This window comes from Giraffa tippelskirchi, chromosome 10, assembly GCF_054371585.1.
Source record: "Giraffa tippelskirchi isolate mGirTip1 chromosome 10, T2T-mGirTip1v1.2.pri, whole genome shotgun sequence".
Lineage (NCBI taxonomy): Eukaryota > Metazoa > Chordata > Mammalia > Artiodactyla > Giraffidae > Giraffa > Giraffa tippelskirchi.
In genome coordinates this window covers 18381037-18660972 of record NC_137284.1, presented here as the reverse complement: position 1 = coordinate 18660972, position 279936 = coordinate 18381037, and the positions used below count along the sequence as shown (strand labels likewise).

Here is a 279936-nt window from a genome sequence, read left to right as displayed (position 1 = left end):
CCTCGCTATACAGGATGTCAGGAGCCTGAGTTTCTTATATGGAAGCTCATGGTTCCTAGAGAGGGTGCTGGGTGAACACGGATGATGCTGCATGGTCTTTTAATGTCTCAGCCTTGGAAGGCACGCACTGCCCCTTCTGTCCTCCTCCATGGGTGGAAGTAGCTATAAACCTGCTCAGTTTCAAGGGGACAGACTTAACGCTGCCATCAGAGGGAGAAACACTAAGAATGTGTGATTGTGTTTCAAAATGACCACACTGTTGTTACCTCTAAGGAGCAGAGGGTGGAGGAAGAAAAATTGATTTTCATTTTGTACCTTTCTATATTATCTGATTTAATTTGCTTACATTAATTTTTGGGATTAAAAGAAAGATAAAATAAGAAGAAAGTAATTGGAAGAAAAGGAAGGCCTGTGGTAGAAATTTTCAAGTGAAGGGAAGGATGGAAAAAGAGGAAGAAAGGCAGGCAAGCCTGGGAAAGGAGCCCTGGGGAGAAGACAGATATGGGATTGGTGGACATGCAGGGTGGCAATTTGGCTTTGGCACCCATGGGGCAGCCTTCTGCCACCTGTCCCACATTATCTGCCCTTGGAAATACTGCTCATCCTTTAAGGAGCAATTCAAATATCATCTCTTGGGTAACCTTAGACTCCTCCCAGCTAGAGTGGCCTTCCGTCATTTGTGTGAAGTGGTCTGTCCATCATTTGTGCAAATACCCCTGCATAGATCGTGTACCAGCCCTCCTCTCTTGGTTTTTTTGAGGCTATGTCTATGCTCCTCCAAACACTGTCCTTAAAAGCAGGCATATTTTGTTCATTTTCTCCATTCCCATGTTGCTTAACATTGTGTCTTTGGGCAGTGGATAGTCCATAAATATTTCTTAAATTACAAATGTCTCTCAATGTAAGTTGGTACAATCAATATGGAGAACAGTATGGAAGTTCCTTAAAAAACTAAAAATAGAACTACCATATGGTTCAGCAATCCCACTCATGGGCATATATCCAGAGAAAACAATAATCCTAAAGTATACATGCACCCCAGTGTTCATTGCAGCACTATTTACAATAACCAAGAAATGGAAGCCACCTAAATGTCCTTCGACAGAGGAAAGGATAAAGATGTGGTACACATATACAATGGAATATTATTTAGCATAAAAGAAGGAAATAATGCCATTTGCAGCAACATGGATGGACCTAGAAATTATCATACTAAGTGAAGTAAGTCAAAGACAAATATCATATGATATAACTCGCATATGGAATCTAATTTAAAATATGATACAAATGAATTTATTCACAAAACAGAAACAGACTTACAAATATTGAAAACAAACTTCTGGTTATCAAAAGGAAAACATGCTTGTGGCGGGAGGGATAAATCAGGAGCTTGGGATGAATATTTACACAGTACTATATATAAGAGAGATACCCAATGGGGACCTACTGTATAGCACAGGGAACTCTAATCTATATTCTGTGATAACCTATATGAGAAAAGAATCTAAAAAAGAATGAATCACTTTGCTGTACACCCCAAACTAACACAACATTATATATCAACTATACTCCAGTTAAAAAAATGTCTCTTTCTCTTAGATCTAGGTATACACATAGCTGATTCACTTAGTTGTACAACAGAAACTAATGCAACATTGTAAAGCAGTAATACTCCAAAAATAAAATGTCTCTTATTTAGCTAACGTGTGTACATCATAGACTATGTGCTATTAATAGGTAATGCCCTCAAAGGTAAACTCATTTGCTCTCTCGTAACAACAGGAACCGTCATCACGTCTGCTCTACAGAAGACAGCATGGATGCATAGGGAGGTTAAAAAACAAAGTCACAAACCTGATAAATGGTAGAGCTTGGAATCAACCCAAACCACGTGGCTCTAGACCCTGTCCTCTTTGCACCATTCTCTCTTTCATCCACCCATAATATAGCACATTTCTAGCTTTCTCCATTCGAGAGTCAAGAAGAGTGCCTCATGGTACTTTGTGAAATGTTCCAGTCACTGGACAGAATTGGAATTCTACGTACAAACTGCTCTCTGGATGGCCGTGCAGTAAAAGAAGTAGAACGGCACTCAGCTGGTTCATTAGAGCCTTAGTCATTGAACCTTCTCTGTCTTTTCATTGACTTCAGCCTAGACTAGACAAGGCCTCCCAGGAAGCATGCTAAAGCTCCCAAAACTGTGATCGATGGCCCGGAAGGGTGTACAGAGGGAACGTTATAGAAATGTCTGAGGGGAAACGGAGGCTCAGAAAAGTGCTGGGATGTGGGCAGGAAATAACGTGAAAGAAATAATCATGGGTGGAGTGTAAAAACCCTGTGGTTGAAAACTCCAAAATGATGAAGTCATACATTTATTTTTGCCCATCTTTCCTCCCAATGATTGCAGAGCTACCATTATATGAAGATAGAGCCAACACAGTCAATTTCAAAACTTGTTATCGTGGTCTGTGTTGAAATAGAAAAGGGAACTTGGGCCAGTTACTCGTGGTCAAAGTGGTCCCAAGCTGGAAGGAAAGAGGGCAGTTGGTTGCATTGAACCCCACTCACCTTCATCTGGAAGAGAGTACTATTTAGAGGCGGGACTGGTAGGAAGGTTACATCAAACATGGAAGCACTTTGTATGAAGTTTTCATTCCAATTTGCTGTGAGGATCCATGATATAGACAATAAAAATGTAAGAGTGCTGAATATTAGCCCTCCTGGTTGCTTATTGCTTTTTATCATCTAAACAACTTGCGCTAATTTCTAACATTCAACATTTATGGACTTCCAGGAACTCATAAATGTCACATCAGGCTGCCTCCTGGTGAATTTTTAATCGAGGGGGAGAATTTCAGCCACAAATAGACCAAGATTCAAGAGGCCCAATATTGATCGGGCAAAGTGGCACTTACGAACCTGAGGTTGAAGTAGTTTGGATAAAAGGAAGCTGGGCTTTCGATGGCCCTAGAACCATCTTCTTCCATCCAGTTCAGGTGAGTATCAGATGTCCCCTTAGAGTTACCGCATAGCAGCAAATAATATGAGATCTACTAAATGCTCATCCCAATAGCTGTCAGTATGAGAAGGAAAAGGTGCAGTTCTGGCCCAGGTCAGATAGCATCTCAGTTAGAAATCCAACGATGAAACACTCCAATCCCAAAGCCAATTGTCTTGTTCTCCTCCATTTAGGATAGAAGGTGTCCTTGGGTGGAATGGGCCAAGCCAAGAGGCTCTGCATGTTCGGCTCGGCACAGGGCCTGGTCTCCAAGTCTGAGGCCTTGAATCGTCCCTGCAGAGACTCAGAACAGCACTTGTTATGTCAGAGATCACTCAGCCCTGTGAATGATGTCTCTCACTAATGCCAAGCCATGAATCATTGGTCTGTGGTACTGTAAAATTAACATGCGCCACTATAAATAACTCTTCTGTAATGGGCTGTCATTGATGGCTTTTTGGAAAGGCTTGACTCAGGAGTAAGGGTTTTAATGACTGTAATTGAAATTAGATGAAAAGCATCGGTATTGGGCTCTTTTCTGACCCGTGCGAGGACAAAATTCCATCATATGTCAAAACAATTATGCTGTGTCAAACCTGAGGGACAGGGCACCCTGGCCACTCTCCTCCAGCACCTCTGACAAAGTCCCCTGAGGTGTCTCCTGGTGAGTGACAGGGCCCATGCCAGGCCTTCAAAGAGGACCTGAACAGAGCCAGGCAGAGCTGGCAGAACATTCCCCCCAACTCCCGGCGGACAGCCATTACCAGCAGGGAGAGTCATTATTATTAATAACAATGACTTTCCTTTGTAAAGTAGAATATGGTTTACAAAGCTCTTTCATGTCCATTATCTCATTTGATCCTCACCAAGGCGCTGAGAGGTAGGTCAGACATTCCTGCTATTATCCGCCTCAGATGTCTGAAGAGATGGAGGTTCAGAGAGCTGATGACTTGCCCAAGGTCGCCCAGCCAGTAAGTGATGCAGCAGGAACTGGGACCTAGGATGGGTCAGGAGGGTTCATGTCGAGTCTCTTCCTCTTCCTGTCTGACCAGCACACCTCTTGCTCCTGTGAAGTACTCGACCCTAAGTAATCCGGACAGACCCCTGTATCCTCATCATTAACAGAAAAATAAAGACAGCCGAGGACAAATGCAAATGTAGGATGTTTTTCAGCGACTGACTCGAATTCTAAACAGCTTTTCCTACTACCATCTGAGTGATGAGCAGAGGTTCTAAGCAAGTGGGTGGAGAGGTTTTGAAACAGACTGGATTGGAGCTCCAGTGCTCTCTTTTCATTTTGCTTCTGGTGTGATTGAGAGCTTCAAGAGTTTCCCGGAGGGTGATGTTTCCTGGAGGTCTTGTGAAAGAGCAGGCTTTCACAAGGAAAAGCCCCAACGTTGGAGATTAAGGTCCAGAGAGATCTGGGTCTCTGGGTCTCCAAAGCCCCGCCACCTCTCTGTTCCCTGGAATCAGATGCAGCTCAGCTTAGATGTCCCAGTCCCCTGCACGTGTCCTGAGAAGGAGGGGTTCTGACCCAGGACGGCTGTTGCTGGCCTTGCTCTTGGGAGGCAGAAAAATCTCAGAAGCAGTAGAAACCATATGCTTCAGCCATTATCTTCCAAACCTCCTGCCCCAGACAATTAGTAAGAGGAGCTGAGCCCACGTGGGCCTCCAGCCCTACCATCTCCCCACCGAGCCTCCCGCGCTGGGCCAGAGGAGGTTTGCAAATGAACATGCAGCCAGCATACCTTTGTCCCTGTAGCATGTCACCGTTCCCCACCTGGAGACGGCTCCGTAATCCTCCTGTGCAAAAATAACAAGTCCCACATAGGGTTGCGTACATGGTCTAATTACACGTAACAAAACAGCTTCTCTCAGGAGAGAAGGAGTGTTTGCTAGTAAATTAAGAGATGCAAAAACCACTGTGAGCCGTGCTGATTAATCCAGTTCTCTAGCAATGGGGAAGGATCCTTGAGAAATGGGTTTGTAGTTTGATGATAATTAGATGCCCACCATGGGAGCTTTTCATCGTCACTGGCTTTTGTGTGGAGGGGAGGGAGAACTACTGGGAAGGAGACTCAGAGCTGACTCATTCGGGGTTGTGTTGACGGAATGGAAATGGCTCCAAAAAACACTAATACTTATTAAATGGGTAAAGTTCCAGGGAGCCCACCCGCATGGGCTCTCAGTACCTCTTGCTGCCATTTTAGATGGGACAGCATCTGTACAGATCGAAACCTTTATCCTGCTTTGCTCTGAAGAGCTGCGGATTTATCTGACTTTCTCTACCCCTTTCGGCACCGAGCTTGGAGAGCCACTCTGGGCTGCGGTCTAAGGGGACCTTATTGATTACAGAGAAGACAGAACAAACACATTAGAAAAACAGAGAAAAACATGCTTACGAATAATTACAACTGTAAAGACAGACTGTGTGGGTTTGAGTATGGACTGGGGAGAGGGACACACGCAGGGTCACACACATGCCCTGAGGCTTAATACAAAGTGCCCGAGCTATCTAAAAGAGCTCTGTTTGAATTTGGGGGTTTGTCACTTCCCAGAAGCCACCTGACCTCTCTGGGCCTTAGTTTTCTAATCTGCAATATGGGATTAGTAATTATTTCTGCCCTTCCTACTTTGAGTTATTGTGGAGATTATATAGGAAAGCCGATGTGAAGATGCCTTGCAAACTGTAAAGCAGTACACAAATGTCATTTTCCCTCATATTAACACAATGTCTAGCACATAGCAAGTGCCTAATAAATATGCTAGTTGATGGATGGGAAGACAGATGCTAAAGAGTGAGAATGGAGTTATTTGAAACATTTGAAAAACTCAAGGGAGATTTGCTATAAATCATGGGTTTTTAATAGAATTTTTAAATGGGAAAGGGTGTGGAGACCTGCTAGGAAGAACAAGGGAATATTCCTGACTGTACAAATGAGAAAATCCTAGTGGGGAATAGCATATTCCCTTGGCTAGAATCTGAGTAGAGTAGGAGTTGAAGGGCATTAGGTAAAGAATGAGGAAAAGCAGGAGAATTAATGGCAGGCTAGGAGGTCAGAGGTTAGGTGCTGTGGTGGAGCTTGTGTCTCAGCAAATAGCTGATTGTATGAGCATCTATGTGAAGATGGCTGTCCATGTAAAGATGGGTAACCATGAAAGACTGGGCATCCTTGCAAAGATGAGCATCCACATAAGGCCTACAGCATCCTTGCAGAGATGAACACCCATGCAAGGCCTACAACATCCTTGCAAGAGAAGCTCAGGTTTGCAATTGGTGATCAAAAAGCACAGAGACTGCACACATGTACAGAGTCCAGAATTCTAGTGCTCCCACCACCATTTGTGACAGTAGTAATTGGGGATACAGGAAAGAAAGTAGAATGGGAATACATAGACCTGATCATGCGCTAAAACTCTGCCATATACTGATGGAGTGGCTACTGGAAAGGGCCACCCTAATCCAATATCCAGGATCTCAAGAATTGGAACAGTTCAAGGACCCTATTCCAGAAGCAGTAAAAATCTCCAGGGAACCAAAGACAACCTGAGAATTTTCCAGGGGAGCCGCCTCCCACACTCCGTCATCCCCTTTTAGCCAGGGCTCTTCTGCAGAGTTGTTATCCCTAAAGATGAGAAAAAAATACGTCTCCACTACAATAGAAAGAACTTCTGTGAGAAAGAGCTGTGTTTTGAATGTTTTAATACACAGAAATTGACACCCATCTACTTGGGTATTCAAAAGCCCTCTCTCTGGAATAGAATAACAATGCTTTCTTCTCTATATTTTCCTTGCATGCTGCCACGAACTGCTGTTGTGAAGCAAATCCTTCTGTTGCAATCTTTTATTTTTACCTCCCCCCCACTTTGTAAATCACTTTCTTGCTCTAAAAGATTAAAGTGTGGTAAAAGCTGCAAAGTGACTAAGAAAAGGACCCCTCTGAGTCAAGAGATATGCTCTCTCCCACATGTCTTTGAGTCACAGCTGCTAATGTTTCTTGACATAATCCAGCTTATCTTTTGAATTTTTTTCTCTCCTAGTATCAGGGTTTAGAGGAAAAATTCCAAACTGTTTGAGGATAGGAGATTTTGCCCTGTTGCGTGAACCTCCCTTTCCATCATGGGGAACATCCTGTCAAGGACCACGTGACTATGACGTGACATGTTCATTCTTGGGACAACCTGGATGTCCCTTTGCTCCCCACTGCCAAGTCATTCTGGGGGGTGGTGACAGTGTGCCTTCAGGAACCCCAAGCAGCCGCTCCTAGGTGGTGACCACCCACTCCTTCCCTGTTCACATCCTGGTACAGAGGGGACTGTGTTGATTCAAATCCATCCGGAGCCTCCCATTGCTAGTTGAGGTCTTTCAACAAGTCACTTCGCCTCCCTGAACTTTGATTTCTCGTCTATAAAATGGAATGACAATACGAAACCATTGGAAAATACTGATCATTGGCATATAGAGTTTACTTTCTTGACACTTAACGGGCCTTTTATAGGTACAAGCTCACTTTCCACCTCTTTAGTTTAAAGCATTTCTCCATCTCTTTTTCTCTCTCTCATTTTTTCTCTCTGCACAAACACATGTGGACAGATACATGAGAAACTGGCAACAGTGGTGGCTGCTATCTAAAAGTGAAAGTGAAAGTCGCTCAGTCGTGTCTGAGTCTTTGCAACCCCATGGACTATACAGTCCATGGAATTCTCTAGGCCAGAATACTAGAGTGGGTAGACTTTCCCTCATCCAGGGGATCTTCCCAACCCAGGGGTCAAACTCAGGTCTCCCACATTGTAGGCAGATTCTTTACCAGCTGAGCCATAAGAGAAGCCCAAGAATACTGGAATGGGTAGCCTATCCCTTTGCCATCAGATATTCCTGACCCAAGAATTGAACCAGGGTCTCCTGCATTGCAGGCAGATTCTTTACCAACTGAGCTATCAGGGAAGGCCAGCTGCTATCTAAGAGGATGCTTTTTTACCTTTCGCTATTCAACTTTTTGTAGTATTTGAATTTTTGTCATTAGTGTGTATTTCTTTGAAAATGTATTTGTCATTTGCATGTATTTGTTAAAAATAAGCAAAACATGTATATTTAGAAACTCTGCATTTCTAACTCTTAGTCCTTCCCCCCCCTCCTAGGATCTTCTCTTTCTTTCCAGGCTTGGAAGTATCACACCAAAAAGGTACAAAAAGAAAACCCCCCCCATTTCTGTCTTGACGTGACTAATATTGATTGTAGGACTTATTTAGTGTGGAAGACCTCCAAATTTAAGAAGTTCTGGGAAGTAGGTGGACTTTTTAATAAAGGGTTGGAAAATTAGATAGCCATTGGGAAAAGTTAAATATGTGTTCATATCCCACACCATCTTCCAAAATATACTCTAAATATATAAGAGATTTAAATGTAAAAAAAAAAAATGAAACCACATGATTACTTCCTTATATAAAAGAAGGTACTTTTTTTCTTTTAAAAATATGGATGAATTTCTTTATAATCTGGGTATGGAGAAAGCTTTGCTAATCGTAATTCAAAATCCAGATTTAAAAGAAGAAAAATATGGTCAAAATATTAAAACAAAACAAAATTATTTTGTGGCAAAAAGATCAGAAAGTCAAAAGATAAGCAACAAACTTGGAAAAAGTATATTTCATATACATCATAGATAAAGAGTTAATAGCTTCCTCATATATAAAGAACGTTCAAAAATCAAGAAATGAAAGTCCAAAACCTTAAGAAACATGAACAGGAGAAACAGACACTTCAGAGAATAATAGACACATATAGTCTTCAAATATGTATAAAACTGCTGAAACTTACTCTTAATGGGAGAAATGAAAAATAAAACTATATTCTGCTGCCTTTTTTTTTTTTTTTTTTTTACCTATCAGAGTGGCAGAATTGAAAAAGTTGACGATACACACTTTGGGCAAGGAAATAGCTCCTCTCATAAATTGCTGATATGAGTAAGATGATGAGTCTCCACGGAGAAGATTCCAGCCTATTGAACAAAAGTAGGCATTTACCTTTTGAGCCAGCAATTATTCTTGTTGGGATTTATCCTGCAATACACTTCCACAAATATAAACCCTTGTGATAAGGTTATTTACTGTGATGCTATTTATTGTAAGAAAACATTGGAATCAACTTAAATGCTTGCTATGGTAGATATATTGAATAGCACATCCACACAGGACAGTATACACAATGTAAAAAATAATGAAGAAGCTCTCTAGGAGCTGATATGCAATGATTTTCAGAATATGTTATTAAGAGCAAAATGTAAGGTCTGAAAGAGTACATATAGTATGTTACTTTTTATATAAACAAAAAGACAAGAAAAAAAAACTTATTTCCTTGCTTTTGCAAAAAGAAATGCAAGAAGCATGAACCACAAACTAAGGAAAGTGATTACTACAAGGCATTGGTCAGGGGGGAGAAATCGTTATGGATAACAGTGAGATTTCCATGAATATACCTTTTTCATATAGTTTTGACTTATAGATTGTATAAGTGTTTCATATAATTTAAAATAAAATTAAGTCAGTAACTTACAAAGCAAATCTTAAAACTGGAAGCCAATCACATATCAAATTGATAATACAACCATGCAGAAAATAAATAACTAATTCACAAAGTCTTGAGCCCAGCATTCCAAATGTATATCCTGATGTGCTCAGTTGCTTAGTCATGTCCAACTCTTTGTGACCCCATGGACTGTAGCCCGCCAGGCTCCTCTGTCCATGGGATTCTCCAGGCAAGTATACTGCAGTGGGTTGCCGTTTCCTCTGCCAGGGAATCTTCCCAATCTAGGGATTGAACCCACATCTCCTGTGTCTCCTGTATTTCAGGCAGAGTCTTTACCTACTGAGCCAGCAGGAAAGCCCTGATAGGTTATTTTTTTAAAAAAGAACTGTAAAGACACCTTGAACTTACATCGTATGTTTGATGTTGGTAGTGGGTAGTATTGGTACAGTAATTCTAAAACTGTTGAATGTAATGCAGGACTGAGCTGGTGAGTTAAATATATTGATGATGATAGGAGCCAGGGAGAAGGATATGTGTGTGGGTCTTAGTCGCTTCAGTTGTGTCCCATTCTTTGTGACCCTATGGACTGTAGCCTGCCAGGCTCCTCTGTCCATGGAATTCTCCAGGCAAGAATACTGCAGTGGATGGCCATTTCCTTCTCCAGGGGATCGTCCTGATCCAGGGATCAAACCCAGGTCTCCTGCAATGCAGGCATATTGTTTACCATTTGAGCTATGAGGAAGAGTTGTGGGACATTGGATTTAAATAAGGGGAATCAATAAGAACTCATGTTTGTTCACTGGAAGGATCTTAAAATCCAGTAGCAATTAGCATACCTAGTGCCTAGATCTTATACTTAAATTAGCTTGGAATCAGGATCAAAGTTTCAAAGGGAAAAAAAAGAAAGAACCAAGTCCCTTGGAGAAATGGCTAAATATAGATCTGGAACCTCGGACACCTTGTAACAGAAATCAAAGGATAGCTCAGAAACTGATGGTAACTTATCAACAAGATACATGAGCTGGCTTGAAGGGGTGCTCACTAGCACATTTTGAGACATTTTAAGCATCAAAAAGAATAATGATGGTAGTAGATAGTAACACAATGGAAAAAAAGGAGTTCAAAGAGATGTTAAACAATTAGAATAAAATTGAAAAAAATTTAAAAGTGAAATTCATGTAAAGTCTATATACTCTATTTCAATCATTCATTGAAGAAATAGTGTTAATATTATGCAAACTTTTTCAAAAAAAGAGTAGCAAACACTTCTAACTTACTTTATAAAGTCAACAGAACCCTGTCACCAAACCAGAAAAACATATCACTCTCACTCAAAAAAAAAAAAAAGAAATTAACATGACTATAAAAATATAAAGTCTATAGTCTTGCTAATCACATTGCACCAATGTCAGTTTCCTGGATTTGATAATGTACTATGTAGGATTTTATGTTTGAGTGAAAGTTCAGCTTGGGTACCCTGAGCCTGTTTGTAATATGTTTTGGTGTGCAATTTCTTGTGGGTATTTAATTATTTCAAGATAAAATGTTAACCAATAAGAGTGTATATGCATGTGTGATGACGTACTGTTCTTTACAGAAGAATGCTAACCTGTATATGGAGAAAAAATAATAGAAAACTCACTGCTGGTAAGTATTAGTACAATCATTTATTTGGAAAAAGGGCATCACTTTGGTAAATTCACTGAATAAGTTCCATTAGAAAATTTCATCTAAAATTACATTAGATATTCACATGGACTTACCCCATGGATTATTTATTATCTACAAAGGAGATTTTATGGTGGAGAATTCTGGCATCATTCTCAAGGTTGAAACAAAATGACATTATGAGCTTCCTGACATGCTGGGATTAGAAGGATATATCACCTATGTAGTACTTCTTCCAAAAATGTCCAATCTGAACTTGATAGTGAAGAAACAAACACTCAAATTTAGATTATGAGATATTCCACATTAGCCTGTACTCCAAAACTATCTGTCTTAAAAGACCAAAACAAGAAAAAAAAAAAGTAGATGATTTTTAATTGGGTCTTGAATCAGAACATTACTAAGACAATTGGGCAAAATTTTATATGGGCAATAAATTAGATAATAAAGGGCTTCCCAGGTGATGCTGTGGTAAAGAATCCACCTGTCAATGCAGGAAATGTGGGTTCAATCCCTGGGTGGGAAAGATCCCCTGGATAAGGGAATGACAACCCACTCCAGTATTCTTGCCTGGGAAATCCCATGGACAAAGGAGCCTGGTGGGCTACAGTCCATGGGGTCACAAAGAGTCAGACTGAGCAACTGAGCACATACCCACACATATTAGATAATATTGTATCAGTATCTTGGGAGGTAAGTGTCTTGGGCGTGAAAAAAGCATTGTGCTTATGTAGGATAATACCTAGTTCTTAGGCAATGCATGCTGAAGTATTTCAGACGTTGAATTTCAAGATACCTATAACTAATTTTCAAACAGTTTAGCAAAAACATCGAGAGCAATCTTGTGCAAATAGAGCAAAATGTAAGCAATTGGAAAAGCAAGTTCAAGGAAAGGTATATGCGTTTTCATTCGTATTATACTTTCAACCTTCAGTAGGCTTGAAAATTAAAAAATGGGAAAAATACAGCTAGCTGATTTTGTTTTATCCATAAATCCTCTTTTTTTTCCTGGACATGAATTGGAATCCTTCCCGTTTCACCTCATCCCTTCCCCCAAATCTCAGTGTGATGTAGTGAGAGTGGCTTGGGGTCTACTGGCCCACTGGGGCCAAGGCTTCCAATGAGTCTGTGAAACCAGCTGGCCACTCCCTGCCACCCCTGGGCTCTGGCCCCACCCAAGCAAGAACCTTACGAATGCTGACTGGCTTCTCACGGAATCTGATAGCATGTCTGGGGAGTCATGGGGCCTCAGTAGTCTAGGGTGTGCTGAGTCCTGCAGCATGAGAGAGCTGATGCAAGTGAAAGTGCTGGTCACTCAGTCATGTCTGGCTCTTTGCGACCCCATGGACTGCAGCACACCAGGCTCCCCTGTCCTTCACCATTTTCTGGAGTTTGCTCAAACTCATGGCCACTGATTCTGTGATGCCATCCAACCCTCTCATCCTCTGTCACCCCCTTCTCCTCCTGCTTTCAATCTTTACCAGCATCAGGGTCTTTTCCAATGAGTCGATTCTTCCCATAGGTGGCCAAAGCATTGGAGCTTCAGCTTTAGCATCAGTCCTTCCAATGAATATTCAGTGTTGATTTCCTTTAGGATTGACTGGTTTGATCTCCTTGCTGTCCAAGGGACTCTAAAGAGTGTGAGTAAATCATTATTCCCTGACAAACTGGGACAATTGGTCCCCTTATGACTCTGCCACCTCTACCCCCAAATCGTCATTATGAAGCATCACCTGTGAAGAGCGAATCAGATAACATACTTGCTCTGAGAATTCTGAAGTGGATGCAGAGGAAGAGAGGAAAAAAGCCAACTTCACTTCTCCTATTTCCATATAGATCAGATACAGACAAGGGTCCCAGTGGCCAGAGGGGTTGCTCTTTCTTAGCTCTGCCCCCTTCCTTCCTCCTGGAAGGTCCTCCCTGTCTATCAACATATTCAAATACTGCGCCTTCTCCAGTCTCAGCTGAAATCACATTTTCTCTTTAAAACCTTTCCCAACCATTCTAGCTGAAAGCGATCTTCCCCTCCTGAGAGATATAATAGCATTTATTGTCTGTGCGCTCATGTGGTACACATCGACTCTTATTTTAGAATTAGAAACAGCCTCGGAGAAATCAGAAGGAATTTAGAGATGTATTCATTCACGTGTAATTCACTCTTTCTTTCATTTGCTCATCAGTAGGTACCAACCACTGTACTCAGCGCTGGGGATTTCAAGATGAATCCAGATCTCGTCCTTAAAGGGCCCACTATCTGCTAGGTGAGACGGCCAGATACACAGGTAAATGTACCACAGATGAAGCTTGCTGTGATGGAGTCTAGGCTCTGGGAAGCAAATGCCTTTGGAGCATCTACCCAGTGGCAGACGGTGTGTCCTACGCTGAAGGGTTATAAAGCCCCATTAGAGGTTACAGTTAGTTTCGGGTCAGAGGCAGATCTGAAAGGACAATGTTTTAATGAGCTTTTTGGATGAGCTAGTGGTAAAGAATCCTCCTGCCAATGCAGGAGATGTAAGAGACATGGGTTCGATCCCTGGGTGGAGAAATCCCCCCCTGGTGAAGGAAATGGCAAGCCACTCCAGTATTCTTGCCTGGGGAATCCCATGGACAGAGGAGCCTGGTGGGCTACAGTCCATGGGGTCACAAAGGGTCAGATGCGACAGAGCGAGGCACACAGCACCACCCCCCCCACACACACACAGTGTTTTAATACCATAAGGTAAGTGGTATAAAAATGTAAATGTGGGGTCTCTGAGGACACAGAGGAAGGGCACTGAGACAAGCTAGGGGTTGGATCAGGGAGGAGGACCTGGCGCTTGAGTTGACTCATTGGAGGTTTGGGAAAAAGACGATGAGGCAATGGGGACAGAGAGGAACTGGCAGATCAGAGACATTTAGCAGAGTCTATCAATAGAGCTTTGCGACTGATGGTCGTTACAGAGAAAACCATCTCAGACCTTCCTGGATCTTCTGGAAAATCTCATATAAGCTACTACACACAGTGGGTGTTTAACATATATCTGTTGCTTGACTTCTCTGGGACACTAGGCAGGATCTGAAAGATGTCTGACTTGATTATCCAGGGGGATCTTGCAACCAGGGTTTCCCAGAGTATATTTCTATGACAAGGTCAAAGCTAAAAGGCTAGAGAAACAATACCCTCCCAAATGAGAGATGTTACTTAAGTCTTGAGTGTGTGTGTGTGTGTGTGTGTGTGTAAGAATTACAAACTGAAGCCATTTTAGGAGATGCTGTTGGAGACTCTTTTGGGGGTTTACTTATGGCATGAGGAAAAGCAGGAGGCTCCAACAGAAAACCTGGAGAAGGAAATGACAACCCATTTCAGTAGTCTTGCCTGGGAAATCCCATGGACAGAGGAGCCTGATGGGCTACAGTCCATGGGGTCACAAAGAGTCAGACATGACTCAGTGACTGAACAACAACAATCAACAGGAAAAAGCCTCCTTGTTATGCCTTTGTCCTATTTCTCTAAGTCCCATCCTCATTCTTTTAATAATGATTAGCAAGTGAAATCAAATGAAAATGTGTACACTTCCTATTGCCTCACCCTCTTTATCCCAACACACACATGCCCACACTCACACACATGCATGGACACACACACAAACACACAAGCCCAGATACACACAAACACAGATTTATTATGCATTTGTTTTGTCATCTGTGCAAAACTCATCTGCACTTTTCACAGTCAGATGACAAATGCTCGTAGTTGGGGGTGGTGTGGACCTCCATACATAGGCTTTATTAACTATGCCTCCCTGTTGACCTCCAGAGTCACAGCCTCAATTGCGCGGGTTAGAAGAGGTGGTGTTAGAACTTGCTGGACTCAAATGAACAGATCTGATCCATATCAGATTCCTCGCCCCGCTCCTTGGCTTGCTGGGAGGAGCAGGAAGATGGAGCACAGGGAAGAGTCTCCCTTCTGCATCAGCATCTGTGCCAGAGACTTCCCGAAGCCCTTCTCAATCTGTTCTCTCCTGTGAACATGTCCTGCGTGCACACCTGCCTGCTGGGTGCCGCTGCCACGTCAGCAACCTGGGGGCTAGGCTTCTTTCCCAAGGGGTCCTGGCAAAGCTGGCCTGGTTGCGGTGGGGATAGAAGACCAGCTCTGGGTGCTCCAGCAGGACTTGGGTCAGGGGAGGACACCTGCTTTTTTCTGATCCCCTTACTTTCTGCTCTGAGAAAAACACAAGTCTTCGGTTGCTACTGTGATGTCTGTATCCTGGGATACTGTTGCTGGGACTCAGGTGTGCCTGGATGATGTCTGGGACTTTGATGAAGAGCGTGGAGCTAACCTAGGGTAAGAGGAGGCCGGGTGCTCCTTCTGTGCAACCCCTAACCCTTTCAATGACTTTCCATCCACCCTTTTTAAGAATAATTTTATTTATTTATTTTGGGCAGTGCTGGGTCTTCATTGCTGTGCGAGCTTTTTTCTAGTTGTGGAGAGTTGGGGGCTACTCTCCAGTTGCAGTGCATAGGCTTCTCACTGCAGCGGCTTCTCTAGTTGTAGAGCACGGCCTCTAGGGTATACAGGCTTCACTAGTTGTGACCTGTGGGTTCGGTAGTTTTGGCTCCTGGACTCCAGAGCACAGGCTCAATAATTGTGACATATGGACTTCATGTGGGATCTTCCCAGACCAGGGATTGAACCTGTGTCTTCTGCATTGGCAGGTGGACTCTTCACAAGTGAGCCACCAGGGCAGCCCTCCATCCACCCTTGATCGTAAGCACCACCCACAACACGAATGGAGTACTAACAGCTATGAAGCACTTCTAGTGTTGGGGCCAGGGCTCTGTGCCCTGCGTGAACATTTCATTTAATTCCACCAGCACTCCAGACACTGTACCCTTGCTTTAGGATGGAGGAGATCAGGGCTCCATAGAAGAACTGTGGATGGAGGTTCGTGACATTGTACAGGAGACAGGGATCAAGACCATCCTCAAGAAAAAGAAATGCAAAGAGGCAAAATGGTTCTCTGAGGTGGCCTTACAAATAGCTGAGAAAAGAAGAGAAGCTAAAGGCAAAGGAGAAAAGGAAAAATATACCCATTTGAATGCAGAGTTCCAAAGAAGAGCAAGGAGAGATAAGAAAGCCTTCCTCAGTGATCAATGCAAAGAAATAGAGGAAAACAATAGAACGGGAAAGACTAGAGATCTCCTCAAGAAAATTAGAGATATCAAGGGAACATTTCATGCAAAGATAGGCACAATAAAGGACAGACATGGTATGGATCTAACAGAAGCAGAAGATATTAAGAAGAGGTGGCAAGAATCACAGAACTATACAAGAAAGATCTCCATGACCCAGATAACCACGATGGTGTGATCACTTACCTAGAGCCAGATATCCTGGAATGTGAAGTCAAGTGGGCCTTAGGAAACATCACTACAAACAAAGCTAGTGGAGGTGATGGAATTCAAGTTGAGCTATTTCAAATCCTCAAAGATGATGCTGTGAAAGTGCTGCACTCAATACGCCAGCAAGTTTGGAAAACTAGCAGTGGCCACAGGACTGGAAAAGGTCAGTTTTCATTCCAATCCCAAAGAAAAGCAATGTCAAAGAATGCTCAAACTACTGCACAATTGCACTCATCTTACATATTAGTGAAGTAATGCTCAAAATTCTCCAAGCCAGACTTCTTCAACAGTACGTGAACCATGAACTTCACATGTTCAAGCTAGATTTGAAAAGGCAGAGGAACCAGAGATCAAACTGCCAACATCTGCTAGATCATCGAAAAAGCAAGAGAGTTACAGGAAAACATCTACTTCGGCTTTATTGACTATGCCAAAGCCTTTCACTATGTGGATCACAACAAACTGTGGAGAATTCTTAAAGAGATAGGGATACCAGACCACCTGACCTGCCTCCTGAGAAATCTGTATGCAGGTCAAGAAGCAACAGTTAGAACTGGACATGGAACAACAGGCTGGTTCCAAGTCAGAAAAGGGATACGTCAAAGCTGTATATTGTCACCCTGCTTATTTAACTTATATGCAGAGTACATCATGAGAAATGCTGGACTGGATGAAGCACAAGCTGGAATCAAGATTGCCAGAAGAAATATCAATCACCTCAGATATGCAGTTGACATCACACTTATGGCAGAAAGCAAAGAAGAACGAAAGAGCCTCTTGATGAAAGTGAAAGAGGAGAGTAAAAAAGTTGGTTTAAAACTCAACATTCAGAAAACTAAGATCATGGCATCTGGTCCCATCACTTCATGTCAAATAGATGTGGAAACAGTGGAAACAGTGACAGACTTTATTTTTGGGGGGCTCCCAGCTCACTGCAGATGGTGACTGAAGCCATGAAATTAAAAGACACTTGCTCCTTGGAAGAAAAGTTATGACCAACCTAGATGGAATATTAAAAAGCAGAGACATTACTTTGCCAACAAAGGTCCATCTAGTCAAAGCTGTGATTTTTCCAATTGTCGTGTATAGATGTGAGAGTTGGACTATAAAGAAAGCTGAGCACCAAAGAATTGATGCTTTTGAACTGTGGTGTTGGAGAAGACTCTTGAGAGTCCCTTGGACAGAAAGGAGGTCCAACCAGTCCATCCTAAAGGAAATCAGTCCTGAACATCTATTAGAAGGACTGATGCTGAAGCTGAAACTCCAATACTTCGGCCACCTGATGTGAAGAACTGACTCATTTGAAAAGACCCTGAAGCTGGGAAAGATTGAAGGCGGGAGGAGAAGGGGCTGACACAGGATGAGATGTTGGATGGCATTACCGATGCAATTGGACATGAGTTTGAGTAAATTCCAGGAGTTGGTGATGGACAGGGAGGCCTGGGGTGCTGCAGTCCATGGGGTTTCAAAGACTCAGACACGACCGAGCAACTGAACTGATCAGGGCTCAGGGAGGTAAAGGGCCTCTAGTAAACAGCAGGGTCAGGGTTTGACTGGCTCCAAAGCCTGTGCTCTCCTGCGTCCTCCAACAAGAGGGACCCTGGGTTAGTGTCACACACTATCTTATGGACCCTCTTAGATTGTCAGCTAGTGGGGAGTAGAGACCATACCTTATGATTTTTAGGACATAGTGTCATTACCTGTGAAATAGGATGATCTTTTCATTCTTCTCAAGTAAGCCAAGGAAAATTAAGTCCATGTGAGCCTTGGGAATTTGGGGGATAAAGAGGAACTGGGGGTACCAGGCACCAAGATGAGGCCCCGAGTTCCTACAGTCCCCACAGAGGCACACCTCTGTCTTGGGAACACCCTCTTAGAGCTCAATTAGTTCTTCTGCAGCTCTTGCTGAGCTCGTGCCAGATAAACAGTCTCTCAAATTTCTTACGTGTTATGAGGCATTGCAGATAACTCTGTATAATCAAATATGCCATTCCACATCTCATTTGTAATTTCACAATTTAGCTCTCTGTGCCATTTAAGCACATATAGAGCCTCTCGAGAAATCCTTATTTTCTTCCTAAATCTTTTATATGTGAACTTAGTGTTGATTTCAGTCTTTGCTGTGTCTGATAAGATTCTCCCAAAGTGTTCTCACTGTGGAAGTCTTTCTAAAATTTAAGGAACCATGGAAAAAAGCCCTGGCTTGATATAAGTCAAGCAGGCCAAGGAAGCAGTAGGCAGGGGGCTCCGAAGAGCAGTCAGATGTTCTTTTCTCTTTTGTCTCTTCTTTTTGTGTTTGGTTTGACTGCATCTCTAGAGAATACAGCTGCTTTACAGTTATGCAGTGCTCCACAATTCACAAGGCACCTCTCCTGTATTATGTGTGAGCTGAGCTTCACAACTACCTGGTAAGCAGGATGGGACAAGGCTATTATTCCCATTTTATAGATGAGGAAACTGAGGCTTGGTGAGGTTAAGTGACTTGTCCAAATCCATGAAGCTAAGTTTAATTATTAAATAATTAATGGCAAGGCTAGGAATTAAATGCAAATCTTTTGATGAGAAGTGCGGCACCTTCCTGCTGATCCAGTCTGCCTTCCTAGAGGGGATCTTTAGCTATTGAAGAGCTGAGGTTTCAGAGATGAGACTATGGCATTTGGACCCTACTGCTCATATAGTTATTGACTCCATCTGCTGTTTCCCATTCTCATGGCTACTCTGCAAGCCCTGAGCACTGCCCTTTCTCATTTGGGTCATTTACACAGAGTCCTAGGTTGGTTTCCTTACTTCGTATCTTGACCCACTTAAGTCCAATGTCCACAGTCCCACACAAATGACTTTCCTAAATGAAAATGTTATCAAATGCTTGTCTGCTTGAAACACATTGATCACTTTTATGGTCTTTCAGAAAAACATGCAAACTCCCCAATGTGGCCTTCAAAGATGTGCATGGAGGGATGTGGCTTGTCACCCCAGAATCTGAGTGCCATCCTCTCCTCCCCACCAAACTCTCCTGTCCTGGAACTTTGTCATATTCATCTCATGACTCATGTCACCTTTCCTGTGCCTCATTGTCTCCTCTTTATAATGTTTTATAATTTTGGAGCCATTTGTAACCAGCCCCCTGCCTTCAAAAAAAAAAAAAAAAAAACTGGTAAAGAATCCACCTGCAAAGCAGGAGACATGGGTTCCATCCTTGGGTCAGGAAGATTCACTGCAGAAGGAACTGGCAACCCACTCCAGTCTTCTTGCCTGGAAAATCCCGTAGACAGAGAAGCCTGATGGGCTGCAGTTCATGGGTTCTGTACAAAGAGTCGGATGTGACTTAACGATGAAACGACATAGTTGATTTACAATGTCGTGTTAGTTTCTGTGTAGCAAAAGGAGTCATTCATACGTTTACATATATCCCCTCCCTTCTCATTTCCTTCCCATTCAGATTACCCCAGAGCATTAGAGTTCCCTGTGCTATACGGTAGATTCTCATTAGTTATCCATTGGATGGGAGGAATTAGGAGATTGAGATTGACACATATAATCTTTATTTCTGTAGTCTGGTTTAGAGATTATAAAATACTGATATTACTTCCAATAATTGGGCTTCCCTGGTGGCTAATATGGTAAAGAATCCGCCTGTAATGCAGGAGACCCAGGTTTAATCCCTGGGTCAGGAAGATCCCCTGGAGAAGAGAATGACAACCTGCTCCAGTATCCTTGCATGGAAAACTCCATGTAGCCTGGTGGGCTACAGTCCATAGGGTCGAAAAGAGTCAGACACGGCTGAATGACTAACACTTACTTCCAATAATTAGCATAGACACTAAGGTGGACAGGGAGCTATTGTACAAATGCGGACACTAAGGGCTGGAGAGTTAAGTGACTTGTCCACCTTCATGTAACAGCCAAGTGACCCAGCACTTGAAATTCAGGTTGGTATATTCTAGTTCACACACAATTATGCAACCTGTTTGCACAGTTTATCAGCTCCTGTAAAGCATTTGGGGAGGAGGGGTAAGTAGTAAAAAGATGAAATGTCAAAATCTGAGTTGCATTTCATAGACTAGTCAAGAAGGACTCTTGCATAAGAAGCATTTCTAGGCAGGAGGAGAGGCAAAGAGAAAGGGAGAGAACCCTGCCCCTGGAAAAACAGCCTGTGGGCTCATTAACCTCTTTCAAACAATCTCTCATCTCTCCCATCTCCCTGGTGACCAGAAATAAGTCAGAGGGGAACGAGTGTGGTAAACTTTCAACTGCAGGGACAGGATCTCTGGGGAGAAAAGACATCACAAGTGGATAGAGTTTGCTGTTCTCTGCTGAGTCATGGGGGTAGGTCTTCTTTCTTGGAATAACTGGGAATCATTCTCCTAGGGGAAATATTACTGTCCCCAACGGTGTTGCCTTAATGACATGAAGGCTGAGGGCAATCTAGCTCTGGATGTGGGTAAAACTCCCAACTTACCAGGATCCCTTCCTAACTCAGGCATCCATGGGCCACTTCCTCATGGCCTTCATTTAGCAACAGGTGGTGATACTTCCCAGGTGGCACTAGTGTTAAGAACTTGCCTGCCAATGCAAGAGATAAAAGAGACATGGGTTCGACCCCTGGGTTGGGAAGATCCCCTGGAGCAGGGCACGGCAACGCGCTCCAGTATTCTTGCCTGGAGAATCCTATGGAGAGAGGAACCTGGCAATCTTCATTCAGTCCGTGGGGTTGCACAGAGTCAGACACAGCTTAGTGACTGAACAACATCAGTCTCTGGGATGCTGCAGACACAGTCATTTGTTGATATCAAAGAAAGAAGGAAGCACAAGCTTCTCTGGCCCCCTCTGCTCAGGAGGCCACTTATGAGCAGAACGTTCCACTGATGTGCTGCACGGTGAAGAGTCACCTGCCCGTAGCCTGTGTAAAGTCAATGGTGCCTCTTGGAAACAACAGGTCTGTCTCACGTACAGCTCGGTTTTGCATGTGAGAAGGAAGCACAAGCTTCTCTGGCCCCCTCTGCTCAGGAGGCCACTTATGAGCAGAACGTTCCACTGATGTGCTGCACGGTGAAGAGTCACCTGCCCGTAGCCTGTGTAAAGTCAATGGTGCCTCTTGGAAACAACAGGTCTGTCTCACGTACACCTCGGTTTTGCATGTGAGGTGGGGGTTGGTTCATCTGGCAGAGTTCTCTGCCTTTGAACCTGCCTCTAAGTCTTAGACCCATGCGCTTTGAGGTGCAGGATCAGTAGTTCTAAAAGCCCCAGAGTCTTCCATCCAAGATCCTGATTGTGCTCTAGATATGCTCAGACACAGATACCTTCAAATCTCAACGCTTAACCAATCAAAGCATGTTTGCCAACAATGCCAAGGTGAAGGGCTGGTCCCAGGACCAGCAGCACTGGCATTTCCTTGGAAGCTCTTTAGAGTTGACATCTCAGAACTGCCCCAGGTCTACTGAATCAGAATCTCGATTCTAACAAGATCCTCCAGGGGTGTGTGCACACATTAACATTCAGGAAGCACTGCCCTAGATGACCAAAGTCCCCTGATGGGTCTTTTCTTTTCTTTCTTTTTGCTATTTTTTATTTTTAAAATTACATTTATCTATTTAACCCGGCACTGGGTCTTCGTTGCTGTGTGTGGGCTTTCTCCAGTTGCAGCGAGTGTGAGGTTACTTTCCAGTTGCAGTGCACGGACTTTTCATTGCACTGATGTCTCTTGTCGCAGAGCACAGGTTCTAGGCACTTAGGCTCAGTAGCTGTGGCCTGAGGGCTCTGGAGCACTGGCTCAGAAGTTGTGGTGCATGGACTTAGTTGCTCTGCAGCATGTGGGATCTTCCTGGACCAGGGATGGAACCCATGTCCCCTGCACAGGCAGATTCTTTACTCCTGAGCCATGAGGGACGTACATCCTTGATGGATCTTGAACAAAATATTCCTTATATAAGAGGGAGAAGAAGAGGGACTTCCCTGGAGGTCCAGGGGTTAAGAATCTGCCTTCCAACGCAGGGGGTGTGGGTTCAATCCCTGGTCAGGGAACTAAGATCCCATATGTCTGGGGGCAACTAAGCCTGTGGGTTGCAACTGCTGAGCCCATGTGATCTAGAGTCCTGGCAGCCAAAATAATAATGCTAATAATTATAAAATAAAGAGGGAGAGGAAGAAAATAGACTCAATGAGATAGAAGTAGAGGAAAACAGAGACAGTTTGCCCTGCTGTGAAGACATTGAATTACATACTGAACTGTGCAAAGCCTGTTTCTAAAGTCCCAGCACTTGGGTGCCCAGTGCCCGGGCACCAGAAGCCAGCTTTGGCTCAAGGTCATTGTGTTGCTGACTTAGGAAGCCCCTCCCCTGCCTGCTTCCCAGGGGACCAACGCTAGGGCAGGCTGATTTCTATTTCTTCAGCTTGCCTCTTTCCTGTTGCTGCCAGGCATGGAGGCGGGAGAAGAGGGTTTAATCAACCTCAGTGAGTCTTGTTAGCAAGTTGGAAAATACAATACAGTTTTTTTTCGTGCGGCACCCCAAAGTGCGAACATCAAGGGGGTGATTACTGGCCCTTTATTATTCTCGTTTTGGTAAAGCTGCTTTTCACCCCCACACCTATGTTCAAGGTTAATTTGTGTTATTGTCTCCCTGCGGGTCTGCCCAGTGCCCCAGGGGAGCTGCGTTTAGTAACACCAAGCAGGAGAGACAGAGAGCGCGAGAGCGCGGCGTTGACTCCACACATGACTTGGAAACCAGCTTGGCCTGATGGCAGGAGAATGGGTGTTTTTCTGGTGTTAACTGCAGAGGGGGAGAAGTAGTGGGCGCTCGGGAGCCCTGGCACATGGTGCTGCTTCCCGCCCTGGGAGATGCTGCTGAAAAGAGCACTAAGGCAGAGGAGGCAGTATCTTCTGCAGGAGGGGGAAGCGAGCGAGCGTGCAGAGGGTTTGGGCTGAGTGAGGTTGAGGAGAAAGAGGCAGAACCATTTCGGAGGCAATCGACAAAGGGAGGTGGGAGTGGGTCCTCTCTGGGGCAGAGCCATTTCAGACACCCACAGCTTGAGCCCCTACTAGGCTGCCAAAGCCAGAAACAGTCCAGCACATAAAGGGGAAGCCAGCATCATATAAGCAGTCCAGGCAGTGTGTTCTGATTCAAAAACCACCATCCCCTCCCTTCTTTTAAAAGACTCCTAGTTTCCCACCCGGTATCCATCCTCCCTTCTTCCTTGCCAACAGAACCCTGATTTTATCCTGGGAAGCAAGATACCAAAGAAAAGGGTGATGTTTCCCAGCCTCCCTTGTAAGGAGGCAAGGCCCCCAGAAGTGAGCAGAGATCGTTAAGTGGAGCTTCCAGGCAAGCCCCTAGACCATGTGGATTCACCAAGGGGGCACTTGTCTTTTGAAGTTTCTGCATCTTTCTGCCTAAAATGTGTCCTGCTGTGTGTGTGTTTGTGTGTGTGTGTGTTTGTGTGTGTGTGTGTGTCTGCTCAGTCATGTCTGACTCTTTGTGACCCCATAGACTGTAGCCCTCCAGGCTCCTCTGTCCATGGGATTCTCCAGGCAAGAATACTGGAGTGGGTTGCCATTCCCTTCTGCAGGGGATCTTCCCGACCTAGGGATCGAACCTGCCTCTCCTGCGTTGGTAGGTAGATTCTTTACCACTGAGCCACCTGGTTCTGCTCAGCTTTAAGGGATAATGTGATGTCAGAGTCACATACTAGAGACAGTGAGGCAGACATTTATAGGGTTTCTGATTCCTGGATGACTGTTGTCCCTATTTCTGGACTCTGCCCCAGAAGCCACTTGTTTGCATTTTGACCTCAATTCTACATTGTTGCCACATCATCCATGCTTCCCGCATTAGGTCAGGGAAGTAAATCTAGCTACTGAAACAAACTTCCAAATCTCAGTCACTTGATCCAATAAAAGCTTGCCGTTCACATCAAGCCCGATGAGAAGATAACGGGTTGGCAGCTGGACATCCTGGATCCCAGGGCCTGTGCTCCTTCCCTGCTGGTCTGCACTGAGCTCTGTACCCTCCGCATCCTCTGTACGCAGCAGATGGGGTGAGGGAGCAAGAATAGCAGAGGGGTCATTTCCAAGGGCCACACCAAGGTGAGGTACAGCCCACTGTACCGAGATCTCATTGGCCGAAATTCTGTCATTTGGCCACAAGGGGGCCAAGAAATATCAGCAGGTTACATGTTCAGGAGGAAAGCAGATGGTTTTTGTTGAATAGTCCTAGTGTGCCAAAAACAGTTTCAGGAGGGCAGGAGGAAAAGAGGGAGGGAGAGAGGGGGAGAGAGAGAGAAAGAGAAAGGAAGAAAGAAAAGAAGGAAAGAAAGAAAGTAAGAAAAAGAAAGAGAGGAAGGAAGAAAAGAAAAAAAAGAAGGGAGGGCAGGAGGCAGGAAGAAAGAGAAAGGAAAAAAAGGAGACTCTCAGATGCTCAGTTGTTCTCTACAGATTATTCATGCATGTTTCCTGTGATGCAAAATATGCCAACGTGTAGAAAGAACGGAATGATGTCACTGGTGTCCCAAGTGCCTGTCTGTGTTAGCCAGGCTTCCCTTCCTTCAGGAGGCTTTTGTTCAGCTCAGACAGTTCAGAGCCCTATGGTTACACCCCAGGGGCTGGAAGGCTCTAGGGAGGCTGAGGAGATCAGACTGGGAGAGGATGCTTTGCTTGTGAGGTTACTGGTGCAGGAGGTGGGTAGATCTCACTTTGATTGAGATCCTTTATTGTCACTGTCCCTGTGGCTGGCCTTGAGCAAGCGGCTTCTGTTTTCAGAGCAGTGACTTCCCTGTCTCCTCATCTGTAAAGCAGAAATAACAATACCTGCCTTCTGGGTTTCTCCATCTCTTTCTTAAGAATGAGAGGTAATGTGGCAAAGCATCCAGTCAAGTAAAGGCTCCGAAACTAGCAGCTGCTCTTCTCACCTATTTCAGCTTCTCTTAATTGGTCCTTGTTATCTGTAGAGCCAAATTTCATAGTATGAGCTGTGAGTCTTTTCTCTCCGGCTCAAACCTACCTTCCTGGCACCATCTCTGGCCATGGCCTCCACTGACTCCAGATTTCTGTTTCACACTTGAACTTCTACTGTTCTCTAGACTTTCCTGACCCTTGTATGACTTGATGCCCTTTTACACATTGTTCTCTTTGCTTGTAATGTGGAGTCTTTCAGCCTCAGCACTGCCGGCATTGGGGCTGGATACTTATTTGCTGGGGACTATTCTGTACACTGTAGGCTTCCCTGGTGGCTCAGGTGGTAAAGAATCCAACTGCAATGCCAGAGACCCGGGTTCAATCCCTGGGTTGAGAAGATCCCATGGAGAAGAGAATGGCTACCCACTCCAGTATTCTTGCCTGGAGAATTCCATGGACAGAGGAGCCTGGTGGGTTACAGTCCATGGGATTACAAAGAGTCAGATACAACTGAGCAATTAACACACACACACACACATTCTCTACACTGTATGTAGGATGCTTACCAACATCCCCGGCCTTGACCCAGTGGAGGCCAGGAACATCACTGACTCAGCCACAACAGCCAAAACCTCTCCAGACATTATCAGTCATCCCAGGGAGAGAAATCAACCCCAGGTGAGAACCTTGGTTCTGATGTCCTTCACTCCCCTCTCTCTGGTAAAACTCCTATGCATCCTACTTACCTACCTACAAAGTCACTCTCCTTGGAAAGCCTTCCCTGTCTTCTCTGGGAAGAAATTAATGGAAAATTAATTGCTTCGTCCTCTGATCTCTCATATTCCTTTCTGTATTCTTGGAAAACATTTACTTCTTTCCTTATTACTTGTCTACTAGATTTGGTGCTTGTTGAGGGGACTCGTCTTATTCACCTTTTGTTCCCCAGCAGAATAGATTTTTTTTTTTTTTAAGTTAATGAATTAATCAATGACTCTTAAGTGAAAAAATGACCTTTCAATGGATCCATGTTTAGGGTTAATTTGAACAGTGGAACCATTGTCTGACTGAGGTTAGAGCTGAAAATGAAGAGGTTCCTGAGTACCCACGTGGGTTCACAGGGACCTATGACTGATGAGGTGTGGTTTTTCCCACATTTCCTTTTGGGGCATGTTGGAAAGATGTTCAGGATATTAGACAGGAGGGGTGGGTGGGAGGACTATGGGGCTCTGGAAAGACACAGAAATCGAGTAAATCTGCGGAAACTTCATCTACTTTGGGTATTGAAAATAAAAGGGTGTGAACCGGTGAAGCCACAAGGCAAATGTCAATAAAATCCAGATGAGTCACTGGGTTTCCTAGGTGGTGCTAGTGGTAAAGAACTTGCCTGCCAATGCAGGAGACATAAGAGAGGTGGGTTCCACCCCTGGATCTGGAAGATCTCCTGGAGCAGGAAATGGCAACCCACTGCAGTGTGCTTGCTTGGGAAATCTCATGGAGAGAGGAGCCTGGTGAGCTACAGTCCACAGGGTTTCAAAGAATTGGACACAACTGAAGTGACTTAGCACGCATGCACAAGAGTTTGAAGGGGGGTGGCCCTGTGGGGCTGGACCAGCTGAAGAAGAAAGAGCTGCTTATCAGAGGCCCAGCTACATCTTAAACCTGGCTTCCCTGCTGGCTCAGACAGTAAAGAACCTGCCTGCAATGTAGGAGGCCTGGGTTTGATCCCTGGGCTGGGACGATTCCTTGGAGAAAGGAATGGCAACCCACTGCAGTATTCTTGCCTGGAGAATTCCATGGACAGAGGAACCTGGAGGACTACAGTCCATAGGGGTCACAAAGAGTTGGACACAACTGAGTAACTGACTCTTTACATCACAGACCACATAAATGACAACATATGCCCTGCACAGGCTCCAGTCCGACCAAACCGGCCTCCTTGCTGTTTCTCAACACGCAGTGTGTTCCCACCCCAGGGCCTTTGCACCTGCTGCTCCCACTACCTGGGGTGTTTTTCTCTTCATGCCTAACTGACTCCCTCATTTCCTTTTGATTTCTGCTCAGATGTCAGACCATTGGACTATTTCAGTTCAGTCGCTCAGTAATGTCCGACTCTTTGCGACCCCATGAAATGCAGCACGCCAGGCCTCCCTGTCCATCACCAACTCCCGGAGTCTACCCAAACCCATGTCCATCAAGTCGGTGATGCCATCCAACCATCTCATCCTCCGTCGTCCCCTTCTCCTCCAGCCCCCAATCCTTCCCAACATTAGAGTCTTTTCCAGTGAGTCAACTCTTTGCATGAGGTAGCCAAAGTATTGGAGTTTCAGCTTCAACATCAGTCCTTCCAATGAACACCTAGGACTGATCTCCTTTAGGATGGACTGATTGGATCTCCTTGCAGTCCAAGGGACTCTCAAGAGTCTTCTCCAACACCACGGTTCAAAAGCATCAATTCTGCAGGGCTCAGCTTTCTTCACCGTCCAACTCTCACATCCATACATGACCACTGGAAAAACCATAGCCTTGACTAGACGGACCTTTGTTGGCAAAGTAATGTCTCTGCTTTTAAATATGCTATCTAGGTTGGCCATAACCTTCCTTCCAAGGAGTACGCGTCTTTTAATTTCATGGCTGCAATCACCATCAGCAGTGATTTTGGAGCCCCAAAATATAAAGTCTGACACTGTTTCCACTGTTTCCCCGTCTATTTCCCATGAAGTGATGGGACCAGATGCCATGATCTTAGTTTTCTGAACATTGAGCTTTAAGCCAACTTTTTCACTCTCCTCTTTCACTTTTATCAAGAGGCTCTTTAGTTCTTCTTCACTTTCTGCCATAAGGGTGGTGTCATCTGCATATCTGAGGCTATTGATATTTCTCCCGGAAATCTTGATTCCGGTTTGTGTTTCTTGCGGCCCAGCATTTCTCATGATGTACTCTGCATATAAGTTAAATAAGCAGGGTGACAATATACAGCCTTGACGTACTCCTTTTCCTATTGGGACTATTAGGTCTATAATAAATGATATCCTTTCTGGGTACTCTCTATCCCTCACCCAGCATTATTTTTATTTATGGTGCTAAATATTTATCAGCTCCTCATTTATCCACCTCCTCACTGAATGTAAGTTACATGAGGACAGGGATTTTTGTTTGTTTTACTTTCTGCTGTAGCATCAGTGCCTACAACAGAGCCTGGCATACAGTAAGTACTCAACAAATGCTTGAGGAATGAGTAAGTGGATGCAGTCTGTTTGGAGCTGGCCTTGAAAGGTGGACAGAGAAGTAGTAGAGGTGAGCATGGAGCCGGCAACTGAGAGTGGACAGAAGAGACTGCAAACTCAAAGACCCCTGAGGCCCCACAGGTGGGTGATGGGGCCAGGACCTCATCCTCAGGGCTGGCAGGCATCCAGAAGGGCAGACGGATTTCTATTTGGCCTTCTTCTTCTGCTAAGGCAGACGTGTTAGAGAAGATAATTGCAAAATATCAAGTGCCATGGAAACACTTATTAATACCGGGGGCTGGTGCTCCATCGGAGCCCGAGGCTTGCTCTGGCTTCGATGAACAGCCAGCAGTTCTGAAGCGTGTCCAAAGCACTTGGTTTCTTGGACCCAAAATCACAATCTTCAGTACACAATGATTTAGTGCCTTCTGTCAGAGTGTCTCAAAGCCTGTCAGCAACAGCCACCCTGCCCACGTCCTTGCGAGGAGGTGGCGCAGAGCAGTAGGCACTGCATCCTGTTTGTTTTTGACTAATACGATTTTGGAAGCCTGTCCCTCCTTCTTCGGCTCTCAGGGATCCAGTTTTCCTTTCACTTCAGCCTCCTGGCTCTGTGCTCTGACGTCGCAGCCCATTCCCCACCAGGTCGTTTCGAAGGTTCACGGCCCCACAGGATGGGGAAGGAGGTACTGGAGGCTGCTGGTGGTGACAGCAGCCCTCGTCTTGCCAGCTGGAGGGGTCAGCACCGTCTCCTCCCTGCCAGCACCCAGGTGGGGGTGGAGGGAGGAGATGGGGCCAGGGAGACACACTAGGGGCCAGTTTGCTCCTGTGTGGGGCTTTGTGGGGTCCATACATGCCGACACCCCTTCCCAGCCAGGATGCATTTCTCCGTTGGGGCAGCGGGAGCGCTGGTGGGTGGGGGACACAGGAGTGAGGGATGCTGTGTGGGATGCAAAACTGGGAGCCACTCAGGGTGGCGATGAGTCATAGCGGCCTCTCCTGTTTTCCCTGAGGAAGGAGGGAGAGAAGGATGGAAGGAAGGAAGGAAGGAGGGCTGGAGGAAGATAGGAAAGAGGGAAGGAAGAAGGGAGAGAAGGAGGGAGAGAAGGAGGGCTGGAGGAAGATAGGAAAGAGGGAGGGAGGAGGGAGAGGAGGAGGGAGAGAAGGAGGGCTGGAGGAAGATAGGAAAGAGGGAGGGAGGAGGAAGGAAGGGAGGAAGGAGGGAAGGAAGGGGAGGAAGGAGCGAAGGAAGGGAGGAGGGAAGGAGGGGAGGAAGGAAGGCACATTCACAGAGGCTTCTGCACTCAGAAATCAGAAATCCCTCCAAGTATTTGAGTCTTTCACTCTGGATGCTGGTGATCTCTTAAGGTGACTCCACTGTTTTTCAGTTTTAAGGGTTCAAGACTGAGCAAATCTGTTGCCCTCCATGAAAAGATTTCAGAGTTCCAGAATGGGCAAATCCCTCCTCCTCCAAATGTGATCTAAGCATCCCTGGACCATTTCCCCAGTTCTTACAGGGCTGGGCAGCTGTGTGACCACGGGGCTCAGCACAGGCGCCTTGAAACTGCTCCCTGGTTTGGTTCGGTCCTGGAATAGGTTGCTTCTTTCAGGGCACTGGTCTCTGCCTCTCTCCCAGTCGGTCTGCTCTGCACTCAGCCGGGATCAGAGGAGGTGGGAGGTGGGCCCAGCGGATAAGGAATCAGGTGCAGGGCTCCTCCTGCGGGACTGACAGGCGAGGAGCCTGTAGCCAGGGCCCACTGGGCAAGCTCACCACTGCTTACTGGCAGGCTCCCTTGAAACTCCGGTCATCTTGCCTTGCTTCTCATATTAGAGGCCAAAGGTCGGCAGAGTGAGGAGAGAACCAGGCTCTGAGATGCAGTGAGAGCAAGCATCCTGGAGAACGGCTGAAGAGGGAATGGGTGGGTGGTTTCTCTGGTTTGGCCAGGGCGCCCCCCATTCTGCGCCTGCAATCCCTTCCTTTATCTCCAGGCGGGCCCCTTTCTGCCCGAAAACAATCCCTCCGCCCCGCCCCCGCCCGCTGCTTCTCTACCTGCTCGGAAACCCATCTCCTGCGCTTCCTTTTGATGACTTCTCCTTAGTTGCCACGAAGAAGTGCTCGTATCAGCAAACAGATGGCGGCTGAGGCATGTAGCATAAAATATATTTATCAAGGCAAACAGCTGTAGCCCATTTCATTCCGCAGATTTCTATTAAAAGTTCTCCAGAGCTACAAGGCGCTGGGAGGCGGCAATCGGAAGGCGGACCTGGCGCGCTTTGTGCGGCTCTGCGGGGCGGAGGGGACCCGGCGGGGCCTGGCGCCCCTATTCTTCTGCTCCAGCTTCAATTAAGGCACCACGGTCGCCAAGGCAGCCTGGCCTCTCCTGCCTCTCCGAGTGGGGGTGGGCGCTTCCGAGGCATTCCCACCTTCAAGGACTCTGGTGACTTGGCGACAGTGCCAGCCCCTGGGCAGGGTGGCAGCTCTGGGCGCCTTTCTGTCGTGGGAGGGGCGCTTGTGCTGGGCGCTGGCTGTTGGGTTCCACGTCTGCAGCCATCCTCACGGTTTTTCTCACCGTGCTTCGTGGGGTGGGAGTGGGAGTTGTTTGTTTTTCTGATGGCCAGGACACAGCTGTGCCCCCTCTCCCCCACCGCGGTTTGGAAGGGCACCGGTCTGGGATTTGGAAGAACCAGAATGTCTTCCAGGCTGCCATTAATTATTTGCTTTGAACGTGGGCAATCCATTTCATTTGTTTGGGCGGTTTGTTTCCTCTTGAAGGGGTGGGATGGGATTCAAGGAGCAAACTCAAGTACCTTCAGGGACAAGGCAGGTCACCCAGGTGTGAAATGGCCAGGTGGAGATAGTGCCAAGGTGCCTAGTGTCTGCCTTTCTGAAAGACATTCCCCAACACAAGAGTGCTTCAGGGTGATTATGGGGTGCATTTTGCACAGGGCCTCTGGTTTGAGATCCCCCTAGACTCAGCGTTTGTCAGCAGGCCAAGTCCTAATATTCTGTAATGACTGTTACAGAATAATAGGTAGGATAAAGCTGAATGCCACAGAGGGCAAATAGCCGATAGTGTGATCTAAAAGAAAATTGCTACCTTTTGCATTTTTATTTGAATGGACTTCTGTTTATTAGAGTAGTTTTAGATTCACAACAAAACTGAGGGGAAGGTACAGGGAGCTGCCATATACCCGCTGCCTGGATGCATGCACTGCTTCCTTCACAGTCAGCATCCCCACCAGATGGTACCTTTGTAACAATCGATGCCCCTCCACAGACACATCATTATCACCCAGAGGTCAGAGTTTACACTAGGTTCACTCTCGGTGTTGGGTGTTCTCTGGGTTTGAACAAATGGATGATGACAAGTATACACCATTATAGTATTATAAAGAAGAGTTTTGCTGCCCTAAAAATCCCCAGGGCTCTGCTTGTTCATCTCTTCTGTTCATCCTTTTTGCATTTTTAAAAGGGAATGTGGAGTAAGTAACTGGAGACCCTGCTTCTTCTCTCTATCACTGTGGGGACCACTCATCTTCTTGAGGAATCATGTGGCTTAGTGGGTTAGAAACAGGGACCACAGAAGCTGATTGTCTGGATTCAAAGCCTGACTGTGTGTCTCAATAGTTGTGTGACCTCTGACAGGTTGTTTAGTTATACTTCCATTATACCTTGAGTGTGCTCAGTCGCTCAGTCATGTCTGACTCTTTGTGACCTCATGGAGACTACCTACCACACTCCTCTGCCCATGGAATTTTCTAAGCGAGAATACTGGAATGGGTTGCCATTTCCTCCTCCAGGGAATCTTCCCAACCCAGGTATCAAACCTGCCTCTCTTGCATCTCCTGCATTGTCAGGCAGATTCTTTACCACTAGTACCACGTGGGAAGCCCTAAACCTTCAGGAGGTTATTTAAAGATACCTCACATCTCAGTTTTCTCAACTAAAAAATGACAATCAGAGCAGTACCTATTAGACTTCCTTGGTGGTCCAGCGTGGTCCAGTGGTTAAGGATCCACCTACCAGTGCAGGAGACGCCGGTTCAATCCTTGATCTGGGAAGATCCCATGTGCTGCAGAGCAACTAAGCCTGTGCACCACACCTCCTGAGCCCACATGCTGCAACTACTAAAGCCTGTGCTCTGGATCCTGTGCTCCGAAACAAGAGAAGCCACCACAAAGAGAAAGCTGTGCACCCCAACGGAGAGTAGCCCCCACCCGCTACAACTAGAGAAAGCCCGTGTGCAGCAATGAAGACTCAGCACAGCCAAAAATAAATAAATAGAGTATGACTGATTAAAATTGCACATACTATTAAAAAAAAAGCACCTGTACGTGGAGCTATGTGAGAATAAAATTTATCCCTCTGAGTAATTCACCTGCAATTATGCCTGACGTAGAGTAAGCGCTCAATAAATGCTAATTGTAATTTATTGAGATGACCTTCCAGCGTTGTTGTTTTCGCACTAAATGCAAAAAGCATGCAGGGATTGGTTTGTGGATCCAATATTTACCAACAGCTGGTGACTGTGATGAGGCTCAGCTCCTCCAGCAAACAGATCATTTTACTGCTTTTGCCTCCAGTCAAGATATCAAACTGAATTCCTCCCATGTATGATACACTTTTACATGCATCATCTAATTAGACATCTTGAAGGGGATGAGGCAAATCGCGCCTTCCTTATTTTACAAAGGCAGAAGCACAAGTTCAAAGAGGTTACATAATTTGTGCTAAGCCACCCAGTTAGTGAGTGTTAGAGTCAGGATCTGAGTACAGAATACAGAATTCCCTGGACAGTGGTCTCTTCACTTTACAGGACTGCTTTTCTATATGCTTATTAGCTGTGTGTGATTATGGTTAATTAACATTATATATTATATTCTGGTTGTAGCTAGGAGAGTTCTGTTGATTCGCAGGAGTTTCTCACACTTGCCCTAAACATGATTTCAGGTGCTTGTTCACCATCTTGATTTCTGTATCCCAACCGAAGCCTATAAATCAGGATTCTCAGAGAAGAGACCCAATGATCTGTCTACCCAACTAGCAACCCTGTTGATTCTCAGAGTCAAGATAGTTTGAGAAACAAGTCTTGGGCCAGAGGATTCGGCCAAGACATCCCAGCAGTCAGCTTTGCTGGGATATTTGGACTAGCTGATTGGGAGTAAGTAACAAGGTCGTGGGCAGTAGACAGAAGGGTGTGTCTAGCTCGAAGGACCAGAAGGAGAAACAAAGAAGTCTGAAAAAAAAAAAACAAAACAGTCTGGGGCTTATTGATTCAGTTTGCCAAATAGGTATTGAGTTCTTATTTGTGAGTAAGGTGCCTTAGTAGGCCTTGCATGTTGGGTCAAGAATGTCCTTTAGGAAAACGAACGGGCTGGTTATCAGAGCTGCAGAGCATCTAGTGAGTTTTTAAAAATTTATTTTTGGCTACAGTGGGTCGTTGATGCTGTGGGTGGGCTTTCTTTAGTTGCGGCGACTGGGGGCTACTCTGTAGTTGCAGTGCTCAAGCCTCTCATTGCTGTGGCCTCTCTTGTTGCAGAGCACAGGCTCTAGGGTACACAGGCTTCAGAAGCTGTGGTGCATGGGCTTAGTTGCCTTGAAGCATGTGGAATCTTCCCGGACAAGGGCGGGAACCTGTGTCCCCTGCATTGGCAGGTGGATTCTTAACCACTGGACCACCACGGAAGCCCACATTTTTCAGTTGGGGTGCATTTTTCAAGGGGTGCACTCTCTTGCCTCGCCTGTTTTCGAGAGAAGGGACTGGCCCAGGTGAGGATGTCCTCTCTCAGTGCCTCCTAGATTATGTCCAATCAAACATTGCAATTAGCTTTAAGCTATTTTTGTGGTCAATGAGTCTTCGGAAATATGCACAGAATACAGGGCAATGTGCCAAGAACTTGGTGTGCAGAGCGAAGTCTGTGCCCAGCCTCAAGGAACCTTCAGTTCACCAGGTGAGCAAACAATTGGAATATGTTATTGCAACCTGTAATTCAGGCAGGACAATTATGATTCCATAATTATAGCACTACAGGTAATGGCTAGTCCTCTTCAGTTAATGGTGTATTGACATTTGGGTGGCACTGAAGTCTGCATGCTCATCATTAGTCAATCACTACTGCTTTCCTCCCTCTTCTCTTTTCCTCACACTGTTTTTATTTGGTAACTATTCCCTCCTTCTCTGGCTCCATTTATGAAAATTCTACCAATGTTTCAAGGTTCAAGTTCAATCCCACCAAAACAAAATTATTTCTATTTTTTTTTTTTTTTGGTACGGCGTGACCCGCCCATCCTCTGAAACACCCAGTGGTTCCTCTCTCATGGTTTTATGTCCTGCCCTCTGGCTTGTTTTCTGTGCTCTAGACTTCTAGGCTTCCCAGGTGACTCAGTGGTAAGCAATCTACCTGCAATTCAGGAGACATAGATTCAATCCCTGAGTTGAGAAGATCCCCTGGAGTAGGAAATGACAATCCACTCCAATATTCTTGGCTGGGAAATCCCATGGACAGAGGAGCCCAGTGGGCTATAGCCCATTGGGTTGCAAAGAGTCAGATATGTCTTAACAACTAAACAACAACAAACAAAAACAAACTTTCAGAAGCCTGGAGCTGGTCTTACTGAAATTTTCCTGTAGATATTAGCATGCAACCCTATTCACAGCAGGTGATGGATAATCTAATAGTTTATTAGTTCTCTTTGCAGAGAACTTCAATATAAGTTCAAGACTCTGAGTTTGACTCTTGAAGGTAGTCTGTGTTAGCTGGACATTTTAGGTTGTACCCAACTAAAAATTAAATAATTTTAAGTCACAGAGGGATTGTATGGCTCATGTAACTGAAAAATTTGTGGGGGTGGTTTTGTTAGCTTCAGGCACAGATAGGTCAGAGTTGATAAATATTATTAGGAGTCTACTCATCTCCCTCTCTTTGCTCTGCTTCTTTCCACGACAGCTTGATACTCGGGTGGACTCTTCCATTGCTGGGGCAGAGGAGTCCTAGAATCTCTGGGCTTATGCTCCACCCACTCAGTAATATCAGAGGGAAGAGAGTCGGAGTGGAAGTCCAAGGCCTGTGTCTCACTGTGATTCTGATCGGCCACTCCTGAATCCAAATGTAAGTGGTCCTTAGTTACACTGGAGCCCCAGAATGGGGCATACAATGTGTATTTGTTATGTAGAAAAAGGGGCTAAACCGCAGATATTCAATCCAGGGTTATTTAGCTTTCCACAGGAACACATTCAACAATCAAATTTTTTTTTTTTAAGATTTTTTTTTTCATGTGGACCATTTTTAAAGTCTTTATTGAATTTGTTACAACATTGTTTCTGTCTTATGTTTTTTGGTTTTTTCGGCCTCAAGGCATGTGCTATCTTAGCTTCCTGATCAGGTATCGAACTCATACTCCCTGCCTTGGAAGAGGAAGTCTTAACCACTGGATTGCCAGGGAAGTCCCACAAATTATTTCCTTAAAAGCTTATTTCATTTCTGATGCTAAGCAGGCTTTGTAAAACAAATGTGTGCATTAATCACAAGATGAACCAGTCCCAAAGCATATGAAAAGCTCATGCAACTTCTTTCACTATCACACATACACCTTAAACCTCAAGCCATGCAGATTTATCCTAAGGAAGTAATCAGAGGTGCATAGCAAGTCAAGGCTGTTAATTGCAGCAATATTTATATAAGGAGAGCAACACAATTGGAAATACCATAAATATCCAAAACAGAGAAAAGGATCAGTACATTATAGTATATCCATTAAAAGCGATGTTCCTAAAACATATGATACAGAAAGAGGCTCAGGAAGTTATATTATGGTATTAAACAAAAATGCCAACGTACAAAAGTATGTATATATTACGATCCCAAATTTGCGTGAATATACACAATTGCAGTACAGGCTGGAAGGAAAGGCATTCACGGAATTCATCGTTGACTGATCAAACTGCCGATGAAATTTCCCCTCTGTTATACTTTCTGTTGCCCACTTTGGGCCCAAGAACAGTACTATTTCATGACTGAAAAAAACATGTTTTTCATGCCTCGGTGTCAGTACAATTGAAAACACATCCCATTGAATTTGCGGTGATTGCAAAGTAGGGCAGCCTGTTCACCCTGGGACAGAGCCCAGAATCCAAGCAGAGAAGAGCTCTGCAGCTTGCCCTGCCCCAGGCTAGGCAAGAGGGCATCACTTGCCTTTCTCCTGGGCCAGGTTCCTTGTTATTTCCATATGGGTGGTGTTTTTTTATTTGCTGCTTGTTCAGCCTTAAAGGCAGATACTTGCCCTCCCTCGCCTTATTAATTACAGGATGGATGGAGAAAGGGAGGAAGAAAAGACAGTGAGACAGAAAGAGAGGAGAGATAACTAACATCTTTCCCCTATGGGACTGCAATAAAGGAGCATATGTATCAACTAAAAAAATTCCTTGGCAACAAAAGCTTTTTAATTGAACACAGTCTCTTCAGCCAACTTATGTAAATTCTATCCCAATTTTGGGCGTCTATTTTGAGCACAGAGAGAAGCGGTATGAATCTTGCCCTAAAATTGTGCTCGACAGAAGGGGTGATGCCATATGGATGCCACGTTATGGGAGCCTGTCACCTGCTAACCGAGATGAGAAATTACAGGTTATAATCGCCTTGCCTTCCCGCTGCCTGAGCAGCCCTGGTGGGTGGGGAGCGCTTGGGGCATCAAGGTTTGGTGTGACAACCTAACAGTTGCCTAAGGCTTTGAAGCCACAAGTGTCTGGGAAGTTGCAAGGTGAAGGGGGAGGGAAGTGGTGGTCTCTGCATGGGAAAAAGTGCTTACTTCTACCCCAAAAGGAGCTTAATTTTCTCCTTCTGTGCTTGTGGGACTCTGGCTTATCCTGTAGAACTATTACCACTGAGAGTCAATGGGCGGCTCTTTGGCAGTGGGACCAACCTTGAGCAGTTGTCTCCCCTGGAAGCTGGGAAGTGGGAGGAACACCATGTCCCCATCAGAGGAGAAGATGGGGAAAGAGATTCAGGAGGTCTGTGGACCACTCTGAGCAGCCTCCTCTGCAGGGAGCTCAGAGCACAGGTAGCTCCTCCCTCTGTGTCTTGGGAGAAGAGTGAGTTTTGTCATGGAGTCTTGGGATCTGAGGCTTCCCGGGTGGCTCAGTGGTAAAGAATACACCTGCCAGTGCAGGAGACACAGACCTGGGTTCAATCCCTGGGTCAGGAAGATCCCCTGGAGGAAATGGCAACCCACTCTAGTATTCTTGCTTGAGAAATCCCATGGACAGAGAAGCCTGGTAGGCTGCGGTTCATGGGGCCTCAAAAGAGTCAGACACGATTGGGCAACTAAACAACAACAACCCGGGATGTGCCAGAGGCTGACTGCAGGTCAGATAACAGAAGATGGGAGGAAGGGAATATAGGTTGCGTGACTCAAGTCAAAAGGTGGCTTCCAATGAGTCTACAGATTCTCTCTGGAAAGGCATTTATCACAGATAATAGCAAGGAGATCCAACCAGTCCATCCTAAAGGAAATCAGTCCTGAATATTCATTGGAAGGACTGATGCTGAAGCTGAAACTCCAATACTTTGGCCACCTGATGCGAAGAACTGACTCATTGGAAAAGACCCTGATGCTGGGAAAGATTGAAGGCAGGAGAAGGGGATGACAGAGGATGAGATGGTTGGATGGCATCTCCAACTCAATGGACGTGAGTTTGAGTAAATTTTGAGTGTTGGTGATGGACAGGGAGGCCTGGCGTGCTGCAGTCCATGGGGTCTCAAGGAGTCAGACACGACTGAGTGACTGAACTGAACTGAACTGAGTAGTTAAATACAACGCAGGAAAAAACCGAAGTGGGCACATTTTACATTTTCTATGCATAACATTTTCCCCCAAAGTCACTCCAATTTTTAGGTTAAAATCAGAGGCCAATTCAATGTCAGGTGTTAATTTTTTCCCTCTCCTTGCTTTTACAGTAGATCCAAAAGCTTTACTGGCGAGTTGAGTACACCAATGTTACCACCATTGCTGTGCTGACCGTGGGTGGTTTGAGAAGTAGGATTTGTGAAGACGGTGGTGTGACCACCCATTCTAAAAACAGGAGCTTTCAGAGCACAGGCCTCTGTGAACCCAGTGCCCTGGCACAGAGTAGGTAGTAAAGGTGTTATTAAATACATGTATACTCAAATTCCATTGGTATTGCTCAGTTTTGTTGGGGAAATAGAGCATACAAGAAGCCAAGGGGTTGTTCTCAGGAAGAGTTGGGTCTAATAAGTCACAGCAGTGGGCTGGAAGTGAAAGGTCATATTACCAAAATTTAACTGAAGATGCAAAGGTCATTTATTTCACCAAGATTCCTTAGTTTTCTCTTTATAAAATGGGTTTGCTATATCAAGAGACATATTTTAAGTGATTGGTTAACTCAGTTATTCCAGACTCCAGGGTGCTAACTGATCTTGTTTTCCCTTTGCTTGGCTGAAGAGTATTTGAGTTTTATGAGGAATGATATTTTCTATCTATTGAATAAATAACTCCCCTGGCTCATGGCTGATACTCTCCCTCCCTCCCTTCCCCTTCTCCCTCCCCTCCTTCCTTCCCTTCTCTCTTTCTTCCTCCTTTCCCCTCTTCCTTTTACTGTAAGTACTCATTGAACACTTATTGTGTTCTAGGCGCCATGATGTTTATTTCAGATAAAAAAAATGAGCGAGGCATGCCTGCCTTCAAGGAACTTTTAGTCTAATGAAGAAAGCAAGCAACCAAACTAATAGTTATGCTAGATTGGTATTTCATATAGACATCTGTGGGGTAATATGGGGATACAGAAATGAAATATCTGAGTCAGATTATGAATGCCAAGCAATAGTAAAACGGATTATCAGAGTGTGTGTATGTGTGTATGTATGAGAGAGGAAAAAAAGAATGGAGGAAAAGTAGTAATTCATACAATATGTTCTTTTTGTGAAGTATCACTTGCTGGAGAAGCCATCTGTGATACTACCTGCTTTCATAGTTGTTTTGAAGAAAAACTGAAAAAATGTATGTAAAGTATTTATCAAAATGCCTGGCTCATAAAATTTCTCAAAAATAATAGTTATGGTAGTGGTCATAGTAGTAATAGCATTATTTCTTATACACAGTTTGATTCAATAAACATTTAAGAACAACTGGCATGGGCTAGGTACCGTGTTAATCCCTAAAGAAACATGTTGTCTAGTAAAGAATATGGACACACAGGTAATTTATCAGACTATAGAATAATATGTACAAAAAGAGAAAGATGAAAAAAGTAGAGAAGTAATATAGAAAAGGGAATGCTTAAAATGACTGGGATAGTCTGAAAAGGGTTTCAAATGATGCATAGGAGTTTACCATATGGACAAGAAATAGGAGGGATGGGCATGGCAGGAAAAGGAATTAATCAACCTAGTATATCCTAGGAATTTCCAGAGAATAGTTGAGAATAGTTTCTAAGAATAGGAAGACTGTCAGCAATGAAATACCATTTTAAACAAATTACTCAGCAGTAAGGAGTCACTGAATGCATAGTTCTGTTATCAAGCTTATCCATCTGTATTTGTATGTTTTCTACATTTGTGTCCCCTAGAGGATTGTAAGCTCCTTGAATGAAGAGATGTTTCTTACTATTCTTTTTACCTCTGTGGTCTAGCATATACCATGTACTCAATGTTTTTAAATGATGGATCAATGAAATTAATTTCTAAGAGGAATCCCAGACTTTTCCTTACATATCTGCTTGACCTATCAGGAGCTGGATGTCCCTCCCAGGGTTATTCACTGAGGTTGTTGAGTGGCTGTTCTCTACACCTGAAGAGAAGGAAGCCGGGCTGAGATGCTTTGGCTGTGCTGGAGAGACTGTCTGTTTAACACCAGGTCATCACTTAATGAGGTTTTTGGGGTATCAAAATGAGTTGATTGAAGGTGGAGGTGGGATCATTTTCTCAGTGTTATTTTGTTCTTGTTTCTTATAGATGAAGGACAATTTTACTGAAAGGGTTGAATGGAAGATTAATTCTAACTGGAACAGCTCTGCTAGAAAATGGATCTGAAGTCCTGGATGAAAAGCAGTTTTTCAATAGGAGAATGTGGGATTGAAACCAAATGGGACAGACTTTCAGTCTTAGGGGTCACCTTGCAGAGCCCAAGGGGATGCAGAGAGTGAGTCTCCTGCTCTGCTTCTCAGGCAGAGGTCAGCCTGGGCAACCTTTCAAACATCCTGCCTTGGAAAGTGGGAATTTCAGAGGCTGCTCTTCCCACTTCATAGGGAAGATTTTTATGCTCTGCAGAAGGTGCCCAAGAATGCCTGTGGATTCTGCCCATACAGTCTAAGCATCTGGAGGGCAGAGAGGAATTAGGTCTTCATCACCCACTGTTATATCTCCAGTCCAGGCTCAGTACCTGGTACAGGTAGCTGCTTCCTAAGTATCCATTGGATTGAATGGATAAAAACAATGAACCCTTGTGGTGAACTTACACTGTACCAGACACTGTTTTCAGGGCTTTGAATGTATTAATTCATTTCATCTTCACAACAAACTTATGAGGTGGGTGCTGTAAAAGTCAACGAGGTGATGGTAGATGAAGCATCAGAGCATCACCTGAGCATAGGTGCCTACGATCTGGGGCTTTCTCTTGGGGTGAATAAAGGGCAGCCTGCGGTGGAGGTGACATCTCTATGGTTGCTCCCTGACTGTAACCACTTGGTAAGTAGGGGGGGTTTTATAACAGCTCTAGATGATCTGGGCCAGGCAGAGAAAAGTTTATGACAGCGATTTACACAGCTGCAGCAGAAGCCAGATGAGTCTCAGGCTCCCAGTGGCATGATCACATCGATAGTAAACACCCTCCTTTCCTTGAAAGCAAAGCCTTCTCTGACCTGAGCCATGGGGCTGCGTGCGTGCAGGAGCCTCTGGGGAGTGTAAGTCACCCTAGACAGTTACTGCAAACACAGCTGCGATCCCCAGTGGAGAGTGGTCTCTTAGTAGCAATTGCTGGGCCAGCAGCCAATCAGTCTCTTGCACTGTAGCTGATGGGAGGGTGTCATTTCTCTTAAGTGTCTCTTCCTCCAGGATCAGCTCTTCACTGGACCTGGAGGGACGGGGCAGAGAACGACTGCCCTCTGGGCAGGGGTTTGGGAGAAAATGTAGGCTCTGGGTCTTGCACCTACTTCCTTCTCCCCAGGAGACCCAGGGTGCTCAGGGAGGCTTGAACCATCATTGTTTGGCACAAATATTTTCTCCCAGTGGCTGATCTCACTACCCTGACCTTACGCTGGAGGAGAGCAGAAATGCATGGACAGCTTTTGATTACCCAACCCCAAGGAGGGAAGCAGAGGTGTGTGTTATCCATCTTGCAACTCAAGATGAATGTTGACTTTGGGTTGCATTTGCTGTTTTATTTCACATGTATAGCACAGAAATTTAAAGATGAATAGGAACTTAGAGATAATTTATTATTCCCAAATCCTTATTTTGTAATGGAGAAAGGAAGGGTGAGGGAGGAGCTGTTATGATGACGTTTTATTAAGTAGTAGCCGACTCCTGGCCCTTTGCTCATTCTGTTAAACTCTCATGTTTTCCAGATATACAGATTTGAGTTTTAAAAAGATTTCTGCAGTTTAGTCACAACCTAACCACAAACCAGGTTATGACTGAGCATGAAGCCAAAATAACACACAAGCAGCAGATTAACTGCATTCTCCAAATCTCCTTCCTGTACGTTTCAATCTGAGTTACCTGAGACCTGCCCCCGCATCCTGGCCTCATCAAAGACAGGAAGCCCAGTCTTAGAACCGCTCTAGGAGCCTCAGGTTGGAGTGGAAAAGAGAAGGGAGCTGGGAAACACGCAGTGGATCTTCACATCTCCACGGCTCTCCCCATTGCTGGCTTAGGGAGCCCAGATGCACTGATTTACAAGTGAGAACATGTCCTATCTGGGCCCTCATCTATCCAACAGGGGACAGTCCACTGGCCTACTTGCAGGAGGTACATCTGCATCTCTGCTAATTGAGCTCTCATCCTTTTAAAAATATATTTTTCTAATGTTGCCTGGAGGCATGCAGATAATGGGTGCATTTTTAATCAACCCAATAAGTAAATAATGGTGTTTTCTTCCTGGGAAATCCAGAGGGATTAGAGTTCTATTGTGGCTTCGAAAGCAATGATGTCAGGAGTGAAACCAGGTCGGTGGTGGAGTCTCAGGTCTCCCAAACTTGCGTGCATCAGCTGGGAGTGAGCTGTGTGGGGGACACCCTTCCCCAGACACCTGTGGACTCACAGAGTGTGTGGGGGAGACGCTTTCCCAGACACCTGTGGGATCACATGCTGGCAGCTAACCCCCTCTAGTGTTGATGGAAATGGATTATTTGCAGCTGTGAGGAGACCCTGCAGGCTTGGGTGGTAAGAGTCTCGGTGGGTTCCCCACCCCCATACTTCATCCCCTGCATCTCCAGTCACAAGGGTAAGACCCTCTGTGGGAGAGGGTGAGGGTGGGATAATTTGAGAGAATAGCATTGAAACATGTATATTATCATATGAGAAACAGATTGCCAGTCCAGGTTCAATGCATGAGACAGTGTGCTCAGGGCTGGTGCACTGGGATGACCCTGAGGGGTGGGATGGGGAGGGAGGGGGGAGGGGGGTTCAAGATGGGGAACACATGTACACTCACGGCTGATTCATATCAATGTATGGCCAAAACCACTACAATATTGTAACGTAATTAGCCTCCAATTAAAGCAAATAAATTAATTCTTTAAAAAAAGAGTAAGACGCGAAGTTTGGGGTGTCTTCCTTTTGTGTTCTGTGAGGACTCAACTACGCTCTTGCTAACCTGCTCCTAATGCTCGCCTGCACCTAGGTCTCCTGTCCCCTTTCCTGTTGTGTTCATTCCTATCACCGCATTTTATCCACATCATTCTTTCTGTCCAGAACGCCTTCCCCACTTCGGCTCTGGCTCCTGACTTCCAGATTGAATTTCACCTCCTCTTTGCCCACTACTATAAGTATTTCCCTTGAAATCCTACAGCATTCAACTCACTGACATTTTACATCTGGGATCCACCACCTTTTGCTTTGATTTAGCTTTTTTTAAAAAAATCTTTTTATTTTATATTAGAGCCGATTACCAGTGTGGTGTTAATGTAGGTGGACAGCAGAGGCACTCAGTCTTACATATACATGCGTCTATTCTTAGGGCTGCTTGAACTCTCTGAGGACGGGATGTCAACTTGTGTCCTGCGCGTACCAAATGCTTGTTTATCCTGCAGACCTGACATCCTGCCGTAACCTTTGCTTAAATCCTTGGGACAGAAGCATTTCAGATAGAAAGTGGGTTTTCTTACCACACCTGCCCCCCAGCTTGGTGTCCCGTCACCCCAAACCCAAACCTTCTCTGTAACTTTCCAGAAAATTCTGAGTTACCAGGAGCGCTACCAAACTCAGGGTAAACACTGGCTTGACCTAAAGAATTCCGTCCTGGTCCCAAACCTGTTTTCAGTTGTGAGGAACACGCATGCTCAGTCGCTCAGTCGTATCTGACTCTTTGCAACCCCGAGGACTGTAGCCTGCCAGTCTTCTCTGTCCATGGTATTTTCCAGGCAAGAATACTGGAGTGGGTTGTTGTTTGCTTCTGCAAATCATCAGCAGCAGGCGGCTCCAGTGACAGTAAAAGGGTGGTGACTGTCCTTTTTAAAAATTTATTTATTTTTTAAATCATATTGGAGTATAGTTATTTATGTGTTAGTTTCAGGTGTATAGCAAAGTGATTCAGTTACACACATAATAATAAATGTATTCATTCTTTTTTAGATTCTTTTCTTATATAGGTTATCACAGAATGTTGAGTAGAGTTCTCTGTGCTGTACAGTAGATTTTTGTTGATTATCTTTTTTTTGAAAGAAATGGAAAATTTTATATGAGCCAAATTTGAGGAGTATAACCTGGGAAGAACGTTTCAGGAAGCTCTGAGAACTGTTTTGCCCATTAGAAGTCAAGGCACAGTCACATTAGTAGTTTTTTGAAACAGAAGGCTGTACATCAAATGAAGTTGTTTTTTTTTTTGTTATCTTACATACAGTAGTGCGTGTGTTAACCCCAAGCTCCTATTTTCCCCCCATCCCCCAGCGTTTCCCCTTTGGTAACCATTAGTTTGGTTTTGATATCTGTAAGTCTGTTTCTGTTTTGTAAATAAACTCATTAGTATCATTTTTAAAAAGTTAGATTCCACATATGAGAGATAGAGGAATGGATAAAGAAGATGTGGTATACACACACACACGTACATATATATGTGATATGTGGTATGTATACACACACACACACACACACACACACACACACATATATATATATATACAATGGAATATATAGTCAAATATATATATATAGCCAAATAAATGTTTTTTCCAGTAGTCATGTATGGATGTGAGAACTGGACCATAAAGAAGGCTGAGCACTGAAGAACTGATTCTTTAGAATTGCGGTACTGGAGAAGACTCTTGAGAGTCCCCTGGACAGCAAGGAGATCAAACCAGTTAATCCTAAAGGAAATCAACCCTGAATATTCATTGGAAGGACTGATACTGAAGCTGAAGCTACAATACTTTGGACATCTGATGCAAAGAACTGACTCATTGGAAAAGATCCTGATGCTGGGAAAGATTGAAGGCGGGAGGAGAAGGGGACGACAGAGGATGAGATGATTGGACAGCATCACTGACTCGATGGCCATGAGTTTGAGCAAGCTCTGGGAGACAGTGAAGGACAGGGGAGCCTGGCATGGTGCAGTCCATGGGGTCGCAAAGAATTGGACACGACTTAAGTGTCTAAACAACCACAACAAAGCAATGGGATATTATTCACCCATAAAAAGAATGAAATAACGCCATTTGCAGCAGCATGGATGGACCTAGAGATGATCATACTGAGTGAAGCAAGTCAGAGAGAGAAAGGGTGGTGACCATCTTCTGTCCCATAGCTGTGCATCGTTTTATGCTGTGTCCATCCACATTCCTCTGAGAAATGAAACAAGGAACAGTGATGACAGTGTAGCTATCATTAGAGAGACACGCTCCAGGCTGGCACCTTAGTAGATGGTTTGGCTCCATTACACAGGTGTGCAGCCATGAGCTGACTGCATCTCAGGAGACATCCCTGAGACTACAGAAGGTAAGAAACTTGGCTTTGGAATTAGCTCAGCCATCATAGTACTTGTTAGACTCTGAGCTTTTGCCCATCCTGTTTTGCTAATGGACAGAGGTTAATTCAAAGTCATAAGAGCAATTCTTTGAAGTGGAGGGTTGTCTGAGGTGGAGATTATAGACTTGAGTTTCTAATGGGCCCTAATGGAGCCCTTGTTCTTGGTAAGAAGTAGAGTAACCCTTCCAGAATGCTCCATTCAAATCTCTAGAAAGTTGCCAGCCAGAGTGCTAGAAACAGATCTAAATGTGTTTCTTGGTACATTTTGCCTAATAAATGCCCTCCCTCCCCTGCTCCCTCCTTTCGCCCAAGGTCTCTCTTCCACTGAACCCCCTCTGATTCCTTCTTGCCAGATTTAACAGTGTCCCTCTGGACCCTCTCTCAAAGAAGTCAGTTAAGGGGATGGTGCGGAGTCCCACTGCTGGCAGAACCTCAGCTGAATCCCCAAGAAAGCTCAGCGGCTGATGGGAAGTGATTTATAGTACCACACACTGTTTCTTTCACTGTTGGTTCTGGTCTCCTGCGTCACAAATCGCTTTGCATATTAGCGTTACATTGATGAAATTCAAAACAGGTGCATCTGCCTATAGAACAGCTGCCGAGACCCACTGAAAGCTCCAAGCTGAGACCCCGGGTGCATGAACCCTCCTTCTGATAAGCTTCAAAGCAGATAAAATCATCATTAAAAGAAAATTGACTTGTAAGTACATGTGGGTGTCTAGTCATTGCGTCTAACCACAAAGAAAGGCGAGGCAGCGGCGGCCGAGGGACTCTTCTTTAAAAATATATTCAACAGAACAACAGAAAAGAAATTGCCATCTCAGGCGAGTGGCACGACACAGCTTTAAGAGGCCAAGAAATCAGATTGTTTGTATTCTCCTGCAATCGGGGGTTGCAGCCTGGAGCTGGTGCCTTGGAGGCAGTGTGGCTGGGAAGGCCGGGGGTAAGGTCCTCCTGTAGAAAATGGGGTGAGCAGTTGTACTGGGGGCAAAAAAAGAACATAAAGAAGCCCTGGGACATCAGACTCAGAGCCACTTAACCAACATCAGACCCCATTGTGTCACTGCTCATGACGTTGGATCCAGAAGAGTCATTTTGGAGATTTCTTCCATTTAAAACAGAAAGAACGGAATAATTTCACAAAGCCAGGCTGGAACTCAGAAGCAGAGCAAAATTCCAAGTGGTCCTGGGTGTGACTTCCTCATGCAATTCAGACCCCTAGTTAGTATCACGATACCCTGAACTGTCTATGCTATAACCCTGAACTATCACTTGTTGGTACCTATAATATGCCAGGTGTGGAGGGCATAGCTCAATCCCCACTGAAGTCACATTTGATAGTAGACATGCCATCTTGGGAATGAACAAAGTAAGGGTCTGGACAGTTATCATCGGTTCAAACCAGACAGTTTTCTAAGAGCCAAAATCAGGATTTGAACACAGGCTGCCAACTCTCCTATCAAAGGGCTTAACTCTCTTTATTATTATTATTTTTTAGAATAACATGGAATGTATTTCAGAGCCTCAAGAAAGCAAGAAAACATAGATAAATTTTCCTGTGTAATCCCCTACTTTTTCTTTCCTGTATATAAACAGCAAAAAGATACTACAAAAACGATGGGGAAAAAGTAGACATTCTCCTATAAGCAGATTTTTCCAATTTTAACAGGTTTGTAGAGGTATGGCTGACAAATAATAAAGGGGAACCATGGAAAGCAACGTGTAAAACATGGGAGGGTCTGACTGTCCTTCAGTGAGCTCACCACCACGAAGTGGGTTCAGATCCAGTTGCTCAGCTATTGTCACACCTTCTTGGCTGCCTGCGCTGTCCTTGATAAAACGGACTAGGATGGGCAGACCTGTAGAACTAAAGCCCCAGGATCTGGGGACAGACTCTGCACTTAATTCTCTCTCCTGTAATTCCTGACTGCCCTCCTGTCTTCCTTGGTGGGCTGCAGACTCTTCGAAGTGGGAGGTGCTGCAGGGTCCCCTGGCCCAGGCCCTTTATTTCACAGATGAGGAAGCAAAGGCCTAGAGAGATAAAGAGAATGACAACCCAGCCCTGCTGACTTGATGTATCTTTTAGGATCGCCTCCTCAAATGTCAATGGGCAATTGCCAAATGGCAATGGCACCCCACTCCAGTACTCTTGCCTGGAAAATCCCATGGACGGAGGAGCCTGGTAGGCTACAGTCCATGGGGTCGCTCAGAGTCGGACGACTGAGCGACTTCACTTTCACTTTTCCCTTTCATGCACTGGAGAAGGAAACGGCAACCCACTCCAGTATTCTTGCCTGGAGAATCCCAGGGACGGCGGAGCCTGGTGGGCTGCCGTCTATAGGGTCGCACAGAGTCGGACACGACTGGATCGACTTAGCAGCAGCAGCCTCAAACGTCTACCCTGCAAAACTTTGCCCTCTGGTCTTTCTCTGGTGGGTGTGGATAGCTGGGGGAAGGTGTCACTTCAAGAGAAAAGGTCCCCCAGCCAGGCCTTGGGAGTGTGATGGAGCACAGGCATCCTGGCAGAGGATGTGGCCGGGGCTTCGGCAAGGGTCCTGAAGGCAGGGAGAGCCTTAGGGAAACAGATCTCAGGAAATGAGGAAGTCAGGGGCTCCCCACAAAGCCAGGCACTGAGAGAAAGGGGGAGAACCTGGTTATTCTACTGGTCAAAACCTGTTTTTGAGCCCATTAGATGCACCAGACCATGGGCACTCTGCCACCAGGCCTGTCAGACACAAGGACATGCACTGCAGAGCATCTCAGAGATGTTATTCATACATGAATCTACATATCAGAAAGAAACAGACAGCACGCTAGTGGAGAGTACTTGGTAAAAGGGGAGGGGGTCTCCCAGGAGCTCCCTGGGGACTGGGGTCCCCAGGGCCGCATCATGGGTGGGTGGGGCTTAGGAAGATCTCCATGGGAACAGCATCCTCAGGGTCAGCAAGTGAGGTGGAGGGGGCCAGACCTGGCATTCTCTCTGACACCACATTCCTGAATGTTAGAGACATTCAGTGTGATCCCGACCCCCTTAGACGGGGACTGTCCCCCATCACTGTACCAAGGCTTGCACTGCATGCCATGGTGTTGCTGAATTTTCCACTCCCCCCTATCTCTGAGTACCATCCCGATGAACACAGCTGAGCAAGGCTTTGGGATTTGGAAGGCTCTTTAGTTTCTGTTACAATAGGATGCAGAAGCTTATATCAGTATTATTATTGCAACTGTCCAAGAAGTTAGGGTCAGGTAGCCTGACCAGTGTGGCTTCTCAGGTGCTACTGGAAAAGAACCTGCTTGCCAATGCAGGAGACGTAAGAAACGTGGGTTCGATCCCTGGGTCAGGAAGATCCCCTGGAGGAGGGAATGACAACCCACTCCAGTATTCATGCCTGGAGAATCCCATGGACCGAGGTGGGCTATGGTCCATAGGGTCGCAAAGAGTCAGACACGACTGAAGTAATTTAGCACACCCACCCACACAACCACACACACACACACAGCCTGACACACACACACACACACACACACACACAGCCTGACCAGTGAAAGATGAAGCTGGCCTTAAACTCATGTCTTCTGGGTCCTTGCATGAGATCATACCCACGCTTTGTTCTTGTTCTCTGTGCTAATCACACCCTCCGTGATCTCAGTGTCATGAGATCGGGTGAAACCTGAGTCAGCCTCTCAGGTGACAGACTATCCTGAGCTCCATACTGGGCTGGGGATGGGGACCAAGCTCAAGCCTCCTTTCTCCGCTGCCCCCGCACAAGCGCCTGCCAAAAAGCCCATTGGACAGACGGTGTCACCGGGGAGCACAGAGGGTTTTAATCAAGGAGCTGAAGTAGATTTGCTTTTCCAATAATCCCCATATTAATTAGTGTCATTTGAAAAATGGCCCGTTGCCTCTTTGCTTCTGCGGGAGCCTCAGTGGGCGACCTGGGAGGCTGGGATTCAGGCTCACTCTTGCAGGCTGAACCTGGCCTGCTCTAGGAAAAAAGTGTAATTTTGTTTCAAGACCTTGGGGAGGTCTCAAGGTCTCTCTGATGGAGAGGAAAACAAAAGGAGAAGATGGTGTACAAGGTTCCTCCTCCCTGGTGCCTCGGCCCCGTGGCAGTAATTACACAGATTAGAAGTTGGATTTTAAAAAAATCAGCTTTCTCGGGCACCTCACTTCCATAAGCCCCTCTGGGCTCCCTTTCTCCCTACTGACAAACAAACGCAGGCTGGGGCCTGGTCCAGCTCTCCCGGTTCACCCCTCACTGTGGCATCCCCTCCAGACTCAATTCAGCCTCCAAGCCACCCTTGACATCTCGTCCTGACCCTTCCCCGGGGCTGAATGCAGCCTTTGGGGGACTTCCCAACAAAGGAGCAAGATAGCAATTTGGGGTCTGCGGGAGCAGGTCTCACAAGAGTCCTCACTGGAAATTAGGATCTGTTATTGTTCTCATTTTAGAAAGGGGGAAACTGAATCCCAGGGAAGTTAATGTGAGACAGGCTGGGCCTGGAACGTTTTGCTGCAGTGCTTGCATCTGGACACACCTCTCCTCCAGCAACAAAATACAAAGAAACTGTATGGGACTAAAAATAACTGTGCATGTGCAGCTGGGGCAAATTCTGGACCCAAAGAGACCAAGAAATCCCTACTGCCACTTCCTAAAGAGCCAAGAACAAAAGCAAGATACTGTGTGTCCCCTGCATACACCACCACTAAAGGGGTGGGCAGAACGCGTACCCTCCGGCCTGATCCCTGGACATACCCCAACCCTCAACCCATATAAGGAACCAGCTCTCCTTCCCCACTCCTCGGGTGATCTAGGGAACCTGTTACATGTTTTCACTCTTCCCTGCAGCTGGTGCAGGAGCACGGATAAAGCCTTGGCTGAATTTCTTGTCTGGCCTCTAGTCAACTTCTATTGGTTGGGGACGGTCAAACACCCCGGTCGGTATCAAAGGAATCTTCCCAAAGACACACACGTGCTCCTAGTGGGACTGGCATCAGGCCCAGGGCTGGCTCTGAAGTCCCGGTTCACATCCTCTCAGCTGTGTTGACCCCTTGGTGTGACTTGCCCTCCTTTTAGGGTGCACTTATCTTAGCCCTTGTCCCGTTTCTGCTCCTTTTCTGGCCCTATAGGGAATCGCCCCTGGGGCCCTATACCCTCACCATCCCGCCCTTCCCCTTTGACCTCCTACCTTGGCAGGAAGCAAGCTTTTAAAACTTGACCCTTCTGGTCTCTGCTATTACCCCCTTGGGCCCTGCTAGAAGTTGACTGAGCAGAGCAGTGGCTGTCAAGCAGAGGTCCCCACCCTGTTCCTCCTTGAAAGCAGCGGCTGGGGGCGGAGATGGGCAGGGGCAGGGGGCTGGTTGGGCAAAAGCTAATCCGCAGCACCATATACCACTACTTTCTACTAGATACTTCACAAGAGATCATGTTTATTTCACTACTAAAAGCAAAAGTAAAACAAGAATTGCGGTAGAGCACCTATGAATTAACCTAACTTGTATTATTAATGAGCCCCTACCCCCCTCCCCAAGAATATTTCCCTTTTAGCAGAGACCTTCTCTTTAATGAGTTAGGTCCAAAGGAAGTTTCATTTGTGAATTTCAGGTACTGTGGTGACTCCATAGGGTGTGATGTTCATGGTTGTAAGGCATTTGGGGGGAATTCTACAAATTTTCCTGTCCATCCTGGATGAAGAGCAGGCACGTGGGGGGGATGATGGGGAGTGAACATCTTTCTTCCCCATCACAAGCCTTTGTTCCCTGTCCTCATGCTTTCTCGGGGGAGGGGGTGGGGCAGGTGTCTGGGTACACATCTACTTCTCTTTCTTTTTCATCTACCCCAAGGAACTGCCTATAGGCCACCTGAGTCTGCCTCTCCACCTTGTCAAACAAGACAGCAGTGCCCATGTAATTATGACATCCTGGGGGTAATTTTAACCATAGTCATTATTCTAAAACAACCAATGCAATCCCTCATTTGCCTGCACAAAGAGATGGTTCTCACTAGCCTGAACTCACTGTCAAACATGCCAGGAGAAATAAAAAGGTGCTAATGCTATAGAGCCCAGAAATAGAAAATAAGATTAGAGGCGATGCTTGAGATTGCAGGCTGTGGGGGGTGGGAAAAACAGCACAGGCTTTAGTTACCAGCGGAACCATCAGAGGAAAAGCCTCCGAGGTCATTAACACTGGAACCTACATTAAGCCGAATGGATAAAATTAAAGGGTTTTTGGTGAGGATTTAATTTTTCCTGGAGGTTTGCTGTCTCTGAAGGGCATCCGGGGCTGGCAGTGAGGCCACGCAGTGGCAGGCCCTGGGGTAGGGCATCATGATATCGAAATCTTTCTTTGTGATGGTCTCCGTGAGCCCGTTGAAGATGGGGGAAGAGGGCTGCTCAGCGCCCAGCTGCGGCAGTGACCCTAAGTCATGTCCAATGAGACAGAACAGAGACTCCGGGTGCTACTCCGCAAACCAATCAGAGCTCAGCTCAAGCTTGGGGGCAGGGACGGGGGCAGAGAGAAGAGGACCATATCTAGCCCAGAGGCTTCGGAGGCCCAGAGAATTCTGAGTTCAGACCAGATACCCAGAGCAGAGCCCAGGGGCTACAGGTGGAAACACGCAAACAGACCTGGCTTTCAGCAAGATGTGAAAGCTGGCAATGGTAGCCTTTGGTGATTTGGGCTTCCCAGGTGGCTCAGATGGTAAAGAATCTGCCTGTAATGCAGGAGACCGAGATTCAATCCTTGGTTCGGGAAGATCGCTTGGAGAAGGGCATGGCAACCCACTCCACTATTCTTGCCTGGAATTCCATAGACAGAGGAGCCTGGCAGGCTACAGTTCATGGGATGGCAAAGAGTCGGACACGAATAAGCGACTAATGGACACACATCATTGCCTTTAAGGGGTCTTCCCTCACCCCTCCTGCCCCTCCCTCACCTTATCCTAGCGCTGTCTTTTTTATCAGCTGGTTGTCACAAGAAATCTAATCTATAAATTCCCCTGATGTTGCTAAATGATTAGAATTTAAAAGTGTTAAACAGTTCTCCCAGGAATGATTATAGTTTTAGAACAACATTTTCCCTCTGTTTTATATCATGATAAAATACACATAACATAAAATTTACCATCTTAACCAGTTTTAAGTGTTGAATTCAGGGGCATTAAGCATATTCAGAGTGCTATACTATCATCACCATCATCTGTCCACAGAACTGTTTTCGTCTTGAAATCCTGTACTCATTAAACAAAAACCTGATTCCTCCCTCCTCCCAGCCCCTGGCAACCACCCTTCTACTTTCTCTCTCTATGAATCGGACGACTCTAGGTACCTCATCTAAGTGGAATCATACATCATGTGTCTTTTTGTGTTTGACTTATTTCATTTAGCATGAAATCCTCAAGGTTCATCCATGTTGTAGCATGTGTCAGAATTTCTCTCCTTTTAAAATCTGCATAACATTCTATGGTGTGCATATACCACATTTGAAACTAAAAGGACTCACAAGGAACGTATTTTAAATGGTGGGATGTAGGCATTGTGCTTGGTCTGGAGCAGCTGACCTTTTCTCTAAACTCTGAACCAGAGTATGGGGTCAGCAATGGGGCATCGGAGTCCCATTTTGAATTGCATTAGATTCTTGAAGAAATGCAAGAAGTCAAGTTAGTCTGTGTCACAAGCTTCCTTTGGAGTCTCCATGTTCCTAGACTTTGGGGGGCTTTGAGAGAGCCAAACCAGTCAAAACAAGGAGTCTTCTCCAGCTCCAGTAGCTGGATGATAAGGAGGTTCCAGAGAGGATGACCTCTGATTCTGATCGCTTGGAAAACAGAGATCTACTGTGGTGCTGAAGAAGACTCTTGAGAGTCCCTTGGACTTCAAGGAGATCAAACCAGTCAATCTTAAAGGAAGTCAATCCTGGATATCCATTGGAAGGACTGATGCTGAAGTTGAAGCTCCAATACCTTGGTCACCCAGTGGGAAGAGCCATCCCATTGGAAAAGATCCTGATGCTGGGAAAGATTGAAGGCAGGAGGAGAAGGGGGTGACAGAGGATGAGATGGTCAGATGGCATCACTGACTCAATGGATATGAGTTTGAGCAAACTCCGGGAGATAGTGAAGGACCGGGAAGCCTAGGGTACCGCAGTCCATGGGGTCGCAAAGAGTTAGACACAACTGAGTTACTGAACAGCAAGAGGATCTGGGATGTGCGCAGGGTCACCACATAGATGCGAGAAGTCATCCCTCCAGTTGATCAAGCCTAGCGGCGCCAAAGACCACCTAGTCCTCCCCAGGAACTCCTGGTGACACCTGTTCTAGAATTTTAGTAAATGTAAATGAAATAACATCCTTCAAATGAAGAGCCAGTGGTCTGGTTTTATTGATTCAAGCTTTTCAAATTCAACCCCACAGAAATGGCGTCCAAAGTCACCATGCTACTCAGGGGTGATCCTCCATGGGCAGCAGCATCAGTCTCACCTGTAAGTATGAAAAATGCAGACTCCCAGGTCTCACCTTACACTTGCCTCTGGGTTTCAGTACGTCCTCCCAGTGCCCTAGAAGCGTCAGCCTGAAGCCCTGGATTAAACCTAAAGGAGATGCAGACCAGCGCGTGGCTCCCTTGGGCTTTACTTAGCTTCTTCCCTGGGGAGGGAGTAACAGCACCTGTGCTGCTTTTCTTCTCAGTGCTTAGATCAAGCGACACAATAAATGAAAAGCGCTCAGTGGAGGACAGAGTGCGTGGCAACCAGAAGGCATCGCTCACTCACTGGCAGCTGGCCGGTCCCCACCCCTTTAGCCAGGGAGTCCTCCCCATCTCTCCAGCCAAATTAATCTATTTCTCTGCTCTCGCTCCTATACCCTCTTTGAAACAACATCAATCTGGGTTCCTTTCATCCAAACTGCAAAGAGTATTTGAATTCACATTATTGCCTTTAGTGAGATTCCCTTATTTGCCTCCATTTTTTTTTTTTTGACACACATTCGCCGCGGTGCCTGGGACCCGGTGCAGAGAAGATTAGCGTGGTGTTCAGCCACTGGCCATGCCTCTGAGGAGTAGAGCTTTCTGTTTATCTCTTAGAAGCAGACGCTTGGATTTTCTCCCAGGGGGAATTTATCAGGGTGCCATGAATTCATTCATTCATTCACTTCCACATTCCTCCCCACCCCATCCACACACCTGCTCCCACACACCCACATCCTCCCACCCACCCACCCCCACACACACAGCTCCAAACCAGCCACATCAGTATTGTTTGCTGTATATTTTCACATCGAGCCATTTTGGGATTGCCTGCAGTTTGGTTTTCTTCCCTCTAAAGCGCCTTCTTAGACTGGGTTTCTTCCTCTTGCCAGTGGCAGCTTGGGCTGGCCTGAGTCCTTGCTCTCATATCTGTCCAATGCTTGTGGATTTCTTCCAGTTCCCGCAGCTCTTTCATCTGGTCTGGTATTCTCAGAGCAACATCAGTGTTTTCACTTTCTTTTATGTAGGTGCCCATGCTAGGGTGACTTGCAGTGTTGGGAGAAAGAGTCATTGCCCATTTATTCAAAGAGTTCATTTTTCTGTCTTTATAAGCATGAGTGCACATGGGCAGGCAATTATTTACACACGACTCTCACCGTGGGAACATTGTAAACTTGTGGTTAAGAGATTGATTGATGAGTGATTGATTCATATTTTTGTCACCATGAATGTCTGCATGTTTAGTGAGCAGGTGTGAGCATTCAGACACTTGTATTCATTCATATACAATCAGTAATCCAATGAATGTTAAGCACTGACCCTACAGAAGGCTCGAGGTAAGTGCTTGTGCGATAAACAACTGTTGTGTATGTGAAGATATAGGCTTCGATTTCAAGGACTTTCTGCTTTGCAAAAGAAATGAGGTGCTATTATGCAACTTTACCATAAAGTTCAAAGTGATGGGGTCATGAAAAAAAAAACAGATGAATGAGATCAGATGAATATAACTTTGCTTTCAGCAGGAGACCAGGGCTGACTTCTAGGACGAGATGCTATTGGAGTCAGAGATCTGTGTCTGTGGAAAGGGGAACTGGGATTCCCAGGTGGCTCAGCAGTAAAGAATCTACCTACCAATGGAGGAGGTGCAGGTTCCAATCCTGGGTTGGGGAGATCCCCTGGAGAAGGAAATGGCAACCCACGTCAGTATTCTTGTCTGAGAGATCCCATGGATCTCTCCCAGGGGAGCCTGGGAGGCCACGGTCCATGGGGTTACATAGGGTTGGACATGACTTAGCGACTAAGCAACAACAAAGGGAGACTGTGTCTCAGGCTAAGCGAGCCCAGGGATGAAGGCACAGAGATGGAAGTGGCAGTGTGTAGAGAACAGCAGCTGGTTCAGTCTGGCTGGAAAGCTCAAGGTGGGTGAAGGAATCAGTGGGTGATGTGGTCAATTTATATTAGATTGAAAGAGGACTATGACTGCTGATTAGGAAGTTGTCTTTGTGTGTGGACTGAATGAGTCAGGAGACATGGAAGTTTTTAGACAGGGAAGTAAGATGATCAGAGCAGTGCTTTAGGAAGATCACTCTGGCAAGGCTTTTTAAGTTGCATTAGAGATGTGAGAGACCAGAGGCTATTACAGTAACCCTGAAGGCAAGTGGTGGTGAGGGTGTGTGACAGAGGCAGATAAAGGAAATAAAATGGAGCTGACATTGACAGCTCCGAAATGAATCAGCTGCAGATGAAGAGGAAGCGGGGTGATGAGGTTTGGGGGCTTGAGATGATGGAGAATCTCATTTCTCTTTTAGAAAACATTGTATAATGTGATAGTTTCAGGTGGATAGTAAAGGGACTCAGTCATAAATATACATTTATCCATTCTCCCCCAAACTCCCCTACCATCCAGGCTGCCACATGACATTGAGCAGAGTTCCTTGTGTTATACAATAGGTCCTTGGTGGTTATCCATTTTAAATACAGCAATGTCATTTCTTTTTTGATGAAATATAGGAGAAATGGTGAGCTTAGATAGGGATGTACTGAGTTTAAAGTTCTGGAGCGAACATTCAGATGGAGAAGGTCACAAGCCATTGGATATTTAGAAGTGGTTCTGGGGACTGATTTCAGGACAGAATTTAATTCGATAGTCATACGCACAGAGGTTATAATTGAAGGTTATCAATGAAAGCAACTGCTATGAGAGAATATGAAGAGAAAGGATTAAAGGGCTGGTGGAGGTAAATCTCTATTTTTCAGGAAGAAAGAGGAGAGGAAGAACAAGGTGTATTCCTAGCTAGCATGAGTACATACAGTGTTGAAGTTAAAATACAGGCTCATTGAGATCACTGGTACATTCAATTTCACATAGTTGAAGGTCAACTTGAGAGGTAGTGTCTTGGTAACCAAGGGGAGAGGAATGGTCAATGTGAAATATAGGTGAAGAGCAATGCTTTAGGATGGGTACACAGCTGTCTTTGTAGGTGAAGGTGGTATGTTCACTGGTATACAAGTATGTGTGTGCCTAGGGATGTACCTCCCAGAGTTTGGAGGGGAAATAATGACATAAGTAGGGACAAGCAATTAAGTGAAATTATTAATGAGAGAGCATGCAGGAAGTGGAGTCATCACGTACAAGAACAGATATACATCCAACTGAATATTTTCTTGGTTGTTATGTTGATCTCTCAAGCCCTTAACTTGGTTCTGAACCTTGATTAGATTCTGTCTGGCATCCTCAGCTAATTTTGCTTCCTTCTAGGCTCCTAGGCTTTTATTAGGTGTGGAATTGTCAGGTCACTTGCTTTGCTCCAGTTTCCATCTCACATCAATGAGAGCCTTTTAGTAATTAGACTCTTGATTATGAAACTCACTTTAAATAGAAAGCTGGTCGGAACACTGTGCTTGCTCTAGACTATACACTGAATGCTGGGGCTGTTGTTCAAGTACCAGTCTGAATTCTTCTCCTCAAAAAGGGGTGGCTGTGTCCCATTTATTTTTCTGGGTTAGGAATCTCCTTATCTAAATTCAGTCAAATACACGACTCGCCTTGAAGGTAGGGAGGGTCTGCTTTTGGAACAAGAAACCAAAGGATCACTATTAGCAATAAATAGAATAATAGTCTTACATTCTCAGTAATGTCCCACTGTTTTTCTTCCCTTGTATTCAATCTGATTTCTCTTCTCATTCATCCTCTCATTTTCTTAAAGTTTAGTTAGCATTATACTAAACTTTATAACATTATAGAGGCAAATCCCAGTGATCAACAGTTAGGAGATGTAGTTCCAGTCAGTGCTTAAATGTCACCCTTCCAAAGATGACGCGAGGGGGAGAGAGGGTGAGACAGTTTGGCCTATATATTGGTTGTATGCATTTTATCCCCATAATTACTATTTTTCATTTAACAACTTTTTATAGAGCACACCCTCCTCTGTGTCTGCAAAGTTCCCTTCCTTCCTTTCTGCCATCCTTCCTTAATTATAAAACAGCTCGTTAAAGATTCTGGTCCTGAAATCTCATCCCAGTCCATAGAAAAACTAAATTCAAAGAACCCGGATTTTTTTTCCTTTCAGGGACTTTTTCATGGATTCTTACCTGATTTCCCTTGTGGCATGCCAGGGTCATGTGATGTGTGTGTGTGTGTGTGTGTGAGTGCGCACGCGCACGCACGCCTGTGTGCAGGAAATGAAAACAGCTCTTTCTCTAGAAGGTAGGGAACCGGTATAGTATTTCACAGCTGACTGACTGGCAATGGAATTCTTCTATTGGAAGAGACTTCTCTGGATTGAACTGATTAGTAGATGCAAATCCTGCACTGCATGCTGATAAAACGAAACCACACACCTCTGTGTCTCTCTAGATGGTAGACACGGGTGCACATGTGCACACATACACACACCTCATACAAATCCACACATGTCCATTTAACTGATACATTCCCTTCTACACAATTGGAAATCCTTCTTTTGCAGTTTCAGAAAAATAGTGAGGCATGAGTTTCTAAGGGACAAACAGTAACAGGGGAGTTGGAAGTTGAGGGTTCTCTTCCCAGTGGAGGAGAGGCTCCTTCATTCAGGGGAGAGAGCATGGTCATTCCTTCAGTTTCCTGTGTACACCCTGGTGTTTGCTATGCAATGCAGTGCCCGTGATCCTCTAGGTAGAAATGGGGCTTTCTTCCAGGAACATCCCCCAACCCCTTCTCCAACACAGTTCTTCTAACAGTTCAAACCCCCAGTAGGGTCCTATAACAATTTGACTGTGTGGCTATTTCCATCACCCCCTGCCTTCCTTGGATAGGTGGATCACCAGGAGTCAGGCCTCGGCAGTGGCTTCCACAGACCCTCTGTGCTCGGGGTGAGGGCTGATGCAACACTTTTCTTACCTGATGGCTGAGGCCTTACCCTGGGCCTTGGCCCCCTGCCCGGGTGGCTCAGTGGTGAAGAACCTGACTGCCAATGTAAGAGATGCAAGAGATGCAGATTCGATCCCTGGATGGGGAAGATCCCCTGGATGAGGGCATGGCAACCTACTCCAGTATTCTTGTCTGGGAAATCCCATGGACAGAGGAGCCTGGCAGGCTACAGTCCATGGGGTCACAAACAGTCAGACACAGCTGAACACACACACACACAGCTCCCTTCCACAGGTCAGTGAAGGGGCAATGAGCCACCCGTGCAGCTTCAGCTTCCCATTCTGTCTTTGTCCAGATCCATCAGTGAAAAAAAACGACACATCCAATCATGGTCTTATGGGGAGGGGTCATGAGTAGAGGAATTAAATATACGTGGATTTCACCTTTTATCAGGGTCACATGCTTCTCACAGACATTCTGCTCAGGGTCCACCATCATTCCTGACCCTTCCAACTTCAACCATCCTCCTTCCCTCCTTTTAAAATAGAGGAGAGATTTAGAGTCCAGAATGATGGGGCCTTAAAGGGCAACTTTGCTGCCAGCAGAATCCAGCATGAATGTGACCCTGCTTGCCATCCTCATTCTATATGTTCTGTTTTCCCTGTTGACTGCTCACCCACTGGCTCCCAACTGGTCGGTGGTAAAACATGGTTTGTATACAGGCAGACATGATGAGGCAAACCTCTCCTTCTGTGTAGCTGATGCCAAGGCTGGGATTTCCAAATCTTCTTTTTTTTTTTATGACAGAGAGTCTCATCCTTGTGCACTACCCACTATTCATAACAGTCCTCAGAAACACTCAGCACACCACCTGTTGCTCCTTGAAGGGCCAACAACTCGGTGAGTCGTTATGGTTGTGTGTCCAACATGAGCTAATGCACTTGCTCATTAACAGAAGTAGAGTCTTGACTGCGAGAGATCGTTTCCATTTTTCATTGTAATCGTCAGACCATAGCCATTCACATATCTTAGAAGTGATGAAAAGAGACTAGGTTTCCTTCAGCCAGCAGGTGGCTGAAGGGATGCAGATGCATTCTACATGAGAATGGTGAATGGATTGGAGTGTCTAGAGCCAACACGTTAATTGTTAAGAGATGGGCTGATGAAGAAAAATGGGCTCACTCTCTATGGCCCTGTGGGTAGACCACTTAGGGGTGGTGAGTAGTCAGGGAGGAAGATGCTTTTAAAGACATAGTGTTAGGTTCAGTGTGAGGAAGAATTTCTAATAGTTGGAACTGCCCAAAGATGGAATGTTGAGGAGAGTGTCCTTTCAAGGGAAGCGTCTGAATACTAGGTTGATAGAGACACATACACGGAGAAGGCAATGGCAACCCACTCCAGTACTTTTGCCTGGAGAATCCCATGGACGGAGGAGCCTGGTGGACTGCAGGCAATGGGGTCGCCGAGAGTCGGACATGGCTGAGTGACTTCACTTTCACTTTTCACTTACATGCATTGCAGAAGGAAATGGCAACCCACTCCAGTGTTCTTGCCTGGAGAATCCCAGGGACAGGGGAGCCTGGTGGGCTGCCGTCGATGGGGTCGCACAGAGTCGGACACGACTGAAACGACTTAGCAGCAGCAGCAGAAACACATACGACTGATAGCGGCACATGAGCATAAGCTGAGTAGATAGACTGCGGGGCCTCACCCTGTACTTCTGATTTGAGAATCTAACATGGCCAACAACCACTGCATCCAAAATCTAACATAGCTAACAACCACTACATCCAGAGAAAATGCACATGCCTGCCATGTCACATTAGGGTCATCACACTCATTCCACAGTGAGGCCCAGAGATGGAATTCTCATTCCTTGACATTTCATGTCAATGGGGAACATATTTACATAGTCAAGATTCTGATCTTTTCTAAGAAGAACTCACAGAAAGTGTTTGTCAAATAGCTGAACCAAAAATTCAGGGAATGGAGGTAAGATTTAATCCAGTAGGCAACAAAGCATCTCCTTCTCTCAGTTCCTCCTTCCAAGGTGGGAGACCTGAGAGCTCAGCTTCAATCCAGAGCCATTAGTCTGTGTTCCCTTCTGTTCTCAAAGAGTGACTCAAAGAAGCCCAAATAAATATTTTCAGAAAACAGAGCAAATTTGTATTACTTAACCCAAGGAATGCAAACAAGTGTAATTAAAGTGAATACCCATAAATAAAGTAAATACATTAGTTAGGAAATGAATTAATTAGTGTTTAATTACTATCAATTACTAAAATCACTACAGAATTACTGGTAGAATGGATTGAATCTCTTGCTCCTATTAATAATTTCCATGGCTAATTGTATGCAATTGTATTTTCTTTTCTCTGAGTGCATCTTAGCAGAGCTAATGGGGGGGAGGAACAGCATACTGAACAATGACAGGAACATTTTTTTTTCTTGGTTCAGTAAAAAACAAAAGTGGTTTGAAAAATATCTGCCTGGTTGTCAAAACCCAACACGGGCAAGGAAGGAGCTGGGGACGGAGGCTGTTACTGTGACATAGGGTGACCCCACTGTTTCCTGGAGGGGGTGCAGCTGGTATCTGTGGTGGGGCCTAAGGTGGAGGTGTGTGCATGAGTGTGTGGGTGTGTGTATGTGTGCATGAGTGTGCATGAGTATGCCTGTGCATATGTGTACATGTGTGTACTGTATAAGTGTGTGTGTGTGAATGTGCATGTGTGTATGCATGTGTATAACTGTGTGCTTATGTGTGCATGCGTGAGTTGTATGTGTGTGCCTTGTGTTATAAGTGTCTGCATGTGTGTACTGCATGAGTGTGCACATGAATATGTATGAGTTTATGTGCATACACATGTGTGCATGTGTGCATGCATGAGTTACATGTGTGTGCTGAGTGTACGTGTGTGTGTGTATAAGTGTGTGCATGTGTGTACTGCATAAGTGCTACATGTCTGTATGAGTGTGTATGCATGTGTGTGTGACTGTGCATACATATGCACACACAAGTTATGTGTGCATGCATACATGCATGTCTGTATGAATGTGTACATGCATGACTATGTGTTCATACATGTGCACACACAAGTCATGTGTGTGTTAAGTGTGTGCATGTATGTACTGCATAAGTATGTTGCCTGTGTGTATGGGTGTGTGCATGAATGTCCATGAGTGTGTGCACATGCCTGTAAGTGTGTGAGTATGTACTTGGGGAGAAAGGTGGGTATGGGAGGCTCAATTTTCTGAGCTCACTTCCATCCTGCTTTCAAGAACCCATGACCCAACTGGAAGAGCGGTATCTCCATACACTGGCCTTCCCAGGTGAGGGAACAGGTCTGACCATCACCTGGAGGACAGAAGACACCGCCAGCTGCCTTCCGGGTGGATGGCTAATCTCTGAGGTCCTGCTCCCTAACGAGCGTAGCACTGGGTAGTGAGAGGGAGGAACAGATGTGCAGAATCCACAGATGGAGAGTGAAGGGAATACTTCCAAAGGGGTTGGTGCTGGCCACCCGGGTCATTCCCATCTTCCTGTTTGCACAACACCTTTTTCCCCTCCCTGTCCTCTCTTCCTCTGTCTCTTGGGATCACAGACCCTCAAGCCAGACTGCTTGGGCTTGATTTCAGGCTTCTCCACCTGTGTGACCTTGGTCAAGGTGTATAACCTCACTAAGCCTAGTTTCCTCATCTGTATAAGGGGGAGGATAATAGTACCTTCTCAGAGGGTTACCACGGAGAAGGCAATGGCACCCGACTCCAGTACTCTTGCCTGGAAAATCCCATGGATGGAGGAGCCTGGCGGGCTGCAGTCCATTGGGTCACTAAGAGTCGGACACGATTGAAGTGACTTAGCAGCAGCAGCAGCAGCAGAGGTTTACCATGGGAGCTCAGATCAGGACCTACCTGCTGCAGAGTGATCTCTGTCTACAGTAGCTTCTGTTATTACTGCTGCCACATAGTGCTTAGTGGGGCAGAGAGCCCGATGGGAAGCATATGATGTAGAGGTGAAGGAGCTGGGGTTGGAGGAACGATTTGGGAGGGAAAGGAAGGCGGGGAGGAGGAGATGGCTCTGGAGTGGTTGCTCTGCCTGTGTGGAAGCAGCAGGGACCCTCGCAGGACCTGCAGTGGGCATGGAGCCAGCTCTGCCCTGACCCTCCATCTTCCCCACCTCCCTGAGATGCTGTAGGTGGGCTTAAATGTCCGGGCTTTAGCTGGGTGGCTCCATGCATAGGCTCCTTCCCACAAGCTCCTCTGCATCCACTTTCTCAGAGGCTGCACTTGACTCCCTGCAGGGCTGTGGTGGTTCCTTCTCAGAAGAGCCACACTCTCTCGACGTTCCCCCTGTGGACTCTGCATTGGCTCGGAGTGAGGTTAGCACCCTGGTGAACGCATGTACCAAAGAGGAAAGGCCACCTCCTCCAGTCTGTTCAATACTCACTGAAGGGCTGGTAAATGAAGGCTGAGGAAGACACGGGCTGCCTGGGAGGAGCTCAAGTCTCCAAGTGCCAAAAGCCAGGGTGACCAACACTGGGAATGTTAATAATAAAAGTGTCTTGTTCCTGGAGCACTGTTATCTTCCCTCCTGGAGTGTATACAGTGATTCCAAGTCTCAACACTGGAGCTGACCCCAGGCAAAATTACCAAAATGGCAAATACAGCCAATCTCTTGAAGGTCTTCTTTTTCTGGCTTATTTTACTCCGTGTTGTTAGCTCACTCATTCATTCAGTCTTTATGAGGTGCTGCAGATATAACTGGACACATCTCTGCTTTAAAGCAGGGGTCCACCACCCCTAGGCCATAAACCTATACTGGTCCGTGATGTATTAGGAACTGGGCTGGACAACAGGAGTATAGGGTTAGCATATGTTTGAGACAACTTCATATCTCTGTGTTCTGGATTAAAGTCAAGGCAGAATATCCTGAGATTGCCATAAAAGCACCGAAAAGCCTGCTTCCATTTCCAATATCCTATCGTTGTGAAGCAGGGTTTTCTGTAGTGACAGCGATCAAAATGAGATTCAGGAGTAGACTGGACATAAGCAACACACTTCGGGTGTCACTCAGGCCCATCACCCCCAGATAGGACCGTCTAATTGCAGGAAAATAAGCTCAGGGCTCCCACTGTTTCTGCATTATGGTGAGCTGTATAATTGTCTCATTATATATCACTATGTAATAGTAATAGAAGTGTACAATAAATGTAATGAATCATCCTGAAACAATCTCCCCCACCCCTGTCTGTGAAAAAATTGTCTTCCACGAAACCGGTCCCTGGTGCCAATAAGGTTGGGTGTGCAGCTCTAAAGGGTAAAGTAGGCATGGGGTGAAAGGTCAGGGAGGCTTTCAAAAAAACCCTAAGCAGAGACTTGAGAACAGATGGGTCAGAGAAGGCATTGTTATTCCTATTTACCAAATAAAGAAACTGACCATTAGAGACAAGCCAGTTGCCAAAGGTAACACAGAGCAGAGGAGACTTGTCAGCATTGAGATTGGAGTTGGGGTCTGTGCCACTCTAAGGATGCCCAGGGTTCCACCACCTGATGCTCTCTTTTGTTCCTCTCTCCCTCCCCCTGAGGCTAAACACCCCACCTTGGTGTCCCCTTCCCCAGGTTCTGCTCTGGCCCCCAGCACCTGTAGCCAAGTGGAGACGGTCCGATGACCTGGCTCCTGTCTCTGACTATTTAGTGTGTAACCCTGGATACGTAACTGAACCTTTCTGAATGTGAAATATAATACCTGCCTCAGAACTGTAGTGAGGATTAAAAAAAAAAAAGGAAGGAAGAAAGAAAGATATTGTTTGTAGAAGACTTAGCATAGTGCTTGGTACATAGTAATTATTCAGTAGATGAGAGATACTATCGCTATTGTGGATGCTAAGCCTCATTTTTAGTCTCAGCTGATTGTTACTAAGCCAAGCTAATGTGCTGTCTGATGAGGCTTCTGCCTAAGTTGCATTTGCATTTGAGATGGAGATAGTTGCAGAGCAGAATGTGTACCGCCCCTAAGTGGGGGCAGCCACCCTCCTCCTTCCCTGGGAGGAAATACACACTGACCACAAGGACCAGCCACACCCTTGCAGTGGGATGAGGAAAGGAAGGTGGAGATGCTTCCAGGCTTTCCAAAAAGAAAACTCAGAAAGGAGACACCAGTGCATAGGGCGGAGGTGAACTGATTTATCGCCTGTGCAAGAGCTCGCAAGACAACTCAGGGTAACAGCACCTGGGAAACCTGGGCTCCTGTCTCCACCCCTGGACCCCTCTGTGCCAACTCAGAAAGCAAATAAGCCCCAGAAAGAAACATGTCCTTTGAAATGTCAGACTCCAAGAGTTGCCCTAAAGCATGCCCATGCCCAGAAGCTCATTCAAACGCTCACCCTGCTCAAGCCCTACTCACTGGTGATGGGGGAAGAGGGCCAAGTTTCCTCTGCAGGCGAATGAGAGGCCAGCAGTGATCATTAGTTTTCATTTGCTGAAATCAGCAACTTAATCCTAACTTAACAAGAACCTGTATCTCCCCCTTTCCGGGCAAAGGCGCTCCCTGGGAATGATTGAATTTCACCTGGTGCAATAAAACAACGGGCTTCTGCTGAATCAGGCTGAGATGCCTAGGCTTGCAAATCATGCCCCTGCTCTTCAGGTTGGAGATGTTATCTCCACCTGAGCCCTCCCTTCCGGTCCCCTGCTAGTTCCACAACCTCTGCTACTCAGAGATGACCCTCCGAAATACATCCTCCCCCAAACTCAAAATCCAGCATGACTCATGACTCTGGATCTTCATTCGTAAAACCTGGGGCAGCAGGAGTTAAGTTTACACCTTACTCCCCAGATTGCCAGATGGGGTCAGTCTCAATATTCCTGAGTGGCCCATGGCTACACCCTCACTGATGGAGCTGAGAAGACAGAAGGCGGAAATCAGTGCAGAGAGAAACTCCAGCCTTGGTGTTCCCAAAGAACTGGTCCCTGGACCAGGAGAGCAAGGATTGTGCAATCGATTAGAGAGGTGTGTTCAATAAAGGCTGTTAGCAGGGATAAAGCTCAGCGTTAATCAGCAGAGAGAGATTTCCTTTGGGAGTTATTGAAGTCCAGTGCTCAGAGAATGCCAGGTTTGGGAAAGAAGTGAGATTAACAGAAGTTAAGACACGCAAATCAGTGCTTCTCTGTTTATCCCCAATTTGACCTAATAGATACTATTACCTGGTGGCTCAGATGGTAAAGACTCTGCCTGCAATGCGAGAAACCCGTTTGATCCTGGAGAATTCCATGGACAGAGGAACCTGGGGGGGCTACAGTGCATGGGGTCGCAGAGAGTCGGACATGATTGAGTGAATAACACTTTCACTTTTACATACTACATGCTAAAGCCAGTCTCTCTCCTTAAAAAAGATGGTGTTGCCCTGCTAAGCTCCAGCCCAGGAAGTAGCTGGGAGTTGGAACACGGAGACCAGGGCTGGGATCCTTCCTTGTCTCTGAAGTGAACTTTGGTAAGTTGATGTGAGCCTCTGTTTCCTTCCCAGCAAACAGGGGATGGGGTGACTAGTCCACTAGATTACCTCTAAGGCTCCTCCCAGCCTCTTGTTTATCTCACTTCTTGAAGCAGAAAGCCTGGTATCCAGAAGCCAGGGAGTGGGAAATATTTCCTCTTCTTGGATGCAGGAGCTGATCCAAATGGAGCATCCTTCTGTCCCTTTCTATATGCTGGCCTAGGAAAGCTGCCAGAATTTTTGGTGGAACATCAGGAAGTGGCTCTCAAAGCCACCGGGCAGAGACAGTGGCAGTCGGAGAGACGACTCCTTTCTCTGAGCTGCTGCAGCACTCCCTGAACACCCTGTCCTACCCTGGACTTAGTGTCTATATTCAGCGTGGTGGCTGAAGGTGGAGCTCTGTTGTCAGAGAACCAGCTTCAAATCAGGACTCCGGTGATCTGTGTGACTTTGGGCCGCTCAGCATCTACCACCTGGACTGACTCTGAGTTAGAACATGACATCTGTGAAGCACAAAGAACCCTGACTGGGTTGCTCCATAAAGATGGAGAGAGCGAGATATGCCAGAGCCTGCATGGGACAGAAAGCTCCCTGCAAGCAGGGTCTGGTCCTGTCCCTCTCGGCATCCCCCACACCGGGATCCCATGTAGCTGCTCCATCTGTGCTGAACAACAAAGAACAAGGGAACATATAGACAGACAAACACAGCTGACATGGGAACCACAAGTTTCCGACACTTGTCTCAAGACAGAGATGTTTTGTAGGAGAAGCAATTGTGTAAAATGTCTTTTTTCATCCCAAGAAAAGCTGCTGCAGAAGCTCCATCACATGTCTCCAGTGGGGCTGTGTCTCCAATGCTGTGCTCCCTGCTGAGCCTGGATGGCCAGAGTCCAGCAAGGTGAGCAGGAGGCTGGAGCCCTGGCAACCAGACCTCAGCCAGCCTCGTCCCAGAATCAGAGCATGACTTCCTGGAAGGTGTGGCATTGATCCTGTATCCTCTTGGTTATCCAAGCTCTAAAGGGAGAGGATCTGGGCTCAGCAGAACCCCTGTACCATGGGGGATGACCAGGCCTTTGGTGGCCTCTTCCATCTCTGAGGGACCTTGGGAGAATCCTGAAGGTGCTTGGGATCTTACTTGTTGTTCAGTTGCTCAGGTGTGTCCAACTCTTTTCGACCCCATGGACTATAGCCTGCCAGTCTCCTCTGTCCATGGGATTTCCCAGGCAAGAATACTGGAGTGAGTTGCCTTCTTCTTCTCCAGGGAATCTTCCCAATCCAGGGATTGAACCTGCAACTCCTGCATTGGTAGGCAGATTCTTTACCACTGAGCCATCAGGGAAGTCCTTGTTACTTACTTCAGCTGTAAAATAAAAATCATCATAACAAGGACCTTTCCTGCCAGGAAGCAGGTCCAATCAATGCTTTCTAGCTGGGAGAGGTGCTTTAGCCTGGCGATTGATCCATATGACTGTCAACCCCCACCCCAGAAAGCATACTAATCTAGCTGATAAATCCTAAATTCTTGCAGTGTCCCTCACTGCAAGATGTTGAGGGTCAGGGGGTGCTTGCTGGAACATTCCAACACTCCACCATTCTCTGACAACGAGCCTTTTCCTGTGCTTTTCCCTGAAATACCTGTAGAAGTTTCAAAGTTCCCTGTCGCAAAGCCAGAAGTCATTTGTCAGAAGAAAGGAATGGAGTGAAGATCTTTTCTCTGGGGCAAATGCAGTGACAGGAGAAGCCTGTCCCTTTCAGAAAGTAATCCTTTTGTGTTAGAGATGTTCCAGGCGGTTAGACATGTCCTCTCCCACTCATGCCTCCCCAGCCCTGGTTCGTCTCTTCTTCTTCTCGTCTCGTCTGGCCACTAGGCATGCAGGATCTTAGTTCCCCACACAGGGATTGAACTTGTGCCTCCTGCATTGGAAGCACACAGTCTTAACCACTGGACCACCAGGGAGGTCCCTGATTCATCTCTTCTTAAAGCCAAGAATGGGGCTTCCCAGGTGGTGCTAGTGGTAAAGAATCCGCCTGCCAATGCAGGAGACATAAGAGGTGTGGGTTCGATCCCTGGGTCAGGAAGATCCCCTGGAGGAGGGCATGACAACCCACTCCAGTATTCTTGCCTGGAGAATCCCATGGACAGAGGAGCCTGGCAGGCTGCAGTCCATGGGGTCGCAAAGAGTTGGACACAGCTGAAGTGACTTAGCCTGCAAAGCCAAGGATGGGGTGCTCACCAGGGTCTCCCACCTAAACTGCCCCCCTCACTTCCCACTCACTCACCTGCTGCAGCTTCACCCCACCCCCCTGCACCATCTCCAACTGTGACTGGCAGGGTTTGCGGGACCTCCTGGCCCCCAGGCGATGCAGGTGTGTGGAGTGTCAGCTCCAAAAGTAATTACTGGGACAGACGGCAGCGGAGCACTTCCATCAGCATGGACTGAGAAGTCAGTCCCGTGACCCACCCGGGGGGCCTGTCAGAAATAGAAATAATCTTAATGAGAAGGCACATTCCTCGGTCCTTCCCGTGCTGACCAAGCAGACCAGAGGGGAGCTTTTAATAAGAGGATGGGACTCTCCCGCAGCAGCAAAGCCACCCTGGGGGGCGGGGGTGGAGGGGACTTAGAAATGACATCATGGTTTATGGGAACAGTTCCTTCTCAGCCCCTGGCTCTCTTCTCAGTGATGGCAGGATAAAGATAGGTCCTCCCATCCCTGGAAGTCAAGCAGGGAGCCATTTATCAGCGACAGGACCAGCTGGGACAAAAAGGGAAAATCATAAAAATGTCATAAATGTGCATCGTCAGGGCTCCCCGGTTCCCTTTGTCTTGCTCCACCTTCCCTTTCCTGAAGCTGAAACTCCAATACTTTGGCCACCTGATGCAAAGAACTGACTCATTGAGAAAGACCCTGATGCTGGGAAAGACTGAAGGCAGGAGGAGAAGGGGACGACAGAGGATGAGACGGCTGCATGGCATCACCGACTCAATGGACATGAGTTTGAGCAAGCTCTGGGAGTTGGTGATGGACAGGGAAGCCTGGCACGCTGCAATCCTTGGGGTCGCAAAGAGTCACACAGCACATTACTGAGCGACTGAACAACAACCTTCCCCCCCACTGAGCTCAGATTCTCTGGCCACGTGGCAGCCTCTCTCCTTGCTCTACACAGCCAAACCCACCCACTGACAGGGGATTTCTCTTGGGCCTGCCTGGCAACAGTTGCTTTTCAGATATTTGTTGAAGGAACGAAAACCTCTTCTTAAAGCCCCCAATCATACCTGGATGTAAACGACTGATAACCACTTAGAGCTTTACCTCTTCTGGGACGGCTGTAGTTTAAAAGCAGATCAAAGCAACAGGAGAGGAAGTTCAATTCCATTCAGTGGTAGAATTTCAGACAGCATTCCATCCTTCCTTTGAGGAAAGGCCTTCCTCCAGCTCGGAAACAAAACCAAATCACACAAGCCTGGGGGCTGTCAGGGCCACTGGAAATGGGTGGGAACTGCCCTTTGTTTTTGCAAAAAGCAGCTGTCAGTTTCAGTGCCTCCTAGGCCTTCTCCTGGAGGGGAGGGTAAGAAGTCAACACACTCTTCTTTGCTTCCGTAAATCATTTCATTTAAATGCAGATTGGGTGCCTTCCTGCCTCCAAGTGGTCACTGAGAAGACGGAGCAAAGTTGGTAATTTCCTTAAGAAGAAAGGAAGCCATTTCTCTTCACTGGAGCACCACCCACCCTACTCCTCCCCCACCACTCAGCTTTTCTCAGCCCCATTGACCCGTTTCTCTGCACCCCTAGGCTCCTCTAATTATGCAAATCCCCCAGCAACTGGTATCTTTGGAGTCTGAAGGGAAAGAATTCAGCCCCAAGCCCTGCACTATCTTCTTTCTCCTATCTCCTCCACCCTGGCCAAGTCTTTTTATATTGAACCCCAGGTAAAATGAAAGGCCATGTTGCTGGGAAATTAACTGGAGGGGGCCAAGATCATTAAAAAGAAGACCTTTCTCAACTTTTGATTTTCAAGAGACATTTGAAAAATTTCTCAGTTCTGAACAGCTGGCCAAAGCAAAGAAAAAGTATCCCAGAACAAAGCTGAGTTTGCTCTGTTGCCTGGAAATCCGGAGCCTTGGGTTCTGTTTCTGACTCCTCCATTATTTTGTGCTTGAGATAACAGGCTGTTTTCCACTGGCTATTATTAATAACATTTAGGAGCTGGTTGGCTAGTTTGGCCCCATGTCTGTCAGCCAGTGGCTAGTGAAGGTTTTGATGCAGGTGGGGGCCCTGGCTGAGACATCCCCTGACAAACTTTGTTGTTCTTGTTGACTGGCTAAGATGTGTGAGAATTTGCAACCCCTCGGACTGTAGCCCGCCAGGGTCTGCTATCTATGGAATTTCCCAGGCAAGAAAACTGGAGTGGGTTGCCATTTCCTTCTCCAGGAGATCTTCCTGACTCAGGGATCCAAACCACGTCTCCTGCATTAAAGGTGGATTCTTTATGGCTGAGCCACCCGGGAAGCCCAACTAACCAGCTACTCTGACTCCAACTCCACTGATGGCTACAGTAGAAGAACTGGACAGGTATCCGAGAGCAAAGTCAGACTTGATTACCCTTTCTCTCTCTGTCGGCTGCCAAACGCTACCTGTGGGAGGAAGGATAACTCATTTCTGGGGAAATTTAACAGCTTGTCATGAGGTTCCTCCCAAAACAAAGTCCTTCACCTCTACATCTCTTTCCTAAGTTGCAAGGCCTCCGACTCTCTCAGAAGGAAAGAGGTCATGAATGTGAGATGGGACACAAATAAAACCCTTTCCGCTCATCTTCCTCTGTCCCTGTGGCTTCAGGCCCTTCCTTGGGAATATGACAGTGAAACCGGAAATAGCTTTAAGAAGGCTTTAGACAGATTCATGGAAAATAGAGCTAGAAATGAATACAATAGGGAAAGAAAGAAAGGTTTTAGCACAGGCTCAAGTGGTAAAGAATCTGCCTGCAATGTGGGAGATGAAGATTCAATCCCTGGGTCAGGAAGATCCCCTGGAGAAGGAAATGGCTACCCCACTCCAGTGTTCTTGCCCGGAGAATCCCATGGACAGAGGAGCCTAGTGGGCTAAAGTCCATGAGGTCTCAAAAGGGTTGGACGTGACTGAGTGACTGAGTACAGGAGACGGGTCAGTGGAAGTTCAGTTCAGTTCAGTCTCTCAGTCATGTGCAACTCTTTGCAACCCCATGGACTACCACTGGAAAGAACACTGCAAAATGGGAGTCAGGATCCTTGGATTACAGTCTCGGTTTAAATGGGGGGCAGATTTGATGATCTTATTAAGCCATTTTGCCTCTCTGGGTCTTAGTTTCTGCAGCTCCAAAATGAATGGAGATTTTGTACATTTCCAACACTGACGTTCCCAGAGAAAATGAAGTGTGTGTGTGTGTGTGTGTGTGTGTGTGTGTGTGTATGTGTGTATACAAAACACTGAATTGATTCTGTCAGGGAGAACAAAGAATTTTTCTCTACTCTCTTAGTTCTGTGGCTGGGGTTTATGGATTGAACTGACAAAAGACAGATTAACATAAGAAAAGCATACACATTTTATTTAATTTATTTTCATGCACATGAGAGTCTTCCTAGGAAACATGAAGATCCAAAATAGAGGTTAGGACTAAGAGTTTATATAACTTTGTAACAAAGAAAGATAAATTTGTGGGGAAGTGACAAGACAAAGGAAAAGGGGGTTAAGCTTCTAGGGGTGGTAAGTTGTGAGAAAGTGACTAGGAAATATAAGGAGGAAACTAAGGGAAGGTCTCGGTGGCTCAGTGGTAAAGAATCCACCTGCTGTGCAGGAGACTGCCTGCAATGCAGGAGATGGGAGTTTGATTGGGTAGGGAAGATCCCCTGGAGAAGGGAATGGCAACCTACACCAGTATTCTTGCCTTGGGAAATCCAATGGGCAGAGGAGCCTGGTAAACTACAGTTCATGGGGTTGCAAAAGAGTTGAATACGATTTAGCTACTAAACCACTACCACCACCAAGGGAAGATCAGAGTTATTTTGGTAGACCTGTTTGTATGGGTTCATTTTGGTGCTCATTCCCGGTCTCTGGTGATAAGAATGTTCTTTTCTTCCTAGTCCAGGGACAGCATATTTCTCATGGGAAATTTTATGACCTCCTTTTAGATAGTTTCAAAAAGGAAATGATAGGTTCAATATGGAGTCGCTAGTGTTAAGTCCCATATCAGCAAACAAAGACTTAATCCCTAATGCAATTGCAATTACAAACTCCCTAGCAGTATAGTCGTTAACAAGTCAGTCTGGAATTTTCTCATCAGCACCAATGAGGAAATCTGAAACTTAGCCCCTTCTGTTCCCCATAGGTAGGCTACCTAAGCCTGAAACCAGCCACTCTCTTCCTCTTTCTGTCTATAAAAGACTTGCCATTTTGTACAGCTCCTAGGAGCGCCTCTCTGCCTGTTAACCGGGATGCAACCCTATTTGTGAATCATTCAATAAAACCAATTAGATCTTAAAATTTTTAAATTACTGTTTTGTTATTTAACAGTAGAAAAGGGGAGGGAAGAAGGCCATTCCAGTACCTGCTGTTTCTCAAGTACCTTCAACTCAATGTAATCCACATGTAAGGGACATCACTGTTAGCTCAGGGGCTAAGACTTCTTGATCCCAGTGCAGGGAGCCTGAGTTCAATCCCTGGTCAGAGAACAAGATCCCACATGCCTCAGTGAAGATCAAAGATCTCAGGAGCTGCAACTGAAACCAGGCACAGCCAAATAAAAAACAAAAACGGCATGTTAAAGTGGCATATTTTGGGGTGGCATACTTCAAACTTTTTCCCTGACCACTTCCCTCTCTCTCAAAGGAATACAAAAGTCTGTATAGCCCAGGTAATGGATGAGGTCTTGTGCCCTGCGTGCCTGGCCTTTCTGCAAATCTTCTCTCTTTCCTTTCTTCTTTTCTCTTTAGCTGGAAACCCAACCATCAGACTTGTGAAACAGAGAAAGGGAAATGAAGATGCTCTGAAATGCTTATTTAGTCAGTGCCAACATATCAAAAGAGCATTTGACACAAATGGGGTATCTAGTTACCATAGATCTTATGAAGCTCATTCAAAGAATGTAGTGAAAAAAGAATCAAATAATGAATCATTCAGGGAGATGCAAAGGATCTCTCCCATTCTCATTCTTTTGTTCTCTTTGCTATCTCAGGAGAGAAAAAAATAGATGAGAAATTAGAGCAGGAAGGAAGGGAATATTACAGAAAGGAAAAGGGAGACTTGTGAGGATGAAGAAAAGACTCAAGATTACGAGAAGAGCACAAAGGCCACGCACATCTAACTGAAGGAAAAGGCGGTGAAAGGAGGACCCGTGAAGGGGGGATGTATCTTTAAACTGGCAGTGGGGAAGGAAGACTGCAGAGAAAGAGGGGGTATTATTATTTTTTTTTTAATTTAACTTTTTAATTGGAGGAGAATTGCTTTACAATGTTGTGCTGGTTTCTGCCATACAACGACATGAATCAGCCATAAGTATAAGTATGTCCCTTCCCTCTTGAACCTCCCCCACCCCACTCCTTATCTCACCCTACCCCTCTAGGTTGTCACAGAGCACTGGGTTGAACTCCCTGTGTTAAACAGCAACTTCCCACTGGTTATCTATTTCACACATGGTAATGTACATTTCAATGCTACTCTCTCAATTTGTGCCCTACCTCCTCCCCTAGCTGAGTCCACCAGTTTCTTCTCTGTGTCTGCGTAAGAGGGGTTATTGAGGTGGACAGAAGGGCAGGAGAAGGTCAGGCTTTCCTGCTCTGCTGTTCTGCTGAAGGTCAAAGGAGCTAGGTCTTAGACCAGATGGCCATCCACGAGCCCAACAGGGCCGCTCTTCCCCACACCCTCAGCCGCAGAGCCAGCTTTGCTTTTACACCATGACTCAACCTCTGCGGGGTGCTTGACTCATCATGCCTGCACTTTCTGCACATCCCTTTCCCAAAGTGCTTTCCAACGAACATGCCTCCCTTTGTGTGCTGTCTGTGCCCGAGATCAGTGTTCTCATCTCCAGCACACCGTGATGTGATGCAAAGTCTGGGGTGAAGGTCAGGCTGATTTGCTCTTGACTCAGAACGCTTCAGCTGTGTGAATTTAGGCAAGGCAGTTCCCTCCTTGATAAAGTAGTGATGATAATAAAGCTGTCTACCCTGCAGGCTTGTTGGAAGGATTAAATGAGATGGTGGATGTGAAAGAGTTTAGTGCAGAGGGGTCTTCAATAAACCTGAAAAGACTTCTGTCCCCTAGCCATGAGAGATGCTTTGTGGAGATAACTGTTTAAATATCTTAGCATCCAGAAACCCCATTCTTGTCACCAGAGTCCCAGTGGCTTAGGATTTGGATCCATAATCTCTAAACACCTCTGATTATGTATATGGGATATGAGAAGATTAAAGACAATTTCACCAAAGTAGTGGGGGGCTGCTTAAAGCCTGGAGCCCTCAGGTGTATTTGCTGGTTATAAAACAGAGTTGCTCTCAGGAGCATGGAAATGGCTATCCCAAGGTTGCAGAAGGCTGTATCCTTCTAGGAGGGGAGCCCAGGCATCAGGTGCCTTATAGAATACAGCACTGCTCCCCTTCGAAAGGCTCCTTGTTACCTGTTTGCACTTCCTTCTTCAGAAGTGACAGGTTTGAGCAAGAGAGAGACAGAGGCACATGCAGATATTGTTGTTTAGTCACTCGGTCATGTCCAACTCTTTTGTGACTCCATAGACTGTAGCCCGCCAGGCTCCTCTGTCCATGGGATTTCCCAGGCAAGAATACTGAAGTGGGTTGCCATTTCCTTCTCCAGCAGACATTCGATGTCTTATTTTCTCCTTTTATCCTTTGCCAGATTCCCTGATAGTTCAGTTGGTAAAAATCCGCCTGCAGTGCAGGAGACCCCGGTTGGATTTCTCTGTGGGGAAGATCCCCTGGAGAAGGGATAGTCTACCCACTCCAGTATTCTTGGGCTTCCCTTGTGGCTCAGCTGGTAAAGAATCCGCCTGCAATGCAGGAGACCTGGGTTCGATCTCTGGGTTGGGAAGATCCCCTGGAGAAGGGAAAGGCTACCCAGTATTCTGGCCTGGAGAATTCCATGGACTATACAGGTCACAAAGAGTTGGACATGACTGAGGGACTTTCACTTTCACTTTCATCCTTTGCCCATTTCAGTTCAGTTGCTCAGTCGTGTCCGACTGCTTGCAACCCCATGAACCACAGCACACCAGGCCTCCCTGTCCATCACCAACTCCTGGAGTTTACTCAAACTCATGTCCATTGAGTCGGTGATGCCATCCAACAATCTCACCCTCTGTCGTCCCCTTCTCCACCTGCCTTCAATCTTTCCCAACATCAGGGTCTTTTCAAATGAGTCAGCTCTTCCCATCAGGTGGCCAAAATATTGGAGTTTCAGCTTCAACATCAGTCTTTCCAAGGAACACCCAGGACTGATTTCCTTTAGGATGGACTGGTTGAATCTCCTTGCCGTCCAAGGAACTCTCAAGAGTCTTCTCCAGCACCACAGTTCAAAAGCATCAATTCTTCTGTGTTCCGCTTTCTTGATAGTCCAACTCTCACATCCATACATGACTACAGGAAAAACCATAGCTTTGACTAGATGGACCTTTGTTGACAAAATAATGTCTCTGCTTTTTAATATGCTGTCTAGGTTGGTCATAACTTTCCTTCCAAGGAGTAAGCATTTTTTAATTTCATGGCTGCAATCATCATCTGCAGTGATTTTGGAGCCCCCCAAAATAAAGTCAGCCACTACTTCCCCATCTATTTCCCATGAAGTGATGCGAAAAGGGATATTGGAGCAGAAGCCTTAGCCCTGTGTGTCTTCTGCTGGATTCTCCTGAGCTTCTCTGGACTCAGAAGAAGCCAGGACAGGAGCCAAGGATAGACAGATGTCAAGTCTTTCTCCTGGGGCCTTTTCCTTCCTCCCCAGAGGAGTCTTTCTAAGTTCTGGAGAGAGCAAAAGTTAGCAGTGCCTCTTTATAGTCTGCCTTAGAGTATTTGCCTTAGTATTTTTTTCTTTCATTAACATGGATTAGTTGTTTATCATCAGCTACATTGTAAACATATCGAAACTCATTTTCCATATTCTGTCTGCTTCATTACTACTTAATGATTACTCCTCATTGTAGGAGGGTTTGTTTGATCTCTCCCCTCTGTTCAAAATCTGGTGTTAACTCATTCCTTTCCATATGTAAAACCTCTTTAAATAACTTTATATGGCTACCATTCCACAATTTCCTCCCATCCTCTTGCTTTATATGCATATTTCTATGCTATAATGATTAGCACTATTAATATGTAGTATGCATATATGTGTGTATATATAACATATTATATATGTATATGTATATATATATATATGTATATCTATAATGTGTATTCTTTACCATGTATTTGAGATCTCATTGCATTTTTTTAAAGTATTTATTTATGTATTTGGCTGTGTTGAGTCTTAGTTGCAGCACAAGGGATCTTTCGTTGCAGCACCTGGACTCTAGTTGTGGCTGGTGGGCTCAATAGATCCGAGGCATGGGGTTCTTAGTTACCCCACCAGGGATGGGACCTGCGTCCCCTGCATTGCAAGGTAGATTCTTAACCACTGGAGCACCAGGGACGTTCCCCACTGTGTGTTATATGTGTATGTTTCATGTTCTAATACCTCATTGTATTTTGCGTATGTGTTTCTTGTGTCTGCCCTATCCATCAAGCTATACCCAAAACACTTCCTAGCAGATTGGGAGGGGCCTGGGGAATTACCCCATGATTTTCTTAGAGGTAGAATCCTTAAACAACAGTGTTGTCTTAATCAATAGAGCCTGAAGAGGAAACAGCAGTCATTTGGTGGACATGTTGTAGGAAGAAACTATTACTAGAGTGTAAGTGGCTTGGAGGGGCTGCCAGGAGGGCTAGAGGAAGCCTCCTTGCTAGTGAACCTCTTTCTTTTTTCATAGGGGAGTGTGAGCCCAAATGTATGAACCCTTGCCCATCACTCATGTTTGCTTTTCTCAGACAGGTTTTGACAATAAATTCCTTGAGATGAAGACCGAGAACATGAGTGGCTGTGGAGGAATGACTTGGGGCCTCTGAAGGTCAGTGCATATGAGGATGGCCTGCAGACTGTACATGTGAAAGTGCAGTCTGTAAAATTTCTAGAATTTTTTTTTGGGTGGGGAGGTGTGTGTAAAAAGAAGTTTTATATTTGAAAAGAATTGGGGATTATTCAGCAAGTTAAAGAGCAAAGCTTTTGTAACTATGCTGATCTGACATGGATTCTGGGTCTGGCTTTTTCTAGTTATGACTTAGCTTTTTTTAAATTGGATTGTAATTGCTTTGCAATGTTGTGTTAGTTTCTCCTGTACAATGAAGTGAATCAGTTATTTGTATACACATATCCTCTCCCTCTTGAACCTCCTTCTATTCCCTATCCCAACCTTCTAGGTCATCAGACAGCATCAAGCTGAGCTCCCGGTGCTATACAGCAGCTTCCCACCAGCTGTAACTTAGATTCATCAAGTGATTTCACCTTTCTGATTCTGGGCAAAATGAGGTTAAAGAATGCCTGTTGTGGAGAATGTTCCATGGTAGCTATCAGTGTTACTATTTCCCCATGTACACCAGGCCCAGTGCACTTGACTTTGCATTGACAAAAGTACACATAACTGCATTAAAATCTTGGCCTTGAGAATTCCCTGGTGGTTATGATTCTTGGCTTTCACTGCCTTGGCCCAGGTTCAACCCCTCAATGGGGAAACTGAGATCCTGCAAGCTGTGTTGTTTAGTTACTAAATCATGTCTGAGTCTTTTGCAACCTCATGGACTGTAGCCCACCAAGATCCTCTGTCCATGGGATTCCCCAGACAAGAATACTGGAGTGGGTTGCAATGTCCTCCTCCAAGGGATCTTCCTGACCCCAGGATCAAAACTGCATCTCCTGTACTGGCAGATGGATTCTTTACCAGTGAGCCACTAGGGAAGTCCTGCAAGCCGTGTGGTGCTGCCAAAAAAACCCAACCCAAACCAAACCAAACAAACAAAAACTTGGCCTAACCTAAGTTCTTAATCTTGCTCTCATAGTATTGTTTTAACCCTCATTTTCTCTTATCTCTACTAGCTTTTTTGAGCTCCTTCATCCCACTGTCCTCCTTGGGCCTTCAGTAGGGCTGGTCTTGGTCTAGTCTTAAGAGTGAAGATTTGAACCTTTAGGCCTCTCCTGGGGTCAGCAAGAAGGCACCCCACACCCCACATCCTTCTCTGACCTCGTTTATACCTACTCATCCATGTCTTGTGGAATGTCTCTACTATCTCTATTTCTTTTAAACGTCATACTTACAATGAATCAAAATAAGGAAACGGGGCCAGTCTGTAAGGACCACATGGAGAATAAGAGCCTGGCAGAGCGTTGTGGGTCTCCAGGCTGTCGGACTGGCCATTCTATTTAAATCCCATCTCCTAGCACTGTGGTGAGTAAATTGGATTGCTGAGCGAGAAAAAAAAAAAAAGTGACATATTTCCCCTGTCGTAGAAGGACCTAAAAGGCTCTTTTCTGGTTTTCAGATTCTGGTCACACGGCCAAAACCTTTTCTTATCTGCTTTTGTATATATATACATATATATTTTTAACATTTCATGATTAGGTTTGATCTTCTTAAAGGCTTTGATTAAATAGTCCTTGCACTTTCCGATGCGCAAGTTCATCATTTTCTATGGGAAGATGTCTCGTAGAGACTTTAGAATGCAAATGTTATTTTCGCCCTCCAGCCATAATGGGCTTTTCAGCCTCGACATTATTATTATTACTATTTTATTTTTGACAGAGAGACAGTGGGGGAACGCCCCTCCCCGCCCGGTCGGGCCCTCCAGGCTCCCCTCTGCAACCCTCAGGCGAGAGGCCAGGGTGGGGCAGGGGGTCCCACTCCACCTCCGTTTCTTGGTTTGACCCACGGGCTCGTTAATGGAAGAACCGCGGCCGCAAGTTCACGGGAAGGAGTGTGACCTCCCTGTTGGAGGCCATCAGCTGCCCCACCCGGAAGATCTAGGGGCTCTAACTGCATCTCTCAGGGGCCATCAGCATTTCCATGATGTGCCTTTGTCCTTGTGCTGTCTGGGCTGGAGGACTTCAGGGAGGATCAAGTCTTGAGAGCAGAACCAGAGTCTCAAAAACTAAACCACCGAAGTCTTCCTCCAGTTGAGGTCATGTTCTCTAGAGGGACCCACACATCCCAAATGGTTTATCTGTAGCATTGCCAAAAGGGCCACAACACCTTCCATCTAGAATGTCCTGAGATGCGAAATGTGGGGATTTCAGCTGCATTTGTAGTCGCTGCCTGGCTCTCCCCATGGGCAGCATTCCCCTCCTTTCATATGTGTAGCGATTTATTTCCTGACCTCGAAGTGTTAGATCCTCAAGAAGAAAGGCTCCATCTCCCACTTGCCACAGTGTGTCTATTGCACTCAGAACGTTCAAGTCACACAGTAGGGACTTAATCTGTGTTTATCAATCAGAGCCTAGTGTATTAAGGAAAATGAGTCTCTCAGTGCTTGGAGTCCCAAGGTTCCTCAGTGGGGCTGGGCTTGATCTAGTCTTTAGAGTGAAGACCCCTCTCCTGGGGTCAGCAAGAGAGCACCCCACACCCCACGTCATCTCTGACCAAGGTTCTCTGAGGTTCAGCCCAGGCTAGTCGCTTTTGGAGCGGATGTTCAATGCATGCAAAGTAGGCATCAGGGCTTTTCACCTGCACCAGGGAGCCATGAGGCTGTGTGAGCATGTGTCTAGGAAGCACTTAGCACCTTTCACACACACACACACACACACACACATGCACACGTACACAGCAGCAAGCTATTCTTATCCCCACCTCTTGGGCTTGCTAGAATGGAAGTTTTACCAGCTCTTTCTGGCACTTCTTCCTGGAAATAGTCTCAGGATCTGCTTCCTACCCATTATCCAGCTTGCAGCTTCCGATTCCCCTACCCAAAGTCAGAAAGCAGGAGTCAGAAATAACGGGAATGAGGGGTCAGAAGGGAAGGTTAGCTGGGCTTCACTGACCCTCAGATAATTAAGAGACCCAAGCAGGAGGGATTATTTATTGTTCTGGACTCCATCAAAGGCCAGGCTACTTTTTTTTTCTTTCTGTCAGCCTCCACTGTGGTTGAATAAAAGGGCATATTGTTCCTTTCTTTGCAGCTACAGCCCCCAAAGAGAGGCTGACTCAGTTGTAATGGGAGAAAACTAATGACTGGGCAAGTCTATTCCTCTGATTTCTCTGATGGCCATGAGCCCTTTGGGCCTTTGAACCTTATCTCTCATCCTTGTTCCCAGGTTCACACTGCGGTGAGGCTCCCCAGACCTGTATGACACTTGATTTCCTGAGCTATGAGCCTACATGATCAATGATGGGGCACCTGCAAGACACGTGCCTGACTGATGAGGTTCCTTGTTTTCCTAGGTTTTTCCTGATGTGGAGTTCAGATTTTACTCGGGATTCCGAGAAGGTGACAAATATAGATTTACCAACTTTTATGCTTATAAAGTACATATCATCTAGCATGACAGACTCTGAGGGAGTCCAATTCCCAGTCTGTGTTTTGTGAGTGTGTATGTACGTGTGTGAGGGCTTCCCTGGGGGCTCAGCTGTGAAGAATCCACCTGCCAATATAGGAGACTCGGGTTCAATCCTTGGCTTGGGAAGATCCCCTGCAGGAGGAAATGGGAACCCACTCCAGTATTCCTGCCTGGAAAATTCCATGGACAGAGGAGCCTGGTGGGCTACATTCCATGGACTCACAAAGAGTCGGACATGACTTACCAGTTAAATAATGACAACAAGCATATGTGCGTATGTGAAAGAGAGACACATTAGACTGACTGCTGCTTTGAAGCCATGCAGTGCCATGGCCTTTTATCCTGGCCTGTGTCTCAAAACACATTTCAGCTGTTGAGAGAAGCACAACTTGAAAAGGTGTACTCTTGAAATGCTGACTGTATACCAGACAGGCAGTCAGCCCCATACAATTAACAAAGGAAATGGCCCCTCCCTGCTTTCCCTACTGTTCTTATTTTTCCCCAAACTATTTCTTTCCTTCCAGAGAAAAAGGAAATGTGCAGAGAAGCAATTAATTATAATTATATATGTGCTGGAATATGAGAGAACTAGTCACAAAGAACTTTCAAGTCCCAAAATTGTCTAATAAAAACTACTCAACACGTCATAATTCGGGGAGGAAGTTAAATTTTTGTAGAGTTTGGTGATAAGAAAAATTTGCTAAAAGCTAGTGCTTCTTAATCACTAGACTGTCACTTTGCAAAGTAATTGTGGAATTAGGAACAATTATGCTCTAAAGAAGGAAAAAGAAACAATCTGCCTTATGATATTTTAAAATAGAATTATGAATCTGGTTTGTCCCATAAATCAAAAAGAAGCAAAGCATGAATTTGCAGGGGACATAATATCCTGGGGTCTTAGAAACTTAGTTTAAGTTTCCAGTGATGGGACCTGCTTACTGAGCTATGGGTAGTTGTGGGCAGCTCTGTCATCTGAGAGAATAAGGGAAACCTGGTATGTGGGAATACAGAGGACATGGGTCTTTGGCATAGGGTGACCCTTCTTCCAGGCAGTGGTGTGGTACCACTAATAACCATGAATGTGTATTGTATAGTGAGTCACTCTGTTGGAACATTCTTCTGGCAAAACTTCCATATCCCTGCCAGTTAAATGTCACTATAATCATCCCCAGCCTATCAAAGATAATGAGTGAGAGTATTATTGATTTTTGAGAGGAACAGAACCAATAGGATTTATGTGTGTGTGTGTGTGTGTGTGTGTGTGTGTGTTAGTTGCTCAGTCATGTCTGACTCTTTGTGACCCCATGGACTGTAGCCCTCCAGGCTCCTCTGTCCATGGAATGCTCCAGGCAGGTATACTGGAGTGGGTTGCCATTTGCTTCTGCAGAGGATCTTCCTAACCCAGGGATTGAACCCATGTCTCCTGGATTTGTAGGCGTATTCTTTACCACTGAGCCACCAGGGAAGCCCATATATATATAACTAATTTCAACACATAATCATAAGGAGAATTATGTGATTTGTGACAGCACACCAAGAGTAGAAACACACCTGTTTTTATAAGTAAAGCAGTGAACAAGCTTCTCTATGTCCTAGGTATAGTCAGCATATTAAAAAACAGAGATATCATTTTGCCAACAAAGGTCAGTATAGTCAAAGCTATGGTTTTTCCAGTAGTCATGTATGGATGTAAGAGTTGGACCATAAAGAAGACTGTGCGCCAAAGAATTGATGCTTTCAAGCTGCGGTGCTGGAGAAATTCCTTGGACTGCAAAGAGATCAAACCAGTCCATCCTAAAGGAAATCAATCCTGAATATTCATTGGAAGGACTGATGCTGAAGCTGAAGCTCTAATACTTTGGTCACTTCATGCAAAGAGCTGACTTACTAAGACCTTGATGCTGGGAAAAATTGAAGGCAAAAGGAGAAGGTAGTGACAGAAGATGAGATGGTTAGGTAGCATCACTACTCAATGGACATGAATTTGAGCAAACTCTAGGAGGTAGTGGAGGACAGAGGAGACTGGTATGCTGCAGTCCATGGGGTCACAAAGAGTTGGACATGACTTAGTGACTGAACAATAACAAATAGTAATGTTTTATACAACAGAACCAATAAGATAAATATATAAAATACTGAATATCACATATGTAACTATAAGAATAAATTTATTATAGGAATTGGCTCACCTAGTTATGGAGGCAGAGAAGTCCCACAACCTGCTTTTTGCAAACTGGAGAATGAGGAAATCTGGTCATATGATTAGAACCAAGGGAACCCTGGTGTCAGGTCCCCAAATCCAAAGGCCTGAGAATATGGAGCTCTGTGTTCAAGGGCAGAAGAAGATGGTCATCCCAACCCAGGAAGAGGGAGAGGAAATTCACCTTCCACTGAGTTTTTGTTTTATCAGGCCCTCAGTGGATTAGATGATGCCCACACTGGGGAGGGCAGGTCTTTACCTGGTAAACTGATTTAAATGTTAATCTCTTCTTGAAACACCTTCCCAGGTGCACCCAGAACTCTCACCAGCTGTCTGGGCATCCTCATCCCAGGCAAGTTGACATGTGAGATGAGCTGTCACAATGAGCTATAGTCAGAAGAGTGCTGGAAGTCACTCTGAGGGTCTCTGCATACAGAGAGAAAAAGTCCAATTTTTTTCTTATCCTGTGAAAATGACTTAACAGATATGATGGGGACTCTGCCTAAAAAAAAAATTTTGTCCCCAATAATTCCAACCACTATGGAGTGAAAAATCAGGGCAATTTAGAAAAGTGATTCTACCTCATTCACACTAGGATATTGTTTCCAGAAATCTTCTGAAAGCATGGTCCTGACTCTTGGTAGTGAAAGTGGAGAGGCTTAGAATGATAATCTGGCTGGCAGACAACTACGGGTTAAAAAGTGGACAGTTAGCCCATTGACTGAAGACCTGGCAGGAAATAAAGAGACAAAAACTACAGGCATTAAGAGAATAATAGCTGAATAGTAATAATAATACATTATGTCAACAGCAGTGACAAAAGAAACACATTGTATTTATGGAGCTAAGTAAAAGGCAGATCCAGGTCCCACGTTTTGACTCCGAACAACCTTCTCAGTTGGATTTTGCTTCTTCCTAAGGGTTATTTTGGAAAGAGCTATTATTATCCGTGATTTATCACGCTGCACTAGGAGGAACTCATCCTTTCCACAGAGACGATTATTGAATTCTCACTGGAGGTTCTTAAAGGAACCGAGACTTGTTCCAGGGATTCAAGTGGGAAAGATGCTTCAGTGGAGTGCAGGGGCTCTGCCATCATTGGATCTAGTGTCACAGGCACCATATACCCTTCCTTCTGCTGTGATGGCTCAGATTCCCACTCATTAAATGTACTCTTCAATCCCTACATTATGATAAAAGGGCAAAAGAGGAATTCATACCTGTGGAGGGTCTCTTCAACAGGTACCCAGAATCCCAAGGAGTCATAGGTTGCAGTAAGCTTGAAAGCTTCATTTAAATGGAAAGTTAGTCAAAGCCATGACCCAGAAAGACAAGAGTCTGGAAAATTCTGGAGGCAGAGTCTGCACTGGAGTAGGAAGGCACTTGAATGAACCCAGTGGTGCAGCTGTGTTTGGATGGAGGTCATCAGAGGTTTAGAAAAAGACAGAAGTCATTGTTAGCATTAGGAAAGAGCTCTTAGAATCTGGAGGATCAAAAATGCAGTATTAGGTCGAAGTAATAACTGTGAAAATAAACAATGATAAATATCATATTAAATCTAAAGCACCACGTTAGTAGATAATAGCAAGAATGAGAGCTAATAGCCAGCCTTTAATATAAGCCAATTTATTATTTGAAACATTTATTAAGATTTAACAATAGCCAAATAATTTTTCGTTAAACAGCTGTTAGACTGAAGCCCTGTATACGTTAAGCAACTGATATTTATCATTCGGATTTTATCGCATTATATCCAAAGGGGTATACGTACATTCAAAACAAACCTGGATATTCAAAATAACCTGAAGAGAATTCCCTGGTGGTCCAGTGGTTAAGACTCTGTGCTTCCACTGCAGGACGTGCAGGTTCAATTCCTGGTCAGGGAACTGAGATCTCACATACTGGGCAGTACAGCCAAAAGAGAGTTGAAATCAATACATGACTTAAAAAATAAAATAAATTGTAGTTCATTTTTGCCAAGTGTAGATGTGTAAAGATTATTGAGTCTGACAGCTGGGTAGCCAGACAGTCGGGTGGACTTGTCTAATTAGGCACAATTGCTGATAAATCAATTCTTTCCTTTTCTAGGACAATTAGAATTTGTGTGTGTATGTGTGTGTTTTAAATTCTAATTGGATTTTGCACATTGTTCTGCAACCAAGTTAATTCTTTGAAGCCTTTTTAGATCATGCACATTTTCCATAAAATACAAAAGGGTTATTACTGTTATATCAGTCATGCAAATAATCCAAGATCCATCTACTCACATAATTCAGTCATAAACTGCATATAATTGCTCTACAGTGCCTTCAGTCTGGTTTACTATACTGGACCCCAAGGGCTTTTAATTATTTGCCCAATATTTTCTTACTAATACTATTTATCTCCCAAAGAATGCCCTGTTTTTCATCTTTACCTGTTCCAGTCCTTCCTGATCTTCAAATGCAGCTCAAAGGTCACTTCCCTGATCTTTCTTATTGGGATGAGGTCTCTTAAATACTTGAATTTCTTTCACTCTGCCTAGCACAGTTCTTTGCACAGGGACAGTAAATGATAGATTTTTGGACTAAATGAGAATTTGAATACCACCAGTTCCCTGAGGACAGGTACTCTGGGTTCCCTGGGAGAAGTAACTGGAGACCACACAGCCCTGAAGGAAGCACAGATATGTGTGTGGCCAAATTAACGCAGGAGTGGGTGGTTCACTCACTCAGAGATGGGAGGATGTTGTATTCATCTTTCTTCCCCAAATATGCGATTTGATTGGCCGTTGTTGCCTGGGGGAAATATTTTTATTTTCTGATTTGCAAATTTTAATCTCCAACAACTAAGGAGGCAAATACCTACCTCTCACAGCATGGGATGGCAAAGGTCTCCATCAGATAGCAGAGCACAGGCTCTGTGCACAGGTGTTCACCAGAGAAGGCGGTGGGGGGGCGCCCTTCCAGGGGTGGATACAGGCCAGGAGACCTAGGGAGCCTGTTCCTCCCCAAGCAATTAAACTCACAACATCACAGGCTGTACGTTGGCCAGTTAGTCTGCAAGATAGCAGAGGCCCCGGACTTCAATTGCCCTGGAGGCCTGTTTGTGGACTGTGTGGGGAGCAATTTTAAACTTGGTTTCAAGTTTGCAGAACCTCGGATTCTAAGTCAGTGGATACTGGCAGCCATATGGGTCACGGAAAAGAAATGCACATTGGCTTTCAGCTCTATGTCCTAGTCAGTTTCACCCAGCAATCACCTTTTAGGAGATTAGAATCGTTTGTCATTATCTGGTCACATCCGGTGTCGCTGTTCCTGCCGGCAAGGTCTTCTGTTGTGAGAATTTACATACCTGTCCATTAGCAACTCACCCATGTTCTCACAGTTCACACAGTGCTGAGAATCACATAAGCTGAGTTCAGTCTTGTAAATTTAATGTGTGCAACTTGACCATTTAAGACTATGAAAAGACGTCACTCAATATGGTGAAACATACAAAGGCTGGTCAAATCACCCTGATTTTTTCTCAAATGTTTCAGCCCTTTAGTCATTGCCTCCTTAGTTTAGAACATACTGCTTCTTGCTGAAATTAATGAGATAACCTTTGCCTGGTCTCCCTACCTCTTACCTTTCCCCACTCCAATGCAGGCTTCACATTTTGCCAGAATATTCTTCTGGGAGTACAGATCCATCCCAGCTCCATCACTTCCAATGACTCTTTGCTGTGGTTTTTGTGCTACCTCCTCCCAATCTCTCTAATTGTGTCCCTTGCATAACACTTTATGAGCAAATTCAGTGAGTTCAATTCAGTCACTCAGTCATGTCCGACTTTGCAACCCCATGAACCGCAGCACGCCAGGCCTCCCTGTCCATCACCAACTCCCAGAGTCCACCCAAACCCATGTCCATTGAGTAGGTGATGCCATCCAACCATCTAATCCTCTGCCGTTCCCTTCTCCTCTTGTCCTCAATCTTTCCCAGCATCAGGGTCTTTTCAAATGAGTCAGCTGTTCACATCATTCATTGAAGCCAGTCCATTACTCCACACTTTTGACCTCACTTGTTTCCTAGTTTGGCCTAGTCTTATCACCTAGGGTTCTCTTATCTGTGTGTCCTTCATACAACATTTGATCTAGCCCCTAAGGACCATCATGAACCAAACCTCCCCTGGAAGCCTTTCCAGTTTCATGTCACTAACTAGGACACCTTCTCTCTCTCTTCAGCTTTTATACCATGTTGAAGTCACTTAGTCTGTCTTAGAGTCACTTATGTATTAATTGTAGGTGTCTAATTTTCTAATCCATGATTCCCATCTATATCTTCCAGGAACGCTAGACCCATGACTCTTGACAGAAGTGAAAAATTCTATGGCTGAGTAATTTTAGAAAGTGCTACTGACTATTTTTTTCCTCCAAGAGCTTTGTATAGAGAATCAGCTTTATAAAGGTTCTGAGAAGTCAAGAAACCCACTTAACCTAAAGCCTATGAAATTGATTTGTCCATGGAACAGGTTTTTCATATAACATCTACTAACTAGTATTCCAAGAAAACAATTCATTTTGGGAAATTCACTCTGGCTTATTACAAACTTTCTTCTTTTAAAAGGAGTAAAGTTCTTTTTAGTCTTATAGTCTGCATTTCGTCTTTCTTAAAATTAGCTCTTTCTTTTTTATTTTTGGTTGCACTGGGTCTTCGTTGCTGTGGGAGGGCTTTCTCTAGTTGCAAAGCACAGGCTCTATAGCGTGTGGACTTCAGTAGTTGTGGCCCTTGGGCTCAGCAGTTGTGGCACCCAGGCTTCGTTGCTCCATGGCATGTGAAATCTTTCCAGACCAGGGATCGAACCTGTGTCCCCTGCATTAGCAGCCAGATTCCCACCCACTCTGCCACCAGGGAACTCCTATTATAAGCTTTTATATAGTAGAGAATCTCTCTGATCTTTGATTCCCTTATAGTATCAAGCAAAATGCCTATATGTAGCAGGTGCTCAATAAATATAAGTTGAAATAAATTTTATTGATACTGGAAACTATTGGGGCTCCTGAGGAATATTTTGCAATTCCTGTTTTATAATTCATTGATGTGCCAGCTTGAGCAAGTCATTTTCCATTTCTGTTCTTAATTCCGTGGTGTATTTCCCCACTTATAAAATAGTTTTAATATTATAATAGTTATAATGATGTACTGTTAAAAGTCATGAGAAGATTGGTGCAAAGGAATAACATGAGCTGCTAAGTAAAGCTTCACGTGGTACATCACATTTCACTGAGATGACCCAGTTATCTTTTTTTTTTTTCTGGTTTAGTGGAAAGGGAGTAACTACTGTCTACAAAGCAATTAGGATGGACCAGACAACACACTGGACATTTTAGAGGTATTATTCAGTTCTGTTTTCATAGAAACCTCAAGGGATAGGCATTGTCATTCTTATTTCATAAATGAGGAAATTGAGGCTCAGCATCGCAGGTTTAGTAGGAAGAAAAACCCTTGGATGTCCAAAGCCCATTTTCTTTTTATTTTAATTTATTTTTGTCTGCATTGGGTCTTCATAGGCGCATGAAGGCTTTCTCTAGTTTCAGCGAGCAGGGGCTACTCTCTAGTTGCAACGTGTGGGTCTCTCATTTCAGTGGCTTCTCGTTCGTTGCAGAGCGTGAGTTCTAGGGTTCAGAGGCTTCAGTGATTGCGGCACTTGGGCTTTAGTAGTTGTGGCTCATGGGCTCTGGAGTGCAGACTCAGTGGTCGTGGTGCACAGGCTTAGTTGCTCCACAGGATGTAGGATCCTCCTGGACCAGGGATCAAACTGCCGTCCCTTGCATTGCAAGGTGGACTCTTAACCACTGGACCACCAGGGAAGTCCGGCCCGCTTTCTTAACCACCCTGCTGGACTCCATCCCTGCGCTGAGCTGGCCACCTGATGCACAGCTCTGCTCTGTCCTCACTCTCTCCTGTCACTTTAACCCTCATTCTGAACCTATTTCCCACTTCAGTGCTGAAGTATGGTCTGTTGGTGTGGACACTCTTCAGCTCTAAACTGTTCAGGGACCAAGTTCCTCTTCTCCATCTAGTTACTGACTGGTTGTGAGGTAGTGAGTGGAGGAAAACATAGCCTGGGCTTTTGTCATTTAAACTCTGGTGAATTCTAGAGCCTGGAATAATCAGAAATCTTTACATTTATACACAAGGTGGGTCTAGGTTTTACAACATCTGAAGTGTATACAATTTGGAGGACTCTTTAAAAAGAATGCAAAATTCCAGTCATAAAATCAGTTTTAGGAACTAGGAATAGGATCTTACAAATGAGGAGCGCTGAAGTTTAAGATTTATTAGCTTCTCTATCTATTTATCTCTCTCTGATTTGCCAGATTATATAATCTCTCTGCTTGGAATAGAGCTAAACCATTTTAGACGTGGATGGCGGACATGTGAGAAGATAAGGAAGAAGACATTGTGGCTGTATTAAGAACTGGTGGTCTTGTCTCAGCCTCCCGTATTTGTGACAGTGAAACTTGGCATCACAATCAGAAATCCAGAAACTTCACCTCCTATGTCATCTTTACAGAGCAATTTTGTTTCACGGGAGAGGCGCTGGAGGTGGCTTTCCATGCCCCACCTGTAGGGAGACACCTATGGAAGATGATCCACAGCCTGGAAGAAACCTGTGGCTTCTTCAGGGGCATCTCTGAGATACCATACTGTCACTTCCCAGGTTGTTTCCCCATTGCCACCAATGCCCACGTACCAAGAAAGATACCCATCCTGAGACACAACTCTCCTTTCAAGAACTGAAGCTCTAGTGGTGACTCCCACTAGAGAGCTCTCAAAAGCAGACATCTTCCCATACTGGTTTTGCCCAGCCCTCTTTTAAATCTCTATGACCTTTCCAAAAGTCATGGAAATGTTACAGAAGATGGATCAGATATAACCAGAGGGTAAAAACAACCATTTCTGCTTCAGCGAACTTTGTGGCAATTTTGAGTTACTTCTCTCCTTTCACCTCTATTACCCCAGTTTTCATAAAGCATGAGGTCTGCAGGCTTGACATGGATTCTACAGACCTTTATTCATATTTGTAGGATTGCTTAATATTAAAAGAGGAGAAATAAAGAGATTGACATGGAGATTGTAGGCTCATAAAACATTCAAGGGAACTTGGAGATTGTCTGGTTCACCCTTCATTGTACTTTATTTTTAAAAATTTTATTTGATTGCTTTTATGCTAAAAAGATGTAAGTTCAATCTGGCCATATTCCAAAACGTCAGAAAAAGGAGAAAATAAAAAGAAAATCATCCATCATCCTAGTGTCGTCTTATAGCCTATGTTATCAATTGCCACATGCATATTTTGCCAACTTACAACCGTAGTGTACAGATAAGGTTGTTTCATTTTATTTTTATTTCTAAACTTAACAAGACAGATGAGGTCACGGAGGCTCTATCTCTGACAACTCTATCATATTCACCATTTACAGTATTTTTTTTTATATACTAACTAACAATTGCTGTTGTTCAGTCACCCAGTCATGTCCGACTCTTTGCGATCCCATGGACTGCAGCATGCCAGAATAGTATCTCAATTTCTATTATTCAACCAAGAATAAGTATCTCAATTTCTGTTATTCATGACAACTCTATCATACTCACCCTTTACAGTACTTATTGTTGATACTAACCAAGAACAAGCATCTCAATTTCTGTTATTTCTCTCCAGAGGTTTCCTCTACTGTAGTTGTTTGAATACAGTAGTTGTTGAAACAGTATGGCCTTGGACAAATGACTTAGACTAGCTTGATTCTGTTTCCCCATCTGTAAAATGGGGAGAGCATAGGGCTGGAGTAAGAGCAATTGATAGAACTCAGGTCAACACATCCAGTGGATTTATCCCATTTCCCAGGCTCTCTGACTTCCAGTTGGGTTTGGTCTCTGTTGGACAGAACACAGTCAACTTTGCTCTTATTGGGGCGCCCTGGGGAGACAGAGGGAGGCAGGGAGAGTGAGCATCAATCCCTCGGGCTCGCTTCCTCTCAGGCAGTCTGTGTTAACTGCTGTGTTTCTTGATCAGAGACGACTGAGGAACTCTTTCTCACTGTTTCTTCCCCTCTCATTCCTTCGGGCCTAGGAAAGATAGAAACTTAGCTGCTAGTGAGCCCCAGGTTACTGTACTATCCCTTGTGGTTCCCCAACACCCACATGTTATAAACAGTCCCTTGGTAAATAAACCCTCCTGGAATTTTCCTATTTTGAGTACACCATCTGTTTCCTGTTGGGACCCTGACAGATACAACATGTTAGTATGACTTCATCCCCCTTTCAGTAAAAAATGAAATTGCAGAACTTTAAAAGACATAAAGTGTTGATGGTCTAATTTAACTCTTGCAGGATTTGGTGATAAAGTTCCTCCGAGGACACAAAGCTGCTGAGGATGGTGTCTCCATACACAACAGCCACCACAGCATTTCCTGTGATCCAGGTCTGAGTTGAAGGCAAGTGTTATACCGTGTATTATACTGATTTTATCCTCATAGAAAGTCTACAGCGTAGATACTAGTATTATTTACATTTTGTGGATGAGTCGGCTGAGACAGCAAACTTGCTCCATCAGCAAGTTGTGAAACTAACTTCCAGCTCCAAGACTGCTTTCAACCATTCACCAGTGGTTTTCAAGGTGGGCTCCAGGCCGGCAATGCCAGCTCCATCTGGGAACTTGTGAGACAGGCACATTCTCAGGCCCTGCCGAAAGCCTACTGAAGCAGAAACCCCGGGCTTCGGGTCAGTCCTCTGTGTTTCAGGAACCCCTCCAGGTGATCTGAAGTTTGCTAACGTCTGAGAACCACTTCAGTACACAGACTCACCTGCCAGGGATTCATGGCTCCTCCCTCTCTCCTAGGTTATTTTAACGTCATTTGGAGAGCCTAGAATAACACTCAGGATGCCACATATTGATAAAGACACTACAAATAACCACATCTGTGCCACTCTTTAGAAGTGACAAAATGCTGTGACACCCGTTGTCTTAGGAGGCAGGGTAGCCTATGGCTAAGTGAATGGGCTCTGAGCTATTCTAGCTGGGGGACCCTCTCTGTTCTCTCACCCGAGAGTTTCTAATCTCTGTACACCTCAGCTTCCTCATCTGGAAAATGAAGATAATAACGGTGTGTGCCTTCTGAGAGCATTAAATAAGAAACTCACATAAAACGCAGTGCTTGATGTATAGTAAGCACTCCATAAATGTCAGTTATTACTCTTTCCATAAACATCCGAAGAAGTGGGGATTATTATCCTCATTTTATTTAAAATTTTTCTTTTTTAAAACATTTGTTTTATTGAAGTATAGTTGGTTTATAGTGTTGTGTTAATTTCTGCTGTACAGCAAAGTGATTCATTTATGCATATAAGTCCATTCCTTTTCATATTAGTTTCTATTATGGTTCATCGAGGGTACTGAATGTAGTTTCCTGTGTGGTACAGTAGGGCCTTGTGATTTATCCATCCTATATATATTTTGCAATTACTAATCCCAAACTATCCTTGTTTTCTAAGTGAGGAAATACCAACTAGTTCAGGAACATCTACTTGTGAAAACCAGGGCTGGGATTCAGTCAGATCATTTGATTTAAGATCCCCATTCTAGGGACTTCCCTGGCAGTACAGTGGTTAAGACTTCACCTCACAATGCAGAGGCTGTGGGTGTGATCCCTAGTCAGGGAGCCAAGATCCCATATATCTTGCTGCCAAAAAACCAAAACATAAAACTGAAATGATACTGTAACAAATTCAATAAAAACTTAAAAACTGGTCCACATCAAATGAATAAGTAGATAAAATGAAATTCCCATTCTATTTCTACCCTCTTTTCAAAGCTGCCTTGGGAAATCCAGTTTACTGGTGAATAATGACTGAAGTGACTTAGCACGCATGCAATGAATCTGAAAGGTACTACTGACTTACTGATATGCCCAAGAATACTTGCGGTCTACATTTCATTCTTCAACCTGCATGAACAGTGTTCGCCTGTGAGCTAGTGAGTCTGAGCTCAGATGGTGAGAACCCCACTCCCCACTCTCCAGACTAGGCTGCCTCCTGCCCTCTGAGGCTGGTAGACACTGACTGTCCTGTTGGAACTTGCTCCTTTTTCCAACCTGTCCTGTGCTCTATGATGACTTTTTTTTTTTTTTTTTTTAACAGCACATCTTTCCTGGTGGCTTTCCAGGTGGCTCAGATGGTAAAGAATCCACCTGCAGTGCAGGAGACAGGTTCAATCACTAAGTCGGGAAGATCCCCTGGAGAAGGAAATGGCAATCCACTCCAGTTATTCTTGTCTGGAGAATCCCACAGACAGAGAATCCTGGGGGCTATAGTCCATGGGATCACAAAAGAGTCGGACACGACTGAGCAACTAGCACTTTCAGTTTTTCACTTTACTTCCCTTCTAATAGAGAAAGTGCAGAGTTAGAATAAAGAGTAACAGAGGAAAGGGTTTGCTCACTTACAGCAATCCCGCATCTCCCTGGATATTTAGCCCCCAAGAGACTTTCAGAACCATCGAGAAGGCATCAACCAGGAATGTAAAAGTTAATAACTTCCTTCTTTGAAAGCAAAACCTCTCCAAACCTATCACATGCATTTTTCCTTGTGGAGGATTAACAGCCTGACAAGGTTGAACTTTGAAAGAAAAGCTATTTGTGACTTATGGGGAGCTGGGGAAAAAAGGTCTTGACTTTTTAAAAACAAAACAAAACAAGCAAACCAAAACACGTTAATTTTTCTCAGGCCTGTAACTCACAAAGGGCACCTCCATTTTGGCTGAAACTTTCCGAAATGACTCTCTTCTGAGTCAAAGTGAGGAGGGAGTACGCTGCATCCCTGGAGAACTGATCTGCTAAGATTTATAAAAGTTGAAAATAAAGGTTCACAGGGGAATTGTTTTCAGAGCCCAAAATGATGGAGCCGTTTCTAGCGGTGCATTCATTTCCAATGCCCCTAGGCAGGGATAGTAGTATTTCTCTAGTTCTGATCACTCTCAAAATTCCTAAAGATTTGGATAAAGGTTTTGAATTACATTTATTTAGACAGGGGTTTTAAGTAAGTTAATAAAATAAATGAGGTTCTGGGAAGTGAGATTAAGGGATCTGAAATTAAAGTCTGTGTCCCAGCATTTATTAGGTGTGTCTCTCTGGGCCAGTCACTTTCTGACATCTTTGTGACCTCTGTAAATGGGCAAAATTCTAATGCACTGTAGTTAGGCTCAAATGATGCCATCCAAAACACACATCTGACAAAAAGTTAGCTGTTTCCATCATTATTTATAAAAAACTGGCATTTAAAATTGGTTTAGAATCAGATATGAAATGCCAGGTTTATAGCATTTATGTTTGTGAAAACAGGTCCCTTCGAATCTAGTATATATTCAACACCAATTTTGAAACCTGGTTTTTGTTATTATTTGTATTTTTGTTTTTGTTTAGTTGCTAAGTTGTGTCCAGCTCTTTGCCAGACTCCTCTGTCATGGGATTTTCCAGGCCAGAATACGGGTGTGGGTTGACATTTCCTTCTCAAGCCATATTCCCAACCAAGGAATCAAACCTATGTGTCCTGCATTGCAGGCGGATTCTTTAAGGCTATGCCATCGGGAAGGCCCTATTATTTGTATATAAAAGAAATCAAGCTGAACTTCTTTATTATTTGTTTTTAATTCAGATCATAAAGAATGCTTCATTCTTTTCACCCTTCCTCTAGTCTAAAATAATTCAAGTTTTCTGTTTATAGTGTCTTTATAAGATGGCGGGGGGAGTGGGGGTGGGTCAGAGCAGTCCTAAGGTATTGGAATTGAATTGAATGTATTTTCATCATTATCAGCATTTCTGATACTGTTTAGTAAAGTGAAGTTAATATTCATGATGCCATGAACTTTACAACATAAGGGCAGATAGAAAAACGAAAGGCGAACAGGCAGATGACGTGTTAACAGCCTTTAGGAGCACAAAATAGTGTTTGGATGGGAAGTGAAAGACAAAGTTTGTGACCAGAGTAGTCAGTTCGGATAGATTTTGTTTGAAGAAGACTTTGCAGAATAGATAGAATTTAAAGTGAGTTCTAGAGGAAGTAGATGACATCAGAAGAGCTATCGTTACCCATCTTACAGAAATATTGCAAATGAGAAAAGACCTAGTGCAGGGATCGTCAATAAAGAATACCCATCGTAATACTTCTGCTACCTGATGTGAAGAGCCTACTCATTGGAAAAGACCCTGATGCTGGGGAAGATTGAGGGCAGGAGGAGAAGGGGGTGACTGAGGATGAGATGATTGGATGGCATCATCAACTCAATGGACATGAGTTTGAGCAAACACCAGGAGACAGTGAAGGATAGGGAAGCCTGGCGTGCTGTAGTCCATGGGGTTGCAAAGAGTCAGACATGACTGAGCAACTGAACAACAACAAAATCACTCATTACAACCTATAAGGTGAAAATGTACGGTCAGAGGCTATTCTACTCTGACCCTTACAGAGTAAATAACACCCGAGAACCCTGAGTCCACACTGAGAGAGGAGTGTACCAAAGGAGCAATGAAATTTGGGTGGGAAATGGGAGAAGTCTGAGGGAGGCTTTAAAATGAGTAAGTTAATATTCCTGTCAGCAGTCAAACACTGTAGCTAGGACATTTCCATTTATCTGAAGTGCTAAGGCAGTTTCGTAAACCCACAGCACCTCATAATTAGGAACCATTTTCTAAATTTTGTATTTAAAAAAAAATTGCACTTTTGTTATTTTTCAAATCCTTGAAATATCTCCAAGTAACAAACAACTGGTTAATTCAGTATTTTTCAAATCACAGACTGCATCTCATTAGTGGGTCACAAAGTCAATATTTATGTTCTTTTTTCTTTTAATAATGTTTTGCAAAAAAAAAAAACCACCTTGATATGGCTCTAAGGCTTTTTGGTTGTTCCAATTTTCCATTTCCGATTACTTTGTTGGAGGATAGTTGCTTTACAATGTTGCGTTAGTTTCTGCTGTACGACAGTGTGAATCAGTCATGTGTATACACATATCCCCTCCCACCTGAGCCTCCCTCCCACCCACTCCCATCCCACCCCTCTAGGTCATCACAGAGCACCAAGCTGAGCTCCTATGGGCTTTTACTAGACTATTGTTCTTATATTGCATATTTGTGGCTAGTTCTATATTTTATTTGATATTTGATAGTTTATCATATCAACATCATATTTAATATTAGTTACTTTCACTTTATCATATTAGTTATGCGTTTTTCTATGGTTTATGTACATGTACATGCCCACATATGTATATTTGTACTGTGTAATGGAATGCAATGTAAAATGTATTTCTTCCTGAGTGTGCTTGCTGAGTTGCTTCAGTCATGTTCGACACTTTGAGACCCCATGGACTGTAGCCTGCCAGACTCCTCTGTCCATGGGATTCTCCAGGCAAGAACACTAGAGTGGGTTGCCATTTCCTATTCCAAGGGATCGTCCTGACCCATGGATTAAACCCAAGTCTCTTGCATCTCCTTCATTGGCAGACAGGTGTTTTTTTTACCACTAGCGCCAACTGGAAAGCATATATTTCTTCCTGTGGGTCAGGGTATAAAGAAAATTTGACTTCTCTTTATTTAACAAGAATATTTAAAACTTACTTTGCAAACATAAATAATAAAAGATAAAAAGAGGAAAGAAGTTAATTGATTAAAAGTCTGAATAAGCAGAATTCCAATTTTAGAAAATAGATTGTCTTGTTTAAACAGTGCCATTACAAACTTGTTTACACTAATATTATATTATAATACTCTGTCCAGGGACTTCCTCTGGTGGTCCAGTGGTTAAACATCCACCTTACAATGCAAGGGATGGGGGTTCAATCTCTGTTCAGTGAACTAAGATCCCACATACTGTAGGGCAACTAAGCCCTAGAGTCACGGCTAGGGAGAAGACTGCATGCCACAGCTACTTCCCACACTCCACAAGTAGACTGGACCGAGTTTGAGCAAGTTCCTGGAGGTGGTGATGGACAGGGAAGCCTGGCATGCTGCAGTCCATGAGGTTGCAAAGAGTTGGACACAACTGAGTGACTGAGTTGACAGACTTGAATCTGTGTCTAGTTAATTGGTGACTGAAACAAACAAACAAAGAAATTAAGACTCTTTAGAAGAGTATTACTAGATTCAAAGTTTCTGCAATGCATCTTATACAGTGTTTAAAGGACAATTCAAATTTACTAGACACAGACAAAGATGGTGGCACAGGAAACCTCAGTCTCCATCTCCCAACAAATATCAATGAGCAAATACAATTCTCAGGAGAGCCCTGGAATCCGCTTAAGAAACTTAGCAACAGAGTGGAACAAAAAACCTGAGAATAACCACAATAGAAGGGAAGAAAGGTGTAAAGGCTTAGTTTGCTGTATTATCCCTCCCTCATTACTCTGTGCCTAGAGGGATCCCCTAGCAAGAAAGGTCTCCTCTTGCCAAGAAAAGAGATCTTCTCTTGTGGCTCAGCTGGTAAAGAATCCACCTGCAATGCAGGAGACCTGGATTCGATCCCTCGGTTGGGAAGATCCCCTGGAGAAGGAGAGGCTACCCATTCCAGTATTTTGGCCTAGAGAATTCCATGGAGTGCATAGTCCGTCGGGTTGCAAAGAGTCAGACACAACTGAGCGACTTTCACTTTCACTTTGCCAAGAAAAGAAGAGTTTCCATAGCCTTTCAGGTCACTGAACAAAGACCTGCGGAGTGGCGCTCAGGAGAACTGAGGAACCTGTATTTTAATGAGTATTTCAGGTGATTCTGATACATGGCCGAGGTTGTGCACCCCCAGAGCAGGATTTAATTTCTTCCAATGGTAGTAAAGCAATCATTACCCTGGGGTGTTTCCGAAGTTTCTTAAAGTGAGTTTAAGAATGTCCAAATTAATAGGCTTCAATTCTAAGAGTGAAGCCATTTACAGATAAATGAAGTGAAACAGAAGAGAAGACTTGGGTCAAGGACCACAGACTGGAGTTGTCTACAGGGGACTTCTGCAAACCTCTCTGTCTAAGTCATGTCCAACTCTTTGTGACCCCATAGACTATAGCCTTCCAGGCTCCTCTGTCCATGGGATTTTCCAGGCAAAAAAACCGGAGTGGGTTGTCATGCCCTTCTCCAGGGGATCTTTCTGACCTAAAGATTGAACGTGCATCTCTTATGTCTTCTGCACTGGCAGGTGAGCTCTTTTATCACTAGTGCCACCTGAGAAGCATGCAAACCTGCCTACAACCTCCTTTTTACTTCAACCAACTCCCAGAACTTGCTCAAACTCATGTCCATTGAGTTGGTGATGCCATCAAACCATCTCATCCTCTGTCATCCCCTTCTCCTCCTGCCTTCAATGCTTCCCAGCATCAGGGTCTTTTCTAATGAGTCAGTTCTTCCCATCAGGTGGCCAAAGTATTGGAGGTTCAGCTTCAGCATCAGTCCTTCCAATGAATGTTCAGCACCGATTTCCTTTAGAATTGACTGATTTGATCTCCCTGCAGTCCAACACCACAGTTCAAAATGAGTTACGTTTTTTCATAAGTTTTGTGGGAGGGAAAGATGGATGATGGAGGAGAAATGAGAACGAGCATAAACCAGCAGTTTGCACAGACAATACTATGCAAATAAATATGAGAAGCCTCAGAGAAAAATGTCAGAAAACCCCAACCAGGCTATAAATGACTCCACCTTTGATCTCCAAAATCTAGCTTTCTGTTAAAATTTGGTTACTTCTTGAAGCCTAACCTCTTTCTTTCTTTTTCTTTCTTTCTTTAAAGTTTTTTGTTAGTGTCCACCTATGTGATAAAGTTCCCAAAACTTAAAAAAAAATAACAATACTAATCACACATCTGGTTAATATTGGTGTTGATATAATGTAATACAACAGATAATGTTAATAACATTCCTATTTACTATTAATAGTGCAGTTTCTTCAATATTCCGTGAACTTTTATCCCATACCTGCTATGGGTTATATATTGTTCTAGGATATGGTGGTGAAAGAGACAGGAAAGTTCTCTGTCTCTGTGGAACTTTTTTCAAAAAGTTTTTTATTGGAGCATAGTTGTTTCACATTTTTGCATTAGTTCCTGCTGTACAGCAAAGTGAATCAGCTACATATTTATATATATCCCCTCTTTCTTGGATTTCCTTCTCATTTTGGTCGCCACAGAGCACTGAATAGAGTTCCCTGTGCTGTACCATAGATTCTCATGAGTTACCCATTTTATACATAGTATCAGTAGTGTATATATGTTAATCCCCATCTCCCAATTCAATCCATCCCCCCCTCCCCTTTGGCATCCATACATTTGTTCTCTATGTCTGTGTCTCTATTTCTGCTTTGTAAATAAGATCATCCATACTGGGTTGTTGTTTTTTTTTTCAGAGTCCATGTATGCATTAATATATAATATTTGTTTTCCTTTTTCTGACTTCCTTCACTCAGTATGACGGTCTGACCCCCGTGGAGCTTACTGTCTCAGAGGGGAGACAAAAGACAGTCAAGATAATGGCAGATAATAGTAGTTGCTATGAAGATGATAAAACTGCGTGAAGCAACCTAGTGTTGCAAAGTGGACAGAGAAACCTTCCATCTGTCTAATGCAGCAATAGTACAAATGAGGACCCCATGGAAGGGCCTGTGTAAAAGCAGCTATCACTTTAGCTAGTCTTCTTCCTTCTCTTTTTCATGTATGCAGTAAATCTTTGCACAGTGCACAGTGGAGACCAAGGCAGCATGGTCATGCCTTCAGGGCCACTCTCTGTCGCAGACACAGTAGACATCAGACACATAGTCACTCTGTGCTAAATACTATGAATGAGATGTGAATGGTGTGCTGTGAGATAATACACAGGATTCCAATAGAGACTGAAGGATTTGGGAGACTTGAAATGAGGTTAAGAGCTGAACAAATAAGTAAACAGATTTTTAGATAATGGGAGATGACTGTCAGAGAAAGAGATGTCCAGTAAGTAAGGGGCAGAGGAAAACAGAATGAATCCTGTGATCCTGGATCCATGGCAGAGATATTAGTATTATCTCATGTCTACATGTATACACCTACATGGATGCACACACACATATACAGATGGATACAGATATGTGTGCATACATGGGTTAATATCATACATGTATTTTTCTAGCTTAGATAGCTGAGCTGGTCTAGAAGCAGTGATAATGCAACAGCAAGGAGCACACTCAGTACTGAGAGTTGCTTTCTATGTGCCATTCTTCAATGTAAAAAACTAGGGCTTCTTGAAGACCTGCCTGCTATAGGGCTAGGCAGAGAAAATGCAAGATAAACTTGGAGTATAGGGTAGTGGCAGAAGGCACTTCAGTTCAGTTCAGTCACTCAGTCGTGTCTGACTCTTTGCGACCCCATGGACTGCAGCACGCCAGGCTTCCCTGTTCATCACCAACTCCTAGAACTTGCTCAAACTCGTATCCCTCAGGTCAGTAATGCCATCCAACCATCTCATCCTCTGTCGTCCCCTTCTCCTCCTGCCTTCAATCTTTCCCATCATCAAGGTCTTTTCCAATGAGTCAGTCCTTCGCATCAGGTGGCCAAAGTATTGGACTTTCAGCTTCAGCATCAGACCTTCCAATGTATATTCAGCACTGATTTCCTTTAGGATGAACTGGTTGGATCTCCTTGCAGTCCAAGGGACTCTCAAGAGTCTTCTCCAACACCACAGTTCAAAAGCATCAATTCTTTAGCACTCAGCTTTGTTTATAGTCCAACTCTCAGATTCATACATGGCTACTGGGAAAACCATAGCTTTGACTAGATGGACCTTTGTCGGTTAAGTAATGTCTCTGCCTTCTTGGCAGAAGGCAAGAAAGTGCTAAATATTTTATAAAGAAAAAAAGGGAAGAGGAAGGGGGAAGAGAAAGAGAAAGTGAAAGAGAGAGGAGGGAGGGAAAGGGGGAGGGAAGGAGGAAGCGGGGAGAGAAGGAAGGAAGCATGGAAGAAAGAAGCATATCAAAAAGAGGGAATGCATGTATATATACTGCTGATGTACTTTGCTGTAACAGCAGAAACTAACATAACATTGTAAAGCAACTATACTCCAATAAAATTTATTTAAAATGTAAACAAATAAATAAGTAAATCAAATTAGTAGGTCAAAACTAGTATTCAAATTAAGAATATAGAGTTAATTTTCTTTTTTTTTTTAAAGAAGCGTATTGAAAGAACACAAAACCAACTTGAAAGAACTCCCAATGACCAAGTCTGGAACACTCTGAAGAAGAAAATAAATAACACAGCATTGAATTATAATCCAGAGTCTAAAACAAATACACCTAAACCATACTATTACAGGGCTTCCCAGGTGGTCATAATGATAAAGAATCCTCCTGCTAAATGCAGGAGATGCAGGTTTGATCCTTGAGTCAGGAAGATCCCCTGGAGGAGGAAATGGCAACCCACTCCAGTGTTCTTGCCTAGAGAATTCCATGGACAAAGTAGCCTGGCACATTACAGTCCATGGAGTCACAAAGAGTCAGACACGACTGAGTGACTATCACTCATTCAGAGGACTCAGCTGGGGCTTCCTTGGTGGCTCAGTGGTAAAGAATCTGCCTGCAGTGCAGGAGACACATGAGATGCTGGTTCAATCCCTGAGTTGGGAAGATCCCCTGAAGAAGCACACGGCAACCCACTCCAGTATTCTTGCCTAGAGAATCCCATGGACAGAGGAGCCTGGCGGGCTACAGTCCATGTGGTTGCAAAGAGTCAGACATGACTGAGAGACTGAATACACACGTGCACGCACGCGCGCATGCACACACACACAGGACTCAGCTACTCAACCAGCCTCGCGTTCTATCTACCAGGGAAGATGCCAGGCCCTGGAACACAGAATGGGGGAGGGGTACTCTCCTCAGATCTCGCAGGGGAGCTCTGAGTCAGCTTCGCACAGGCCTGTGACAAGTCCCCAAGGGAAGCTCAGACTGTTACCTAGCTATGTAGGGAAAGACGTGGAGTGCTAATGTGTTTAAGTGGTGTGTGATAATTTGTAGCCAAAGATGAGGAGTTCCAGACTGACAACCACTCTGGCCAGCCCTGCTGCTTCTTTCCCATCTAATGTCTTCCTGCATATACACACACCACAGGACTGCTCATAGCTGCAAATAAATAGCCTAAGGTCATCTAGCCTTTTCACTTGCCTGTCCATTTCTCTCACTCCAAGAAAGCAAATGAGCTTTCCGGTGGCTAAATGGTAAAAACTCTGCTAGCAATGCAGGAGACGCCGGAGACACGGATTCGATCCCTGGGTTGGGAAGATTCCCCTGGAGAAGGGAATGGCAACCCACCTCAGAATTTTTGCCTGGAAAATCCCATGGACAGAGGAGTCTGATGGGCTGCAGTCTATGGGGTTGCAAAGAGCTGGACATGACTGAGTGACTGAGCACACATCAAGTAAACAAATGGCTCCTACAGAGCAGGAAAAGCATCAGATTCCCTCTGATCTAGAGGAAGTGGTGCCTCTGAGGACACTCCACACACCCACATACTTGGCTTGAGCAAGATGACCATTGCGTGGGTTTTTCTGAGATCGATCTTTGTCTCTAAAATGGTACCGATGAACCTATCTGCAGGACAGCAACGGAGATGCAGACATAGAGAACAGACTTGTGGACACAGTAGGGGAAGGAGAGGTTGGGATGAATTGAGAGAGTAGCCTGGAAGCATACACATTACCATATGTAAAATAGATCTGCCGAGCTGCTGCTCAGTGGTATCCAATACTTTGTGACCCTTCGGACCGTAACCTCTCAGGCTCCTCTGTCAATGGGACTCTCCAGGCAAGAATACTGGAGTGGGTTGCCATTCCCTTCTCCAGGGATGTAAACTAGATAGCCAGTGGGAATTTGCTGTATGATGCAGGGAGCTCAATCTGGTGCTCAGTGACAACCTAGAGAGTTGGGATGGGGTGGGAGGTGGGATGAAGGCTCAAGAGGGAGGGGGCATATGGATACCTATGGCTGATCCATGTTGCTGTATGGCAGAAACCAACACAACATTGTAAAGCAATTCTCCTCTAATTAAAAACAAAGGGAAATAATGCAGGGAGAATTTGAGTACATATATACTTTACCGTAGGTGCCTGCGTGCTCAGTCGTGTCTGACTCTTTGCCACTCCTGTAGCCCTCCAGGCTCCTCTGTCCATGGCATTCTCCAGGCAAGAATACGGGATATTTAATATTAATAGTAAATTGGAGAAAATGGCACCCTAAAAAGACAGAGCTTTGTCTAGGTCACAGAGGGAAGTCCATAAATGAGGAAGGAATGAGTTTCCTGACTGTCTAATCCACACTTTCTCCATGTTCCTACGCTCCTTACTTTGCATTAGTAGGTGAGTCTTATCCATCTCTCCTGGAGTCTCTATGACTTGCTTATCCCCATGGCTTTTTAAAGATGTATGTTCTGTGGGAAGAGATTATATGTTTCACATCCCCAGCCCAATGGCAGTGCTCCCTAAATGTGAAATGTTATTAGAGGCAACGAGCATAATAATGATGGCCGTGATGATGATGGTGAAAATGGATCCCAGGAAACTGTTACAAAACCCAACTGTTATTAGCATCACATTTGCCACAGCACATGAGTGATTTCAAGTGCTCTAGCCTGGGAAAGATCTCCCTTCTCCCCTCTGCTTTGAGGAGCCAGAGAGAAATCTAACAAAGATGCTGGAAGGACCACCTCCAGCTGGACCTCATCACAGCACAAAGCCATCGAGCTCTAAAAGGCACTCCCCTCTGAAGATTATCTGTCATCATGCCCCTGGCCAGAACAGCATTTGGGGAGGACTCAAGACAGTAGGCACCCCACTCCAGTACTCTTGCTTGGAAAATCCCATGGACAGAGGAGCCTGGTAGGCTATAGTCCATGGGGTCACTAAGAGTCGGACATGACTGAGCGACTTCACTTTCACTTTCCCCTTTCATGCACTGGAGAAGGAAATGGCAACCCACTCCAGTATTCTTGCCTGGAGAATCCCAGGGACAGTGGAGCCTGGTGGGCTGCCGTTATGGGGTCGCACAGAGTCGGACACGACTGAAACGACTTAGCAGCTTAGCAAGACAGTAGGGCAGAAGTGGAGGAAGGAGCAAAGGAAGTGACCAAACTCAGGAAGAACTGGAGAGGCCAGGCTCCAGACTGGGGTCTCACAGCGGCTGTGGAATTTTCTGCCTTTAAATACTTGTTTCTTTATTTGGCTGCTTTGGGTCTTCGTTGCAGCACATGAGATCTTTGTTGCATCAAGTGGGATCTTTCATTGCAGTGCACGGACTCTCTAGTTGTGGCGCGTGGGCTTCAGTAGTGGCTGCGCTTGGGCTTAGTTGCCCCGAAGCATGTGGGATCTTAGTTGCCCACCCAGGGACTGAACCCTCGTCCCCTGCATCGCAAGGTGGATTCTTAACCACTGGATCACCAGGGAAGTCCCTAGAGTTTTCAACAGTAAGTTCATCCTCTCTGCCTGTGTGTTTTAGTCCAGACGCTCTAAGATGTACTATGATAACTGGCAACTCCCCAAATCACGCTGCTCCTGTGTGTCTCTCATGTACCCTCAGGGATCTCTGCTCCATTTCATCTTCACACCTAGACCTGGGACGCTGGAGCTGCTGACACCTGAACATCTCTAGCTGTAGGAGCTGAGAGGACAGTTGCCCGCTGGTTCATAAACGCTTTCATCTGGAACATAAACACACCACTTTGGCACGTATTGGCCAGAGCAAGTTACCTGGCTGCACCTGTGTTCCTGTGGTGACAAAGTACTGCCTCTCAGTGTGGCTGGAAGAACAGGGATTGTTTACGGGCAGTAATAATGCCAGCGCACCACCTTCCTCTGTGGGTCTGAGACAGGCAAGCTGAGGGAGACCATGCTTCAAGCTTCAAAGCCTGTGACAGATTTGGTTGCTGACTCACAACCCACCTCCACACCCTCCTGCTTTGCCTCCATTTGACAAACCTGGAAAATGAAATGCTTGACTTCTTAGCTCCTCAGCACCCAGGGGTGGCTAAGCACAGGTCCTGGGGAAACCAGATGTAGGCGGAAACCTATGGAGAAAGCATCTCTCTCCTAAAAAAGACAAAGCCTCGGGGAGAGGATTTTCCTTGTTCTCCTATGGAACAATGTGGATGTCAGTGCTAGAAGGCAGCAGCTGTCTGGGAGGCTATCAGGTTACGAGATGAGAAAAAGTCCCAAAGAATTGCAGAGATGCTGATCTTGGTAACTATAAACTGCTAAACCAATGTCAACAGCATCTCCTCGCTGAATTTCTCATGATCCAACACACGCACGCACACACACACACACACACAACCCCATTTGCTCTATTACTTGTTGCAAAAAACTTTCATGTTACAGAGTCAGTAGGAACTTTTGAGATCACAAGGACTTCATTTAAGAGATAAGAAAACAGACAAGAGACCCAAGAAGTTAGATGCATAATTGAGACTCAGAGCCAAATGAGCAGAAGCATTGGCCAAGGGATTAGAAATGTTTTGATTCTTCGATGGCACTTGCTTCTTGCTTGTTCTTTGGGTCCAAACCAACTCTGCCATAACACAACAGACTTCTCTCCTCACGTCTCATCTCATTTTTGCATTTCTCCTCCTGTCTCTAGTCTCCCCAGTCCATTATAACCCTTTCCTCAACCCCAGAAATTTTCCCACATGGTTAAAAGTCCATCTATAGAAGAAACACCATTTTCCCAGGCAGAAGCAAGCCTTAGGTGGCTATATTCCCATCGGGGGAATGGAACTGGTCAGAGACAAGACGAGTCATAATGCTTTGAAAAGTTTTCCATTTTCAGTTTGAATTGAGAGAGTAGCATGGAAACATATACATTACAATATGCAAAGTTAGATAGCCAGTGGAAATTTACTTTATGATTCAGGGAGCTCAAATCCAGTGCCCTATGATAACCTAGAGGGGTGGAATAGGTGGGAGGTAGGAGGGAGGTTCAAGAGGGTGGGGACACATGTATACCTATGGCAGATTCATGCTGATGTATGGCAGAAACCAACACAATGTTGTAAAGCAATTATCCTTCAATCAAAAATAAATACATTTTAAAAATGAAAACCAAAACCAAATAAGACTGTTCTCCAATGTAAAAAAAAAAGTTTTCCATTTTCAAATGACTACTCAAACGTCAGCGTGAAAGTGTTAGTTGTTCAGTCATGTCCAACTCTTTGCGACCCCATGGACTGTAGCCCTCCAGGCTCCTCTGTCCAGGGGATTCTCCAGCTGATAATATTGGAGTGGGTAGCCACTGTCTTCTCCAGGGGATCCTCCTGACCCAGGGATCAAACCCAGGTCTCCTGCGTTGCAGGCGGATTCTTTACCGTCTGAGTCACCAGGGAGGCCCCACTCAAATGTCAGGGTCAGGAAGAAAAAGCAACTGAGGTCAGGATGCTGGAGTGTAGTTCAGGCCAGGACATCATCCGCAGTAGAGCAGAGTGTCATAATTGATTTCTAACGGCAAGAGAACATTGAACTTGGCCGAGCGCAGAGGAACAGAACAAGGAGAAGAGAGGCTGAGCTTCAGCTTCCACTTAAAAACTTCTTGAGGTCTAAATTAATTTGGCCCTATCTCACTTACAAGGAAAGTATCTATTTCACTTGCAGCCAAAGTGAGCGTTTGTTTAACCTCTTGGGGGATAGGCTAGAGCTTCACGTAGACCTTTGCGAGAAGAGGCACGGTTATCCAATTTCCCTCTAATTGCTCTAACAAGGATGAATTAGGACTTTCATCAGCAGGCCTGAGTGATCAGTTTGGAGTCAGCCATGGGCGGTGAAGCCAGTTATTAAACAAAACTACTGTGTTACCTCCTAATAATACACAGTGAAGGCAAATTAATCGGAAGACAAATATGCCATCCTGGTGACACTGGAGAATATGTTCTCTCAACTTTATGCCTTCAAGTGATGCTATTATTATACCGTCCAAGTTCTTTTCCAAGGCATAATAGGGAACTAAGTGTTCACTTGGGCTTTCTTATGCAGCGAAAAAGAAACTATCAGACAAGGGAACACGGTATACAGTTTAAATATCCACTTGGGCCAGGCTTCCCTTTGATATACGTTAATTATTCCCCTAACATCACATCAGGAGAAAACTTACAGAAAGTCTGAGCAACACACGATCCCCAGATAATCGTTCCTGGCTGAGGACGGTGGCTACCACTGACACTGTTGTCTTTGCTCAAGAAGTCACTGTTTTTCTCCAAGGTAGCATGCGAAAACCACTTCTATTTCCACCCAGCTTCTCTCTTGTCACCAGTCCCCTTTCTTAAGTGTAAGTCACGGCTGACTTACTGACTCTGGGAAGAGAGGGCTATTGAACACTCAATTTGAGTTAAAGAAATTGATCATCTATCGTGAGAGTGGAGGAGGGGAGAGAGAACCATTCTGGGGTCTCATCCAGACCTCAGAAGCTCACTCTGATAGAATCTCGTTAATTTACATAAGGGCTGCGATCGACTTGCCTAATTACTGTGTAGTGAGCAGTGTGGATTTGAGTGTGTGGGAGCAAACACAATTTAAAAAGCTGTGATCAAGGATCGAACAAATGGACTTTATTGTACAATTAAAAGCCTCCTTCAACCCTGGCTGGAATGAAATCCAATAACAGAATAAGTGCTTTCATAATAACACTCTCCGAGTGAGGTCTGGTGACAGGCACTGAGTCTTGGGGCCCAGCATTTCCACAACCTAAACCTTGGCTGACAACACAACACTTGCTGACCTTCTGTAAAAGACTGGCTTCTTCTGGCTCCCTCTCTTTCACCCTTTGAGGAAAAGCAGTGTGTGCAGGCTTCTTTCTGTTCTACTTACTTCTCAGTATTCATGAATAAATGGAAGGAGAACACGTTGAACTTGGCTAAGGTGAGTACATATAAGAGGCTCTACTCTAGAGAATCTATTTTCCTTTCCTTCTTTTAAAATTTTGTGTCATCCCATGGAAATCGGGATTATAGTTGTTTGTCTGTTTCAGACACACCTTCTGGTCATTCACCACCTGAACCCACAAGCAGGTGTTTGGACACTGCAGCAAGTCTTGCCACAGAGGCAGTCAGAAGAAGGTTAGCACTTCACGTGGGAAAAAGCAGTGGGAACAGATGGAAATCTGAAGGAGCAAAGATCTTGTTTTCATCTGCAGAACTCTAGTAATAAAGGCTGTGGCAATACTCCCACTAGTGCCAAAGTCTTGAAATGGATGATTTCCCCCCAAATTTTCCAAACATCACTTAGCATCGGCTACCTGCTTTCTTCTCCTACCCTGTTTGGCCTTTTGTGGATACACACCAGGCTAGGAGGTTTCCCGGAGAAGGCAATGGCCTTCTCCATTACTCCAGTACTCTTGCCTGGAAAATGCCATGGATGGAGGAGCCTGGTAGGCTGCAGTCCATGGGGTCGAGAAGAGTCAGACATGACTGAGCGACTTCACTTTCACTTTTCACTTTCATGCATTGGAGAAGGAAATGGCAACCCACTCCAGTGTTCTTGCCTGGAGAATCCCAGGGACGACGGAGCCTGGTGGGCTGCTGTCTATGGGGTTGCACAGAGTCGGACATGACTGAAGTGACTTAGCAGCAGGAGGTTTCCAGGAGCTCGTCTGTGTTGCACACAAAGAGTTACTTTCTTGACACTACTCACTTGGTTGTTGTTGTTCAGTTGCTCAGTCATGTCCAACTCTTGTGACCCCATGGACTGCAGCATGTGAGCCTTCCCTGTCCTTCACTATCTCTCAGAGTTTGCTCAAACTCATGTCCATTGAGTCAATGATAACATCCAACCATCTATCTCATCCTCTGTTGCCCCCTTCTCCTCCTGCCTTCAGTCTTTCCCAGCATCAGGGTCTTTTCTAATGAATAGGCTCCTTGCATCAGGCAGTCAAAGTACTGGACTTCAGCTTCAATATCAGTACTTCCAGTGAATATTCCAGGTTGATTTCCTTTAGGATTGACTGGTTTGATCTCTACTCACTTGCTTATGTGTTAAACTTGCTTATGTGTTAAACTTCAAACAACTTCCAGAATTGTGCTGGGCCACATATGGGCAGTGGAAACAGTGACAGACTTTATTTTTTTGGGCTCCAAAATCACTGCAGATGGTGATCACAGCCATGAAATTAAAAGACTCTTGCTCCTTGGAAGAAAAGTTATGACCAACCTAGACAGCATATTAAAAAGCAGAGACATTACTTTGCCAACAAAGGTCCATCTAGTCAAAGATATGGTTTTTCCAGTAGTCATGTATGGATGTGAGAGGTGGACTATAAAGAAAGCTAATTATTAAAGAATTGATGCTTTTGAGCTGTGGTGTTGGAGAAGACTCTTGAGAGTCCCTTGGACTGCAAGGAGATCCAACCAGTCCAACCTAAAGAAACTCAGTGCTGAATAATCATTGGAAGGACTGATGCTGAAGCTGAAAGTCCAATACTTCGGCCACCTGATGTGAAGAACCTACTCATTGGAAAGGACCCCGATGCTGGGAAAGATTGAAGGCAGGGGGAGAAGGGGCCAAAAGAGGATGAGACGGTTGGATGGTATCACTGACTCGATGGACATGAGTTTGAGTAAACTCCGGGAGTTGGCGTTGGACAGGAAAGCCTGGTGTGCTGCAGTCCATGGGGTCTCAAAGAGTCAGACACAACTGACTGATTGAATTGGCTGAACTGACTGACATATGGGCAGCGGGTAGCCTTGAGAGTCATTCCTAGGCAGATTGATAAGAAGTCTGGAGTCCCTGAGGAAGAGAAAGGGGTCTGGGGTTCTCAAGGAGGAGGAAAGGACAAACACTTTTTTTTTCACCCCTACATTCCTTAGTCTTAGCCACATAAAACGTTTATTTCTTTAAACCCAGAATTGATGATTACACAACAAACAACTCAGTTTAAACTCTGTACTAGAGAAGGAAATGGCACCCCACTCCAGTACTCTTGCTTGGAAAACCCTAAGGACGGAGCAGCCTGGTAGGCTACAGTCCATGGGGTTGCAAAGAGTTGGACACAACTGAGCAACTTCACTTCAGAGATTATATAACAACAATGTATCCTGTTTGAAGACAGTTTCTCCTTCCTGAAAACCTTCTGACTAATCCTGATATCTTAAAATGTATATTATGGGAGTGGGTCTGGTAGGATCTTTCTATTGTTAAGTTCTAATCCTGTTATCCTAAAATATAAATTGTGGGAGTGGGTCTGGTAAAATTTTCACAAACTTAAGACATTCTTTTGATTTATGGTAATAGTTAATTAAAAAGGCCCATCCCCCTCTGATGTCTATGTCAGAAGCTTTCTCTGACCCTTTTTATACTTTAATAAAACTTTGCTACACAAAAGCTCTTTAGTGATCAAGCCTGGTCCCTGGTCCCGAAGCTAAATCTTCTTCTTCGGAGATCACGAATCCAACATTGTTCACCGTTAGCTATCAGCCTGATTAAACTTCCTGGAAATGGGTATGGCATCTGCTGGGTTTACTAGACACTCAGCCAAGCATCATGAGAACCTGGCAGACTGTGCGCTGGAGTCAATGGGACAGAATTATATATTCATGTGACTTTGCAGTGTTGAGTATCCACTTGCTTCCTCCTGACTTTGAGTTTGGTCCTGTGATATGCTTTGACCAATGGTATGGGAACAGATGGAACATAATCAGAGACTTGCTTGCTGGCATAACCTCACCTCTTGTTCCCCAGCAATTTACCAGAAGGAAAGCTTCACCCACTTAGCGGCTGCCTCTTCAACCTGGATCCCAGACAGAGATGAAGGAGGAGACTTGCATTGAGACCCTGAAAGAAGTTGCCCCAGCTGATTGTCAGATTCGTAAGTGAGGAAAATCAATGTTTGTTGTCGAAAGTTACTGAAACTCGTCATATTTATTGTATTCATTGGAATAACAAACTAATAGCCAACAAAACCAGATGGATACAGGAAGATACCACAATAAATCAGATATATAAACTACCCTCAAGGAGCTTGCCAATGAGCTGAGAAAACAACAACAAAATCATTTCATAGCAAAAAAGTAAACTAAAATAAAATGAGAGAGGCAATGTTCCTGGGAGGTTCCTTCCACTGGAGGTGTGGGGACGCATGGGAGAGAAGAGGGTAAGAGAAAGCTTCATGATGGGTGTGGAATTTGAGCTGGATCTTGAATGCATGGAAGGCAAGGGATGGTGTTCCAGGAAGAGGCAATAGCATGAGTTCAGGTAAAGGCACAAGAGTGAGAAATTCCTGAGAAAAATGGGATGACGAGCTCCTTTTTTGGCAAACCTAAAGGGAAGTAGTCAGTCTAAAGCTTTCTGTATGTACAAATGCAGGCCCCCTCTGCCATTCAGATTCTAAATAATCTCCTGAGCTTGAGTTGGCAGTCTTACTGAAATGGAGAAGTGGAACGGACGATGGAACACTTTAGAAACCTAAGTCGTGTATCTTTAAAGAGCAGTGCATTTTCCTGTCTGTATTGTTCAGTGTATGGAATATGAAATTCATCTCTGAAAGCCCCAGAGATGACTCGATCGACTGTCCTCTAAATAGAATTAAAATTGACTCAAGACATATCTGTGAATCTATTGAATTACATAGTCCACAATCGAGCTGCCGCTGGTCCTGTAGGAGGAAATTAAACAGACGAGGAGAGAAGTAAAATGGACAGGCTGCCCCTGGATGGGGAGGTTTCTCTAGAGGGGATGGGGTGGCCAGCGGAGCAGAGTGTGAAGCTTGTCTCATATTCGGAGACCTGTGCTGACTTGCTGAACTGGTGGGGTCAAGTAATTTTCTGTCACTGATATAAAAAACCACAGTAGTTGTCAGTCCGAATTCATCCCCCCGAGATACGGTTGAATTTACCAGGGAAATCCCCAACATGCTTCCCTTGTGTCCTTGACATGTTCCATCTTTTTTGTCCTGTTGGGACTGGAGACATCATCTCTGTCATCACTCATGTATTTTTTTCTTTCATTCATCGTCCTTTTTTTAACCTTGTATCCACTCTCAATTGATAGCCATTTTTGAAGCTCCTGTTCAGTGCTGGGCACCCTTGAAGGCTCTGGCGATACTGATCATGGCAAATGTCCTGTTGGAGAAGAGCTCAACCTTCTGAGTCAGAGTCAGATGCAGGCCTGACTTGCTCACCACATGTTTTATCACAGGGTAGTGATAGAATGGGCTTCCCTCATAGCTCAGTCGGTAAATCATCTGCCTGCAATGCAGGAGACCCGGGTTCGATTCCTGGGTCAGGAAGATCCCCTGGAGAAGGAAATGGCAACCCACTCCAGTATTCTTGCCTGGAGAATCCCATGGACAGAGGAGCCTGGTGGGCTACAGTCCATGGAGTCATAAGAGTCGGACACAACTTCACAAATAAACCGCCACCACCAGTGATAGAATTGGGCTTCTGCAGTGGCTTAGTAGTAAAGAATCTGCCTGCAATGCAAGAGACTCAGGAGACATGGGTTCAATCTCTGCGTCAGGAAGATTCCTTGGAGAAGAAAATGGCTACCCACTCCAGTATTCTTGCCTGAGAAATCCCATGGATAGAGAAGCCTGGTGTGCTACAGTCCACGGATCACAAAGAGTTGGACACAAGTGAAGTGACTGAGCCCGAGAGTGATAAACTTAACCTCCTTGCGATGAGTCCAGCCAGTCCTTACCATTGATGGTTGGCACAGTGGAGCATGACATGCCTTCCCCAAATATCCTTTGCTATGAGCATAGTGACTCTGCCCTGAGATAGGATGAAACCTTTGCCTTGTATATCTTGAGTGCTTTTGCAGAAAACACTTGACTTTTTTATTTAATTGCAATAGTCGCTTTACAATTTTGTGTTGCTTTCTGCCATACAACAACATGAATCATCCATAAGTATACATATGTCCTCTCCCTCTTGAGCCTCCCTCCCACCTCATACCCCATCCCACCCCTCTAGGTTGTCACAGAGCACCCTGTTGAGCTCCTTGTGTTATACAGCAACTTCCCACGGGTTATGGCTATCTATTTTACATATGGTAATGTATATGTTTCAAAGGTACTTGCTCAATTCTTCCCAGCTTCTTCTTCCCCAAGTGTGTCCACAAGTCTGTTCTCTATGTCTCCATCTGTATTCCTGCCCTCAACGTTCTTACTATAGTTATTATTATTACTATCAGATGTTATAGTATATTCACAATAATCAAAGATGGAGATCAGGGTTACAGGATGGGACAGGGTGACTTTTGCCTGTGGAATAGAACTACATATTCTCTATGTTTCCCGTTTGTCAAGAGGAATGCTTTGCCTGGTGGCTCAGTTGAAGAGCTCCCAACTCCACACCATGGTACCCACACATTTTTCTTCTTAATTTGCTCATTGACTTCAACAAATATTACAGAATGCCTATCATGGGTCAGGCACTGTTTCAGGCACTGGGCATCAAATAGAGAACAGGCCTATAATCCCACGCTGCCCTCATGAGGCTTCCAGCTGCAAGTGACAGATACTACATGATTGTGCAATAAATCATTAATTACAACCATAATTAGTGCTATGATGCTCTGATCACAGAGTCTCTTCACTTTTGGCTCCAAGGGCAACCTGACCTGGGTAATTGGGTTAAGTTTCCTGCAAAAAGAATTTTGTTGTCATGACACTTTTGGGGAAGAGTCTTTAATAGTCCTCGGTCTTTTTTAGCTTTTTTAGATTAGATAGTGTTCAGTAGAGAGGTGAGTGTTTTGAGGTGACCAAGTAGCCCGATTTGCCCAGATCTGAGAGTTTTTCAGGGTGTGGGATTTTCAGTGCAGAAACCAGGACAGTTCTGGGAAAACTGTGACAGTTGGTTACCCTCATGTGTGTATGTGTGCATAAGCGTGTGTGCAAATATATGCATGTTCATGCATAAATCTGGAAGTCTTAGTTTCCTTCTCTGTAGAATAAGAAGCAGGCCAGTTAGGCTTGCTTTCAGCTCTAAACATCTACGCTTCCTAGGGCGTGCATGCTCAGTCACTTAGTCATGTCTGGCTCTTTGTGACCCCATGGACTGTAGCCCACCAGGCTTCTCTGTCCATGGGGTTTCCCAGGCAAGAAGAGTGGAATGGGTTGCCATTTCCTCTTCCAGGTGACCTACCTGTCCCAGGGATAGAAACCACGTCTCCTGTGTCTCCTGCATTGGAAGGCGGATTCTTTACCCCTGAGCCATCAGGGAATCCCAATGCTTTCTTATGAGCACCCAAACCTGGGGTTTTGGCATCTCAATATCTATTAAACTGGTTAGGAGAGCATCTCCAAAAATTTGGGGTTTTGAATGTGATCTGCCTCCACATGGGTGGGGGTGGTATCCAGTGTGTGTACCATAACATAACCCTGCCCCACAATTCTCTATGAATTGTGATTTCTATGCATATTCAATGTGTGTAGAGCTTTGGGCCTGATGCTAAACAGTTTAGCTCTCTTCATACCGAATGATCGACTGTACTCAATTGCAAACGGGCTGCCATTAGCCTTGTTGTTAGAGCTGGGAAATCTGTGTAATTGCTTAGTAATTTTTTTAGAACTTTGGGATGGCGTGGCTGCGTGTGTGGCTTTGCAGAGCCCGTCTATCTCTAGGCGTCTAATGGGTTCCAGTGGGAGTCTGTGCCGCATCCTGCCAGCCGGGCAACTTGTAAACTCATCAGTGCTTCGGGCATGAGTGGCATTTTAAAGACCCTTTACCATGAGTGGAATTAGCGTGCTCTGTCCCTCTGGAGCCTGTTAGCTTTTCGATTCTGACCCCCATGGTGAAAAATAAATGCAAGTAATTTAGTTGGAAAAAATGTCTTTAGGGCATTTGTGCTCCTCTTGGTTCTGCTCCATAGGACAGATACTTAAAAAAAATTTCCAAGTTCCCAAATGGCCATGGCCAAAATGAATTCTCCTATCCAAGGGGATGGGAATTGATGGCGGTGCTGACCTATGAGAATACTGACAGTGGTCACCCTCTGTCAGAACAGTTACAGTGGCCCTTCTGTGTCTGTTACCCAGCATCCACAGATTTGGGCCTCTGCTGGTGCCCTATCTGTGACCACGAGTCTGCAGCTGTTTCCAGCTGATGGGTGATGGATACAACTTGTCAAGATTCAACAGTGCAGAAGAATGCTTAGTTTTAAGAACAGATTATTTCCAAGAGTGCTCAGGCCTGGAGTAGGGACAGGGTTAATCAAAACTTGAGCTTCTGGTAGGATCCAGGATGCAGGCCAAGCCGCCCTTCTCTAAATTCCTAAAGTGACTGCACTCCTTATTTAGCACAGTTTCATAGATCGCCTTGTGTCAACTCTTTTAAGTTCTTGTTAGGCACTTATAATATTTAATTGTTGGAATACATGCCACACCTCAGAGCCAGAGTGATTCTAAAACTGTTTACCACCTGCCTCCATCCTAGTTTTCTTGACACCTAGGATGGTTCCCGTCTATCACAGGCTGGGCCCCAAAGTATGGTCCTTCCATTCCCAACTTTTCATTGTCTTGTTAGTACTTTCTTGAATGAGGAAATTGTCGGGGAGGGACGAAATATCAGATGGCAGATGTTCAGCAGTTTTGGAATCTCTCACCCTGGGACAAATCCTTTGCTGAATGTATTTTCCTTACAACTTTCTCCAACATTAAGGAAAATAAAATGTTACTCATCAAGCTGTGATTGTACAGAATCCTTGTTATCCTAGAATTCATTAGCATAGTCACCAAGATGGTACTTATGCATGATATCTTTGAGGATTTTGCACAGATTATACCAAAATGGCCTTCTCTGGCTTTGTATTTTATTTTTATGCATTTTATAAATAATTTTATTACTTTCTCCCTCCAAACCCCTTTGCCCCATCTGGCCTTTAATGGAGGAAAACAAGCCTAAGATTACAATGCATCTAGATTTATACCCAAATACAATCTAGTTGCATTTGGAGCTCTAGAGAGTCAGTCAAGGCTATTATTGGCTGCCAGGATTTTTAGAAAATACATAAATCTCCCTTTGTGCCATAAATACATTTCTGCATTCAGAGCTCAGAGAGAGAGACCTCATTATTCCACATACTGAGAGAGAGAGAGAAGCAGTTCTCATTTCGAGTGACAGGTGACATGTTCTTCAGAAACATGTAAAAAGATGGCAAGCTAATTTAATTCCTTTCTCATTTTTAAAGGTGGTTGAAATAATTGTAGCTGTACAAATGATGCTGGGGAGTCTGAAATACAGGAGTTTTGAGCTAGGTATGTCCAAACCCCAGCTGGATTTTGGGAGGGTACTTTGGTGACACAGGTCTTTGAGGACATGCTCCTGTTTGAAAATGGCCTGCCAGTATTCTTGGATGAAAATGTTCTTAGAGATACATGAGAGCTGGGTCTAGAAAACTAAAATTATCCAGGACAGGGGCTCTGGGGGTTCCCCTAGTGGCTCAGATGGTAAAGAATCAGCCTGAAATATGGGAGGACCAGGTTCGACCCCTGGGTCAGGAAGACCTCCTGGAGAAGGGAATGCCAACCCACTCCAGTATTCTTGCCTGGAGAATTCTATGGACAGAGAAGTCTGGCGGGCTACAGTCCATGGGGTTGCCAAGAATCAAACACGACAGAGCAAGTAACACACACACACATATAGGGGGTCCAGCTATTAGCTACATAAGAACCAGTTGGGGAGCTTTAACAACTACTGAGAAGCTTGGGCTCCATGTAATGGATTGTGTTTCAATTGGTTTAAGGCGGCCCTGCACTGATATTTGCTACCAAACTTAAGAGCTGGTGATCTGGTGCAACGGTTCTCAAATTTATTGTGCATCAGATCCATCTTAGTAAAATACAAGACTGCTGGGCTCTGTCCCCAGGAATTTCAAAGCTATATGTGGTAGGGTCTGAGAATTGTGTCCCTGACAAATTTCCCAGTGATGTTGTTGCTACCAGTGTGGGGTCATACCTTGAGAACCTCTGATGTAGGGGATTGGGATTTTAAGGCAGACGTTCTAGTGCACACTTGGGTTGAATTAAAAATGATCTTGATCACTGCCTACTTTTCACTTTGAGTTATGTCAACCTGTTCTATTAGTAATGACACTAATCAAATAATTAGTCATTTTTCTAAAGATGGACTTTCTGGAACATGCTTTCCCACTCTAAATATCAAAACAGAAACTCAACCTTCCAAATGTCTCTATCTGATTATGAATTGGAAAAAATGCAGATGACAACTTCTGTGCTTTGAGAATATGTATAAAGTTCTTATAAAAGATAAGAACACAGAGATGTCAAAAACAGCCTTTATGCCTTACCTCAATTGAAAGAGGTACCCGTGGCAGAGAAAATAATTGTCTAAGACCTGGGGTCAATTCCTTTTGATGCTTCCCCCAACCTCAGCATCAAATTGTCCACAGAATGGAAGATACCTAACTAAAACACAGAATCTTCTAAGTCAGTGTCTTCATTTTCCTACAGGGTGTTTGCACTACTCTCTACCTTTCCTTATTCAGGGATCTGTGTATTGAAGTCACGACAGTCAAGGGAACTGTTTCATATCTTAGGGCCTCTTAATATCCTTCTAAAGTTCCTCTAGCACTCTTAATGTTGCCTAGCAGCAAGGTCCTCCAATAATAGACACCCTTTAGCTCAGAATCATAGCTCCGATCAATGCTGTAATGTTTTTAGTAACTGGAGTCCAGGGACCATGACTCAAGGATATTTGGGAATAAACTCAGCCTCCCTCTACCTGCACCTACTGAAAGGAATTAAACCGGGGAAGAGATAAGCCTGCATTTGCAAACCATTATGGGGTATCTGGGAGCTGAATCCAATTTAAAATACCTTGATTATCTTTGAGTTTCTTGACCTACTTTGCATTGGGTTCACAATGGGAGGCACATTCTTTGGTATCAAAGCTGTGTTTCTTGTGATAATCTCTGAGGTTCTTCCACATGTATTCATAGGCCAGGAAAATGGCCTTGAAATAACTGGGTAGCCTCATTTGTGGCTGAATGACTCACGGGTGAAATCAGATTTACTGTTAGACACCAACCAATATCAGGGCATGGTCAGCAGTAAGTGAAGAAACCCGAGTCATTGATTCTGTACTCCAGGAAAATCTTTGAGGTGGGAGGAGAGGGACAGAAGGCTGTACACTGCTTCTAGCCACTACTGACCTTAGACCCAGGTAGAAGAGGCCACTTTCAGGCTCCACACTTCAGAGTGTACATGCTAAGTCACTTGAGTCATGTCCAACTCTTTGTGACCCCATGGACTGCAGCCTGCCAGGCTCCTCTGTTCATGCAATTCTCTGGGCAACAATACTGGGGTGGGTTGCTGTGCCCTCCTCCAGGGGATCTTCCCAACCTAGGGATCAAACCCACGTCTCTTACATCTAACCTGCATTGGTGGGGGAGTTCTTTACCCCTAGTGCCACCAGGGAAGTCCAAACTTCTTAAACATCACTGTGCATTCATTTCATCTGGGCATATCCTGAAAACGAAACCTGAATCACCCTCATGAAGATCCCCTGGAGAAGGAAATGGCAACCCACACCAGTACTCTTGCATGGAAAATTCCAGGGATGGAGGAGAATGGTAGGCTACAGTCCATGGGATTGCAAAGAGTCGGACATGGCTGAGCAACTTCACTGGCGTTATGCAGATGATGCTAACTCATGGACCACTTTTTGAGGAGGTTGTGTTGCACCTGTCCTCGTGGAGAAAGAAGTTCATGAGGCCAAAGGATTCTGCATACTCTGAGCATTTATCTCTTTTTTTAGATCATTTTCTGGCTACCCAGGATCCCCAGATTCCCCACTCCTATGGCTCTTAGCTCACTTGCTGCATCTGAAAGTCCCTCTTTTCTGGTCTGTTCTTCTTAGGATGTGCTGCACCTCTGATATCCACACCCCTAGGCCTTTGGAGGACCAGGGGAGGCTGTGAGTCATGGGTAGGAATGATGCTTGGGTATGCAGGCTCTGTCTATGAAGCTATTTGTGTTGTGGGTCAGAGCCAAAGTGGGAAGGTGTGGTACAGGCTAGGTACCAATTTTCTCTTTGCTGCCAGGATGCAAAGCAGAACTCTGAGGAGTCCCACAATTTTAAATTCAAAGCTGATCTTTCAGGTCATTACAGATTAGGTTTAGTTAGAAGAATAGAACAGATTTTTACTACTTTATTACTTGTTTCAAAGCTTTGAAATATTTAGACATATATGTGGTTCTCCTCTTACATAGAGGCAATACAAAAAAATGATATAATTTGTATTGTTCATATATATGTGAGTGTGTGTGTTTAATGGACACAAAACTGCATGGGTGCATGCTAAGTTGTCTCAGTCATGTCTAACTGTGCAACCCTATATAGACTGCTGTACACCAGGCTCCTCTGTCCATGGAATTCTCCAGACAAGAATGCTGGAGTGAATTGCCATGCCCTCCTCCAGGGGATCTTTTGTACCCAGGGATCAAACCCATGTCTCTTACATGGCCTGCATTGGCAGGTGGGCTCTTAACCACTAGCACACCCTGGGAAGCCCAGACATATAACAAGTATTTTCCAATTCAGGGAAATAAAGAAAATCTAACTAGTATTTTCTGAGTTGTACATACAGCTCACACTTATCGGTAGGAAGTAAGCTGTCATTTTTTCCCCCTCTTCAAAGTCATCCTTCTTAATTGGTCCTTAAGCATCTTCTCCAAGTCACTGCTGAAGCATGCAGACCCTCTTTGTTCTCCCGACTCTCATCCTCTAGTAGCTTTAATTATTAGGCAATTTGGTTCATGTGTAGGCAAAACACAAACCAGACCTAAAATAACTGCAAAGACAAGAGCAAATCTAGGTACTTCTGCCCTTTCTGAGAAAAACACAACACACAGAGAGAAATCAGTGAAGGATTAGGAGAAGCAGGATAGGGTTACGGGACCCCATGAAATGGCAATCCACTCCAGTGTCCTTGCCCAGAGAATCCCATGGGTAGAGGAGCCTGGCAGGCTACAGTCCATAGGGTTGCAAAGAGTCGGACACAACTGAATGACTGATCATGCGCTCACATAATGGTTATCATGTTTGCGATGCTAAGCAAACGTGCATAACAAGCAAAGGGGAGCTGAGAAACTATAATGAACAGGAAAGACTTCAGCAAAGAACAGCTAGAAAATATCAATGGACCACGTTGAGATGTATCAGCACTTACAGTGACAACATCAGGTAACAGGGTGGGCAAGCGTGAGGAACTGGTACCGTGGACCAAATGGTAGCAGAAGGCTTATTTTGGGGGGAAAGTAAGTCCACACTGTAGGAAGCCAGTTGGAAGAGGTTGAGGACCTTGTTCAGGTCAGCATCCCTTCATCTCACCCTCAGATGGCAAACTCATTGAGGACAAGGGCTGTCTCCTTCTACTTTTAAATCCCAAAGACTATGTTAAGGCTCCATAAATGCTTGCTGAATTGAATTGAATTGAGAGTGGAATTTGTCTCTACTTTTTTTCCCTCTGGGCTTACTGACAGAGCTAATGCTTCTTCTAAATTCCTCTGAGATCATCCTTTCTAAAGGCAGTTCCCAGGAGAGAATCAATGACTCCAGTCCCTGTGGGGAATTGATGATTTCCTAAGGATTCCTAGGATGTCGCTCTCCATGCTTCATTGGCATTCTGCTGTGTATTATGCAAGATGTTGCTAAGAGAGAGGTCTTGTCAAAGGCAAATAAAAGCTAAATGGAAGATAAGCAGATTAAAACAAATCTCTCCTACAATGGCTATACAATAGATTATAATTGCCCCTAGAATGAAATACCTACTGCCACTCCCCTCCATCTAAATATAGCTGGCTTCTGCTTTTCTTAGTGTGTGTCCCCATAGCTACAGCCTCAGTGAGTTACAGAACATCATCTTCAGAAAAATTGCAGTTTCTTTAAAGATGTAAAAGAAAGTAAAAGATGAACCAAAAAATTAGGCTGATGCTTATCACAGACAACCCACTCCAGTAGTCTTGCCTGGAGAATCCCATGGACGGAGGAGCCTGGTGGGCTGCAGTCCATGGGGTTGCTAAGAGTCGGACACGACTGAGTGACTTCACTTTCACTTTTCACTTTCACGCATTGGAGAAGGAAATGGCAACCCACTCCAGTGTTCTTGCCTGGAGAATCCCAGGGACGGGGGAGCCTGGTGGGCTGCCGTCTATGGGGTCGCACAGAGTTGGACACGACTGAAGCGACTTAGCAGCAGCAGCAGTACATCTTTAAAAGACCTTGATGTTGTGGGAGAAAGAGCTCCATATAAACACAAATTCCTACTATCATTTCTTGAGTTGGATCAGGAATTCATCTGATTCAAAGTTTATGGGGAGTTGAACATCCAGCCAATTTCTGTCACTAATTGGTTGATGTCGCCATGTTATGAAGTTTCACATTTCATAGCACTTATGGCAGGATAAATTCCCTGAATCTGATCAGAATCATTTAGTGAGTGTACACACAAAAATGTAAACTGCTTACAGTGTTTAAAAAAAACCCCACATTTATTCAAACCTTTGAAGTGACTATTTCTAATAAAAGATGATTCCCTTGGGAAAGCGTGAAGTTTGAAAGTTTAGTTTTGTTTGAATTATTTGTATGCAGAGATCCCTATGGGCGAAACTGAAAATAGCTATTTTCCTGCTTGTTATTAGAGGAGAAGAAAGTATATTTTCCATAAATCAAAAATAACTGATTATACTTGAGAGCTTTTTTTTTTTTTCAGTTTTGGTCCAGCTCTGTAGCTTTTAAACAAACCTTTGCCATTAATTAGCTAATCTATGTAACACCTATCTCTTGAAGCTTCTAGACAGCACAGACTGCACATCTTCTCTGTTATAAAATTCTTAAGGCATTTAGTTCAATAGAAGATCCCCAGTGGTCCTTCCATAAATTTTTACTGATGGCAATGAAAGCAGCTATGATGACATCAATTAAATAGGCATTATTAAGAATGAGAGGCCTGAAATCAGGCTGAGCCTGTGATCTTGGAAGGAGAACTGGGCCTCAGATTCTGCATTTCTATCTAAAATAAAGGCAAAAGATTCAAGAGAAAAGGGTGCAAGATTTGCTTAGCTGAGATTGTCAATCGATGAAGCTCGATTTCATTAGATAATTGTTCTGCTGTACTCTGCATAGAATCAAGTTCATTGAAGGGTGAGGCTGTACGAGGGAGTGTTTTGAATTTACAAACCCGATACATTTTTATTGAATGAATCCATTAGTGAGCCAATGCTCCACATAGTCCAAATCTTCTGTTTCTTCTCCATTCTTCTGCCACCTTCAGAATAATCCATCAATAATCCAATCATGGAAAAGCACCAATGTTGAGGGTATTCTCTGTATGTTTGTCTCCCAACCGAACCAAGCAGGTGATTTCCAGGATTTCTAGTGACAGGATTTCTGGCAACCTGCAGGGATGTATGAGCATAAAAGTTACATCCTCCTATGTAGCTTATTTTTGGAGATCCGGATGGAGTCTAATTGGCAGAGAGAAGGTCATGAGACTACAGTTGCAAAGAAACTTTTCAGCAAAGGGTAACAAGGTGAAGGGCATTCTGGGTGAAAATGGCTGTTTAAGGAATGCTAAGAAACCTGGTCAGATATGAGATAGATGGGAAGATAATTACCCCATAACTTAGAAAATGATGATGACCTTTCTCAAGGTCAGTGTTACCTGATTCTGCTTCTCTGACTTCTGAGCCATTGTTTTACACCAAAAGGTCTAACTGCAGCCACCCAGCCCTGTGAATGGGAAGAGGTGAAACCAGCAAGTAACTAGCAGGTTATTCTCCTGTCTCTGGGGAAGGAGGGCCAGTGTGTCCTTGGGTTTAGTTTTTAACTACACCAATGATGGAGACTGCTTTGGGGTCTCCACACCATTGAGATCGTATGTATATATCTGGCTGGATTCTGTGCCATTTGCATCCTCCTGCCTCTGAGTCTCACTAATCAACCCCCCTCCTCCTGGCATTGAAATCCTTGGCATGTCTCAGATAATCATCATTTAGCAAGCTGCCACACATAGATGCCTCCTCTTACGCTCCCCTTGGAAGCCAACTCCTCCTTTGACGCACACAAAGAGCAGGACACTGTCTGAGGATTGGAGAATGATCCTGGGCCGTGTCATAGTCTGTGTCTCAGTTTGCTCCAAATGGGTAGAAGTTTATTGATTTTTTTTCCCTTATAAGACACTTTGTGATCACTGAGTAAAACAAAAAACAAACCACCACCACCACTACCAAACCTCCAAAGAGCGGGGTGGCTGCAACTGCTATTATAACAGCACTTGAATAAAAAGGTACTTGAAGCCCAATCACTATTTACTCTTTGAAGTTTCTATGCTTAGAAGGAGCGTGTTCTTTCAATGTTAATAATTAAAGTAAATTCCAAGTGCATAACACAGGCTTTTCAAATAAGCATATGCAGAGATGGTTTTTAAAAACTTTTCTTGATGACTTAGTTTTTTCCCCTTCCCTTTTTAGTATTCTGTGAAGCACTCTAATCTTTGTACTACAAAATAGTTCTCTTTTAAGATTCAGAACTTGCCAACAGTTGGATAAAATGTAATAAAGTCTCTTGTAACAGCACCCTGCTGACACAGACACTGATGGAGAGAAGCTGGAGAGAATGAAAGGCTGAAGGTTTATATTCTTTCCTGGAAGTCAAATTCAGTACTGGGGACCAATGGCAGCTTGTTCCTGCCTCTGAAGGAAAGAGGAAGCTCTAAGACTCATTGTTTAGTTCGGGGATGGGGGGTGGTGGCGTGTGGGGAGAACAAGGAGGAGCAAATTCAAAGTCTCACCGAACCAAACTGCAGACATGTGGACAGAACATCTGATCTTCTTGTCATTGCTGTTATTGTTTGTTGATAAAATGTGCACTGAAGCAGAAAAAAAGGAAGATGAAAGAACGCGGTAAAGCTCACACTCCAGGTCTTCTCCTCAAAAGGAGAAGCAGAGAAAAATAGAAGAATACCATTAGGGCCAAGCTGCTTCCAGAAAGAAGTCCTAGCCCCCCTACACAAGAGCTGCTGGTGGGTGTCTGGACCAACTTCTTCATAGGTAGGGACCACCCTCCTCAACCGCACGGCACACTTCCTGGAGAGGCTGGAGGGACGTTTTCAGAGTTCTGTGGCATTTCTTTCTTCCAGATGTAACAGGGAAGAACCGAATCTGATGCCATGTCGGTGCGGTTTCTTTCACTCTAACCTCTTCTCTCCCTTGCTTCTGTTACTGTGATCACTGAAAGAATGCTCTTGACAGCTGTGTGTGCTAAGTTACTTCAGTTGTGAACAACTCTGTGACCCCATGGACTGTAGCCTGTCAGGCTCCTCTGTCCATGGGATTCTCCGGGCAAGAACCCTGGAGGGGGTTGCCATGCCCTCCACCAGGGGATCTTCCTGACCCAGAGAATGAACCCACACCTCTTATTTCTCCTGGATTGGCAAGTGGCTTCTTTACCATTAACGCCACCTAGGAAGCCCTTCTACAGCTATAAGCAAACATTATGGTCTGCCTTCGGGAACCCCACCCCCCTGCCTGAATGTTAAACTAAAGTGCCTTTGTTCAGTTTATGGGGAGACGTTCTGACCTTGCCCAGCTGTGAATGACTGCAGAAAAGGAAAAAATTAACACATCCCCTCCCAGATGTTGGCCAAGCCAGGAGATGTTCTGCAAGACTTATGACCTTTTTACTTTACTTCCTCACCTCCTCCCCCATCTCTGTTCTATAAAAGAAACTGACATCCAGACCCTGATAAGATGGTACTCTGGGACTCTAGTCGGCCATCTTCTCAGACACCTGACTTTCCAAATAAAGCAGCTATTCCTTGCCTCTGCACCTTGTCTCCTTGGCCTGTTGTGCGGCCAGCAGACTGGCCTTGGATTTGCTAAAAAAGGCAGAATAAGGGAACGTTCTAAGATGCTACCCTGAGCACCTGTCATGAGCCCTTGAGAGCTTGAGGAACCTGAGGATGGTATTTAATGTTTGCCTTAAGAAGACTAAAGCTGAGGCCGGTGATGATCTCCTGGTGCCAGCACAAAGGGGCTCATGGAAGTGATGACTCTTCTAATGCAAAGGGAGATCTGTCCCAGAGGCCACAAGGGAATTCTGCAGGGGCAGTTGGTCTGGGGATGTTTGACGGGGATTTTGTCTGAGCTTTCCTGGTGGCTCAGAGGTTAAAGCGTCTGCCTCCAATGTGGGAGACCTGGGTTCAATTCCTAGGTCGGGAAGATCTCCTGGAGAAGGAAATGGCAACCCACTCCAGTATTCTTGCCTGGAGAATCCCATGGATGGAGGAGCCTGGTGGGCTACAGTCCATGGGGTCGCAAAGAGTCGGACACGACTGAGCGACTTCACTTCGCTTTGTCTGTAAGGAGCAAAACCCCCATAGTCAGAGCTGGACGGCTGGGTTTCTAGAAGGAAAGTCTTAGGTGGTCTTTGGAGGAGATTTTGCTCATATCATGGGAGATGCAGTGAGAAGTCCTTGCAGGAGGCTTCTAAAAACAAAAAAAAGCCAAACAAAATACAGCAAAAAGGCTAGCAATTATACATTTGCTATTCAGAGGGTGACCGTCTCCAGATTATGACTGTGCCTTCTATGAGAAATGGTTGAGTTCCCTTCTAACTGCCTCTGGTTTGGGGTGGGGGAGGGGGGCGGGAATGTAGGAAGAGAGCAGGGGAAGCCATGCACACCCGCTGCCTGCCCTGTGGCTGCAGGCCTCCAGGACTCAGGCTTAGGCTCAAGAAGAATCCTGCACGTGAATGAAGTTTGGCATTCCGACAGTTATAGTGTACTGGATGTTTTTGGAATCGATTACTGAACTGAGACTACTTTTGTGATTAAAAGGAGCTTGGACAGCTTTAAGACTTTCCTGAAAGTCTATCCCAGGGATAGAGAAGACTAATCCAGAGTGATTTTGTAGGGACTCAGGAAGAAAGAATAAATTTACTCCTTTGATTGCACTTTATCCAGTCCAGCTCATTCAATAAAAGAGTTATACATGTGAGACTGGTTTCCAAGTAATACAGAAGCTATTGTTATGAAAATAGAAATTCAGCCAGAAAAGTGTGTGTATATAGGTATGTGAGGAAGAAAGAGAGAGAATGAGAGGGAGAGGTAAAGAGGGAATAAACTGGTTCTCAAGTCAGAAAGGTCTTTCTGGTTCTTTTCTTAAATTGAGTATAGTTCCTGGTGCTATACAGTAGATCCTTGTTGTTTATCTATGTTATATACAGTAGTTTCTATCTGTTAATCTCAACCTTCCCCTCATCCCCCCGCCATCGGCCTCTTTTACTTTGCTACGTACTTAAAGATTCAAAGACTGAGTTGGTTTCTTCATCTGTAAAATGGGAATCACAATGATACTGCTTTCATGGGGGTCTTGCAAGGATGGAGACAATGCTTATAAAGCATTTAGTATGCTGTCTATTACACAGCAAGCACTCAGTACACATGAGCTATTTTAATGACTATCTACTTTTCATCCATTTCTGCCCACACTTTTGAATCTGCTTATACATCCTTTCCCATCACCACCTCCAACAGCATCCAAGCACAAGGAAACAGTATGGACTTCATTTATGTCTTTATTCTCTAAAACTCTCAGAACATTTAGTATTCAACACATATGTATTGAATGAGTAATATGAAGGTGAAACAAACAGATTCTGCTCTAATGTGCTCATTAGTAAGTTAAAAATAACTATGAAATCAGAGTGGTGACTTCCATATGAAGTAGAGAGAAAGTGAGGGTTCAGAACATGATATTCCCTCCAGGTCTGGTTAAATCATGAAGTGGAGAGTTCACTGGAGTGATTTACAGCTTGAATGTCCCAGGAATCCCCATTCATTCATCCATCCTTTCATTCATTCTTTCTTTCTTTTATTTACTCAAGAACTATTCAAGTGCCTCATCTATTTTCAGTCTTTTAGTCACTGATTGTAATCAGTCAGATCAGACACAGACTGTCTCTGGGGATTTTGAGGGCTCCTTGCTCAGGGAGATGAGTTAGGAGCCATAGGCTGGGAGAACACAGCTCAGCCATATGGACCTTAAGTTCACGGTGAAGTCCATGCTTCTGGGGCATGACTGGGACAGCCAGGTGGAGGAGGGATGCGGTCAAGGCTCAAGCCACCCACTGGTTGACTGGTTGGGTGCTGAACAGCCCATACTGATCTGCAGACTGTCAAACAGCCCTAGGTCAAGGTTAGGCAAGCAGAAGGGCCCAAATCTCTAACCGGTATTGAAGGGAAGGGAGGGCAGGGCTCAAACCAAAGCAAATCTTATGACCCTCTTTTTAGGAAGAGCCGCTTTTTCTTTCCTTTGTTTCCTCTAATAGACATTTTTTGTTTGGTCCTTGCTGAACGTGCTGAGGGATTACCAGTGAGGTGGCAGGGCTGTTGATATGTGAGCCATCTGTCTGTCAAGCTGTCAGTCGTTGTGAAGGGACCACAGAATTGGCCCAGGTTGGATTGAAGACTCTGGGTACACGGTGGCCTCTCTGGAGTTGGTGGGTGGTGCAGAGGACACGCCCACAGCCATCAGTGGACCAGGTAACCTTGATAACTAATTTTCCTTCTCGATTTGTCAAACGGCTGATCATCTCCCATGCTCAACTCTATTCCTCAGCCTCAGAAACATTTGTAGCCCCAAACATTTCTATTTCCCTGCTCCTGCTCGTCTGTCCTTTGGTTAAACAGTCATTTTTCCTTGAAGAAGATCATAGCTTTGAGGTCAAGGTTTCAGGTTTTTGAATGACTCCAGACTATTGACCATTAGGAGTAATGCCAACATTTTTTTTTTGGTGCCAAACCAGTTTGATAGATAATCATTTTTTTCTGCCATTTATATGTGTTTTAGAGAAATGTGTATTTATTGACTGTTCTCTGAGAATACTGTGTCAGGCAAAATTTTTGTTTAAAAGGTACATTATGTCTCATAGATCGGCACCTGCATTAGGAAACAGAAAGAAATGAGTACTTTCAAAACAGAGATGCAGAGTGGCTATTGGAATGTCTGCACCACTAGATTCAAAAATTCTCTGGCAACTTTACAGCTGGAAAAAGGCTCTGGAGTGGTGGAGGATCCACTGGCCTGGGAAGTCAGAGACCTGGGTCTTCTTCTTGTGTCTTGCCTTGTCTGAGTGATTTCAGTTCAGAGCACATGAAAATGACAAGTGACATCAGGGTGCAAGGATGATAATGAATTGAATTCTAAATGTTCTTATTGCAATAAACGTGTTGGACTACCATAAGCAATGCTCAGCATCTTTCTTCTCTAAACTATAAAAGTATACAACTGACAGTTTGAACAATTCAGCTGATCCATTATAGTATAATCCCACTTTGTTCGCTGTTTTCTTTTGTTTATTTGTTCATAAATTCATTTATGGGCTTCTCCGTTCACTCTTTCAATTATTCATTCATTTGAGCAACAAAGACATCATTTATTTTTTGATCAAATAATGGAGGCACACATGAAAGGGATGCTGTGAGATCAGAACGATAGGCCAACTTCCTGCCCTTCTCTGAAAGCTTCCTTAAGAGTGCAGCCCTTATGGCTAATGGACACCCATGCTACAGCCTTTAAGCAAGTCGCATATGCATAGCATTTGGTCCAAGTACGTTTCAATTTTAGGTAGTAAAGTGTACCAAGGTGTGAGATAGTACAAAATATGTATGGTTTCTGCCTCTGGTTTCTGGCATGGGGCTCCAGGAGCATAGGCGTGTGTGTTCTCAGTCATGTCTGACTCTTTACAACCCCATGGACTGTAGCCACCAGGCTCCTCTGTCCATGGGATTCTCCAGGCAAGAATACTGAAGTGGGTTGCCATTTCCTTTTCCAGGGGATCCTCCCAACTCAGGAATCGAACATTAGCAGGTGAATTCTTTACCACTGAGCCACATGGAAGCTCCAAAAGTCCTGTAATTTCCTGGGTGATGAGAGTACTAGGAACACCTTTGATCCTGGTTCCTGATACAGTAAAGTTTGTAATTTCCTGGGTGAGAGGAGCCTCCTTTGCTCTAATGAGGTGACTCTGATGGCATCCTGGATGAAGAGCTGGTCACTCCAGAAGGGCTAAACGTGGAGTTAATGATCTTTCATGCCTCTATGCTGAAACCTCCATAAAGATCCCTAAAGTACAGGGTTCAACAAGCTTTGGAGTTGGTGACTATGGAGGTGCTGGAGAGTGGTATGTCTGAAGAGTGTTTGGGAGAGCCATGTCCCCTCCACATACATTGCCCTATACATCTCTTCTTTCTGAGTGTACAACTGTATCCTTTATCTATTTTTTATACTTGACTTATGCTTTATAAGCATCAGTAAGGGTCCCTCCGTGTGCCACTCTAGCAAATTAAATGAACACAAAGGAAGTATTGTTGGAAATGATGCTCTACAGCTGGTTGGTTGGAAGCAGAGGTAACAACCTTGACTTGTGATGGTCATCTGAAGTGTGTGTGTGTGTGCTGGTCTGGGGGAAGCTGGGGCAGTCTTATGCAACTGAGCCCTTAACCTGTGGGATCTGACATAATCTCTTGGTAGGTAGTGTCAGAATTGGGTTGAATGATAGGACACCCAGCTGATGTCACAGAACATTTCTTCTAGGAAAATCCTTCGTATGTTTGAGGACCAGAAATGAAGCATCAAAAGTGAAGTGTCTCCATGAAGGGAAATAGAGACACACACAGAAACTGGGTTCTTCCCCTACATAGGAAGGAAAAGCTAGTTTTTCTTTTTTTATTATACAAGATAGAGACTAATTAACAACAGCAACAACAAACTCAACTCTGAACAGTTTGCTGGTAACATAGTGGCCAAGATGGGTATTTAACAGGTGATACTGGAGATTAAGCCAGTTATAAAGCTTGAATAGGGGTATTTGCTTCAACTGAGGTTTGAAAAAAGGAAAACAACTCTTAATGATTCTATCAAAGGTAATAGGCTTGAATGGAGGATCAGGTGATGAATTGTGAGAAGATGGGAAAAGTGCAATTACCTTTCTTACAACAAGGTGAAACTTGATAAATGAGGGAAAGGTCAGTAGGACCCAGATGGAAATGCTCACTTAGGTCTTGGGTATTTACCAGGGGCTCAAACTACAAAGGAACAATGCCATCTCAAAGCTGGTGCACAGGAGGGAATGGTGCTGTCTTCCAATTTCCAGGCAGAGAATGACTCAATTCTTAGTCCAGAACTAAAAACCTTGGAGTCAGAAGAAAGATACAGATATTTATTTACCAGAAAGGAAGGGACACATCACGACAAAAAATGCCCTAAAAAAGAAGCATGGTGTGTGTGTGTGTATGCTCAGTCATGTCCCACTTTTTTCAGCTTCATGGACTGTAGCCTGCCTGACTCTGTCCATGGAATTTCCCAGGCAAGAATACTGGAGTGGGTTGCTATTTCCTTCTCCAGGTGATCTTCTCAACCCAGGGGTCAAACCCGTGTCTCCTGAGTCTCCTGCATTGGCAGGCAGATTTTTTTTTTTTTTTTTTACCACTGTGCCACCTGGAAGCTCAAAAAAGAAGCATCTCTGCCCCAACTCTGGGTCTCGGTGTCCTCATCAGTTCAAGAAAAAGAAATTGGAGTAAAAACACAGCCATTGACAGGTTCAAATACCTACAATGCTCAGCAGGTAAGTAACATACATCACAATAGGGAATGATGAGGACCAGGTTGAATCGGGATACAGATAATGTTTCTGGAGCCAGCTCTACTTTTAGCCCTGGACCATTAATTTACAACCCTTGGACTAAATTAATTTTCCATCATTAGAAATCAAATTCCTCTAAATTTAGCTAGGTGTGGTTTGTGGCCAATGGCTGAAAATAATCTACTGATCACAGCATCAGATTTTATGGACTCCAAAAAGCTTCCCTGGAGTAATTTTCCCCAGCAAAGTCATTCTACATCCTTTACACTTTCCATTCCCTTGCTAAATGACTCAGAGGAAGATTCCAAGTAAAGAGTTAGTCACCAAACACTCACTCTGAGTGGGCATCTGGTTGCCAAAACTCATCCAGAAGCCTGACTTGAGCTCTCCCCAGCTTCAGCCTGTGGCTCCCTGCTTTGCCACGGTAGCCTCCTGACAGCTATTGCTTGAAAGAAAGCAAAGGAGTTCCTTCCTCCCTCCTTCCCACGCGCCCCCCCCCGGCCTCCATCCTCCAGTGGCAATGGCTTTGTTTCTGCTACCAGCGGCATCCCCTTTCTAGAGTAATGCATGTCTTTCTAGCTCAGCCCTGTACGTCTCTGGCGCTCAGGTGCCACGTGACTTCTTGCATCCCTGCCTCTCATTGTTGTGATAGTGCTCAGTTTCTCAGTCATGTCTGACTCTTTGCAACCCCACGGACTGTAGCCAACAAGGCTCCTCTATCCATGGGATTCTCCAGGTGAGAATACCTGAGTGGGTTGCCATTTCTTCCTCCAGGGGATCTTCCTGACCCAGGGATTGAACTCTTGCGTCTCCTACATTGGCAGGCAGATTCTTCACCACTTCGCCGCCTAGGAAGACCTGTCTAGGTGCAATGAATCCCGCTCAGCATGGACTCACCTTTGCTGTCCTGGTCATGGTTCTGCTGCTCATCCGAGGCCTTCAGCAAGACCTGCAGCTCTCTAAAATCCTCTTGGTTTCTCTCCTTGCGAGGGGATGCTCACATACTCTGTGATCAGGGTCCTGGGCTCCATGGCCCCAGCTCTAAGGAGTCATCTTTCTCACTGCTAGTTCTTACCCAGAGCCTGGAAAGCAAAGGCAGAGAGAAGCTGGTTCTTACCTGCAGTGCTTTCTATGTTTGGATTCTCTAGATTTCTCAGAACAGCCAGTTGGAGGTCAATAAACTAGTTTCTTCCTCCTAAGAACCCCAGAGGCCTGGGCCGCTTCTCAGTAAATAAATATTTGCCTCAGATTCTATTGGCAAGCAGAAATGTCTCATTATTCACCTTTGGACAGAAGGGAGTCTGCTCTCTACTCTTCCTAGCTGGATCTTAGCTCTTTCTTTCCTGGCTTGGATATCAGCCAAAATATCTCACCTTTCCCCTTTCTTTCCATTTGAAAAGCTCAGAGAGGGAGGAGGAAAAAGTTGGTGTGTTAACCTTCTCCTTACCCCCACTTCTTTTTCTTAAGTTTGGAGGTGAGGAGGCTGAATGATTGAAAAAACCCACTGGGCTTCTTCATCTTCTCAGCAGTTAGAACAGACGAGGAGGGCACAGCCTGGAGCACTGCTCTTGGTCCTCACCAGGCTGGGATACAGAGAGTGGAAATCTGGGTACCATCCGTGGAGCCAGACGTGATATTATATACGAGGTCTCATTTGCATCTTTAGATGTAACACCGGGGACTTTTTTGGTAATCTTTCTATTTGGAGGATTTCTGGCCCTTAATGTTAAATGGCTCTTTGGGGGGAATGTACCATATTTTATAGTTCAGATTGGGTTTTCTGTGGAGGTGTGGTTGATGGGAGCATAGGACCTGCTTAGTTTTATGTTGGTCCTGCATTCTCTGCTCCTTGAAAATCTGTTACTTCATTCTCAAAATGTTACTGCGTGCTTTATAAGGGCTCATTTATGCATGAATAAGCACTTCTGCTTATTCAGAGTCCTCGGATTGGCCTCTGGGAAGATGTTTGGGTTAAGACTCTGTAGGCAATTTTCAGCCTACCTGTAAAATTGGCAAAATACATTGTGATGTCATAATTCTGATATTTGGCTGGACGTTCTTCAGTAGAATAGTTCCAAATATACCATGCCTGCCTGTGTTCACACATGTGAATGCACACACACACACACACACACACACACACATATAATCAGTGCAGAAGCAATGTCATTTTATATTGAAGAACTTGCCTACATATAACATTGAATACAGGGCTCTCAGAACATGGCAGGAGCTTACAGGCTACATAACTGCTGACTAGAGGAGGAGTAGGGGCTTCCCAGGTGGCTTGTGGTAAAGAATCTGCCTGCCAATACAGGAGAAACAGGAGATGTGGGTTCGATCCCTGGGTTGGGAGGATCTCCTGGAGAAGGAAATGGCAACCCACTCAGGTATTCTTGCCTGAAGAATCCCATGGACAGAGGAGCCTGATGGGCTAGAGTCCATGGGGTTGCAAAGACCTGGACACAACTGAGCATGAGTGCACGCGCATACACACACACACACACACACACACACACGTAGTAGTTGTGGCTTGACTTCCTGGCATGGGGCTCTCTTTGGAACTGGGCATCATTCTGCCCTTCCTCAGGATAAGCCAAGCTGCCTCAGAGGCTCTGCAGTCTTTCTGCTCAACCCATTCGACAGATAAGAAGATAGAACCTCAGAAGACCAGAAGGCTAGCTTCCCAAGTAAAGCCAAGAGAGCTGTATTTTATCCTCACAATTGATGAATCTCAGTTTGATGAAATTTTAAATTCCACCAAGCTGATGTATTAAATGAACTTATGGCTTATTAGAAATGAAAGCTCCCTAGAAATCGTGTTGGCCAGCCACTTCCTTCTATAAATGAAAAACTGAATCCCAGAGCAGTTTGTATGCTTCCCTCCTGTCATCACCTTTCTCTAATAGATTCAGTCTTTGTGCTGCCTCCCCCTCTCCAAGGTTATGGTTGCTTCCTTTACACTGAGGAAAAAACCACCTTAAAACTCAAAGTTGGCAGGATTTTAGAGACCTATGTTTTCTCCACCCAGAGGTTTATATTCAAAAGGATCAGTAAGCAAAGGAGAAATTTTTTTATTAACAATTTTGAAACTAGGACATATTGTATTTAATGTTAGAAAACACATTTTGGTCCATATGCAACCTGGATTGTTGAATAAAATAAAAACTACCACTGTCCCCTGTCATTACTGTTGTCTGAACTATTTATTTCTACCCTGAATGATAATGTTTGTTTGTTTTTTTTTAACAAAATATTCTTAACCTTTATATGTAATTTTGTATTTCACTGAGGGAACTATGTTAAAATAAAGCTTTAGTTGTTCTTATACATCACAATTGTTTTGTAAAAGACCAGTGAAAGTGAGTGTTAGCAATCGTGTCTTTGCAACCCCATGGACTGTAGTTCGCTAGACTTCTCTGTCCATGGGGATTCTCCAGGCAAGAATACTGAAGCGGGTTGCTATTCTCTTCTCCAGGGCATCTTCCTGGCTCAGAGATCAAACCTGAGTCTCCCACGTTGCAGGCAGATTCTTTACCATCTGAGCCACCAGAGGAGCCTTTTAGAATGCTGCATTTGATAATATTATTATAACAATTGTTACGATAATGAGTATCACTTATAGGATATTTGTTGTAGCTTGGAGTTGATACATTAAATGTTTAAACTCATTGAACATATCCTAACATTGAGATTCTGTGAGTTAAACATTTTAATCACCTATAGTTAAAGATGAGGAAACTAAGCCATACAGCTAGTAAGAGATGTGCATTGTGTGGGGACCACGTGCCCAGCTCTACGTTGCTGGACACGAAGTTCCAAGGGTGAGCACGGTGGCACCTCTACCTTCATAATCCAGCCATGGAGCAAATTGTGTCCTCTTGTTGAACTGAGCCCACCCCAGGGTCCTGGAGGCTTCAGGGAATGTTAAGAGGAGAGGGATCCAGAGCACGCCTGCTCTCCCTGCACATGCTGTTTAGTAGGGCTCACTAGTCAAATTCCAGGAGAGGCTGGAGGGAGCCGCAGCTGTGCATGCAGGAGAAGGGAAGAGGGCAGAGCTGTGGTGGCAGCGGGTAAGACCCCGTTCCACTCTTGCTCTTGTCCCCCCTCCCCCTCTGCTTTGTACCCTAAATCGTGTCCTTAATTTATAGAGGTGTCTAAACATTATTTGCCTTCAACCAGGCTAACCCTGACTTGATGAAGAGATACAGTGAATAAAGGTTGGAGATGTCTCTGTGTCTTAAGACTTACCTTTTTCCATTCATTGCATGAAGGGGTAAAGTGTGTGTGTGTGTTTGTATGTAAATGTATGTAGGTGTATGTATGTGAGTGTGTATGTGTTTATGTGAGGATGTGCATGTGTATGTATGTGGGAATATGTGCATATTTATATGTGTGTTTATGTGAGTGGATGTATGTGTGTATGCACACATGTATGTATGTGTATATGGTTTATGCATGTGCATGTTTATATAAGTATACATGGGTTTGTGAGTGTATGTATGCATGTGTATGTGAGTATATGTGTGCATGTGTATGTATGAGTGTGTAAGTTTGTGTGTGTGTGTATGTATGTGTGTGTGTGTATGTACAGTATATGTATGTAGGTGTATATATATGCATATGTATATATGTATGGGGTGTATGTATGGGTATGGTGGATGTGTGTGTGCATGTATATATGTATATGTAGGTATATGTACGCACATGTGTGTCTGGGTATATGTGTGTACAGTGTGTGTATGCATGTGTATATAGGTATATGTATATACGTGTGTTTGTGTTTGTGGGTATATGTGTGCATGTGTGTATATACAGTGTGTGTATGTATGTGTATGTGTGTATGTATGGGAGTATGCATGTGTAGATAGGTATATGTATATGTGTATGTGTGTATGATGTGTGTATGTGTATATGTGTACAATATGTGTGTGTGTGTCTGTGTATGTGTGTGTGTGTCTGTGTGTGTGTAGCTTTAAACTGGGCTCCATCAAATGGTCACTAGTCCTGGCCTTTCATTCTGTGGGATTCCAACTGCCATCCTCTTGGCCTCTCTTTGCCGGGAATGCCTCAGCGCTCTGGGATCTGAGGCACCTTGATTTTCCTTTCTGTTACTCTTGGTTTGGGGTTTTGTGCTGTTTCAATTTGCGGCCTTTTCAGAACTTCCCAGAAGTACAGAGCCTCCATTTATTATAACTTTGCATTTTGTTATTTACACTAAGAAGCCTTTGGGTGTGAGCAGCTGAATATTAACATTTGTTATGCCTACAGTCTAGCTCACCAGCATTTTTAAGAGCTGCACAAGGTTTTCTTTGCACCCATATCAACAGGTGAGGGCCAAAGGGAGTGCCCTAGAAACACAGACACTATTTTTTCTTTCTTTCCCTTCTTCCTGGTCAAAGGCAAGCCAGAGTCACTCTTGAGGGACATATTTACCAGTCTAGTGTATTTCTTCAGATCTTTAGCTACTCAAAGGCTCAGGGCTACTCAGGGCTTCCCCTGTGGGCTCAGCTGGTAAAGAATTGGCCTGCAAATGTGGAGACCTGGGTTTGATTCCTGGGGTGGGAAGATCCCCTGGAGAAGGGACAGGCTATCCACTCCAATATTCTGGCCTGGAGAATTCCATGGACTGTATAGTCCATGGGGTTGCAAAGAGTTGGACGTGATTGAGCGACTTCCACTTTAGCCACTCAAAAAGAGTAAATCCCCTTTTTCAGTGCAATATTTCTTCTGTCCCTTTAAAGTGGACAACTTTGGCAAAATCTGATATTATAAATGGATCAGCAAACTTGATAATGAGAGTAGCAATTTCTTCTGAGTAGAGGCTCAGCAAGTATTAAGAATGCATGCTGAGGATTAGAGACGCTTAGAAACTATGTCTCTATTATCTGAGACACTGTGAGGTGAGATTAGTAGGGGAATAATTTAATCACTAAGTATTTATGAAGAAGCTACTCAAGGGTTGGTCCTGTGACTACACAATGATGCATACAGCATGTTTTAATTTCATAGCACTTGAGAACAACTTGGGTAGTGCAAAGTGTATACTCCACAGAGCCCCACACCATCCAAGGCAGTGCCTGCTTGGTGTTTGGTGAAAATGAGAAGGGTTGGATAGGAAAAGAAGTTTCAACTGTATCTTGAAGGATGGCTTTTGCTGTGCGCAGAAGAAGAAAAATATTTCTCTTATTCTCCAGATAAGAGAGTGTCTTTGTGTCTCTGTGTCTTTGATTTCTCTCTTAATCCCTTGTAGCTAATCAGTTGATAGGTTTGTTGATTTAATTTCTACAATGTTATTCAATCCATTCTCAAGTGACTGGTTTTATGTTTGTTTCTTTCCTGAGCAAAGACCCCGGTACATACAAAGTAAAGGGGAAAAACTTAGATGGAAGACCATAAGAGTACTATCTTGAAGAATAACTTGTTAGAGTTTAGGACATACACAGCAGCTAGAGAGTGAGGAGGCAAGGAATCCTTGAAAGGAAAGCTCCAGTGAAGGAGAATCCCATGTTTTGTAAGTAAATAAACTGCCCAAATCTGTGACTAACCCTTGAAATATGCATGCACAGGGTAGACTCCATGCATTCCAACTAAGACACAAAGAATGGACAGAGGTTTCAGCGTCTTAGCACCAAAAATTAGATTGAGCTTTGACTCTGAGATTCCAGGTGTTCAAGCTAGATTTAGAAAAGCCAGAGGAACCAGAGATCAAATTGCCAACATTCGTCAGATCATCAGAAAAGCAAGAGAGCTCCAGAAAAACATCTACTTCTGCTTTATTGACTATTGCAAATCCTTTGACTGTGTGGATCACAACAAACTGTGGGAAATTCTTCAAGAGATGGGAATAGCAGATCACCTGACCTGCCTCCCAAGGAATTTATATGCAGGTCAAGAAGCAACACTTAGAACTGGACAAGGAGCAACAGATTAGTTCCAAATTGGGAAAGGAGTATGTCAAGGCTGTATATTGTCACCCTGCTTATTTAACTTCTATGCAGAATAGATCATGCCAATTGCCAGGCTGGATGAAGCACAAGCTAGAATCAAAATTGCTGGGAGAAATATCAGTCACCTCAGATATGTAGATGACACCACCCTCATGGCAGAAAGCGAAGAGGAACTAAAGAGCCTCTTGATGAAAGTGAAGGAAGAGAGTGAAAAAGTTGGCTTAAAACTCAACATTCAGAAAACTAAGATTATGGCATCTGGTCCCATCACTTCATGCCAAATAGATGGGGGAACAATGGAAACAGTGAGAGAATTTATTTTGGGGGGCTCTGAAATCTCTGCAGATGGTGACTGCAGCCGTAAAATTAAAAGACACTTGCTCTTTGGAAGAAAAGCTATGACCAACCTAGATGGAATATTAAAAAGCAGAGACATTACTTTGCCTACAAAGGTCCATCTAATCAAAGCTATGGCTTTTCCAGGAGTCACATATGGATGTGACAGTTGGACCATAAAGAAAGCTGAGTGCTGAAGAACTGATGCTTTTGAACTGTGGTGTTGGAGGAGACTCTTGAGAGTCCCTTGGACCACAAGGAGATCCAACCAGTCCATTCCAAAGGAAATCAGTGCTGGATATTCATTGGAAGAACTGATGCTGAACCTGAAACTCCAGTACTTTTGTCACCTAATGTGAAGAACTGACTCCCTGGAAAAGACCCTGATGCTGGGAAAGGTTGAAGGCAGGAGGAGAAGGGGCTAAAAGAGGATGAGATGGTTGGATGGCATTACTAACTCGAAGGACATGAGTTTGAGCAAGCTCTGGGAGGCAGTGATGGACAGGAAGGCCTGGTGTGCTGCAGTCCATGGGGTCGCAAAGAGTTAGACACCGAGCGACTGAGCTGACTGACTTGAATCTGTGTCTAGTTAATTGGTTACTGAAACAAACAAAGAAATTAAGACTCTTTATCTAATATTACTAGATCCAAAGTTTCTGCAATGCATCTTATACAGTGTTTCAAAGACAGTTCAAATTTACTAGACACAGACAAAGATTGTGGCACAGGAAGCCTCAGTCTCCATCTCCCTACAAATATCACTAAGCAAGCAGCTCTCAGGAGAGCTCTGGAATCCACTTAAGAAACTGAGCAACAGAGTGGAACAAAAAACCTGAGAATAACCACATCAGAAGGGAAGAAAGGTTTAAAGGTTTAATTTGCCTCTATCATCCCTCCCCCATTTCTCTGCCTAGAGGGAGCCACTAGCAAGAAAGGGCTCCCCTTTTCAAGGAAAGAGATCTTCCCTTGTGGCTCAGCTGGTTAAGAATCTGCCTGCAATGGGGAGACATTGGTTCGATCCCTGGGTTGGGAAGATCCCCTGGAGAAGGGGAAAGCTACCCATTCCAGTATTCTGGCCTAGAGAATTCCATGGATTGTATAGTCCATGGGGGTTGCAAAGAGTCAGACATGACTGAGCGAACTTCACTTTCACTTTGCCAAGAAAAGAAGAGTTTCCATAGCCTTTCAGGTCTCCGAACAAAGATCCCACTTTGGTTTCACCCCACCCAGAATGGCAAAGCTGAGAGGTGTAGAGACAGCTGGGAACAGGAAGAAAAGCATGGACCAGCAGTAGCAACCACACAGCGGAAGCATCTGTAGTTCACAGTAACCTGCTCTACAGAAAAACTCAGCAGATTTCACCATTGAAATAGCCAATGGCCAGCACAGTTGCTATGAACTGACTGCAAATTTCACCAGCCTTTACTCCACAGGTATTCACATTTGCTAACAGCATTCATCTGAGCCCCAACCTGCTCACCAACCCCATTCCCCATTCAGGAACTGTACTAGCAGCCAGCTCAGGCACTCTGATTATAGTTAATAATACTGTGTTACATATTTGAAAGATGCTAAGAGAGTAAATCTTAAAAGTTCTCTCCACAAAAAGGAAGTGGTAATTATATGACTGGATGGAAAGTGTTAGCTAATTCCAGGGTGGTAATCATTTGCAATATATTTGTGCATCAGTTTAGCATTTTGTACCCCTTAAGCTTACACAATGTTACACGTCAATTATATCTCGATACATCCAGAACCAAATAAAAATAAAAACAAATTTATTAGGCATAGAAGTGAAACTCAAAAAATGTAGCAACCTATATTCAAGAGAAACAGCAATCTATGGAGACTGATTCAGATGTTGAATTTAGCAGATAAAGAGTTCAAAGAAGCTTTTATGTTTATATTCAAGAGTGTTAAAGTAATGACTGAGCAAGTAAGAAATTAAAAGAGAAACTGAAACTATAACAAAGAATAATAAAACTATAACAAAGCATAAAAATATTTTAATTCTGGCCAGAATTAAAATATACAGTAAAATAAAAATTTACAAAATAAATTTCACTCAATGATCTTAACAGTATATGGGCAGCGATAAAAAATAAAAAAAAAGCAAAATTAAGAGTTAGTACACTTAGAATCACGTAAGCAAAAATTATCAAATTTGAAGAACAAAGAGGGATGAGGTCCAATGGTTAACATTCTGTGCTTCTACTGTAGGAGACTTGGGTTCAGTCCCTGGTCAGGGAAATAAGATCCTACATGCTGAGCAGCCAAAAAATGAAAAAAAAAAAAGGCAGCTACTGAAAAACAAAGAAAAATATTTTAAAAAAAGCCTCAAAGACAATAGCAAAATTCTAACATACATGTAATGAAGTCTCAGAAGGAGAAGAGACAGTGAATGTGGCAGGAAAATTACTTGAATAAACAAAGACTGAAAAAATTCCAAGTTTGGTTAAAAATTTAAATAACAGATTCAAGAAATTCTGAAAACTCTGAAGGTAAAGACTAAGAAATCACAGTGACAGACTGCAAAGACTTGAAAACCAAAGGTTGAGAGAAAATATTGAAAGCAACAGATACAAATGACACAATATTTACCATAATGATAAGGTGTCTACAAACTTATAAGAACAACGGAGGCCAGAAGACAGAGGAATGACATCCTTGAAGTGCTGAAGGCAAAACCTGCTAACCCAGAATTCTATACATTGTAAAACATATCCTTTTAAAATGAAGACAAAATACAGATTGTTTTCAAATAAATAAAAACTAAAAGAGTTTATCCCCAGCAGATCTGCATGACAAAAAATACTAACTGAAGTTATTCAGGCTAAAAAAAAAAGTCACATGAAATGGAAATTTGGATTTTCAGGAGGAATTGAAGGGTACAAGAAATGCTAAATACACGGGTAAACATAAAGTGCAATTTTTGTTATAAATTTGAAAAAGAAATATCACTATGTAAGCAAAAATTATAACATTATATTGTGAGATTTATAACGAATGTAGATGACAATAAAATGAATACATGACAATAAAAGCAAAAAGTATTAACAGGTTGTAAATACATCCATATTTAAATGTATTGTAAATGGTTGTAAATACATTCATACAACAGATTGTAAATACATACATATTACAATATTCTTATATTTTATGTGATGTGGTCCAATATTAACTCTAAGCATATTGTGAAAAATTAAAGATATATATTGTAATCCTTAGAAACTACTAAAAAATGAAAAGTGGTATAGCTTAAAGAGCCAGTAGACAAACTAAAATTGACTTTAAAGCAAAAGTTATAAAGAAGTCTAGGAGGATCAGGGCTGGGGCAATGGGATGACCCAGAGGGATGGGATGGGGAGGGAGGTGAGTGGGGGGTCCAGGAAGGGGAACACATGTAAACCCATGGCTGATTCATGTCAATGTATGGCAAAAACTACTACAATATTGTAAAGTAATTAGCCCCCAATTAAAATAAATAAATTTATTTAAAAAAAAAAAAGAAGTCTAGGAGGAGAAAATGAGAAACAAGAAATTGAGGTATGAAGAGGAAGAAATATAATCATATGGCAGACTTACACTCAATTTATTAATATGTACTTAAAATGTACGTGGAATGTAAACACCCCAATTAAAAGGTAAAGATTAACAAAAGGGATGGGAAACAAAGTACAATTATAGGTTATTTACCAAGATGTACTTTAAATGTAAAGATACAGATGAGCCGAAATAAAGTGGATGGATGATGACGTAACATACAAAGAATAAGCATAAGAAGGACTGAAATAGCAATAGTAATACCAAGTATCATAGATCTCAAAATGGAGAATTTTCAGAGCTAGAATAATACAATTCATGAGGATAAAAGCGTCATCCACACAAACCACAGTATGTAACCATTATAAAGGTTTATGAACTTAAACATATACCTTTAAAATGTATGAATATAATACTGACATAATTTAGAGGGGATTTAGAAAAATTCACAAAACAGATGATAATTTAACATTCTTCTCTCAGTTATCTATATAACTATTTGAGCCAAAAAAAATTATTTGACCAAAAAACTGTTTGACCAAAAAAGGATCTAGTAATGCTGAACAATGCAATCAACTACCGTGATCTAATTCATATTCATAGACTACTACACCCAACAACTAGAGATAATATTCTTTTTAAATGCACAAGATGTTTTCCCCAAGATAGACCATATACTGGCCCATAAATCAAAACTCAATAATTTAAAAAGATTGAAATCATACAGAGAATGTGCTCTGCCTGAATGGAAATAAATTATAAATCCGTAAAAATAATATATCTAGAAAACGTTAATATTTGTTAATTAAACAATTAATTCCTAAATAATCCATAGGTCAAAGAACAAATCACAGAGAATCCTAGAAAATGCAACTAAATGACAATAAGAATGCAATATATTGGAATTTATTTCTAAAGTAGTTCCCAGAAGGAAATTTATAATGTTAAAATGATTATACTAGAAAATAAGAAAGGTGGGACATCCCTGGTGGTCCAGTGGTTAAGATTGTATGTTCCCAGTGCAGTGGGGCTCTGGTTTGATCCTTGGTTAGGGCATTAGATCCCACATGCCACATGACATGGTCCGAAGATAAATAAATAAATAAACATCAAACAATAACAGAAACAAACAAACAAAAAAGCCATATAAAAACAAGAGGGGAAGAAATGCAAGTACATGCTTCAGTTCAGTTCAGTTCAATTGCTCTGTCATGTGTGACTCTTTGCGACCCCATGGACTGCAGCACACCAGGCCTTCCTGTCCATCACCGCCTCCCAGAGCTTGCTCAAACTCATATCCATTGAATCGGTGATGCCATCCAACCACCTCACCCTCTTTTGGCCCCTTCTGCTCCTGCCTTCAATCTTTCCCAGCACCGGGGTCTTTTCAAATGAGTCAGTTTGTCACATCATGTGGCCAAAATATTGGAGTTTCAGCTTCAGCATCAGTCCTTCCAATGAGTATTCAGCACTGATTTCCTTTAGGATGGGCTGGTTTGATCTCCTTGCGGTCCAAGGGACTCTCAAGAGTCTCCTCCAACACCACAGTTCAAAAGCATCAATTCTTTGGCGCTCAGCTTTCTTTATAGTCCAACTCTCAAATCCATACATGACTACTGGAAAAACCATAGCTTTGACTAGTTGGACCTTTGTAGGCAAAGTAATGTCTCTGCTTTTTAATATTCCATCTAGGTTGGTCTTAGCTTTTCTTCCAAGGAGCAAGCGTCTTTTAATTTTATGGCTGCAGTCACAATCTGCAGTGATCTTGGAGCCCCCCAAAATAAATTCTGTTACTGTTTCCATTGTTTTCCCATCTACTTGGCATGAAGTGATGGGACTGGATGCCATGAGCTTTGTTTTCTGAACGTTGAGTTTTAAGCCAACTTTTTCACTCTCCTCTTTCACTTTCATCAAGAGGTTTTTTCATTCCTCTTTGCTTTCTGCCATAAGGGTGGTGTCATCTGTATATCTGAGGTGATTGATATTTCTCCAGGCTATCTGGATTCCAGCTTATGCTTCATCCAGCATGGCAATTGGCATGATCTACTCCGCATATAAGTTAAATAAGCAGGATGACAATATACAGCCTTGACATACTCCTAACCAGTCCATTGTTCCATGTCCAGTTTTCACTGTTGCTTCTTGACTTGCATACAGATTTCTCAAGAGGTAGGTCAGGTGGTCTGGTATTCCCATCTCTTGAAGAATCTTCCACAGTAATCTACAGTCAAAGGCTTTGGCATAGTCAATAAAGCAGAAGTAGATGTTTTTCTGGAACTCTCTTGCTTTTTGTGATCTAGCGGATATTGGCAATTTGATCTATAGTTTCTGTGTCTTTTATAAATCCAGCTCGAACATCTGGGAGTTCTCATAGTTCAAGTATCGTTGGAGCCTTGCTTGGAGAATTTTGAGCATTGCTTTGCTAGTGTGTGAGATGAATGCAATTGTGTGGTAGTTTGAACATTCTTTGGCATTGCCTTTCTTTTGGATTGGAATGAAAATTGACCTTTTCTAGTCCTATAGCCACTGCTAAGTTTTCCAAATTCGCTGGCATATTGAGTGCAGCACTTTAACAACATCATCTTTGAGGATTTGAAATAGCTCTGACTTAATAAATGTTAATAGTGGATATCTAAATAAACATTAAAAAAAGAAAGATATAGTATCAGTACTCTTAAGTCTGTATCTTAGGAAGCTAGAAAAAGAAGAGCAAAGTAAACCCAAAATTAATAGAAGGAAATAAAGAATAGAAAAGAGCAGAAATCAATGAAATAGAAACTCACAGATAGAGAAAATTAACAAAGCAAAAAGAAACAACAAAATTGATAAACTCCTAGCTAGACACATCAAAAGGAAAGAAAAAAAACAAGTTGACATTAGGAACATGAGTAATGATCACCATAGATCATTTATATTCATATACACATATGTACTATGGACTTTCCAGGTGGCAAGGAGTGATAAAGAATCTGCCTGCCAATGCAGGAGACACAAGAGACACGAGTTCCATCCCTGGATGGGGAAGATCCCCTGGAGGAGGGCACAATAATACTATATATAAATATGTCATATAATAATGAAAAATAAAGGAATACTATGAACAACTAAATGTCATTAAATTCAATAACTTAGTTGAAAGAAACCAATATTTTGAAAAATAATATGCAAGATGATATAATACAATGATACAAGGTGAAACAGAAAATTTTAACAGCCTTATAAGCTGTTAAAGTGATTAAACTTATTATCCCACAAAGAATATTCCAGACCCATATTGTTTCACTGATGATTTCTCTTAACAAAATAATACTATCTTCACAAAGTCTTTCAGGAGGTAACTTCTATTGAACACTTATTTACCAGACACTGATAAGTATTTATTCTAATTTATTCTCTTATATCCTGAAAGAATATCTTATATTTTGATTCCATGTGCTTTCTACCTTCTCATGCCCTCTGCTCAAGTCAGGGAAGCTGCCCTTAAGGAATTTTATGGAGTTTAAATTTAGAGTTTGGTCACACAGATCAGTTGTGGTGTCATGTGTTCAGTGGATGCTCTCACTCAAAAATGTATCTGTATTATTTAAGGTAGAAAGATAAGAGAGCTCTTTACCAATTTAATAAATATAAGATTCAACAAATGCCATTTATAAGAATAAGATATATTCACACGTTATTGCTTAAAATCTCTGATTCTGGGAGTCTCTTGATCTTTCTGTGGGCTTTGTAAATTGCAACTACAACTCATTTACTCTGTGTTTATGTTACAGCAATAGAGGTGCCAAGTGTCAGGGAAAGGGAAAAGCTGAAAAAAGTTGATGAGCTAAGCATGATGCCATTGGAAATGGAAAAACTGCAGATTTCCAACTGAAGAAAAAAAAATGAATCAATTTAGTTAGTTAAAAATAGGGAGTCCATATCCTCAAACAGACATTACTTGAGGGTGGTTTTCAAGTGCTTTGCCATTTCCTCATCCAGGGTATCTTCCCAATCCAGGGATCGAATCTGTATTTCCTGCATCAACTTGGATTTTATGATGAAATTGGATACAAAGGGAAGGTCTTAGGTCAGCTGTCTGGTTGGTTGCTATCAACTCTAAAATCTATTTCCTCATTAATTAATTAGTCTGTTAATTTGTTCACTTATTCTTTCTATGAGTTTCAAAAAATTAACTGATCAATTGATTAACATACTGTGGTAATATATATCTAGCATAAAATCTATCTTTTAACCATTTGAAGTGTACAGTTCTGTGGCATTAACCATATATTCTCGTTGTTGTGCAACTGTCATCCTATCATCCATCTCCAGAACCTTTTCATCTTTGCAAATGGAAGCCCCATACTCATTAAACAATAGCTCCCCTATTCTCCTCTCTTTGCAGCCCCCAGACAGCACCCTTCTACTTTCTGTCTCTGTGAATCTGTACTGAGTGCTAAGTTGCTTCAGTCATGACTCTTTGTGACCCCATGAACTGTAGCCCACCAGGCTCCTCTATCCTGGGATTCTCCAGGGAGGAAGACTGGGGTGGGTTGTCATGCCCTCCTCCAGGGACTCTTCTTGACCCAAGAATCGAACCTTCATCTCTTACATCTCCTGCCTTGGCAGGTGGGTTCTTTACCACCTGGGAAGCCCCCTGACCTATAAATGGAATCATGCCATATTTGTCATTTTGTGGCTATTTTATTATAATACTCTTTTTAAGGTTCATCTGTGTTGTAACACGTTTCAGAATTTCCTTTCTTTTTATTTCTACCCATTTTAATAAAGATGGTATAGTGACCATGATTAAAAGTATATGCTTTGGAGCCAGAATTCTGGGCTTGAAGCTTGTTCTGCCATTTTGGTAGCTATGTGACCTTGGGCAAGTTACTTGGAACTCAATTCTTTCTCTGTAGATGTTGTAATAATGATGACTACAAAAGTGTGCTGGCAGATTGGATAAGTCATTACATACAAGATGCACAGAATAGTATCTGAAACACATAAGTAATTAAAAGTGGTGATTATTTTTCAGCAACTTGATAAGGTCAGTTAAGGATAAAAATAAAAATTAAATATGAACTGGGAAAAGCCATAATTAGAGACATGTGCTGTCGTTGTTGATTAGTCACTCGGTTGTGTCTGACTCCTTGCAACCCCATGGACTATAGGCTGGCGGGCTCCTCTGTCCATGGGATTCTCCAGGCAAGAATACTGGAGTGGGCTGCCATTTCCTTTTCCAGATCTTCCTGATCCAGGGATGGAGCCCAGATTTCCTGTGTCTCCTGCATTGGCAAGTGGATTCATTACTGCTGAGCCATCTGGGAAACCTCTCTGCTTCCTTATGAGCACTCAAACTGGATGTTTTGGCATCTGTATATTCCTTAAGCTGGTTAGGAGAGCATTTTCAAGAATTTGCCAAACATCTCCTGCTTGGTAGGCAGATTCTTTACCACTGAGCCACCAGGGAAGCCCTATTCAGAGACATGCCTTTGATATGTCAATATGGTGAAATCATAGACCAATGACAGTGTTAATAGACAAGGTAGGGGCCATTGTTGGAGGCTAAGATCTTTCAGACAGGATTTAGTGAGGGCCTATGCAGTTGAGCACAGAAAAGGGGAAGCTGATACAAAGGCAGAATTGACCAACACTGGAAACTGATTGGCTATAAATGACAACAAAGGGGAAAGAGTACAAGATGATTCTGTCACATCCTCCAGAATAAAAGAGGAGCTTGTCTGATCCATGCACTATGCAGACAAAACTGTCTGAGAGCATTCTCATTAGAAAGAAAACGGAAGTCTCTACTAGACCAAGTTAATACAGTTTGATGGGAAATTTCTACCAGCCTAATTTGATTTTCCTATCACATTATTAAGATATTAAAGGAAATGATTAATAATAGAGAATCCTATAATGTGAAAGATATCTCAGCTTAGAGGAAACATTCAAACAATGATTTTAATCCCTTGATATGGAGATGACATCTTTTCCAGAACTGAATGAACATATTCACATATTCAAACACAGGCTGTTAATATTTGACATGCCAGTTGAAATATTTGCAACCTCTGCTCTGAATATGCTCTGAATATGATGGATTCTAGATGCTTCCTAGTTTAGGAAGACCATACATTCACTGTCATTGACTGGATCTCTAGCTAGGTCTTAGTTTTAAAAGATAATAGGCTTCTGAGAGCAAAACTTTGTTCTTTTCTACACTGATGATGTTGAAAAATAGCAATAAACAACAATAATAAAATGAAAAAAATTAGCTAATGCTTACTAATTGCTTACCATATGCCAAACACTATGTGAAGACTTTCTTATTTAATTTCCCTTACATTCCTCTGATGTCGGTACTATTTTTAGCCCAATTTTACACATAAAGTAGTTGAGGCACAGAGAAGCTAATTAGTTACCCAAGGTCACACAGCTAGCAAGTGGTGAAGTTTAATAGCTCAGACAGTTAAGAATCTGCCTGCAATATAGGAGACCCAGCTTCGATCCCAGGGTCAGGAATATTCCCTGGAGAAGGGGATGGCAACCCACTCTGGTATTCTTGTCTGGAGAATCCCATGGACAGAGGAGACTGGCGGGCTACAGTCCACATCTAGAAGCCCCTAGGCTCCACTAGCAATCTTCCTCTCTTCTTGTTTTCCATCCTCCCATTTCAATGTCTGCTTAGTTTTTTATTCAGTAAAATCTAGCTCTCTCTGGCTTCAGATCTTGGACTCACACTCCTGTCAAGCAGCTCATCAGCTCAGAGTCAATCTGCTTCGTGTTCACTCTTCAGAGTCACGATATATTTCCTGCTGCATCTAGCGGGTAGCGTGTGAACACAGTAAATAGATGTTTGGTATTTCTACTATACCAGGACTAAAGGAGTGATTGTTGATCAGAAGGCATGATTCAGTGGATGTAGAGATACTCATTGTCTTTAAACATTGCCTCAACCTGGGACAGGCAACATCGAATAGCAGAATTTGTAATGTAGAGTGAAAAGATATGGGTTTACCTACTAACCCAACTATTACCAGTTTTGTCATGTTGAAGAGGTTATCTAAACTCAAATAAACCATAAGACCTACTTACCATACTATTAGTATTTAGAATTAGAAATGGTCACCATCCGTCTCTTTCTGCATATCTTACAAACAGAGATACTAACTGCCTTCATTTTAGAACCCAGGGGATGGTGAATGACATGGAAGCCTAGTGTGCTGCAGTCCATGTGGTTGCAAAGAGTCAGACATGACCTAGCGACTGAACAACAGCAACAGGCATGTGGGATCTTAGCTCTCTGACCAGGGAACCCACATCTGCTGCATTGCAAGGTGGATTCCTAACCACTAGACCACAAGGGAAGTCCCTCAAGTTATTTTTAAGTGTATAGGTATGGCCAATAACAAATTACCTAACTTCAAGATGAGTTTTTATGTTCCCTGTAACCAAGAAAAGAGTGTTCCTTTCCTGTCTAGCTATAACAATAACATTGTCATGTGGCCCCTTATTTTTGTACTTGTGTATGCTTTCTGCTGCTCTCTGATTGTGCCTTTGGTTTACATTTTGCTTCCACTAAGAGGCTGAATTTCTTGACCACATAGGTTATACTTTAGACTTTCCTTATTGCTCCCAAAAAGACTTGTGCAGCTCTGGGGATATCATAGTCTCTGTTTTGTTCGGTTGAATTAAATTGTTTAAAGGAGGAGCTGCTGGAGAAACTCAGATGCTCTTCTGAAGCTCAGGTTGGAGAACGGCAATGTGTTATGCTAGAGAAACACAAAGGAGGCAGAGGGAACACAGGAGTGCTGGCTCTGGCTGCAATCCAAGTGGAGTAATTACATCCTACCTCCTGAAAGCCCCCTGTGGGTCCAATCAGTTGAGGTACCCAGCTTCATTCCTTTTCTACAGTCTGTGCTCTGATAAATAGAGGCTGCTTGCAAGGAGTGGGTGAAGGGCCCAGAAAGCTGAGCACACGAGATGGAGAGCCTCAGTGTAGCCTGGAAGCTATATGCCATGGCATATCTTATCTTCAAGGAGGTGACTGGCATCATGGCCTGAAGAGGGGGCACAAAAATGGGTAAAAATTATTGAAGAAACCCAGTTTTGGCTAATCAATCTCTCTCCATGCCGGAGGACAGTACAATCATTGGATGATCTGTGAGTCATACAGACAGATATTAGGTTTTGGAAATTCAGGGCCTCCCAACATTTGACCTTTGCCTAGATTATTTAGACACTTCATGTAGTTCTGGTCACAGTGCTGCTCTCAAAGAGATGGAAGAGAGGAGGTGGGGAAATGGACTCTCCCACTCCCGTAAACTCCTCATTACACTGAGGTCCATTAAGAACAAGTTCCTCAATGATCTCCTTTTCTTGGCCTGTAAAGAAGTCAAATTGACTCTGATTGTCATCCATAATTAATGAGCCCATCGGTTCTCTGCGTCTCCAGGCCATTTGGCAGATGGCACTGTCGATTTACTATTGTGCTTGCTGTTCTGGAAGTTTCTCAAAGTGGTTTATGTTGTGAAAGTGAGTTATAAAAGTCTTTGCACTTCAGGCATTCTCCAGGTTTTGACATTCTCTGTGTTACTTTTTCTTCCTGGGACTGAGGCAGAAGAGGAATAACCAAGTTATATTGTCAGAGTTCATCTTTTTCCCCTCTACTGCAAGGTGAATAAAACAAGAAAACATATATGTATTTATCCAGCCAATGAGAAAATACATTGGTGAAGATAAATGGCCCTGCAGGAAAGGTATGAGGCACTCAGTGACCCAACATCAAAAAGAAAGATTTATTTTGAAAGTTCAGACGTGTCCAAGGAGCAGTATTCAACCAAAATTCGAAAGCTTATACACTTAAAAAAAATTTTTTATTTGCAGTCCAAGCTAAGATAAATGGCTTGGGTATTAGTGAGAGCTGAGTGAACCCAGGTAATAGTTTGGAATAAAAATAACACACCAGGAATTGTATGTGTGTGTGTGTATATATATATACATATATATACACATATATATACACAGGCTTCCCTGGTGGCTCAGACAGTACAGAATCTGCCTGCAATTCAGGAGATTTGGATTCAGTCTCTGGGTTGGAAAGATCCCCTGGAGAAGGAAATGTATACCCAGTCCAGTATTCTTGCCTAGAGAATCCCATGGATCAAGGAGGCTGGTGGACTATAGTCTATAGTGTCACAAAGATTCAGACACAACTGAATGACTAACACACACACACACACACTCACACACACATGCCATTGGGATTCTGGCATGGGATTTTTGCTTGACTTCTTATACAATAATTCAGGATTAGAAAAGGATCAGGTGAAGTGTGGTGTCCAATGGGATGCAATCATACCAGACAAAACTGTGCCATGTAAATTAAAGCCCTAGGAAAACTCCTAGGACCATATTACAAACCATGTACCCTTTCCGAAGTTCTTTTAGAAACTTAAATTTTGTAAAATGCCTACATGCACCAAAGGATATCATCTGAGATTCTCTTGTTTGGAGGTGTTCTTCTGGTTAAAAGATATGAATCAGGAGCCAATATGGTTCCTCAGGAAAAAAGGCACCTTTTTGTTTAGATGCTTTAAAAATTATCTTCCAGTGATGGAGTTCCAGAAAAGGCAAGTCTAATAATGAAATTTTCTCTATGTAGAGTCTACCTCAGGGGAATAGTTTCAGTTCTGAAATCCAAGAAATTTCTCTTCATTTTCTGAGTTCTTGTTTCATTTTTCTAATTGCTAGCTTCCCATTAAGTAGTTGAATTAAATTTCAAGCCATAGCTTCACAGGAGACCTACTCTCTGCCCATGATTTTGCATTTTACATTGTGGCTCCTTGTGATTCACTCCACAATATCTGGAAGGTTTTAAGTACTTAACCTTTCTCCTTGGGAGGATAGCTTTGTTTACTTTTCTTGAAGCAGAAACCTTTGGTATACCTCATCTAACATAGGAAAAGTCCTAGACAAGCAGACAAAAACCCTCTTCCAACAAATAATGGGACCAAGATGGTTAGTTGGAGAGTATTTAAGCCTTTGGTACATAAAAGTATAAAGCAAGTGTGAGGGAGCTTCCCCACTGTCTATGGGAATGTGGGGAGCTTGGTATTGAGTGAGTCAACATTTGCATAGATATATATTTTAGAAGAGCAATGAGTACATAAAAATATGGATTCTGCCCAGAAAGGTGGTGTTTTTCATAAACTTTACCTCCTCCTTGTCCATTACCAGGTAATATCTTCTACCCAGGTTATACTTCTTTTGCACAATTCCACCAAGGTTTTGATGTGTTGGCTCTGTCAACCTTGCACTGGTTAAAACACCTGGTTAAACCTGCCTCAGTGAGCACAACTCCTTCAAGGAGAAGTAAAAATGAATTTCTTCCAGTAGACCTTCACTACTAGATGATGGAAAGAAGATCCTGGGAAGTTCAAGTGAGTTGTGAATGTGGCCACCTTCTTCTTCCTATGGCTGCTACTTCATGGAAACCCATCTTTGGACTCACTAGCATAAAATTCCAGCCCAAGTTTTCTGCCTGGAATGATGATGCTGTTAGTATATGAGAGAATGGAGGCACTGGGATATAGGTGTGAAGATAAAGTAACTCATATGCTGTTGATGTCCTATGGGTTTCCTGTTCCTACATTTGCTAATTGTCTTAGAAGAACTCAGTACTGCTGGTAAGGTGGGAGTGGGGAGCGGGTATCCGAAGTTGCTCCCGACCATTGTAATCTTTGTTTAATACAATATTTTATGCTTTCTTTAAACTATTAAAATCTTATAAAATCATTGTTGAAGACTTTTAAACAGCAATATGTGTGTGTGTATACATGGTATATATGTAATATATGGCCTATATGATATATAATACATACTATGGTATATATATAATGGTATATATACATATATATATATATATATATATATACACATATACATATACATATGAAGGAAATGGCAACCCACTCCAGTATTCTTGCTGTGAAATTCTATGGACAGGGGAACCTGGTGGGCTACAGTCCATGGGGTTACAAAAGAGTCGGACACAGCTTAGAGACTAAACAATACACACACACAAACAGAGACACACACATGCTATAATTTCACATCCCAGAAATAACTGCTCTCAAAATTTGGAGTCATAGTATTTTAGAGTATTAATATTTTATATATTAATACTTGGAACATATAGCACAACACAAATAATTGGACTCATACCAAATATATAGACAGTTTTGTATCTTTTAAAACAACAAGATAATAAGCATACTTCTTCAGGCTATGCAAACTCATTAAACAGGTAATTTTTAATGGTTGCATAGGAGATATTTCATTTAGGGCAGTGCCATGCTTTATTTTATTATTATTATTTTTTTTGGTTGGGTAATTTTGAGAGGTAGAAGAAATGACTGTTGTTGAAATAAAACATGTAGGATGGTTCCATTAAACATGTGAAAAGAACGGGAATTCAGTTCAATTATCATATATTCCCCAATCATCCAATGACCACTGTCAGGTTCAAGGTCATCTGTTGACTCTGAGGCCACCAGGATAAGGAAATACCTATGTTTTCCTGTAAAGAGATTCCACAGTAACAATAACAACCACTTTACTTTGTCTAGTATGTTCACAGTTACACTAACCTCTCCCACATACCATTCATTGGATCTTCGCCAAGGTTAAGAGACTGGTAGAACTCACGATGCCCATTTTACAGATGAGGCTCACAGAGTTTAATGACCTGTGTAGAGCTACCGAGGAGCTCTGTGGCAATTTTCTCTTTCTTCCTTGATGTCCCTGAGTCCTGTGCTCTCTGCTCCCTTAGTAGGGCTCTCTGTCCCCATTCCTGCTGTTTGCTTGTCTTGCATCATCTGGTCCCTCTGGGCTGGCAGGCTGCCATGAGGAGGAAGAGTTGCTCTTCTGCTTCTCTTGGTCTTTTTTCATTCATCACCATCTTCATCATGTCCTTAGGATGTTGCTCTTGCTGAGAATTAATAGTACCTGGATCCTGTAACAATAGCTTATAAAGTGACTGAAAGGAAAAACAGGCTGTGAAGTAAAATCTTGTAGGAAGGAGGGATGGAGAGAAGAATGAGGCAGTGGGAGGAAAGGGAAGAGAAGGTAAGAATCTAGGCAATCAAATGGGAAAAATAAAAGCATCCAAGGATAGGGAGGAGGGAGGGACCCGTTTGTTGGGGAAGGTGGCTGAATAAGGGAGTTGATTAGAAAGGGAAGGGGGACTCCTTCAAGCCGCCTCAGCATTCTGAGCCTTAGGCTTTTTTGTTGTTATATTTTAATGGGTTTTGGCTCTTTTTCTTTTCTCTCTCACTGCATTAGTGGTACCATTCAGATAGGAAAGAGAAAAAAGAAAAATGGTAATAGTCAATTTAGGGGAAAAAAAGACACCACACGCACAGGGAAAAACCACCAGACGCCAGCACAAATATGCACTCACCTTTTCGTACGGGTCTCTCTGCCAGCTGGTACAGAGCTGACACAGCTCTCCCTAAAAAGATCCCCGTAGGGAGGACTGGGGAAAAGGGCAGAAACAGGGGCACCAGAGGGCATGGTGGGGAGGCAACCGGAGGGATCGGAGGGTCGAACTGCAGCCTGTTGGAAGTGTCTGACTGCCTATACTCCAGAGGCAGGGCTGCTATGAGCTAGAGCTGGCAGAAGATGAGCCTGGGAGACAGATGTCCACAGGTGCTCTGGATGTCCGGGGTGGATTTCCTGTCTTAGTTCCTGGTGCTGTCACTGACATTTCCTTCCTCACTGACTTTGTTGTGATCACTGTCATCACCTTTTGGTGTCCACCACTTGAGATTTTCATTGCCAGCTGAGTAATCTTACTTATCCCTGGTAATGCCCTGTGCCCCAAAGGGCTTGTGACATGCCTGCTTAGAAATAAATGGACAGAGAGTAGAACAGAGTTTCTTGTTTCGTTTTTAGATATTATTATTATTTGTTGACTACACTACCTACTATGGGTCTTTTTGATTAAATCCATTATCAATGCATTTGTGATCACAATGATGATAGTTTACATTTCTGAGCTTTTAGCTCATCCCAGAAACTCCCTAAACAAGCTGCAAACATTGTTGCATCTACTTTTAATAATTATCCTATGGGTGGAAGGGTACCACTGTTATCATCATTTCATAGATGCATAAATGGAGTCCTGAATGTGATAATTTGACACAGCTGTTGAGCAAGATTGGAGGCCATTAGAAAGTTTTGAGCAGAAGAGTGACATGATCTAGTTCATATATTTTAAAAGAATCATTTTGACTGCTGTGTGGACTTCAGAGGACAGAACAGATACTCAGAGGTCATTTAGAAAGTGAGAAATGATGATGGCATGGACCAAAGTGGGAACAGCGTAATTGATGAGAAGTGGTCACATTTTCAATGATTTGAAAATGTGAATTTGAAATTTGAAATCAAAAATAAATTCTGATGGATTGGCTGTGAAGTGTGAGAAAAGGAAAGAAATTAGAGATGAAACTGTGGCTTTAGCCTGAGCAAATAGAGCATGAGTTGCCTTTAATTGACACACACACACACAACTGCAGGAGGAGTGACTTCAAAGAGGAAGATCAGGATATTAGTTCGGGGATATTAAGTTTGAGATGCCAATTAGATCTCCAAGCTTTGGGGTTAAACATAGGTGTCAGGACTGGCTATATAAATCTGGGAATCACCATATTATCATGGCATCTAAAGTCATCATGCTGAATGAAATCACCAAGGGAATGACTGTAGGTAGAGAACAGAGAGGACTAGGGTTAAAGCCATGGGCACTCAAATGTTTAAAGATCAGGAAACTGAAGAAAAATCAGAAAAGGAGACCAAGAAAGATCCATCAGTGAGGTAAAGGGGAATCAAGAATGTTCTTTTGAGCCTTGGTAGCCTATGTACGTGCTAAGTCACTTCAGTTGTGCCTGACTCTGTGTGACCCTATGGACTGCAGACCTCCAGGCTCCTCTGTCCATGGGACTCTCCAGGCAAGAATATGGGAGTGGGTTGCCATACCCTCCTCCAAGGCATCTTCCTGACCCAGGGATCGAACCCACATCTCTTATGTTTCCTGCATTAGCAGGTAGGTTCTTCACTGGTGCCACTGGGAAGACCCTGGAAGCTAGTGAAGGGGAGAAAGTGATTAATCCTATCAAATACTTCTAATAGATCAAGTGAAATAAGGGTTGAAAATTAGAAGCTGGATTTAACGATATGTTGGTCACTGTTGACCTTGACAAGAGCAGTTTTATTAAACAGGTAGCAAAAGCAGATTGGAAAATGTTTAAGAAGGAATAGAAGTTCAATTGAGACAGTGAATATAGACAAATACTTTCAGGGAGTTTTGTTTTAAAGGAAAATACAGAATTGAAAAATGGTCAGTAGATTGAGAGAGACATAGCTGTAAATTAAGGGGAGTCTACTTTCTAATGTGGAAAAATTTAATATGGTTAGATATTAATGCAAACATCCTGGTAGTGGGGAAGAATCAAGAAATAAGGAAATCTGTGTGTGAGAGAAAAGATTTTCTCTTAACAATATTCTTGAGCAGGAAGAGGTGATGGGATCAGTGGCCCAGGGTTAGAGACTGGGTTTGGCTAGTGATGAACACTGTTTCAGCCTTCCCAGGTGGTGCAGTGGTAACGAATCTGTCTGCCAATGCAGGAGGCTTGAGTTCAATCCCTGGGCCAGGAAGATCCACTGGAGTAGGAAATGGGAACCCACTCCAGTATTCTTGCCTCAGAAATCCCATGGACAGAGGAGCCCAACTGGCTACAGTCTATGGGGTCTCAAAAGAGTTGGACATGACTTAGCAACTAAATAACAAAGCACTGTTCTTCAGTGCTCACATAAAGGAGGGCAGAATAAGGGCTCAGGCGTGAGTAGATTCAGCTTTATAAAAACTGTTCCAGTTGCTCTCAGAGAAATAGGAAGAAAGATCATTATCTAAGAGTTCAGAAGAGGAAAGAGTTGTTGGAAGTTTGAGAAGAGAAGAGACGGTGTGAAGGATTAACTTATTAATGATTGTTGATGATTTTTATTGTTTTCTACATTTGACACTATTTTATGCCATGAAATATATCTTTTGTGTTGGATGCACAAACTTCTTTCAACAGTAAGCTCATGTGGTTGATGTACTTGTTGCCTTTCACTGCATGCCACTGGCTTCTTATAGGGCCCAAGTATGATGCCTGTGGATTTGATAGCATCACAGGAAGACCTCATAAAGCTACTGCTGCAAAATACTCTTATGGCAAAGGGCATTTAGGGTCCAGGTATGAGAGTTGAATGGTATCCTCTTGGTCCTTGGGCTCTTTTTTGGTTTTGGATTAATTGGGCATTTTGAAGTTAGGAGTCCTGTGGATTTCACAATGATGGCTATGAAGCACAGCTTAAACAAAGATATAAAAGGCTGTAGGGAAAGGCAAAAACTGAGAACGCAAAAGCGTTGTAAGGAAACACTGCTGAGAGCAGCTGTTACTGCATTTTTAAAGTGCCACTTATTTTAATTGAGGGGTGATAGGGTAATAATACCATTCAATAATGGTGCACTTTGTGAGACCTCCCTATGCATGATGTAATGTGGCTCCACGTCTCCAAGGGAAAGAGCCAGGTAGAGCTGTCTTATTTCTGCAAAACAGGCGAAACTGGGTCATAGACTGAATGTGTCTCTCCCAGAACAGTCTTCCTCTAGATTCCAGATGGAGCCATTCAAATAAGAGTGACCGTGTAGAGTTAGCTGCTGTCGGGTGGCTCTTCAGATAATAGAGGTCAGAAGTAATCAAGACAGCAGTCCACTGTGCATGTAAATGTATACCCAAGTAAATAGATTAAAAAGTAAATTTATCCCTAGGTAGATAGCTGACAAATAGGGATGTGTCAAAGATCAGGGCAAGGAAAATTTCTGAAAGCTACATAGAACAAGGAGCTCTAACCAAGAGTACAACGTAGAAACAGGACCATGGGACTTTAGGAATGCAAGAGACTTCAAGATGATGTAGGTTGGGGTCTACTGAATTCCTTTTCCAGCTCCACGAAGTCTATTTCTGAAGTAAAGATCCACCTTCCAGCCCCCCGCCCCCCAATTATGGTCTTTCTGTACACGTTCTGTCAAGAAGAAGAGCCAACTGGGATTGAGGTAGACAAATTGATATAGATAATTGGATGGATGTGCTCAGGTAGGGAGTGAGGGTAGATATTTAGGTAGGTTGATCCTAAAAGTCATCTTGGTCCAGCAGTGCAAAAGAGAGCTCTTCCCTGACACAGAGAATTCAGGACCATATCAATGGCAAAGAGATTTCTGTCTGGATTATCTAGACTGGGGCTTCTCAGATATTCATCTGCATGTGAATCACCTGGGGGAATCTTGTTAAAATGCAGGTGATGCTTCAGTGGCTCTTGAGGGGACCCCAAGACTGTGCATTTCTTGTAGGCAGGCTGGTGGCATGGTGCCACTGATCTGAGGACCATGCACTTTGGTGGATAGGATAGGAGAGGCAATTTCTAGGCTTTCATTTTGATATTAACTGCATTTACTTTCCAACTGATTGGTTGTATTCTCTTCCCTGGAGGAGAATTCATTTGCATGAGGTACTTTTAGCTAAGAGGGTCCTCTGGTTGCAGCACAGGAAGCAATGAATGTTTCTCTTTCTGGAGGGCATGGCTTAGAACATTCCATCCTCAACTGGGGCTCTGGAGCCCTCCACAAGCTGCCACCTCTGGTTGCTTGACCTTGCATGACTTTAGGTGGGTCACAACCTCTCCAGGCCTTGGGCTCCCCGGGGGATCTTCCCGACCCAGGGATTGAACCCAAGTCTCCTGCACTGCAGGCAGGAGCTTTCCTGTCTGAGTCCCCAGGGAGGCCCCTTGTATGAGAAGGAGGTGGATATTTCCTGCTCCATTTATGTTCCAAGCGGGAGTGATTGTGTTAAACAATGGATGTGAAACAACCCTGAAACGTAGAGAAACCTGTTCTATAGAGAGTAAGTAACCTTATCATCTTGTCATTTATGCCCAGTATCCAAAATCTTAGGCTTTTCTTTTTCAGCATTTATTTATTGGCTGTGCTGGATCTTCGTTACTACCCAGGCTTTTCTCTAGTTGTAGCAAGCAGCTTCTACTCTTGCTGCAGTGACTTCCCTTGTTGCAGTTTGGGCTCTAGGGCACTGGGGTTTCAGTAGTTGTGGCACACAGGCTTAGTCGCTCCAAGTCATGTAGCATCTTTCCAGACTGGGATGGAACCCGTTTCCCCTGCATTGCTAGGCAGATTCTTAACCACTGAACCATCAGGGAAGTCCTTAGCTCCTGCCTGAGTGAAAGCACTTGATACATTTATAATGTGTGATGCAGATACTGTTGCTGTTCAGTCACTAAGTCATGTCCGACTCTTCACAAACCCATTGACTGCAGCATGCCAGGCTTCCCTGTCATTCACCATCTCTCGGAGTTTGCCCAAACTCATGTCTATTTGAGTTGGTGATGCCATCCAACCATTTAATCCTCTGTCACCCCCTTCTCCTTCTGCCCTCTGTCCTTCCCAGCTTCGGGATCTTAATAGCATCATGGTTATCACTGTGTTCTGGATGCTGTGTATTTCTTTACTTGGACTCATTTCTGCTTTCAGAGATGAGGCACTGATTCTATTCATCCTCCTCCTTGTCATGTCCGATCTTTTCTGTGGTGACGTGGTCCCAGGACCTCAGAACCCAGATCACACCTGCAGGTGAGAATTACGGTTGTGATGAATCATAGTTATTCCATAAGCTACCATTTTTAAGTCCTTAGAGCAGCTAGATGTTTTATGGAAAACACATGTGTTTTTCTAATTTTCTCAGAATATGAAGTGCTATTTCCATTCCCCAGATGAGGCAGCAGGGGCCTCAGAGAGTTAAACTAACTGGTTCAACACCACACAGCTGATTTGAAATGGCTATGGAATTTCAAGTCTTCATCTGTCTGACTTCAAAGCTTGACTTGAGTTCATCAGGAGAAACTACTGTTTCTCCATCTTGTCCAGGGATTTTCACAGGAGAGTCTGGTGATGAGCCTGACCCAGGACCTTGACTCTGATGACTGGTGGAAGCTAGGGAAGTTGCCGATGGCACATGACACGTATTTGAAGCTACTCACCTCCATGTGATGAGGTCCAGATTTGGGAATAGGAGAGCAGCCTTCTGGCTTTTTCCAAGGGAGAAGTTTTCAGTAACAGAAGAACAGTGTCTCTCCTAAGGGGGTGAGTCCATCTGTCACAAAGTTAATGAGACCTCCTATCAGGTAAGGGAGAGGTGACCTCCAATCCAGGGCTGAATAGAAAGAGCCTAGAGCACAACCCAAGAGGAAGAGCTTAAGGAAAAGCTTGTAAATCGGATTCTCTATGGAAGGTCAGGGAGGCCAGTGTTCTTCTGGATGTTTATCTTCCCAACACTAGTTTCCATCCTTGTCACACTATCTGTATTTTTTAGGCACATTGCATTTGTCTTGCTCTTTGCAGACTTACTTTGTGGGATGTGTTTTATCCACAATAATTCTCAGAAGTGTTATTTCTATGATTTATTGCTCTTTGGTGTTTATCTTACTCTCCCAGTTTTACCTTTTCTTCAACCGTTGTCTAACATTTTCGAGTTTTCCTTTCTGGCTGGCCCAAATTTGTCTTCTTTTCATATTTATTTCAGCATTTGTCTTGTTCTCCCAGTGTGTTTCTTTCTCAGAATTTATCTTTCTTATTTTGAAAATATGTCCCAGAATATATCTTTTTTCTTTCCCCTCCTTGGTCTTTATTTGTTTAATATTTCACATTGTCTCTGTATTTTGCTGTTAGCAAGAAGTTGGGGCATTCTGCCCCGGCTCTTCTCCGGTTTGGTTGGCCAGCTGTTCCCAGGAAACATGAGTGTGGATCGAGCAGCTTTCTGACTCCAAGCACCTCAACTTTTCAATCCATACAAATGGGAGATATTAAAAGTCCAAGAGATAAACTGTGATCTCTGCTTTGTCTCAGCATAGCATTGAGAGTTGGCAAGAATGAATATTTAGTTTGAAGACAGTAAAAAGGACATTCCTGCAAACAGATACAGTCCGTTTTTCATTTCTCTTATCAGCATGAGACGGAGAGCAAGGCTACTTCAGGCATGTTTCTGTAATTTTCTTTTTGACAGATCTAGCCTGCCACAGGTTCCGCAGCAATGACTGTAGTTATAACATCAGCATTTTCCTAGGTTTTAATGAACATGCAAATTTAGGTGCTGGAATCAAACATGATGATAATTTTTTTATCAAACATGATGATAATACCAATTATGGACATTAACATTTGCAAAGCTACATTTATGGCTTACAGGCACATTCCTAGCACTTCTCTCCTTGATACAGTAATTGTGTAATTTAGGACTACCATCCCATTTATCATCGGGAAACTGAAACTCAAAGAGATCAAACAGCAGCTGGTAACTAGAAGAGCCAGAGCATGAACCGGTTTCTTCTAATTTTCAGTTTTGTGCTCTTACCCCAAATTGTGTTGCATTCATATAACTGTATTATTTTATTTATTTGTTTAATCTTTTGGCCACACCTCATGGCATGTGGGATCTTAATTCCCAAACCAGGGATCAAACCGGCACCCTCAAGCATTGATATCGTGGAGTCTTAACCACTGGATCACCAAGGAAGCCTTTCATATTTATTTTCATATGTGATATTAGATATAATTTTTCAAATTACTTTTCATTCCTTGGATTTTCTTTTATGGACTTCCTTGTCAGGTTTCACTCAGTCTTTGTTTTTCCTCAATTTGCCCTGAGTCAGACTGTTCTCCTAAGCCTAGTAACTTTCTCTAGCCAAAGTGACTGGTAAAGAAAGAGTTGGAATGGGATGGATTGTGGCTGTTACTGGCTTCTATATCTTTTATAATATTTCCAATCTCTTTTCACGCTCTCCCCTCCAGAAAATACTTCATCCTTTTCTGATCATCTAGGGTTTTCTCTGATGGCTGGCTGCAGGAATATCTCCGAGAGACAAATGATTAGTAGAAAAGCTCATTCGGAAAGCAGAACACTTCTCTGCCCACAATGACCAGACTGTAAAAGTTAAGCCTGCCTATCTGAGGATGGTGACTGCCTCAACATGTCCTCCCTTTTGCTCTGTGCCTTTAAAACTTCCCTGAGCCTGAACCTGTGCTTTAACAGGGATCAGTCCTCTACCAGCGACCCTGCTGATGTTTAATAAATATCCAACTGCTGTCCTGCTATCCCTGAGTGGTTGAAAGGACCTGCATGCTGAGATCAGACCGTTCAGTCCTGGGTATGTTTTTAACACCTGACCTTCCTCCGGGAATAACTGGGAGGGGAGTTCTGTCATCAAGGCAACTGGGGCAGCGATGCTCAAACTCTTAGCACATCTGCCTAAATCTCTTATCATTTCAGAGTGAACCCTGGCTGTAAATATCTCCTCCGGGCTGCTTTTGTTTTCCTAGCCACGCTGCATCTAGCTCACATGTTCACCCTCCTGGTCCAGATCACGCCCTCCTGATTCCACCTCTGGGCTCCTGATGTGATTCTGAAGAAGGCTGGAGAGGCTCCTTCCATGCCTCTCCAGTCTCCTTTCCTCTCCTGTACATTTTATCATGTCCCTTTCCTTCCCTCACTGTTTTCCCTTTTCCTAAGAAGGGGGAGAGGTAGGAAGGAATGTATTTCAACAAATAAAAACATATCAACATTTTAATATATTTTTGCTTACACCTCTGAACACTTTCTCCCCTAATTTCATCTTCCAAAGTTACTGTTTTGCACTTTTGCTCCAGGAGTTAGTGCCCATATATCTCTCCTAAGCCATCCATCATCTTCATCTACTCAATATCCATCCCAAACCTAATTCAGAATAGTCCCCCAGGTGCCCAGAACTCTCCACAGAAATACCCTCTATAGCATTTGTCTTGAGGCAGAAATGCTTTTAAGCCTCAACTCCCTTCTTCCTTCATGTCTTCCTCTCCCTTTTGCTCATTTTTTCCTTTAATTCCATTTATACCTTTAGCATTTCCCTGGTAGGCATATTGGTGCCTCAGATGGTAAAGAATCTGCCTGAAGTGCAGGAGACCCGGGTTTGATCCCTGAGTCAGGAAGATCCCCTGGAGAAGGGAATGGCTACCTACCCTAGTATTCTTGCCTGGAGAGTTCTTGGACAGAAGAGCCCGGCGGGCTACAGTCCATGGGGTCGCAAAAGAGTTGGTCATGATTTAGTGATGAACACTTTCATTTTCACATACCTTTAGCATTTCCCTGGTTTTATGTATCAAAACTGATACTGAACCTCACAATGGTTTGTAAACTGAATGCTGAATAGATAGAACTGTACAATTTATATACTGATATGTTGATTATGTGTGTTGTGTTTAGTCGCTCAGTCATGTCCAACTGTTTGCAACCTCATGGACTATAGCCTGCCAAGCTCCTCTATCCATAGGAATTCTCCAGGTAAGAATACTGGAGCGGGTTACCATGCCCTCCTCTAGGGGAACTTCCCAACCAGGGATCTATGTTGATTATATTTATATGCATATTGTATTCAGAAAACTTCTATCTGAAGGCTCCTTTTAACAGCCTGGTTGCATGAGCAAGTAATGACAAAGACTGAGAGGACAGTCACATACCCACATTCAAGAGCCGGTTCGGTTCAGTTCAGGTCAGTCGCTCAGTCGTGTCCAACTCTTTGAGACCCCATGGACTGCAGCCAGGCCTCCCTGTCCATCATCGACTCTCAGAGCCTACTCAAACTCATGTCCATTGCGTCGGTGATGCCATCCAACCATCTCATCCTCTGTTGTCTCCTTCTCCTCCTGCTTCCAATCTTTCCCACTCAGCATCAGGGTCTTTTCAGATGAGTCAGTTTTTCACATCAGGTGGCCAAAGTATCGGAGTCTCAGCTTCAACATCAGTCCTTCCAATGAATATTCAGGACGGATTTCCTTTAGGAAGGACTGTTTGGATCTCCTTGCAGTCCAAGGGACTCTCAAGGAGTCTTCTCCAATACCATGATTCAAAAGCATCAATTCTTTGGTGCTCAGCTTTCTTTATAGTCCAACTCTCACATCCATACATGACTACTGGAAAAACCATAGCTTTGACTAACAGACCTTTGTTGGCAGAATAATGTCTCTGCCTTTTAATATGCTGTCTAGGTTGGTCATAACTTTTCTTACAAGGAGTAAGCATCTTTTAATTTCATGGCTGCAGTCACCATCTGCAGTGATTTTGGAGTCCCCCAAAATAAAGCCTCTCACTGTTTCCACTGTTTCTCTATCTCTTTGCCATGAAGTGATGGCACCAGATGCCATGATCTTAGTTTTCTAAATGTTGAGTTTTAAGCCAACTTTTTCACTCTCCTCTTTCACTTTCATCAAGAGTCTTTTTAGTTCTTCTTCACTTTCTGCCATAAGGGTGGTGTCATCTGCATATCTGAGGTCCTTGATATTTCTCCCGGCAATCTTGATTCCAGATTGTGCTTTATCCAGTCCAGAGTTTCTCATGATGTACTCTGCACATAAGCTAAATAAGCAGCGTGACAATATACAGCCTTGATGTCCTCCTTTCCTGATTTGAAACCAGTCTGTTGTCCCATGTCCAGTTCTAACTGTTGCTTCCTGTCCTGCATACAGACTTCACAGGAGACAGGTCAGTGATCTGGTATACCCATCTCTTGAAGAATTTTCCACAGTTTGTTGTGATCCACACAGTCAAAGGCTTTGGCATAGTCAATAAAGCAGAAATAGATGTTTTTCTGGAACTCTCTTGCTTCTTTTATGATCCAACAGATGTTGGCAATTTGACCTCTGGTTCTTCTGGCTTTTCTAAATACAGCTTGAACATCTGGAATTTCCCGGTTCACGTACTGTTGAAGCCTGGCTTGGAGAATTTTGAGGATTACTTTACTAGTGGGTGAGATGAGTGCAACTGTGTGGTAGTTTGAGCATTCTTTGGCATTGCCTTTCTTTGGGATTGGAATGAAAACTGACCTTTTTCCATCCTGTGGCCACTGCTGAGTTTTCCAAATTTGCTGGCATACTGAGTGCAGCACTTTCACAGCATCATCTTTTAGGATTTGAAATACAGGCCGTTAGCAGTCATCAAACTAGATTGCAGATCATAACTGGATTGTCATCGACACTGTGCAGGCCTGTTTCTTAAAGAGTCTTAGATTAACCTCATTCATCATCCCAGTGAATGGTCTCCCTGGTTATATGCTTTCTGCAATGACTCTGTCACTCCTGCATTAAAGAATGGAGCTGAATGCCCCGGTTTTATCCTTCCTTTTCCTTCTACCACAGTTAGCTTCTAAGAAAGGATGAGTTATTAGTCATTTACTCCTTACTATAAACCAAGGAATACTTGCATTTTATTTTATTTTATTTTTTTTTTCACTATGAAAACGCTTTTTGCATTTTAAAAAAGTATTCCTAATTAGGAAGTGAAAGGCTTTGTTCCTTCCAAATAATTCTCTGGCAATAGGATTAAGAGAAGGAGATCTTTTAACGGAGATAAGGAGTGGAAAAAAAAAAAAAAAAGACCTTTCTTGAACCCTTAAGTCACCCTATTCCGGTGGTGGTGATTTAGTCACTAAGTGGTATCTGACTTTTTGCGACCTCATGGACTGTAGTCCGCCAGACTCCTCTGTCCATGGATTTCCCAGCAGGAATACTGGAATGGGTTGCCATTTCCTTCTCCAAATTCACCCTCTTCTATGTATAAGCAGTTCAATGCTGTAGTGAAGTGTTCCTATCTGTTGTTTTAATCTGTACACCTCTCCTCTTTTTGGATTACTGAATTGAGTTTCTTTGGCAATACTCAAAAGGTAACTTCTTTATGAAGCTTTGTCTGACTTTTCTCAGTAGAGTAAATTACTTCTAAGTTACTGAAGGGCTTTCCCAATGGCACAGTGGTGAGTAATCTGCCCGCCAATGCAGGGGATGCAAGTTTGATCCCTGAGTCAGGAAGATTCCTAGGGGGAGGAAATGGCCTTCCTGGGAAATTTTTGCCTGGGAAATCCCGTGGACAGAGGAGCCTGGCCGGCTGCAGTCCATGGAGGTCACAAAGAGTCAAACACAACTTAACAGGTAAACAACAACAAATTAACAAGGGATGCTTTTTTATAATTCTACTTAGTACTGATTATTCTGTCTTGAGTTGTATTTGCTTACCTTGTGTCTGATTTTTCACTGGATGCTAAGCAACTTGAGTAAGGATCTCTTCTCTCCCTCTCCTCCTTTTTCTTTCCTTCCTACACATTTGTAGAAAATCCTCTACTGTAGGCTTGTGCTGACCTTGGCCTCAGAAGTAAAGATATAACAGGGTCTTGAGTTTAAAGAGTTCAGTTGTCATTGGGAAGACAATCTTGTGCATAGAAAATTATAATGCAGTGTGATGGGGCTATGGCAGATATTGATTTGAGCTTTTTCACCAATTACAGCAAAGTACTTCATCTCTGTATTGGGGCTCACTATAGGAAAGGAAAGAATTCAATATTATAAAGCTTTTCCTGCTTTTTTCTTTTATCCTAACCAACAACACTTGTGAATTAAAAGCAAGTTTTTCTCTCCTTCAATTTTATAGTGGAGGTCAATCATTTTTTTTATAAGCAGTTCACCTCTCTCTCCTGTGAAACTGATTTGAAATTCTATCCATGGGCAAGTATACTACTGAGTCCTACTGTCTGTGGGTCTGGTCATGTGCCAAGCCAATCAGAATCTTTCTCTTGGAACTTCTTTTAAAATAGATCTAAGGGAAGAGACAGCCTTACACGTTGGCATTAAAGAGAGTGGCCATGGGTGAAGCATCATGGAGAAACCGAGTGTAAAAAAACCTGGTGAGAACAAGCACCCAGCCAGCACCCAGCCTCTGGATAAGTCGACTTAGATTAGCTGCCAACCAAGCTCTATCTATGGTCTCGGTCAGTGACTTCCCCATTTTGCCTAAGTTGGTTTTAATTGAGTTCCTTGGAAAACAAAAGAATGTGACTCAAACAAGTTCTGACCTATTGGTTTTCCTCCCTGTCTGCCAGTATTTTACTTTCCAATTGCCCACTTCATATCTTGAGTACAAAGACACTCTTTTTTAAAGAAATTAAATATGTACTAGGGATGTGTATTTTATATCATTTTTGCAGACTTTGTGTGAGGGCTTACATGAAATAGTGTATTATCATTTATTGATGATAGAGCTTCATTTGTCCCTTAAAGTATTTGTGGAAAAATAGAATACGAGCAGGAGAATGCTTGGGTTTGATTTGTGGATTCTGAAAGAATTAGGCTTTTCAGCTTAGCAGACAAATATCTGAGAGCATAGATGCAGACATTTCAATATGTTTAATTACCCAGCCGCAGAGAAGAGAGATCACAGGACATCCTCAGTTGACATTGAGAAGAAGAGAAAAGGAGAGTGTGGAGCTTAAAAAAAAATCCAAACTAACAATAATGCATATTTAAACAAATATTTCTAGCTTAACTGCTATCCCTTCTTTAGAACCACTGAGTCATTTACAGTAACTTATATAGTCTAATTTGAATATTAGATGCAAAACATTCTGAATTTATGATTACAAAAATGTAGTTTTATTATTGTCATCGCCAACTCCACAAAGTTATTCAATTCTGGTTGTTTTGCTTTGTTCTATTTCAGGTATTGTCATGTATAAAGAAATATAAGGAGTGGTTTTTGCTGCCATATTTCTTCCCATAGCAATGAGAAAACCAGGGCACTAAAAAAAAGATAAAAGAATTTGCAAGGCAGGTTAAACTAAGAGACAGAGAGATCTTAGCTGCAAAGGTGTTGAAAAGAGTGGTCCTGGGAAGCTATTGGAAGAGAAACCTGAAGAATAGGGCTTTGCTAGGCAGAATGCCACTTCATGGCAAATAGATGGGAAAAAACTGGAAATAGTGGCAGATTTTATTTTCTTGGACTCCGAAATCACTGTGGAGGTTGACAGCAGCCATGAAATTAAAAGACAGTTGCTATTTGGGAGAAAAACTATAATAAACCTATAGAGTACATTAAAAAGCAGAGACATCACTTTGCCAACAAAGGTCCATATAGTCAAAGCCATGGTTTTTCCAGTAGTCATGTACAAATGTGAGAGTCGGCCCATAAAGAAGGCTGGGTGCCAAAGACTTGATGCGTTTGAATTGTGGTGCTAGAGAAGACTCTTGAGAGTCTCCTGGACCACAGAGAGATCACACCAGTCAACCCTGAAGGAAATCAACCTTAAATATTCATTAGAAAGACTGATGCTGAAGCTGAAGCTCCAATACTTTGGTCACCTGATGAGAAGAGCAGATTCATTGGAAAAGACCTTGATGCTGGGAAAGATTGATAATAGGTGGAGAAAGAGGCAACAGAGGATGAGATGGCTGGATTGCATCACCGACTCAATAGACATAAGTTTGAGCAAACTCTGGGAGATAGTGAAGGACAAGGAAGCCTGGTGTACTTCAGTCCGTGGGGTCACTAAGAATTGGGCATGACTTAGAGACTGAACAGCAAAAACAAGGCAGAATGCAGGGGGAAATGGCTCTTAGCTGGGGATAGTAAAGCCTGGAGATGACTAGAATGAAGCTGTCCATGGCATTCTCTGAGACTAAGGAGAGGACTAATTTGACTGAAGCAAAGTACAGTCTTTGGAAAATGGATTAATGAAAAATTATGTTAGTGAGGCTGGATTGGGTCTGATTATTTGGCATCTTGAATGCCAGGCTCAGTCATGAGGGTTTTACTGTATAACACAGTTAACTTTTGTCTTAAATAGTGACTCTGAGTGGCTCTGGGGAGGTGAACACAATCAGACATGTGCCCTCACCTCATGAGCTTATAGGCTGGTGGCATACATAAAGACAATGAAACACAAAACATAACTAGCCAAATATAATTTAAATTGTGGTGTATTTATTAATCCACTCATTCATGGGGTGATTACGGTGCACCAGGCACAGCATGATACGAGCAGACTAAATCAGACTCTCAGTCCAACAAGTGCTGTAGGCACATAGGAGCACATACATATTTCAGAACAGGAGGATAACTGTGCAAATCAAAACCTTCAGTTACCTGCTTGGAACTAAAAAAACATTTCAATAATACTTCAATAATACACAATATTTGCAAGCTGTTTTCCAACTGCAATAGGTTAAGAAGTTGCTCCTGATTTCATTCTTTTTCATGACCTTTCTGTAAGGTTATCAGACTCCAGTGTGGACCCTGTTATTCATCCAGTGCTCCCTCTGGCTCCTTCCAGATTGCCGTCACCCAGGAAAGCAGGCTGAGTCTCCCCCACCCACCCTGGGTCTCTCTTCTCTTTGATTCTGTTTATATCATTCATTTGCTTATAGGTAATTTTCAGCATAGTTTTCAGGCCTGCCAACATTGAAATAATGACACATTTTTTTCTGTTTTTATTGAGAAATAATCATCACATATCACTGTATAAGGTGCACAGCATGGTGGTTTGATTTTCATATATTGTGAAAGAATTACCAAATTGGTTTAATTAACATCTATCATTCAATATGAAAAAGAAAGTGTTAGTTGTTAAGTTGTGTCTGACTCTTTTGTAACCCCACCCCACAGACTGTAGCCTGCAAAACTCCTCTGTCCATGGGATTCTTTAGGCAAGAATCCTGGAGTAGTATAGCCATTCCCTCCTTTGGGGAATCTTCCTGACCCAGGGATAGAACCTGAATCTCTATGTCTCCTGCTCTGGCAAGTGGGTTCTTTACCTCTAGCGCCACTTGGGAAATGGTTTGCAACTACTAGTTGAAAATGGTAAGATTGCTTTAATTTTTGTGGCCGAATAATATTTCATTGTATATATATTCCATAGCCTCTTTATTCATTCATGCATCAACAGACACTTTCAGTTGTTTCCATGTCTTGGTTATTGTAAATAGTGCTGCAAGAAACATGGGGATGCAAATATCTTTTCGAGTTAGTGTCTTCATTTCCTTTGGATATATTCCCAGAAATGGAATTGCTGGATCATATGGTAGTTCTGTTTTTAATTTTTTGAGGAACCTCTATAACCTCTAGCTTTTCACAGTGGATATACTAATTAACATTCCCAGAAACAGTGCACAAGTGTTTTCTCCACATCCACGCCAGCATTTGTTATATCTCATATTTTTGATCATGAACATTCTACCAGACATGCATCTTTAGCTACTGGAGTTCAAATTTAAGGTATCACTGGATATCTTCACTGGAATCTGTATGCTGTGTGACTTTCTCGGCATTATTGACTCTCTTGTTTTATGTCCGGAGACAAAGTCTGCCCACTATGCAGAAGCTTCACAGAACAGAAGAATGAGCCTGGACTTTGGAGTTAGACATCTGGATTTAAATCTTGGTCCCTTTATATATGAGGAACCTGTACTCTCTCGGCTGGTGCTCTAGGAGCCGGAGCTTTCAAAGGAGCTGGGTGCATGGGCCCTTGGTTGCTACAGTGGGAACCAAAAGAATTTGAAGGCACATCTTGAGTGAAGGTGGACTTTGTACTGAAGGAGGGGATTGAAGTAAAAAAAATCTATAGGAAGCCAGCAGATTCAAATGGTACTGGCTGTGGGCAAGGCAGCAGGGCCTGAAGATTCAGAGAGTAAGTAGGAAGCCACACAAGGATAGGTGATTTGATTGCTCTGCAAACAAAGAGACAGATTTCTAAAGGACTGTCATGGCATCACTCAATTTGGAGGATGGGGATGGTGGGCAGACAAGATCACTGGTTCTCTGTGCCTTTATATCTGCAAGACAAAGGTATTTTTCATGCCTCTGAAGTTTTCTAGCCCACACTAGGCATTAAAATAAATAAACTTCCTCAAACAATTCTACATGACTCTTCTGTGCACATTTGAAAAGCTTCCGGCATGTGTAGCCACCAGAGGAGAGTCTCGCTGAAAATCCCCAGAGATGCTCAGGGCCTCATAATGACTTGAATCTGCTCACCGCCTTTGCTGATACATTTCAACTAGCGGGACACATGTTCCTGCTCCAAGTTGCCTCTGTTCTTTCAGGACTTTCCTTTTATTATATTTCTTCCTTAAACTTTTCACCTTCATTAAATTAAGCTCTAGGTTTTTTTGGCAAAACCCTGCTCCTGGGGGAATTCTTAAAAAGTCCCATGTTGATTTAAAACGCACCATCTCTTCTGCAAGTACTGTGGTAGCAGGTCTTGTCTGTATTGAAAGACTGGGGTCCACACAGCCTTACATTGTCCAGGATGCTTTGGTTTGATATCCGAAAGTATCCTTTCACTGAGAACACTGGGGCTGCTGGATTGTAACTAGTAGGTCCTTTTAAATTTGCTTTTTAGTTCTTGGATGGAAACAGCCCATTATAAATCCTTATTGTGCATTTGAAGGCAAGTGGGGGAGATCATGCCTCCCAAAGCAAAGGCTCTCCTTTCCTTTAAGTCACGTGAGCTTCCTGATGTTCTGTCCTGTGTTCCCACCTGCACCTGTCAGAGTGAGAGAAAGTGTGCCTCTTAAAGGCACAGAGCTTTTAGAATAGCAAGATCATGTGCTTTCAAACAAATCTGCCCTAGTATGTGTCTCCTTGGCCTTTTCTTCTTTATTCTTAGGAATCACGATTGTATGGCCTAAATTGATATTTTGTTATTTATTGTATGTTCGTACCACCCACACATCTTGTAGACATTACCAAAGAATTGTTGCTATAACAATGCATTACGGGGTCATAATGTAATTTATACATTGGCAATTTATACAACTGCTAAGAATTGTGAGGAAACTTGAAATGCATTGTTTTTGTGTTTCATAGGAACAACCCTGGCTTAGAGGCTGGATAGCTACGTGCTGTGATTCCTTTTCCAACCAACTCCTTTGTTTATGTTCCCTGCTGGTGAGAGACCCCAGTGCCTGCTCAAACCTAAATTACCTCTTATTCTTCTGAGGCTTCAGCAGTATATTCCTGGAGCCATCCATATGGTATGGCGTCGACAACACAGAGTTGAATTTATTCATTCAAATACGTATTCATTCATTCACACAAATGTTTCTTGAGCATTAGCATTTGCCTGACTCAGTGCAGAGGGCACACAAAGAATAATTATCTTAGTCTAATAGGAAAATGACACTGAATTCCAATATAATGTGAAAAGGGGGACACAATCCATTTTCCTTGAAAAACACTGAATACAGTATATTATTCTGGAAGAGAGCCATAGGCAGGGGTAAGAAACACTTTAATAGACAAGATGACTTCTGAATTGGGTTTTCAGGGATGAACAGGAGTTTGGGACATAGCTTGGAGATAACTTGTGAGATATCTGAAAGCCAGGACCAGGTGCCCAGCTGAGGAAGTGGTGAAGCTCCCAAACATGTATGTGAACATAAATCACATGGTAGTTGTTGTTCAGTTGCTAAGTTGTGTCTGACTCTTTTTGACGCCATCGACTGCAGCACGCCAGACTTCCCTGTCCTTCACTGTCTCCCAGAGTTTGGTCAAACTCATGTCCATTGATCAGTGATGCCATCCAACCACCTCATCCTTTGCTGCCCCCTTCTCCTCCTGCCTTCAATCTTTCCCAGCATCAGGGTCTTTTCTAATGAGTTGGCTCTTCCCATTAGGTGGCTAAAGTATTGGAGCTTCAGCTTCAGCATCAGCCCTTCCAATGAATATCAAGTTGATTTCCTTTAGGGATGACTGGCTTGATAAATTACATGGGGATCTTACCAAAATGTAAGTTTTGATTCTGAGTCTGGTATGAAATCTGAGACTCTGTCATTTTAATTAATTACTAGTTAAAGACCCAATTATTTTTTTCTTTTTAGTATATATTTTAAGTCTTTTTAATTTTATTTTCTGGAACTGAAGATTATTTTAATATTATTTTAAAAATTTTAAAAATTCTAAGTATTGTACCAGAAAGGCTACATCAGTTCAGTTCAGTTCAGTCGCTCAGTCGTGTCCGACTCTCTGCGACCCCATGAATTGCAGCACGCCAGGCCTCTCTGTCCATCACCAACTCCCAGAGTCCACCCAAACCCATGTTCATCGAGTCGGTGATGCCATCCAACCATCTCATCCTCTGTCGTCCCCTTCTCCTCCCGCCCCCAATCCTACCCAGCATTAGGGTCTTTTCCAATGAGTCAACCCTTCGTATGAGGTGGCCAAAGTATTGGAGCTTCAGCTTCAACATCAGACCTTCCAATGAACACCCAGGATTGATCTCTTTTAGGAGGGATTGATTGGATCTCCTTGCAGTCCAAGGGACTCTCAAGAGTCTTCCCCAACACCACAGTTCAAAAGCATCAATTCTGCGGCGCTCAGCTTTCTTCACCATCCAACTCTCACATCCATACATGACCACTGGAAAAACCATAGCCTTGACTAGACGGACTTTTGTTGGCAAAGTAATGTCTCTGCTTTTAAACATGCTATCTAGGTTGGCCATAACCTTCCTTCCAAGGAGTAAGCGCCTTTTAATTTCATGGCTGCAGTCACCATCAGCAGTGACTCTGGAGCCCAAAAAAGTAAAGTCTGACACTGTTTCCACTGTTTCCTCATCTATTTCCCATGGAGTGATGGGACCAGATGCCATGATCTTAGTTTTCTGAACGTTGAGCTTTAAGCCAACTTTTTCACTCTCCTCCTTCACCTTCATCAAGAGGCTCTTTAGTTCTTCTTCACTTTCTGCCATAAGGGTGGTGTCATCCGCATATCTGAGGTTATTGATATTTCTCCCGGCAATCTTGATTCCAGCTTGTGTTTCTTCCAGCCCAGCGTTTCTCATGATGTACTCTGCATATAAGTTAAATAAGCAGGGTGACAATATACAGCCTTGACGTACTCCTTTTCCTATTTGGAACCAGTCTGTTGTTCCATGTCCAGTTCTGACTGTTGCTTCCTGACCTGCATACAGGTTTCTCAAGAGACAGGTCAGATGGTCTGGTATTCCCATCTCTTTCAGAATTTTCCACAGTTTATTGTGATCCACACAGCCAAAGGCTTTGGCATAGTCAATAAAGCAGAAATAGATGTTTTTCTGGAACTCTCTTGCTTTTTCGATGATCCAGCGGATATTGGCAATTTGATCTCTGGTTCCTCTGCCTTTTCTAAAACCAGCTTGAACATCTGGAAGTTCACAGTTCACGTATTGCTGAAGCCTGGCTTGGAGAATTTTGAGCATTACTTTACTAGCATGTGAGATGAGTGCAATTGTGCGGTAGTTTGAGCATTCTTTGTCATTTCCTTTCTTTGGGATTGGAACGAAGACTGACCTCTTCCAGTCCTGTGGCCACTGCTGAGTTTTCCAAATTTCCTGGCATATCGAGTGCAGCACTTTCACAGCATCACCTTTGAGGATTTGAAATAGCTCAACTGGAATTCCATCACCTCCACTAGCTTTGTTCGTAGTAATGCTTTCTAAGGCCCACTTGACTTCACATTCCAAGATGTCTGGCTCTAGGTGAGTGATCACACCATCGTGATTATCTGTGTCGTGAAGATCTTTTTTGTACAGTTCTTCTGTGTATTCTTGCCACCTCTTCTTAATATCTTCTGCTTCTGTTAGGTCCATACCATTTCTGTCCTTTATCGAGCCTATCTTTGCGTGAAATGTTCCCTTGGTATCTCTAATTTTCTTGAAGAGGTCTCTAGTCTTTCCCAATCTGTTGTTTTCCTCTATTTGTTTGCACTGATTGCTGAGGAAGGCTTTCTTATCTCTCCTTGCTATTCTTTGGAACTCTGCATTCAGATGAGAATATCTTTCCTTTTCTCCTTTGCTTTTCGCTTCTCTTCTCTTCCCAGCTATCTGTAAGGCCTCCTCAGACAGCCATTTTGCTTTTTTGCATTTCTTTTCCATGGGGATTTTCTTGATCCCTGTCTCCTGTACAATGTCACGAACCTCTGTCCATAGTTCATCAGGCATTCTGTCTATCAGGTCTAGTCCCTTAAATCTATTTTTCACTTCCACTGTATACTCATAAGGGATTTGATCTAGGTCATACCTGAATGGTCTAGTGGTTTTCCCTACTTTCTTCAATTTAAGTCTGAATTTGGCAATAAGCAGTTCATGATCTGAGCCACAGTCTGCTCCCGGTCTTGTTTTTGCTGACTGTATAGAGCTTCTCCATCTTTGGCTGCAAAGAATATAATCAATGTGATTTCGGTGTTGACCATCTGGTGATGTCCACGTGTAGAGTCTTCTCTTGTGTTGTTGGAATAGGGTGTTTGCTATTACCAGTGCGTTCTCGTGGCAAAACTCTATTAGCCTTTGCCCTGCTTCATTCTGTACTCCAAGGCCAAACCTGCCTGTTACGCCAGGTGTTTCTTGACTTCCTACTTTTGCATTCCAGTCCCCTATAATGAAAAGGACATCTTTTTTGGGTGTTAGTTCTAGAAGGTCTTGTAGGTCTTCATAGAATTGTTCAACTTCAGCTTCTTCGGCGTTACTGGTCGGGGCATAGATTTGGATTACCGTGATATTGAACGGTTTGCCTTGAAAGCGAACAGAGATCATTCTGTCGTTTTTGAGATTGCATCCAAGTACTGCATTTCTGACTCTTCTGTAGCCAAATTCAAATTTAGCAAATATTTATATTTTGCCCTACTGGCTCTATTATTGTTTCTCTTAATATTTATATATGATATATATTTTTTTCCTGAAGTACTTAAGTTGGTAACAATGTGTCCTCTAGCCTTAAATCCCTAAGAAATAAGATATTCTCTTACATTTATCCAAATCAAGAAATTTAGCATTGAGACAATACTATTATCTAATATAGGTCATATTCAAAAATGTTCAATTGTACTGTCCTTTATAGCAACTCTTCCCCTTGGACCAGGATCTTATCCAAGATCAGGCTTGTATTTTATACTGTGTCCTTTGTGTCTCCCGTGATCTGGAGCAATTGTTCAGCTGTTTTTGTCTTTCTTGACCTTGAAAATTCTGAATAGTGGAGGCTGATTATTTTTATAGAATTTCTCTCAATTTAAGATTGTCTGATGTTTCCTTATAATTAGATTCAGGTTATGTGTTACTGTCAGGAGTTCTGCAGAGGTAATATTGTGTCCAAGGTGCGTGCGTGCATGCCTGTTAAGTCACTTCAGTTGCATCTGACTCTGTGATCCTATGGCCTGCCGCCCCCCAGGCTCCCCTATCCATGGGATTTCCCAGGCAAGAATACTGGAGTGGGTTGCCATGTCCTTCTCCAGGGGATCTTTCCAGTCCAGGGATTAAAACCATGTACCTTATGTCTCCTGCATTGGCAGGTGGGTTCTTTACCACTAGCGCCAACTGAGAAGCCCTTGAGTCCCAGGCCATGTTCTGAATAGCATAATTTACTGAATGCTGGCCTGGATGCTGACACTGGCCACCCGTATCTCTACCAAGCATGGCCTGCCTGCCAGGAACTTATTGCCATCTAGCAGTTTGCTCAGCTGATCTTGACCTGGACAGACACACTGTGTCCTGGCTTCATGTTGAGCTTTTGGACATAATATAGATTTTATCTTAAGCCAGTTTTCTTCACTTCTAGTCTGACCTTGAACTTTGCCCTGTGGCTGTGTGTCCCTTTTCACGTAGACCACCTCTGGCTCCTCTTCAGGTGGCCTACTATCCTAGTGGCCAGGCCTTGCCCATCTCTCTCATCTGGATATTGTGGTCCTGGCCATTCAGGATGTCATTAGGATGGCAACTGTGGAAAGACTGGCTCCATGCGAGACTTGCAGGTCTCCCAGTGACTGTGTTCCTTTTGCTTTTATTCTTTATTCTCGCTGCCTTGCTACCTGGCATGCTTTCTCAACCCCCCACTCCTACCCCCAAAACTACTCACTTCTTATGAAGACCTACCCTTCCCCAAGTCACCTACAATCAATTCACAAGCCGGTTAAAGCTCTATATAGACTTCAAGATCAAGAAGTCTAGTTCTGGGAAGTTTGCTGATGGTCCAGTGGTTAAGAATCAGTGCTTCTATTGCAGGGGACATGGATTTGATCCCTGGTTGGGGAACTAAGATCCTACATGCCCATGTAGCTTGGCCAAAAAATAAACAAATAAAAATGAATTTGTCTTGGGATGATTTGAAAGACTAGCATTGAAACATATACATTACCATATGTAAAATAGATAGCCAGTGGGACTTTGATATATGACACAGAGCATCCAAAGCCAGTGCTCTGGGACAACCTGGAGGGATGGGTTTGGGATGGAGGTGGGAGGGGGATTCAGGAGGGAGGGGACACATGTATGTCTATGGCCGATTTAGGTTGATGTATGACAAAAGCCATCACAATATTGTAAAGTAATCATCCTCTAATTAATATAACTTAAAGAGTGAAAAAATAAATTTAAGTAAAAAAGGAACAAGAGAAGAAGTCCTAGTCCTAGAGAAGGCTACAGTATTGGGTAGACATGGTGAAAGAACAACCAGAGGCAGCTCTGGGAGACCGCAGCACGTAAGGGGTTAAATGCAGAGCTTCCATCCTGACCATTGGCTCCCATACTTCCTGCTAAGGGAGCTGGACAAAAGATCTAATGTCCATGAAACCTTCAGTGTCTTCACAAGTAAAGTGTAAATTCTACCATCACCTACCCTATAATAAGAGCAAATGACATAATGCAACTGCTTACAGACTACGTGATTTAATGAATGTTGTTAGGATGGGGATTGCAGAAGCAGTGACCCGATGCTGAGTTAGGGAACGTGTACTCCTCCCTGCCTGGGGACAGGATCAGTCTTAGAGGCTAGAGTAGGGGTGGACCTGCAGCAAGTGGCAAAGTGGCTCTCGCTTCACAGATCAGGGATATGGAGGGCCCGAAAAAAAGGTCAATCCTTTAGATATGGTCAAAGTCTCAGTTTCAAAGTGATCTTAGCTGTATGAGCACACAGGCCAGTACATGGGTGCTTCTGCCATGTAAGCACCTGCCAGTCTCAGGAACAGTGTTTTGGACCAGAAATGTAGAGACAATGTTTCAATCGATTTTCCTGAGAATCAAGGATAACTGTGTCAATCTGTTGTGAGAGTCAACTTCCTGCAGTGTCTAAAGACAGTAGAAAGGAAAACAGTTCTGATCAAAGCCCAGATTCCTTCGTCTCAGGCATTTTCTCCGCAACGCACCCAAAGGCATTTTGTAAAATAGCAGCCACTTCTGAAAGGAAGATGTGTTAATAGGCTACATTTTGGGTGTCATCAGCTCATTCCCAGAATGGCTTTCGAGTCAAGACAGACATCAAAATGGAGAGGAGAGATGATCACTCACATGTCGGCACTTGATGGAGAAAGGAGAAAAATCAAATGTTTTAGTGGCCTGGATACTACACTTCTTGACGTGAACATTTTTAGCTCCATTTAGCTCTCAAACTAATGGGGTTATGAAATCATTCGGCAAGAATGACACCATTAGTGGATACAGTTCTCTGCTGTTTTGAAGCTCAAAACTGTATCAATTAGCAAATATTTACTGAGTTTCTGCTGTATGCCAATGCTGGGCTAGGCATGAAAGGGGATGGACATTTATGTCCTGTGAGTTCCTAATGGTCGTTAGTAACAGCAGGGGTGGCTACCACTTTTGGAATACACATGTTAAGCCATTTCAAACCATTATCTTATTTGCTCCAGGTAGACAGTGCTAATCCTCATTTTACAAATGAGAAAACTAAGACATAAAGAAGTAAAACAACTTGCTCAAGGTCAGACAGCAAAGAGCTGAGCTGGTACTCTCTTGTAGCCTGTCTGCTTTTTTTGCTGTAACATGCTACTTTGAAAGAGAAGGTATTGCACATGTTAAAAGAAGTCAAAGGATATAGTGTATGATTAACATGAGAAAAAAGAGGGAGAATGCTATTCTTTCAGTAAGGAGTCATCCCATTTAACAGATGGAGGAACTAAGACTGATAAATGTGCTTAATGACTTAGGAGGGTTTATTGTTAGAAGAGGAGGACTTGGGTGGTTTTCTGTCCTTATTCAAATGAACATTTGTGCCACCATGGTTGCTTCGCAGGATGAGCTGTCTACTTCCTGGGCCTCTGTGCACTGGACAGATGGTGTCTGGAGTATTTAGTGAGACTTCCCTCAGCTACAGCTTGGAGGAAGCCAATATCATCACTCATTGTAGGTTGCCCACCTCCTGCCAGGGTTCCTGGAGGTGCTGGAAGCAAAGCAGCTAAACATTGCCAGAGAGAAACTGCCTGCCTTATTGTAAAGTGGATGGAAACCCGTTCGGGATGGGAAGCACTGCCTTGAGATTGATAGATACGGCCCGCCCCTGCACAGAGAGGAATAGCCACTCTGCCCGGCTCGCTCCTCCCTGCGAGTGGAGCTTGGCTGTTGGAGGCAGCATTGAAAGAGTGTATCTGGGTTGATTCGATGAAGGGCACGACTCTGAGGTGGAACATTTCCGTCCAGAAGGGATGAGAGAGTCGTGTTGAGGACTTGTGAAGGAGACAGAGTGCTGTCTGGTGAATTCATCACTGAGCGTCTTGTTGCCGTGCCCTAGCAGAAGAAAGAGAAGGAAATAGAGCTAGACACCAGGCAGAGAGAGTTAATCTGTGTCCAGCGTGTTTCGGAATAATAAAACCCAAGCAGGCTCACTGGATACCATCCATTTCCATTTCATGCCTTCAGAGCCTGAGGGCAGACTGATGAGTTTGTCTGGCAGAGCTCTCTTTTTCCTTGGCTGGCTACCCTCCTTAGGTTTTCCTCCTGGGATGGTGGGGCAAACTCTGAGGGGCCTGGAAGACTGACTTAGGAAAACAAATGCCCAGGAATCTACAGCCTTCTTCTGGAATTGGGGGGAAATGGGCAAAGCTTTTCGGGACATTTCAGCATCCTTGTCTCCTCTTAGTCTTTACCACACCCTTCCCATGGGCTAGAAGGATGCCATCTCCAAGATCATTGCCAGGTAGAGCTCCTTGTTCTGATCATGTGGGTCACAACAGACAGATTGTCTGGGAAATGTGACTTGTGTCTCAAGCCCATATTGGGTGCAATGTGTCCTGGTACTGCTGGCCTGGAGTCCCGGGGTCTGGTGCTCCTTGATGCACACAGGTTCTCTGAGCTTCTGGGGCCCAGGAAAGAGGCAGGGCACTGATAACCTGTCTACTTCCCAGGATCCAGCCAACTTTGGTGCCACGACAGGAGCAGAAAAGGAATAACAAGAAAAAAAAATGACTCTCAAATCCTCCTTAATCAAAGCATTTGAAAGGGCCTGACATGTGGACATTGTGCTCCAAATTTATTACTATGACAGAACTTGGGTAATACTAATGAAATTGCAACCCGAGGGAACACAATGCACTATTTATGGAAATACAGTTCTGTCTGCAAGGAGAATACAATGGGGCCTGACTGGGTGAAGGACTTTGGCAGGTTAGGGTTTGCTGCTGTCCTGTGATATCATCAGGCCCAAAATAATGTCAGTAATGTCAGTCCTGGAGGAAGGACCCTCCTCTCAGACTTTGATGGACCCTCAAGCAAGCTTTGCTGTCATTTGCTGTACCTCTGTTTTCTGCAGGCATCCACGCACTTGGGAAAGAGAGGAGGAAGTACTTATACAATAAACGTTAATTGAGGAACTACTGAGAGAGTCAATTCCTAGGCAGGCTGATAAGAAGTCCAGGGTCCCCTACGAGGAGAAAGGGGTCTGGGGCTCTTGAAGTGGAGATAGGGGTCTGGAATTCTCAAGGAGGAAAGGACAGACATCTTTTTTTTTTCTCTATATTCCTTAATCTTAGTCACATAAAACATGTTTTTCTTTAAGCCCTGAATTGATGATTACACAAGGAACAGTTCAGTTTAAACTCTGTACTAAGGATTATATAACAACAATGTGTCCTGCTTGAGGACAGTTTCTCCTTCCTGAAAACCTTCTGGTTAATCCTGTTATCTTAAAATGTAAATTATGGGAGTGGGTCTAGTAAGATCTTTACAACCTTGAGACATTCTTCTGATTTATTGTAATAACTAATTAAAAAAGTATATAACTCCCTTGCTTAGACTAGCGAGGGGGACATAGTCCATCCTCCTCTGATGTCTGTGTCAGAAGCTTTCTCTGTCCCTTTTTATACTTTAATAAAACTCTGCTACACAAAAGCTCTTGAGTGATCAAGCCTGGTCCCTGGTCCCGAAGCTAAAACTTCTACTTTGAAGATCACGAATCCGACGCTGTTCACTGTAAGCAAACTATCATCTTGGGGGCTCGTTGGGGATCTTCAGGACAAGGTAAGAACACTCAGAGCTCTAGACTCTCTGTTTTCTCAGTATACACATTTTCTGCTTTACTTTACTAATTCTTCTGTGTGCTTGTGTCAACGAATGACATGCCCGGCACGAAGCAAGTGATGAGCCCTGCTCTGTGGTTTTGCTGTGCCTCGTAATGACTGAAGGCAGCCCCCCAAAGGGAAGCCTTGTTGGGGGTTTATACTGACCTGCCAATGCCAAGAGACACCCAATGTCCCTGCGAGGAGGGTGAGCAGAGATGGGCAAAGCATGTGGACTGAACTTTCCTTTCTCGGTCACCTTTTCCTGGTCTCTGACCATTTCGTAATTGCTTGGGGAATTAGAACTACTAACCTAATCTATCACATCATAGACTTTCAAGGGACTTGTGATCCATGCTGTTACTATGTGCTTTTATTTAGATCCCAAGTATGGCAACGCCTAGCCTTGCTAGGAGCAGAAAGTTACAAGAGCATGTTTGGGAGCAAGGCGGAGTGCTAGCTCCAGGAATGTCTCTCAGGCTAGAGGTCACTCTCTTGACTGCCTGCCTCAGGGCCCAGTGACCTGAAAGTGAGTCTTTGTCATGGCTGTGCCTCTGATCTGTGCTGGTGACCATGAGGTTTTTGAGGACACAGACTAGGAATTTCAAGATGTGAACACCGGGCTTCTTCTTTTGGTAGTGCTAGCTCTTAGCAGACCAGAGAAGGCTCCCTGATGGCTTTTGTCTCAACTTCCTTGATGCTCCTTTTGTATAATCTGTGGAAATGGCCTGGGAGGATTGGCCCTAGTAACTTGAGGACAAAAATCACTTTTTCCTTGCTGGCCAATTCTTTTGCTATCACATATACTGGCATGGTGACAACTCAGAAGGGACATTTGGTTGTTGTTTATCCCTTTATGACTCACCATTTCTACTGCAGTCAGGACTATACTTGGGAATGTGCACAGGCACATGTAATGTGTATGCTTCCCCTAGTAGTCCTAGCTTGGGAGGCATTTCAAAAAGCTACACTACTCCATCCCAGGTGGCATCAGAAGAAAAGGACAAATCAAATAAAGGTCTTGGTGGTATGGAACTAAGTCAATTTGGGATGCCATCAGGTCTAACCCTGGTGCATCTCCACCCAGCCTCAGTGGTAGAACTAGGAGGGACAAGTAAGGTGCCTGTGTCGGTAAGGGACAGACTAAGTCCGATGAGGGAAGGAAAGCTTCAGTGGAAAGTCTGTCTACACCCTCATCTAGAGCAGGGAGGACACCTCCAGTGGAAAGAAGTCACGGTTGTGGATGCCACTTTTTTTCTCTTTTACAGATGGGAGCTATCTGTTCCAGAACCACTCCTTTAAAATGTATTAAAAAAAACAAAAAAACAAAAAAACAAAAAACCGGGGCAAGTTTGATCCCTAGACTTTAAAAAATACATGCCTGAACTTCTGTGACACTAAATAGCCACAGTATCCTTTGAAAGAAGGGGAATAATGGCCAGTTGAAGGATCTCTCAATTTTAATATTGTTTTATAATTAATTAGATTGGTTCTGTAGAAAACAAGGGAAATGGGTAGAAGTTTCATATGTGTTGCTCTTTATCTCCCTGCAAGACATGCCAGACTTATGTCCTAAGGGTGCAGATTTGGTTGTGAAACCTTCAGCTCCCTCCTGTACTTTGTCCCTGTATGGGGCTCCCAACTGAACAGGCTGAGAATCAGGGCACCCTTCCATGAGAGGTTGCCTGTCTTGGTAGAAATTCAAACAGTACCAATTGTGGTCAATATTATCTAGAGGATCCAAAAGGTATATAGAAGCCTTTATGGGACTAACTTTACTTTATGACCTTACTTGGTGACATGTAGTGTATGTCTTGAGACAGACACTGACTCCTGACTCAAAAACTTGAGTTTTGGGGGAAGCTACCACTTTTGGAGATGAATGGCTTGAATGTGAGACAAGGGGAAAGAGGGGACATGAAATCACTCTCCTTCCTACTGTGAGCCAGGCAGTTCCCATAACAGTGCCACTTTTTCAGATATGTTCTTGAAGGGCTCAAGCGAGAGCTCACTAAGACTTTAAACTATGTTAAGTTGGCTGACATAGAACAGGGAGAGAAGGAAACTCCTGGCAAATTCCTAGACAGTCTATGGGAGGCTCTCCACAAGTATACTGACATAGATCTTGAAAGTTCAAAGGGAAGAATGATCTTAAAAAATAGATTTCTCACTCATTCGGCTTCAGATATCTTCCATAAGCTACTAAAACAGGCGTTTGGACCAAATCAGTCATTAGAAAAACTGTTGCAGCTGGCTCAGATGATATATTGTGGTAGAGAATAAGAGGAGGAAAATAGGGGAAAAAAAGAACCAGACAAAAGATTGAAGCCTCAACAATGGCTGTTAGATTAGCTCTGAAACAGCTTGAGGGAAAATGCCCGGAGGAACCCAGGTGAAAAGGGATGGACCTCCTATTACTGTAGGAAGGAGGGGCATCTCAAGCAGGATTGCCCTCAGGCATCTAAGCCACCCCTCGGCTCCATGTCCAGCCTGCAAAAGACCACGCCTGAGGAGAGACTGCCCCCAGAGGTGTAGGCCCCAGGGGTCGGGCTCTCAGGACAATCAGGACCAAAGGTGCCTGGGGGTCCCCACACAATCTTCCATCCTGATAACACCCAAGGAACCGCTGGTATTAATAACTGTGGGGGGCCAATCAGTTGAATTTCTATTTTGGACACTGTGGCAACTTTCTCTGCACTCACTGAAACCCCTGGTCCACTTTCTTCCTGATCCACTACTGTAACAGGACAGTGAGGAGAACTCAAACACTATTATTTCAGTCATCCTTTAAGCTGCAACTTGGACTCTGTACTATCAACGAGTTTCTAATCGTGCTAGAGTCTCCCTCACCCCTTCTGGGGAAGGATATACTGAGCAAGGTTCAGGCTTCTGTTTTCATAAATATGGAACCTGCTTTTTTAATTGAACAAAATGCAAATCCTAAAGTGTGAGCTGATGGAAAAACTGTGGGTTGAACATAAAATGCTGTTCCTTTTGTTATCAAGCTCAAAGACCCTCACCTATTCCCACATCAAAAGCAGTACCCACTAAAGCCAAGGTTAAGGAAGCGTTATGACCAGTGTGTTCTCTTGGCAAAACTCTATTAGCCTTTTCCCTGCTTCATTCTGCACTCCAAGGCCAAATTTGCTTGTTACTCCAGGTGTTTCTTGACTTTCTACTTTTTCCTTTCTTTTTTTCCCAAAGAAAGGCAATGCCAAAGAATGCTCAAACTACCGCACAACCGCACTCATCTCACACACTAGTAAAGTAATCATCAAAATTCTCCAAGCCAGGTTTCAACAATACATGAACCGTGAACTTCGAGATGTCCAAGCTTGTTTTAGAAAAGGCAGAGAAACCAGAGATCAAATTGCCAACGTCCACTAGATCATCGAAAAAGCAAGAGACTTCCAGAAAAACATCTATTTCTGCTTTATTGACTATGCCAAAGCCTTTGACTGTGTGGATGACAATAAACTGTGGAAAATTCTGAAGGAGATGGGAATACCAGACCACCTGACCTGCCTCTTGAGAAACCTGTATGTAGGTCAGGAAGCAACACTTAGAACTGGACATGGAACAACAGACTGGTTCCAAATAGGAAAAGGAGTACATCAAGGCTGTATATTGTCACCCTGCTTATTTAACTTGTAAGAGTCCAAAGTTGTCTAGAGTGATGAACTTGAGAATTGAAACCATCCATGAGTGACTGTCTCATGACCCTTACTATAATACTAAAAAGGGCTGTTTATAGCAGTTTAAGGAGTACGTCAAGGCTGTATATTGTCACCTTGCTTATTTAACATATATGCAGAGTACATCATGAGAAACACTGGGCTGGAAGAAACACAAGCTGGAATCAAGATTGCCAGGAGAAATATCAATAACCTCAGATATGCAGATGACACCACCCTTATGGCAGAAAGTGAAGAAGAAATAAAGAGCTTCCTGATGAAAGTGAAAGAGGAGAGTGAAAAAGTTGGCTTAAAGCTCAACATTCAGAAAACTAAGATCATGGCATCTGGTTCCATCACTTCATGGGAAATAGTTGGGGAAACAGTGGCTGACTTTATTTTTTGGGGCTCAAAAATCACTGCAGATGGTGATTGCAGCCATGAAATTAAAAGACACTTACTCCTTGGAAGGAAAGTTATGACCAACCTAGAGAGCATATTAAAAAGCAAAGACATTGTTATTTTGTCAAAAAGGTCCATCTAGTCAAGGCTATGGTTTTTCCAGTGGTCATGTATTGATGTGAGAGTTGGACTGCAAAGAAAGCTGAGTGCCAAAGAAATGATGCTTTTGAGCTATGGTGTTGGAGAAGACTCTTGAGAGTCCCTTGGACTGCAAGGAGATACAACCAGTCCATTCTAAAAAAGATCAGTCCTGGGTGTTCTTTGGAAGGACTGATGTTGAAGCTGAAACTCCAATACTTTGGCCACCTGATCCGAAGAGCTGACTCATTTGAAAAGACCCTGATTGTGGGAAAGATTGAGGGCAGGAGGAGAAGGGGACCACAGAGGGTGAGATGGTTAGATGGCATCACTGACTCAATGGACATGAGTTTGAGTAAACTCTGAGAGTTGGTGATGGACAGGGAGGCCTATCATGGTGTGGTTAATGGGGTCGCAGAGTCAGACACGACTGAGCAACTGAACTGAACTGAAGGAAGGGTTAAAACCCATCATTGAAAACTTAAAGGAATAAAGACTATTAATTTCCTGTAACAGTTCATACAACACTCCTATTTTAGGTGTTAAAAAGTCAAATGATAAATAGAGAGTGATTCAAGATATACGAATAATAAGTGCCTAATCCTTATACTTTATTGTCTGAAATTCCTGAACAAGCCAAATATTTTTCAGTCATTGATTTGAAGTTTGCTTTCTGGAGTTGAACCTATACTAAGTCATCCTCTGCCTATGATTTTAAGACAATTGAGAGAATTCTTGGGCATTACAGGTTACTGCGGCATTTGGAATCCGGGTTATGGGGAACTTGCCTGGTCTTTATGTAAACTTATAACTGAGACTCAGGAGGCCCAAACTGACAAGCTAGTTTGGTCCCCAGAGACTCAAAAGTCTTTTAAGGCTCTTCAAACTGCTTTCTTGCAGGCTCACACTTTGAGCTTGCCCACAGGATCAGAGTTTAGTTTGTTTGTTACTGAAAAAAGGCTGTGGCTACATTGCTTAAGGGTAATTATTACTATTGTTTTGCTAATGCCTAAAGCTCGTAAGTTTATTAATAGGCAAAATCTTACTGTACTGACTTCTCATGATGTAAGTGGGATCTTAAAACTCTAAAGTTTAGAGTGACAATGGCTCCATCTTTAAAGCTGCTGTACTTAAGGGGTATCAAAAGTTCTAGGAAAAAAATTTCACTTACACTGTTCCTGGAGACTCCAATCTTCAGAAAAACTTGAAAAGGCTAATGACATAATTAAGAGGTATCTGCATAAGCTAACTCAGGAAACACAAGAGAGTTTGTTTAACGTTTGACCCATAGCTTTAATGAGGGCTCAAACTGCCCCTAAGAAGAAGGGACTGTCTCTATGGCAGACTGTTTTTGTGCACAGATATTGTCATAGATCCCAAAGCCTTAGAATTAACTATGTAACTCAGCTTTCAGTTTTCAACCTCCTCATCAATTGAAGGTTTAATATGGTGGGTTTCTCCACTTCAAGGAAAGGACTTTCTTCAGCTCTGCAAATGCCTTTACCAACACCAATCATATGTGATGCCTCTTCTTGATCTGATGACACCTAACAATCCTAAGATGGACTGATGTAACTATGGATATAATGTAACTTTTAATTTTGATTATGTTTTAACTTGGTTTAATGACTATTTTGCCTTATATCTGTAAGTGTAACTGGGTTTGTTTCTAACTATCTGAAGGCTTTTAAGTTACAAATGGTTGTCCAGACTCCTATGAGTGCCACAACCTCCTCCAACTATTACTTGGAGCCCCTGGATCAGAGACCCTCAATATGAGGGTTAGGAGAATATATTGCCTCAACAATTTAGAGACGATGCCTCTCAACAGCAGGAAGTAGTTATGGAACGAAAACGACGCCCCATTCCCTTGGCAACATAATTATCCTAAAAGAAACGGGGGGATGAGAGAGTCATTCCTAAGCAGGTTGATAAGAAGTCTGAGGTTCCCGATGAGAAAGGTGCCTGGGACTCTCAAAGCAGAGTTAGGGATCTGGAATTCTCAAGGAGAAGGAAAGGACAAACATCTCTTTTTTTCTCTACATTCCTTAGTCTTAGTCACATAAAACACATAAAATTTTTTTTTCTTTGAGCTGGGAACTGATGATTACACAAGGAACAATTCAGTTTAAACTCTGTACTAAGGATTATATAACAACAGTGTATCCTGCTTTAGGACAGTTACTCCTTCCTGAAAACCTTCTGGCTAATCCTGTTACCTTAAAATGTAAATTTTTTTTTTTTTTTGAAATGGCTCCAAAATCAAGAGAAAGAAATTTATTTACTTTAGTTGGGGGCTAATTACTTTACAATATTGTAATAGTTTTTGCCATACATTGACATGAATCAGCCATGGGTTTACATGTGTTCCCCTTCCTGGACCCCCCACCCACCTCCCTCCCCATCCCATCCCTCTGGGTCATCCCATTGCCCCGGCCCTGAGCCCTTGTCTCATGCATCGAACATGGAATGGTGTTCTGTTTCACATATGATAATATACATGTTTCAATGCTATTCTCCCAGAACGTCCCACCCTCACCTTCTCCCTCAGAGTCCATAAAATTGTTCTATGCATCTGTGTCTCTTATTCTGTCTCGCATATAGGGTTATCGTTGCCATCTTTCAAATTCCATATATATATGCATTAGTATACTGTATTGTTGTTTTTCTTTCTGGCTTACTTCACTCTGTATAATGGGCTCCAGTTTCATCCATCTCAGTAGAACTGATTCAAATGTATTTTTTTAATGGCTGAGTAATATTCCATTGTGTATATGTACCACAGCTTCCTTATCCATTCGTCTGCTGATGGACATCTAGGTTGCTTCCATGTCCTGGCTATTGTAAACAGTGCTGCGATGAACATTGGGGTACACGCGTCTCTTTCAATTCTGGTTTCCTCGGTGTGTATGCCCAGCAGTGGGACTGCTGGGTCATATGGCAGTTCTATTCCCAGTTTTTTAAGGAATCTCCACACTGTTCTCCATAGTGGCTGTACTAGTTTGCATTCCCACCAACAGTGTAAGAGGGTTCCCTTTTCTCCACACCCTCTCCAGCATTTATTGCTTGTAGACTTTTGGATAGCAGCCATTCTGACTGGTGTGAAATGATACCTCATTGTGGTTTTGATTTGCATTTCTCTAATAATGAGTGATGTTGAGCATCTTTTCATGTGTTTGTTAGCCATCTGTATTTCTTCTTTGGAGAAATGTCTGTTTAGTTCTTTGGCCCATTTTTTGATTGGGTCCTTTGTTTTTCTGGAATTCAGCTGCAGGAGTTGCTTGTATATTTTTGAGATTAATTGTTTATCTGTTGCTTCGTTTGCTATTATTTTCTCCCATTCTGAAGGCTGTCTTTTCACCTTGCTTATAGTTTCCTTTGTTGTGCAAAAGCTTTTAATTTTAATTAGGTCCCATTTGTTTATTTTTGCTTTTATTTCCAATATTCTGGGAGGTGGGTCATGGAGGATCCTGCTGTTATTTATGTCGGAGAGTGTTTTGCCTATGTTTTCCTCTAGGAGTTTTATAGTTTCTGGTCTTACGTTTAGATCGTTAATCCATTTTGAGTTTATTTTTGTGTATGGTGTTAGGAAGTGTTCTAGTTTCTTTCTTTTACAAGTGGTTGACCAGTTTTCCGAGCACCACTTGTTAAAGAGATTGTCTTTTCTCCATTGTATATTCTTGCCTCCTTTGTCGAAGATAAGGTGTCCATATGTGCGTGGGTTTATCTCTGGGCTTTCTATTTTGTTCCATTGATCTATATTTCTATCTTTGTGCCAGTACCATACTGTCTTGATGTCTGTGGCTTTGTAGTAGAGCCTGAAGTCAGGCAGGTTGATTCCTCCAGTTCCATTCTTCTTCCTCAAGATTGCTTTGGCTATTCGAGGTTTCTTATATTTCCATACAAATTGTGAGATGATTTGTTCTAGTTCTGTGAAAAATACCATTGGTAGCTTGATAGGGATTGCATTGAATCTATAGATTGCTTTGGGTAGTATACTCATTTTCACTATATTAATTCTTCCAATCCATGAACATGGTGTATTTCTCCATCTGTTTGTGTCCTCTTTGATTTCTTTCATCAGTGTTTTATAGTTTTCTATATATAGGTCTTTTGTTTCTTTAGGTAGATATATTCCTAAGTATTTTATTCTTTTTGTTGCAATGATGAATGGTATTGTTTCCTTAATTTCTCTTTCTGTTTTCTCATTATTGGAGTATAGGAATGCAAGGGATTTCTGTGTGTTAATTTTATATCCTGCAACTTTACTATATTCACTGATTAACTCTAGTAATTTTCTAGTAGAGTCTTTAGGGTTTTCTATGTAGAGGATCATGTCATCTGCAAACAGTGAGAGTTTTACTTCTTTTCCTATCTGTATTCCTTTTATTTCTTTTTCCGCTCTGATTGCTGTGGCCAAAACTTCCAAAACTATGTTGAATAGTAGTGGTGAAAGTGGGCATCCTTGCCTTGTTCCTGACTTTAGGGGAAATGCTTTCAATTTTTCACCATTGAGGATAATGTTTGCTGTGGGTTTGTCATATATAGCTTTTATTATGTTGAGGTATGTTCCTTCTATTGCTGCTTTCTGGAGGGTTTTTATCATAAATGGATGCTGGATTTTGTCAAAGGCTTTTTCTGCATCTATTGAGATAACCATATGGTTTTTATCTTTCAATTTGTTAATGTGGTGTATTACATTGATTGATTTGCGGATGTTAAAAAAACCTTGCATTCCTGGGATAAAGCCCACTTGGTCATGATGTATGATCTTTTTAATATGATGTTGGATTCTGTTTGCTAGAATTTTATTAAGGATTTTTGCATCTATGTTCATCAGTGATATTGGCCTGTAGTTTTCCTTTTTTGTGACATCTTTGTCTGGTTTTGGAATTAGGGTGATGGTGGCCTCATAGAATGAGTTTGGAAGTTTACCATCTTCTGCAATTTTCTGGAAGAGTTTGAGTAGGATAGGTGTTAGCTCTTCTCTAAATTTTTGGTAGAATTCCTCTGTGAAGCTGTCTGGTCCTGGGCTTTTGTTTGCTGGAAGATTTCTGATTACAGTTTCGATTTCTGTGCTTGTGATGGGTCTGTTAAGATCTTCTATTTCTTCCTGGTTCAGTTTTGGAAAGTTATACTTTTCTAAGAATTTGTCCATTTCTTCCAAGTTGTCCATTTTATTGGCATATAGCTGCTGGTAGTAGTCTCTTATGATCCTTTGTATTTCTGTGGAGTCTGTTGTGATCTCTCCATTTTCATTTCTAATTTTGTTGATCTGATTCTTCTCCCTTTGTTTCTTGATGAGTCTGGCTAATGGCTTGTCAACTTTATTTATCTTCTCGAAAAACCAGCTTTTAGTTTTGTTGATTTTTGCTATGGTCTCTTTTGTTTCTTTTGCATGTATTTCTGCCCTAATTTTTAAGATTTCTTTCCTTCTGCTGACCCTGGGGTTCTTCATTTCTTCCTTCTCTAGTTGCTTTAGGTGTAGAGTTAGTTGATTTATTTGATTTTTTTCTTGTTTCTTGAGGTACGCCTGTATTGCTATGAACCTTCCCCTTAGCATTGCTTTTACAGTGTCCCATAGGTTTTGGGTTGTTGTGTTTTCATTTTCATTCATTTCTATGCATAATTTGATTTCTTTTTTGATTTCTTCTGTGATTTGTTGGTTATTCAGAAACGTGTTGTTTAGCCTCCATATGTTGGAATTTTTAATAGTTTTTCTCCTGTAATTGAGGTCTAATCTTACTGCATTGTGGTCAGAGAAGATGGCTGGGATGATTTCAATTTTTTTGAATTTACCAAGGCTAGATTTATGGCCCAGGATGTGATCTATCCTGGAGAAAGTTCCGTGTGCACTTGAGAAAAAGGTAAAATTGATTGTTTTGGGATGGAAAGTCCTGTAAATATCGATTAAATCTCATTTGTCTATTGTATCATTTAAAGTTTGTGTTTCCTTGTTAATTTTCTGTTTAGTTGATCTATCCATATGTGTGAGTGGAGTATTAAAGTCTCCCACTATTATTGTGTTATTGTTAATTTCCCCTTTCATACTTGTTAGTATTTGCCTTATATATTGTGGTGCTCCTATGTTGGGTGCATATATATTTATGATTGTTACGTCTTCTTCTTGGATTGATCCTTTGATCTTTATGTAGTGTCCTTCTTTGTCCCTTTTCACAGCCTTTATTTTAAAGTCTATTTTATCTGAAATGAGTATTGCGACTCCTGCTTTCTTTTGGTCTCCGTTTGCATGAAATATGTTTTTCCATCCCTTCACTTTCAGCCTGTGTGTGTCCCTAGTTTTGAGGTGGGTCTCTTGTAGACAGCATATATAGGGGTCTTGTTTTTGTATCCATTCAGCCAGCCTATGTCTTTTGGTTGGGGCATTCAACCCATTTACATTTAAGGTAATTATTGATAAATTATGAGAGTGAGTCTCATAAGATCTTTACAATCTTGAGATATTCTTTTGATTTATTGTAATAACTAATTAAAAAAGTATATGACTCCCCTGCTTAGACTAGCGAGGGGGGCACTCTCCACTCCTTCTGATGTCTCTGTCAGAACTTTCTCTGTCCCTTTTTATACTTTAATAAAACTCTGCTACACAAAAGCTCTTGAGTGATCAAACCTGGTCCTTGGTCCCGAAGCTAAATCGTCTTCAGAGATCATGAATCCAACACTGTAGGCTATCACTGTAAGCTCTCACTACCATGAGCCAAGATTTACACATTTTGTTTTATTCAATCCTCACAATATTTTCACCATCCTAGTTTTGTAGATGACATAATTCTAGCTCATTGCTGTTCAGTCGCTCAGTCGTGTCCTACTCTTTGTGACCCCATGGACTACAGCATGCCCGACTTCTCTATCTTTCACTATCTCCCAGGGTTTGCTCAAACTTATATTCACTGAGTTGATGATGCCATCCAACCACCTCATCCTCTGTCATCCCCTTCTCCTCATGCCCTCAGTCTTTCCCAGCATAAGGATCTTTTCCAATCAGACAGCTCTTCGCATCAGGTAGCCAAAGTATTAGAGCTTCAGCTTCAGTATCAGTCCTTGCAGTGAATATTTAGGGTTGATTTCCTTTGGGATTGACTGATTTGATCTCGTTGCTGTCCATGGGACTCTAATTTCTACCCAAAGCTACAAGACTTGCAACTAGGCAGAAATTTGAATTCTGGTCTTTATAACTTCAAAGCTTGGGCTTCCCTGGTGGCTCAGCTGATAAAGAATCCACCTGCAATGCGGGAGACCTGAGTTCGATCCCTGGGTTGAGAAGATCCGCTGGAGAAGAAAACGGCTACCCACTCCAGTATTCTGGCCTGGAGAATTCCCTTGGGCTGTATTGTTCATGGAGTTGCAAAGAGTCAGACACTACTGAGTGATTTTCACAACTTCAAAGCTTATACAGTTTAGCTTTCACTCATAGATCATGCAACAATTTTGTTTCTAGATTTTGGGGACCCCTATCCATAACATTTCTTGTGAAATCCTCCTGCCTTCTACTTGTGTTGGAGGTTGGAAATGGAAAATACTGTCCTCAAATCCCCTTTTATGCTGGGTTTCTTTCTACATGAATGACAGGGTTTGTTAGTGAATTAATTAAACAATTAAACTCATGTTTATTGAGTACCTACTGTTTGCTGTGAACTGTAAAAGGTGCTGGCACTGTCATGTGAAAGAAGGCAAATACAGCTCTGTTCTGGTAAAGGGAATAACTAATTAAAAAGGCATTAAGGAAGTAAAATCAAAACAAGTAATTATAGCTTATGAGTAGTGCTAATTGGAAAAAATAAAAGAAGGTACTTGATAAATAAGAGGGGAACTAGGATGATGATTTTAAATTGTTTGCTTGAGGAGCTAAGCAAAGGCCTGTAGGATGAGAAGTAGCCACTTGATTGCAAGTGAGAGAAAAGAGAACTCAGGCAGCAGGAATAGCATGTGCAAAGGCCCTGAGGTATGAAACTTCTCATCACGTTTAAGCAGGGAAAGGGGCTCTGAGAAGCTGGGCAGATGAAATGGAGGGAGGCTTGTATACTCCAAGGGAAGAAAGTACAGACTGAATAAAACATGCTCCTTACTGACTGTACTATGGAATCTGGATGTGGTTATTCTAGTTCTTCCCGGGTGGTGCAGTGGTAAAGCATCTGCTTGCAATGCAGGAGACACACAGGAGACTCAGGTTTGATCCCTTGAGAGGGAAATAGCAACCCAACTCCAGTATTCTTGCCTGGGAGTATTCCATGGACAGAGGAGCCTGGTGGGCTACAGACCATGGAGTTCCACAGAGTCGGACCTGACTGAGCACACCTATACAAGCAACTAAAGGACTTGCAACACGAAAGTTACATTATCTTATTCAGTGCTTATAATTATTCTTTTAATAGAAAAACATGTTTGTTGCCCAAAATTCAAACTATAAGCTTTTACAATAAAAGTATCTCGTTCTTATCCTTCTCCTTGCTTTCCCCTCCCAGGCTGTATATCATTCTGAATATATTTCACACATATAATGTAAGTACAATATTTATATATATTTATATTACATACATACATACACACACACACACACACACACACACACACACACACACACACATACATGCCATTCTGTAGCTTGCCCTGTGTTGTATTCTCTCTCTCATTTTATACCTTGGAGAGTATTATATTTTGGTACATGTAGAACTACCTCGCTCTTGTAACTGCTGTGGGGTGGTCAGCATAGCATGGCAGTTAAGAACAAACTTTGGAGCCCGGTTGCTTGAGTCTAAATTTTGTGTTACTTACTTAACTTCTTAACTTTTCTGTACATTGTTGACTTACTTAACTTCTGTGTACATTCGTTGACTCATCTAGTAAACTGATATGAAGAGTGCCCACCTCATAGGATCATTACAGGGATGAAATGAGCTAATGCTGGTAAAGCATTGAAAGCAGCAAATGCCTGTGTGTTATAAATATGCTCCTGTTGTTATAGATGCATCAACTCTCTGGTGATGGTCATTTAGGTCATTCCCAGGGTTTGCTCTTATAAATGCAACAGTGAATATCCTTGTATGTATGTCATTTCACTCATGGGTTTATACATGTATAATAAATATCTAGGAATAAAATTGTTGGGACTAGGAGAGGTGTCTGTAATTTTAATAGATATTGTCAAATTCCTCTTCACAGGTTTTTTAATTTACAAGTACACCTACAATGTATGCAATCAAACTTCTTGATATTTACCCACCAGATAAGTAAATAATAAGAGTATCACATTGTAATTTATTTTCTATTTCCCTTAATTTGGTGGAGTCTGAGCATCCTTTTTAATATTGAGTTATTGCATTTATCTTTTGTAAACTTTCTGCTCTGGTTCTTTGCCCATTTCCTTTCTTGTTGATCTTTTCTTTATTCAGATATATTAGTTAGTGGGTGAGGGTACAGATTCTGGAGGAAACTTAGGTTAGAATCATGGTTCTGCCTCTTACTTGCTGTGTGATTCTGAGCAGTTTAATTGTCTCACTATGCCTCAGTCTTCTCTGGATAACACAGTATCTATACCATATGGTTTTTTTTTAATCGGAGTATAATTCCTTTACAACGTTGTGTTAGTTTCTGCTGTACAATGAAGTGAATCAGCCATATGTACACATATATACCCTCCCTCTTGGACCTCCCTGCCCCCCATCCCACCCCTCTAGGTCATCACAGAGCACCGAGCTGAGCCCCCTGTGCTACACAGCAGCTTCCCACTAGCTATCTGTTTTACACATGGTAGTGTATATATATCAGTGCTACTCTCCCAATTTGTCCCACCCTCCCCTGCACCCTCTCTGTGTCCACATGTTTGTTCTCTATGCCTGCGCTTCTATTCCTGCCCTGAAAATAGGTTTATTTGTACCCTTCCTCTAGATTCGACACTTATGTGTTAATATATTATATTTGTTTTTCTCTTTCTGTCTTACTTCACTCTATAGGACAGATTCTAGGTCCATATGATTGCTGTAAGCAAATGATGAGAGACTGGATAGACAAATGGACAATGGACAGATATATTTAAAAATAGAACACCTGCAATCTTCAGTGACTAGTACAGGAACTGACTAGCTGAAACCACAACCTCTGTGGCAATACCAGCCAGTTTCCCTGAGTTTTGCCTCTGTTTCCAACTTTGGACAAATTGGAGGAAATCAAATATGCTCCCCTAACTGGTCACCTAGGGTGTTCCCCTTCTAGCTGGCCCAACCCAGCTTGTCTACACCGATAACTTCCAATCAGGGAATCTGAAGCCTTCCCCCTTCCCCCTTTATAAAGCTTTCTTACTCTCTGCCTGCATTTGGGTCTCTGCCAGTACACATGTTGGTGACTGCCTCCCTTGCCTTAACAAGTTCTGAATAAATTGCTTTTTTCTCCTTTGGGTGGTCTTTATTTATTTCCACAACTAGCACATGTAAAATGCCTAGAGGAGACTCTGTTACATAGTAAACATACTCTACGTTCCACATGACAACTTGTCATCTGTCTGTGATACATGATATCATGAATGATTTTTCCTGGTTCGTGTTTTTCTAGAATGCGAGCTCCATGAAGGAAGACACTGCCACTAACACTTTTAAAGATATTCCACGGAACCTAAAGTAATGATTTATGCATAGAGTGAACATGTGGATTGAAGAATCAAATGAATCACCTGGTAGTTCAGAGGACAGTCATATTTGTCTCTTGGAATCTGAGGGATGGGCTTCCCAGGTGGTGCTAGTGGTAAACAGCCCGCCTGCTAATGCAGAAGGATATAAGAGACACGGGTTCCATCACTGGGTTGGGAAGGTCCCCTGGAGGAGGAAATGGCAACCCACTCCAGTATTATTGCCTGGAGGATCCCATGGACAGAGGAACCTGGAGGGATACAGTCTATAGGGTTGCAAAGAGTCAGACGAGACAGAGCAACTGAACGTGCACTCATCTGAGGAACATTGCTTCCAAGACTCCCATGGGTACCAAAATTCAAAGATGCTCAAGTCTTTTACAGAAAATGGCATAATGCTTGCATATAACCTATACACATCTTGCCATATACTTTAAATCATCTCTAGATTACTTACAATACCTAATACAGTGTAAATGCTATGTAGATAGTTGTAAATATGATGTAAATGCTATGTAAATAGTTGCCAGAACTTGGCAAATTCCAGTTTTGCTTTTTGGAACTTACCAGACTTTTTAAAAATTATTTTTGACACATGTTTGGTTCCCCAGATGGGGAACCCAAGATACAGAAGGCTGACTGAAATTATACTACAGGTTAAAAATTTAAACCCAAACATGGACAACAGGAAGAATTAGAGTCAGGCCCAGTGGCCACATTTACACTGAAATAGGGACAGATAGAAGAAAAGAGTTGAAAGATAGAAAGGGATTGTGGATCCAGATGTGTGAGCTCTGTGACCTCTTACAAACATAAAAACTATTCTAATTGCCTACCTTGTAAACTGAGAATACTAACAGCACAGAGGTATTATGAAAAGTAGGTGGGATTATTGAGCAAAAATGTCCCTAATAGGGTGGAAGGGCATGACTCTTATTTAGTGTTTGTTAATTCATTTTCATTTATATCATGTTTTACTCTTTTTGTTGTTGTTTAGTTTCTAAGTCCTTTCCAACTCTTTTGCAACCCCTTGGACTGCAGCCTGCCAGGCTCCTCTGTCCATGGGATTTCCCAGGCAAGAATACTGGAGTGGGCTGTCATTTCCTTCTACAGATCTTCCTGACTCAAGGATCGAACTTGCTTTCCTGCATTGCAGGTAATTCTTTACCACTGAGCCACTGGGAAAGTTTCAGTCTTTACTAAACACCTACATATGAACTCAGGACTTCCCTAATAGCTCAGTTGGTAAAGAATCTGCGTGCAATATGGGAGACGTGGTTTCGATATCTGGGTTGGGAAGATCCTCTGGAGAAGGGAAAGGCTACCCACTCCAGTATTCTGGCCTGGAGAATTCCATGGACTGTATAGTCCATAGGGTTGCAAAGAACTGGATGTGACTAAGTGACTTTCACTTTCATATATGAACTCACTTGATAACTGCAGTATACTGTTGATGTTGGTAGGGCTGGAATTGTCATTCCCCTTTAACAGGTTGAAGACGAGGGCTCAAAGTCAAGAAGTGCGTTACTTAATGACACAAGTTAGTGTTTGCAGATGGAGTCAGGTGTTATTATTATTACTATTTTTTAATTTAGCCATTCACTTGGACCTTATTTTACTATTAAAGAGAGAACTTCTAACCCTACATACATTCTTATTTTTGCATTAATAGTAGTACAAGCATCCAAATATTACATTTCCTTTCATCTCAGTTAATCTGTATTTATGAAATGTATATCATTTTGTTTTACTTTATTACTCATATCAGTTGATATTCTTTTAGAGTTGACTTTGTCATCAAATACATCTGTCAAGCCCCATACCATATAAGATCAGACTTTTTTTAAAGCTTTTAAAAATTACCTATTCAACATAACAAAATTCTTAAACTCCATCTTTAAAGAAAAATTATTGGAGTGTATTTGCTTAACAATGTTGTGTTAGTTTTTGCTGCACAGCAAGGTGAACCAACTATATGTATACATGTATCCCCTCTTTTTTGGATTTCCTTTCCATTTAGGTCACCCTAGAGCACTGAGTAGAGTTCCCTGTGCTATACATTAGGTTCTAATTAGTTATCTATTTTATGCATAATAGTGTATATGTGTCAGTCCCAGTCTCCTAATTCATCTCAGCCTTCCTTTCTGCCCCACCCCCACCCCAGTATCCAACCATTTGTTCTCTATGTCTGTGTCTTGATTTCTGCTTTGCAAATAGGTTCATCTTCACCATTTTTCTGGTAAGTGAGAAAGAGAGAAATATCATATATTAATGCATATATGTATAATTAAACTCTATCTTTTGATTCTACATTTAGTCCACTAAACTATGCTGCTTCACAGCTTCTCTTTGAGTATTTGTGTGAGAACAAGAAAGATGAAAGCTTCCTGGACTCCCTAAAGACATCTCTGATGTCACTTCCGCGAGGTCAGGACCAGTGGAGAGGAGAGAGGTCTGCAGAGCCCATCTGTGCCCACCATCTTCGCTCCCTGCCCATTTGATTCATTTTGCACTCATTGCTGCTCTTCTTCCCCCAGGCCCTTGGCCGCTGAAAGGAACAGCAGCTGTGGCCATCTAGTTCATGTCACTAATTAAATGAAATTTACACTTCGAATTTGGAAATGTATACCTTCTTGCCAAAGCACAACAGCTATTTGAAACCAAGCAATCAAGCTCACTGAGCTTCAGAAAAAGCTCTTTTTGGCCACACATCCCTCATTCCATTCCAATCAGCATTGATTGATTAGTTGTGTGCCAGAGATTCAAGGACTAGATATCTTTGCCAAATCACCTCCTCCCCTGACAAATGTTTCTTGAGAACCCATAATGTATAAGATCATGTGCTGTGTTCATGCATGGAGAGTGTCAGGAAACTGGCTAAGGAAATTCAGGATACGGAGAAAATGGGACCTCAGACTAGAAAGGGAAACCGGTGCAAATGGAGATGCTGAGCTTGGGCAGCGCAAGAAAGATCAGGCGAAGTCAAGAAACGACCAAGATCCTTTTATGCATCCCTGTGTTAAGAACTTTAATAGAAATGCTGCCCACGTCATTTTAAGGACCTCCAAATTCTACTGCTTCTGCTTGTCTTTGAACCCCCAAGGACCATTTCCCAATGGGAAAGTGGAGTTGCAGAGAGAGCCCAGAGATTATGGAAGCCTGTCACCTCACTCTCTCATTACAACCTCATTTGTGCCAGACCCCAGTCTATTTTTTTTATTTTTGTTTTTTTTCTCTCCCCTTCCCCAGTTATTCTGCCTGAAGTTTACTGGAACCACCCATTTTAGTTCTTGATCACATGCACTGTGCATCTCTTCCTTAGAATGCTATTGTAGAGACACATGCTTCTTTGGGGTGCCTGCCCCGTGTGACACTTACTGTAACCCTCACTGCATCACCTGGACCTATGGGATGGGAAAGGAGCTTGGGGATCCCCTCCTACCCCCCACCCTCAATGGATGTCATGCTGCTCCATGCCATTTCCCTTTTTTGTTCACTTCTTCAGAGCTTTAAATAGAATCCTGGAGGAATAACTCTTTTGAAAGGGAAGTTGAAAGCACTTGATTCATCCAGGACTCTGTATGCATCAAAGGTTTGTGTCCACTCAGCTGGGGGTGCCCTTTTAGCTCTGCCCTGGTCAGGATAAACCACAAATGTCTTTTCACTAAGTGGTTGTTAAAAGCCTCCTTTTGAGAGGTAGGAGGGGAAAATAATATCAAGAAGAAATGAGTCTGAGAGTTTTCTTCTGAGGCGACATAATTCTAAAATTATAGGAGTACTTTCCTAAAATTATGGGAATCTATGAACAAACAAACAAATGCGGGAAGCCAGATAATTGTGCTCATCAGAGTTCTCTGAGAAACAGAACCAGAACCAACAGGAGATACAGACAGACAGACAGACAGAGATAGAGAGATATAATTTCTTATGAGAAATTGGCTCCTGCAATAGTGGAAGCTGAGAAGTCCCCAAATTTGCCATTTGCAAGCTGTGTATTAAGGAAAATCGTAATTCAAGTCCAAGTCTGAAAGCCTGAGAATCAGGGTAGCAGATGATGTAAATTCCAGCCCAATAATAACAGAAGTTGAAGTGAGATGTTTTGTTTTGTTTTTTTTTATAAATTTATTTATTTTAGTTGGGGGCTAATTACTTTACAATATTGTAATAGTTTTTGCCATACACTGACATGAATCAGCCATGGGTTTACATGTGTTCCCCTTCCTGGACCCCCCACCCACCTCCCTCCCCATCACATCCCTCTGGGTCATCCCATTGCCCCGGCCCTGAGCCCTTTTAGCCCAAGCAGAGGGACAGGAGGAAAAGGAGCCAATTCCCCTTCCTCACCTTTTTGTTCTATGTTGGCCCTGAATGGGCTGGAGGATGCCCACCCACACTAGGGAGGACCATCTACTTCACTGGATCCACAGGATCAGTTGTTAACTTCATCCTGAAACATCCTCCCACAAACACACTAAAAAATAATATTTAGTCTGGACGCCTCATTGCCCAGTCAAGTTGACATATAACATTAATTATCACAGTAATATTTATAGTTCTTCATCCTATCTCTGAAGAAAAATAACTTGGTTAAAATCTTTATGCTTACTATGGGATTTTGGGTAGCAACCTGGCAACTCTAAACCTTAATTCTGTAATGTGTTAAATGAAGATACTAACTTCAGTGACTACTACATAGGTTTTCTGACTGCCCTCAAAGAGATAAGCTGTAGAAAGAGCCTAAGAATAAGGCCTGACACATAGTAACCTCTAAGTAATGCTAGTTGCTTGTCCTCCGCCTCCTCTTCATCATCATCATCATCACTGCCGTCATCATTTCCATCAATCTCATGAGGACTTGTTTCGCTTTCATTATATGTTAGTTGCCATGTTTGGTTCCATCAATACATAAAAATGAATCCAATGTGGTTCCCACCCTGGGGGAAGTTGAGATCTAAAAGGGAAGATAAGACACACACAGAAATAACATTAATACAAGATAGAAAATGAGAGTGCAGCAAGGAATATAGACATGAATTATAATGAGAGAGCAGAGTTGCAAAAGCTGAGTTTCAGCTGGCAGCAGGGTAGGAGGTGGGTGCTTCAGGGAAGGTTTGATAGAAAAGGAATGTTTGGTCTGGGTTGGTTGGATAATTAGGATTTGAAGTAGCAAAGGGGAAGAGTCATTCCATGGGGAGAAAACAGCATCATCCAAGTCATGGAAACTCATGACAAATTGAAGGAAAAATCAAATAATTCAGTTTGGATTGAGTGCAGAATGTTTCAGGAGAAACGAATCGAAGGACAGAGTAGGAGGCAGATTGGGAACGAACTGTAGAAACACCATGATATTTCTAATAATTATGTCTTCATTAAAGGTCCTTAGCATGTTTTGTAGACACTCAGAATGCTTGGAGGCAGAGACACTTGGTGGTTGTCCACTCTGCTCTGGCTTCTGGGGCTAAACATCCCCGTAGCTCTTAGAGGTGAAATCACGGCTGTGTCCTTGCAGCTCTGCAGGGAGGATAAGCCACGTGACACTGAGGCACCTATTCAGGCATCACAGGGGCTGCTGGGAAGATACTGGCCTGTCTTCTTTGCTGAAATATAGTCAGACTGCGCTTAGTTATCCAGCCACTTAGCTTCTCCTTTCCACGTCTCTTTTTTTTGCTTTTCACGGGACGTTATGTCTTCAAAGGAAATCAGGGTGCTTGCCATTAACTTTTAGGATAGGAAATGAAAAAGGGAAATAAAATAAAATTTTTTGAGCTCCTTTTATGTGATCAGTCCTACCTTCCAGGACTTCCTATCTTGAATTTTTTTGTTTTATGTTTGATATTATTTAGTAAAATCAATAACATATTTACAATGTTTTATCAATTGTATTTTGATAAAAATTATAACAGTAAATTAATAAAAGCATTTTTAGCCTTATGGTGACAAGTATAAAACTAATTTATAATTTTGTTGCATTAAATTATAATAGGGTTACTATAAAACATTTTCAGGCCTAATATTTTCATATTGATAGAAAATCTTCTGGGGAAGTTTATTTTAAAATATCAATCATACAAAAGTCTGGAAATTATACCTTTTGCAACTATTTTAGCATGTATAATATTTTAGATGTTAACATAAATGTTTAAGGGATTATATGAATGTACATGTGTTCTCAGTCGTGTCTGACTCTTTGTGACCCCATGGACTGTAGCCGACCAGGCTCCTCTGTACATGGAATTTTCCAGGCAAAACACTGGAGTGGGTTGCCATTTCCCCCTTCAGGGGACACTTCTGACAGGCTATCTTGTAGTAAATCTCATTTAATTCTCATGATTCCTCCAAATGAAAATTATACCCCAGTTTTTGCAGATGATGGAAACGATGCTCAGAAAAGTGAACCTCCTTACGTTCCCCAAAGAATTTAGCCAACAAGCAGTAGAGGATAAATGTGCACAGAATTCTGCCTGGTTACAAAGCCTTTCCAGTTGAAGGTCTATCACTTCATCCTCTGGTCATAGGTTTTTTTCCAAAATATTTTGAATGGGCTATCTAATTTCCAAAGGACAGCCCTGATGAGAGGCAGGGAATGTTTCTTCATTTTTTTCCAGCCTATATAACTTGATAACAAGTTTACCTGGGGCAGTAATTAGGTTTAGTTTGTTTATCATTATATATTTAGTACCTAGCATGTACCAAATGAATATTAATTGAATGAATGATCTCCTGGTCTCCATCCAGATTCTGTAGCTGCAGATGGTTTGTGCAGTGACTTTGGGACAATGGTCAGTGGCTCAAGACCTGATTTACTACTATTTACTATGTGCACTTGAGCAATTTTTAACCTCTCAGAACATTGTGTGCGTGTGTGTGTGCGTGTGTGTGTGTGTGTGTGTGTGTGTGTGCGCGCGCGCGCGCGCGTTCAGTCTCTCAGTCATGTCTGATTCTTTGTGGCCCCATGGACTGTAACCTGCCAGGCTCCTCTGTTCATGGGATTTCCCAGGCAAGAATACTGGAGTGGGCTGCCCTTTCCTACTCCAGGGGATCTTCCCAACACAGTAATTGAACCCAAGTCTCCTGCACTGGCAGGAGGAATATTTACCACCACCCAGGAAACCCCCTCAGAGCCTTCATATTCATAAAACAAAAATACCCAAACCTCTTGTGTCCACCATCCAGAATTGTAGTCCTAGGGGTTAAATAAGGTAATTGCATTCAAGAAATACTTTCCAAACCCCTGCTCTGTACGAGATGAAGTCCCAACAAGCATAGGCAATGATTAAAAATGACTGAACCTGGGAAGAAAACTATTTTTATACAAATAAAAGTCAAGGGGGGCAGTTATTATACATAGGGCATCATCAGGTTAATATCAGGAAAATCTTACCCCCAAGACCTGACTGAGTTTCCTACTGGATTTTTTTTTTCTCCCTGTTGAAAAATTGGGCACATTCTTTTTCTCATGACATTTCATCTAAATCAAGTTGTCAGGAAGGTGTAATTTCTTCTAGGTGTGCGTATGAAAATAGATAGGCTGCTTTCTCCTTGGGGTCATTAGCACTTACCTATTTTCTGGATCCCTGGTTTGCTGAAAGCAACAATGGATGACATTCACAACCAGGATGACTGCCTGAATGTGTTTTATGGGATATCACAGTTTTTTGCCTTGGCTTCCCCTGAGATGCTTAGTAACTTTATTCCTGGTCAATAGCACAGTTTTTCTCCTGAACATGCTCATATTCTCAATTTTTTAAAAATTTATTTGTATAGTTTTATTTGGGTGTGCCAAGTCTTAGTTGCAGCATGTGAAATTTAGTTCCCAGACCAGGGATCAAACCTAGGTTCCCTGCACTAGGAGCATAGTGTCTTAGCCACTGGACCACCGGGGAAGTCCTTTATATTCATGTTTTTAAGGTTGGAGCATATCTGAAAAACAGTACTAAACACAGATTTAAGGATTACTTAAAATATAGGTCAAAATTTCAAACTTAGAAGATAATTTAGCAATGATTTAGTTCAAATCTTTCAGTTTACAAATTAGGAAATCCAGTCCCATCCATCCATCCATTTATTTAATCATTATTGTAATATATATTTAATTAGCTCCTAGTGTATGCCAGACCCTGGGGATAAAATATTGAATTAGTTGGGGAGGGGTCTCAAGCCTTAGAAACTTTGATAATATTTGCTTTTTCATATAACAACAACAATAACAACAATTATTTATTGACCAATCCATATGGTCCAGAGTAGTGTTTTTCATGCATTGTTCTATTTGACTGTCATAAGTATACATGAATTGATAAGTATGAATTGATATGAATTGATGCTTTTCAACTGTCGTGTTGGAGAAGACTCTTGAGAGTCCCTTGGACTGCAAGGAGATCCAAACAGTCCATCCTAAAGGAAATCAGTCCTGAATATTCATTGGAAGGACTGATGCTGAAGCTGAAACTCCAATTCTTTGGCCACCTGATGCGACGAGCTGACTCATTTGAAAAGACCCTGATGTTGGGAAATATTGAGGGCAGGAGGAGAAGGGGACGACAGAGGATGAGATGATTGGGATGGCATCACCGACTCAATGGACATGGGTTTGGGTGGACTCTGGGAGTTGATGATGGACAGAGAGGCCTGGCATGCTGCAGTTCATGGGGTCGCAAAGAGTCGGACACGACTGAGCGACTGAACTGAACGGACTGAAGTATACACTATAGGTACTATTATTGTTTCTATTTTACAGATACTAAATCTGAACGGAAGGAGATTAAGTAACTTGCCAATGACCACATAATTAGTGACAGAGTTAGTGTCACAACCCAGATTTAACTCCCAACCCACATGTTTTAGAGTCATGGTGAAGTATTGTGGTCCCGAGAAGTGGAGAGATTGCCCATCAGACCACAGAACAGCTTATTGCAAGAGTCAGTGTTTTCTGAGTCAAATTGCTGTGTATAAATCCGAATATGTGTTTGTATTCATATTTTCCTTAACCATTGCACTTAAGCAGTTAAGAATTTGATACTTGACACCTGTGTGAAGAAAGTCAATGATTTTATTTTTTCCTTTCTATAATAACCTGTTAAACTATTCAAAGCTTTTCCATTGAGTGTGAGAGGAGTGGAGAGTAAAGTTTGAAATGTATTGTGGTGATATGTAATTTCTAAGTGTTTCTATAGAGAAATCATATAGGAATGGGAAATTCTTAAGGGCTGCTGGAGGGCACATGTGGTGACATCCTTGAAAAATTATTACCCTGGAAATCACAGCGCCATCAGTATCTGGGCAATCTTAAGGCAAGGCATTAAACTACCAAATTATAATCACCTAGGAAAGCTTAGGCTCCTTTTTCAAAAAATAAACCATTTAGACCAATGGCTCTCAAAGTTGAATGTGCATTCAGATCACCAAGATTTTGTTAAATGCAGATTTTTTTTTTCAAGTTCAAAGTAGGTCTTGTGATTCTGCATCTCTAAGACACAACCGAACGAAAATCACCTAGGAAAGCATAGGATCCTGTATCAAAAAATAAACCATCTAGACCACTGGTTCTCAAATTTGAATGTGCATACAGATCACCAAGATTTTGTTAAATGCAGATTTTCTTATTCAAGTTCAAAGTAGGTCTTGTGATTCTGCATCTCTAAGATGCTTCCAGATGATGTTGATGCTACTTGTCCATGGACCACGCAAGGCTGATGCTGCTTGTCCATGGATCACACTTTGACAAGTGAGGCTTCTAGACCGATATAGTTTCCTGCTATGACACTTAGATGAAGTAGACAGTGATCTTTCTTAATCTCAGTTTTTTTTTTTAATTGTGTGAATGATACTTTCAACTCTAGATTTTAAAGTTCTTGATCGTTGGGTGAATGGTCAAAACTATTCCAAAATGGTAATTGTTGCCAGCTTGACAGCAGAGGACAGGTGCATTTCAAGTGTGTCTCAGGGAGAGGTCCTGGATGAGGGTCAAATTATTGCAGGTTCCAAGTACAGAGTGAGAAAATGTGAAAATAATCCTACGTGTACTTCATTGCAAAGAAAAAAATTCAAAATGACCTTGTCAAGTCGTTCAAACGAATTTGACAAGCTGAGGAAAACTCAAAATGAAGTAGTAAGTAATACACTTAAAGCCAGGAAACCCAAGTGTATAAGATCTAGTTAAGACTGGGAAATTTCATAGAAATGATCTAAAAACACAGAATCACAAGCTGTAGTTAAATCACAGTCTTGAAAGTGAAAGTGTTAGTTGCTCAGTCGTGTTCAGCTCTTTGCAACCCCATGGATTGTAGCCCACCAGGTGGCTCTGTCCATAGAATTCTCTGGGTGAGAATACTGGAGTGGGTAAGCCATTCCCCTCTCCAGGGGAATAAGATGCTATAATTAGGTGGAAATAAAAGTGCTAAGATATTGTAAAAGTTTAAAGTAATCCTTTTATAAGAGCTTGCCCTGTGCTATCAGGGTTTTACATGTTGCATTTTAAAGGAGCTATAGAAAAATTGGAAAATTTAAAAGGAAGCAACCTTACAAATCTTTGGGTCAGAGGAATTTCCTCCATCCCTGGAGAGTTCTCCCCTCTACCCTCTTTGCTCAGATTATTTTTCCCTTCCTCTTTTCATTTATAATATTACATTAAACCAAGCTGCAGAAGAACTCAGATTTCACAGGTTGTTGTTCAGTTGCTAAGTCATGTCTGACTCTTTGCAACCTCATGGACTGCAGCACGCCAGGCTTCTTCCTGTCTTTCACTATCTCCCAGAGTTTGCTCAAATTCATGTCCATTGAGTCAGTGATTTCACTGGAGCCACCGTCAAATCTGTTGGCATAGCCATAAAGTACACATGTCTGGAATTCAAGTCATATAAACTAGAAAGTTTCCTACTATTACAATGCAAAAACATTTGAAATGCACTATGTTACTAGGACTAAAAAATAATGTTGGAAGTTGTAGAATTGCCTCATGGCAATAGAGAATCACAAAATTTGCCAGTGTCTCCAACAGAATGACCCCGGGAGTTAATCCCTTTCTATCAACTGACAGACACTTGACATGCATTTAGAACTTTGAGCACAAATGCATCAAAGGCTATATGTCCATTGGCCATCTGAGAATTTATGTGGAAAGCCAGAACTCATGAAAGACCTTAGGACCTCTCATAGCACTTCTTTTGTCAATTAGTTTTAGTCTGGTTTTGGGTTGTTGTGGGGATGTTCTCTTTGAGCAGTGAATTATCTTGTAGGTAAGAGCTTAAGGGCTGAGCTTATTTGACTCGATTTTAGACAACAAGGACTTCTTTCTGCTTCTTCCCATATAACCAGTAGGTCTTTCGGGTTCTGCCTGGTCTAAAACTTCCCTCCATGGAGAAAATTATCTGTAGAGACACCTGTCATGCAAGTAGTATACTCATCTACTGAAGAAAATTCATTCATTTATTCATCCATTTAGTGAGCCAGTCATTTGAAGAAAAGAAAAATACGTGCTGAAGAACAGAACACATTTCCATCCACACATTGCTTTCTCCCTTCCTGCTCAACAAGAAAATTGCAGCATTTTTTTTTTTGTTAGAGGGAAATACAAGTGCCTGTAGCAGATCTTTGCATGGGGTCCACCACATAATTGCTATTTTAGACACAAGAGTAGGTGTAAAAGACTGGCTGGATCAGAGTTACCAATGTTTTCAGTTTCTGGAAGACAGTGTGTATGTGGAGACAATGGATGATTAGAAAAATGAACATTTTTATTGGTCTTCAATAGTAATAATTGTAGTAAGTCAGCTCCTGTCCTGAGAGCTTGCATTTTCCTTTGTTTAGATTTTTCTTTTTTTATATTAATTTATTTATTTTAATTGGAGGCTAATTACTTTATAATATTGTGGTGGTTTTTGCCATATATTGACATGAATCAGCCATGGGTGTACATGTGTTTATTAGAAATTTGATCTTATTCTCTTCATTTTTTTGATAAAGATATTGAGAATCAGAGAAGTTACGAATAGCTTAAAATCATATAAAGAAAAAAACTAGATACTCCTTCTTTCCTTTCTTCTTTGTGCTTATGTGCTGCTCAGTCGCTCAATTGTGTCCAACTCTTTGCGACCCCATGGACTGTAGCCCACCAGGCTCCTCTGTCCACGGGGTTTTACAGGCAAGAATACTGAAGTAGGTTGCCATGCCCTTCTCCAGGGCATCTTCCTGACCCAGGGATCGAACCAATGTCTCCTGCGTCTCGTGCATTGGCAAGTGGATTCTTTATCACTGAGCCACCTGGGAAGCCCTCCTTTTGCTTCTGAGTTCTATTATATGACATACTTTTGAAACAGGTGTGAATAAAAAGACCATGAAGACACGCATCTTGCCCTTTAGGAACTTAGCATCTAGTGCTAAGGAGAAGTGCTGTGCTCTTGCAAGTACAGCTGTAGAAGTGTGCAGATTTACACTAGGGATGCAGAGAATAGTGCAGTTAATTGCTTCATCTGTGCTAAGTGGAGCCAGGAGCGGTTTTACAGAAGGACTGACATTTGTGTTGAATCTTGTAAGGTGAGGTACTATTTACAGGTTGATGGTAAACAAGCAGCTGGGATTAAGAGAGATATTTTGGGCAGGGAATTTAGTGTTAGGAAAGGGATAATGGCTTTACACATGGTTTATTATGAATTGTTAGTGGTGTCACGTGGCTGGAGATTAGGAGAGATAGGTTGTCAAGTCCAGCCAAGGGAGGGTCCTGGGCGCTGCATTTGGACTTTAGCTTTCAGGACAACATCTCTTGCATTTGAATAAGTATGTTCTATTTTTTAAAGGAAAAATAAAAATTCCCATTATTCTGGTTATTCTTCATTCCTTCCTCTATCCAGTCTCTATCCTTGTTTGCTGTGCATGCTCCAGGTTCCCTTGTCCTCTGGCTCCTGGGTGGCTGGGGCAATCTCTGGGGTGATCAGAGGGTGGTGGGAAGAGTGACAAGCATCTATTCCCCTGCCGCCTCCCTGCTTTGGCGCTGTGTTCAGAAAGTGGTCCAGTGTCTCTAGGTTATCACTACCATCAGGCAGTCGCCTTTCAGCGGCTCTGGCTCCCTTTGCTCTCCAGGAGACCTCTCTTTGCCCTTTCAGCCCACTGCTGCTAGTTCTTGGATTCCTCACCAATGTTTGTTGGTGCTGTTAATCTGCTCAAACCCCTTCACTAAACTACTTTCAGGTCAACTCTTCCACAGGGGTTCTCTCTCTGCTGGGGGGACCCTGACTGTCATACCCATCAATCCTCAATGTTGATAAAATATTTTTATTGTAATGCAGCTTTTTATTTACCAACATACTCAAGGATGCAGTCCTTGTAGCTCTAATAGAACGAAAAAAAAATCAAAAGAAATGTGTAACTAAATCACATGAAACTAAAAGCCAATAAAATAAAAATTAAACAAAGTTAATATGGTGCACTGGGTTGTTTGTCTAAATTGCAGTTATGTGTGGGTGATTACCTCAGTGTAGCTTTTGTGTCTGTCATACTTTTATTACCCTGTGCAGTGTGATAACTCAATTTCTCCACGGTATCTCTCTATTCAAACTACTGGGAAATCTTCATTCATATGGTAAACATTGAGGTCATTTGACCTTCACTTTGAAAGAAAGCATAATTTATGTATTGAGTCGGCCTCTGTTCTTTTGTCATTAGCCTTCAGTATGAAAGAAGTACAACTTGTCACCATCGTCATTGTAAACACAAACACGGACATAAACACTTTAATTGCTTGACAGGATTCTGTTCCAAGGTGAGTATCTTGGTGACCCTCAAAATGTCTGGGTAAATTTTCATTTAATCAGAAATAAAAGCATACACTAAAATCCCCCAATATTATTGAATTCTGTCTGAAGACCTCCAGATATCAGATGCCTGGGTTCAAGCAGGGCATCATCAAGGATCCATAGACAGGGGACCGGCAGGATTAGAGATTTGAGTGGTGTCGAGGGGAGGATGCTGGAGGCAGGAGAATCAGGTAGTAGGACACTCCAAACCAGGACTCCTTTGAGTGCATCAAGCCCAGGTGGCTCAGTGGTCAAGAATCCACCTGCTGATGCAGGAGATGCAGGATGTGTGGGCTAGATCCCTGATCTGGGAAGCTCCCCTGGAGGAGGATATGGCAACCCATTCCAGAATTTTTGCCCAGAGACTCTCTTGGACAGAGGAGCCTGTTGTGTTTTAGTCCATAGGGTGGGAAAGAGTCGGACACGACTGAGCAAGAGAAGTAAGTTTCTGCCATAATAGTAAAATGTGATTGAGAGTGAGCGGTAAGGTTTCATCCTCTCTCCTCATCACCCCATTCCAAATTAATCAGATCACATGCCTCATCTTTTTCCTGAGTGAGGAGGAATACTGCAAACTAAGAGAGCAAGAACTTGAGGACTGATGATTGGGCAATGTTACAGAATGAGTAAGACAATTTATCCTCAAAAGTGAAAAAACTCTAGTTCAAAAAGATACATGCAGCCAGTGTTCATGGAGGCACTATTTACAGCAACCAAGACAAGGAGAAACCCAAGTGCCCATCAATAGATGATTGACTTAAGAAGATGTGATATATATGAATATTACTCAGTTATATGAAAGAATGTAATATTGCCATTTGCAGCAACAAGGATGAATCTAGAGGATATTATACTTAATGAAGTAAGTCAGACAGAGACAGGCAAATATTATATGCTATCACTTTTCTGTGATATCTAAAAAAATTCAAATAAATATACATATAAAACAGAAATTCACATACATAGAAAACAAACTTATGGGGGTTCAGGATGGGGGCACATGTACACCCGTGGGTGATTCATGTTGATGTATGGAAAAATCCACCACAATATTGTAAAATAATCGGCCTGACCATTCCATGTTCGATGCATGTGACAAGGGCTCAGGGCCGGGGCAATGGGATGATCCAGAAGGATGAGAGGGGGAGGGAGGTGGGTGGGGGGTTCGGGAAGGGGAACACATGTAAACCCATGGCTGATTCTTGTCAATGTATGGCAAAAACTATTACAATATTGTAAAGTAATTAGCCCCCAACTAAAATAAATAAATTTATTAAAAAAAAAAAAATAATCGGCCTGCAATTAAAATTAATTAATTTATAAATAAAAGAAAACAAGCTTATAGTTACCGAAAGGGAAAACGAGGAGGGATAAATCAGGAGAGTGGGACAACAGATACAAACTACTATATATAAAATAGATAAGTGACAAAAATTTCCTGTATAGTGCAGGGAACTATATTCAATATCTTATAATAACCTATAATGGAAAATAATTTGAATATATATATGTATATATACATATATGATTACTAACACAATATTGTAAATCAAGTGTACTTTAATAAAATATATTAAAAATGGGAAACTAAGAACAGAAAGGTAAAAATGAGAGAGAGACGGTGATTCATCAATAGAGCAGTAGGAAAATCACTCCACAGAGTTTAGAAAGCCTGTACCTTTGGGGTTCATTCATTTCTCTTAAATATACAGTGGGGGAGGAGGACTCAATTTGAGGATTTTAAGAAGCTGCTGTAGCACAGTTGTTTTTGTTTTTAAACATGATGCAACTTTCTCGTGCAAGCAAGTGAGCATGTCAAGAAGTCCTCCATAAATTAACCTTTGAATTGGTTCCTAAACAAACCAGAGCTACCCTGTCATGTCAGTCCTCTCAGCACTGGCTGTGTTGTGGCTCCTCTTCCCATGCTCCTGTTTTCTTGGCTGCACAATGAACACACTTCAAGAGGAGGCGAGGGTCTCAGGCTGGCAGTGGAGGTCAGAATGCAGAGACCTGAAGCTCCACCAGCCGCAAAGCCTCCTCGACATCCCCTTTCTCAGACCAGAGGAAACAAAGCTCCTGCTGAACCCCCATCTTTTTAATTGCACCCTGATTGGGATGACCATGTTGAAAGGGGGACTCATATTCCTGCTTTCCACTTTGAGAAAGGTGAGAGCCTTTGCTGTTTCCCTCTGCACCAGAGGAATGTTGGAGAAACCACTCACTCCCAGCCCCTCTGTCCAGTCCCACCTCCCTGCAGGAGGAGAAGCCGTGAAGTCAAATATTTAGCCTTGGGGGTCTATCAGTCATCCTTTCTAGCAGGGGAGTTCATACCAAGAGGGCAGGGATCAGTCCAGCAGCATGGATTGTGGTCTTCTGGGCTTAGGTATAGTGGGCACTTTCATTTGCTATCTCATCAAGGTAGGCACACCTGGACAAGGCTTGAATACAGAGTGGGAAGTAAGATGCTGCATTTTGATCTCAATGAAAAAGTTGTATTGTACAATGGAGTTTAGTGAAAGCCCTGCATTGTGGGGCCATGGGGTCATTTCTTAAGTTAATAAGGGGAGTATTCAATTCTCAGTTTGTTGGTGATCTGTGTGGGTCTCCATGTCTCTGGAGGGGACAAGGTGAAGAATAACATTGAAAAAGTGAAAGTGTTAGTCACTCAGTTGTGTCCAACTCTTTGGGACCCCCGTGGACTGTAGCCTGCCAGGATCCTCTGGCAGGATGGAATTCTCCAGGCAAGAATACTAGAGTGGGTAGTCATTACCTTCTCCAGAGGATCTTCCCAATCCAGGGATGAAGCCTGGGTCTCCCACACTGTAGGCAGATTGTTTACCATCTGAGCCACCAGGGAAGCCCATAAAGAATAACATTAGGAGACTTCAAAGCCTAAGGTACTGCGCTTCTACATAGATCAACCCCAACCTAACTGCCCATCTGTCAAGTACTGTTGTTATCACAAGAGACTGAGCATACCTCCAAACTTTTTATGCAGCGACCTCAGTGCCTAGTCCAAGCCCAAGTGCCTGGCAGTCGGTGCTACCCTGCGCTAATGGGTGCCATAGCATGCCTGGCTAAGCAGAGCTTGGACTGGCTGAGCACTGCTAGCTGTCCACTGCCACCTCTTCTAGGAAAAAAGAGATCTATTAGTGCTGTGCCTGTTCTGCTCCCAGACACAGAGCCAGCAATTACCATTCACCGGGGGGCCCTAAGCTTTTCCTTGGCTTTGGGGGCAGAAGCAAGTGACTGAAGTGCTAAGCTCATTAAATCCACCCCATGTGGGACAGGTACATCATGGGTTTTTTCTGCTTACTTTCAGGGGACAAATAGCTGCCCCCCCCCCCCCGCCGTGCTCAGATGGGATTAAGGAGCTCACGGCCCTGCACACAGGTGATTTCCTGGACTCTTGCACATCCCAACTACGGTTGCCGAGGTGACTATGCAGCAGGACTCCTGGCCACGTTCCTGGTGCCCTCTGCTCGCTGGTAGGAGGTGGGTAACTTGTGCTTTTCCAAATCCTCAAAACCCTCCTGAGGAGCTGGTGAGTTTGGTGGTGAACTTTGTTTCCCACATTTCAAAACTTTCCTTTAACCTAACTTGGCTTATGTACCTGCAGATAAATCCAGAACATTCGGTAATGTTTCCCTGAGCTCTCTGCCAGGAACAGAGAATCCCTCTTTTACATTTATCCTTGTATCAAACCCCTACTCTTTGGAATCTCCAGGGTCTTCATAGACCCTATTCAGGCTATTGTTTGTTGCTTTCTTAAACTTTCTCCCTTCCCTGTCTCTCCAATCATACTATCTGAGATAGTCATCATTAAAATCATAAATACGGTCTCCCAATTTTTTGTGTGTGAAACACATCTCTTTGTCTGTCTAGCTATCTGTCACTTAACTATGTGTCTTTGTATCAGTCTATGTATACATGCATTTATTATCTATCCTCATAGCTATGTGGTGGTGTCCGCTGAGTCCACTCAGTTGTGTCTGACTCTTTGTGACCTTGTGGACTATAGCCTGCCAGGCTCCTCTGTCCATGGGATTCTCCAGGCAGGAATACTGGAGTGGGTTGCCATTCCCTTCTGCAGGGGATCTTCCCAACCCAGAGACTGACCCTGAGTCTCCTGCCTTGCAGGTGGATTCTTTACCCCTGAGCATCAGGGAAGCCCTTATATTTATGTATCTCTGTATGCTTACTTGCATGCTAAGTCACTTCAATCATGTTCGACTCTTTGTGACCCTATGGACTGTAGCCTGCCAGGCTCCTCTGTCCATGAGGATTCTCCAGACAAGAATACTGGAGGAGGTTGCCATGCCCTCCTCCAGGGGATCTTCCCAATCCAGAGATTGAACCCAGGTCTCCCACATTGCAGGCAGATCTTTAACCACCTGAGCCACCAGGGAAGCCCAAGAATACTGGAGTGGGCAGCCTGTGTCTTTTCCAGGGGATCTTCCCCACCCAGAAATCAAACCGCAGTCTGCTGCATTGAAGGCGGATTCTTCACCAGCTTAGCTACCTGTATTTCAGTATACATATATTTAATTTGTGTACTATGTAGTTATCTATGTTTCTATGTTTCTATCTACCAATCTGTCACTTATTATTTCTACACACACATACACACATGCACATACTAATAAGAACTGTCCATATTTCAAAGCTCCTATCACTATAGGATTCTTGTCCTTTGGAAAGTGGGTCAAATCTATTCCAGGTATTTGATTATAAAGTATCAACCCTCCCCCCCTTCAAGGTTGGTAAAGCTGAGACCCAGGCAAAGCTGAAAGTTACTCTGTGTACTATGCCGGTTGCCCTGCATGGCTTCCTTCCATCCTTCTCCTGACTCTAAGGCAGAGTTGCTGTTATTATCGATATTTCTAATATGTGGAGGGAACAGACTTAGGGCAACCTGCCTGAGGTCAGTGTTAGGAGGTCAAAGCCATGCTCCATGTTCTCTATCCCAGCTGTTTACTGTATCCTGACTCCAGTATCACTCCTGGGGAGGACCTTGGTTTTCACTTTATTTCTTATTCTTAGAGCAGGACGCTGTGGTCTTCCATTTCTGGTCATTCCAAGCTGAATGTTTGAGCCTAGAATGAAAACTTATCTGCTGCAAATAGTTTCTCAGGGATTAAAAGAGAAACAAAATAAAAGCAAAACCAAATTCCTCAAAAATATGCTTGCTTGCACAAAGAGCATTTACTTGCAGCTAAACTATAAAAACCCTACTTTTTTCCCTTTACAGATGTAATTGTTACATATGTTCATTATGAATTCATAATGAGGGCCCAGAACAGATGGTGCCGACTTAAAATGACATGCACTGCAAGCGATGTTGGTCCATAAGGGGGCTGCTGCTGCCCCTGAAGGCACCAAATGAGGGGGTGGTGGTCAGCAGAGACGCCCTGAGGCTGGCCAGGCTTGCCTGTGGCCTGGACAGGAGCTGCTGGGCACTGAGCCAGATTTGGAAGAATCTCAGAGCAGAATTTGGAGCTAGTCCTGCACTTGTCACAGTCTTCTTGGTGCCCTAAGATAAATCCTAGCAGTCAGAGCAGCAGGAGCTGGGGACTTATCCTTCCAGCATTGGCTTGAGTCCTGGAGGAGACAGGCAGGGCTCCTATCTAGTGTCAGAGACCCCTTACTGTGGGTGAGGGGGGTCTTCTCCCATCTGCCCCATGCATGGATGCTCTGTCTGGTCTAGTGGACTTGCTCTGACTCTTCTTCTGAGCTCATTTCTCCTCCCAGTGTGAATATGCTGCTCTTCCTCTTATAGCCAAGCCTGGGTGGAGGATGGGGCACTGATCTCAGTAATCTGATGTATTAGTTCACGTTAATACTATGCTAATATCATGGAGTGGAGGGCACGCCGTCACATCTCTTATGCCACTTAATCCACACAAGTTTCTAATTATTTGTCATTGTAGGCTTTTGGAATCTCATTCTAAGTGAAAGACATCAGGCTTGAATTGAGGTCCATTTGATTGCAAAGCCCATGATTTGTCTGATAGAGTCTCTTGCAAGCACTAAGGGTTGTTAAAGATTAAATTTGTAATCCTCTTCTTCAAGGATATTAATGATTCTTTTCAGGAGATGCTTACAAGTGAAAATCTGAGCTTAGACAGTTGGCTATTGTGGGTGGAACCTCAGTTTTGAGGGATGAGAGTCATCTCCAGGTGGAGACCATGCAGATATAATCCTCAGAGGACATCACAAACATGCTACTTACATTTCACCATGAGCTTGTGTTAGTTCTTCCCTGCTGCTCTTCTCTCCTGCAGATTCCCTCTAAATGGCCGTGATGTCAACTCCGAGGACTAGAGGAACCTTGCAGAGAGTTCTGATCCATGTGTGAAGATGAAAAAGCACTATAATTCCCTCCATGTCCTTTTGCAACTATCCAGGTAGTATGAATACTGACTGGTTAAAGGAAAGTGAAATCTGGGGAGTGGGATCTAACTACAAAGGCCACATACTTGGACTTCCCTGAAAACTGAAACTCCTTTGAATATTACTCAGCCATTAAAAAGAATGAAATAATGCAGTCTGCAGGAACATGGATGGACCTAGATTGTCATACTGAGTGAAGTCAGACAGAGAAGGAGATATATCCTATGACATCCCTCATAGGTGGAATCTAAAAAGAAATGATACAAATGAACTTATTTTTAAAACATAAACAGACACGCAAACTTAGAGAATAAACTTATGGTTGCCAGGGGGAAAAGATGAGGGGAAAGAATAGTTAGGGAGTTTGGAGTAGACATGGACATGCTGTTATATTTAAAGCGAATAACCAACAAAGACCTACCGTATAGTGCAGGGAACTCTGCTCAATTGTTATGTGGCAGCTTGGATGAGAGGGGAGTTTGAGGGAGAATGGAAATATATATACATATGTATATATGGCTGAGTCCCTTTGCTGTTCACCTGAAACTATCACAATATTGATAATCAGCTATACCCCAGTAAAAAGTTAAAAGTTAAAAACACCTAAGACTCCTTTTGCAGGTTGGAGGAATTAAAAAAAAAAAAACAGTTAAATAGATGAATATCATTTCTGTCATGTACCAGCACTGCATGCTACTGAAGAAAGAAAGTGAAAGTGCTAGTCGCTCAGTCCTGTCCGACTCTTTGAGATCGTGTGGACTGTAGCCCACCAGGCTCCTCTGTCCATGGAATTCACCAGGCAAGAATACTGAAGTGGGTTGCCATTCCGTTCTCCAGGGGATCTTCCCAACCCAGAGATCGAACCCAGGTCTTCCTCATTGCAGGCAGATTCTTTACAGTCTGAGCCACTAGGAAGACAAACGAGTAAATCATGTTTGTGTATCACTAAGGTCCATTTCTTTGATTTAAAGGATAAATTGTGGAGATTTTGTTTCTGTGAGATGCGCCTCAGACTTCACACTCTATCATACGATGGGGGAAGAAATAAGCGTTTGGCCCCTCTTTTTTCCAGAGGCTGTTGGAAGAGTTTGTACGGACATAAACCTTCCTGGAAAGAGGCAGCTACGTCACCCCTCACCTGCACTCCAGCCTGGCTGTATCAGAGGGTGACTCTCTCTAGAGAAGGGGATGTGGTGTGAGGTCCCAAGTGTTCCATCATTGTCCTTGCATCCTGGCCACCTCAGACAAGCTCCCACCACCTGAGCCTCAGTCCTCATCTGTGAAAGAAATGAAGACGGTGAAATCTCTTCTTCTTACTTCAGAGAAACGTTATAAGAGCAAATGAGAGAACACAGGTCAAAAGCCTTTTGTAAATTTTAACCTGCTTGGCAGATATCTGCCGCTTCTAGTATATCCTAGTAACACAGGGTTTCGCAACTTTAGCACTGTTGATATTTTGGGTCAAATCATTCTGTTTGGGGGAAAGACAGCTGTCCTGTGCATTCAGTTCAGTTCAGTCACTTAGTCGTGTCCGACTCTTTGCGACCCCATGGACTGCAGCACACCAGGCTTCCCTGTTCTGTACATTACAGGATTTTAAACAGCATCACTGTCTTCAACTCATTAGATGCCAGTAATAAGCTTCCCTCCATATACGCTCATCCACCCAGTCTTGACCCCCCAAAATGTCTCTGGGCGTTCCCAAATATTTCCTGGTGGGCAAAATACCTCCATCATTTAAGTATGACCTTGGATAAATTATTTAAGCTCTTTGAGCCTTGGTTTCCTCATCTGTGGTATATGAATAATTATAAGCACAGCAACCTCATATGTATTGTTTATCCTCACTGTGAGGATTAAATGAGATGATGCACATAATACAGTCAACAGTGTGCATGGTATACATGGTACATGATCAGGAAATATTTGCTTTTATTTGAAGATAATATCTGCAGTGTAAAGCTATCCACATAGAAACACAAGCCAGGGAAGTGACCTTTCTTGGCCCCTAACCCTGCATTATATTCTCTGCAGTGTGCATACAGACTTCACACATCATTTTCCAAATATGTTCCAACAAATAATTGTCAGGATAACAAGATTAGGGTGGGGGGTTACTAAATGCAAGCTTCCCTGGTGGCTCAGATGGTAAAGAATGCACCTGCAATGCAGGAGACACAGGTTCAATCCCTGAGCCAGAAAGATTCCATGGAGAAGGCAATGGCAACCCACTGCAGTATTCTTGCCTGGAGGATTCCATGGACAGAGGAGCCTGGCGGGCTACAGTCCGTAGGGTTGCAAAGAGTCAGACACAATTGAGTGACTAACACACACACACATACTAAGTACAGCAGTGAAACAAGTTTGGGAAAGTTGGTGTTTTCCTTTGACAGTATTAGATTTCTTAGAGCTGTTAAGCACAGAAATAGGCAAGCGTCCAAATATTTGGTTCATGGTGCAGGCTTGTCCACACTGATGGGCCTGTTCTCTTGGGCACCAGAGGCACCTTGATAAAGGGTGTATAATGCTAAATGTGGAAGAGGGCGAGGTTTGCTATTCTTTAAACTAACAAATCAAAGAGGATTGGAGCCCTACTAATGGAAAGAAAGTCATGCAAAATGAGCTAAATTGCCCACATTTAGCCTGAGAGAAAAACTGAGACCCATAGCTTTTGGTATAGTATTTTGTTCAATCAAGAGGATATTTATTAATATACATATATTTTTTTCTCTTTCTGACTAATAAACCTATTTTCAGGACAGAAATAGAGATGCAGACATAGAGAATGGACATGTGGACACAGTGGGGGAAGGGGAAGGTGGGAAGAATTGGGAGATTGGGATTGACGTATATATACACTACCATGTGTAAAACAGATAACTAGTGGGAAGCTGCCGTAAAGCACAGAGAGCTCAACTCAGTGCTGTGTTGACCCAGAGGGGTGGGATATGAGGGGGAGGGAGGCTTAAGAAGGAGGGGGATGTATTTGTACAAATAGCTGATACACTTCTTTGTACAGCAAAAGCGAACACAATCTTGTGAAGCAATACTCCAATAACAAATAATAAATACTCCAATAATAAAGTGAAAAATAGAAGAGAGGATATTCATGTAGGCACATGTAACGTGGAAACTTACTTATAGATTTGAAACAAATATATATAATATACAATGTATGTACACACAAATATACACATACACGTACACACACACATAGTTTCCTGACAATGAAAGGTTAGTTTTCATTTTCTGTTGGCTTTTTTCCCCCGATGTCTCATGTGACGATGAGAATTTTGTTTTTTCTCCTGTGTGACTTGGGACCTTTCTACTAATTTGATGAAATTCCACGCGATCTCAGGATATGGTCCGTGAAAGCAGAGCAGTGAAGTAGTTTATAGAACTGTTGGAGAAAGAACATCCCTTTGTATTAATATCGGCTCCGGCTTCCTTGCAAAGAGTTACATTTTATGCTGTGCTGTCTACCAGGAAAGCCTGATCTCATCACCTCAATTCTAAACTGGAATGGAATGTTAAGATAACTGGCTCAGGGACCATCCCAGGGAATTGCTCAGAGAGGCTTGGGGGCTGGCCAGAAGGGAATTGAACTCTGGTGAACTCTCCCAGAGCCCTGGGGTTATCACAGCCTCCTAGTGACAGTTGCCTCAAGTCAGAACCCAGCGTCCTTCATAATTGATTTTTCTCTAGTTACAAAACTTGCCGTTCCTGTACTAAGTTTTTCCCCCATGAAACTTGTGTGTCTTTTTAGCTGTAAATGGAAGCGATTGGGAGAAGTGATGATCTAGAAAAAGACTACTGCATACCATGATTGTCCTTCCAAGCATCATTTAAATGCTCTGTCTTATTACAGTGCCTGTATCTGGGGACAGTGTCACACTTTTGCAGCAATGTAGTTACAGCTGCAATGGCACTTCCATTATAAACCCTTGTCGTCAGGTGCTCATGACAGCTTTGGGGGAAAATCACTCTTTGGGCTGAAATTTCTCATATCCGTTCTCACCTCCGAGGTGAAATTCTTGTTTTGAAGTCTGGTAGAAAGCTCTGTATCTGTGATTATGTAAGGCCTCTCAAAGGACCCCTAGGAGTGGGGCTGAGGGTAGGCATTAGCTATCAGGAGAGTGAGATTTGGGAAATTCGGGGTCCTCATCTGGGTCATATAGGGGAGTCAGGGCCCCAGGATCACTTCACGGATTCTGCCCTGGAGTGATAAGAGGTGATTTTGCAAGTAAAATTAATTTCTCTGATTCCTGGGTGTTGAAGAGAGTGTGTTCATTCTAGAAGCAGGAGAGTAAAGAAATTCTGCAGGGAACCTTAGATTCACTTCTCTCATATCTGTCTAGGCACCCTATGTCAAAGTGGACACAAGTCTATTGGCAGTGGTCTAATCCCACCATCATCCATGCTGTTGTTCAAATAGCTTTCTCAGCCTGGAATTCCTTTTCTGCCCTCTTCTATCAGAGCCCCAATCTTCCCATAAAATCCAACTCATATTCTACCTTCTCTGTGCCCCATATGCCACCTATTGTATTCGTGAAACCCTTCTTGTGCTGTATTTTTCTAGCATGCTATTTTTTATTGGATAAGAATTGCTTTGTGACACTGTGTTAGTTTCTACTGTACAGTGAAGTGAATCAGCTACACGTGTACACATATCCCCTCCCTTGTGGACCTCCCATCCTCCACCATCCCACTCTCTAGGTCATCACAGAGCACTGAACTGAGCTTCCTGAGCTTTATAGCAGGTTCCCGCTTCAGTATTTCCTGCCTCTACTGGAGTCATTCCTATGACTTCTGCTGCTGCTCCTCTCTTTCAATAGGTCACAAACTTCCTGAGGGTAAAGGACTCTTGAACTTTTGCAAACAACATAACAGTAGTATTGCCTATTAGATACTCAACAAATGTTTGTTAGATCAGCTCATTATCACCACTTATGCAACGAACTGTGGACAATTCTTCAAGAGATGGGAATACCAGGCCACCTGACCTGCCTCCTGAGAAATCTATATGCGGGTCAAGACTCAACAGTTAGAACAGGACATGGAACAATGGACTGGTTCCAAATCAGGAAAGGAGTATGTCAGGCTGTATATTGTCACCCTGCTTATTTAACTTATATGCAGAGTACATCATGAGGAATGCTGGACTGGATGAAGCACAAGCTGGAATCAAGATTTCCAGGAGAAATATCAATCACCGCAGATATGCAGATGACACCACCCTTATGGCAGAAAGTGAAGAAGAACTAAAGAGTCTCTTGAAAGTGAAAGAGGAGAGTGAAAAAGCTGGCTTAAAACTCAACATTCAAAAGACGAAGATCATGGCATCTGGTCCCATCACTTCATGGCAAATAGATGGGGAAACAATGGAAACGGTGAGAGACTTTATTTTCTTGAGCTCCAAAATCACTGCAGATGGTGACTACAGCCATGAAATTAAAAGATGCTTGCTCCTTGGAAGAAAAGCTATGACCAACCTAGACAGCATATTGAAAAGCAGAGACATTACTTTGCCAACAAAGGTCTATCTGGTCAAAGCTATGGTTTTTCCAGTAGTTATGTACAGATATGAGAGTTGGACTATAGAGAAAGCTAAGCGCTGGAGAATTGATGCTTTTAAACTGTGGTGTTGGAGAAGATGCTTGAGAGTCCTTTGGACTGCAAAGAGATCCAACCAGTCAATCCTAAAGGAAATCAATGTTGAATATTCATTGGCATGAGTGATGCTAAAGCTGAAATTCCAGTACTTTGGCCACCTGATGTGAAGAACTGACTCATTGGAAAAGAGCCTGATGCTGGGAAAGATCGAAGGCAGGAGCGGAAGAGGATGATAGAGGATGAGATGGTTGGATGGCATCATCGACTTGATGGAGATAAGTTTGAGCAAGCTCTGGTAGTTGGTGATGGACAAGGAAGCCTGGTATGCTGCAGTCCATGCGGTTGCAAAGAGTCGGACACAACTGAGTGACTGAACTGAATTGATGCAACAGTAGCCATATTCTAACACTCTTCAAAGTGATAGCACTCTTGGAGATGTTGAACTCCCAAACCTAAATAGATATGACTCTTGCCCTTGGCAAGCATGTGATTTTGGATGTATAGCAAGAAGGAAGGAAAAAAATGAAAAGAAATAGTTATAAGACAAAGCTGGATTAGAACCATAGTGTGCCCGGAGTAGAGGTTTAGCATCAGAGTGTTGATGGACAATGCCTTTGTAAATGGAGGGCATGGGATGGATTTATGGTTGGGGGAAGGATCTAGGCTGGGGAGGTCTGTTTGGATCCACTTCACTAAATCATGGAAAGCTTCCCTGATGGCTCAGTTGGTAAAGAATTTGTCTGCAAGACTGGAGACTGCCTGCAATGCAGGAGATGCAGGTCTGATCCCTAGGTCAGGAGGATCCCCTGGAGAAGAAAATGGCAACCCACTTCAGTATTCTTGCCTGGGAAGTCCTGTGGACAGAGGAGCCTGGCAGGCTACAGTCCATGGAGTCATAAGAACTGGACACAACTTAGCAACTAAACCACAAAGTCATGGAAAGCCTTTTTAAAAAGCTATCAGTAGAGGTTAATCCAAAGCATTTTCTAGGATGCTTTTCAAAATTGTTCTGGAAATAAATCAACTTGCTGTTACACCTCCAGCAAATGTTAGTCTTTTTAACAATACATCTCAGGAGGGCTCACAGTCTTCCTTAAATGGACCCCCACCAGACTCGTGTAAGATTGTTGAAAACCCAAGATAACTTTAAATACAAAGTGTGTCTCAAAGTGAGGTTTGAAGCATCCTCTATCTCCCATTTCCAGCATCTCTGTTATTCAAGTCTCCCCACCAATTGATTGCTGGTGTTTTGTCTCTTCTCATGTCTCTGTTGTATTGAATTTGAGGTCTGTTCTGCCGAGGAGACCCAGCCTGACGGGGAGGATGTGGAAAGTGATCAGAGCCGGCACTTGCTCCTTAGTTCCTTCTGTGTTGCTTCCGAATGACAGCAGAAGCCAGCGCACCAACGAGCCACTGTGAGTCCTCGTCTCTGTGCGGCGGCTGCGTTTGCTACCTTATTACTGAACAAGCTATCTTTTTGGATAGAATGCCCCTCCGGTCAATTTTCAAATGGATTTGGATGTTGGAAGATCGTCTCAGCTTCTGTGATTAAATCCAACTCAGGATTTAAAAGCAGGCATTCTGCACATTTGGGATAATTAACTAAAGCTTATCCCACTTTATCCCAAATCCCTGTTGACCTATTTTAGGTGTAATGTTTCAAGAGTTGTGATCCAAAGGTGGAAACAGTCCGTCAGCAGCCTCTTGCCACCCCCTCCCATCCCTTCTTCTCTCCCCAGTCCCCCACATTTTCAACTTTCATGCCTAACTATCCCTCTGGAAGTTAAATTGAGTTCAATACTCTTTTTTTAGAAAGCTCACCAGATGCAAACTTGGCACTAGGTTCGGTTAGAGAGAGCACTGAGACCCAGGGAATCAAACGGGTCGGCTCACCTTGAAAGCTCTGAATGCTCCCATCCCATGACCTTGAATATGTTAGCTGTGCATACTCAGTGCTCTACAAGACTGTTCCTGTCTCCAGGCTGCTAATCATCACCACCCCAAAAGCTCCCTCTCTCCTTCTTACTCTGTCTTTGACCACCTCTCTCTCTCTTTCTCACTGCCCCCATCTAACACCTGTGCAGAGTGGAAGGAGTAAAAAGCAAAGAAGTAACAAAGAAACCCAGCAGAAGTGTCTGAGCCCTCAGATAAGACACACTCTTTCACTACGCACTCTGTGCTATTCTTAACTCCAGAAGGAAAAAAAAAAAAGAAACAATCAAATGACCCTGCTAATTGTACAATTACAAAATAAGGTGAAATGGCATTTAAACAGGCATAGAGTTGTTCTTTACATAAAAAGTTTTCCCATTGTACAGCAAACACACCTTCTTTTCCTTCCTTTCTGCTTTTCTGACCTCTGCCGTTATCTCTAGATTTATCAGCAATACTAGATGGCTTTTTCACATCAGTAAGCACCATCCAAAATATAACAATCAGAAAGAATCAGAGAAAATAAATCAATGTTCACAAACAACCGACCAATTTTGGCAAGTACAATTTATTCATAAAAGCTACAGTTCACTGGGGATTCTCTTGTCTTGCATCCACAATGCCCTTGATTCAGATGCCAGCGTGGTGAGCGCCAGGTGGCAGCCAAGATGGGAAGACGAGCATTGTTCCATCCTTGCTGCTTTGTTCTCTTAATGCCTCTGGTCTCCTACTTTTTAATCTCAGAGGCGCATTTCATTCTAGGAATTCTATAGGATTGTTATCCTAACTAATTGAAGATAGAAATTAAAGTTGAACAGGCCTTGGGTTTTTCGGTGGGGGGAGAGTGGTGCAGGGAAGGGTTTATTAAAAGGAGGGCTGCTGGTCCTGTTGAGAGGCTCACTGCCCCGAGAATTTCCTATGTACCCTCCTGATCATGCGTAATATTGCCCCTCAGAGGTCAACATCATTCACCAGCAGAAACCATCTTAGCAGAAAGGCTCCCATATTTCAGTTCTATTTTCTGTCTAGGATTAATCACATATTTTTCCCAAAGGGACTCTATGTTTCCCAGCCAACACTACAGATATTTTGTGTCAGATTCCCTTTTACTTTCTAGCTTACACTCACTTTCTTAAGGATTTCGCATCCTCTCTTTTTGCAAGTCTGCTTACCTCTGGGGCCTGAAGGGGAGGCTGTATACCTTGCATTTCAGTTAGGGACCTGAGAAAGGTCAACAGGAGAAAAGTGGGGAGAATGATGGAGAGATTTCCAGTTGGCCAGAACAGTGGGTGGGAGACATGGGTGGGAAATATACAAGGAAAGCATTCTTTGACCTGTAAACAAGGGCTCCTAGCCCTGAAAACACAGAGTAAATTGTTCAGCTGACAATAATTAATTAGCAATAATAGTTTGCACTCCAAGCTCAGCTTTCATCTGGCAACCTCAAAGCACTTCACAAACCGCACTTAATTAGGGCTCTGGCTCCCTGCAGAAGGTGAGCAGGTATTAACAGCACCCTTCATCCTGCGAGGACACAGGTTCAGTGGCCCATCCCGTAGCTGGTTACTCCGTCCAGTGGGGAAAAAAGGGGGCCCTCAGTCAGTTTGCCAGGGTCCACGTCTGTGTCACCGAAGTGGCGGGCAGTGACCTGCCTGGGTGACGGGTGTGTACTGCTGCTGATCAGTCGCCAACCTGACACAATCGTGCTGTTAGTGTAGCCCACTGGTCCTGTCCTCACCTGGGCTGACTAGCTGGCTTTCAGCCTCTTATCAGATCACAGCGTGGAAAATCTCAGCTTCCTGTTCCCAAAGCAAGCTGGGAGGTGAACTTGGCTGCACAGACAGTATTTAATTTGTGATGGCTTGATGAGGTTAGTCACCTTGCTTGTCGCCGCTGTGTTCTCCCTGCCGCGTGTTCGCCAGACTTACTTTCTGCCTGTGCCTTGTCATGAGGGCGGATGGAGAGGGATCGGAGAGGAAAGGAGGGGAGATGCTCCTAGGACGGAGCTGCGGGATATGCTGCCACTGCCCTTTTCTGTCCATCCTCCTGTAGGCCCTGGGTTGGCAGCTGCTGCTGCCTGCTCCCCCACCCCCGGGTCCCCCAGATGGAAGGAGGGAAGATTAACTCTCCCTGCATCTCCTGCCAGGGCTGTGTGGTGGATTAGGTTGGCAGACAGACCCAGATAGCTTCATCTTTGGGAGCTGGAAGATTTCTCAAGGTCATTCTGCAATGCACATATGTTTCTGAGTTGCTCTGGGAAGCCAACTGCTAGGTCCACTCAGATCCTGGGTTTCTGACTTATAAGAGGGATCCCTAAATGTTGCTACCACTGGCATTGCTTTTCATGTCAAACATTTTACAGAACCCTGCAAATTTCCCCATAATAAAACATTAAGGTATTATTAGTCCTTTTAATACTTATATTGTGCGAAATGAAAAATGACAAACAGCTATTGTAAAATTCGATACACATTTTATTTTGTACAAATACACATTTTATTTATGACAATATAAAATACTCTGGAAAATAAAATAAGTGTGGATGTTTTTGCAAAGTACTGATTTATTTTTTATTTTTTTATTTTTTAGGTGAGAGATGACACTTAATGCACACTCAAATTTGAAACTGCTTACAATAACTATATCCTTCAAGGGCCCTTGGCATGTAGGTTGGATAGTTTTGATTTATAATATAAAGCAAATAAAAATTGGGGGTGATTAAACCTGTGAGAATTCTTAGAAATAGACTTAACACTTTCTGGATGATTGGACTATTTGGCTGAATATTTATGCCAGGGGAGGACCAGTTGGGGAAATGCCTTGAATCCTCAGAAACACCTTTTCCATGGATTTCTTCTACCGTTCAGGCATTCTGGATTTTTCGTTAAAGTCCTTTTTCCCTGCTGGAGATAGCAAAGCTTTTTTTTTTTTTTTAATTGACTACAGTGAGGGTTACAAAAGTCATGCAAAACAGGACCATGGTGGATCTGCAGTGTATCAGAAAGGCTCTAAATTATTATTTGAATTTGAATTCTTTTTTTTTCTTCATTTTCAAGGTCTAGAAGGCCAACAAAGAGAGCTAAGGAGGACCCAGGGCTCAGAGAAATTATTGAAAAGAGAACAGATTATTGTAAAGATCAAGCATAGCTTGATGCCATCATGGCAGCATTTATTGAGCTCCTGCTATGTCAGCATCTTCACAGATATAAAATAACAAGGCATATGAACAATGTGTATGTCACTGCTATTGTTGTTTTCTGCACAACAGTGGGGAAGGGTAGTTATCTTTATTCCCATTGTTGAGAAAACACAAGCTCCATGTGGTATGACTTGCTCAAGGTCACATGTGGGAAATGGCAGAGCTGGACTCAGGTGCAGGTCTGATTCAGGATGAGATGCTGAGCGTACCTGTTCTGGCAGGGGCTCCCTTGTTCCTAAGTGTCACTTAAAAAGCAACTTGCTTCACAGCCGTGAGGGCTCACACTGCAGGTGTCGCTTTTGGTGGATGGCTGACTGCCCTACCTGCATCAGGATAGGAATCACTGGAGGTTCTGCCACCCAAGAAAAGAGGTGATGGAGAGTCTTCCCTTATGGAGCATTTTCCCAGATGTGGCAACTTGTAGAATCAGAGATACTAGTTTCAGTTTTAAAGGAAAGATCTGTGACCTCAGAACCAAGTTCTAGTCCGAGATACACCAGCGTTTGACTTTTCACAGGATATTTGACTTTCCTAGACCTCAGTTTTCCTTTCTATAAATTGATGATTCATTCAGTCATTAGGAAATTGAGTCTCAGACATTGGTCTAGCCTTGTGCTGGGTGGCTGTTCTCTGCCTTATAGGAACTCAATCCAGTGGCAGATGAATTAAAAATGAAATGATAATTCAGTGAAACAAGTGGAATAATACAGACTGAAAAACCTTTTACGGATACCTAATGAAATCGAGGAAGGTGTCTCAGAAAAGGTGACATTTGAATCCAATTTTGAAGACATACAAGGCTTCCCTGATAGCTCAGTTGGTAAAGAATCCACCTGCAATGCAGGAGACTCTGGTTTGATTCCTGGGTAGGGGAGATCTGCAGGAGAATGGAACGGCTACCCACTCCTGTATTCTTGGGCTTCCCTTGTGGCTCAGCTGGTAAAGAATCTGCCTGCAATGCAGGAGACCTGGGTTCAATCCCTGGGTTGGGAAGATCCCCTGGAGAAGGGAAAGGCTCTGCACTCCAGTATTCTTGCCTAGAGAATTCCATGGACTGTATATATAGTCCATGGGGTTGCAATGAGTTGGACACGACTTAGTGACTTCCACTTTGAATTGATCAGATGAGGAGTTCAATTCAGTTTACTTGGGATGTGTGTGTTTGTGTGTGTATTTGTATGTGTGTGTGTTTCTATTATGTACCTGTGCTAGGTTTTGGGTGAACAACTGTAAATAAGACAAATACCCCATCTCTAAGATGTTTAGTCTGATTAGGGAATGAGGTCACTCAGCGTGGAACATTAAAAGCTGCACTGAGCATACACAGGAGCACCTCCAACTCACCTAGGGCAGGAGAAGAATTTCAAGCAGGGGAAATGGCTGTGTCAAGGTGATGGAGGGTGAATGAACACCACAGGCACCAGTGCTGTGTTGATGGGTGAAATGTAGATTATAAGGCTGGGGAACCACCTAAGGGGTGGCAAGTAATGGGTCACCCATATTTAGGTAGAATTTTACCCTGATGTGATAGAGGACTTTAATCAGGGGAGCAGACTAAAGGAGAGCTTTTGGTGGGAAGAAGGGGGAATTTCTTCTGAAACTGGAAATAATAGCCCAGAGGAGAGAGTACAGGAGTAGGATACCCATATGGGAAGTTCTTGCAGTAGAAGCAGTAGGTGGGTTGGCAGATTGAAAATAGCTGATGCAGGAAATGGCTCTGAATTAGAAGAAACAATTCGCAGATTGATGAGGTTTGGGGGTAAAAGAAGGACTCAGGGTAAAGGGCAGAGTGAGAACAGTATCTAATTTTCCAAAGAAGAGAAGGCCTTATGGAGAAGTCCTGAGTCCCCACCTGGATGTATTCAGTGAGGTGCTCATTGCTCAGGCAGAGGTGTCCACTTGGTCAGGTGGGGATTCGTGGTCAGATCTCCAGAGAAAGGTCAGAGCTGGAGGTTTGGATTGGGTCAACATGACAGTGTGGGTGTACCTGTGGTGATGAGAAGGATGAGAGCGGAAGACCAATGATACCAGAGAAGGAGAAGTCTAGGGGTTACACTAAAGTGGGTTTGCTGTTAGGAGACTCAAAGAGAAAACCAGAGAACTTCGAGGAAGATCGAGAATGACTAAGATCCTGGAGGTTAACATAGGATGGGAAGTGAGCTAGAGAAGGGATGGAAATGGAAGATGAACCATTAGGTCAGCAGTTAGAGGATCGCTGCTGTCCTCACAAAGGACTAGCATCTCCCCTATGCATGTCATGAGGCTGTTCTGTGGGCTGATGAGCCAACACATGTGAAAACAATAGCCTATGAAATGCTGGACAAAGGTTAATTATGTGCTCCCTGCCTTCATCTCTTCTCCTTCCCCTTCTCCAATGTCACACACTTCTGAACACTATTTGCAGCTGCCAGCCCCTTCTAGAGAACAAAGCCACCTATATTGCTCATCCACCTCCTCCTATGCTGCTGCTGATCTTTATTTCTTTGTTTGTGCTGTTCACTCTTCCAAGAAAGCCTTGCCGACATCAGCTTGTATCTCATTAATCCCTGCAGATCCTTTGGGACTGATTTTTAGCAACTCCTCCAAGAAGCCTTCGCTGATTCTCAGCAGTGGAAACCACTCGCTCATTCCCTCCCACTAGGTACCCAAGGTTGGGTAAAATGTCCCTCCTCTGGTCTTCCCTGACACCCAGTGCCTCTCAGTATCATCATACATTCTTGTTCACCGTTCACTGTTTGTATGTGTGTGGGTGCATGCTCAGTCATGTCCAACTCTTTGTGACCCCATGAATTGTAGCCCACTGTCCATAGAATTTTCCAGGCAAGCATACTGGAGCGGGTTGCTATTTCCTATTCCAGGAGATCTTCCCCATCCAGGGATCAAACCCGCATTTCTGTGTCTCTTGCATTGGCAGGAAGATTCTTTACCACTGTAACACCTTGTGTAGCATGTTCGTTTAATGTCCATGATCTATGTTCTTTTTATCAGCAGCAACTATGTCCTATCTCTCTCAGAGTCCCCACATAATAGCTCAAGGCCTGACACTTAATAGATCCTCCATGAAGAGTTGTTGAACATGAATGAGCAAATAAGATGCAGACACCCAGGAGTTGTTTTTCTTTTCTTGCAACCAGAACACTCAACCTCTGAAGAACAGCCCTGGACCACTCACCTAAGAAGCAAAGCATTTGGTGGGTAGCTGTGACCAGACTGGCTGGCAGCGCTAATTAAAACATTCAGCCCACGCATATGTAAATCCAGAAACAGCATGCCAGGGAAGATAACTCCTGATCCGAACTCATCCCCAGAGCTTTTCCTGAGCCCAGCTGTTTAGAAGCAATCTGCAGCATGGCCACTTGATAAAATTATTTCTGTTTGGTAAGTGTGAGTGGGCAGGCAGGCGTGTGAAACCGGGACAATCAAGGGGTAGGAGCTGATGGGAAGTCGAATCGCAGAAGCTTTGGGAATGAAAGCACCATGAAAAAAAATCCCTAGGGACCTCATCAAGTTTGGGGTTAGAGAGCATGAAAAGAGGAAGGCGTATCTGATTGTTACATTCTCCTTAGACTCTCAGACTTTAACGCTCGGTGCAGCATCTAGTCACAAACACGTTTCGTAGACACAAACCTGAGACAAATCCTCTTGCAGCCCTTCGCCTTCCAGAGCTGGTATGTAACTCCTTCCAGTCACCAGTTTCAACACAGAGAAAGCCTGGAAGTTTATTTGGCACAGGGGGTTGTCTTCTGAGAATCTGAGATGCTGTCTTCTGAGAATCTGAGAAGCACAGTGCTTGAGAGATGGAAAGAGAGAGATTTGGGTCCTTGTTCCAGCTCTAAGGCAAACTGGCCACATGATCCCCTGCGAATCCCTTGGCTCCTCCCAGTCTCTGTCCCCTCACCCTTAAAATGAGTGATTTGAAACTAAGATCTCTAGAGATTCTTCTTACACCATGGCTATGGTGATGCTCTCAGTCTACAGGTGAGAGCTGTGCTAAGTCCAAGTTCATACAGAGAGGGTGAGTCAGACCCAGACACATCTACAGGAATACTATCTCCTAAGTTACGGGTTTGGACCACCCTCTTCCCTTTAGGCTCAGCCCCTGGTTTGTCATGTCCATAGTTCCCCCATCCCCACCCTGTGTTGTTTACTTGGCTGAAACTCTGTTATCTTCCTTCACCAGGCCTTTGAAGAATCCCTTCTTTCTTGGTCTGGCTTTTGGCCATGTTCCTGGGCAGTTGTGAACAACTACTCAGGCGATGGCCTGGCCTGTCACGGAGTATGTACAGAGAGGAGAAGAAAAATGGAAATCTGGTACATTTATGCCAGTGCGGCCTCATGGAACCCACACAGCTCTCTGCAGCTGGACACAAACTGGGTCAGGAGAACCATCCAAAGTGCCCTCTGGAAGTGCCCGTGGGGTTTTCCATCACAGAGTCAGAAGTGGAGGAGCTCCCCCCTGCACACAGGGCTCCATCTGTCCTGCTGTCCTCAGGCTTCTTCAGTCAATGGGAACATCCTCCATTCTTTTTAGCTGCACAGGGGGTGGTCAGAGTTTTCAGGGGCTCAGAAGACCAGAAATCCCTCCTGTTCCTTGAGAGAGAATGCATGACTCGATGACCCTCTAAGAAGGGTCTTGCTTTACGTGTGTTTCGTTCTAGATTCTCAGTTGCCAGCATTCTAACCTCAGCCTTTATCATCTGTGTTCAAGGAAGTCAGCAGAGGATCAGCAAATAGTGGGACTCCATGGGTTTTATTCAATAATTGTAATGCATTTAACCAATATTTATTAAGCGACCACTATGTGCCAGTCCTTCTGCTAGATGCCAGGAATACAAAAATGAGTAAGCCTTAAACTCTGGCGTTCAAGGTTCTGAATCTAGTTAGAGATTCACCTTCATAAAAGCAGTATGAGGTAGGTATTATTGATCCCTGTTTTACAGAAGGGGACATCAAGCCAAAAAGTGATTCAATGTATGTCTTAAGGTCGTTCAGCTCCTCTGTTAGAAAGTAAGGATGCAGGCTGCACAAGTTGGTGTGTCTGGGAGAAGAAATCCGAGTGAGCGACTTACCCCAAGAATGTGCCAGAGGTCTCCATCCCACCTCTTCGAGGGGACAGTCTGGTCTGTGAATTTCCTCTGCTTCTGGTGGGGGAGGGGGAAAATGATCCGTACTCCAGACCTAAAATCTCAAAACAGCTCTGCAGAGAGGAGATAACTATAAACAGGCATAGGGTGAAGTAACTCAGCAAAGGCATAATGAAGCCTATTCTCCGAGGCTATGGTGGGAAGCCCTGCTCTGCTCACCTCTCTGATAAGTGCTCACTGATAACTATGTATTACCTCTCAGAATCACAGGCAGTAATTACTAGACAGGAATTTAGTCTGAAAGGTGAGATGAGAGAGATTGGAGCTGGTTTGCTTTGCTTCTCTCTCCCATGGCTCATGTTGTGGACAGAATGTTGTGTATCCTTCTTCATCTAAAGGGTGGGATGAATTTGGGAATTCTAGGAGCCTTATGTCTGATTGCTGAAAAGCCTCCAACACCAACATCGAGTGCTAGTACTGACCTATTCCAGATGCCTTTACAAACAACCAAAGTAAGATATTAGACAAATTCAATCTAATTCCACCACTGCCTCATTAAAACAAAGCTATTTTGAGGGTCCCAGTCCCAGACCTTCAACCCATGGGAAGACCCTCACCTGATCCTGGTCACCTGGTAGGGATTTTTCATTTTCATTTTTGTTTTCTTTCTTTTTTTTTTTTAAATTGAAGTATGGTTGATCTACAATGTTGGGTTCATTTCTGCTGTACCGTTTCATTTCTTGATTTGGCTCTTATTGCCCGAACCTCGTTGTGTTTTGTTCCATGGCTACTGCTATTTTGGGTCTGTGAAGTCATTTCTTAAGTGAGGAAGTGTGGTCAGACACGAGAGCCCACATTCAGGAGCTTCAGCAGCTCCCCTGGCAAACGAGACACATAGAGCTTATCCAATCTCCCCACTTTGCTTTCCAGGAGGCATCTGAGCTGATTTCCAAAGGGGGATATGACAGGGTAGGGTGGGACCTTTGTGTTGGTCTCTGGGGCCACTTGGCTGACTTTCTGAATAGGCAGGTCAGGACCCCAGGTGGCAGGAAGGTACTCTGCAGGCTTGAGGCACTAAGCCTGGAGGAGAAGGCACGCTGGTTCTGAACATCTCTGCAGCTATCAGCCAGCGTGGGCTCATGACGCTCTTGAACCTCTGCTTGGGCAGGAACTGGTTTCCCTGACCTTAAAGACTGCTCAGCAACTGTCCCCACAACAGGGCATCCATTCTAACCTCAGGCCCCAGACACATAGGCAGGGCATCTCCGGCAAGCCCATGCCGGCCCACCCTGCTCCCCTCCTTCCTGCTCCTGCTATAATTGGGAAAATGCCTTCCTGTCTTAGAAATGCATGGGCGCAGAAGATGATTGGGGACTGAGGGCTAAACCCATGATTCCTATTCTACTCGACCCTGTTGTTTATTTTCCACGGAAACTAAATAATGGATCTAAAATGTTTGCTGTTATTTTAAGGAGCTGCTGATGCATGATAGACATCTTCGGAAACTTCTATTTAGATTCATGATTCTGCTTCAGATGCAACCATTGTCTCCCCTCTTCCCCCTCCCTTACTTTTTTTTTTCTTTTGCAAGATCTTTGCAAGGGAAAAAGGCCCTTGTGTATCCAGGAGTTTCAGCAATGTTTTCCTTCATCTTGAAGTGGAGTCACCAGCTTTGGGCTGGGACCCTGTTGATGATGTCAGGACATGAACTTCAGAGTCGTCAGTCCCATCCCTAATTCCAGGGGCTCTGGTGCTCTGATAGCACCTGTTTTTCTCTTTGTGCCCTGGATGCATGAGCACTGAGGAGAGACTTAGCCGTAATTATACAGGAATTGATGACAGAGTTAAAATTCTAATTGTTTGATTTGATTCTTATGATTCTTGATTCTTATTACTTTGGGTTTAACTCTCAGACCATGAACATAAGGATGGAGACTCCAAAGGGAAAAAAAAATATTGAATTCATTAAAAGTCTACATTATAATTATTTGTGACTTCCCAGGTGGCGCTAGTGGTACAGAACCCATCTGCCAATGCAAGAAATGTAAGAGATGTGGGTTCAATCCCTGGGTCAGGAAGATCCCCTGGAGGAGGGCATGGCAACCCATTCCAATATTCTTGCCTGGAGAATCCCATGGACAGAGAAGCCTGGCAGGATAGGGTCCATAGGACCACAAAGAGTCAGACATGACTGAAACTATTTAGCAAGCACGCATAGAATTATTTACACAGTTTTGGGGTTTGTAGGGAACTTCGTATTTACTCCAACCTCCTATAACTACTGGTAAAGAAACTGAGTGTTCAAGTGTCTGCCTAGCTCAAGGTCATCCGATCAGGGGGTGACAGACCTAGCCTGGGAAGCAGACATCTCAGACTGGTGCTCTTGACTCCTGTCTCCCTGGGCTTGTGATTTTTGCAAGAAACGAGACTTGATGGGCATATTTGGCTATTTGGATTGTGCATGCTTCCCTGATAGCGCAGTTGGTAAAGAATCCACCTACAATGCTGGAGACCGCAGTTTGATCCCTGGGTGGGGAAGATTCCCTGGAGAAGGGAAAGGCTACCCATTCCAGTATTCTGGCTTGGAGAAGTCCATGGGGTCGCAAAAAGTCAGACACGACTGAGTGACTTTCACTTTCACTTTTGATGCAGACAATCCCTTGACGTGTACTGTGTGTGATAGACTCTAATGACCACATTGTTTAGAAGACATGGCCCCTGCCTCCTGGTGGCTAGAAGGTGAGTGGCCCCTGGGCTCACTCATGCACCTCCTCCGCTCTCTAAAGCAGGGATTCTGAGCCAGGACCTTTTGTGTAACCACCAGAGGACATTTAAAAGAATGCATCCCCAACCACTGAATGCAAATCTCTGTGGGGAAGTCAGAGGCACGTGTAATTTGTGCGCCCTCCACAGGAGGACTTGAGGAGGCCCACGGCTCAGAGTCCCAGCTCTACCACTGCCTGATGATTGATGGGGATGGTTAGAGAAACGCATGGAATCTGGCCAGTGGGAGGGAGGTGGCGAGAGGGAGTTGCTGTGGTCGTCTGGAGGAAGTCTCCAGGACAGAAGAAGACTGGTGTTACTCTCTTTCCTAATCTCACCTGGGAGATGACTTGTTTGATGTCCGCATGGAGGGATGTGAGACTAGGATGTCTATATAAAATATGATCCATTCTCTCTGGTCCTGTGTCTTAGCCCTCAGAGCTTCCAGGAATAATAACATGGGATGAACGGTCACGTGACACTTGGATCTCTCCCCAACAATGCACCATAATGCTCTGATTTATGTCAAAAGGTAAAACCTAAGAATCCTCCCTTATTCTCTATTTTGTGTTCCAGACTTAACATTGGAAGATAAGTCTGAGTTGGAGGGAGCCCGTGGTTCTCACTCAGAGACGGTCAGCATGAGTCAAAGGCTGTTTGCAGTTTCTAACCTCTAGGATGAAAGGCTCTCCCATGGAGGAAGGTGAATTTCCCCCCTAATCTGCTTCTTATCTGGTTCACAGTTCAGCACTCTGCTGTTAGGAGACTCCGGTGAAGCTTCTGAACAAGTGGAATGGGGCAGGCTTCTCTCCTGGAAGCCTGATCACGCTGTGGTCAGGCTTCCACCTGCAGGAACCCGGGGGAGAGGATGCCAAAGGGGGCAGGGCAGACAAGCTTGGCTCAGAGCCACTGAGGTGCATCCTCAGATGGGCTACCTGCCACCCATGCTGTCGGTGCCTGGATCAGGGTGGCAGCAGAAGTGAGGGGGAAGAGAGAAACAGAGAGGGACTGCAGTGGAAGGAAGCTGGGGGAGTACCTCGAAATAGAGATTGTTTCCAGACAAAAATCAGCACTCTGTCCTCAGGCTCGGTGAGTGAGGGCCTCTGGGTCTACTAGGAATGGAGAGCATGCCGGTTCTGGTGTGGACTGGGTATGTTTGGTGTGATCTGGACTGTCCTAGCTGGGGTTTCCCCTGGAGGAAATGACAGTAAGAAAACAACCACAGTCTCATTTTCAGGGCCAGGTATTTTCCTATGGAATAAAATGTGAGTCGTATTTGACTGCCAGGTATACACTTGCCAGGTATCCGCTTGTTTCAAATTCAACTGAAATGCTTTCTATGGGACATTCACTCACGGTGCCCCAGTCCTGGTTTCCTATTCTATTACCCACCCATCACCCCCCCTACACACACACTAAGTCTGACTTTTATATTATTGCCCTTTATCATGGGCTCTGTTGCCATCTGAGCCCTCTGCCATATTTGTGAGCCCACACAGTGACTGTTGGGGGAGGCGTTGTTAGTACTCCTCTTTCTACAGGTGGAGAAGCTGAGGCTGACAGAGCTCTGATTTGGCTGGTTTTTCCTAGATGTTCAGTGTCACATGCAGAACGTAAACCTTGGACTAGCAAATGGAACAGCATTTACTCTTTCAGCCCACAAGCAATACAAAGTCTGGGACTTCACTGCCCAGCCCACCCCACCCAATGTCCCACTTTCTTTCTCCTGACCCTCTCCTATACACGTGCACACACAGACAGACACAGGCTGTGTTAGCCTCCTTGGGCCTGGAAGTACCCTAGTACATCTCTCTTCTTCCTCCTTAGGCCCAAAGAAACTCAGAAACTAAGGGGGAAGGTTTGCATCTCTCTAGTAATTAGTGAGGGGCTTCCCTGGTTGCTCAGTGGTAAAGCACCCATCTTCAAATATAGGAGACACAGGAGATGCAGGTTTGATCTCTGGGTCAGGAAGATCCCCTGGAGAAGGAAATGGGAACCCACTCCAGTAGTCTGCCTGAGAAATCCCATGGACAGAGGAGCCTGGGGGGCTACAGTCCATGGGGTCGCAAAGAGTTAGACACAACTGAGCACGCATGCAAGGGAGTGAGAGTATTAGTGATGTAGAGCATCTTTTCATATACCTGTTGACCATTCTTATGTTGTCTTCAGAGAAATATCCGTTCGATTCCTTTGCCTCTTTTTAAACTGAGTTGTTTGCATTTTTGCTATTGCCTTGTAGGAATTCCTCCATTTTCAAGAAACAGAATAGAATGGTGGTTGCTGGGAGTCAGTGGGGAGAGATGGGAGTGCTGTTGAGTGAGTAGAAAGTTTTAGTTATGGGAGATGAATGCATTTTAGAGATTCACCATGCAGCATTGTGCCTCGAGTTAACAATGAAATATGTCCTTAAAAATTTGTTAAGAGGGAGATCTCAAGTATTTTGCCATAATAATAATAATTATTACAATAATAATAGCAACAAAGAAGGAGAAGAAGAGAGTAAGAAGGGAAAAGTTGGGCCCAAGAGGAAAATGATGGAATTTACACCCTGTTTCTCAGAATGTTCAGACAGGCAACAAAAACCTAGAATTGTTCGATTTGGAATCTATACACCCTTTACCCTTCTCCGTCTTATTATCACAGATTAAACCAGTGCTGGTGTTTAAGAAAATGTTTCCTGAAAGAAATAAGAGCTGCAAGTGCAGAAAGTTTAACAATAGCTAGATTTGGCATTGAGCTCCCGCAATACTGGTGTGAATATGCACATATTCTGGGGATGCTGTTAAGGTTTCAAGATCCCTCTTAGCTTTAAAATTTGCATGCGTGTCCTCTTGGGAGTTCACCTCACTGGGACCTATGGCCACCTGTGCAGGTCATCCAGCAGCAGGTAATGGGCAATCCTGGCTGATGGAAATTGTAGCTTTGCCCTCTACTGCGCACAAAGCTGCTGGGCCCAGATTACTTTCTGCACAAGTGTAAACCGTGAACCTGTCATCCTGACCCTTCAGGCTAACGTAGCTCAGAGGTCTGACCTTCGTTATCACCCATGCCAAGTGTTTTCTGTGATGAAAAAAGAATGTGTGTTTACTTCCCTTGGCGAATCATTCTTCTCCCTTACTGAAGGCCACGGGTCACCTTCTGGATGGCAGTGAAGTGTGGGAAGGCTAAACGGCCACCGGGATGGGGCCTGCTGGGGTCCTGGGTCAGATCCAGAACAGAGCGTGACCCCCCCTCTTGTTGTCCTTAAGGACGGATTCATCTTGAGGGGCTCATGCACAGTAACATTAGCTAAAACATCATTTCACAGCCGTAGGGCAGATTGTCGTTCATGTCAGGGACAAATTATACATTCACACTGCCCCTGTTTTTCTCCTGTTCTGACTTGGATGTTGGACCACCCCTCCCGCCTCCTTGTTTGACAGTTCTTGCAGGTGAGAGTGAAAGCAGAAATTGTTGTTGTTGTTTCATCGCTAGATTGTGTATGACTCTTTTGTGACCCCGTGGACTGTAGCTCGTAAGATTCCTCTGTCCATAGAATTCTCAAGGCAAAAATACTGGATGGAGTAGGTTGTCATTTCCTTCTCCAGGAGGTCTTCATGACCAGGGCTCAAATCGGCGTCACTCGCATTGTCAGGCGAATTCTTTACCACTGAGCCACTGAGGAAGCCCGGAAGTAGCAAGAGACCCCGCAAATACCCGAGGAGGAGATAAGATGGCTTCTCTGGTGTTCCAGCATCTTCCTGCCTCACCTAGGCTTGGCTCATGACTCCTTCAGGGAACTGACTGGGCCCACCGAGGGACTCAGCCAGGGTGTGGACTGTGAGGCACGTGAAAGGATGGCATTTTCTTGATAGGATGTGAGAGGGGAGACCAGGAGCCAGAAACAGTCTGGCACCAAGGAGCTGACCTAAAGATGGAGTGGATTTGGAAGTAAGTCCAGTCAAGAATAAAAATGTGTGTTCATCTGAGAACCGGAAGCAGAAATGAGTTCTGATTAGACAGAGTGGTGCTTGCGCAGCAGATAATGGACGAACGAATGCCTATGTAGCCTAGACTGAGACCTGATGGTGGCAGAGTTCAGCCTTGGCTCCTGTTAGGGTAACATGGCTCCCTCTCCTTCCCTTACAAAGCCCCTCCCTCAGCTCCAGCCACACAGACACCTTTCAACCTTACAGCCTCTCACCCACAGCCCTGCCAGTTCTTCACATCCTCTCTTCTCTCTTCCTGGAACATTCTACATCCAACCTCATGACTTGGCTACTCATCGTCTTCATTTCAGCCACTGGGCTAACTGTCACATCCTCTAGAATCTTCCCTGACCACCATCCCCTCCTCAGTTTTAGTTAGATGTGTCCTGCCTCTGCCCTGATAACTCCTGTATCTTTTCTGTCTCAGCATCGTCAGGTCTCACTTTTTTTAAAAAAATTAATTTATTGCAGTAAGATTGATATGCAGTGTTATGTTAATTTCTGCTGTACACTAAAGTGTGGTATATCTATATACATTCAGTTATACATCTATATACATTCTTTTTTATATTCTTTTCCATTGTGGTTTATTATAGGATATTGACTAGTTTGTCAGGCCTCTTTACAACTGTCTTATTAATTTTTACTGGAGTCGGGAAGATTCCCCTGGAGAAGGAAATGGCAACCCACCTCAGTGTTCTTGCCTGGGAAATCCCATGGACAGAGGAGCCTGGTGGGCTACAGTCCATGGGGTCGAAAGGGTAGGGCACAACTGAGTGACTAGCACTTAGACATAGTGTCAAATAGTGTTTGTTCACTGTTATTCTCCCCCAATAGACTGTGAGGACCAGGAAAGCAAGAAGCCATGTCTCTATTGATTCTCCAGTACCTAGACCAGTACTTCCCACCAGTAAATTACCAACACATTTTTATTTCTTCTTCTGAGGCACTTTCTTTCCCCCGCCCCAGAGAGCATGCCAAACATGGTTTTGCACAAGATAGATCAAGTCTATCACTATCCATGATCCCTCTATTGTCCAAAGGAGTAAGTTTTGTCTCCTCCACAGTCCAGAAGCCCTTGAGGACAGAAGCTGTGTGTTCTGTTCATCTCTCTCTCTCCCTCCATAGGCTACTTCCTTCTACAAAGTCCGGCAGAGTGCTGAACTCACACTAGATGCTCAATAAAAAGTGGTATTTGATTGCAGTGCTTGACTATTGGAAAGAAGGCATTACCTCTGCTTTAAGGGATAAAACAATTCGCTTCAAACTTGTCTGAGTGTTTGGAATTAGACAAGAGTCCTCTTTAAAACAGGAAAATAGGGCTTTAATAGGTCCTATTAGAAAATAAAGAGGGTCTCGCTCTCTTTCTTTCCTACAGAAGATGAAGCAGGCGTTTTGTTCGGTTGGAAATGCTGTCTGGAGCAAACAACCCTCGGGACTTGAGTGGGATGATTTGGCCACTGGAGGGCTCTTACATTTTTCCATGGAATGCAATTGAAACCTATTCAGAGTGACTAAGTAATTAATGCCACGTTTTACCAAGTGTGCTCCCCAGCTCCTCTCACAACTTTTTGAAAATGCAGAATTTCAAGAAGAGCAGACTTAATTGACTGCGTGTTTTGCTTCTTCAACAAAAACATGAGATGAATAATTTCCCCACATCATGGCTTTACATTTCCCCATAAATAGGGCATCTGTTAACATGGATTATTATGTATGCAATGCTAAAGTGATTAGGCTCAAACACTCACCCCCAAAGCTAACTTTTTAAAAGGAATGACTCATGAAAAAATGAAAATGAGAATCAAGGGAGAAAAAGATACTAAGTGGTAAGCCTGAAACGGTGAGAAGTTAGGAAGAAGTGTGAAATTTTGGAGTCAGAGGATGAATACCAATTGTTTAGCAGCATTTATCATGAGCCCACTATATGTTAAGCACTGAGTAAGCTAGTAGGCATACAAATAGCAGCTAATAACAGTAACAGTAGCAGCCTAGCTCAGTAAAGGTCAGGATTCTGTCTTGTTGACAACTAATCCTAGAACCCTAGATCAGAGCCTGACCTGCAGTAGATACACAGTAGTATTAACTCTACAGGGAATTATTTTTTAATTTACTTTTAATTGAAAGATAGTTGCTTTACAGTATTGCATTGGTTTCTACCGAACATCAACATGAATCAGCCATAGGTTTACCCATGTCCCCTTCCACTTGAACATCCCTCCCACCTCCCTTGCCATCCCACCCCTCTAGGTTGTTACTGAGCCCTGGTTTGAGTTTACAGGGAATGTTTTTTAATTAATTAATTTTTTGTTGTGCTGAGTCCTTGTTGCTATGTGACCTACTCTCTAGTTGCAATGAACCAGCTTCTCATTGTGGTGGTTTCTCCTGTTGCAGAGCACAGGCTGTAGGGTACGTGGGCTCAGGAGTTGTGGTTCGTGGGCTCTAGAGTGCAGGCGCAATAGTAGTAGTGCATGAGCTTAGTTGCTCCATGGCATGTGGGATCTTCCTGGACCAGGGAGCAACCCCTGCATTGGCAGGTGGATTCTTTAAAACTGAGCCACCAAGGAACCCCTACAGGAAATATTTTATGAACATCTCATATATGCCTTGGATTGTTTTAAGAACTTGACATATGTTGTAATTTTTAATGCTTATGATAATATAAGATCAGTAGTAGCACTCCCCTAGTTTTACAGATGAGGACACTGAAGCCAAGTGGGATTAAGTTGCCTGAGCTCACTAGAGATGGAACAAAAACCAAAATCTGTCTGACATCAAGTCTGATATAAAAATGTGCCTCCAATCATTAAACTGTGCTCTGGAAAGATAATATTTCTGCAATTTGGGTGTTCACACCTAGTGCTGGAAATAAATGTGCAAGCAAGTAGCCAAAATATAAGTAATACCACTGGAGAAAGACACTTCTATTGTCTGCTAAGAACTTCTGGAAAAGCTTCACATAGGAGTTATCATTTGATTTGGTTCATAAGAGGATGTAAATAGAGACACAGCTGACCCCCAAGGTGATATAGACTTTTGTTGTCATGGTAATTTGGGATAATCCGTTATGAGACAAACACTTATCTTGTTTTTGCTGCTGAGGTGGGGCTTCCTAGGTGGTGGTAGTGGCAAAGAACCTGCTTGCCAATGCAGGAGACGCAGGGGATGCTGATTCGATCCCTGGGTTAGGAAGATCCCCTGGAGGAGTAAATGGCAACTTACTTCAGTATTCTTGCCTGGAGAATCCCATGGACAAAAGAGCATGGCAGGCTACAGTCCACGGGGTTGCAGAGTCAGATACAACTGAAGTGACTTAGCATAGCATCAGTTCAGTTCAGTCACTCAGTTGTGTCCGACTCTTTGCAACTCTCCGGACTGCAACTTGCCAGGCTCCCCTGTCCATCACCAGCTCCCGGAGCTTGCTCAAACTCATGTCCATCGAGTTGGTGATGCCATCCAACCTTCTCATCCTCTGTTGTCCCCTTTTCCTCCTGCCTTCAATCTTTCCCAGCATCAGGATCTTTTCTGATGAGTCAGTTCTTCACATCAGGTGGCCAAAGTATTGGAGCTTCAGCTTCAGCATCAGTTCTTCAAAGGAATAGCATAGCATAGCATGTGATAAGAAGGCTTATTTCAAAGTGTCATAAAGAGAGGTTTTGGATAATTTTAACTTTTTTGAAGTACAGTATACATATTGCATGGTGCACATGTAGCAAGGAGTACAGTAAATGAATCTTCAGAGACTGACCATAGAACAAGAAACACAACCGTACCTGCATCTCAGGAAACTCTTCAATGCCCTATATTAGTTTCCTAGGGCAGCTGTTATAAATTCCCAAAACATGGCTGGCTTGAAACAACAGAAATTTATTCTCCCACAGTTCTGGAGGCCAGAAGTCTGAAATCAAGGTGTCAGCATGGTTAGTGTCTTCTGAGGCTCTGAGGCAGAATCCAATCCATGCCTCTGCTGGCTTCTGGTGCCGGTCAGCTATCCTGGACATTGCTTGTTGTGTAGAGGCATCATTTCAACCTCTGTCTCCGCCTTTCCTTTTGTGTGTCTCAAATCCCCCTCTCCTTTCTAAGGACATCATCCATTGGATTTAGGGCCACTTCAATCCAGGATGGGGCTTCCCAGGTGGTGCTAGTGGTAAAGAACCTGCTTGCCAAAGTAGGGGACACAGGGGGTGCTGGTCTGATCCCTGTGTTTGGGAAGATCGCCTGGAATAGGAAATAGCAGCTCACTCCAGTTTTCTTGCCTGGAGAATCCCATAGACAGAGGAGCCTGGTGGACTACAGTCCATGGGGTCACAAAGAATTGGATACAACTGAAGCGACTAACACAAATGCACACAATCCAGGATGATCTCATCTTGAGATCCCTAGTTAAATCTCCAGGGACCTCATTTCCAAATAAGGCCACATTCACAAGTGTTGGGGTAAGGACGTGGGCATTCCTTTCTGGGTTGCAGTTTAACTCCCTAGAGGTCTCTAGCCACACTTTCCCCAAGGGCAACACTGTCAACACTGTCCTGATTTTTAATAGCTTTCCCTTTTTGTTTTGTTTTTTACTTCGCATAAGAGGAATCATAAAGTTTGTACTATTTGTACTTGGCTTTTTTCTCTCAAATTTATATTTGTGAGATTCATTCACATTATCGCCTATAGCTCTAGAAAATGCATTATCATGGCTGTATAGTATTTCCTTGTGTGAACATAACATAGTTTATCCATTATACCATTACAGATATTCAGGTAGTTTTCTTTGGTGCTATTCCAAATAACACAGCTCTGACATCTTTGTACATTTTTTAAGGTGAACTTATGCATGGATTTATATTGGGTATGTATTCAGGAGAGAAATTGTTAGGTCATAGGGTATGTGATGATCAGCTTTAGGAGAACTGCCAAACAGTTTTCCAGGGATGAGAAGGATACAGATGGGGTGGAGGGGAGAACCATGAGTGGTACCTACAGACCCTGGCAGATCCTGAATGTGTTGTGTGGGAGAAAGGGAGTTTGTCAGTGATGACTTCCTTATTTCCAAAGTCTCTAGGATGCTGTGTCCAGGGCAGCGGTATTGGAGTGAACTTAACTTACCATTTTCACGCCTACACTTGGATGGGGTGTGTTTGGATTAGCATGTATGCTATCCTGCTGAATTTGTCAAAGGGTTTTGGTCTGAGACACTGAAAATATCTTATCACCAATGTGTGCATCTCTCAACATTGGACAGAGAGCCCTGAGACGACCTGGAAATGTGCCCTCACCTCTGTATTTCTACACATTAGGGTGGAGAGGAAAGTGAATCTAGACTCATTCAACCAACATTTGAGAATGCATTATAAAACAAAATCTTAGCACTCTGTTATTTTGATCACAAGCATGTCCAGGGAATTAGGGCAGTCTGGAGAAGGAACCACTTGATCTGACTATAGGGCTGGCAGGGAGAATGATGGTGGGTAACATTTCAACTGGGTTTTGACAGATGAGTAGGAGTTCTCAGCAGGAGAAAGAGCTTGGGAATTGAGGCTGGAGAGTGGACTTGGGTGATGGTCAGGAAGGTAGAAGGTCATTCCCAGGAGAGGAAATAGCATATGCAAAGACACCAAGGAATGAAAAATAGTAGCCCAAAGGTAAATATTGTGCTCTTCTGGTGTACCAAGTCCTGGGCTAACCATTGGATTGGATCTAAGTTGCTTCACTGAACCCTCTCTACAACCCATCAAAGTGGGTACACTTATTATTTTCATTTTCCAGATGAAAACAACTGGAGCTGAAAGAGGTCAAGCTTTTCAATCCAAGGACACACAGCTGGAGACAGGAGAGGAGTTCTGACTCCAGAGCTTAGAGTTTGAATCACTGTGAGCTCCCTTACCTCTGAGAAAGAAGTTGGGAATGGTGTGGACACTAATGCATGCTTACATCTTGCTCACAGTGACATCATGGCAGGTGAACACTTCACCCTCAGCCATGACTCTGGACAACAGACCATACTGCAAAAATCCTCTTCCAGTCCATGCCCGGAGAAATAGGAGTGTCATGTTAAGACTTTGAAAAATGCTGGTGACATTTGCCTGCCTATGTTGGTTCTTGAGAATAAAAATATCCTGCCTTGACCTCCTCATTTAACCCTTTCCCCTGGGCTCAGCATCCCTCGATTTTGTCTCTGCTCCATTTTTTTTTCCTCTTTGAAGATGCATCAGGTCTCAAGTTCAGCTTAATCCAACTGCTAGATGTATTATTCATTTCTGTGCTTTAATGATGTGATAAGGTTTCTGGAAATAGGAAAAGGCTCATTAAACTGTCATTTGAATATAGATCACACCTAAATTCTAAGGAAGACAAAGTCTGCCAGTCGAGCATGCATTTGCCTTCTCAACACAGCTCTCTGCAAACTGGGAAGGCAGGATGAAGCTTTTCAAAGACAAGATCCTCCAGATTACCATGTTTTCATGATTTATTCTGTAATTGATAACTCATAAACAGAACGAAGATTCAGAGAGACAGAGAATGAATACAGGTCAAATGAAGAAGGAATCGGGTTTTTGGACATGGTGAGATGTGCATTTTGTCCCTGTCTGTGACCCGTGTTTGGTCAGACAGGCTCCGTTTGAGGTAGAGGACTGCATGAGGATTTTAATTTGACTCACGTGGCTTAGAACACGGCATCACCCCGGCCGCAGAAATGCATTTGAGAATATAACTTGTCTGCAGCTTTCCCTCTCTGTGTGCCTTTAGGTTTGAGTAGATGCTAGAAAACACAAGAGTACAAAAGAATCCAGTGTCAGATGCTGTGAATTTCTCCCTCGCTCAATCTATAGGGCTTTGGAAAGTAATGGGTTAACCTATATTGAGGCTCGCTTTGTAGCAGACCCTGGTCTAAGCACTCAGCACATATTTCCTCATTTGAGTCTCATCCAGTTTTGTGAGATAGGTCAGCTTCACCCTGAGATGCAGGTGAGAGAAGCCTATACCTGGACTCCCTGCTTCAGTGGGTCTATTTTGGCTCCTCTCCAGGTGCGTCCCTCCCCTGAGGATAAGAAGCTGCTCTTTGAGGACAAGAGGAAAGACTTACCGGGCACCTGGGACCTTGGTTTTATTCTCTAATATCTCTGAGTTAAACTGAGGTTCTGAGCAGACCCTGTACCTGGATCTGGCCCTGCTGTCAGACTGTCTACAGTATGATCCTGGCCCCCGATCCAGGACTGGCCTCTGTGTGGCTAGAGGGACACAGGGAGTGTTTCATGTGGGCTGGGCCATCAGCAAACTTACTTCCATTTGACCTGCAGTGTGGTTGGAGCCTGGGGTGCGAAGGGAAAGGGAGGAGGGTGAGCCATTAGCAGAAGCCTGGGACACAGTCTCCCCTACAGCCTCCCATTTCAGCAAGGACTTCCTGGGAGTCAGAGAATTCTGAACTCGGGCCTTGTGCTTCCAGGTCATTATAAACATGCATTTGTCAAGGCAGGAGGATTGAACATGCTTTATTTATGAATTTGTTAGCTTAGTTTTTATTTTAGTGTATTTTGACATATGGTTTAGAATCTGCCACCTATACTTTTCCTCTGAACCCTGAAAACGTTAAGAGTGGGCTCTACAGAGGATGTGAATATCCATATTTTTTTAATGGAAAATGGAGAGTTTAGGCACTTGCTAGTAAGAGCTGAAGTCAGAATTTGAGTACAAGAGTCCTCCTGCAACATCTGCACACTCAACCAGTATCTGGTTCTTCCCCAGGGAGGGTGGGCACCCTGGCGAGGTGTCAAGTCAACTAATATCCTGATGTGATTTGAGTCATTAGGTGTATACCGACAGCCTTCCTCTGCTGCTAGGCTCCAGGAGAAGTGGCATGTCCCCTGAGGCCTCTGGTAGGTGAGTAGATGATGTGTATGGGAGGGAATGGGGCCAGGGGACAACCAGAGATGTTGGAGACAAGAAGACCTGTTTGAACCACATTATCAGGGTCCTTTCCTAAAAAAGCTGTTTGTTGTTGTTCAGTCACTAAGTCGTGTCTGACTCTTTGTGACCCCATGGACTGCAGCACACCAGGCTTCCCTGTCCTTCACTATCTCCTGGAGTTTTCTCAGGTTCATGTCCATTGAGTCGGTGATACTATCTAACTATTTTATCCTCAGTGGAGGAGGGAGTGGCAAGCCACTCCAGTAATCTTGCCACAAGAGCCCTGTGAACAGTATGATAAAGGAAAAAAAACTGTAAGCTGACTTTAATCATGAGGAAACAGACAAATTTGGCAAATCAAGAACAAAGTAAAACAAATATCATATATTAACACATATATGTGGCATCTAGAAACACTGGTGCAGATGAAATTATTTGCAGAGCTGGAATAGAGCCTCAGAAGTAGAGAACAGAGTTGTAGACACTGTAGTTGGGGGTGGGATGAATTGGGAGAGTATTATTGACATATACACACTACCATGTGTAAAATAGATGGCTAGGAGGGAGTGGCTATGTAGCACAGGAGCCCAGCTCAGTTCTCTGTGATGACCTAGAGGGGTGGGATGGGGGTGGGGTCGGAGGGAGGCTCAAAAAGAAGGGGCTACATGTATACATATAGCTGATTCACTTCATTGTACAGCAGAATCTAACATAACATGATGAAGTGATTATCTTCCAATAAGATAAAAAATAAGGAAGGACGTGATAGACAGATTCCTGGGGTGGGCCCTAGCCCAGCCTGCTGTGCCGTCTCTGGGTGATCACCTGCAGTGGAGGGCAGGGCCTGTGGACGATAGATCGTTTCTCCCCTGATTGTTTACATACAACTGACCCTCGGTACCCATGCATTTCAGATGTAGAACCTGTGGAGACAGAGAGCTGACTGTACTAGACACGCTTCCCAGATGGCTCCGTGGCAAAGAATGGGCCTGACAATGCAGAAAACACAGGAGATGCAGGTTCAGTCCCTGGTTCAGGAAGTTCCCTTGGAGGAGGAAATGGCAACCCACCCCAGTATTCTTGCCTGGGAAATCCCATAGACAGAAGAGCCTGGGAGGCTACAGTCCATGAGGTCACAAGGAGTCAGACACAACTGTGCAATTGAACATCACTGTACTAGACAATTCTATGTAAGTCCATTTATAAGGGATATGAACATTTGTGAATTTAAGGGGTCCTAGAACTAATCCCTTGTGAATACTGAAGAACAGTGATAACTGTATATGAAACAGGGAAATGATTTTGCTGATGTAATTATTGACTTGAGGACAATTACTTTGGTGAACGTGGCTCAGTAGCAAAGGCTGAAATAAGGGCTGAACCCTTTCCCTGGGGAGAGAGGCAGCTGTAGACATTTTCTTTTTAGCCTCAAAGAAGGAAACTGCTTTGTGGTGGAGGGTACAAGTAGCAGGACCTAAGCGCCTCAGACCAACAGTTGTAAGGAACTGAATTCTTTTAACAACCACTGAGTTTGGAAGAGAACCCTGAGCATCAGAGGAGATCTCAGCACTGGCCAACACCTTGATTTCAGCCTGAGCAGTAAACCAAGTAACCAAGTGTGACTCCTGTCCCATGGAAACCAGGAAGGGCAGGAAAGGTGTTATTTGAAGCTGCTAAATGCACGGTAATTTGTTTCACAGCAACAAAAACTAATACAAGGGGCATTTTACAAGGCAACTGCTTGGTACTCTTCAAAAAATCATTATCATAAAAAGCAACAGACATAAAGGTAGATGGAAGATTTGGTTTAAGAGCAGCTAGAGAGCAAACAAATAAAAACAAAGAACAACAATGATAAAGAAACACCTCTAGCTGGCAGTGATTTATGAAAGTTTACTCACACTGAGTTTTGGAAACTTGCTTTTGGTTCTCCTTCTTTTTGAATGTCCTTTTCCTTACAGAGATCTCTGCTTTGTGTTTTGAGTAAAGGTTAGAACTTATGGCTTTGATCTTCACAGTGTCCCATCGTGCATGGGGACAGTTACTTGAAATTGATTACACTGTCCATTAGCTATCGAGAGGTGACCTCCATCTCCAGCAGTTGCTGGAGAGCTGGGCTGTATTGGCAGTGGAGGGGTCATGAGAAGAAATGTAAGAGGTCACCACTCATTCTCCTGTCTCACGATTCTGAAGGTTTGGTGTGTTGGGGGGCAGGCGGGGTCTGAGCTGCACCGACAAATTTACAGCAACGGCACAATGTATTTGGACAAGGACAATATTTTTGCAACAAGGAACATGTGTCTGTGAAGCCCCAGATAAAGTTTGTCTGCAGTCACTTCCTCACTTATAGGATCCTATCCCTCACCTAGTCTGCTATCTTTTTTCAGGGAAGAAGAAGTACCTGCAAATGGAATTTATGTTAAGATATGAATGATTTTTCTATGGACCAAAGTGGGTCCACTGCAAATTCATATATTGAAGCTCTTATTCCCAACTGTGATTGTATTTTAGGAGGTAATTAAGAGTCCTGATTGGATAGGCTTGGTGGCCCTATAAGAAGAAGGAATAGAGAGATTGGTCTTCTCTGCAGGCATGCACTGAGAAAAGGCCATGTGAGGACATGGCAAAAAGGTGGCCATCTGCAGCCCACGGAGAGGACTCTCACCAGACCCTGACCCTGCTAACACCTTGACCGTGGGCTTCACAGCCTCTAGCACTGTGAGAAAACACATCTATGTTGTTTCAGCCTCCCAGGCTGTGGTATTTTGGTATGTCAGCCTGAGCTGATGCATATAGACCTTGAAATGGGGTTCTTGCATTAGAAAAAGACTATTGGGTGAACCTAATGCTTAACCCACATGAAAATCTCTCTAACGATGGAATTTCAGTCTTTGTGACAATCTGGTATTGGAATCTCATTCTTAGATCTTCAGAGAGTTCTAATCATTTTAGAGGCTGGGTTTCTTAGAGAAATCGCAAAACATATGTGCACACACACAATATTAGGATAGCTGGATAGCAAACACATTCATTGAGACAGAAAAGATTTGTGGTTATGGGCATATTTCATTCATTCATTCATTCAATGAGTAGGTATTAATCATCATAAACTAAGGGTATATAGCAAGTATGGCATTTTTCTAGGCAATGTGAGCCTGCAAAGAAATACAAAGTCCTGTCCTTGAAGGGTTTCCAGACATGCACAAACTCAGGGCAGTGCACTTGCTGTTTATTAAATGCCTAAAATGAACTTGGCGCTGTGTTAACATGACTTCTTTTAGATTTGCTCATTTATATGACCAGTCAAGGCGTATACAATTACTTCCATTTTATGTGTGTTCTACTGAGTCCTGGGGACTTTCAGTCATTTCCCCAAAGTCACATAGATAGAGCCAAGGCTCGTTCGCTCTCCAGTATAGATAATATGTTAATCATGAATACAGTAGTGTCTGATTTACCATGCTCCTGAACGAGAGAAATAGGCTATAAAATGTTAGAGAAATTCAGGATTAGATGTAGGAGCTAAAAGTCAGGGAAAGCTTCATGGAGAAAGTGGCATTAAGCTGAATTTACATAGATGAACAGAAATGTGATGGGGGACAACCTAGGAAGTTTAAAAGGGCTACACAAGGAGATAGTGATGGGTAGAAGGTATGTGTGGGGGCAGTGAGCCACCCAAAGTGGCCACAGCAGTAAGGGTTCATTTAGCAGAGTGACCAGAGTTTGAAAAAGAAAGGGATGAGTAGGAGGAATTTGGAGTGGAGATGTTCTGGAGGCCATTGGCCAGCTTCAGAGCTAGTGTCTAATTCAGGCAATAGCTGGTGGGAACCCACAGTAGTGTGGGGAGGGAAGGGTGGTGGGGGTGGACCCTCACATTATTGCCATGGGAGGATGGTGGGTCCTGATCTGCTGAGAGGAGGGGAAAAGGGATGAGAGTTTTTAAGGATGAAGATGAAGATGATGATGAAAATGAGAGGGATGATGTTCAGGCAGCAGTGACTGTGTACCAAGCCCTGTGGGAAGTATTGTTATGGGCAAACTCATAGCAACTGCTCTGTAAGACAGACACTGTCAACACCTCCACTTGCCAGTTGAGAAACAGATTTCAAGAGGGTAAGTAATTTGTCCAAGGAAAGACTAGGAGCTGAAAACACAGAGATGCCCCCAGCCGTGAGATTCCAAATGCGGAAGGGTCTTCCAGATTTCCCTTTGTATTTGTTTTCCTGCTGCCCACACCTGGTGGCTCAGACGGTAAAGAGTTCACCTGGAGTGCAGGAGACCTGGGTTCGATCCCTGGGTTGGGAAGATCCCCTGGAGAAGGGAATGGCTACCACTACAGGAATTTTGCCTAGAGAATTCCTTGGACAGAGGGGCCTGGTGGGCTACAGTCCATGGGGTCGTAAAGAGTCAGACCGGTCTAAGTGACTAACGCTTTCATTTTCTCTTTCAGCCCATACCGGACGGGATGTGGTGAATACGCAGAAAATACTCAGGCACCTGATTGATGAAAAGGGTTCTGAAAATGTCTCCATGTTCCCTAAAATAAGAAGTGTCGGCTCCTCTTGCTGCTTCAGAACTTCTTTATCTTTTAACCATTTTTCCCTTCAAATTTAACTCTGCGGCCTTCTGCACTGAGGATTACCTAAAGGCCAAGTTTGACATTCTTAATCCAACCATTTCTGAGTTATCTGAGAACAGAAAAAGTACAGGGATAAATGCTTGAAGCATTAACTCTGGAAGTGCCGGAGGGAACTGAGATGACCAAGTTTCCTTCCCCAAGGACCCTGCACGGCTCAGAGCTATGAAAGCCCCTACGAGCTGGGCAGTATTTTGGGGTCTCAGAGCTCTTGTTTGTTTTGGCTGTTTTTAAAAACTGCCCACAGATAAACTACATGGCCACTGAAACTGCTGGGAAGGTATTATTTTCCAAAAAGAGCTTAGCTGGAGGAACTGGGGACAGTCAAGGAAAATCAACCAGTGTTTGCAAACAACTGTCATGAGCCCTGTGAAATATGGACCAGGAAGAAGATACAGAAGAAATAGTCTACGGAAATAACCCAAACCTACAGAAATTGTATCAGTTCAGGCCTTATTGAGCATTTATATTGCGGCAGACATGGTGCTTTATGTTAACTGGTAAATCAACAATGAATAGGACAGGCCTTGTCTCCTCCCTTTGTGGAATTCTTATGTTTGCCTATTTATATGGAATTAATTCATATTTTCTTTTCAGTTATATTCTGAATAGCAACAGAAAATAAGAGGGGAGCATGGCAGTAATATCCTCTTCATCTGAATTAAAAGGCGATGTGAGATTCTAATACACTATTCATTGCCGGCTAAGGACAATGACACACACACATAGACACACACACACCTCTTATCTCATGCATGAAGGATGTATGCTGTGTTTAGAATTAACTGAAGGAAAAGTTTGCAGTGCTTTGGATTTTAATAAAGAGAGGAAACATAAGGCGAAATCCTCCTTGTTAAGTGACTTAACATTTGGTTTGAAAAGACTCTCAAATGTGGAAAAACCAGAGAACAATTCAAGACACTATAGTCAAGTTCTCCTATTACCCAGGCCACTTCTATCAAATTTAAACACAGATTCTGCCTCCTTAAGGGAACAGACTGCTTCTAAGAACTTGGCATTAATTACTGGGATGCAGATGGGTACAAATAGATGCTGCCAGCTACAAATGAGTCTTATCCGTTCAATAAATTAGGCCTTGTCAGGAACACGTTCTATGTCCTGAAAGTCATAAAAGTGCATTTCTTTATAATTAGACCACTCTCCTTTTAATTTCTAAGTTCATTTGAATCGCTAGAGTCTACCCAACTAAGCAAAAGCCTACTATGTTTGAGATATGATATTGAATCCCCAGAGCAACCAGGTGAACAAAACGGTCCCAGAGGGTGCCTGCCCTCATGGAGCTTATATTCTAGGAGGTGATCCAAGAACAGGTAAATAAACACTTGTGTTAAATTGTTGCAAGCCATGAAAAGTTTATGAGTATCAGTAAGGGGACAATAAGGGAGAAGATTTTGAAAAGGGTCTACTTTAGACAGAGAAACATTCAGGGAAGGATAAGAATTAGCAAGGGGCAGCATTTCAACCATAAGTAAAAGAATAAAAAGGCATGGTATTTTCTAGACCCATAAGTAGTGCAATTGTCTGGTGGCTAGAAAACAAGGAAAGGTGTGGCCAGAAGTTGCGTAGAGGAGTGAGGGCCAGATCCCATAGAACATAGAAGACCACTGTAAGAAGTTCAGACTTTGTTCTAAGTGGAACAGGAAGTAATCTGAGTTGCTAAGAAAAAAATGTATTTATTTGGCTGTGCTGGGTCTTGTGAATAGTTGCAGCCATGCAAGATCTTTGATATTCATTGCAGCATGTGGGATCTAGTTCCCTGACCAGGGATTGAACCTGGCCCCTCTGCATTGGGAGAGCAGAATGGACCGCCAGAGAAGTCCCTAACCTGAGGGTTTTAAGCAGCATCAGGACATTATACAACTTGGAAGTGGACGAACAGGTGGACGAACACAACCTGCGTGGAGAATAGGTTGAGGAGTTTGGAGTAGAAAACCAGACACGGCTGGGGAAGTTATTGCTTTAGTCCTGGTAAGAGGGACACGCTGGCCTGGTGAGGGTTATGGTGGGGAGACAGAGCATGTGGAAACATCTAAGAGATAGTGTGAATTTGCTGCTCCATCAGCTGAGGAGGATGGAGGAACAGGAAGATTCAAAGGTAATTCTTTTTTTTTTTTTTTCCACTTGAGTGAATGCTGCTGCTGCTGCTGCTGCTGCTGCTAAGTAGCTTCAGTCGTGTCCGACTCTGTGCGACCCCATAGACGGCAGCCCACCAGGCTCCCCCATCCCTGGGATTCTCCAGGCAAGAATACTGGAGTGGGTTGCCATTTCCTTCTCCAATGCACGAAAGTGAAAAGTGAAAGTGAAGTCGCTCAGTCATGTCTGACTCGTCGAAACCCCATGGACTGCAGCCTACCAGGCTTCTCCGTCCATGGGATTTTCCAGGCAAGAGTACTGGAGTGGGGTGCCATTGCCTTCTCCCTTGAGTGAATGAGTGGCTGGAATATCCCTTTGTCAAAGGAGGGATGAAAACGCTGAATAAAGGGCAACCTTAGTAGATTTGATGCTCAGAGGGTGAGAGACTTCATGGTTTCTATTTTCCAGTAGAAAGAGAGATCCCTGGTCAACATTTTTTGTGAAAATAAATAATTTTCAAAACCAAATAGCTGCCTTTGGAGCCCTCCCAAATATTTTTTAGCCAAGGAATTTTCACTGACCATGCTTCCAATTCCCTGCTCTTAGCATTTTCACTGCTTTCTACCTCTCTTAGAATTTCTACCACCTCTTCCTCCCAGGTGTCTCCCAGCTCCAAGAATGCAGGCATCTGAGTGCAGCAGACAAGCTCAGAGTCTTTCCCAGATCCACATGAGACTGAAGTCCAGACTCGGGGAAGCTACAAAAACAAGGTTCAATTTATTTTATTATCATTGCCAATCTCTCACTTTGGGACACCCTGATTGCTTTGCGGGACTGTGGAGCAGTGATCTCTTCCACTGTCATTTTAATGACCCTATTATGCTAATTGTCTCTTTCCCCATAATAAAAATTTTTCCTCCCATATCTCTCAGGAAAATAACCTGGCTCTCCAAATATGATCCATGGAGGGCTTCACGATGCAGCTAGGTCAACTGCAACTCTATGGTGCTAGTGTTTGTTATAGCCTGTAGCTGTAACGTGAGGATATAGGAGGAAATGATAGTCTACAAATAAATATCGTGTTATTACACTGTAACTTCCTATCATTGTTTGCAAAACCTGAGATGCAGGTAGGTTGAAGGATGAGAAAAGTCTGGTTTTAGCAGTTTGGATTTAGGGTAGAAATGTATGGGAGAATGATGACAAGTGAAGATAAAACTTGGAGGAAGAGGGAATGGCATTCACCCATCTGAGTCACCCAGTCATTCGTTGTCTTCTGTATCTGAGATATTCATTGAGTGTGTGTATGGGCTTAGCACCAGAAATTTGAATGATGAATCATAAACTAATTATACTGAAGAAGAGCAAGTAGCTCTTACCTCAAGGTGCCACGGGGACCCTGATTTGGGGAAAACGGCTGTGCAGCCTGAGTGGGAGTGTCTGAGGTATGGATGGGGAAGTTCATGGTCAGGGAAGGCTTTAATAAAAGAGACGATGTTTAAGTCCAGCCTCAGCAATAGTGGGCTTCTCTGGTGGCTCAGTAGTAAAGAATCCACTTGCCAATGCAGGAGATTTGAGTTCAATCCCTGGGTTGAGAAGATCCCCTGGAGAAGGAAATGGCAACCCACTCCAGTATTCTTGCCTGGAGAATCCCATGGACAGAGGAGCCTGGCGGGCTACAGTTCATGGGGTGCCAAAGAGTCCGACATGACTGAGAAACTAAACAACAGCTCAGTAATAGTATGTGGCCATGGCATAGGCTGCATAGGTGAGAAAGAGAGTGCAGATGGGAAGAAAAAAGAGGTGAGTAGACCGATGTGGCAGCAAGAGCATACAGGAGCTATTTCATCGGTCTGGAGAGAAGCTCTGTGTTACATTCCATAAACATCCTGTAAAGCTTCTATAAGCATCCTGCGAACCTATGTTTACAAGTGTTTGTCTGCTCTGGATATTGCACCTTTATGCAATCCCCACTCAATCTTTATCTGCCTGGGTATCTTTGGCAAAAAGATGAGCCCTATCATCTACTCAGTCCTATGACTTCTTCCTCAGACAGAAGCAGTTCTCTTTGCCAAGGCTGACTTCTCTCTTGGGTCCTTGTCGCCTCATCCGTCAGCATGATGTATGATGCATAAGCCCAGGCATGGGGCTTTCTCAAGGTGTGGTGGTGATGGAGAATGGGAGAGAAAGAGAGACACAGGAACCCAGAATAAAGAAACGGAAAGCTGCCTCTGTCCTTACATTCCTTCAAATCTAATTGCGAGGAGAAAACATACCAACTCGAAGTGACTTGAGAGCACTTACAAAATAACCCTCAGAAACCACTGGCTCTCACTACCAAGATGAATACCTGAGTGCTAAGCGGAAGAAGATGCAATTACTGTCTACTGCTGCCCATCTGCCTGGTTCCTTGAAGAAGGTTGCCTTGCCAAGCCAGCTTTGATGAATTCTGTGTTTCTTCTCTCATATAGGGAAGGGCAGTAGGAGGCAGACAGAGAGGGTAAATGGAGGGACCAGTGCCCCAGGGACTCAGAACTGGTGGAATCGACTCAGAAAATCCCTGTGTGTTGAGTGACAGGAACAGCCCAGAAGATCAGTGCCCATTTATTTGCCTGACTCAGAATCAGCATTCATAGAAAGATAAAAAAAATAAAGAAAAGACTTAGTTTCTCTGGCAAACCAATAACAGGCTTTGGGATTTTCCTTTAAACATTTTGAATAATCCTATTAGCAGCTTAGAAAAATGGGGTTATTTTAATGATAATGGGGTTATATATATATATATATATTTCACATCCACCAGTGTCTGCAGGAGATTATCCCCACTCGCTGAAGCCTACCCTTTTCGTGGAGTTTATCCCTGTCCCCAGGTTTGGAGAGGCAGCAGAGGAAAGAGCTGCCCCACCACCCTTCTGGGGTTGATGCTGCAGGATAATGTCTGCTTTGCCCATGTTCCAAATAGCAGGCAGACCTGTTGTCTTCTGTGTCAGGTCAGTCCAAATCCATCAGGGATGGCACAGAATGGGGGCCAGAATCAAATCACAGAGTCAGAAGACTCACGTTTATGTCTCAGTCCTGGCTATGGCATTTGGCACTTCACTGACAAAATGGAGCAGGACAGTGATGTTCAGGTCATGAGTGGAATTGTCTTGAGAATTAAACAAGACTCCATAAGCAGAAGCACCAGGTCAAGTGCCTGAACCCCAGTCCCGGCTGTCATCTGTAGTAGTCTGGATGTCTCTGATGGATGAGAACCTATTTTGTAGTTTTTTTTTCTTTTTCTTTGCCAGATCAACTGCCTTGGCTTTGAGCAGGTGGAGTTTATTTTCTGGTCCACATGCAGTCTTGCTGTAAAGTAGAGGCTGTGAAAGATTTCCTGTTCTCTTCCAGCCTTGGGATCTGACCAATGAGGTTTATAGAGCTAATACCATGTTCTACAATACCATGTCTATATGAGAAAATACAAACACACGTAAATGTTGCTGTTCAGTTGCTAAGTGTGTCCAACTCTTTGTGACCCCATGGACTATAGCCCATCAGGCTCCTTTGTCCATGGGATTCCCCAGGCAAAAATACTGGAGTAGGTTGCCATTTCCTTCTCCAAGGGATTTTCCCTATCTAGGAATCAAACCCACATCTCTTGAGTCTCCTGTATTGGAAGATTGGTTCTTTACTACTGTGCCACCTGGTAAGCCCATATACATATCTATATCTATCTATCTATCATTTTACATATATATATATATATATATATATATATATATATATATATGACTTCCCTGGTGGCTCAGAGGGTAAAGCATCTGCCTGCAATGCAGGAGACTTGGGGTCAATCCCTGGGTCGGGAAGATCCCCTGGAGAAGGAAATGGCAATCCACTCCAGTATTCTTGCCTGGAGAATCCCATGGGTGGAGAAGTCTGGTTGGCTACAGTCCATGGGGTCACAAAGAGTCAGACACGACTGAGTGACTTCACTTATAACTTTTCACTTATATATATATAAAGTGAGTTATGTGATTTTTAAGAAAAGAACATTTCTACAAGGTTGGGTTTTCTTAATAATCCTCTTAATGTTACTAATGCACCTCTTTTCTCCAATTTCAAGAGCTGCGTTATACCTGGACAAGAGAAACATAGATGCTTATGTGAGAAATAGACCTGAATTTCTTCCAAAGCCTTCCTGTCTCCCTGATGTTGTTACTTGCGGGGATCAGACTGCCTGCTGCCAGAACCATTTCTCCTATATGTTGTAATGACTCATGTCCCTGGGATAATGAACAAGACTTGGCAAATGCCAGGCCCTGGTACCTGAGCCAACAGCAGCCATGCACATCAGAGACACTAATAGCCAGAAGGTCCAGCTAGAGACTCTGTTAGGAATTTGCAGAGAGAAAAAAAAGTCATTAGTCTCCAAAAACTCTTGATTCAAACAAATGACTGGCCCTGGATATTGTTGCTTAGATGCATTTTCCTCATTGATCATTTAAGTTTCCCATTTCAAGTTTTTATTTCAGTTAACCAAAGGGGCAAGGAAAGCTTTGGGAGATCTTAATTCATTGTAGAGGGTTTCCCTGGTGGCTCAGTGGTCAAGAATCTGCCTGCAATGCAGGAGACATGGATTCGATCTCTGGCTCAGGAAGATCCCCTGGAGGAGGAAATGGCAACCCACTCCAGTGTTCTTGCCTGGAGAATCCCATGGACAGGGGAGGCTGGTAGGCTACAGTCCATGGGGTCGCAAAGAGTGGGACACAACTGAAGCGACTAAATAACAACAAATGGGTTCATCTTTAAACCAAATCCCCTGTAAATGGGATAACCATAGCAACCCAACAGAGTGGAACTCCTTTGTGGAGGCGGGGGGTGGGGGGAAAAGGGGGGTTGGGAAAAGCAGCCAGTAGTGGCAGTCAGAGGTTCAAGGGAAGGATGCAAAGGTCAGAAGAGGCTCTTGAAGCAGAGGGCACACTCCAGGCTGAGGAAACCTCCAGGGTCTCTCGGCCACTTTCCAGGCACTAGAGGCTAAAACTACGGTCTGGCCAGAGAGGAACCATCCAGGTGGGGGCGTGAGGTGGGCAGAGCACGGGGCTACACTCGGGAAGGGAATTCTCTGCTCCTGCATGTCCCTCATCTGGTCCAGCCTCAGGGTTCAGCCCTGATCGGGTGCCCAGGACAATGTAATGGAAGAGTAAGCAAGAACATTTGTTATTGCTACCCAGGCAGAAAACAAACAGCAGCCAGAACAGACGAAGAGCCCACGTAGGAACAGTCTACAAACTGCAGGCTGTAACCTCGGTGGTATTGATTGAGTGCACCTGTCCATCTTCATTTTTAACTGTGAGCTTGATTGCTGGCAAGTTTATAGGATTATGAGTTTAATTGGATGCCTGTGTTTTACTGGATGTAAGTGAAATTTATGGCTGTGGGGTTTGTGGTGCCAAGGTTTATACCTCAGTCACTGCTTCCCAGCTGAGAGGGCCGAGACCTATGCCAGTAGGACTGAACTCCGGGGCTCGCATGCAAGGGAGGTGCCTCTGGGGCTGCCTGCGGGCTGGGGTCACCTGGAGAGCAGACGGACCAGGACAGACGCCAGGAGCCTCCGTGGCTCTGACCTCATCTGCTGCTAAAAGGAACTGGTAACTGACATCCTGGAGAAATTATTGATATTTAGTTAGCTGCCCGAGTGCTAGCAATACACAGAAAGCTGCTGGATGGGAAGGCTGTGGTGCTTTTTCTAAGGTGTATTGCTATTCTAGAATTTGGGGACAGCTTCTAGGAGAGGCTGGGGGCTGGGCAGGAGTGGGGGAGTTAGAGGACTACAATCGTTCCTCTGTGTCCTTGGGGGGAATGGTTCCAAGAATTCCCTGCATTTACTAAAAGCTGTGGATGCTCAAATCTCTTATATAAAATGCCTTAATACAGCTGGCCCTCTGTATCCGTGGTTGGTTGCATCTCCAAATGCAGAACCATGGATATGGAGAGCCCACTGTATGGGGAAGGTTCTTAATGCTTTGAGTCTAGGCGATTGAGGTACTCATCATCTGCTACTTAATAATTTGTTATGTAAATTGAATTTATTATTTCATTTTTCAAAGTGTGACTGCACCTAATGACTCATTGCTATTCATTTATGTATTCACTTATCATTTAACAAATTATTAACTTAGCATGTTCTTGGATGCTAAGTTGCTTTGGTCACATCCAACTCTGTGACCCTATAAACTGTAGCCTGCCACACTGCTCTGTCCATGGGATTCTCCAGGCAAGAATACTGGAGTGGGTTGTCATGCCCTCCTCCAGAGGATCTTCCTGACCCCGGGATCGAACCCTCCTCTCTTGCGGCTCCTGCATTAGCAGGGGGGTTCTTTACCACTGGCGCCACCTTGGGAAGCACCAACTGAGCTTGTAACGTATGCCATTCTGTGGGCTTTTAGATGAAGGTAGAGGGATTTCTTATTTTATTTTGAGGTTGAGAAAGCAAAAGCCCAGAAAATGTAGTACTTTACCCTGGCCACAGAGAGACTCCCTAGTAGATTTAGAACCAAACCCAGCTATTTTTCTCCAAGTTCAGAAAGAACCTGTCAGCTGGTTTGTAGGTCAGAGAGTCAGAGCTGAGAAAACAGAGGAAGGAACCTCCAGTTAGTAAATGAGTTCTTGGACTTCTGTTTGGCTGCACTGAAAATCCAAGGGATGGACTTCTCTGGTGGTCCAGTGGTTAAGAATCTGCCTGCCAATGCAGGGGACATGGGTTTGATCCCTGGTCTGGGAAGATTCCACATGCTCTTGAGTAACTAGGCCCCTGCATCAGTACTGAGCCCACGCTCCAGAGTCCAGGAGTGGAGACTATTGAGCCCACGAACTCTAGAGCCCGTGCTCTGCAACGAGAGAGGCCACCACAATGAGAAGCCTGCGGATAGTACCTAGAGAAAGCCCCTGCTTGATCCAACTAGAGAAAGCCCTCTTGCACCAACAAAGACCCAGGGCAGTCAAAAATTTTTAAGAAAAGAAAACCCAAGTGCTCATTGTCTAGTTTCAGTTGGTTTGGACAGTTTTAAGAGGCCTCCAGGAAAGCGAGAGCTTACCTAAATCGCTCGATCAGCTTCTTCTAACCAAGGACTTAAGGACTCTGCCTGATGTGGTCCCAATTCTTTGTTATACAAAAACACTGCTTGTTTATGAAGTGGGCTTGGAATAAAGGTTCTTCTGATGGGCCCCTGATTGAAGTAGAGAACCATCATTATAAAATAAAAATATGATAAAATAAAAATAGGAAGCACTTAAAATGTCATCTGTGTGCTAGGTACTCTGGACAGCTTTTGCCTGCATTATTTCATTTGATTCTTAAAATGCCCATTTTAACCATGATAACACCAGAACTTAGAGAAATTATGTAATTTGTCCAGGGAATACAGGTCCCAGATGGGCAGACTTAAGATTCCAAGATGCTTTAATAGGACCACAAAGCCCTTGCCTTTCATCACTAAGTTCTCCTGGAGAGTATTGAGAGGCATGGTAAGGTACACAATTGTTTCATGAATGTACTGGTGACATGCTCATATTAAAAGAACTTTAACTCTTCACAGGTTGGCCTAACAGATAAATGAATACATCTATGACAGGAAAAGAGAAAATGCTGAAAACTTAGGATGTGTAAGAGCATGGGTCAACTTGACCGCCAGGTCAAAGAGGTTGAATTTGATTCGATGGCTATAGGGAGCCTTTAAAGGCTCTTGTGCAGCAGCTGCCATGATGAGAGCTGCATTGTGTGGACTGTTGATGTCCAGTCAGAAGATTTGTGACCTAATTCAGCAAGAGATGGGAGTGCTGAGGCACTTGGCCAAGTTAGTCGACGTGGACTTGGCATCAAACAGGGACAGGCTAGTTGTGGTAAGATGCTCACTCTGGCTGTTTATGTGTTGGTTCTGAAATTAGGTCTATGCAATTTACAGACTCATCTGGGAACATTTGGAAATTCCTGACTGGGGATCAGCAGAAAATAGGCAGGGACTGAAGATATACATTTATATATAACTTTACATATAAGGGACACTTAAAGGATCTTAGGAAAGGGAAGAAAACTTATGGAACCAGGTGATAAAAGATTTGACCCGAGGACCAGGAAAGAGAGAGGAAAGGGAACAAGGAGATCCAGATGGGGTAGAATTTCATGATATAGAAGATAATCGAAGGTTTCCAATTCTTTAGGGAATTCAGCAAATGAGGACTAAGAAACACTCATTGGCTTTAGTGATTTAGAGATTACCAGCATCCTCGGGAGAAGCATTTTGAGACACTGGTGAGGAAAAGCCATCTTGCAAAGGTTTAATTAGTGGATAGATGGTTAATATATGAACGCAGATGTCCTTGCTGAGGATTGAGGAATGGGAGGGGGCAAGGGACTCTGCTGAGGGAATAGGGTAGCTTTTAAAGGTAGTGAAAGATAGGTTAGCAAGAGAGCAGAAAGATGTTTTATTTTGTGGTTGAGAAGAAATAAAGATAGGTTTGTAAATAGAGCAGAAATAGGCAGAGAAGAGAGACTAACTGAAGCTGTGAGACAGAAGGTGAGGACTGAGGAGATTTTTGGCAGAGTGAGATCTTTGAGAAAAGAGTGAGTGGTGGGAAAGGAATCCAAGCGGTGAGCTTGGTCTTAAGAAGAAGCAGTGGGGGCTGCTTCTGGTGTAAGAGGGTTGATTGAGAGGGCGAGCCAAGAAAGGCATTCTAGACTCTGTGCAGATTACGTCCACTTTCTCAGGGTCAGCTGCTGGAGCAAGAGTGAATTGAGTGGGTCTGGAAATAGAGATTCAGGCATCTTCCAGGGGAAATGAGATGTGGACTTGATATTAATTTAAGTAGGTAATGAGATTTCAGATGAGAGGAAAAGGACAGCTGGGTTGAATTAAAATTATTGGTGGTTTTAAAAGATTAAACATGTTTTCATGAAGCCCACCAGTTGTATTTCATACTTAGGACAAATGGAAAAAGCAGAGGGTAGTTTCTCAAAGTTGAGAACTGTCAAGGAGAAACAAGACAAGGAGGACAAGGTGTCTGCGGTGGTGCAATGACTTGGCCCAACACAGGTGATTAGGAAGAGAGGTGAGCGATGGAGGCTTTGAGTTACAGGGGAACAAGGAATGGCTTGCTTACTGGGACTTAGGGCGGAGACAGAGAGCTGCTTTAGTAGATGCAAAGGCTGAAGGAAAATAGAAGAAGATAAAGATGGAGGAATCAGAAAGGAACTTTCAAGTTCAAAACCCTAGAGATGGAAGAGTAAGTTCTGCGTGATGGTGATGCACGGCTGTAAGATGGTAAGAAGGTGAGCAGGTCTCTGAAGATCCTAAGGTTAGAAGATCATCAGCATGAACGTTGATGTATAGGATCAGGGGACAATAGCAAAAGTATAATGGTGTTCAGGTATTGAAATCGAGGAACCCATAGGTGTCCTAGCGCTATACAGGTAATCAGGACGCTAGGGTGTGGGCTTCCAGGATGAACAGATTTCTCCGCATGGTGAGGGGATGCTGGTTTGGAGGCTTCAGTGTGCACAAGCAGGCATACTTAGGGTTGGGGTAGTGGTGTGTAGAAATGGAGCTTGTTGGAAGTCTTCTAGGGGAAACAAGAATGCATGATGGTTAAAGCAGGGGTTCTTGGTCAAACCCCTGGTTTCTATATTGGTTCAGCCCATTTATAACTCAGTGGTCCTGGATGAGCTACTCGACCAGCCCTTGCCTCAGTTTTCTCATCTCTAAAATGGCAATAATGATGGTATCTACTCCACGGGACTGCTGTGAAGATTAATCGAAATAATAAGAGCAGTATAAAACTAACACAACATTGTAAGCTGTATTTCAATAAAATTTTTAAAAGATATATATTTTATCTCTTAAAAAAGAGAGTAATAGAAAGCCACTGTGTAGCAACCATTTAGTAAAATTAGCCTTCCTGTTGTTGCTGTTTCTGTTATTGTTGCTATTATTATTTTTGGAAAGGGTGTATAGGAAGGAGTGGAGAGAAGTGGAGAAAAATGATTTGGCTCATGTAGGCTGGTGGGGAGGATTATTTAGAGAAACTATCAAGGATAGAAATTTTGTCTACAACAGAATTATGGTTCCAAGGTTCACCCTGGTTCTCCTCTTCAGGGAAGGAGGGACCTTCAAGAGGAGAAGGAGACAGATGGTCACAGAAGTGACCAGGAGCTGGGCAAGGAGGGAGGGGTTCACGCTGGACCTTCGAGAGTGAATTATACAGTAAAGGGAGCCTGGGGTTGACAGTCTGGATAGAGGCAGAAACACTTCTGATCAAAGCTTTTTTAAATGTTCCTTTTTGGGGCTTGATTTGCCCTACAATGTGTTTAAAAAAGTGCTTTGTTTTCTGTTGATGAGAATAATAATCCATAGCATCGCTTGGAAAATGTTAAGTTTTGAATGCAGGAAGTCTTTTGCCCTTGTTTTACTAATAAATATCAAATTTAATGAAGATCTTCTTTTCTTTTCTTTTTTTTGCTAAGCTTAGTAGTTTCTAAGTCTTTTAAAATTATGTCATTCATTTGAAAGAAGCCATATTAAAGTATTAGTTATTACAATCCTAATCCCCTTTATGCCTTCTAAAATAACAGCTCTCAGAAAAGAGAGGTGATTTTACTGGCACTGGTTTACGTGTTCTTCCTTGGAACCACGAGAAAGAAGGAGGCAGAAACAGGGACCATTCAAAGACAGTTGTATAAAGAGACTTGCAAGCCATCAGAAAGATATGTGAGTGATAAATTTAGGTTTCCCTGAGGAACGGAACTTTGAGGAAAGAAAGTGATGTTAAAAAACACTTTTAAAATAAAATTTTGTTATACAAATGTTAAAGGTAATAGAAAAGTAGAAAAATCGCTCAATGAATGGCACCTACTCGCCATTTGTATTTGACAATTGCCAATGCTGTACTGTGTGTGACCAATCTATCTCTATGACTGTCTTTGTCTACACTTTGGAAAGTGAAGTTACTCAGTTGTGTCCGACTCTTTGCGACCCAAGGAACTGGGGCCTACCAGGATCCTCCATCCATGGGATTTTCCAGGCAAGAGTACTGGAGTGGGTTGCCATTTCCTTCTACAGGGGATCTTCCCGATCCAGGGATCAAACCCGGGTCTCCTGCGTTGTAGGCAGATGCTTTACCATCTGAGCCACCAGGGAAGTCACTTTGGGGGGATCACTTAAAAGTAAGTTAAAGATATCACGGAATCTCATTCCTCAGTTTTTTAGTATGCATCTCCAGAAAATACCAAAGACAGTTGCTGTTACTATTTCTGCTTAACAAAGCACTCCAAACTTAGTGGCCAAATGTATCCATCATGTCATTACACTCACGGATTCAGGAATGGGTCAGGAATGCACAGACAGATGGCTTACCCGGCTCCACAGTATCTGGGATTTCAGTAAGAAGTGTTCAAATGACTGGGGGTTGAATTATCTGGAAAGGGAAAGTGTTAGTCATTCAGTCGTGTCCAACTCTTTGCAACCTCCTGGACTGTAGTCCACAAGGCTCTTCTGTCAGTGGGATTTTCCAGGAAAGAATACTGGAGTGGGTAGACATTCCCTTCTCCAGGGGATCTTCCTAACCCAGAGCTTGAACCTAGGTCTCCTTCATTGCAGGTAGATTCCTCACAGTCTCATCCATCAGGGAAGCCCTCTGTAAATAAGCCCAGGAATGACAAATCTTATTTTAGTTGGGCTTTTGGACTGGAGCCCCCTATATGGTCTTCCATGTGGCTTGGGCATCTCACAGCATGGGTCTTGGATTCTGTGGGGAGCATCTCAAGATAGGTATGGCCATTCCAGGAGAACCAGGTGGAACCTGCTTAGGCTTTTCTGAAATAGCCTTTGGAGCCTTGAAGCATCATTTACCCTAAGCCTTCTTGGCCAACACATGCATATTCATGTGCAACCCATATTCAAGGGCAAGGGGCAGAGATATCCTCCTTTTCATGGGGTCAAAGTCAAAAATTTTGTAGCTACTTTAAAAAGGCACCACAAAGGCAGTCTCCTACATAACACAATTCTATTATCATACCAATAAAAATGATTTATGAATATCATCTAATAGCAACTATCCCCCAATTATTTCAGAAATGTCTTTAATAGCTGACTCTTTTTTTCAAAACTGAGATCCAGCCATGGACATTTCATTCATTTTCTCATTCAATATCTTAGTTTAAGGAGGGTTTTAAAGAAGTCTTCTGGTATAATATGCAGTATAACATCATTTGCCATTTGTCCAAGGAGCTGACTTTCAATAAAAACCTAAACAACTCTTTAATACTTTCAGGACAAATTGGTGGTCTGTCTTTGTTTGCTTTGGATGCAATAACTATGCTCAGACTAGCGTCAGATCAAACTGAATATATTTGATTCGTTCATTTGTTTATTCACTTAATGATGACTTATTGAGTGCATACTATATTCTGGGCACTTTGCTAGACATTAGGCATAAAAACGTGAGTGACAAAAATAATATGGAAAAAATCCTCATACTCAATCAACTTTCAATTAGGCAGTGTAGACAGAAACTCAATAGGCAATTATAATACAGTGGGATACCTTAAGGATATGAGAGGAGGTTTAGTAGGAGCCATGGGGGCAGGAGATAAGGGGTCCCCTCTCTAAAGGAGTCAGTGCAGTGTCTAATAGGGATCTAGATACGTCTGCAGATAAAGCAAAAGTGCTATTACAGATATAAGAATACAGCACGTTGAAAAAAGTACATATAAAGTCATTTAATGACCCATTTCCCATAAAATGAAGTACAAACACCTTAGCAGATTTTGCTTTATCTCTCCTTCCTTCACTCTTTCCTGATTCAATTTACTACACCCAAAAGTGTGTTCTTAAGAGTCTTTGTCCTCCTTGATCTTCTCTTGAGCCTAAGCCATTGACCCAACTGGCTCATTTGTACATTTTCTTCGTAAAGTTTAGACTTCCCCCTGTTATATATCTAGACTTATTTCTGGACCTAGACGCAAGCCTGCAAATTCTACTACCCTCTCTCTGCCTGCCTCCCCTGGGGTTCTCCTGTGGATGCTGGAAGCTGATGGACTCTCACAGGCTCTGCCATTTTGGACAACATCACTGATGCTCACTGGGGAAGCAATAAAGCCCGTCTCATTTGCATGAATCTCTGCAGTGGCTCTTCTGACCCCAGGGCTGTTAGAAGTACTCATTAGATCCTCTTTAATTAAATATGTAACACACATCATGCCATCAAGCACAGGAGAAAAAAAATAAAAGAGGGAAAGAAAAATACAATCTAACAACGGCTCCTGCTCCTAATTAAAAGCAGGATGTCTTTGCCTGAGAGCAAGCTGGGGACAGCACTTTTATCCTGGGCACAACCGTGGAACCCCTGGTGCCAAAGCCCAGGGGGCAGGGACCTGAGGCTTTGGATATATCAGGGGGCTGCTGTCTGTTGGGTGACACAGGCTCTCTCCCTTCACAGGAGGTGGGATCTAATTTCAACTCCTAATTTGTGATTCAAGGTAAGGACAAGCTTTCATTTTCTTTCATCTGGCTTTTCAAATGCTCTTCAATTCAATACCATATCATAGTATGGTAGGTAAACAGAATATGAACACAGTGGGGATGGTCTCACCAAGCAAAAGCTCATAAAAGCTCAAAGAAAATGAGCCACATGCATCAGTTGCTCATATGTGAAGCTGGTGGGAAGTGAAGAAGCAGATGGGCATGGGCCACCAGGAAGAGGGCAGCTCCTAGAGTCTTTATTGTATGCAGAGCTGAAGGTTGAAAGAAGCATCAGTAAGCAGGAGGTTCTTCACTCACCTTTCCATAATTTTGGTTCTTAGATACCCCTTGAATGTGCTTCTCCCCTTCCCCTAATATCTTCTTATCTCCTCTCCACCCTTGCCAGTTCTCTTCCTTCTAGTGACACTCAGCAGATCCTCTCTGCCCCTACCCTTGAGTGGTCTTTCCTATTAGATCTGAGTCTTGAAACAGCTTCACAATGCCCAGCTGAATCAAAATACCTCTTACATATCTTTTGCTGCATTTTTAAAAACGTTTTATGTTGGAGGACAGCAAATTAACAATGTTGTGAAAGTTTCAGGAAAGGGACTCAGCCATACACATACATGTATCCATTCTCCCCCAAACTCTCCTCCCATCCAGGCTGCCACATAACACTGAGCAGAGTTCCCTGTGTTATATGGTAGGTCCTTGTTGGTTATCCATTTTAAATACAGCAGAGTGTACCTGTGTTTTTATATTAAAGGGATAACCTTGTTGAAAGGGAGGCAGGACAGAAAGGGTGGCTGGGAAGGTCATTATCCTGATGTTACTCATGCTTTGCAAGCTCACTTTGTATTGATTGTGTTTGTTTATTTGTTTGGGGATAACTTTAAAAGGATGATGAAAGCTTCCACCCCAGGTGGTGTTCTCAGATTAACTAGGAATTCTGGATTCTTTATAAGTCTCACTTGAAGTGAAAAAGGAAGATTTTGTTTCAGCTTTGCCATTTTATTTATGTATTTATTTATTTATTAAGTCCAGCCCTAATGGACATCACGGAGAGCAAGAATAAGGATATTCATGAGTTTCATTTGCCAGATTTGCTGCCAACTCTCTGGGCACAAGAGACATTGAATCTATTAAGATCTTTCAAGCACAAACACAATTATTTGGCAAATAATTATTAGACCCTATTATGTGCCAGAGACTTGTTTCAAATTCCAGAGACCCAGCAGTGGAAAATGGAGAAAATGTCCCTCCTCTCATAGAGTTTACATTTGCATGTGAACGTCCAATAGCAAAACATACTCCTAACTATATGAAATATTAGGTAGTAAAAATGTCACCTAAGGAAAAAGGTCGGAAGAAGTTATAGGAAGTGATAGAGTCCTCATTCAGCTCGGCTCAGCTCGGCTCAGCAGGTCTCTCGATGAGCGCCTGTTTGAGCAAAGAACGGTTAAATTGAGAAAGTGAATTACGTGAGTATCTAGGGAAAGAGGGGAACCAGGCATCATGTGCATAGGCACTGAGGCTAGAGTTCAGAGTATCTGAGAGCTAGCAAGGAGGCTACTGTGGCTGGAACAGAGTGAGCCAATAGAGAACTATTAGGATTCTTCTGGTTGCTTCTAAAGCATCAAGGTCTAACTCTTCACCGGTCTACTGCTTTGGACCATACCTATGTCTTCATCCTATTATATGAAGGTTGGAAAAAGGAGATGATCAGCTGTTGTCATATTTCCAGCTTGGCCGTGGTTTAAGACAAAAAAACAAACAAACAGAGAGACCCTGGAATTACAGGAAGGCCCTCAGGACTGCCTGTTGTGTGATTCAATCGTAGAAATGAGAAACATCGAACATAGACAACTCTTTCAAAACTTTGACCTTTGAAAGATGGAAGAGAGATGAACTGGTGTTTGTGGTTTAACGAAAAAACCTCTAATCAATACAGTTTGTCCATGCTCAAAGCCTCAGAAACACCCTCCCTTCTTATTTTTCAGCTCTCTATTGACATTAACTTACTTCGGATGTTTAAGTGCCCCTACATGCTGAAATACTAATAGGTTACCTTATTATTTTCAATTCAGTTTCATTTCATTGTATACGGCTTAATCAAATTATAATACAATCTCACTGTCCTAAATTAGCTTGATCTCTACAATGGCAAGCCATTTCTCTTTTTTGCAATATTATTTAAAAAATTCAATTATAAGTGTGCATTTTAACTTTTTTATTTTGAAGTGCATCATAATACTGAAGTTTATATAAGATATATATACCATTATATACAACTTAAAGAATATTTACAAAGCAAAGGCCATCAACTAACAACCTGGTGAAGAATATACATATCTATTGCCTATTTTCTAGAAGATACTTCTGGGTACCAAACACAATTACACTTTATTGTCTTTCCTCAGAGTAAAAAATATTTTTTTCTTAATTTTTGTGATAAGCCTACTTTTAACTTTCTTTCTAATTCCATCATGCATATATATCACAAGCAATATATTTTTAATTTAAAAATATGAAATTTATAGATTATATTGAATATACTTTTTGACATTGTTTTTTGATCAGTATTATGCGTGTAGAGCATTTTTTTTTCCTAGACCATCTCTTCCATGACATCTTTCCAGTCTTACTATCAGATTCAGTATACTCTTTGACAGAACATTAAAGTTTTCCTTACTTTTTAGAAGTTCCTATATTCTGCCTCGTAATATAATTTTGCATCTCATATTTTTTTTTTTTACTCCTGTTTTATTAGTCCTTTAAAGTGTTTGTCTCAGATCTTTTCCTATCCTCAAAGCACTGGACCTGGTGATTATGCATAATTTTTCTTATAAAAAGGCTTTCCTGGTGACTCCGACTGTAAAGGATCTGTCTGAAATGAAGGAGGCCTGGGCTCAATCCATGGTTCAGGAAAATCCCCTGGAGAAGGAAATGGCAACACACTCCAGTATTCTTGCCTGGAGAATCTCATAGACAGAGGAGCCTGGTGGGTTGCAGTTCATAGGGTCGCAGAGAATTGGACATGACTGAGCGACTAGACAGAGTGCCTGATGAACTATGGACAGAGGTTCGTGACATTGTACAGGAGACAGGGATCAAGACAATCGCCATGGAAAAGAAATGCAAAAAAGCAAAGTGGCTGTCTGAGGAGGCCTTACAGATAGCTGGGCTGGAAGAAACACAAGCTGGAATCAAGATTGCCAGGAGAAATATCAATAACCTCAGATATGCAGATGACACCACCCTTATGGCAGAAAGTGAAGAAGAACTAAAGAGCCTCTTGATGAAAGTGAAAGAGGAGAGTGAAAGAATTGGCTTAAAGCTCAACGTCCAGAAAACTAAGATCATGGCATCTGCTCCCATCACTTCATGGGAAATAGATGGGAAAACAGTAGCACCTCATGTGAAGAGGTGACTCCTTCGAAAAGACCCTAATGCTAGGAAGGATGGGGAGCGGGAGGAGAAGGGAACGACAGGGGATGAGATGGTTGGATGGCATCACCGACTCGATGGACATGGGTTTGGTTAAACTCCGGGAGTTGGTGATGGACAGGGAGGCCTGGCGTGCTGCGATTCATGGGGTCGCAAAGAGTCAGACACGACTGAGCGACTTAACTGAACTGAACTGAACTGAGCGACTAACACACACTTATAAATTGCTTCTTAAATGCATGCTGCTGAGACCTACACTATATATTTGAATGGAGGACCCTTTATTACATATAGTTCAAAGTCTAGATGGCTTAATAATAACATATGTGTCATCTATTTGAAACTCCCATGGACGGAGGAGCCTGGTAGGCTGTAGTCCATGGGGTCGCAAAGAGTCGGACACGACTGAGTGACTTCACTTTCACTTTTCACTTTCATGCATTGGGGAAGGAAATGGCAACCCAGGAGAATCCCAGTGTTCTTGCCTGGAGAATCCCAGGGACGGGGGAGCCTGGTGGGCTGCCATCTATGGGGTCGCACAGAGTCGGGCACAACTGAAGCGACTTAGCAGAAGCAGTAGCAGCAGAATTCTTCATCTTACTAAACCGTTATGCATGATCTGCTCAGTGTTTGATTTCAGTTACATCCTCAATCAGGTTTCTTTTTTCTTTAATCTCTCAAAATCTGTTTTGTATCTGCTAACCTGAATTTGGCTACCATTGAAATCTCTGCTCAAAAGAAAACGATTGGGTAAGCAAAATGTAAGCAGATGAAGGATTAATCAGAGTTAGGAATTTTAATTCTATGCATCTTGGACTAAAGGAAATTAATGAGAGGGAATCCAGTAATAAAAACATTAAGTGTAAGAACAGTCCTTGAGAGCATGTGTGGAGATGAGACTTTTTACCGTGGTCCCTGCTGGAAGGAGCACAGAGGTTCCCATGGCTTAAACTCCAAGAGCCTCTGATTAGCCTTTCTGAAACTTCTGGACAATGCCTTGGCCTCATCTCAGCTCAAGAACAAGTGTATTAGGGAAAGCTAAAATGAATTCCCCTAAGCCCATGGCATATAGAGAAAGCACGGTTTCCTTCTGAAAAGGAAATGAAGTGTTTTATTTCTTTATTTATTAGATTTGTTACTAACTGTATCCTGTGCCAGAAGCCCCAAGGCAGAAAAGCTTATTGTAAAATAATAGAGATAATTAAATTTTATATTATGAAACAGGGATCAATGCAGCAAAACTGGTATCTGGTCCACTGGGGATATCTAAACTAAAGAGGTGGGTTCTGCATGATATCCCAAGGCCAAACTCCATTGCTATCTTGAGTCCTCTCTCCACTCCTCATCCATTAATATTTATTAAAAATTGTGGTAGCTGGGTTTTATATATATATGTAAAGATTGGAATGTAATTGCATCAACAACAGAGACAAATCTCTCCCGGATAATGGATAATGTACTGAGTCTTGGCCCATGAAGAACTCCAAGAGTATATGTGCGTGTGTGTGTGTGTGTGTGTGTGGGTGTGTGTTCAGTCGCTAAATCATGTCTGATTCTTTGGGACCCCATGGACTGTAACACAACAGGCTTCCCTGTCCTTCACTATCTCCTGGAGTTTGCTCAAACTCATGTCCATTGTGGAGATGGAAATGGCAACCCACTCCAGTATTCTTGCCTAGAATATCCTGTGGACAGAGGAGCCTGGTGGGCTGCTGTCCATAGGGTCGCATAGAGTCGTACATGACCGAAGAGACTTAGCAGCAGCAGCAGTGTGTCCATTGAGTCGATGATGCATTCCAACCATCTCATCCTCTGTTGCCCCTTTTCTTCCTGCCCTCAGTCTTTCCCAGCACCAGGGTCTTTTTCAGTGAGTTGGCTTTTTGCCAACTCAGGTGGCCAAGTATTGGAGTTTCAGCTTCAGCACTAGTCCTTCCAATGAATATTCAGGATTGATTTCCATTAGGGTTGACTGGTTTAATCTCCTTTCTGTCCAAGGGACTCTCGAAAGTCTTCTCCAGCACCTATGTCACCCTAAGACAAATTTGTAAAGTTGCTTAGTTTTGTCCTCAAAGAGCTTCTACCCCTTTGATACTGCTGTTTTTTCTTGGAACCTTCTTGTTCAAAATTCTCAGTGTTTGTATCACACTTGCAGCTCATCTATGTTTAATTCCATGTAGAATTCCCCACATCTCATTCCAGCACTCTTCTAAACATACTTCTCTCTTAAATTTTGTTTGCTTCATGATAAGGCACCTGCATATTTTAATACATATACTTGCAAGTATATGTTTCCCATGGAATAATGGTGTAGAGATTAAAAAATATAGGATTTAATGTCTAGAAGACTTGGCTTTAAGCCTTAGTTTTCTCACCTAGGTCACCATGTGGCCTTGGGAAAATTTCTTTAGATGGATTTTCTGGTTTCACATAAGTTCTTATACTTTTAAAGTATAAGATGCTTTAAAAGTATAAATTTACTCTTCTTTGGAAAGAAAAATAAATGAATAACTTCTTTATTAATTATCAAGAATTGGCTCTCACAAGAAAAAGATTATATTCTGCAGGTATTTCAGAGACAGACCTCAACGTCTGGAACAACAGACTACTTGTCCTCAAACATCTCTTCATCACAGTAGCAGTAGGGCAAAAGACAGAAAGTTTAAAGAAATTTCAGAGCATCCACAAAAATCCCCGCTAATTTACAGATGACACTAGGCATCCAGACCCATCACTTGGTGGCGAATAGATGGGGAAAAAGTGGAAACAGTGACAGATTTTATTTTCTTGGGCTCCAAAATCACTGAGGATTCTGACTACAGCCATGAAATTAAAAGATGTTTGCTCCTTGGAAGAAACACTATGACAATCCTAGGCAGCATATTAAGAAGCAGAGACAGCACTTTTCTGACAAAGGTCTGTATAGTCAAAGCTATGGTTGTTCCAGTAGTCATGTACAGATGTGAGAGCTGGACCATAAAAAAGATTGAGAGCCGAAGAATTGATGCTTTTGAATTGTGGTCTGGAGAAGACTCTTGGGAGCCCCTTGAACAGCAAGGAGGTCAAACCAGTCAATCCTAACGGAGGAAACTGACCTTGAATATTCACAGTAAGGACTGATGCTGAAGCTAAAACTCCAGTGGTTTGGCCACCTAATGTGAAGAGCCGACTCATTGGAAAAGACCCTGATGCTGGGAAAGATTGAAGGCAAAAGGAGAGGCAGGTGACAGAGGATGAGATGGTTAGATAACATCACTGCCTCAATGGACATGACTTTGAGCAAACTCTGGGAGATAGTAAAGGACAGGGAAGTCTGCCGTGCTGCAGTCCATGGGGTCGCAAAGAGTCAGACACGACTTAGTGACTGAATAAAAACAACAACAATTGACCTTTGAGATTCCAAGAAGACTGTGAACTTATAAGGTAGCTATGAAAATTAAGGGACAACTCTGGAGAAGATAATAGAGTTGAGGCAGAGAGTCTAAGTAACTTGCTGAAGAGCACGGAGCTTGTAAGTCATGAAACTTGGAATCCCATGCAAAACCCTTTGATTTAAAGCCATCGCCACAAAAATAATCAGTATTCCTTGAGTTTTTGTATTTACTTGACTCAACAGGTACTCAGTTTGACAGTGTAGCCATCATCCATGCCAGACTCTCGACTCCTGGAAGCATGAGGTAAACGAAATTTTAAGTAACAATGACATTCATTTTGATAAAAATACAACTCTGCATTATCTTCCCAAGTACTTGCAAGTGGGTAGGCAGATCTAACTCTCAGATATTCTCTTTGAAAGTGTTTTTACAGTGTTTAAAACTATTTTTATTAACTCATTTTTAATGCATTTTTCTGTCTGTTTCTCCGTCACTGGGTACTAAATATAACAACTACAAAAGGTCTACTTAAGTAATGGAGGTATTTTCCGATAGAAGAGTAACACAGGATGTTTGCAGAAGTGGCAGCATCTTGTGATATCAGAGAAATAGAGTTGGTGTAGGGAAACCCTACAAGAGGACACGCTGTATGAAGCTGAGCACCACAGAAATGGCCAGTGTACACATTACACTGAGAAGTGCAAAGTGGGTTGCCTTCCTTGTGCATTTGTATCACCAAAAGTTCAGACTACCAGCCCAGCTGGGACTTCTCCGGTGGTCCAGTGGCTAAGACTCTGCGCTCCCAGTGCAGGGGGCCCCGGTTCAATCCCTGGTTGGGGAACTAGATCTCACATGCTGCATAAGACCTAGTACAGCCAAATAAACGTTAAAAGAAAAGAAAATGTCTCCATTGACTCTGCATATCTAATGAGAGATGGAACACCAGGGCTTTTTAAAAAAATATATTTCTTTCCTATCTTCCCTGTGATAATAGCAACCAAGAGACCTTACAATCTTTGGAAGCATCATTAAAAAATATGTTGCAGTAGAGAAAAGAGCCAAAGATTTGGAATCAGACAAACAGGGCAATCAGTAGATCCACCACTTACAGTTACAAGAACTTACTCTTCTTTTTCCCCATGTGCTATACAGTAGGTCCTTGTTGGTTATCCATTTTATTTTATTTATTTATTTATTTTTGGTTAGATTTTAAATATAGCAGTGTGTCCATGTCCATGCCAAACTCCCTAACTGTCCCTTCCCTCCCTCATCCTTCCAGGAACCTTAAGTTCCTTCTCTAAGTCTGTGAGTCTCTGTTTTGTAACTAAGTTCATTTGTATTATTTCTTTTTAGATTCCACATATAAGGGATGTCATATGATATTTCTCCATCTCTGTCTGACTTCCCTTGGTATGACACTCACTAGGTCTCATATCTTTTTAACTAGGAAAAGGGCCAAGAATCCTCACCTCTCATGGCTGTTATGAGAATCAGGTACAATATACATAAAAAAAACATTAAGCCCAGTGCATCAAAGAAACTCAATTACTTATAACTACAGTTGTTATTTTTATTATTACTAGGAGGAGGATATGAGAAATAATCTTCTGATTACACTAATAATGAGGAAAACATTGGTTTTCTGTGTCATGGCTTATTATAAAAGAATGATGTTCTCTGAGGAAATGATGGAGGCCATCACTCAAACACATGGAAGAATATGTAAACACACTTATCAGTGTGATCAAAATAACAAAAATAAACATTTTATGAAAAGGCAGAGGAAAGCCTAGATTAAGCTGCAAAATTAATACCATGGAAAGCAAAAGATGTGCAGGGGGTGGGGAACAATGAGAAAATAATGACTATACTAGGAACAGCAGCAGTGGACCTCAGAGATCTCTAGGTCAGACACCAGCCATTGTCAATAAATAAAATGTGGCTGTATATTTCAATACAAAGTGACATAGGAAATGGAAACCCACTCCAGTATTCTTACCTGGAAAATACTAGGGCCAGAGGAGCCTGGTGGGCTACAGTCCATGGGGTTGCAAAGAGTCGGACACACTGAAGCAACTTAGCACATATACATTTACATATATATGTGTATCTATATAAAATTTGAACATGGCTACAGTGTAGTCATGGGCTTTCCAGATGGCTCAGTGGTAGAGAATCCACTTGCCAATGCAAGAGACACAGGAGACACAGTTTCGATCCCTGGGTTAGGAAGATCCCCTAGAGGAGGAAATGGCAACCCAGGACAATATTCTTGCCTAGAGAATCCCACTGACAGAGGAGCCTAGAGGGCTACAGTCTGTGGAGTCCCAAAGAGTTGGACAGGACTGAGGGATGGAGCATGCGTGCGCACACACACACACACACACACACACACACACACACACACAGGGTGGTAATAGAGGAGAATACTTGTGTCAGCAAAACTAATCTAATAGAAATAGCAGAAGAATAGGACCATGTTAAGATACACATTGGAGAAGGAAAAGCAACCCACTCCAGTATTCTTTCCTGGAGAATTCAATGGACAGAGACTGTCAGTAGCTGTCCATGGGGTCACAAAGAGTCGGACACGACTGAGCGCCTAAGCACAAGTTACACATATCAGTAGAGATCTTTACCCTCAGGTTGAAACATGATGGCACATACTTGAATGTGGAATAAAAGCAGAAATAGATAAAAGTGTTGTGATGGCAGAGCAATGCTGCAGCCTCTCTAAACCCACCATATAAATGCACCATAAAAATGCACCTTAAAAATGCGCCTTAAACATAGTGCAAAGCTTCAGGGGAAAGATACTGACATCATGGAATAGTCTGACCATCCAGCATGCCCTTGCAGATCTGAATCTTCTAAAAGTGGAACAACCTGTTAAAGCCATGACATGTGTTGCTCTTATCATGTATTTAAAATGGTAAAGAGAGTCACAAGGAGGAAATGGCTGCACTGGTTTAATGCTGACCATTGAGACAAATCTGGTCACTGTCAGGAGAGGATGTTTGGAAAAAGCAATCTTGTGATGTTCACAAAAACCTCGAAAGACACAGACATGACTTCAGAACCGCAAAGTTAAAAATAATCAGAATGTGTGTGGGTGTGTGATCCTAAGGAAAGAGGCTTGAAAGATAACACAGCTTAAGAGAGACCTAGAGGATGGTGAAAAAAGGAAAATCTCAAGAAAAATCGCATATAATCAGAAATTTTTTTAATGATAAAGAAAAAAGATATACATCTAAAGGTACTCATGTCACTGAAAGTCAAGTTCGTATTTTAAAAGGACACCTATTAAATATTGAAGAAGAAGGATAAACACCAAGAGAATACCGAAGAGCAGCACCGGGTTGTAAGAATGATGGTAGGCAGCCCAAACATTAAAATGAAACAAAAATTTGAACACTGGGGTACACGTGTCTCTTTCAATTCTGGTTTCCTCGGTGTGTATGCCCAGCAGTGGGATTGCCGGGTCATATGGCAGTTGATTTGAGAAAGATGCTTTAAAAAGCATTAAGAGATTTAAAAGCCACGTGCAGAGCAAGATGAGCAAGGGAGGTGTCCCAGCTTGGGTTTCTCAGGAAGCAGCGCCCTAGATAAAGGTTACGGTGCAGTAATATGTTTAGAGGTGATCCCAAGAAGCAGGCTTTGGGGCACAGAAGTGAAACAAGGAAGGAGGGAAAGCCATCACCAGAAGGCATTATAGAGTCAGTGACCTCAAACTGCCTGTGGGCTGCATCGCATGAACCTTTTGAGGAGACTTTGGAGGTGAGTTTCATATCTGCCTAATCTAGAAATGAAAGTGAGACGTGTTATCTATCAATTCTCATCCTTCAGTGCTTGAGGATGCTACCCTGTGCTTCTGGGTAGCAACTGAGTGAGGACCGCACCGGCTACCCAGGCCATCAGAGTGGACCTGGGCGGGAAGTGAGAGGAGCACAGCACAGAAGTGCTTGGTTTATGTTGGAGGACGTCTGCTTGGAGTGGGTTGCTGCAGCCGTGGCTGGAGTGAGAGATGGAGCCCTGAAGTTTGTTCAAGAGGTATTTGTTAAAGAAGGCCAAGCAACCTGCTTGAGGAAGATGATTCCCGTATATATGGAGAGAAAGGGAAAGTAAAATGGCTCAATTGAAACTTCCTTCTTAAAGGGTTAAAAAACATGAAACTGTGAAGGATAAGCCACAAATAACTAAGGTTAAAAAAACATGAAACTATGAAGGATAAGCCACAAATAACTGAGAGAGATGGGAATACCAGACCATCTGACCTGTCTCTTGAGAAACCTGTATGCAGGTCAGGAAGCAGCAGTTAGAATTGGACATGGAACAACAGACTGGTTCCAAATAGGAAAAGGAATACATCAAGGCTGTATATTGTCACCCTGCTTATTTAACTTATATGCAGAGTACATCATGAGAAACGCTGGGCTGGAAGAAACACAAGCTGGAATCAAGATTGCCAGGAGAAATATCAATAACCTCAGCTATGCGGATGACACCACCCTTATGGCAGAAAGTGAAGAAGAACTAAAGAGCCTCTTGATGAAGGTGAAAGAGGAGAGTGAAAGAGTTGGCTTAAAGCTCAACGTTCAGAAAACTAAGATCATGGCATCTGGTCCCATCACTTCATGGGAAATAGATGGGGAAACAGTGGAAACAGTGTCAGACTTTATTTTTTTTGGGCTCCAGAATCACTGCTGATGGTGATTGCAGCCATGAAATTAAAAGACGCTTACTCCTTGGAAGGAAGGATGGCCAACCTTGATAGCATATTTAAAAGCAGAGACATTACTTTGCCAACGAAAGTCCGTCTAGTCAAGGCTATGGTTTTTCCAGTGGTCGTGTATGGATGTGAGAGTTGGACGGTGAAGAAAGCTGAGCGCCGAAGAATTGATGCTTTTGAACTGTGGTGTTGGAGAAGACTCTTGAGAGTTCCTTGGACTGTTAAGGAGATCCAATCAATCCATCCTAAAAGAGATCAATCCTGGGTGTTCATTGGAAGGTCTGATGTTGAAACTGAAACTCCAATACTTTGGCCACCTCATGCGAAGGGTTGACTCATTGGAAAAGACCCTAATGCTGGGTAGGATTGGGGGCAGGAGGAGAAGGGGACGACAGAGGATGAGATGGTTGGATGGCATCACCGACTCGATGGACATGGGTTTGGGTAGATTCCGGGAGTTGGTGATGGACAGAAAGGCCTGACGTGCTGCAATGCATGGGGTCGCAAAGAGTTGGACACAACTGAGTGACTGAACTGAACTGAACTAAGGGAAATTAAAGCCATTTAAAATGTCTGTCTCTGAGTCCTAGTTTCTTCCTCTGTGATATCCCTGAAAACATAGTAAATAAAGATGCACTCAAACTAAGATTAAAAGAAAAATGATAAAAATCAAAGTACACAACCATGTGTGCAGGGAGCACAGTATTTATGGAAGTGTTTCAATTTATGTTAAAAGGGGAGACATCTATGTGCATATATGTGCGTATAACCAAGCCATTTATTTTTGGCAGTGTGCCTTTGAATCCTGCCCCTAGAGGTCATCTCACATTATTTTCAAGGCTGTGTCCCTTGTGCTGAGAAGTGAACCTGGTACAAAGAAGGTGGTACTAACGCTGGCTAAATGAATACGTGAGAAATTGATTGAAACAGGATTGTTATAGGAAGCATTAAAATATATCTTGAATACACAGGCAATTTTAATATTATAAAAAATTGTAATTCTAGTACCTACTGAACTGCACCCAGAGCATATTTCTTATTTTCAAACTTTAATGAACAATTATAAAAATTGATTGGATTGTAGATCACAAATAAAATCCTCAAATCAGAAACTGAGCCGAAAATGTTATCCCTGGTCACATTGTAACAAGCTAAAAATTAATAACCAAAGATTAAAAAATAAACAAAAATAAAGCCCAGCAATTTGGTAATTTAAAGCATTCTTTAAAAAACCTATTAGGACAAAAAAGAAATTGAGATTACAATAATAGGCTATTTAGAAAATAACAGAAATTTAAAGAAAACAACACATTACTTATTATTTTAATGCAAGGCAACCAGAGTTATTCTCAGAGGCAATAATCTTAAGTGCTTTCATTATTAAAATAATAATAAAATAAAGAAATTTAGTAAAGTCAATATGTTAGAAAGACATTGAGAAAACAAACCTAAGCAACTGGAG

The 279936-nt window shown here is 43.3% G+C and overlaps 1 long non-coding RNA gene across 1 annotated transcript; it reads left to right on the top strand.

The window, feature by feature from the left end:
• The first annotated feature begins 70505 nt into the window (after positions 1–70505).
• On the top strand, positions 70506–244924 carry LOC145522321 (uncharacterized). Its single transcript, XR_014065983.1, has 13 exons — positions 70506–70603; positions 77736–77811; positions 91839–91942; positions 213179–213351; positions 216141–216263; positions 217322–217546; positions 223167–223277; positions 226384–226459; positions 230128–230371; positions 231174–231905; positions 234730–234816; positions 235417–235543; positions 244566–244924. It is a non-coding gene; the product is annotated as an uncharacterized LOC145522321 (long non-coding RNA).
• Positions 244925–279936: the final 35012 nt, after the last annotated feature.